The sequence below is a fragment of the Theropithecus gelada genome, chromosome 5 (genome assembly GCF_003255815.1).
Source record: "Theropithecus gelada isolate Dixy chromosome 5, Tgel_1.0, whole genome shotgun sequence".
NCBI classification, from domain to species: Eukaryota; Metazoa; Chordata; class Mammalia; order Primates; family Cercopithecidae; genus Theropithecus; species Theropithecus gelada.
In genome coordinates, this window is record NC_037672.1 from 53695148 (window position 1) to 53983505 (window position 288358).

Below are 288358 nucleotides of genomic sequence, written 5' to 3' on the forward strand. Positions count from 1 at the left end.
CTGGCAGTGGAGTTTTCTTCCAGGCAGTAAAGTCTCCTTATTGGCAGTGAAGCTCCCCAAGAGGGAATTTATGGCAGCTTCACTCTCTGAAAGCTCTGCCTTTAGTCAAATAAGGGAAGCTCCAGAAAGGCTTCTTTCTGTATCTTAAACGTTTCAGTTTAAAACACTCTTCATACCAACTCAATGGGTGCCAGTGTGTCCCTCCATTAGCATCCTCTTCCATTTCCTTGGGGCCTTGTGGTGAGCAGAAAAATGACCTCTCAAAGGTGTCCATGTCTTATTCCCCAGAATGTGAATGATAGGTTACTTAGCGAAGGAGAATTAAGGTTCCAGATGAAATGAAGATTGTTAATCAAATGACTTTCTTTTGTTGTTTGAGATGGAGTCTTGCTCTGTTGCCCAGGCTGGAGTGCAATGGCACAGTCTTGCCTCACGACAACCTCTGCCTCCCCGGTTCAAGTGATCTCCTGCATCAGCCTCCCAAGTAGCTGGGACTACAGGCTCATGCCACCATGCCCACTTGATTTTTGTATTTTTTGTAGAGACGGGGTTTCACTATGTTGGCCAGGCTGGTCTTGAACTTCTGACCTCGTAATCTACCCGCCTTGGCCTCCCAAAGTGCTAGGATTATAGGTGTAAGCCTGCCCAAATGACTGTACCTGGCCTAAATAACTTTAAAATAGGGAGATTATCCTGGCTTATCCAGTGGGCCTATTGTAATAACAAGGGTCCTTAAAGGTGGAAGAGGGAGGCAGAAGAAAATCAAAGACGTGATGACAGAAGCAGGGTCACAGAGCTGCTATACTGCTGGCTTTGCAGATGGAGAAAGGGGCCAAGAGCCCAGGAATGCTGGTGGCCTCTGCAAGATGGAAAAGGTTCCAGAAAGGAACACAGACCTGCCGACATTTTGATTTTAGACCACTAGACCCATTTTAGACTTCTGACCCGTAGAAATGTAATATACTCGTGTTGTCTTAAACCACTAAGTTTGTGGCAATTTGTTATGGCAGCAATAGAAAACTAATACAAGCCTATTCAAATATTCATCATTTTCCCAAATCCTGAATCAGGCATTCACACCCATACCCTCAGCACATCCATCAACTTCAGAGAGAAAGTATAGTTATGGGCCAGATATTTATTTCAATTTTCTGTAATTAAAGCATTTACCTCAGCCAGGTGTGGTGGCTCACACTTGTAATCCCAGCACTTTGGGAGTCTGAGGCAGGCAGATCCCTTTGAGGCCAGGAGTTCAAGACCAGCCTAGGTAACATGGTGTGACCCCGTCTCAACTAAAAATACAAAAGTTAGCCAAGCATGGTGGTGTGTGCCTGTATGAACCCAGGAGGTGGAGGTCGTGGTGAGTTGAGATTGTGCCACTGCACTCCAGCCTGGGCAATAGGGTGAGACTCTGTCTCAAAAACTAAAAACAACAACAACAACAAATCCATTTACCTCCATGAGGATACATCCAACTTCCTTCCCTTTTGTGACAATTTTTTGAAAAGTTTCTGTATTAGTATGTTCTTACACTGCTAATAAAGACATACCTGAGACTGGGTAATTTATAAAGGAAAGAGGTTAATTGACTCACAGTTCGGCCTGGCTAAGGAGGCCTCAGGAAAGTTACAGTCGTGGCAGAAGGGGAAGCAAACACATTCTTCTTTACATGGTGGCAGGAAGGAGAAGTGCCGAGCAAAAGGGGAAAAGCCCCTTATGAAACCATTAGATCTCATGAGAACTCACTATCAGAACAGCAGCATAGGAGTAATCACCCTATGATTCAATTACCTCCCACCAGGTCCCTCCTGCCACACGTGGGGATTATGGGAACGACAATTCAATTTGGGCTGGGAGCCATGGCTCATGCCTGTAATCCTAGTACTTTGGGAGGCCGAGGTGGTGGATCACCTGAGGTCAAGAGTTCGAGACCAGCCTGGCCAACATGGCAAAACCCTGTCTCTACTAAAGATACAAAAATTAGTTGTGCATGGTGGCATGTACTTGTAATCCCGGTTACTCAGGAGGCTGAGGCAGTAGAATCACTTGAGCCCACGAGGCAGAGGTTGCAGTGAGCTGGGATCACGCCACTGCACTCTAGCCTGGGTGACACAGCAAGACTGCATCTCAAAAAAAAAGATGAGATTTGGGTAGGGACACAGCAAAACCATATCAACTTCCATATATATATAGAGGCAATTTTATAACTTATTTGATGTATATGATGCTCAGTGGTTAGTTCTCATCCACATTGACTGTAGATTTTTGAAAATGGTAACAAGTATATAAGTAATCAGATATATACCAAATTATAGAGATTGTTTGGTGAATCTTTAGCCTCATTACATTTTCTGAACAACTGTACACAGATGCGGTATGGAACATTCCTTATTCCTTTGGCCCAGACAGTTTTGTTGAACCTGGTATTAATGCACACATCTGGAGTTCCCATCTCCTTCATGGCAAATTTTCGGATCTCTCTGAGTGCCCCAGGGGCACACTTCTTGACGCCCACTCTGTGAATGCGTTTGTGAATGCTGATGATGTATTCTCGGGTCACTACGTCATTTATGGCAGAACAGCCCTTCTTCTTGCCACTTTTCTTTGCAGGAGCCATTCTGCCTGGCCCAATTTGGAAAGGAAGAGCATGAGGGATTCTAAAGTTTCCTTTTCTTTTCTAATTCTAATTCCTCTGGATCCCATTTTCATTATGCTTCCTAAGGGACCTGATACTACCAACAACTCTTTCTTTCTTTATGGCTTGTCCTCTTGGCATGCACACATGTTCTAGTCTGTCTAATTCAAACCACGTGAATATTTTCTCTGAACCCTAAGATAGCCTCTACCTATAATCCTTTCTCTCACCTTCTTTTTATACTGAAATCTTTAGAAAGAGTTGTTTAAACTGTTTCCATTATTTTATTTACAATAACTGTTTGCACCATTATAGACTGAACTTTCTCTTGCCAAATTAGTCAAAAGCCTGACAGCTGTGAGCCGGGCTGTGGGAGAATACTGTGCACATAGCCTCTCTTCCATTGTTTTTTTATTTTCTTAACTTGGAGTGGTAATGAAAATAGATATACTCGGACAGAATACATCTGTTATATATGTAACCCAAAATACCCCCAGGCCCATGGGGAATCCTGTCTGAAACCTGATCTTGCCAGGGGAAAATTGACCATTTTGGAGTTCACCTTTGGAGTAAGCACTAAGAAATGTAGCATACTGGGGCCTTACCAGCATTTTGCAACTGGTGCACAGGCATTCAGCAGGAGTCCCAATATGGGGCTCTATAAATACTGGGCAGTGACTCTTGTCTGGTAAAATAAAAGAAAGGTCATGTGGTGGAGGGCAGAGGGTAATGGCTTGGAAGGCTGTGAGTCATTTAACCTTTAACCTTGTGCAAATCAGTCTGCTTTGCATTGGTGACTCATCTGTAAAATGAGGAAAGTCATCTAACATCTGACCTAAAGAGGAAGGTCCTTTTTCTCTAAAATTCTATGGCTAGCTCCAAAAACAATGCTAACTTACAAGTTAAAATGACTTATTTCTATACAATGCAATACATTTATAAAATGCTGGCTTTAATCTGAACTTATCAAATAGAATTTGATAAAGTATTAGGATGAGGTTAGGAACTAATATAACTTTATTTTTAATTTTTATTTAATTTTCCACTGCCTCCCAATATAACTTTATTTAGCAAATAAACCGACCTATAAATATGAAACATCACAATCTAAAATATTTTTAAAATTAGACTAAAAGTAAGGAAGAATTTTTTTATAGGTTTAGTCCTATTTCAAGTGAGGATATGACCCTAAGTATTGCCATGTGTCTTGATATGTTTATTTTATCAGTTTATTTTACTTTTAAACAAAATCCATTTTTTCATTATAAAATTTATAATTTTCTAAATTTGTTACATAAAATTTAGAAAATTATACTAAAATACAAGATAAAAGACATTCCATGTTACTACCTAGAACAAATGAACACTTTCCTGCTATTTTCTTTCTTTTTTTTTTTAGAGTGGGGTCTCACTCTGATCATGGTTCACTGCAGCCTTGAACGCCCAGGCTCAAGCAATCCTTCCACCTCAGCCCCCCAAATAGCTAGGTCCCCAGGTATATGTCATCACATCCAGCTAAGTTTTAAAAAATTTTTTGTAGACACAAGGACTCCCTGTGTTGCCTAGGCTGGTCTCGAATTCTTGGGCTCAAGCAATCCTCTGGTTGCCTCCCAAAGTGCTGGGATTACAGGTGTGAGCCACCTCACCCAGTGTAATTAAAATTTTTTTTTTTTTTAATAGAGATAGGGTCTCACTATGTTGCCCAGGCTGGTCTTGAACACCTGGGCTCAAGCAACTATTTCGCCTCTGCCTCCCAAGTGTTGGGATTACAGGAGTGAGCCACCACTCCTTGCCCAGCAATTTTCTATGTATAGGTTTTTTTGTTTGTTTGTTTTCTTGACATGGAGTCTTGAATTGTCACCCAGTGACAGGCATTGGCATGATCTTGGCATTGGCATGATCTTGGCTCACTGCAGCCTCCACCTCCCTGGCTCCAGCGATCCTCCTGCCTCAGCCTCCTGGGTAGCTGGGATTACAGGCATGTGCCACCATGCCCGGCTAATTTTTTTTTTTCGTTTTTTTTTCTTTTTTTCTTTTGAGACAGTCTCGCTCTGTCACCCAGGCTGGAGTGCAGTGGTGCGATCTCGGCTCACCGCAAGCTCCGCCTCCCGGGTTCAAGCCATTCTCCAGCCTCAGCCTCCTGAGTAGCTGGGACTACAGGCGCCCACCATCACGCCCGGCTAATTTTTGTGTGTGTGTTTTTAGTAGAGGCGGGGTTTCACCGTGTTAGCCAGGATGGTCTCGATCTTCTGACCTCAGGTGATCTGCCCAACTTGGCCTCCCAAAGTGCTAGGATTACAGGCGTGAGCCACAGCACCCAGTCTAATTTTTGTATTTTTAGTAGAGAAGGGTTTCACCGTGTTGGCCAGGCTGGTCTCGAACTCCTGACATCAGGTGACCACACGCTTCGGCCTCCCAAAGTGCTAGGATTACAGGCGTGAGCCACCGTGCCTGGTCTCTATGTACAGGGTTTTGATTTGTTTTTATTTTGCATAATTACAAAATGCTATATTCAACTAAGTATCCGTTTTTAAAAATGTGCACAGCAGTTTCATGTGTGTTTTCTCCATTTTTGTTCAGTCGCCTCCTGTAGTGCCTTCAGATCTTGCTTGAAATGTTTTCATTTTTTTCTGGTATCATAAAATTTTATTCTTTTCACTTATCTGGGTGAACTAAAAAGAAAATTAAAATAAAATTTATTCTTTGGAGATTTTTCAGTTTTTGCAAACAGTCCTTAACTGCCAGGTCTGAAAACTTTACCTTCGTTTTTTTTTTTTTTTTTTTTCTTGAGACAGTCTCACTCTGTGGCCCAGGCTGGAGTGCAGTGGTGGGATCTCGGGTCATTGCATCCTCTGGCTCCTATGTTCAAGCGCTTCTCGTTCCTTAGCCTCGCGAGTAGCTGGAATTGTAATTACTCCTGGCCTCAAGCGATCTGCCTGTGTCAGCCTCCCAAAGTGCTGGGATTACAGGAATGAGCCGCCGCGCTGGCCTTAATTTTGTCTTAAAATGAAGTATGACTAATATATATTTCTATATGGGTCTTTAAGGGTCTTGAAACTGACAGAAATTAATTCAAAAGAATAATTTTACCCAAATGTTTGGGCGCACCATGAATATATACCTTAAAGTTCTTTTAAAAAGCATGCGGTATGGTATTTCTAAATTTTTTTTAAAAAAATTGCGTAGAGTCAATTTTCTTATATAGGCTTCCTAGCTAAAACTTTCCTGCATTGAGTGAACCATTAATAGTTATTCCTAGTGTTGATTTAAACAACTTAAATGATATTATGATTTTTGTTTGTAAATGCAAACCAGGAAATATCTGCATGCAGGTACTAATTTCCTAGGGTAGACGCAGCAGATAGATGTTGGGATGGCTACACTCACATAGCCTGATGGCCCGTTTCCTGAACATGCGCAATCACTTTCCAGCCTTTCCACACCATCAGAATATTGCACAGAAGTATGTCAGTCACAGGAGTATAAAGAATAACATTTAAACTATGGTAATATTTTCATTCAGTAAGTTTCTCCCCTTTCCCTCCCCGGGTTAGCTTCAGTCCCTGATCTGATTTTTTAAGGCCCTAGGGCGCAAGCATCCACTTTCTCAGAAGCCCATTCACCAGAAACCACCCATTCAACTTGCTCTGGGGGCGAGCAGCACTTGTGACTGGACAACCTGTGTGTCAGCGTCCCCGGTGCTTCGGCGCTCCGGCCAGTGGCGGCGACCAAACCCATCTAGGTCAGACGAGGTATTGATCAGCCCGAAGAGCGCCCGGTGATTCTCGTAGTTAAATCACCCCGGTCCATTCGTTCGATCTCGGAGGCGGGAGTGTTTGGCTTTTCCCTGCGTGTCCCGGCAGGGTGACCCTAGCCCCGCGGGAGGGCGGTGGTTCCCGTCCAGCTGGCGGCTCAGCGCCGCGGGATACGTGAGCGCTTTCAGCCGGGTCCCAGGGCGCTTATCGCCGCCCGGCAGACTGGACCGCGCCTCATCCCCGCCCGCGAACCCCGACCCAGGGAAACCCGGGGCGCTAGGGAGGGGCCACAGCGCTCAGCTCTGGCCCTTCATAGCCCGAGGCGCGGGATAGGAAGTTCGCGTCTGCACTGCCTGAGCTCGTTCTCTCGAGGTTCGGGTCTCCTGAGGCCGCCAACCGCCGGCTGCTATCGTGACCTGGAGCTGCAGCGCCTCCCGCGCCGGCCGCCGCGCTAGGGGAGCGCTGAGGCGCACCGGGTGTGGTCCGGCGAAGGGGTTGTGCAGCGCGCGGGCTGTGTGCTGTGCCCACACAAACGGTTCCGGGCGTGCAGGAGGGAAAAGGCAGTGCCCGCCACTCCCGCTGAGATTGAGAGACGCGGCAAGGAGGCAGCCTGGAGAGGAGCTGGGGAGGATTTGGCAACGCACCGCGCCCATGCTCGGTGGCCTTGTTAAGCGGAAACTGCTGCTTTAGGGTTTGTTTGGAAGGTCCGGCTGACTCATCCCAACATTTACATCAATAAGTGTTAAAGCTCGCCTCTGAGCCCGCACATCCTGAGATCCTGAGCCCTTGGTTAAGACCGAGCTCTATTAAGCTGAGTGAGTAAATGGTAAAAGCCAATTGCGCTTAGAGTGTGTGTCTGGAAAGGTGGGTAGGCGTTGTATATATATATTTGTTGGAAAATAGATAACCGTTGAAACGAGATGACTGAGTTTTTTAGCCTCTCACAGTTTCATTTGAAAGTAGGTATGCAGTTTAAAACTGATAATTCAAAGTGGTTTTTCAGAAAATGATGCTCTGGTGCAAACTGATTCCGGCTCTCATAGTGTGTTAAGTGTGGGTTGGTAAAACTCTTGGCCTTCCTCCAAATGTATGAAGCTAAAGTTGATATTGGAAGGATAAAAACCTACTGAGCACGGAAGTTACTACAGGGGGAGGAAACATTTGTTAATGTTAATATTTTAAAGGAGTAGACCAATATATTATCATTTACCTATTCCCTTTATCTTCTGGGAATAGGTAAATGACAAATTATTGCTCAATCCCTTTAAAGCTTTGGATGGTTTGCTAAAGAATTATTGAACTCCTTTTTGTAATTTTCTGTGGATAGATGAGTGTTCTTACTCCCCTCTCAGTCCTAGAGATATCCCCTAAAGCTTGGTTTTTAGGAGGATCTTACAACTCTCTTATTATTTGAATTTCAGCTAGTCATAAATAAATATACCAGAGTAGTAAGGAAGAGATGTTTTTGATTGATATTCTTTACAAAACAGTGCTTTCAGAGTACGCTTTGACTGGATTATATAGATCTTGGTGAGGAAGGTTTCAGCGACGAAGATGGCATGTTAAGTCTAACATTACACTTCTGTTATAAACATTGAAAGATGTTGATTATTTTAGTATTTATCTTATAATAACTTTTAATTGTGAAATAATTTGAGAGTTACTGAAAATTTGCAAAAAATAGTACAGAGAGTTCCCATAATATCATGCATAACAAGGGCCAAAACTAGTAACATGGGCCTGCCACTATAATACAATAAACTAAACTACAGACTTTATTTGGATTTCACTTGTCTTTCCACTGTCTTTCTTTTGCCCAGGATCCAATCGATGATCTCACTTTGCATTTAACTGCTAAATATCCTTAATTTTCTCTGATCTGTGACAGTTCCTCAGCCTTTCATTGTTTTTTCATGGACCTTGACACTAGTGAAGAAGACCCGGTCAGTTAATTTGTAGAATGCCCCTCAATTTGTATTTGTTTGATGTTTACTGTCATGTTTAGATGAATATTCTACATTTTGGGGGAAAATGTCAGAGAAGTAAAGTTTCCGTCTCAGTATGTCATATTGGGTACATGATGTCAATACTTTTTTTTTTTTGGAGACTGAATCATGCTTTATTGCCCAGACTGGAGTTCAGTGGCTCGATCTCGGCTCACTGCAACCTTTGCCTCCCAGGTTCCAGTGATTCTCCTGCCTCAGCCTCCTGAGTAGCTGGGATTACAGGTGCCTGCCACCACACCCGGCTAATTTTTTTATATTTTTAGTAGAGATGGGTTTCATGTGGGCCAGGCTGGTCTCAAACTCCCGACCTCTAGTGATCCTCATGCGTTGGCCTCCCAAAGTGCTGGGATTACAGGCATGAGCCACCGTGCCCTAGCCGATACTTCTTATTACCTATGATGTTGATCTGTTTGCCAGGTTCCCTTTGTATTTGAGATCTTGGGAGAGAAACTTGAACTACCATTTCTCCTTAAACTTTTATTCATTAATTTAAGCATCCATTTGTGGAACATGTTGTGTAGTTTTTTGTTTTTTTTTTTCCCCAATGGTTAAACAAAACCCCTATTTTCTTCCTTCTACGTGTTTTTTTTTTTTTTTTTTTTGAGATGCAGTCTCACTTTGTCACCCGGGCTGGCGTGCAGTGGCACGATTTAGGCTCACTGCAACTTCTGTCTCCCTGGGTTCAGCAATTCTCCTGCCTCAGCCTTCCAAGTGGCTGGGATTACAGGCACATGTCACCATGCCTGGCTAATTTTTGTATTTTTAGTAGAAACGAGGTTTCACCATATTGGCCAGGCTGGTCTCGAACTCCTGACCTTGTGATCCACCCGCCTCGGCCTCCCAAAGTGTTGGGATTACAGGCGTGAGCCACTGTGCCCAGCCCTTCTCTTCTACATTTTTTAATTAAAATTCCCTTCTGTAGGGAAGAGTTGACCCTTCTCTCCTGTTCATTGATTCAGTTATTTGTATCAGTACGGGCTCATGGATATTTGTTTTGTTATATGGCTTATAATCCAATATTATCAGTGTTTAATCTGCTGCTCAAATTGTTCTGGCTTTCACCACTGGGACTTGCTTTTTCTTTCTTCTTCTTCTTCTTCTTCTTTTTTTTTTTGAGATGGAGTCTTTGTTGCCCAGACTGGAGTGCAGTGGCATGATCTTGACTCATTGCACCCTCCGTCTCCCAGGCTCTAGCGATTCTTGTGCCTCAGCCTACGAAGTAGCTGGGATTACAGGTATGTAACACCACACCTGGCTACTTTTTGTGTTTTTCAGTAGAGACGGGGTTTTCCATCTGGTCAGGCTGGTCTCAAACTCCTAGCCTCAAGTGATCTGCCCGCTTCAGCCTCCGAAAGTGCTGGGATTACAGGTGTGAGCCACCATGCCTGGAGTCTTTTTCTTTTTTAATGCATTTCCTGATTTCTGGCATCAGAGAATGCTCAGGCTTATTTTGTATTTTCCGTGTCCCAACCTTGGAATGATCCATTTCTCCAAGGCACTGGGGTTATTTTGCTTTAGAATGGTATTAGAAGCTAAGATCTGGACACTGGATGTTGTGTTAGAGTTCTTTTTTTTTTTTTTTTGAGATGGAGTCTTGCTCTGTTGCCCAGGTCGGGGTGCAGTGGTGCAATCTCGGCTGATTGCAACCTCCGCTTCCTGGGTTCAAGAAATTCTCCTTCCTCAGCCTCCTGAGTAGCAGGAATTACAGGCATGTGCCACCACGCCCAGCTAATTTTTTATGTTGTTAGTAGAGATGGGGTTTTGCCATGTTGGCCAGGCTGGTCTCGAACTCCTGACCTTAGGTGATCCACCCTCCTCGGCCTCCCCAAGTGCTGGGAATACAGGTGTGAGCCACCACGCCTGGCCTAGAGTTGCTTTTGAGCTTTTTATGTTTAATAAAAAGTTTGTGACTTAGCAAATGCTAAGTCTGAAAAGATTAGTATTGCCTTAAAGTTTTAACATTATAGAGGACCTGACTGTATTTGCCAATTTGGATTCAGTCTCTTATGGGAAAGAAATGAAATTGGTAGTATTTAGGAATTTTTTAAAGCTCCCAATTTTTTCTCAAATGAAACCCTTTCAGTGTTTCCAAAACAAATAACGCATATGTGAGCTTCTATTTATTAGGCTCTGGTAAGAAACCAGGATCATTTTATTAGCTGAGTAGCTTCAACTACATCCTAATATTATAATTTTGGTATCTGTTGATTGAATTCACAGTGAGAAAAAGATTTGAGATCCATATTTATGTTAGTCATACTAGCAATGAAGAAATACTATGTTTATAATGAGGCATTATCTGGTCTGAGACGGTAACTGTACCCATGGATTAGAGAGAGGATCCCTTGCAATAACTAATGAGCCCTTCTATGATTTTGGAGTATACACACATTACATGCTCCTTCTTTTCTATCTTTGTATGCTGGATCATGATGTTTTTTATTGTAGGTCTCAGAATTTTGAGAAGTAATGCTGCTGCTCACATCTAATTTTCTGTTCATATTTTTTTTTTTGGGGGGGACGGAGTCTCGCTCTGTTGCCCAGGCTGGAGTGCAGTGGCATGATCTTGGCTCACTGCATCCTCCACCTCCTGGGTTCACACCTTTCTCCTGCCTCAGCCTCTCCAGCAGCTGGGACTACAGGCGCCCGCCACCACGCCCAGCTGTATTTTTAGTAGAGACAGGTTTCACCGTGTTAGCCAGGATGGTCTCGATCTCCTGACCTCGTGATCCACCCAACTTGGTCCCTCAAAGTGTCAGGATTACAGGTGTGAGCCACCGCGCCCGGCCTCTGTTCATAATTTTTATTGCAATTCTGATGATTGAATTATAAACTAGAAGGGAGCAGGGATATTGATCTTTATATAGTCGACATGTACTAGACTCATGGAGGAGAAGAACTGGGTTGTAGGCACAGTGCTGTGTGGTTTTGGGTGAATCTAACACTCAACTTGATTTTGCCTGTTCCTCTTGTTTCCCCCTGGGGGCTAAGGATTCCAAAATTTTCTAATCACCCACCTCACTGCTGCTCTTCTTCCCACAGTGCCAATGTGGTGGAGTCAGCCTCGCAAAGGGAGAAGAGAAAGGGTGATGACTTCCCCAGAGCTTCTGCCACTGTCCTCCTCCCTATGTCTTCTAGCCCCAGTCACTACTCCTTTTATTTAAATTCATAGAGGCTTCTCTGTCAGTCCCCTCTTAAATGTAAATGAGTTATTCAGTTCCTATGGGCCTGAAGCTAAACCACTGCCATTTATTTTTGGCCTTGTTTTCCTAGTTTGGGCAGTGTTAGAGGAGGTCTGGAAATAGAATTGTTTGGGACAGGCAATTTTGCAGAACGTGCACAGATAAATAGGCTTCAGGAAGCTCTCATAGGCTACGGAGGGAGGGGTGCAGGACAGTGTCCTCATCTTGGCTCTTGATATTATTACGGTGGACTCTTATGTGGTCTCCCTGCGTTGTCCATACCCGTGACCAAAGTCAGAGTGATCCTTTAAACCAAGCTTATCCAACCTGCATGTGGCCCAGGATGGCTTTGAATGCAGCCCAACACAAATTAGTAAACTTTCTTAAAACATTATGTGATTTTTTTTTTAGCTCATCAGCTATCGTTAATGTTAGTGTATTTTATATGTGACCCAAGACAATTCTTCCAGTGTGGCCCAGGGAAGCCAAAAGATTGGACACCCCTGCTTTAAACATAGATGATATCATTTCTTCGCTCAGAACTTTCCTGTGCCTTCCAGTGTCATTTAGATCAGAGCCAAAGTCCTTCCTGTGGTCAGTGGTAGATACAACCTGAGTTCCTGCTCTCTTACCCTCCCTCATTCTGCTTCAGCCTCACTGGCCTCTTTGCTGTTCCTTAGACGAGCACTTGGACATATACTGCTCCTCCAGAAGGCCACCCTCAGAGCTCTGCTCGAGGGTCTCATTGGAAAGGCCTTACGTGGCCACCTCTGTTACCCAAGTTGGAGTGCATTGGTGTGATCTTGGCTCACTGCAATCTCTGCCTCCCGGGTTCAAGCAATTCTTGTGCCTCAGCCTCCCAAGTAGCTAGAATTACGGGTGTGCGCCACCACACCTGGCTAATTTTTGTATATTTAATAGAGATGGGGTTTCATCATATCGTCCAGACTGCTCTCCAAACTCCAGGCCTCAAACAGTCCACCCACCTCAGCCTCCCAAAGTGCTGAGATTACAGGCGTGAGCCGCCATTTCTGGCCCACCCTTCCTCTTTTGCTTTTATTTTTTTTTCTCCATAGCACTGTTGACTGACATTTTTCGTATGTAACCTCACCGAGGGCAGAGATGGTTATCTGTTGTTTTGTTTTGTTCACTCCTGTAAGTCCAGTGCCTGTCAGATAAAAGAAGCCTAGTAAATATTGAATTATTATTATTATTTGAGACAGAGTTTAGCTCTTGTTGCCCAGACTGGAGTGCAATGGTGTGATCTCAGCTCACCGCAACCTCTGCCTCCCGGGTTCAAGCCATTGTCCTGCCTCAGCCTCCCGAGCAGCTGGGGTTACAGGCATAAACTACAATGCCCAGCTAATTTTGTATTTTTAGTAGAGACAGGGTTTCTCCATGTTGGTCAGGCTGGTTAAATGAATTCTTTTAGTTTTCTTTTTTACTTTCTTTCTTCCTTTCTTTCCTTCCCTCCCTCCCTTCCTTCCTTCTCTCTCTCATCTCATGGGAATAGAGAGTCTCTGTTAACAAGAGCCTCTGATAACTGGAGAGAGCAAGCTGAAAAGATGGGAGTGAGGAGAGAGTGTCTTTATTCATAGTGACAAGGTGGGAGAATGCCTGGCTAATGTAGCAGGGAGGTCATGATCATTCAGGGAGAGGTCAAGGGACAGGGAGGTCAAGGGGAAAGATCTTTATGGATTTTGAAACTTATTACAGCCACCAAGATATGAGACTTTAAAACTGTATATGATATTTTATGTCCATTGATGCCACTCTGAATACAGCTCACACTTGGATGCTCAAGTGAATGTGGGTCTCTAGCGAAGGGTACTGGAAAATGCCACCCCAAAATATGCCTGAACTGAAATTCTGTGTTGGACAACCAGCTATCACCAGGCTCTGCAGGCTTTTCACCTTTACCCCTGGGTCTTCTCACTATTTCACTACATAGATGGAGTACGTTCTTTTGACTGTCTTTGGGCAACTTGTCTGGTTTTGGGATTTTTAGCTAAAGTTCTCTTTGTAAAATCTATTCCAGTTAATTAATTATGCAAAAGGTACAGGGGTTTATCTTTGCTTCTGTGCGCTTGAAATAATTCTTTCCTGTACTTGGCATTTGGCTTATTTTGAGCTAAAGGCCCTTGAGAACCCCTGGATCCTTGAAAAGTTCTACCTCACCCTAACTGCCAAAAAAGTATAAATTTATTGTATTATAACGGAAATGTACATTTATAAATAAAATTCCCATTTGTAAAGGCGTCTCTCCAAGATAGCTCTTTTCACCTGAGAGGGACTTAACTGCCTACCAAGACAGCCCTTATTTACCATACCTTTCCTCCCCATCTCTTCCCTTCCCTTGCCGTGATTCGTCCCCAGAAACCTTAAACCCCTTTTTCTTTAGCATGAAATTTGTATATAAGTCTTAATCGCCGGGCGTGGTGGCTCACGTCTGTCATCCCAGCACTCTGGGAGGCCGAGGCAGGTGGATCACCTGAGGTCAGGAGTTCAAGACCAGCCTGACCAACATGGTGAAACCCCATCTCTACTAAAAATACAAAAATTAGCCGGGTGTGGTGGCGGGCGCCTCTAATTCCAGCTACTTGGGAGGCTGAGGCAGGAGAATTGCTTGAATCTGGGAGGCAGAGGTTGCAGTGAGCCAAGGTCGCACCACTGCACTCCATCCTAGGCAACAGAGTGAGACTCTGTCTCAAAAAAAAAAAAAGTCTCAGTCATCTGGACTTGTCCTAGAGTCTGATTTGTTTATGAAACTTCCACACTTACTTGTGTAAGGAAACTTTTTTTTTAGTCATATTAACCTGTCTTTTGCCAGTTTAATTTCTAGGGCCCCAGCTAGAGAACCCACAGGGGAGATGGAGAAGGATTTTTTTTCTTCTCTAAAATAACATTTAAGAAAACCTAACAGCGATACATGGTTGCAAACTGAAGACCCAAGGAGGGTGGGCACGTTCGTCATCCATGAGAGTCTTGGTTGTGGTTCTGATTTAACAAAAGTTCATCCCTCTCAAAGCCTTAACCTTTGATGTCCCCTCTGTCATTGCCTCTCTTATCCAAACATGGCTCCCCAGGGTTTTTGCAGTTACCTCCCCACTAGTTCTTGCTTACACACTTGCATCTCCCTTCTGTTATTCTCCACACAACAAAGTGTTCCTTTATTTATTTATTTATTTACTGAGACAGAGTCTTGCTCTGTTGCCCAGGCTGGAGTGCAGCAGCACGATCTTGGCCCACTGCAACCTCTGCCTCCTGAACTCAAGCGATTCTCCTGCCTCAGCCTCCCGAGTAGCTGGGATCACAAATGCACACCACCATGCCTGGCTAATTTTTGTATTTTTAGTAGAAACGGGGTTTCACCACGTTGACCAGGCTGGTCTCGAACTCCTGACCTCAAGTAATCTGCTCACCTCAGCTGTCCAAAAGGCTGAGATTACAGGCGAGAGCCACCACACCTGGCCCAGCCCAGAGTGTTCCTTTATAAACATCGTTAGTGTCGTGAGCCTTTCTTGATTAAAAGGCCTCAGTGGCTTCTCACTGAGCCCTTCTGTGATGGGGTTTCTTCCTGTCTGTCAGGAATCAGGCTGCATTCTCCAGATCACTGTGCTGCCATAATGTGGGGGGTCCTAGAGCACCTAGCCAGTTTAACTCTGAAACCACCATGCAAGGAGGCTTTGGGCCTGAATATAATCAACACAGGACCTCTCAGGACAAATCTGTCAAATTGGAGATAACATGAAAGCCCGTGCGTCAACCTTTTAAAGGCAATAAAGCACCATAATATCTTTTAAAGACAAGGTACAATTTATGTAAGTTAAACTTCAGATTTTGTGTTCCTTTTCCTTTCCACTGCTAAGTTTGTCGCAATCGCCTGACAGTGATTTGACTGCTCAGGATTGTTATCTTTTGAGATTAACCTCAGTAAACAGTTTAAAGAGGTATGTAATTTATGCAGCATGCCCTATGGCTATGAGGTAGAGTGCATCTTCCTATACTAGTGTCATCTTAGGGGGAAAAAAAAAAAGGGAAGAGTAGAGTCTGGAATTAACCTGAGGCTATTGTGGCTTCTACCAACATATGCAGTAGTTCCAGCTGGGCAGGTGGCAGGCTGAAGACTTTAGGCTCTACCTGTGTACTTTTTTTTTTTTTTTCCTATTCTCAGTTTTGATTCTATGTATATGCTGTTTTAAGTTGCGCAGTTTGAGCTTTCTAATTGTAAAGAGTCGTCTATGCAATTAAGAGTTTGATAAAGAGTAAAAAAAAAAATTGAGAAACATGGTATCTGTAATGCAGATTATCATTTTTATAAGAGAGTACCAGCATATATTGAAGACAAATGGTTAAACTTCTCAAAAAAGTAAAGATGCGCCGGACGCAGTGGCTCACACCTGTAATCCCAGTGCTTTGGGAGGCTGAGGCGGGTGGATCACCTGAGGTCAGGAGTTTGAAACCAGCCTTGACTACCATGGTGAAACTCCATCTCTACTAAAAATACAAAAATTAGCTGCGCGTCGTGGCATCCGCCTGTAATCCCAGCTACTAGGGAGACTGAGGCAGGAGAATCACTTGAACCCGGGAGGCGGAAGTTGCAGTGAGCTGAGATTATGCCATTGCACTCCAGCCTGCGCAACAAGAATGAAACTCCATCTCAAAAAAAAAAAAAAGGAAAAACATGGCCTTGCTAGTTAGAAAGCAACAAGAGAGGCAAGGTATGAATAATATAGGTAGACCAGCAGGAAAGGGACAGCAGAGCTGGGGAAAGAATCTACATATGCAAAGCCTTTCTGTCTTGTTTGAAAGGCCTTTTCGAGTTGGCTAAAATACATAATCAGGCCAAATAACATGAATCGGCTGGGATCAGGTAAAGTGTAAAGCCATTTGGAGGCTTCCTTTTACTTAAGATCTTGGCAGGGGGTCTAGGACACAGAAAGAGGAAAAAAACTGGATTAGCATTAGCTGGTACTCCGCAAATAAGGAAACAGCAACAGGTGGGAGGTTGATTTTTGTTGTAGGGACATCTCATCGTGTGATGGGGTATTTTCCTTGATATAAAAAGATGATGCTAATCCAATGAGACCAGGACACATGACCAGAAAGCTTCTGACCATGGGGAAGGACTGGTGTTTGCTTAAAGGTGGTTGTTACTTTTAGAGAGTTCCCTAAACCCAAAATACCATATTAATTAGAGACTGGGCACTTTGAGATGAGTCTGGTGCTGAGTTTTGGTATATTTTCTTTATTTAATCCTTACTGTATTTTTTTCTTAGAGTAAGTGTATTGCTCCATATTGGTGTTAGAATTATAGTTTGTTTGGTTTTTTTCCTTTGTTTTTGATGTAACGTGCATCAGCTTGATGGTGTGCCTTGGTTATACCTGTCTAATCACTTGGTTTGTGACTCATGAATGACTAAGGCCCCGCATCTCCCTGAGGAAGATTGTTAGAATCCTGGCCAGGAATGAAACAGCTCCTGAGTAATGTGAATTACACATTTAATCCTATCACAATAAAGGCAAACTCTTTCTCTGCGCGCACTTCTAAGATTGTGATTGTATTTATAAGTGTTACTCTCTGTCTTGTATGGGCATGGGTGATCACTCTTTCTTGGGTACTTTAGCTCTAGTTGTTGCCTTTTATTTGGGGAAACCTCACAAAAGTGTCTTTAAAATTTCCATCTTGAGTCAGTGAGCTATTTAAATTCAAGCAATAAGTTATTTAATACTCTTAAGAAGTCTTTAGAGAAGGTTAGAAAATGTCCTCAGTGGCTGAATGAACATCAAATGGGGATGACAGTAGGAAAAGTGATTGCTAGTGTTGGAATTGGTGTATTTTGGTTTCTGAATATATGGGGAGATGGTTTAAAACCTTTTTAAAGTAAAGGTGTGAAGTCCATACATTGCAGTTGTCTCTAGAGATCCCTGGGGAATTGGTTCCAAGACTCCCCTCGGACACCTAGATCCACATATGCTCAAGTTCCTGATATACTTGCGCCTTCTCTTTCAATGCTTCAAGAGAATAGAATTTTGGCTAATTATTGCCATTCATGTGTTCACAGATTGAAACGCAGCCATGTACCTTGAATTTGCTGGATGTCAGTCTTTAAATGGTTTTTACTTTTCCAGGCTCCAAATGAAGAGACTTGTAAATATGATATATTTCTGGATTACAGAAGCAGTTATTAGGAGATAACTTTGGTTTTTGGCAGTTTTATTATGATATGCCTAGATTTGTTTTTTTTTTTTGTATTTATCCTCTTCGGCGTTCCTAGAGTTTCTTCAGTCTATAGCTTGATAGCTTTGTCAGTTTTGGAAAATACTGGCCAGTGTTTCTTCATTTTATTTTATTTTATTTTATTTATTTATTTTTTTTGAGACGGAGTCTCGCTCTGTCACCCAGGCTGGAGTGCAGTGGCCGGATCTCAGCTCACTGCAAGCTCCGCCTCCCGGGTTCACGCCATTCTCCGGCCTCAGCCTCCCGAGTAGCTGGGACTACAGGCGCCCGCCACCTCGCCCGGCTAGTTTTTTGTATTTCTTAATAGAGACGGGGTTTCACCGTGTTAGCCAGGATGGTCTCGATCTCCTGACCTCGTGATCCGCCCGTCTCGGCCTCCCAAAGTGCTGGGATTACAGGCTTGAGCCACCGCGCCTGGCCCAGTGTTTCTTCAAATACTGATTCTAAGTACACATTTTGCTACATTTTCTCTCCTCTCTCAGGTCTCCGGTTATGCTTATGACAGACCTTTTTCATCTTATCCCATATGTTTGTTATGCTCTTTTATGTAGTTCTCATTCTTTTTAATTAGGAGGTTTTCCCCCCTTTCATGGTAATAATTTTCATCATTCATAGTTTTCATCCTGGATGTTTTCTGTATACTAGTCTTCCAGTTCACTGAATTCTCTTTCCTAGTTTGTGTCTAAATTAGGAAAGCTGCTGTTAAACTCATCTGTCAAATTCTTAATTTTCATTTGTTTTTGTAGATCTTGGTTCCTTGGTGAGAGTCTGTCTTGTAATTTTCTTAAACACGTCAATCTTTTGTTTTAATGTCAATGTCTGTCAACTCCAGTCTAGGTTACTTGTGGGTCTCTTTCCATTTTCTCATTTCTGGAACATCAGGTTCTGTTTTTTGGCATGCCTGGCAATTTAAAAAATTTTTTTCATTATTTTTAAACTTATGATTCGTGAATCAGGCAGCCCTCAGAATCATAGCAGATTCAGAGAGATTCCCGATGCCTGGCAATTTTTTATTGAAAATCTGGATATCTTCTTAGAGAGTGGATTTAACCTTCTTCTAAAAGTCTGAGCAGATCGTCTTGATTGAGTAGAGGCTGGTTTTTTGATTTGTCCATATTCCCAAAGCATAATGCTTCTGGAATCTCTTTCCAGGGCTCCTCCTCTGCTAGGCACTTAACTCCAACAAAATTTTGTCTCCCTAGTGCTGACAGATGACAGACTGCTGAAATATCTGCCCAGAAATAGTAGTGACTTCAGTAAGCAGACTCATTTCTTTTAGCAGCTTCTTCCTGCTTGGTTTGTCTGAGATGTGCCCCAGGTGTGTACAATTTTTGTGTGCAAATACCCACCTCAAGAGGAAAGGGCACGCAGAATGCAGAGTTTGTTTCAGTGCTTCAGTCCCTCCATTCCATGATTTTGGTTCCTCATGTCCTGGCCGCTTTGGTTGCTTTTATCAGACAGAACTCTTCAACATTTCTTCTTACTTTTTTTGGTCTACTTTTGTCGTTGTGGTTAGGAGGACTGTTTGTTTGGAACAGCAACTCCGTCATAGTCAGAGAGAAATTTCGTCATGGATTACTTTGACTTTTAAAAATTAAAACTACATTTATTGAAGTTAACATTTCAAACCTGTTTCACAAGCTGTTAAGCTCATCTTAAGGTCTTACTCTAATCTTTTTTGAGGCCTTTTGTAATTTGTTTAATGAAATATTTCACATTTTATTTATACATTTAATATTCTTTTTTGTTTTAAATTTTTACTTAACTTTTGGTTTGACTTACTTAATGATTTTCGTACCTAACTTTAAATCTTCCTAGAATTTAAATATGTTTGTTAATTAAGGAAATGATTATGTAATTGCAAACAGTTTTGTAGTTTACCTTCTTTGCTGATTGACGGTGCATAACAACTTACGACATAAAGTCTGGAGCTATAAATTCAGAGAAATGTCTCCTGTTCCTGACTGCTTGACTAAGCCCCTTTTGATAATAATGATGCTATAAACTCTGCAATTAAAAAGAAAAAGAGGTTCTTTTTTTTTTCCTTTGTTTTTGAGATAGAGTCTCGCTCTATTGCCCATGCTGGAGTGTAGTGGTGCGATCTCTGCTCACCACAACCTCTGCCTCCCTGGTTCAAGCCATTCTCCTGCCTCAGCCCCCTGAGTAGCTGGGATTACAGGCTCACACCACTACACCTGGCTAATTTTTGTATTATTAGTAGAGACAGGGTTTCATCATGTTGGCCAGGCTGGCCTTGAAAAAAAAATACAGAGGTTCTGATGATGATCATGTAGTCTGTCCCTGCACTTGACTTACATGCTTTTCAAACCAGACAATTCTAGCCCTCATCCATCCTTTTCCTGCTTTAGCAGTTTTTAGTAATTTTCATACTCTTCCTATTTACTTATTAGGAGCCATTTGACATCTAATTGGAGTTTATGCATTCCAAGTTGTGCCTGTCTTCCCATTTATATTTTTAGGATGTTCTTATCACAGTGGCATAGGCTGTTCGTTGGAAATGAAGCTACTCATTGCCACTCATTTAAAAATTGACTTGTTTTAAATGTATTGTCACCTAGTGTTTGCAATCTCATTTATCTGGACTATCAACTTACTGTTGCTTTTCTGTCTACAGAAAGATAAAAACTCTCCAGATGTCTTCCAGTAATGTCGAAGTTTTTATCCCAATGTCACAAGAAAACACCAATGGCTTCCCCACGACAACTTCCAATGACCTGAAGGCATTTACTGAAGGAGCTGTGTTAAGTTTTCATAACATCTGCTATCGAGTAAAAGTGAAGAGTGGCTTTCTACCTGGTCGAAAACCAGTTGAGAAAGAAATACTATCGAATATCAAGTATGTACATGAACTTGTAAAAAGACAGCTTTTTAATTTACCTACAGTGAACCTCACAGGTTTTGCATATTTCCAAGAAAGTGGCTATGAACATTTTTGTAAAAGTCTTTGCACAGATATACAGACATATGCTTTCATTTGTTTTGGCTAAACTAGGAGTGAAATAATTGGGTCACATTTAGGTATATGTTTAACTCTCAAAGTAACTGCCAGAGTTAAAAAAAAAAAAAAAAGTACCACATGTGGCTGGGTACGGTGGCTCATGCCTGTAATCCCAGCACTTTGGGAAGCTGAGGCAGGTGGATCATGAAGTCAAGAGATCGAGAACATCCTGGCCAACATGGTGAAACCCTGTCTCTACTGAAAATACAAAAAATTAGCTGGGCATGGTGGCGTGTGTTTGTAATCCCAGCTACTTGGGAGGCTGAGGCAGGAGTATGGCTTGAATCTGGGAGATCAAGGCTGCAGTGGGTGATGATTGTCCCACTGTACAAATGGGTGGCAAAGTGAGAGCCTATCTCAAAAGAAAAAAAAAGCATACTTTGTGAAGGTATTTTTATTTTGCTTATCTTTTAAAGCTAGTAGATTAATAACTTGATGCAATAGAAGTCTCATCTGCTCGAGGCGTCACACCTTTTTTTTTTTTTTTTTTTTTTTTGAGATGGAGTCTCACTCTGTCACCCAGGCTGGAGTGCAGCAGCACAATCCCAGCTCACTGCAACCTCCACCTCCCAGGTTCAAGTGATTCTCCTGCCTCAGCCTTCTGAGTAGCTGGGATTACAGGTGTGTACTACCACGCCCAGCTAATTTTTGTATTTTTAGTAGAGATGGGGGTTTCACCATGTTGGCCAGGCTGGTCTCCAACTCTTGACTTCGTGATCCCCCCACCTCGGCCTCCCAAAGTTCTGGGATTACAGATGTGAGCTGAGCCACCATGCCCAGCCACGCATTTTTTTATGGTCAAATGGCATGTATTTCAGCAACAGATGAGTTCATCTTCACTGCGTGAATAGAACTGTGTTCCTTCCCAGGCTCATAAAAATGCAGTCAGATCTTGCAGTTCTTTCACGTTTTAGTTGAAAGGTCATCAAAGGTTGGTGTTTTTGTTGCTGGCATTTCCTGTTTAAGTATCCATGAGAAAGGTCATGCCTTTTTTGGCTGTAGTATTTCCAGTCTTTCTTCTATCTGCTGGCTCCAACTCTAAATACAGTTTCTGGGGGTAGATGAAGGGCTGCTGTCACTTACCTTATTTTTGATTTGTGTTTGATAGCAGCATCACCATTCAGATAGTCAATTACATTCTAAAAAAGCTGATGAGAGTTTTGATTTTGGTTTTTCCTCTGGACATTTTGTAATTTCACTTCTAGAACTAAGTCACTACAACCTGATTTCCTCTGTGGGAGGAAGAAGATAAAACAATCTGACCATGAGAATTTAAAAAGTTGTGATTCTTCTGTCTTAGGAAAAATCTTTCTCTTATGCTTGTTTGTCTCCATACCCAGCATTTGAGCTTTCCCTCACCAACGCTGAAGATCTTATGGAAAAAAGTTATTCATTCCCATAGATATGTGGATGTCCTGTTATTTTAAGATAAATTCATTATACTCTTGGACAATTTTTAATTAATAATGTATTTTGAAACGATTTCAAATTTATTTATTTATTTTTTAGAGATGGGGTCTTGCTGTGTCACCTAGGCTGGAGTGTGGTGGTGCAATCATAGCTCACTATAAGCTCAGACTCCTGGGCTCAAGTGGTTCTCCCGCCTCAGCCTCTGGAGTAGCTAGATACCACAATGCCTGGCTAATTAAAAAAAATTTTTTTGTTGTGGAGATGGGGTCTTTCTACATTGCCCAGGCTGGTCTTGAACTCCTGGGCTCAAGTGATCCTCCCACCTTGGCCTCCCAAAGCACTGGGATTATAAGCATGAGCCACTGCACCTGGCCTGATGTTAAATTTAAACCTTGCAGGAACATAACCCTTTTCATTCAGGTTCTCGCCAACATTTCACTGCATTTGTTCTCATCACTTTGTCTTTTCATGTTCCCATGGTCATTAGTGTTTTTTCTGAACCGTGTGAGTGCAGGCTGTCCACATGGTGCTTCCTTCTCCCTAATTCTTCCAGTGTGTGTGTTCCTGAAATAAGGACCCTCTCCTATATGACCACTCAGACATTGTCCAGGAGCAGCCAAGGGGAAATGTAGCCTTGTAAGGAAGGTTGTGGTAGGTCCTCAGGGCCTTGGGTCAACCATGCCCCTCCCATATTTGACTGCCCACCATATCCTGTCTCTTCAGTCTCGTTCAACATGGTATTTTCTTATCTCATCCCACCCCTGGTGATGTTAAAATTGATCACCTGGTCATGTTGATGTCTGTCAAACTTGGCTATAATGTCACCCCTTCCCCTTGGTAATTGATTAGTGTTATGAGGGGAGATAAGCTGACATTATTCCTGAACTCCATTCTACATTAAACTTCAACTTCAGTCCCCACTGGATGACTCCTGCCTGAATCGGCCACCACTATCATAGTTGCTAAACAGTGATTTTCTATTTTCATTATCTCTTAGTTTGTTTTACTGAAAAGAGAAACCTTCATCTATCACCAGTATAGAGTCATGGATTTGTATTTTATTCAATTAATGCATTATTATGTTTTACCTTCATACTCTTATTGTTCCTGATTTGGTCAGTGGGAGATCTTTCAAGGTGGGTTCTTCCCTCCCTCTGTCTCTCATTCTTTGGATATATCTCCTCATTCTTTTTTTATTTTATTATTTTATTTTACTTTATTTTTTTGAGACAGAATTTTGCTCTTATTGCCCAGGCTGGAGTGCAATGGCGTGATCTTGGCTCACTGCAACCTCCGACTCCCGGGTTCAAGCGATTCTCCTGCCTCAGCCTCCTAAGTAGCTGGGTTTACAGGTGCCCACCACCATGCCCAGCTAATTTTTTGTATTTTAGTAGAGACAGGGTTTCATCATATTGGCCAGACTGGTCTCAAACTCCTGACCTCAGGTGATCCACCCTCCTTGGCCTCCCAAAATGTAGGGATTACGGGCGTGAGCCACCACGCCCGGCCTCTTTTTGTAATTAAACAAATTTTATTAGAGACAAGGACTTACTTTGTTGCCCAGGCTGGAGTGCAGTGGCATGATCATAGCTTACTGCAACCTCAATCCCTTGGGCTCAAGTGATCCTGTCACCTCAGCCTCCTGAGTAGCTGGGACCACCAGCACATACCACCACTTCCAGCTAACTTTTAAGTTTTTTGTAGAGATAGGGTTTCACTATGTTGCCCAGGCACATCTCAAACTCGTGAGCTCAAATGTTCCTCCCACCTTGCCTCGTTCTTTGAATATTTACTTGGCGTGGCAAGCAATTCCAGACTCACTGTGTACTTATCCTGCCTCAGACCTAGTATCAGCTGTTGATTTTTATGGAGGAGATATTTACAAAACCAAAATCTGGGTGTTTAAAATGCTCATTGCTATTGGGATGTCATTGCTTCTAGGTTTTCTCAGTGGAGTGAGACCTAGAGAGTATATATATAATGCATATATGTCTACACACATGTGCATATACATACATGCATAACTTTTAAAAAAATTATCTCCCATGTGCAGGCGCATACAGATCTGGCCAAAGCAGGTGGGAGAGGAGCTGGGGGAGCAGTGGTGACCATTCCCACAGCACCCTGGGAGTTTCCATCTTTGTCTTTCTGTGGCTGTCTTTGTATATGGATTAAAACCTATGGCTTCTCATTAATATCTCCAATTCTGATCTAAACCCTCAAGATTCTGTCTATATTTCCACGTTTGTAAAATCTCAAAAAGTGAAAAATCTAGCTCTAACTCACTAGAGAGGGTGGGAGATTGTTTATATTATGGAATAGAAAAATCAGGAAGTACATCCTTAATGTACTTGCTGATTTTCTTATTCCATAATATAAACAATCTCCCCATCCTCTGGCTATCTCTTCTTAACATTTTTTTTTTTTTTTTTTGAGACAGAGTCTTGCTCTGTTGCCCAGGCTGGAGTGCAGCTTGGCTCACTGCAACCTCCACCTCCTGGGTTCAAGTGATTCTCCTGCCTCAGCCTCCCGAGTAGCTGGGATTACAGGTGCCCGCCGCCATGCCTGGCTAATTTCTGTATTTTTAGTAGAGATGAGGTTTTGCCATGTTGGCCAGGCTGGTCTAGAACTCCTGATCGCAAGTGATCCACCTGCCTTGGCCTCCCAAAGTGCTGGGATTACAGGCGTGAGCCACCACGCCTGGCCGAATTCTCCTTTCTCCAGTTCCTTATCTACTTATCATTCTACTTGGTATCTTTAGGATAAAATCAAACTATTTGCCATCTTCTTGGGTCTCAGCACAGTCAACACTGCCATAATTTTTTCCACCTTCCTACTCTATCTGAATATTCACTCCCCCAGACATCCACTTTGTTTGAAACGTTCTTATGTCTGTACCACGTCTTCATATTCTTAAAGGATACCCCTACCAAAGTGATGTCTTCTTCTTCTAAACTTGGAGTTTTCCAGTGTATTTATCTGACTCTTAACAAGGAAAAAAATGATATATCTTGAGGATATATCTTTTACTTTTCTAAGTGGATTAAGGCTTTTTTTTTCTTTCGGTCATGTTTTCTTTTTATCCTGAAGTGCTTTATCCTAGCCTCGATTTCTACTTAGATGTTTCTTGGACTGATTAGATTTTAGCAGTGAGAATACTTCTACCAGTATTCTACAGATTAGCGACTTATTAACTGTGTAGAATTTTACTAGGTAGCAAATGAGATCACTTGAAGATACAGTACTGGTAATCAAACGGTACTCAGAACATGCCATGTATTTCACACTGTGTTAAGAGCAGTAAGTGTAACAGGGATGTTTCATAAGAATCTGTTAGTTATTTCAAGGAGCGTTGAATGTTGAATATCATCTTCCAGAAAATATAAATGGGTTAGAGAATAAGTGAAAGGAATTTAGAGGAATCTATGCCATTTTTCTTGTAGGACTTGACCAGTGATTAACATCCATTGTATATTACACATCAAATCAACAATCTTTTTTTTTTTTTTAAAGTAGAGACAGTGTCTCCCTATGTTGCCTAGACTGGTCTTAAACTCCTGGCCTCAGGCAATCCTTCTGCTTTGGTTTCCTAAAGTGCTGGGATTACAGGCGTGAGCCACCATGCATGGCCTGTTTTTTGTTTGTTGGTTTGTTTTCTTTAAGAGTTGGTTTGTGCTTGTTTTCTGTTTGTAATTTCATCAACCTTCATTGAGTATATTCAGTGCAGACCCTAAATCAATAGAACCTGATCTAAAGTGGAATAGTAAATCAGTCTGTTTTTGTGTTTGCAGTGGGATCATGAAACCTGGCCTCAATGCCATCCTGGGACCCACAGGTGGAGGCAAATCTTCGTGAGTATAAGAGAGTATAAGTAAGCTTTTTCTGTGCAGTTTTAATGTGCTTTTAAAATCCACTTTTTTGTGTGTGTGACCAGGTGTTTATTGAGCATTTGCAATGCATGTCGGGTCTGGTTCTAGGTGCTGTGGATAACTGTAGTTGTGTGGTTTTGTCCCAAGGACCAGGTAGTCTTATTAGGTTAGCTTTACTAATAGGGCTTGATAAGGTGATTGACATGTAGCAGTTGACCATGTTATCAGCTAATAGGGAGGAAAAAGAATGGGAGAATGTTAAAAGTAGGGAAAGGGAGCAGAAGATGTAAGTAAAGGCATGAGTCTGAGATAAAAGAACACATTGCCTGTGTTGGTACCTCCAAGGTCAGACAGCTGGGAGGGCCATTTGGGAGATCTGTACTTGATCAGCCAATAGTGTCTTGCTTTATGTTTTGGGGCTTTATTGTAATGTACAATGAAAAGAGAAAGATGAGAATTTTTAAAAGCATAATTTTAGTTAAACCATAGAATTTCTTGACCAGTTAGTTTTGTAACTAAAGCAGAATTTGGATTCAAAGTAGCCATGGAATATATAGCCTGTGTTGGAGGGAAAAAAAACCACAACATATATATGCTCTTATAGGTTATTAGACCCACAACATATACGTCCTCTTATAGGTTATTAGATGTCTTAGCTGCAAGGAAAGATCCAAGTGGATTGTCCGGAGATGTTCTGATAAATGGAGCACTGCGACCTACCAATTTCAAATGTAATTCAGGTTACGTGGTACAAGTAAGTATTAGTGGGTTTGCATTTTCTGTTTCCTCTGTTTCTATATGGGTAAGTGCTTTGGCTGATAGTTCAGTGTGCTTCCAATTGATTATGTGACATGTTCCTAGAACTGACTTCCTTTACAGCAGCTTTTCTTAATTTCGCATAGACACTTATGTGAAAAGGCAGGGAGAATCTGGAATATGGCCCTTGTAAGGACAGTGATACCAATTCTTGTTTTTCTATCATTTCTAAAAGATACTACTGTTATCCTTTTTTTGCCTTTCCTTCATCTTTCTTTTCCCCTAGCTTAGAAAGATATTTTAGCAAATCCTTGTATGAAGCAATCTGGAAGTGTCTGCTGGTAGTTAACATAATTACTTGCATTCTATTTGGGTGTACAGATAGGGGGTGAAAATGATTATAGCAGGCTTTGCAGACATCTATGGGGTTAACTGTCATTTGCAGAACTGCAGGTTCATCATTAGCTAGAACTTTACCTTAGTTATGTTATTTTTGTGGATTATGTTACATATACTAAACAGTCGTGGTCTTAGAAAAGACTCATTGTGTCTCATTAAAATGCTATTTGCCTTAAGGATGATGTCGTGATGGGCACTCTGACGGTGAGAGAAAACTTACAGTTCTCAGCAGCTCTTCGGCTTCCAACAACTATGACGAATCATGAAAAAAATGAACGGATTAACAGGGTCATTCAAGAGTTGGGTCTGGATAAAGTGGCAGACTCCAAGGTAATGTGGAAAAACTGAAAGCACCGTGATCAGCATAAATAGGACCTCCCCTGTGTGGATAAAACGACTCTGATTCAGAGGTTTCCTGTAATGTGTATGGTCAAAAGTGATTGCTTTCCGTAACAATGAGAAAAGCAGCTGGTTACATAATATGAATGTGGAAATTAACCTGGAAAAAAATCTTCACAGTGTTTGAATTGTGCACCTGAAGTGATGTGGTGTTGTATGTGAAAGTGTTCCTCACCTGCCCTTTCCTTATGCTCCTCCCCCACCTTATGGCTTAGGTCATGTCTCATTCCATATCTGCACTAACTTTTCTTCTTCCTCTTTTAATCTTCCTCCTTTCAGTCACTCTTCCTCCAAGGAAATTTGTTCCATTGCTATTGAGGTATATTTCTGGGATTGATAAGTGATGAGAGTCCAAGGATTCTTGCTCTGTATCAGCAGTCCCCAACGTTTTTGGCACCAGGCACTGGTTTTGTAGAAGACAGTTTTTCTATGGACCAGGGTAGGGGGGATGGTTTTGGGATAATTCAAGTGTATTACATTTATTGTACACTTTATTTCTATTATTATTTCATTGTAATATATAATGAAATAATTATACAACTCATCATAATACAGAATCAGGGGGAGCCCTGAGCTGGCTTTCTTGCAACTAGATGGTCCCATTTGGGGGTGATGGGAAACAGTCATCAGGCATTAGATTCTCATAAGGAGCACACAGTTTAGATTCCTTGCACATGCAGTTCACAATAGGGTTTGTGCTCCTATGAGAATCTAATGCCTCCACTGACCTGACCGGTGGAGCTCAGGCAGTAATGCAAGCATTGAGGAGCGGCTGTAAATACGGATGAAGCTTTGCTCGCTCACCTGCTGTGCATACTGGTTCCCCAGGAGTTGGGGACCCCTGCTCTATATATTTCAGTTTGCTGTAATTTGGCTTCCAAAATTATATTTGGTCAAATTAGGATTTATTTCTCATTTGTGTAGTGTGGTTTTTTTATAGCCTTTCTTTTGATGGTTTTGTCTCTCATTCCCTCCCTCCTTCTCTGCCTCTTTTTCTTCTGCCAGATGTTTACAGACTTTTGTATGCTAAGCTGTCTTTTAGGTTCTAGAGATACAATTGTGGGCAAGAGAGACAAAGTAACACCTCCTCTTGTGTGTTGGAGAGGATCGTGAAGAAAAAAAATGAAACGAATGAATAAACTTTACAATTGATTAATAGGTATGGAAGATTTGCTGAGAAGACATTTGAAGCTTTGGGTGAAAATGAGCTTTTGCATTGTAATGCCTATAACATAATCCCCTGTGGTATCCCTTACTTAGAAGCAATGAAGAATGAGATGTGCTAATGGTCTATACTTCATATTATGCTTTCTGACAATATTTTCTGTTCAGGGTGTTTTACTGTATTTTGTTTGGAAGAGTAACTCTGAGATGCCACCATCACCACTTACTTCCACTTTATGGGTTTTCTTTGCTTCGGTTTTGTTTATTTATTTGATTTTATCTTTCCAGTAAGGCGGTTTATTCCACTCTGTTCTTTACCTTCAGGCAGCCATTGCCCTATGTTGCTTGTTAGGATTTCTAGGGAAAACAGACTGTGAAGGCACAGCTATTGACTTCCTAGTTTATTTATCTAAATGACTGAAGCAATACATTTAAAATATTTACTTTTTATGAAATTTTAAACATAACAAATGTAGAGTGAATTGTCTGATTACTATAGTAATTATATGGTTATAGTATAATTAATATAATAATAAAACTATTAATATCATTTACATAGATTTCCCAGTTATTAACCTTAGGTATATGGGGTCAGTTTGGGAAGCCTCATGGTAATTAAAAAGGTGTTAATATGGTATGAGAGAAAGTGAACTTTCCTAGCTATGGAGCCCATGCTTTTACTGTACGTCCACCTGGACACTGGGAGGGGAGAGAGTGTTAGAAGGCTAATACATTATAGTTGCTTTCACATTTTCTTCTCCTGACTTTATCTCCCTTTTTAGACTGTGATTTCACCATGTCACCTATCTTTTAGCGTTCTGAACTTCAAACTAAATATTTGACTCGGTAAGGAATAAACTGTTAACAGCAGGTGCTTTTTTAAAAAAAATTTTATCTTTTATTAAAGTTCTGGGATACATGTGTAGAACGTGCAGGTTTGTTACATAGGTATACATGTGCCATGGTGGTTTGCTGCACCCATCAATCCATCATCTACATTAGGTGTTTCTCCTAATGCTATCCTTTCCCTAGCCCCGACACCCCGACAGGCCCCAGTGTGTGATGTTCCCCTCCCTGTGTCCATGTGTTCTCATTGCTCAACTCCCACTTATGAGTGAGGACATGTGGTGGTTGGTTTTCTGTTCCTGTGTTGGTTTGCTGAGAATGATGGTTTCCAGCTTCATCCATGTCCCTGCAAAGGACATGAACTCATTCTTTTTTATGGCTGCATAGTATTCCATGGTGTATATATGCCACATTTTCTTTATCCAGTCTATCATTGTGGGCATTTGGGTTGGTTCCAAGTCTTTGCTATTGTGAACAGTGCTACAATAAATATATGTGTGCCTGTGTCTTTATAGTTGAATGATTTATAATCCTTTGGGTATATACCCAGTAATGGGATTGCTGGGTCAAATGGTGTTTCTGGTTCTGGATCCTTGAGGAATCGCCACACTGTCTTGCACAATGGTTCAACTAACTTACACTCCTACTAACAGTGTAAAAGCATTCTTATTTCTCCTCATCCTCTCCAGCATCTGTTGTTTCCTGACTTTTTAATGATCACTTTTCTAACTGGTGTGTGATGGTATCTCATTGTGGTTTTGATTTGCAGTTCTCTAATGACCAGTGATGATGAACTTTGTTTCATATGTTTGTTGGCTACATAAATGTCTTCTTTTGAGAGGTGTCTATTCATATCCTTTGCCCAGTTTTTGATGGGGTTATGTTTTTCTTGTAAATTTGTTTAAGGTCTTTGTAGTTTCTGGATATTAGCCCTTTGTCAGATGGATAGATTGCAAAAATTTTCTCCCGTTCTGTAGGTTGCCTGTTCACTCTGAAGATAGGTTTTTTTTTTTTTTTTTTTTTTTTTTTTTTTTTTGCGCTGTGCAGAAGCTCTTTAGTTTAATTAGATCCTATCTGTCAATTTTGGCTTTTGTTGCAGTTGCCTTCAGTGTTTTAGTCATGAAGTCTTTGCCCATGCCTGTGTCCTGAATGGTATTGCCTAGGTTTTCTTCTAGGGTTTTTACAGTTTTAGGTCTTACATTTAAGTCTTTAATCCATCTTAATTTTTGTATAAGGTGTAAAGAAGGGTCCAGTTTCAGTTTTCTGCATATGGCTAGCCAGTTTTCCCAGCACCATTTATTAAATGTGGAATCCTTTCCCCATTGCTTGTTTTTGTCAGGGATGTCAAAGATCAGATGGTTGTAGATGTGTGGCATTATTTCTGAGGCCTCTGTTCTATTCCATTGGTCTATATATCTGTTTTGGTACCAGTACCATGCTGTTTTGGTTACTGTAGTCTTGTAGTATAGTTTAAAGTCAGGTAGTGTGATGCCTCCAGCTTTGTTCTTTTTGCATAGGATTGTCTTGGCTATACGGGCTTTTTTTTTGGTTCCATATGAAATTTAAAGTAGTTTTTTTCTAATTCTGTGAGGAAAGTCAATGGTAGCTTGATGGGGATAACATTGAATCTATGTATTACTTTGGACAGTATGGCCATTCTCATGATATTGATTCTTCCTATCCGTGAGCATGAAATGTTTTTCCATTTGTTTGTGTCCTCTCTTACTTCCTTTGGCAGTGATTTGTAGTTCTCCTTGAAGAGGTTCTTCACATCGTTTGTAAGTTGTATTCCTAGGTATTTTATTCTCTTTGTAGCAATTGTAAATGGAAGCTCATGATTTGGCTGTTATTAGTGTATAGGAATGCTTGTGATTTTTGCACATTGATTTTGTATCCTGAGACTTTGCTGAAGTTGCTTATCAGCTTAAGGAGATTTTGGGCTGAGACAAAGGGCTTATCTAAGTATACAATCACATCATCTGCAAACAGAGACAATTTGACTTCCACTCTTACTATTTGAATAGGCTTTATTTCTTTCTCTTGCCTGATTGCCCTGGCCAGAACTTCCAATATTATGTTGAATAGGAGTGGAGAGAGAGGGCATCCTTGTCTTGTGCAGGTTTTCAAAGGGAATGCTTCTAGCTTTTGCCCATTCAGTGTGATGTTGGCTGTGGGTTTGTCATAAATAGCTCTTATTATTTTGAGATACATTCCATCAATACCTAGTTTATTGAGAGATTTTAGCATGAAGGGGTGTTGAATTTTATCAAAGGCCTTATTGCATCTATTGAGACAATCATGTGGTTTTCATCGTTTGTTCTATTTGTGTGATGGATTATGTTTATTAATTTGCATATGTTCAACCAGCCTTGCATCCCAGGGATGAAACCAACTTGATCATGGTAGGTAAGGTTTTTGATGTGCTACTAGATTTGGTTTGCCAGTAGTTTGTTGAGGATATTTGCATTGATGTTCATCAGGGATATCGGCCTGAAATTTTCTTTTTTTGTGTGTCTCTGCCAGGTTTTGGTGTTAGAATGATGCTGGCCTCATAAAATGAGTTAGGGAGGAGTCCCTCTTTTTCTATTGTTTGGAATAGTTCAGAAGGAATAGTACCAACTCCTCTTTGTACCTGTGGTAGAAATCGGCTGTGAATCCATCTGGTCCTGGATTTTTTTTGGTTGGTAGGCTATTAATTACTGCCTCAATTTCAGAACTTGCTATTGGTCTATTCATGGATTCAACTTCTTCCTTGATTAGTCTTGGGAGGGTATATGTGTCCAGGAAAATCCATTTCTTCTAGATTTTCTAGTTTATTTGCATAGAAGTGTTTATAGTATTCTCTGATGGTAGTTTGTATTTCTGTGGGATCAGTGATTATATCCCCTTTTTCATTATTTAATGTATCTATTTGATTCTTCTCTCTTCTTTATTATTCTAGCTTGTGCTCTATCTATTCTGTTAAACTTTTCAAAAAACCAGCCCCTGGATTCATTGATTTTTTTGAAGGTTTTTTCCTATCTCTATCTCCTTCAGTTCTTCTCTGATCTTGGTTATTTCTTGTCTTCTGCTAGCTTTTGAACTTGTTTGCTCTTGTTTCTCTAGTTCTTTTAATTGTGATGTTAGGGTGTCGATTTTAGATCTTTCCCACTTTCTCCTGTGGGCACTTAGTGCTATAAATTTCCCTCTAAACACTGCTTTAGTTATGTCCCAGAGATTCTAGTATATTGTGTCTTTGTTCTCATTGGTTTCAAAGAATTTATTTATTTCTGCCTTCATTTTGTTATTTACCCAGTAGTCGCTCAGGAGCAGGTTGTTCAGTTTCCATGTAGTTGTGTGGTTTTGGGTGAGGTTTTTTTTGTGTTTCTTTGTTTGTAGGTGTCTATTAGGTTCACTTGGTCCAGAGCTGAGTTCAAGTCCTGAATATCCTTGTTAATTTTCTGTCTTGATGATCTGTCTAATATTGACAGCGGGGTGTTAAAGTTTCTCACTATTATTGTGTGGGAGTCTAAGTCTCTTTGTAGGTCTCTAAGGACTTGCTTTATGAATCTGCATGCTCCTGTATTGGGTGCATATGGATTTAGGATACTTAGCTCTTCTTGTTGCACTGATCTCTTTACCATTAGGTAATGCCCTTCTTTGTCTTTTTTGATCTTTGTTGCTTTAAAGTCTTTTACCAGAGACTGGGATTACAACCCCTGCTTTTTTTTGCTTTGCATTTGCTTGGTAGATCTTCTTCCATCTCTTTATTTTGAGCCTATGTGTGTGTTTCATATGAGACGGGTCTCCTGAATACAGCACACTGATGGGTCTTGACTCTTTATCCAATTTGCTAGTCTATGTCTTTTAATTGGGGTATTTAGCTCATTTACCTTTAAGGTTAATATTGTTATGTGTGAATTTGATCTTGTCATTATGATTCTCGTCATTATGATCCTGTGAATATGATATTAGCTGGTTATTTTGCTCATTAGTTGATGCAGTTTCTTCATAGTGTTGATGGTTTTTACAACTTGGTATGTTTTTGCAGTCACTGGTACCAGTTTTTCCTTTCCATATTTAGTGCTTCCTTGAGGAGCTCTTTTGAGGCAGGCCTGGTGGTGACAAAATCCCTCAGCCCTTGCTTGTCTGTAAAGGAGTTTATTTCTCCTTCGCTTATGAAGCTTAGTTTGGCAGGATATGAAATTCTGGGTGAAAAATTCTTTTCTTTAAGAATTTTGAATATTGGTCCCCACTCTTTTCTGACTTACAGGGTTTCTGCAGAGAGATCTGCTGTTAGTCTGACGGGCTTTCCTTTGTAGGTAACCCAACCTTTCTTTCTGGCTGCCCTTCATATATTTTCCTTCATTTCAACCTTCGTGAGTCTGACTGTTATGTGTCTTGGGGTTGCTCTTCTTGAGGAGTATCTTTGTGGTGGTCTCTGTATTTCCTGAATTAGAATGTTGGCCCATCTTGCTAGGTTGGGGAAGTTCTTCTGGATAATATCCTGAAGAGTGTTTTCCAACTTGGTTCCATTCTCCCTGTCACTTTCAGGTAACCAATCAAACGTAGGTTTGATCTTTTCACATAGTCCCATATTTCTTAGAGGCTTTGTTTGTTCGTTTTCATTCTTTTTTCTCTAATCTTGTCTTCATGCTTTGTTTCATTAAGTTGATCTTCAATCTCTGATATCCTTTCTTCCACTTGATCAATTTGGCTATTGATACTTGTGTTTGCTTCACGAAGTTCTCGTGATGTGTTTTTCAGCTTCATCAGGTCATTTATGTTCTTCTCTAAACTGGTTATTCTAGTTAGCAATTCCTCTATCCTGTTTTCAATGTTCTTAGCTTCCTTGCATTGGGTTAGAACATGAACATGCTCCTTTAGCTCAGAGGAGTTTGTTATTACCCACCTTCTGATGCCTACTTCTGTCTATTCATCAAACTCATTCTCCATCCAGTTTTGTTCCCTTGCTGGCGAGGAGTTGTGATCCTTTGGAGGAGAAGAGGCATTCTGGTTTTTGAAATTTTCCACCTTTTTGCATAGGTTTTTCCTCATCTTCATGGATTTATCTAACTTTGGTCTTTGATGCTGGTGACCTTTGGATGGGATTTTAGTGTGGACATCCTTTTTGTTGATGTTGATGCTATTCCTTTCTGTTTGTTAGTTTTCCTTCTAACAGGCCCCCCTGCTGCAGGTCTGCTGGAGTTTGCTGCGGGTCCACTCCAGACCCTGTTTGCCGGGTTATCACCAGCAGAGGTTGTAGAACAGCAAAGATTGCTGCCTGTTTTTTCCTCTGGAAGCATTGTTCCCAGAGGGGCACCCACCAGTTGCCAGCTGGAGCTCTCCTGTATGAAGTGTCTGTCGACCCCTGCTGGGAGGTGTCTCCCAATCAGGAGGCACAGGGGTCAAGGATCCACTTGAGGAGGCAGTCTGTTCCTTAGCAGAGGTCTAGCACTGTGCTGGGAGATTCACTGCTCTCTTTAGAGCCGGCAGGAATGTTTAAATCTGCTGAAGCTGTGCCGGCAGCCTCCTGCTCTGTCCCAGGGAGGTGGGAGTTTTATCTATGTGCTCCTGACTGGGGCTGCTGCCTTTCTTTCAGAGGTGCCCTGGCTAGAGAGGAGGGATCCAGAGAGGCAGTCTGACTACAGTGGCTTTGCTGAGCTGTGGTGGGCTCCACCCAGTTCAAATTTCCTGGGGGCTTTGTTTACACTGTGAGGGCCTACTCAAGCCTCAGTAATGGTGGATGCCCCTCCCCCTACCAAGCTCAAGCATCCCAGGTTGACTTTAGACTGCTGTGCTGGCAGTTAGAATTTCAAGCCAGTGGATCTTAGCTTGCTGGTCTCTGTGGGCCTGGGATCCACTGAGCTAGACTAGACCACTTGGCTCCCTGGCTTCAGCCCCCTTTCCAGGGCAGTCAACAATTTTGTCTCGCTGGCATTCCAGGTGCCACTGGGGTATGAAAAAAAAACTCCTGCCGGGCGCGGTGGCTCAAGCCTGTAATCCCAGCACTTTGGGAGGCCGAGACGGGCGGATCACGAGGTCAGGAGATCGAGACCATCCTGACTAACACGGTGAAACCCCGTCTCTACTAAAAAATACAAAAAACTAGCCGGGCGAGGTGGCGGGCGCCTGTAGTCCCAGCTACTCGGGAGGCTGAGGCAGGAGAATGGCGGGAACCCGGGAGGCGGAGCTTGCAGTGAGCTGAGATCCGGCCACTGCACTCCAGCCTGGGTGACAGAGCGAGACTCCGTCTCAAAAAAAAAAAAAAAAAAAAAAAAAAGAAAAAAAAACTCCTGCAGCTATCGGTGTCTGCCCAAATGGCCGCCCAGTTTTGTGGTTGAAACCCAGGACCCTGGTGGCGTAGGCACCCATGGGAATCTCCTGGTCTGCGGGTTGTGAATATCATGGGAAAAGCGCAGTGTCTGGGCTGGAATACACCATCCCTCATGGCACAGTCCCTCACGGCTTTCTTTGACTAGAGGAGGTACTTCCCCTACCCCTTGCGCTTCTATGCCTTACCCAAGGAGGTGCTTTGTATCAGGCTTAGTTACTGACCAGCTGTGACCTGAACCTAAGTTTACTCATCTGATAAAAGAGATACCTACTTTATCTACCAGGTATCCACTTACTTGCTGTTCAGAATAAATGAACTTAATGAGATAAAGTGTCTCTTACAGGACTGGCACATGTTAGGAGCTCACCAAACGGTAGTGAGTGACTGGTTGTTATCATTGACAATTATAATATTTGTGATTTAGGTTGGAACTCAATTTATCCGTGGTGTGTCTGGAGGAGAAAGAAAAAGGACTAGTATAGGAATGGAGCTTATCACTGATCCTTCCATCTTGTTCTTGGACGAGCCTACAACGGGCTTAGACTCAAGCACAGCAAATGCTGTCCTTTTGCTCCTGAAAAGGTAAATGCTATGGGAACATTATCTTTAGTTAATATCTTATCACTACTATGTCCCAGATATTCTTGGTGCAGGGGGTTCAGAAATGATCAAAACAATTTCTTCCTCTTCTGTTGGAGGGAAAGTCAGTTGACAAGTGAAAAGCATTATCAAGAAAAACAAAGCAGGTAAGAGTGTAGGGAAGGATGGCTGCGATGAGGGCAGGGGCAGGGTTGGGCCTGTTTTGTGCTCTCTTTAGCTTCTTAACACCAACAGACACACACATACACATTTTGTCTATCTCTCTGCTCTATAACACTGAACATTTTGTAGTTTTCTGAGTAGACCTTTTTATTTCACATCTTTTTCATCTTATTCTTGCACCTTCAGTGCTTTTTCTTCTTAACTTTCTCCTGTTGGGCCTTTTTTACTCTGTTTATATCATCTTCAGACTGGGTTGTGAGTCTCCCATTTTGCTTACAAGGAATCCTTAGCTTCTTCTGTTTCATATTGTACTGAAATTGTTGACCTACTAGCCTGATCCTCTTTGAGGCAGAATGTCTTTGTATACATGCTAGCATACAGTAGGTTCTTAGAAAATGTTAAAATTGAAGTGACTCTTCACATAAAATATTTTGAATAGTAACAGTTTCGAACAGTGATTTTGGCCCTTCTTGTACCTGTGTATTGTTATTATAATTATTACAAATATTATTACAATTCAAGGTGAGATTTGGGTGGGGACACATATCATTCCACCCCTGGTCCCTCCCTCCCAAATCTCATGTCCTCACATTTTGAAACCAATCATGCCTTCTCAAGAGTCTCCCAAAGTCTTAATTCATTTCAGCTTTAACTCAAAAGTTCATGATCTAAAGTTTCATCTGAGACAGGGCAAGTTCTGTCCACCTATGAGCCTGTAAAATCAAAAGCAAGTTAGTAACTTCCTAGATACAATAGGAGTACAGGCATTGGGTAAATACATCTCTTCCAAATGGGAGAAATTGGCCAAAATGAAGGGGCTACAGGTCCCATGCAAGTCCGAAATACAAAGGGGCAGTCAAATCTTAAAGCTCTGAAATTATCTTCTTTGATTCCACATCTCACATCCAAGTCACACTGATGCAAGAGGTGGGCTCCCAGGGCCTTGGGAGGCTCTGGCCTTGTGGATTTTCAGGGTACAGTCCCTCGCGTGGCTGCTTTCACAGGCTGGTATTGAGTGTCTGTGGCTTTTCCAGATGCACAGTGCAAGCTGTTGGTGGATCTACCATTCTGGGGTCTTAAGCTATGATGGCCCTCTTCTCACTACTCCACTAGGCAGTGCCCCACTGGGGGCCCTGTGTAGGGGCTCCCACCCCACATTTCCCATCTGCACTGCCCTAGCAGAGGTTCTCCATGAGGGCTCCATCCCTGAAGTTGACTTCTCCCTGGACATCCAGGTATTTCCATACATCCTCTGAAATCTAGGCGAAGGGCAGGCCTAACACTACATGGAAGCCACCAAAGCTTGGGTCTTGCACCCTCTGAAACAACAGCCTGAACTCTCTGTTGGTCCCCTTTAACCATGGCTGGAACATACGGCACCAAGTCTCAAGACTGCACAAAGCAGCAAGGCCCTGGGCCTGGCCCAGGAAACCATTTTTTCCTCCTTTGCCTCTGGGCCTGTGATGGGAGGGGCTGCTGTAAAGACCTCTGACATGCCCTGGAGGCATTTTCCCCATTATCTTGGTGATTAACATTTGGCTCCTTATTACTTATGCAAATTTCTGTAGCAGGTTTGAATTTCTCCTCAGAAAGTGGATTTTTTCTTTTTTATCACATCATCAGGCTGCAAATATTCTGAGCTTTTGTGCTCTGCTTCTCTTTTAAACAAAAGTTCTAATTTCAAACCATATATTTGTGAGTGAATAAAACCGAATGCTTTTAACACACCCGAGTCACCTCTTGAATGCTTTGTTGCTTAGAAATTTCTTCTGCTAGATGCTCTAAGTCATGTCTCTCAAGTTCACAGCTCCACAAATCTCTAGGACAGGGGCAAAATGCCACCAATCTCTTTGCTAAAACATAGCAAGAGTCACCTTTATTCCAGTTCCCAACAAGTTCCTCATCTCCATCTGAGACCACCTCAACCTGGACTTGATTGTCCATATCACTATCAGCATTTTGGTCAAAGCCATTCAACAAGTCTCTAGGAGTTTCCAAATTTTCCCACATCTTCCTGTCTTCTTAGCCCTCCAAACTGTTCGAACCTCTGCCTGTTACCCAGTTCCAAAGTGGCTTCCAGATTTTTGGGTATCTTACAGCAGCATCCTACTCTACCAGTACCAATTTACTGTATTAGTCTGTTCTCATGTCTGCTAGGTATGTCTGCTAATAAAGACATACCTGACACTGGATAATTTATAAAGGAAAGAAGTTTCATGGACTCACAGTTGCACATGGCTGGGGAGACCTCACAATTATGGCAGAAGGCAAAGAAGAAGCAAAGGCATGTTGTACATGGCGGCAGGCAAGAGAGCTTGTGCAGGGGATCTCCCATTTATAAAACCATCAGATCTCGTGAAACGTTTTCAGTACCATGAGAAGAGTATAGGGGAACCGCCCCCATGATTCAGTTATCTCCACCTGGCCCTGCCCTTGATACGTGGGGGTTGTTATAATTGAAGGTGAGATTTGAGTGGGCACACAGCCAAACCTTATCAACCTGTAAGTCATAACTCCTGTGAAAAGGTAAGTTAGCACTATTTTGGCCATGGACTTAGACCAGAGATTAAATCCCAGCCTTGTCTCTTACTAACAGTGATCCCTTGGCCAGTTGCTTGATCCTTTAAGACATATTTATAAAATGAGGGTAATAATAATAATATTAGAACTGCCTCATAACAATACTGTGAAAATTGAAATGAAGTTATCTCTAAAGTATTTAGCAAAGACATAGTAAGTACTCAGTTATGTTAATTGCATTATTAGGGCAGAAGAGTGAAAACCAAGTTTTAAAGAGCCAGAAGACCTAAATGATAAGTCAGAATGAGATACATGACTGTTTTAATATGTAGTCCATGGTTAGTTCTCAAACTTGAAAATACTTGCAGATTACCTGGGTTGCTTCTTAAAAGGCGGATTCCCTAGACCTACTCCCAGAGATTCTAATTCAATGTCTGGGAAGACTGTCCTAGAATCTGCATTTTTAATAACCATTCTAGTTGATTCTAGATTGTCAATGCAACATACTTTGAAAATTCCTATTCTGTTTTAATAAAAGCTTTGAATTTAGGTTTCCTAACTATAGGTAAATAATATGAGATGAAAAGTTAGTAAGACAAAGTCAAGTTGAACTAGAATCTAAAGGCAAGAATAGAGTATGTTACCGAGAAGTACAAGTTTCAGATATTTAATGACTCATTATTGTCTCACTTTTAACCTAGGATGTCTAAGCAGGGACGAACAATCATCTTCTCCATTCATCAGCCTCGATATTCCATCTTCAAGTTGTTTGATAGCCTCACCTTATTGGCCTCAGGAAGACTTATGTTCCATGGACCTGCTCAGGAGGCCTTGGGATACTTTGAATCAGCTGGTATGGTTGACTTTTTTATGCTGTAAAACCCTTCATTAATAGAATCCTGAAGGAGAGCAAAGAGGGTGTGCAGGAGTGCTGTTTGGTCTTTGGGTAGACATACCATGAGAATCTATCACTTCAAAATATGTTTGATCCATTTGGTGCTAGTATTTTTCTTCATTGTGCACCACAGCTTGTTATTTAGGTATCCTTCTTGTCTTATTTGAATGTGCATTCATGTGTGTATGAGTATTTCTGCTGGGCCTATATTCTGCTTCCTAGTTATAGTGACCATTTCTTAAAAGCTCAGTAATTAATATGTTGACCCTTTAGCTAGTTATTCTGTCACTTGAACATTTTTAGAAAGGCCTAATATGGTTGTCTTCTTGACCATATAACAGATGAGGCCTTATAATTTTTTCCCTGTGCACATGATGTTGGTCTGCCCTGATGAGGACTCATGGAGATGCTACTTAATTGTATTTATTTTTATTTTTATTATTTTTTTTGAGATGGAATCTCGCTCTGTCATCCAGGCTGGAGTGCAGTGACGTGATCTTGGCTCACTGCAAGCTCCGCCTCCTGAGTTCACACCATTCTCCTGCCTCAGCCTCCTGAGTAGCTAGGACTACAGGCGCCTGCCACCATGCCGGGCTCATTGTTTTGTATTTTTTTAGTAGAGACGGGGTTTCACCATGTTAGCCAGGATGGTCTTGATCTCCTGACCTTGTGATCTGCCGCCTGGGCCGCCCAACGTGCTAGGATTATAGGTGTGAGCCACCGCACCCAGCAAGTTTTGTTTTTTAAAGTTTGTTTGTTTTTTTCCTTTGAGATGGGATCTCACTCTGTCACCCAGGCTGGAGTGCAGTGGCACAATCTTGACTCACTGCTTGAGCCTCCACCCCCCGGGCTCAAGCCATCCTCCCACCTCAGCCCCCCAAGCAGCTGGGACTATAGGCACATGCCACCATAGCTAGCTAATTTTTGTATTTTTTGTAGAGTCGGGGTCTTGCCATGTTGCCCAGGATGGTCTCAAACTCCTGAGCTAAAGCAATCTGCCATGGCCTCCCAAAGTGCTGGATTACAGGTGTGAGCCACTGTGCCCGGCAGACACTACTTAATTTTCTGGTAACTGTAGATTGCAACTTTAGCCCTTGAGTGGGTATTGGTCAATAGAGTGGTTAGTCCTAAACCTGACTTAGATGGACCAAAATTTCTAACAATCTTGGACTGCATGGTTCTTTTTATTTTAAATTGAAATGTGTGATTTTTAAAATTTTAGATAGAAATGTGCGAGTTTTTTTTTAATGGCTTGTGCGGCCTGCCTCATTTTAGAGATATTTGGATATGATTATAAATGATTCCCTATGATCCTAAATACAATTTTAGATATTCATTGACCATGTTTCTTAGTTTTTAAAAAAGGAGATTAACTAAGAGTCAGACTTCAGGCCACACTGAGTTCAGATGATCTCATCATCTGAAGCTGAACGGTTCAGGTGTGCTGTGCTGGCCATGTTCTATCAAGAATACTGCTCAGGAGTTTTGTTCTCTATTTGGAATTATAGCAGCACAGCAGTTGATTTGGATTTCGGAATTAATTAATTAATTAATTTACTTTTGAGACAAGGTCTCACTCTGTTGCCCAGGCTGGAGTGCAGTGGTGCTTTCTGAGCTCACGGCAACCTCTGCCTCCCAGGTTCAAGCAATTCTTGTGCCTCAGCCTCCCTAGTAGCTGAGATTATAGTCATAAGCCAACACACCTGGCTAATTTTTGTGTTTTTAGTATAAATGGGGTTTTGCCATGTTGGCTAGGTTGATCTCAAACTCCTGGGCTCAAGTGATTTGCCGGTCTCGGCCTCCCAAAGTGCTGGGATTGCAGATGTGAGCCACTGCACCCGGCCCTGGACCTCTGAATTTAGTATGTGGGGAGGCAGTCATTGCTGATGTGGGTTCCATCACTCTGGCATTCCCTAGGTGAACTAAGAGAGCAGAACACACTTGGGCTTTTGGTATTTTTTTCTTGGGTCTATGTTTAGATTTTTGAGGAAGTACTGTTAAGCACCAGAGCATACCAATAGCTATTTCAGGTCTCATGAATTACGATAGGTAAGGACCAAGCACTAATGCAAAATGCCCTGCAAATCCAAGGTTGGCTTGGAGTGTTTCCTTTTCCTTTTTCTTTTTTTTCTTTTCTTTTCTTTTCCTTTCCTTTTCTTTTCTTTTGTTTTTCGGCCCGGAGACAAAGAATTGCTGAAATATCGTGTGATAAGCTGGGCACAGTGGCTCATGCTTGTAATACCAGCACTTGCCAGTGGATCACTTGAGGCCAGGAGTTAGAGACCAGCCTCGAACTGGTCGAACATGGCGAAATCCTGTCTCTACTGAAAATACAAAAATTAGTTGGACGTGGTCATGCACGCTTCTAATCCCAGCTACTTGGGAGGCTGAGGCAGGAGAATCACTTGAAGTCGGGAGGCAGAGGTTTCAGTGAACAAAGATCCCCCACCACATTCCAGCCTGGGTGACAGAGGGAGACTCTGTCTCAAAAAAAAAAAAAAACAAAAAACCCAAATATGTATATAGTGTGATTGAATATATAAAAAGAAAGGGTAAAATTAGTGTGGGAAGAAGAGAGAAAGAAAGTTAGGGAGAAGTCGTTAGATTCTGTCTTCTCTAGCCTCACCTCCCTTGCCCTCCGAAAGTGACTTCTCTTTATTTTCCAAGACCATCAAGTTTGTGTTTTTGGGCTGCCTTCTTTCATAGGTTATCACTGTGAGGCCTATAATAACCCTGCAGACTTCTTTTTGGACATCATTAATGGAGATTCCACTGCCGTGGCATTAAACAGAGAAGAAGACTTTAAAGGTATATGAATCTGTTACAGTCCCAGATTTTTGCCTAATTGAATTGGCTGAAGTTGAACAACGTGGTGGCTAATTAAAATGTGACTTTGTGAATTTCCGTTAATGCAGTCTTCTGATATCAGTCAACACAAACATTTTGTTGTCTGTGAGTGCTGTTGGTGTTTTTGATTTAATTTATAAATGAGAATTTATATGGTGTTGTCAGTTCCAAGAGGAGTTAACATTTTTTAAAATGCTCACTGTTTATAAAGTGTTTTTAAAATAAGAAACTTGGCAATGTATGCATTTGCATATAGTAGGAAGCAACAACCAGATTTTTTTTCTTTTTTGAGACGGAATCTAGCCCTTGTCACTGAGGCTGGAGTGCAATGGTGCTATCTCGGCTTACTGCACCCTCTGCCTCCTGGGTTCAAGCCATTCTCCTGCCTCACCTTCCCGAGCAACTAGAATTACAGGCCTGTGCCACCACACCCAGCTAATTTTTGTATACTTAGTAGACATGGAGTTTCACCATGTTGGCCAGGCTGGTTTCGAACTCCTGACCTCAAGTGATCCTCCCACCTTGGCCTCCCAAAGTGTTGGGATTACAGGCATGAGCCATCGCCCCCGGCCACGACCGGAGTTTTATATTAAGAATTAGAACTCTGGCCGGGCGCGGTGGCTCAACCCTGTAATCCCAGCACTTTGGGAGGCCGAGGTGGGTGGATCACGAGGTCAGGAGATCGAGACCATCCTGGCTAACATGGTGAAACCCCGTCTCTTCTAAAAATACAAAAAACTAGCTGGGCGAGGTGGCGGGCGCCTGTAGTCCCAGCTACTCGGAGGCTGAGGCAGGAGAATGGCGTAAACCCGGGAGGCGGAGCTTGCAGTGAGCCGAGATCGCGCCACTGCACTCCAGCCTGGGCGACAGAACGAGACTCCGTCTCAAAAAAAAAAAAAAAAAAGAATTAGAACTCTATGGTAAAAAGTCTATTTTAAAAGAATTAAGGTCAAATAGGAAAACATCAGTGGGTTTGCTGTATTCAAAAGACTATAGCAGGAGACAGCGTAGTTCTCTGTACTTTTCTTTTTCTTTTTCTCTTTTTAAATATATATTTTAATTTATTACTTACTTTATTTATTTTTATAGAGACAGGGTCTCGTTTCATTGCTCAGGCTGATGTTGAATTCCTGGCTTCGCATGATCCTCCTGCCTCTGCCTTGCAAAATACTGGGATTACAGGAGTGAGCCACTGTGCCTGACCTGTTATACTTTTCTAATGACAGAGCTCATAATTTTTTATTTCTAGTTTTTCTTTTTTTGAAATGGAGTCTTGCTGTCTCACACAGGCTGGAGTGCAGTGGTGTGATCTCAGCTCACTGCAACCTCCACCTCCTGGGTTCAAGCGATTCTCTTGCTTCAGCCACCTGAGTAGCTGGGATTACAGGTGTGCACCACCACACCAGGCTAATTTTTTTTGTATTTTTAGTAGAGATGGGGTTTCCCCATATTGGTTAGGCTGGTCTCGAACTCCTGACCTTGTAATCCACCTGCCTCAGCCTCCCAAAGTGCTGAGATTACAGGCATGAGCCACCGTGACTGGCCTATTTTTTCTTTCTAAAGCTTTAGAATGAAGGTGTTAGGGAAGAATCCAAGAAAGGGGTCACAGAAAAAATGGGCTAAATTTGTTGTTATTTTGTTCATGTTTCCTTTTTATCCACTGATTGCAAAGCCACGGAGATCATAGAGCCTTCCAAGCGGGATAAGCCACTCATAGAAAAATTAGCCGAGATTTATGTCGACTCCTCCTTCTACAAAGAGACAAAAGCTGAATTACATCAACTTTCCAGGGGTGAGAAGAAGAAGAAGATCACAGTCTTCAAGGAGATCAGCTACACCACCTCCTTCTGTCATCAACTCAGATGGGTTTCCAAGCGTTCATTCAAAAACTTGCTGGGTAATCCCCAGGCCTCTATAGCTCAGGTAACCAGCAGATTCTTCTGAAATACTCAAATGGGAACAATGTGGTTCTGTTATCATCTGCTTCAGGATATGTTTATCTTCTACCCACCCTTCCAGTTATTTGTTATCTTCACTCCACCTGGGATATAGAACTAGTCAGCAGAACAAATAAAGGACAATTAAGTTTTACGTTTGGAAAGCTTCTCTTTTTTTGAGACAGAGTCTTACTCTGTTGCCCAGGCTGGAGTGCAGTGGCATGAACTCAGCTCACTGCAGCCCTGACCTCCCTGGGCTCAAGTGATCCTCACACCTCAGCCTCCTGAACAGCTGGGACTACAGGCACATCACACCACATCCAGCTAATTTTTGTGTTTTGTGTAGAGACGGGGTTTCACTGTGTTGCCTAGGCTGGTCTTGAACTCGTGGGTTCAAGTGATTCTTCTGTCTCAGTCTCCTACAATTCTAGGATTACAGGTGTGAGCCACCATATCTGGCCAGCTTCTTTTTTCTAGTGGTTTCTTAGACTACCCTAACTCAGAATTTTTGTGATTTAGACAAGCTGTAATGAATAATCTCAGGAGAAAAATGGTGTTTTTTGGGAAACTGTGAAAGAAACGTCAGCCATGTTTGGAGTTTTCTGGTAGCTGTTCACTTTCGTTCACTGGTTCATTCAACATGTTCTTGTAGGGCCTGTGCTGTGCTTTAGGGATGTGAATTCAGTAGTGAACAAAATGGGCAAAAATAAAACTCTGCTCATGGAGCTAATTTTCTGAGGAAGGCAGGTGTGATAAATAATAAATAAATTAAATAGATAGCATGTTAGATGGTAGAAGGAACTATGGGGAAGTTTAAGCAGAGAAGGGGTGGAGAGAGGGGAGGAAGAGAGAGAAGTAGGGAGAAGGCGGCTGATTTGCAGTTGGAATCAGGTGATCAGGGAAACCTTCACCTACTGTCACTGAATACACCTGAAGGGAGTATGTGCTGGCCACTCCAAGGGAAGAGCCTGTGTGCAAAGTGCTGTTGCTTATCATTGACCTTCCTTAGACAGTTTACAGGTGATACAAACATAGTAAGCAAATTTGAGTTCATAGAACAAGGCTATTCGTTGTTAGATTAACTTTCTGTTAATCAAAATGAGATAATGTTTCTTTATTCTTTGGTTGGCTCTGTGATAGTTGGTGATTATTACTTCTTATGGTTTTTGTTATTCTTTTCTTTAAACATTTTTTTTTTTTTTTTTTTTTTTTTTAGAGACTGAGTCTCACTCTGTCACTCATACTGGAGTGCAGTGGTACAATCGTAGCTCACTGCAACCCCAAACTCTTGGCTCAAGCGATCCTCACACTTCAGCCTCCTGAGTAGCTGGGACTACAGGTGTACATAACACCTGGCTGATGTTTTGATTTTTTGTAGAAACGGGGTCTCACTATATTGTCCTGGTCTGGATCTCCTGGGCTCAAGTGATCCTCCTGCCTTGGCCTCCCAAAGTGCTGGGATCACAGGTGTGAGCCACCATGCCTGGCCTTTTCTGTTATTCTTAACCCCTCTGTCACCCAAAACATAAGTACTCCCAATTCATTGGTCCATTCTTCAAAGAAGTCAATTTAGCTGGTTAATTTGGGGCTGTTATTTTTATGAACAATATTGAGTTTCTGTTAAGTACTAAAAGATGGCACGTTGTTGGCTGTAGTAAAATATTACTGACGTTTAAACTTGTGCATCATAATTTCCATACCTAAGTATATATATAAATATATCTAAGAGCTTGTATCCCTAGTTGAGTGATACTGCTAATTATGTGTGTGTGTATATATATATTATATGTGTGTGTATATATATTATGTGTGTATATACATATTATATGTGTATATATGTATAGCCACATATATGTATGTATAGCCATACTGCTAATTAAGTGTATATATAAATATATCTAAGAGCTTGTATCCCTAGTTGAGCCATACTGCTAATTGCTCCAAATGTTTTTAGTACTTATAATTTGGTGTTTCTGTCAGAACATTGGGACTTTTACATACTATCAATTGAGGGTAAAATTTTATTCTTTGAGCATAGATTTGATATCATTTGGAAATCAGTCTGGTAGAATCAACCTGGGTTACTTATTGTCAACAGTGAAATGATGTAATGAATTGCTCTTTTGGTGTGATGTATGCATTAGATTTTTCTTACTTGAAAAATAACTTGAACTATCTTGCTTCAAAACATGGTTTATAAATGTCTTGTCCAAATCACCTATGTGGTAATTCTGGAGAGGGCATAATTGGAACATAGCTGTTTTTCACACACTGAGATTCTGCATGTTTTGATACTGGGCTTCCTTCCAATGCTAACACCTGGCCTAGTGCCTCCAGGTTTAGCTTCCCTGCCTCATCAGTGGACTCACTTTCACAAAAGGAATTCCAGCCACGTTCAGAGTAGTGGCAGTCTCTTAGATTAAGAATAGAACCTTGGATCTCCCTAAGCATCTGCTTAGCAGGACAAGTTTTGTTTAGATTTGTGAAAAACTGGAATATTATCTTAGGGCAGGAGTAGGCAATTTTTTTTTTTTTTTTGTAAAGGACCAGGTAGTAAATATTTTAGGATTTGCAGACCAAGTGGTCTTTGTCTCTTTGTCTCAGGTAGTCAGCTCTGCCGTTTTAGTGTGAAAGCAGCCATAGCTAATAACATAAATAAACAAATATGGCAGTATTCCGATAATAAATGAAAGGCTGGCTAGGTGCAGTGGTTCATGCCTGTAATCCCAGCACTTTGGAAGACCAAGGCAGAAGGATGCTTGAGGCCAAGAGTGTGAGAACAGCCTGGGCAATAAAACAAGACCCTATCTTTTTTTTTTTTTTTTTTTTTTTTGAGAGAGAGTCATGCTCTGTTGCCCAGGCTGGAGTGCAGTGGTGTGGTGTCGGCTCACTGTAACCTCCGCCTCCTGGGTTCAAGCAATTGCTCCAAATGTTTTTAGTACTTGTAATTTGGTGTTTCTGTCAGAACATTGGGACTTTTACATACTATCAATTGAGGGTAATTGCCTCAGCCTTCCAAGTAGCTGGGACTACAAGCACCTGCCACCATGCCAAGCTAATTTTTTTATTTTTAGTAGAGACAGTATTACACTATGTTGGCCAGGCTGGCTTCAAACTCCTGACCTCAGGTGAGTCCACCCACTTCAGCCTCCCACAGTGCTGGGATTACAGGTATGAGTCACCGCGTCCAGCCAAGACCTCTTTAAAAAAAAAAAAGGTAACTTTCATTTTATTCCAATAAAACATTATACATGGGCACTGAAATTTGAATTTCATATAAATTTTATATTGTGAGAAATATTATTCTTTTTGACTTTTTATTCAACGATTAGTAAAATGAGCTAGGTGTGGTGGTGCATGTCTGTAGACCTAGCTACTCAAAAGGCTGAGGTGGAAGGATTGCTTGAGACCAGAAGTTTTGAGGCTTCAGTGAGCTATGTCAGTGAGCTATGATTACACCACTGCACTCCAGCCTGAGTGACAGAGTGAGACCTTGTCTCTAAAAAATAATAAAAAATAAAGTAAAAAACCATTCTTAGCTCATGGGTGAACAAAGATAGGTGGCTGGCCCTATTTGATCTGTGGGCTATAGCTTAATGATTCCTGATTTAAGGTTTATAATTTTGTATGTCTTAATTCTGAGTTCTTGAAAATTGAGTTGTTAAAATGTTTTATGATTCTCTGCTGATAAATCTTGTATCTGTTGCTTTACAGCTGCACTTTGGCTTGAACTAGTTATTTCTTTACGTGATTCAAATTTGGCCTCTGATAATGCAGCTACCAAAGGTTGTATTTGGAAAATCTTAGAATGAATGCATTATCTGTATGAGAAGATTTCATGTTCATTTAAGGTGCCAAGTGTTTCCTGAACAGCTGAACTTGGAAGCAGATGGGGTCTGTGCACTCCATTGTGCATTGTTTAGTTTGCGTGTTTGTTTTCCTTTCTTTAATGCCAGAAAGAATAACACAGACACACCTTATAAAAGCATGCCAAGGTTACAGGATTGATTATTTTGTCAATATGTTTGAAAGCTGACTTTGAAAACATTTTTAGAACTTTGAAACTTTTAGGAAACATCTTAATCATAACACTTAGTGTTAGTATAAGATAACAAGTTTGAATGAAAACTTGACAAAGCATGTGGAATGTTTAGTTTGAAAAGTCTGGGTTGGGCATGGTGGCTCATGCATGTAATCCCAGTGCTTTGGGAGGCCAAGGTGGGCGGATCATGAGGTCAGGAGTTTGAGACCAGCCTGGCCAACATAGTGAAACCCCATTTCTACTAAACGTACAAAAAATTAGCCGGGCTTGGTGGCTGGCACATGTAATCCCAGTTGCTGGGGAGGCTGAGGCAGGAGATTCTCTTGAACCCTGGAAGTGGAGGTTGCAGTGAGCCAAGATTGTGCCACTGCACTCCAGCCAGGGCAACAGTGCAAGACTCCATCTCAAAAAAAAAAAAAAAAAAAAATCCTGAATTGAATGTTCTTAAAAGTTTTACTGTGTGAAAATATAGACTCTTGTATGCACATGCATGCATGCATGTGGATACAGTCATCTGCATTTATTTTGGAAGCTTGGTCTGTTGAAGTACATTCTGAGGGTAATGAAAATATGCCAGCATAATAGATTTCCCCCCAAAATTTCTAAGTGAATTTTAAAAGACATCTCATAAGTAGAAATATTGAAATAATGTTCTTTCCGTACTAGATTCTTCACAAACTAGTTATCACAGATCATGGTACTGTTTTTGCAGTTTGGTGTGCTTCATGCCAAAAGTGTCCTTGATCAGTTACTTTAAATCTTGATACCACTAGACTGTTGGAGTATTGAGATTTCGTTTTTTTAACTTTGATGATTCCAAGACATGGTAGGATATTTTGTCTTCTTTAGATTACCACTCCTTTCTTAAAATTTTTATTTATTTATCAATTTATTTTTTGAGACAGTCTCACTCTGTCACCCAGGCTGGAGTGCAGTGGTACGATCTCGGCTCACTGCAACCTCCACCTCTAGGGTTCAAGTGATTCTTGTGCCTCAGCCTCCTGAGTAGCTGGGACTACAGGCGTACACCACCATGCCTGGGTAATTTTTGTGTGTGTGTTTTTTTTAGTAGAGACAGAGTCTCACCATGTTGCCCAGGCTGATCTCAAGCTCCTGAGCTCAGGCAATCTGCCCCGTCGGCCTCCCAAAGTGCTGGGATTACAGGCATGAGCCACCATGCCCAGCCCATTTCTTGTTTTTTAATATTTAACTCATGAGTAAATATAAGTAGGATTTTCTCAAATAAATTATTTGATAACATAACCCTTAACCCTTTGCTTATTGAAGTGTCCTTAAGAGATGCTTTGTCCTAGAAACAAGAGTGATGTTTGTCCAATCTCCTTAGGAGCTATAGAAATCTACTGAGTGGTGAAGAATGGTGAGAACGGCAAAGAATTGGCAGCTTAGGTCTGCAGCATTGGCTATAGGCCTCACTGGCTGAAGCGATGAGGAAGCAGTGACAGGAGATGGGTAGTGGAAGCATGCAGAGTGTGTACAGAGAAAGCTGGCCGAATGCTTTGGTGACAGTGACAATGCACTTTTCCAGTGCAGGCATGGACTCCCTAGAGGTTGGATAGGCGGGCTCCATCTCACCCCTCTTTCCTCACTGTGCAAAATTCCATTGTTAGAATTTTTTTAATGTGTGCTTCAAAATTTTTATTTATTTTTAATGTTAAGAATAAAGATATCCTGTTTTCACTTTAACCTCTTGAAGTATAAAATGACTCATGTTCGTTGGCACAAAGGTTGAGAGTTCAGTTCAGGGTCAAAACTCTTAGGCACCTGGACTTTGCTTTGCTAAGTCTTGCATTGCTCTGCTAGCCTGTGTGGTGTTCACAAGCTCAGTAACCTGAAGCAGACCCTGAACTGACTGCCGGGTGGTACAATGGGAGGAAGCCCAGCTCTTCCAGTAGTGTGCTTTGTGTCCTACCAGTCTCCCCAAACCACAGATAACTTAATTTTTAACTTAGGAAGCAGTCTAAATAATGTATGCGGTTTTATTTTCTCCCAGGGACATTGGTCAAGTCATTGAGTGTTTATCTTAATGGCGAGATCTGATTATGTAACCATATATATTATACTAATAAATTGTGTGTGTAAGTTTTTATCTCTAATTGAAACTTTCCTTTTTTTTTTTGCATTTTTTTTTGAAAAGATCGTTGTCACAGTCATACTGGGACTGGTTATAGGTGCCATTTACTTTGGGCTAAAAAATGATTCTACTGGAATCCAGAACAGGTAAGTAAATGTTTGGATCTTGATTTTAAGAAAGTGCTGTTACTTTTTTCAATCTTATGAAAATCCATTAAGAATTTGATTTTAAGACAAGTATAGTGTAAATGTCATTCTTTTATTGAGGGTAGGATGAGTCAGTTTATTTTTGAGACAGAGTCATGCTCTGTTGCCCAGGCTAGAGTGCAGTGGCGCAATCTCAGCCCACTGCAATCTCCACCTCCTGGGTTCAAGCAATTCTCCTGCCTCGGCCTCCTGAGTAGCTGGGACTACAGGCACCCACCGCCATGCCCAGCTAATTTTTGTATTTTTAGTAGAGACAGGGTCGCACCATGTTGGCCAGGCTGGCTTTGAACTCCTGACCTCAGGTGGGTCCGCCCACCTTGAGCTCCCAAAGTGCTGGAATTACAGGCATGAGCCACTCCACCTGGCCCAATTATTTTTATATATACCATTCAGTGGCATTAAGTACATTTACATTGTTGTGCAACTATCACCACCATCGAGCTCTAGAATTCTTTTCATCTTCTCAAATGGAATATCTGTACCCATTAAGCAATAACTTCCTATCTCACATCTGCCTCTCCTAACCCCTGGCAGTCATCATTCTACTTTCTGTCTCTGAACCTGACTACTCTAAGACCCTCATATAAGTGGAATCATACAGTGGATATTCATTGGTAACTGGCTTATTTCCTTTAGCATATTGTCTTTATGGCTCATTCATGTGGCATGTGTCAGATTTCTTTCCTTTGTAAGGTTGAATAATATTCCATTGTATGTGCATACGACATTTTGTTTTTCCATTCATCTATTGATGGACACTTGGGTTGCTTTCACCTTTTGGCTGTTGTAAACAGTGCTCCCTAGGTGCACAGAGATCTCTTTCAGCCAGGTGTGATGGCATGTGTCTGTAGTCCCAGCTACTTGGGAGACTGAGGTGGGAGGATTGCTTGAGCCCAGGAGTTCTAGGCTGCAGTGAGCTATGAGCTATGGTTGCACCACTGCAGTTCAGCCTGGGGTGACAGAGTTCGACCCTGTCTCTTAAAAAAACAAAGAACCCCCCCCCCAAAAAACTATTTTAGTTCCTGCTTTCAGTTATTCAGATATATACCCAGAATTAGAATTTCTGGGTCATGTAATCATTCTGTTAATTTTTCTGAGGAACTACTGTACTGTCTTCCACAGTGGCCGTACCATTTTACATTCTTACCAGCAGTGCACAAGGGTTCCAGTCTCTCCATGTCCTTACCAACACTTTTCTTTTTCTCCCTTTTAAACAGTGGAGACCCACTGGATCTTCGGAGAAATGTCTATTCAAGTCCTTTGCCCATTTTAAAATGGAATTGTTTGTTTTTTTGTTGTCGAGTTGTAGGAGTGCTTTATATTTTTGAGGAGATATTAATCCCTTATCAGATACATGATTTGCAGATATTTTTCCCCACTCCCTGGGTTGTCTTTTCAGTGTTGACAGTGTCCTTCGATGCATAAACATTTTTAATTTTGATGTAGTCCAGTTGATCTGTTTCTTCTTTTGTTGCCTGTGAACTAATATCTGTCACTTTTTTAATATATGTGTTTGACTTAGGGGTATGGTGGGGGTGGGACTCAGCTTTTCCTGTTATATGGTTATCACTTTTGTTAGTGTTGTGATCCTTACCTAGTTTCAGTCACAATGGGCCCTTTAAAACCTCATTTTATGAGGAGACTTTTTATTGATATGTTGTGTTCTGACCGTAAGCACTCAGGAATTTCACAGCCCTCAGAGTTCTGGTTATTTCATGTATGGAGAACACTTGTGGCAGATACTGTGCTCCGTAGTGCTTGCTTTCCATAGTCTCAGGTTACCACTCTGTGATTTAGAGGAGGTGGATGGTAGCATCCCCATTTTACTATTTTGATGTCTGGAAAAGGCTGATTGTTTTTTAAAGAATAAGCATAAAAGTTGATTCATCACTCAAGTAAAATAAATTCTTTTGTATGGAATCAGATAGTGTCACTCTACAACGAGACTATTATTAAACAGCAGTTTACCAGAGTGATGTCATTGTTCATGCTTTTCCTTTCTCTGAGGCCTGAGGTATCTGGATTATTTCCAGACTTGCTAGTAGTTGATGGTTTGTGTCCCATGTAGATGCCATTTCTTAACCCAGCACAGAATATATCACAGGATCTTAAAGGCTGTGGGCCTTTTATACTGTGCAGGAGGAAGCATTTGGAAAGGACATGGAGTACATGGAGTAACCTGGTCCTCAACTGGAACTTTAAAGAGGACTGAAAATCTGGCCATTAAAGCTCTTGGTAGAAAAATCCAGAGAAATAAAGAAGAACTTCAGGTGTTTCTTCAGATGCTTTCTGGAGAAATAAGGCATTCATCTTATTTTAATTTGTTTGTTTTTGAAACAGAATCTCACAATATTGCCCAGGCTGGTGTGCGGTAGTGCAGTCATAGCTCACTGCAGCTTTGAACTCCTGGGCTCATAATTTGTATTTTTGACTTAAGCTTGCTATCTTTTTTTTCCCAAAGCTCTAGGGTACATGTGCAGGATGTGCAGGTTTGTTACATAGCTAAATGTGTGCCATGGTGGTTTGCTACACCTATCGATCCATCACCTTGGTGTTAAGCCCAGTATGCATTAGCTATTTTTCCTGATGTTCTTCCTCCCACTGCCTCCCATTGACCCCACTATCGTTTTTTAAATAAGCGTTTGGACTACATTAAAGTGGCCTGTGTGTATGATTTAATCCCTCCTGGGATGATTAATGATTTATTGATTAGGAAAAAATGTTTCAGCATCATCTCTGGGAACAGGTTCTCAAAGTTTTGTTCAGGGGTGAATATTAGTACTTCATAATTTAAAACTGCTTGGAGGCCAGTGGTTTAGTTCTCTTCTTTGGGGATGAATTCTTTGAGAGAGGAAAGCACTCTCTGCTCTTTCTCTAACCTGTGTAACTGAGAAACTGGGTTTTAATCATAGGTAGAGTGTGAGCATCTTTGAATTAATAGCTACCTCTGGAATAACTGCTTTACAGAGTTGTGGTGATAGCTAAACAAATCAGTGTATATTAAGGGAAAAGGTATACTTTAAAAATAGTATTTGGATCCAGTCATCTCACTTCTAGATATTTACCCCAAAGATGTGAAAGCAGTTTGTCGAAGAAATTTCTGCACCCTCATATTTATTGCAGCACTGTTCACAATAGCCAACATATGGAATCAGCCTAAAGGTCTGATGTGATACAGAAAATGTGGTATATATACACAAGGGAAAACAAAAGAAATTTTGTCATTTGCAATAACATGGATGGAACTGGAGAATATTAAGCCAAGTGAAATTAGCCAAACACAGAAAGCTAAGCACAGAAATGTCACATAATCTCATTTAACATGGAATCTGAAACAATGGAACTGAAAGAGACAGTAGAATGGTGGTTACTAGAGGCTGGAGGGGTGTGGGGAATGGAGAGATGATGGTCAAAAGGTGCAAGACCTCAGTTACACAGGAGGAATAAGGATTTTTCTTTGGAGATACATTGCACAATGTGGTGAACACAGTAAATAATAACATAAATTTCAGAATAGCTAAATTTTAAGATACTTTTACCACAAAAAATAAATGTTTGAGGCAATGGATGTGATAATTAGCTTGATTTAATTATTTCACACTTATGATTCATGAATCATAATCACTTGGTACCCCACAAATATATACAACCATAATATGCCAATTTATAATTTAAAAATCAAAATAAAAAATATTCAGACCAATAAGTAGATATAACAGATATGGATTACTACCTTGAAAGAATTAGAATGAATTTTCTTCCTTAATAAGAAAAAGCTGGCCGGGCGCGGTGGCTCAAGCCTGTAATCCCAGCACTTTGGGAGGCCGAGATGGGCGGATCACGAGGTCAGGAGATCGAGAACATCCTGGCTAACAGGGTGAAACCCCGTCTCTATTAAGAAATACAAAAAACTAGCCGGGCGAGGTGGTGGGCGCCTGTAGTCCCAGCTACTCGGGAGGCTGAGGCCGGAGAATGGCGTGAACCCGGGAGGCGGAGCTTGCAGTGAGCTGAGATCCGGCCACTGCACTCCAGCCTGGGCGACAGAGCGAGACTCCGTCTCAAAAAAAAAAAAAAAAAAAAAAAGAAAAAGCTGTGTTTAAAATAAATTTTCTTAGGATTTTGAAGGAATGTTTCCATTGTCTACTTTTTCAGAATCATTATGAACATTACTGTACTGATAGATACAAGACAACAAATTGAATTGAATCTTTGCTATGTTCCATGTTCTGAAATTAGCTTTTTACTTGATATTAGGTTTATTTGTGTGCAGAAAGTGAGATTACTGCATGTCTACCAGGCCTGGCTATTTTTCATTCATTTTAATTATATGTAAATACTTTTAAAACTGTTCTGTCTGGGCACCATGGCTTACGCTTGTAACTGCAGTGCTTTGGGAGGCCAAGGTGGGAGGATTGCTTGAGGCCAGGAGTTCAACTCAGTTGCAGTGAGTTTATGATCATGCCACTATACTCTAGCCTGGGTGACTGAGGGCAACTCTGTCTCTAAAAATAAAATAAAACAAAAAAGACCCTAGCCTGTTCCCTTAGATCTTTGTTCTTTAGGTATCTATGGACTCTTTTTTTTTTCTTTCAGTGTAATTGTGTTATTCACTTGGGTTTGCATTTTTAAAAATGTTCTCTTCCTTTTACGCCATTTAAATGATGTGTCACTTACCTCTTTTTCAGTTTCAACTCACACCTTCACTGTCAATTATATCGTTTTGTTATGGTGTTTCAGGGATGTTGGCATGCTTTCATAAAATTCATATTTGTATCAAAGTGTAGATTAACTTAGCATTTTCCTTTTTATTTATTTATTTATTTTTTTTGAGACAGTGTCTCGCTTTGTTGCCCAGGCTGGAGTGCAGTGGTGCAATCTCAGCTCACTGCAACCTCCACGTCCCAGGTTCAAGCGATTCTCCTGCCTCAGCCTCCTGAGTAGCTGGGACTACAGGCACCTGCCACCACGCCTGGCTAATTTTTGTATTTTTAGTAGAGACAGGGTTTCACCATGTTGGTTAGGCTGGTCTTGAACTCATGACCTCGTGATCCTCCTGCCTCAGCCTCCCAAAGTGCTGGGATTACAGGTATGAGCCACCACACCCGGCCAACATTTTCCTTTTTAAATCTCAATTACTTCACTGAGAAACAAGCACTAATAGTGTTCCTTTTTATTATGACACACAAATTAGATTTTTCTTTATCAGTAAGTGCCACTTGGTTTCCTCTGAGCACTCTGGAAACCTCATAGACTGCTGGCTGTCTTAGCATGTCAAGGATAATGTCACGGCCCTGCTGATGGTGGTGTGGTGCATGTAGATTATGCGTATAATAAGGGGTTGATTGAGGGTTCCCTTCACTGTCTTTCATTTTGCTTCCACATGACTTACATTCTTTGTTCAACTTCAAAATCAAAGTGACTAATTGAATATCTTAATCTTTGCAGACTTTATTTAGCTTGCCACTTTTCTGTTTGTACATTAGGAATGGTACTTGGCATTTTTGTTAGTTAAAATTATGTGTTGGCCTGGTTGCCATACCAAAATACCGTAAAGCAGGTGGCTTAAACAATAGAAAGGTATTTTCTCTCAGTTCTAGTCTGAAAGTCTGAGATCAGGATGCCAGCATTGCTGGGTTCTGGTGAGGGCCCTCTTCCTGGCTTGCAGACCTGCCTTCTTGCTGTTCCTTGTGTGGCAGAGCAGCTGGTGTCTCTTCCTATTAGGACGCTGTTCCCATTACACTCTCCCCACCTCCCTATCCTGGAACCTCATCTGAACCTAATTACTTTCCAAAGGACCCATCTTCAAATACCATCACATTGGGGGTTGGGGCTTCAACATATGAATTTTGGTGGGGGGAGACGCAATTCAGTCCACAACAATCCAAGACTGTGAATTTCAAAATGAGCTGTAATATGTAGTCCCATGGGTACCACTGTGGAGACATAAGAGATGGGGAGAGGCTTGATGGGGTTCACGCTTCCCTGTTTTAACCAGAACAGTTTCCCTTTTTTCCTGCCTAACTTTATACACTGTCATTTATGAAAGAGTTTTGTGGGTAGAAAATCTATCTAAGAATGCTGAGTTGACTGTGGTGCTTTGGTTCCCCTTTTCATGGCAGAGCCGGGGTTCTCTTCTTCCTGACGACCAACCAGTGTTTCAGCAGCGTGTCAGCCGTGGAACTCTTTGTGGTAGAGAAGAAGCTCTTCATGTGAGTAGGTCTTTGTTCTGGGAACAGGGCTGTCCAGCCGCAGGGGCTGTTGGTTAGACTGATCACATCTGGAGTTGGGGGCCAAGGATGGGATCCTGAGGATTACCAGTATTTTTTTAAAATTTATTTTTAAATTGATGAATAAAAATTGTGTATATTGATCATGTGCAACATGATGTTTTGAAAATATGTATAGGGGTTACCAATATTAATTGAGAAAAAGCAGCCAGGGACAGGGAAGAAAATCCTGAGCCTTTGGGACCTGATATCCAGAGAAAAGAGTTTTTCTAGATTTGAGTACGGTCAGAAAATCCAAATGTTGGAGAAAGCAAGCAATAAAAGGACTGAAAAGTATCTTTTGTTTTTAGTAAATACTGATGACCTTCACAAGAAAAGTTTGAGGGGCTTGGTAGAGATTAAGCAGCAACTTGGAAGTGGGGAGATTAAGTTGACAAAGAATGTGACCATGCTTAGCCCTCAGTGGACCAGGGAAGTGGCATGAGCCATTAGAAAGCATTCTTACAGTAAAGAGCAGCCTGGTTTAATTTCTTGTATTATTTCCCCCCCCCCGCCCTTTTTTTTTGTTTTTTGAAACAGGGTCTTGCTTTGTCGCCCAGGCTGGAGTCCAGAGACATGATCATGGCTCATTGCTGTGTTGGCCTGCAGGGCTTACGCAGTCTTCGCACCTCAGCCTCCTGAATAACTGGCATGCCTAGCAATTTTTTTTTTTTTTTTTTGAGATTGAGTTTTGCTCTGTCTCCTAGGCTGGAGTGCAATGGTGCGATCTCGGCTCACTGCAACCTCCGCCTCCCAGGTTCAAGCAATTCTCCTGCCTCAGCCTCCCAAGTAGCTGGGATTACAGACACCCACCACCACACCCAGCTAATTTTTTTGTATTTTTAGTAGGGACGGGGTTTCGCCATGTTGGCCAGGCTGGTTTCAAACTCCTGACCTCAGGTGATCCACCTGCCTTGGCCTCCGAAAACACTGGGATTACAGGTGTGAGCCACTGCACTGGGCCTCCTGGCTATTTTTTTTTTTTTTTAAATTTTTTGTAGAGACAAGGTCTCACTATGTTTCCCAGGCTGGGTATTTTTCAAGGATGGATCACATTTGCCCAAATGTACATGTCACATGTAAGAATTATTAGAAAGGGAAAGCATGAAGGAGGTGGAAGAGTTTGGAATTGTGGGAGAAAGATGTCAGGAAGAGGAAAGATTACAATTTGATAGTTGACAGGGATGTATGGCTGGAAGACATGATCATTGAAAGAAGGTCTTTTTCGTCTGGGCACGGTGGTTCACGCCTGTAATCCCAGCGCTTTGGGAGGCTGAGGCGGGCGGATCACAAGGTCAGAGTTCGAGACCAGCCTGGCCAACTTGGTGAAACCCCGTCTCCACTAAAAAAATACAAAAATTTAGCCACACATAGTGGCTTGCTCCTGTAATCCCAGCTACTCAGGAGGCTGAGGCAGGAGAATTTCTTGAACCCAGAAGGCGGAGGTTGCAGTGAGCCGAGTTTGCACCACTGCACTCCAGCCTGGGCAAAAGAGCAATACTCCATCTCAAAAAAAAGAAAAAAAAGAGAGAGAAGGAAGGTCTTTTTCTTTTTTTAACTTGAGAGTAGAAGAGGTAAGAAGAGCTTAGTGATCTGAAGCTGCACTGGGGGACTTGGAGAATAACAGGCCACCTTCCTAACCAGAAATAGGGAAAAAGAAAAGCTTCTATTCCTACCAAAATCAGCTACTGAAGTGCTGTTCTTCAAGGAAAGCCAGCGTTGAAGAAGGAAAAGCATTCTCTGAAGAGAGGGAGGATATGTGGAATCTGTTGCCCTGGACTGAGTGTTCAGGAGCTAGAAAGAGCAATAGGAGGGAATTGTGTCATGAGAAGAGGGGCTGTGCGCAGAGCTTCATGGGATGCTGTCCCAGGGAGGCTGGCACCCAAGGTGTTCATGGGCATGCATAGTGGGTCTAGCTCTGATGATGTGGGAAACTGGCTTGTTCCACTCCTGCTGTCAGCAGAGGTCTATAACAGGCAGTCTAGCCTGCTCTGTGGCTTCTTAAACTAATCTGGGATGTATGATATGTATTTTTGTTCTATAGACATGAATACATCAGCGGATACTACAGAGTGTCATCTTATTTTTTTGGAAAACTGTTATCTGATTTATTACCCATGAGGATGTTACCAAGTATTATATTTACCTGTGTAGTGTACTTCATGTTAGGTAAGTAAGTAACAAAACAAAAAAGGACATGTCTTTAGTCTTGCCTATGGGTGAAGTCAGTTGTGCCTCGCAAGCATGTTTTTGGTTCTCAAAACTTTATTTAAACCAAACCATGAGAAAAGGAAACACTTGTCCATTTTGCGCTCTCTGAAATAGTTGTTCACTGTCAACTATTTTTGTCGAGACTGTTTCCCAACTGAACTTTTTTGTTTGTTTGCTTTGTTTTGTTTTTTTGAGACAGGGTCTTGCTCTGTCACCCAGGCTGGAGTGCGGTAGTGATCATATCTCACAGCAGCCTCAACCTTCTGGGCTCCAGTGATCCTCCTACCTCAGCCTCTGAGTAGCTAGGACTACAGGCACACATAAAGATGGAGTTTTTGGTAAAGATAGGGTCTCACTGTGTTGCCCAGGCTGGTCTTACACTCCTGGCCTCAAGTAGTCCTCCTACCTCAACCTCCCAAAGTGCTGGCATTACAGGAATGAGCTGACGTGCCCAGCCTGAACTTGTAAAACCACTTATAAAACTATACTTTACTGAGAGATGCTTGTGTTATACACAAACATGGAAAGAATTTATAAAACTTTGAGACTATGCTGGAGAAGCTGGGATATTTATAGCCTATCTATGTTTTTTTTTTTCTCTCTCTCTCTCTTTCTCTCTCTCTCTCTCTCTGTCTCTCTCTCTCTCTGTATACACACACACACACACACTTAGAGATATATAGAATGATTAAATATATTTAATCTCTTAGAGATATATGGAATGATTAAATATATATATGTATTTATTTAATATATATTCTCCATCCCTGCTTCTTTAATAAGAGAAAGACAGTGACTTTTGGGACTTGTTAATTAAAAAAAAATACTTGTTTGATAGATGTGGAGATTCATTTGTGCATTATGCTCAGGCTTCACTCCAGGCTCCTTGCATCTGATTTCCATATATTTCACTGATACATGCACACACACACACAACCCCCAGAAATATCTATTTTGACACCTCAAGATAAGAACTACTGATTGAGCTTAAACCTTCCATTTGACAATAATAGGTGTGTCCTAAACAATCAGGGTTAGGATCTAGATCTCCAGACTCCTGATTGGTGTTCTTGTGGCTGTTTCAAATCTTCAGATTGTATGACCTACAGTGTTAGCTCACTACAGTTTAGAAAGCAGTTTATGAAACTTAATTTAGTCCCATTTCAATCCAGAGTGATGTGGTAATCTGTCTAGGGAGGCTTGGGTTATGGAGGCCCCTTACTCCTCCCCCAGATACTACAACCATTGTGAGGTCATGCCATCCCGATCGTCCCAGTCCCTTCACTCACACAGTTACAGCACACAATGAGTAATGTGGGGACGTATGGGCAAATGAATGTGCTATTGATGAGTTTCCTGTGAAAAGAGAAGGCAGTTGAATTTTGGCTAGTTGTACTTCAGGAACTCAGAAATTGTTCATAATTTTACATAATGGCACATAAGTGTTATAAGGACCAGTGCTTATGCAGTTATGTGAGAACTTCATGCACTTACATGGACGGAAACAACACTGGAGACCCAGGGTGGTAGGAGAGTGGATGACTTTTTTTCATTCTGATACTAGTTTCTCAAAATATTAGTGTTAAATGTGCACAATAAGCAATCCCAAACATATGGTGACCTAGGCAGTTGGGTTAACTACTTCTTCTCTTTCTAAGGATTGAAGCCAACAGCAGACGCCTTCTTCATTATGATGTTTACCCTTATGATGGTGGCTTATTCGGCCAGTTCCATGGCACTGGCCATAGCAGCAGGTCAGAGTGTGGTTTCCGTAGCAACACTTCTCATGACCATCTGTTTTGTGTTTATGATGGTGAGTCTGAACTGTGTTTCCTCTGAGAAGGAATTGTTTTTTTCCTTCATTTCTTCCTGCACATTCACTTGTCATGTAAAACCTGTTTTGAGGATTCTGTAAATGGGACTGTCTGCTTCAAGGCCATCTACTGAAATAGATTATGTTAGAGAATATACTAACTTTCCTCTTTGCCCTTATCCAACCTTTTTTGCTATGTTCTAATGTAGTTCCAATAATTTTAGTTAATATTGTTACTAATGAGCTTTTAAAAAGTGTTTCTTGGTGACATATTATGAAACCTTAATAAATTGGAATTTCAAAAACCAGAAAATGTTTGATCGGCAGATTCTCTTGAGAATGACGGATTATTTGCCTGACTTTTATGCTGGTGTTAGAGAACTGCTAGCTTATTTTTTTTTTACATTTTTAATTTCTGTTTTAAAAGTTCCCACATACAGCATCGAACTGCTAGCTTGTTTACCCACCAGCAGAGATGGTTTGGTTGGATTTGTAATACTGTTTTCCAAGACACACGTTAAGCCTCATAAGAAGCAGAACAGAGTATGGTGTGAGCGGTCTATTTTGGCTCCCTCTTGTATTTTGAAAAAGAGTGTTTTAAAAATATTGGAAAATTGGAGCGTTCACACACTACTAAGTACCTCTTTTCTGGGTTTTGTTCCTGACATTCAATATGTTTCTGCTTATCTTTTTTTTTTTTTAATGGTTACTTAATTCTAATCTTACATGCCCCTAAATTTTGCACTTAGAGGAATCAACAGTTGAACAAAACCAGTTACATTTTTTCCCCTTCAACATCATACTTGACAGGAACATGTCCTGTCTGCTAGAGTAGGAGTAGATGTCTTTAAATAAAAATAATTAGCACAAACTCTTGCCAGAGTTTAATTCTTCCGTTTCTGGACTTGAAAACTACCAATGCAAACATTAATGAGGAAGTGATAAGGCTTGTTTATATTTCCCATACTGTCATCCAGCAAATACAAATGTTTTGGTTGATTTATTGTTATTTAAGGATTTCTCCACAGAACATTAAAAACTAGTCATAAAACTGTATTTTACTCAGAGATGGCTGTGTTATATGCTAAGCACTTGGTCAGGTCAAGTCTGAATATATATAGTCACACCAGCAACATCATCATTGTTATGCATATACCGGTATGCTTGTAGTGGAAATTAGTTCTCTTGTCAATCTTCAGCAGGTCTTCCTGGCATCTCCATTGTGCTACTGCTTTTTGGCAGCTTTAAATGATAGCACTAATCCTGTTTATACTCAGCCTCTCGCCACATTATACTCTGTATCAGTTCTAGACTTTGGGTTATGTTAAGCCTGCATTCAGAACCTCATATCCTTGCTAAAGTCATAGGGATATAGACTGCAAACCTTTGTAAATAACAAATCTTATGTGAAGTGTGGTGGGCGTGTGATGCTCAGGATTGACCTGGTATAGGTTCTTCCAATGCCAGGTGTATTGGTGAGCACACATAGTGGTTGTGTCGTTATAATAGTCAGTGCTTCTTGACCTTCCATTGCGTGCAGTTACAAATAAAGTTGAGTACATAGTCTTGACAATTGAGGATCTTCCGATTAAATGGAATATTTAATATGTATTAGATATTTTGTTCTTCCTTTAAAACCATAAATGACTTCAGCTATATAGAGATGTGCACGTGCAGAGGAGAAGAGTTTAGTGAGTGTCTAGAGTAAGTGGAAAGAACTTCAAGAAAGAGTTGGTTTTAAAAGAAATACTTACAAAGTGGTAGGGACTTGAAGAGGGTATTCTCTAGAATTCTGCATGAAATTACTCAAGCAGTCCTGACTCTTAGTATTTGCTTTTTGTAGATTTTTTCGGGTCTGTTGGTCAATCTCACAACCATTGCATCTTGGCTGTCATGGCTTCAGTACTTCAGCATTCCACGATATGGATTTACGGTAAGTCTTCCTTGTCCGTCGTTGTGACTGCGTTCCCAAGCTAGGAACAATGGAAATCGAGCTTCCTATTCTCATTTCCCTGACCATGAGCTGTGAAAGTCTCCCATCCAGAAACCTTTTAGGAGCAAGGAATGAGAATTTCCTGTTAGCCTTGGTTAACACATGGCCGGGGAGTCATTTGCTATTTTCCTCGGTCATCCTTTAAAGGGCTGAAGAGTGGGGAGATACCTCCTAGTAAAGGAGAAAGATTGACTAATTGATGAAAAACATATTGTTGTGTTTCAGTTCAATAAGGAAATAAATGAGAGATGGGAGACTAGAATACATATGTTTATAATGAAAGGAAAATTAGAAGAACAAAGACCATATAATAAGCATAGCCACATTGACTTTTGCAAGCTCATTAACTCCAAAATAAACTGTCTGTGTCTTAGTATAGTATAACCAAGCTTCTAACTTCCAGAAATTACAACTGGTTCTAATGAAAACAAACAAGAACAAAAGATTGTCACTGTAAATTAACAATACTCATTGAGCACACTGTATCGTTTTAATTAGAATGTTTATGGAGTTACAAAATTCGGGAGAGAAGGAGGAAGGAGCTACGGTGTAATATAGCCAGAGGTCTCCCGCTTTGACCAAATACTTTACTTCTTTTGTATTGGAAGCCAAAGTTCCAGCCCTAGGCTTCTTGATTGCCAGGGAAAATAACATTAGTTGGTTTAGTGAGACAAAGACTGTGAATATGTTTTCAGAAATAATAATAAAGATTAAACTCAGAGGGCATGATTGTGATAACTTTGGAAACTTCTTGAAATTTAAAACTGTTTACCTTGCCCTGCTCCCGCTTGTGTTATAGGCTTTGCAGCATAATGAATTTTTGGGACAAAACTTCTGCCCAGAACTCAATGCAACAGTAAACAGTACTTGTGACTATGCAACGTAAGTTTGTGTTCAGTGTCAAAATGTGTGTTGTTACTACCATGGTGTGATGTAGAAAGGCCACTGGGCTTAGATCTGTATGAGTCCTTCCAGGGGTACTGAACTTTTCCGAGCCTATGTTTTCTCATCCATAAAGTGAGTTGTGCGTGAATGCACGTGAACATGCGACACAACCCCTCAGTATTCTGCTGCTGTAAAAATTGTCTTTAACGTGCAGCAATGTTTCCTATGTTTGTTTCTTATTGTTTGTTTTGGGCCTTTTAAAAGATCCTTTTGATATTTCGATTGTGGGTTTGAATTCTTGGTTTTCAGAGCATTTGAGATTGAAGTGAGGGGTTTTGATATTTTATCAAGGGCTTATGGTCACTGAACTGTATGGATTCTATGAAATCTATGGGTCCATGAGCTCACGGATACTTCTGAGCCCAACCCATGGACAGTAGTAAGAATGAAATAGGCAGCGATAGCACAAAGAAAGTGAACATTTCTCTGCCAAGATCCTGGCACTTCCACTGCCTCATGCATTTGGAAGACATCATGAAATTAAAGGCCGCATAGTCATATGGTGTTGTTTTAAATTAACTTGAAATATTCCCTATCAATCAATTTATCCTCTAAAAAAACAAGAAACACTTGAGTAAGTTGAGGGAAAAAAACATTTTCACATAATGTTAAAATAGATTCTAATAACACTAGATAATATTGTTTTAAGAATTTAGTAACACTTTCCTTTTCTATGATTGCTAATGGTTTGATTTTGATACATAAATTAATGAGAGAAAAGAGAATGTTGATATGATCCTAAATCTCCTGAATGTTCAAGTAGAATATAAATAATTCTTAATAACAGGACAAATTACTCTTTTCAATTATTCACAGGAAATCCTCTATACACAGAGGTTTCTTTATTCTGTCCCTCTCTTTTGGCTTGATCAGGGTGGTCAGGATGAAGTGGATGGGAAAAGTGGGACCAGATAAGGAGGAGCCACCATGGGCTTCATGGTGAGGGAAGATGAGGCTTCATCCTCAGAAGGCAAAGGAGGAAGCTATTCCTTTTTTTTTTTTTTGAAACGGAGTCTCGCTCTGTCGCCAAGACTGTAGTACAGTGGCACGATCTCCGCTCACTGCAAGCTCCGCCTCCGGGGTTCACGCCATTCTCCTGCCTCAGCCTCCCGAGTAGCTGGGACTAAAGACGCCCGCCACCACGCCCGGCTAATTTTTTGTATTTTTAGTAGAGACGGGGTTTCACCGTGTTAGCAAGGATGGTCTCAATCTCCTGACCTCGTGATCCGCCAGCCTCGGCCTCCCAAAGTGCTGGGCTTACAGGTGTGAGTCACTGCGCTAGGCCAAGAGGAAATTATTCTTATAGTAAAAGAGAGTCTATGTATGTTTTTGGAATTGCTGAATTCCAAAGAGTTGCACAAAAATGGTATCGGGCAGTAACTGTGGCTGTCCAAGGTATTTTTAGTATCAGGTGCTTTCCTAACCTGTGGCAAGGAGTTCATCCTACTCTACTCTAGCTGCCACTTAAGGCTTAAACCTAATAGCTGAGTCTGCTGGGAATGTCTTGTACCTGAGTATCTGTGATGCTCATCACAGTCTTGGTGTAAGAGCTGACAGAACATGACTTTGGCAGGAAAACCATGCACACCTCTTTTCCTGGTTTTGGAATTCTTAGCCTGTGTTGTTTTTTATGGCTGTTTGCAAGGGTGAAGAGTACTGTAAGAGCTTTGATCATCTTAGTAAGGGTCATAGGTGTCATCTGTTTAAGCAGATGTTTTCTTTATCAGGGATAAGGGAACTATTACTTGATAAATGTTTCTGCCCTTTGGAGAGAGCAGCATTACAGATTTGGAAACCAATACATTTGAGTAGGCTAAAAAGTCGGTGATTCAAAGTATGACTCTGTAAACCTGGCCAAGTTCCTTAAACCTTAGTCTCCTCATCTTTTAAGTGTGTACAATGTCCATCACATTGGATTGTTTTAGGAATTAACTAAGTTAGGATCGTGTTGCTTGTTAGTGTCTAGCAAAATTGTAAGCACACAATGACTGTTAGCTATGACATCTGAAGGGATAATCATTAAAGGCTTGGTTGACCTTTAGGCTCCCTTAAGGAACAGTGGATATACTGAGTAACATTTGACAGATGCTAGGAATGAGTTATATTCTTTTTTCTGTTGAATTTCAGATGTACTGGTGAAGAATATTTGACAAACCAGGGCATCGATCTCTCACCCTGGGGCTTGTGGAAGAATCACGTGGCCTTGGCTTGTATGATTGTTATTTTCCTCACAATTGCCTACCTGAAATTGTTATTTCTTAAAAAATATTCTTAAATTTCCCCTTAATTCAGTATGATTTATCCTCACATAAGAAAGAAGCACCTTGATTGAAGTATTCAATCAAGTTTTTTTGTTGTTTTCTGTTCCCTTGCTGTCACACTGTTGCACAACAGCAGTTGTTTTAAAGAGATACATTTTTAGAAATCACAACAAATAGAATTAAACATGAAAGAATCCAAGATATCATGTATCGCATATTAGTTCATCTCCTCAGACAGTAACCATGGGGAAGAAATCTAGTCTAACTTATTAACCTAAAAAAGGAGAATTGAATTCTGGAAACTCCTGTCTCTGGCATTTGTTTCCTCATCTTTAAAATGAATAGGTAGGTTAGTAGCCTTTCAGTCTTAATACTTTATGATGCTGTGATTTGCCATTATTTAATAAATGACAAATGTATTAATGCTATACTGGAAATGTAAAATTGAAAATATGTTGGAAAAAAGAGTCTGTCTTATAGGGTAAAAAAGCCACTGTGATAGAAAAATCTTTTTGATAAGCACATTAAAGTTAATAGAACTTACTGATATTTCTCTCTAGTGGTATAATATCTCAGGAATCTTGGCTGAGGGTTTTGAACTGTAGGTAGAGTAGAGGTTCATTAATAGAATTCTTGCACTATTTCTGGAACATTCTAGCTGTGGAAGGTCACGTAACCTTCTTGGGGTAGTTCAGTGGTTTATGATCCAGGTGTGTGTCAGAATCTTCTGAGGAACTTTGCTAAAATACAAAAGTCTGGCCTCTGCCTATCCGCAGTGCATAAGTATCTCCAGATCTACCTTCATAAAGGAATCTGATCACTCCTGGATTTGGTAATTTCTAAGATCTTTTCCAGCTCTGGAAATTTTACTTAGGATTTAATAACTATTACATCTGTCCCTGCGTAGGTTTTCTTTCCTACTTATATACCTTATTTCTGTATGTCCTTTTCATTCTAACCTGCATCAGTAATAGGGAAATATTTTAATCTTTTTTTAGTTGAAGGGTAATGTACCAAAAAATATAGTTCAATGAATTATGTGCAACCACCCATGCAGGTCAGGAAATAGAAGATTGTAGCATACAAAAGCTCACTCAGCCATTCTCCTGGTCACTACTTCCTTTCTTACCCCTGCGTTATTTTTGAAATGACACTTGCTGTATTCCCCTGTGTTGCTGTTATGAGAACACTGCTACAGCCAAGTGTTATGTTACTGTGTGCATAGGTTGATACTTAATTCTCTCCCCACTTTTTAATAAATTAAAAGAATTTGGAAATAATTTTGGATTGACAGAAAAGTTGCAAAGATAGTGAGGAAAGTTCCTATCTACTCTTTGCCCAGCTTCCCTTAATGTTAACATTTTATATAGCGAGGTGCATTTGTCAAAGCTAAGAAATTAACATTGGTACAATCACTGTTAATTAAACTGCACACAATATTCAGACTTCACCACTTTTCCACTAATATTCTTTCATTGTTCTAGGATTCAATTCAGGAGACCACATTGCATGTAGCCCTCTTTTTTAAAAATAAATACTTTTCAATACTTACAGGAATTGAGTGAGCTGGGGCATCACTGGTGTGTAGATGCCCTGAGACTGGTCATCTTGGAATTCATTTAGTCTGCCAGCGGGTGCCCTGACATTCTGTCACAACATCAATTTGGGAACATGGCATTATATTTTTATCTTTGAACTTTTTTCTTTTTGGATGATACTTGATTAATGCATCATCTTGGAACACATTATCTTTTTTCTTGGTTATGTGATCATGAAGATTAATCAGTTTTTCCTGTTCTTAGTATAATTCCTGCTTTTCACATACCTGTGCCTTACAGTTCTCTGTATATACCCTTCCCTTATTACACAGAGAGAAATATCTATCTATACTTTTTACACAAAATATACTTCAGAAGAAACAAAACAGCCAAAATTATTAACAACTACTTTTTAAATAAATAAGAATTTAATTATATCCTGTTTTATGTATCCTCTTTTTATATTAAAATTGCTTTTATATACTTTTGTTGTGGTAAGAACCACATAACATAAAATTTATCATCTTAACCATTTTAAAATTAAGGAACTTTTAAAAAAGTGTGGTTTATTTTCTTATAAAATAGAAATTTATTTAAGGATATAGATATCCATATATTATATACACCTTGTATATTATATATTTTCTCTATTTTATATCCTATATATCAGGATATATATATTATATAGGATATATATCCTATATATAATTCATATCTTATATATTATATATGGGTATATATATCCTTAAGTAAATTTCTACATTATAAGAAAATAAACCACACTTTAAAAAACGTTCCTTAATTTTAAAATGGTTAAGATGGTAAATTTTATGTGCTCATTTTATGTTTTTTTTTTATATATATATATATATTCTTTTGATTTTATTTTCCCGGATGTCAGAACTAATCTATAATAGAGACGAATTAATGTGGTTTAACATAAAATAAACCTCAGTTAAATGAATATAAGTTGCTATTTGTACTGTTTATACTATAAATGTATACTATCTGTATTGCTTTGCATTCTTTAATGGCAATATATAGTGTTTTATGATACCTCACTGTACTGTGTCTAAAGAACTTTTCTTTTGGATGTAGCAGTAGGATTATAAAAGGTCATTGGCTTGACAACACCTGCAAGTCATTACAGTATTTTAAAAACTTTTTTGATTGGTTTTCACAGTAAAAAAAAAAAAAAAAACTTTCTATCACAGCCCATTTTTTTGCACATACACAAAAATATAATCCAAACAAGTTTCTTGTGGTGCATTCTGAAAGATATTTTTAAAATAAGATTTGAGTAAATCTATCTTCTAGGTCTATCAATATAATGAAGCAAATATGCAATCAAGAAATACATGTTTTCAAAGTTATATAATTATATCCATCTCTTTAATTATTTTTAGTGTCCTGGTTTGATAATTTATGTGCTTATGCTGGGATTATTGCTCTCCCTACCTCTCATGGATATCAAAAGGACTAAGTAATTCTTAATACTTTTTTTTCATTTCATGTTCTTTGTTTTCATAGAACCTTACATTCCCCAAATTCCTTTATGCATCTGTAAAATGAGAGTTTCTTCTACCTTTAAAGTTCTGTGAATGCATGGATATTTACATTTTTTTTTCAACTAGCTTCAAGAAGAACAGCCAATTTGACTTTTTCAGTGTCCACTAAATTTCTCAGTGCAACCCTATAATTTATTTATTTTGATTTATTTCAAAAATTTGAATCGTCTGCGTCTGTCATGCAGATTCAGACTAAAGTTGCTAAGATCAAAGAAGGGAGGGTGGTCTTTTGTTTAAAAAGGCATCTTTCCATCTGTGTTTCTGGTTGGTCTTGTGTATTTTGTTTTAAAGACTTTGTTTTGGTTGGTGGAGGCAGGACGGAGGGGAGTTCATTATTCCTGTAAACCAGGGGTTGACAAACTTTGAGAGGGGCCTGATACTTTGTTTCTTGGGGTCTTTTTTTTTTTTTTTTTTTTTTGCTATTTGCCTCTTTTAAAAAACATAACTTTATAAAAAAATAAAAACCATTTTCAGCAATGTAAAACCTTTACTTAGCTGGAGGGCCGTACATCACAGCCAGTGAACACCAGATCTGGCCCAGAGGCCGTCGTTTGCAGAGATGCCTGCTGTAGACAGTTGTTGTTCCTGCTTCATGTGAGGCTGTGTTAATATGCTGATAAACCACAGTTCTAAGAAATTTGTTGTAATTTTAAATTTCAAGATATTCTATTGAAATCCTGTTTCTTCTTAATAGAACAAACACAGTGCTTCTTGACACTTCATTCTCTCCCCCACCTTTCTGCCCTGCTTTGACAAAAGGCGAAAAGTGGGTTTCTGCATCTGGCATTGGTTTTACACTCAGTCCTGTGTGGTGGCAGTTAGTATGGTAAGAGGGGTAAGAGAGGCTGGTATCAGTTGAGATGGAGCCTTCTGGCCTCGGGGCATGTGGGAGAGCGTGTGTTTTGTTTTGTTTTGTTTTGTTTTGTTTCTCATGTTCAGGAATTGTTTGTTTTTGAGATGGAGTCTCATTCTGTCTCAGGCTGGAGTGCAGTGGTGCGATCTTGGCTTACCGCAATCTCTGCCACCCGGGTTCAGGTGATTCCCCTGCCTCAGCCTCCTGAATAGCCGGGACTACAGGTGTGTGCCACCATGCCTGGCTAAAGTTTGTATTTTTAGTAAAGACGAGGTTACACCACGTTGGCCAGACTGGTCTTGAACTCCTGGCCTCAAGTGATCCACCCGCCTCAGCCTCCCAAAGTGCTGGGATTACAGGTGTCAGACCACTCTTGGCCTGGAATTTTTGTTTTTAGTGCATCCAAAGGGGTGGCTATTCTCTGAGTAATGAATTCATACCAGTCATCCGACCAAAGATCTGTAACCCAGAGCACCAAATCACTCATTTAAACAGTACAGTTTTAATGTGGACATTATGTTGTTACATTATTCTCTCAGGTGTGAAACTGAGGTCAGAGGGTTCCTTGGTAAACACAGATTTGGGATTTAAGACCAATGCAACAATGTCTACTACATCCATAGGGATTTGTGTGTCAAGCTAACCTGAATAGTTGCTCCAGCTAACCTTCACCAAGACAATGCAGGAGATAGCAGTGTCCCCACCCCACCCTCACAGGCTTGTGTTTATCTTCTGTGGACTAAAGATCCCGGCCTTGAACCGCACCAGACATAGCTACCATCTGGCTTGCAGCCTGTTTGTATACATATTTTAAATAAATGGTTAACTTGCATGTTGACTTGTAGACTACTTTTTTCCCTCCACTTAGCAATATGAACATAATGATACTCTAAATCAAAGTAAGTCTTATTTTCTAAACTATAAAACTTCAAATTTCTTTCTTTCTTTCTTTTTTTAAGACAGGGTCTCAGTCTGTTCTTTAGGCTGGAGTGCAGTGGCTCAATCACAGCTCACTGCAGCTTCGATCTCCCAGGCCCCAGTGATCCTCCCGCCTCAGCCTCCCGAGTAGCTGGGACTATAGGTGCACGCCACCACACCTGGCTAATTTTTTTGTAGAGATAAGGTCTCACTTGGTTGCCCAGGCTGGCACATTTCTTTGTGATTACATAGGGTGGAATTTCCTAAGCTTCCCTGATAAGAGTCAGTGGTCATCTAGAATGCTTATAATAGGAAGGAAAGTATTACCTTTTTTCTCCCTTGTGTCAGAGGTAGGCTGGAAATTCTAGGTAATTATTTGGGAAATATAGCACCTATTTAGGATTGCAATAAGAAGTTAAGGCTCACTAACTTCCATTGTTATAATTTGATCTTCATTCAATCACTGGGTAACTGCTGCATTGAAAACCATGCATTGTATTTTGTATTCACCTAATATCAGAAGCACAAGTAGAACTAAGTGAACCCATTAGCATCACCTGATCTTCAGATCATTTTTTAGCTGCAGAGTCATCCTTCCACCCCTGAGCCCCATAGAACAGCATACAGATGGTCCTCGACTTACGATCTTGTTATCTTCCGGTAAACCCATATCGTAAGTCAAAAATACACTTAATACATTGAACCTACCGAACATGATAGCTTAGCCTAGTCTAAGAATGCGCTCAGGACACTGATACACCCTGCAGTTCAAAATCCCCTAACACAAAGCCTATTTTATAGGCTTTATATTTTATTTTATATTAAAGTGTTGAATATCTCTGTAATTTATTGAATACTAAATGAGACTCAAAGTCTGGTTCTACTGAATGTGCATGGCTTTTGTACCTTTGCAAAGTTATAAAGTCCTAAGTCAAGCCCTCGCAATTCAGAGACCATTTGTATGTGGGCCTCTGCTAAATGACACTTGGAAGCGGTACTGCTTTGATCTAAGTGAGGATGCCGGCTCTCACTTGGCTCCCTCTGTCAGGCACCAAAGTCTCAGCTCAGAGAATCAGCTCAATAATGAGAGGCTTGGCGGCATGCTGTTTGGAAAACCTCAAGCTGTTCCATCTTTTTCATTTTCCAAATGGGGAAACTTGTGTTTCAGTGACTGCAACTGGCCAAAGGTCACACAGATTATTTCCTTGCTAAGATTTGGAAAATACTGCAGTATTATCAGGCGCGTCTTGATAAATCCTGAGGTGGGTTCCTTTGGAAAATGCCCTATGCATAAGCCAGAATGGGTGCAGTGGGTGTCAGTGGAAGATAAGGAGTTGTAAGAGCTGTGAGGCAAATATGGGGCCTTTTTATCTCTACAGCTAATCTCTGTAATTCATTGAATACTGAATGTGAAAAACAGAATGGTGGCATGCTACTCAAAGTATGGTACTACTGAATGCGCATGGCTTTCATACCATTGCGAAGTTAAAAGGTCCTAAGTCAAGCCCAGGCAAGATTCCCCAGTTCTCCTCCTCTTGTCATCCTTTACTCACCAGGTCTGTAACCCTGATGGACTAGCTCAGGGTAATCTATAATGTTCTTACCCATAAAATAGGGATTCTATTAGTATCTACCACAGTTGGGTTATGGAAATTACATAAGATGCTATATGTAAAGTGCCTAGAAATACCTGGTCATGGGACCTGCTCAATACATTTTTAGCTATTACTGTTTTATTCCACAGGACATGACTGGTCATAAGCATCATGCTAATGGCAGTTCATGGGTGATGCCCTCAGTGAAAACTGGGGCACTATCCTCCAGCATGTATTTTATGGATTGAGCCAGAGTTCAACAAACTGGCTTGCCAGCCAAATCCAGCCCACTGTCTGCTTTTGAAAATGCAACTTTATTGGAACACAGCCATGCTCATTCACTCTTGTAGTGTTTGTGGCTGTTTTTGCCCTATGATGGCAAAGTGGTTGCACCAAAGACCATTATGACCCACAAAGCCTAAAATAGTTATCGGTCCTGTATGTAAAGTTTCCAGGTCCCTACATTAAATGAGTATTTCCTGCCTGCTTCCAACAGTTAAAATGCACAGGTCCGTGAATCAAGCAGTACTGGCTTCTCTCAATATCATTCCCATTAACCCATCTTTAGAATTTACACTTCTGTTTCTGCACCTTTAGTCTCTGCTGGTTTAGATGTTCTGGACTTAAAAAGCGGGGGAACATGTCCACCTGGAAGTACACTGAGGGTTCCACTGAGTCTGCTACTGTCTGCCACGTGGTCTCTTTGGGATTTCCACACCTGTGGAAGAGCAGGCAGAGAAAAGATATATTTGTCATCCTGAGAGGCTGGGGTTACTGCTACATAATTGGGCAGAGATTTCACAGAGATAACTCAGTGTTTCCATGCTCCACAGCTCTGTAAGGGCAAGGTAACCAAGGGCTCTGAGCTCTCAAGATTGAATGTGTGGATCAGTGCACCAGGCAAGCAGCTTAGTACACTTGAAGTAGCAGCCAAGAGCGAGGGAACTCCCGGAAGGACAGTAGAGGGTGAAGTTACTACTACAGCTGTGTGACCAGCAGCAGCAATGGGGACTAGGTAGTTCTAGTCCTGTATTGTGTTACCTAGAGATTACAGCTGGCCTCTCCCTCACAAAGTCCAGGGTGTGCATGAGTGGATCTGAATGGTGCAAGGGGTGGACTGGAGTAGACACTTGTGTTGCTGTCTCCTATGTGATTTTGGTTGCAGCTCTGGTGGACAGTTCCATGTGAGCTAAGACCTTAGCATGCCACTCCTGCACCACGTGTCTCTTCACTTTCTGCTCCTGGGCCTTCTCCAAATTTGAAAGAAGCTCACCTTGTGTGCAAGTGTAGCCTGGTAACACCCAGGAGCACCCCTCAACCAGTAGGGATTGGGGCCAGTGGGCAAATGCCCCAGCCTTAGTTCTTCAGACAGAGGGGGCATTCTGTCATGTTCTCAGAGGAGGGGCTGAGGCAACACACCCGCATACTGGCATTTCCTCCTTTTTTGTGTTACTTTGTTCCCTACTCCAGTTTTTGAATATCACCTCCCAAATAAACTATTAAATACTTGAACCCAAAGTGCTTGTCTTATCTCTTCCTTCAGAGAAACACAAACTAAAACACATTCTCATTAAGACGAGAAATAAGCATGTCTACTTTGGCTGCCTCTCTCTAGCATGGTACTGTCCTTATTTACAGATGAGATGGTCTTCTACATAGAAAACTTAAAGAGGCCAGGTGCGGTGGTTCATGCCTGCTCATCCAGCACTGTGAGAGGCCGAGGCAGGAGGATCACTTAAGGCCAGGAGTTTGAGGCTGCAGTGAGCTGTGATCACCACTGCACTGCACTCCAGCTTGGGCCACAGAGTGAGACCCTGTCTCTACAAAAAAAGAAAGAAAAAGAAAAAGAAAGGAAAACCTAAAGTAACACAGAACCACAGCTAGTAAAAAACTTCAACAAGTGTGCTGAGTGTAAGATTAATTTATTTAAAAATTAGTAAATTAATTTCCTTTAGAATAGCAATAACCAACTAGAAACTATAATGAAAGAGAAGATTCTGTTCATCATAGCAATAAAACCATAAAACAGTAAAGCTGTAGTAGCAATGAGACCATATTAAACAATGCATAAGATCTTTAAGGAATTTTAAGACACAGGACATGATGGAAGATCTGAAAAAGGGGCGCATTATCGTGTTTCTGATACTGTAAAGATATCAATTCTCCTCAAACCAATATACTCAACACAATTCAAATTAAATTTCAATGAGACTTTTCCCTCTTTTTCCTCTCAGGAACCCATCAAACTTATTTTAACATTTATATGAAAAAAAATGATTCACAAAAATAGCTTAGTCTGATTTTGCAAAACAAAAAATAAACCCAGAGAGGTATCACCTCACCACATCTGAAGACATACTAAAAAGACATAGTCATAGAAGTCATTGTGCAGGAACAATCCTAGATCAGTATAACGGGATAAAGCATTCAAAAACAGGCACATATATGCGTGAATCTGAAATATATTGACATCATGAGCTACTAAGGAAAAAGGACTTATTTAATGCAGTGTTGATTAAACTGGCTCATTATGTGGACAAAAATACCTACAGACCTTTTATACAAATTTAAAATATTAAATGTGAAAGGTAAAACCATAAGTTTAATACATAAAAATTTTGTGACCTCATGAAGGTCTCTTTAAGACCCCCAAAACAATGAGGCAAAAACATAGATGAATTTTTCTATGTAAAAATGAAGGAAACGGCCGGGCGCGGTGGCTCAAGCCTGTAATCCCAGCACTTTGGGAGGCCGAGACGGGCGGATCACGAGGTCAGGAGATCGAGACCATCCTGGCTAACACGGTGAAACCCCGTCTCTACTAAAAAATACAAAAAACTAGCTGGGCGAGGTGGCGGGCGCCTGTAGTCCCAGCTACTCGGGAAGCTGAGGCAGGAGAATGGCGTAAACCCAGGAGGCGGAGCTTGCAGTGAGCTGAGATCCGGCCACTGCACTCCAGCCTGGGCGGCAGAGCGAGACTCTGTCTCAAAAAAAAAAAAAAAAAAAAATGAAGGAAACATTGGCAAAGTTATCAGGTGGATGAGAGATATTAACAGGGTCCAAACTGGTAAGGGCTTAATATTTAAACAATACAAGGAACTTGTAACAAACAATAAAAAAGACCTTGACCCAGCAGAGAAATAGGCAATAAACAAAAACATACTTGTTTCCCATTAGATCAAATTGTAAGATGTTAAAGGTCTGATAGGTCATTTACAAAGAGAAACCCCAGTGACTAATGACTAGGTGAAGGGATGGATATTCAACTTTATTGGGAATCTAAAAGATGCAAAATAAAATGAGGTCTCACTTTTGAAACATTCCATTTAGCACAGATGAAGAAGCTAGATGGTACCAGTGCTGGTGAGAGTATGGCTAAATCCAGCTTTCTCATGTATGTAGTGGAATTGTAGGCTGGTGCAGTCATTCTGGAGGGCAACCTGATCGTTCTGGGTAGAGTATATGCCTGGGATTTAGCACTCCAACTTCTGTTATATACCCACCGAGAAACTTATGAAAAGTCAATAAGCGAATTTACAAAGATTCGGGTTTTTTTTTGTTTTTTTTTTTTGAGACAGAGTCTCACCCTGACACCCAGGCTGGAATGCAGTTCAGTGGTGCAATTTTGGCTCACTGCAATCTCTGCCTCCTGCTCAAGCAATTCTCCTGCCTCAGCCTCCCTAGCAGCTGGGACTACAGGCACACACCACCACGCCTGGCTAATTTTTTGTATTTTTAGTAGAGATGGCATTTTGCCATGTTGGCCAGGCTGGTCGTGAACTCCTGGCCTCAAGTGATCCACCCACCTCAGCCTCCCAAAGTGCTGGGATTACAGGCTTGAGCCACCGCGCCCAGCCCAAAGATTTTGAAATAGAATTAGGGCCAGCCATTCTGCTATAGTAATGGATATTATGTAAAATGTGGCTGCATGCTAGGAAGTACTACACAATCAACAGGATAACTTACTAGAGCTACACACTGCAGAAGAAATACACCTTAATAAAAGCATTGTAAGCAAAAAAAAAGGTCTATGGTATAAATCGATTTATTTAAACACACAAACAGGATTTGTTTTTCTACATATCCAAAATTACCAGAATGGGTCCCTATGAGGGCAATGGCAGGCATGGGTAGTCTGGAGATGAAGGAGAGCATGTAATAGTGGTGGATAAGATAAAACGCCGAAAGCATTTACTGGGGCTGTGAGAAGCATATGGCACAATACACATAAAGGGACCTTCAAAAATATAAATTGTGTTGGGAGGCCAAGGCGGGCGGATCACGAGGTCAGGAGATCAAGACCATACTGGCTAACATGGTGAAAGCCCGTCTCTACTAAAAATACAAAAACAAAATTAGCCAGGTGTGGAGTCGGGCGCCTGTAGTCCCAGCTACTGGGGAGGCTGAGGCGGGAGAAAGGCATGAGCCTGGGAGGCTGAGCTTGCGGTGAGCGGAGATCACGCCACTGCACTCCAGCCTGGGTGCCAGAGCGAGACTCCGTCTCAAAAACAAACAAACAAAAATATATATGTACACACACACACAAATTGTTATGTACTCAGAATGTATTGTATTGACAATCTTAATGGTAAAAAAGAATTATTGACTAAGAAACTGCTTTTGTTTATATAAAGACTGAACAGATTTTGCTTGGTCTTATTCAAAGAAAGGGATTTCAAGATAAATCAGGCAACATATAATGGCCTGAACATGAAAACATTTTTATTTTGAACTCAGCATGAAACTTGGAGGATTGCTTTTCAAACCTTTAAAATCTTATGCTTTGATCAAATGAAAAACAAATGTGTATTCTTCATTTAAAGAACAGACTAGCATAAAATAAATAAGGCATTAGAAAATTTCATCATGTGTTTCTAGTTTGTTTTTTCTTTAGTTCAAAGACTGGACTCAGATTAAACAGACAACAGTGAATAACTTTTGAACCTGCAACTGCACATTCAACTTAATGGTATGTTCAGATTTGTTTGATAAGCTAATAGACTGATCAGGATAAATAAAACAATTTGTGTTGACAGCATTAGCTCTATAACCATTCAATACATCTCTTTAGAATTGAAGTTCATAGGCATTTGGATTTTCTGGGAGCACTGGCTGCCTCCATTGCTTAATTAATATTGCATTTCTCAAAGCCGTTCTGTTTTTCAAGCTACTGATATCTTTTAACTATTACTTATAAATAGAAAATAGCTTATATTTTCAAGATAGCTCTTACCATGATCCTTCGATTTTCTTGGGTGACCGAATACTCCCAATGCTTCCTCCATTTGGCAGGGTCATGGTGAAAGGGGCAGCATATCCAATTTTTTCATCCGTCTGGATGCAGTAGAACTCAACTGGCTTATAATAATACTACTATGTCAACGGCATGCCCTTACCTACTTAACACTTACATGGTGTGGTAAGGGACTACTGGTCGTTTTATGTACATCTTTGAGTTGACCCTTTCCCCAATAGTATTAGATACTTCTTTCTTTTTTAAATGCAAACACCAACTTGAACCAGATAAATATTTCTTTTAATCTGTAAAAGAACCAGCACAGTTCATAAGAGAAAAAACACAGATGATCCATATGAAAAAATCAAACCCTTACAGAACTGTTGATGCCACTTTCACTTACAAATATGAATCTTCTCCATCAAAGGTTGTTTTTTTCCTTTAAGAGATGATTGGTGGTCTGTGATTTTTCTGAAAATATTGGCCCTGTTCTACTGTCTTGAAACTTAAATTTACATCCACGAAAACATCTCTACCTCTTAACGTTTTCGTTTACTGCTTTTTTTTGTTTTTGAGACAAGGTCTCTGTCACCAAGGCTGGAGTGCAGTGGCAAGCACCACCATGCCCGGCTGATTTTTCTATTTTTTGTAGAGATGGGGTTTTTACCATGTTGCCCAGGCTGGTGTTTACTGCTTTTTGAAGTCTAGAAGAAACTCTTAAATCCTGTCTTTTGTGAAGCAGTATCTGAGATTCAGCAATTTCTTCATTTTTGTGCATAATTTTCTTCTGTTTAAATTTAAATAAAAATAAACACTTTTTATGAAAAGTTCTGTTTGCAGGTGGACAAATGGGTGCTTATAAATTTGGTTATAATATGACTTGGTATAAATGAACTGAAAAATTATTCGGTAATATGTGTCAAGACCATGTGTTCATAGAGTAACCTAATTATTACATTTCCAGATACTTCTCTATACAGAATTCCATGAAGAAATAACCAGATATGTGAAAAAAAAATTTATGTTGACATATGTTAGTCATGGCATTAGAGATAATAATAAAAAATGGGAAGAATCTAAATGTCCAATAACAGGGCAGATGTATTTTGGGTAATTCATATGTATTAAAAATGTATAACTTATGAATTGACATGTATCACATATTCGTATATTCTGTATATTTTTTAATTTTAGAGACAGGGTCTCTCTCAGTTGTCTAGGCTGAAATGCAGTGGTAGTGTGATCGTAGCTCATGTAACCTTGAATTCCTGGGCTCAAGCGATCCTTCCGCTTCAGTTGCATAGCTGGAAATGCAGGCGTGTACCACTATGCCCAGATAAGTTATTTTTACAGAGACAGGGTCTCGCTATGTTGCCCAGGCTGTTCTTGAACTCCTGGCCTCAAGCAATTTTTCTGCCTCAGTCTCCCAAAGGTCTGGGATTACAGTTGTGAACCACTGTGTCCGGCCTTCATAAATAATATTAATTTATACTGATTCGCTCTGTAGCCATTAATAGAAATCAGGGTTTCATGGAATGTTTATGATACAATATGAAATGAAAAAGCAGTACACAAAACTGTACAAATAATAGCCCAATTTTGAAATACAAACACAGAAGACTTTTAAGTGTTTTGAGTTATTATTTGGCAACATAAGTCTCCTTTATTTACCTTTCAAATTTGCAGTTGTCAAGAATTCCTTTCCTTTTTGCTGATTCAACAGATTGTAACTTGCTGAGCAAGTCACTGGGCTAGGTACTATAGTACCTCCTTCCATTTGTAATGGAAATTTCAGCTTTAAAGTGCTTTCATACATATGTTCTTACGGCGCAAGCAAAATCCTATGAGGGAGACAAGTATTGATTTTCCCATTTGACAAATGAGGAAATAAGTCTTCAGAGAAACTGGACCAGTTGTCTTGGCATAATCACATGACTCGTAAGTACAGAGTGGGGACCGCAGATTTAGCCTAGTGCTGTTTTCTTTATGCTTTTAAACTTACCTGTTTTATGGGTGGTCTACAAAGAGTCACCACGTGGCACAACTCCACGGAGCCCCATTTGTAGTATCCTAAGGGGATGGAATCCCTTAGGGTTGAACACTGTGATCATCCATAGTGCATAATGTGGGCACCTTGCCCGTGTGGCACTTCCGTGTATGCCTGCTGGTTTTCATCTACCAGTGTCTGCATTTCTTTGCCTGCAGGCTTGCTCAGAAGCCAGCAAAGGCTGCTTTGTCTATTGTACGCACTAGGGAACTACTACCATTATCCAAGAGTGGTCTTCCAACCAAAGTCCTGGCCCCTCAGCTGGGATAAGGCTGAATTGTTTGTTCTAGTTTTTCCTACACTGTTTCTCAGCATTTTACCACGGGAATTAGGCTTTGGCAGCCTACGCTGTTACGCAGCTAGACGACACGCCCTTTACTGGCACCTTCTCTTCTACTCCCCATCTTTGCCACTCCACTATCCCTATTGCCTACACCTCTCAAATGAACCACCTGTCCTGGAATCTTTGTTTCAGGAAAATACAAACAAAAATGCCATAAATGACAGCCTGTGCTTAAAGGCTAATTGGGTACCTGAAATGTGTAGCTGGTGTGATAAACAGAGAAATGTGCCAATTAATGTCGTTTTCGGACATAGAGAACAAAGTCTCATGATAAAAGGCACATTACCTGTTACAACTTAGAAAACAGACAACTCTCACATCTGCTACTATATCAAGTTTTTATTGAGAAGTAAAGTGCTCAGTATTACACATTAATAACATTCTTGATTGTCGAGAAAGACCTGCATATGTAACATCTTTTTAATAATACCAGTACACAGGGAAAGATAATAGGGAAGAGATGAGGGGGGAATTCTCCATGACTAAAGAAGAAAAATATATGTAATTTATGGGTAGAAAGGAGGAATTCTGCGAAATTTTGCAAGTGAAATGAAAAACGGTATAATAAAAAGTATCATAAAAAGACTTTCTAGTGACCATAATTGATATATGGCACATGGTCGATACACATGGATACCACATAATAGCTGCACTTCAAATTGAAGTTTGTTTACATGTAACAACATGGTACATATACATAAATATGTACAGTCAATATCCCTGGAATGCAAACTTTAGTATGTAGTAATAAAGAACTTTGTGTAGCATATTCAAGAGAAAGTAAAGATAGAGATGAAGCCATGAGGAAAAAACTTAACAGAAACCCAGTATGTTTCACTTTCAAACTGGAAAGGCCTATTTGCTCATGTTCTCATTGGAGATTGGACTGACATTCTACCAGTTAAATGAACAACTTGTGAATTTAAAATATAGCATTAAACGACAGGATTCTCTTGGTTCTCCAAGTGAGGGTTATTCAACAGCACTGCATGCTCTTTTGCTTATTAGCTCTCAAAATGTCACCTTACTCAACATTTCTGTAAAAGATTTTCTTTTTGAGAAATAGATTTCTCCCCATAAATTTGGGTGGACCCTCTCGTAAAGAAAACAGTGTTGCTAGCTCAAATTTTGGCTGATACTGTCTAATGTATGAACTTTCAATACCAAAACCTCTTTCTTATTAGATTGAGCTCCATTTGGATTATACATTCTAGTTTTGAAACACAGGATCAAGAATACTTGAGTACTGTATTTTTTATTTTTGCATTTTTTGTAGAGATGGGGTTTCACCACATTGCCCACGTTGGTCTTAAACTCCTGGGCTCAAGTGATTCGCCTGCCTCGGCCTCCCAAAGGGCTGGGATTACAGGCGTGAGCCATCATACCTGACCGAGTACTATATTCTTAAAATAGTTTAAAACCAAATGCTTTATGGATTTCAAAACTTTCTTAAGATTTTGCTTAAAATGAACATACTTGTTGAATTAAAACTTTCAGTGCATACTAAAAATTTAGTAACTTGTTCTTACTAGATTCGTTATAACATTAAATTCAGTTGCAAATGAGTAGAGCCACATGGGAAAAAGAACATGTAGATCAATCTTTATGCTAAACTAACCATTAAAAGAAATTAAACTTAGTGACAACTTAGGGCTCCCTCCAGTTCTCCTGTGTTATGGTTAGAGATGCCATTTTATCCTATAATTGACCTTTGGTGGTTTTACTCAGCTTATTCAAATTAGAGCCAAAATAATGTAAAAATTAAGTGACACAGGTAGTCCCACAGACATCAGATATGATAAACTTACAAAAAAGCATAGTATTTAACATTCATCTTAACCATTCACACAGATTCTATCCTAATGACTACATACCCATTCAATGATTTGGAGTTCTGCTCCATTTTATCTTTTAGAAAAGTTTACCCCAGGAAGGTAGTTGAAATAAAAGGCTCCTTTCTTAAAACAAAACTATGTATTAAGCTCATGAACTATGCCAGAGTGGAAAGGAATGCCCCATTCTCCTTCACACACTTGGAAAAAAATAACAATACTGATTTTTGTGACTGGAAATGAAACTCAGAAGCCCTTTGACAGTTTTCTAGCTTTAAAAGGCTACTTCATTGTCAACTGAGAAGACTCAGGCATGGTGGCAACTGGGCGTACCACTCAATACACTTCACGAAGATTTTTTTTTCTGTACTCAATATTTACACCTAGATTTCTTATATGAGAAAAAGAAAAAAAACCTTTGAACCATGGGTAAAGTTTATATAAAATAAATTAAAGTGCAGAAGGTTAGCAATCGGTCACAAAGACTTGCATCCTGTGGTGGTCAGGGCATATAAATAGTATGCTTGTTACAGCAACTCAGGACAGCCGCTTCCTCACTTATTAGAAACACACATACTAACACACACATATCATACGTGGACATTAGAACTCCCATTTCCACCTGCACCTTCCATGCCTTCGGTAGACTGGGAGGAAGACGGGCGGGAGCTTCTGGGGCGAGGTTGACCATTTAGTCCCACTGGCGTGCCTAAACCATGACTGATCTGGGAAGCTGCATCATCGGATTCCCAGCGTTCCAACTCTTCACGCACTAGCCGTTCCATCTGTTCCCTGTGGATTTCACTGTCACGACCCAGCCTTTCATCCTAGAAAGGGAAAAATAAACCAGGGTGTTGGGGGCAGTAGAAGGAAATGCGTTAGGAAGTCCAGGGACCAAATAATGTGCAGTTTGGTAAGGCTGGAGATTTACAGCATATAATAGCAAATCTCAGAGTTGCTGGAGTAATTTTTCATTTAATTCTACCCTGCAGTGAAGGCAGGACCATTAGCATATGGAGTATTAAGAAGGTAACACCTCCAGATTATAATTTAACCTGTAGTTATGAAGATAAACATCCCAGCGTAAGCGTTAGACAATAAGACTACCTTGATGTTTTATAGAAAGATATCTTATAGAAAGAGTGTTTCTGTTTCAGAGAGAAAAAAAATATCTGAAAATGAGAGTAAATGGAAACATCATTGTGAATTTCTATAAATGTCAATTTTTTTTTTTACTCTTCTTTAATACTTCAAATACAACTGTCACCAACATATGTTTTCATTAATAACACCATGCTCAGCAGTGGTGTTTTCAGCTCATGACTACTGACCTCGGCCACCCCATCCAGCAGCCTTCCCAGCACCTCCCTCCTCTTCAGTTTGGCTCGCTCCATAATCTCCAGCTTCACGATCACAGCGTCGATCTTGGACACTATGCTGCCGATGGAATGCTCCATCCGGTCCACTCGTCTCACCAGGCTGCAAGGAAAACACAGTACAGAGGGACAAAGCGCTTGTCATTCATTGTCTTTTCAGCCCCATTGGCTTTTCGAATGGAAGTGCTAAGATTTTTTTCTTAAGCAACACAATCATTTGAAACACTTTCTAAATTGTCTCAAGCTTTACAGATAAACTCTCGGATGCCGCTGGTGGAAGTGTTAACTGGAACAACTTTCCTGCAAGTCAGTGCATATCAGAAGTCTTAAGAATGTACGCCTAACCCTTTATTTAGACATTCCATTTTTAGAACATTTTCTAAAGGAAAATTTTATAAGTTTATGTGTAATTTTTGGCTATAAAAGAGTGCTGCCTCTTAATAGCGGATCACTGAAAAATGGCTACATCAAACAACCAATGTGGGGGTGGGGCATGGTGGCTCATGCCTGTAATCCTGGCACTGTGGGAGGCGGAAGTGGGCAGATTGCTTGAGGCCAGGAGTTTGAGCCAGCCTGGGCAGGATGGCAAAACTTCATCTCTAAAAATTCTAAAAAACAGGTGGGCATGGTGGCATGTGCCTGTACTCCCAGCTACCTGGGAGGCTGAGGTGGAAGGATCACCTGAGCCTTGGGAGGTTGAGGCTGCAGTGAGCTGTGATCATTCCACCACACTCCTGCACTCCAGCCTGGGTGACAGAGTGAGACCCAATCTCAAAAGCAAAAACAAAAACAGACAAACACCCAACAACTGATAGGAAATTAAATAATCATTGTTCATCCATACAATAAAATTCTAAGGAGACATCAGACATCATACTGTGGCAGACTATTTAATGAAATAGAATTAGGTTCACAACATGTTAAATAAAGCTTGAAAAACAGTATGAAAACAGCATGTTCACTTATAATTCTATTATTTTGAACTTAAAAAAATGTATACAAATACTTTCAAAAACTGTAAGCTGAAGACAACCTCTGCAATGGTGGCAAGAGGGTTCTGTAGACTCTCCCTTTAGTGGAACAACTGTAACTGTTGAAAATTATTTTTAAAAACTCAAATATTTAAAATTTCTAGAAACTTTAAAGGGCATACAGCAAATGAAAAAGCATTTATTCAAGAAAATCTACTAAATGTTAGTATGAAGAGATTCTGTGGCATTGAAGCCATAATCTGAGCCTTCTCTCCTGTCCCCAGCTCATGTGATAGAAGCACAACTTCACATGGGTGCAGCTAAGGGCACAGGGCTCCCTCCTCCCCCAGCTTCTAGTCCAGGGCTACAGTATCTCCCAGGGAGGGGCAGGCTGCCAGCATGTCTCATCCTAACATTTCCACTCTTTTTCTTTTTTTTTGAGACACCCAGGCTGGAGTGCAATGGCGCGATCTTGGCTCACTGCAACTTCTGCCTCGCAGGTTCAAGCGATTCTCCTGCCTCAGCCTCCTGAGTAGCTGGGACTACAGGTGTGCGCCACCATGCCCAGCTAATTTTTGTATTTTTTAAGTAGAGATGGGGTTTCACTAGGTTGGCCAGGTTGATCTCGAACTCCTGACTTCAGGCGATCCGCCTGCCTTGGTCTTCCAAAGTGCACGTGAGCCACTGTGCCCGGCTTTCTCACTCTTGTTTAAAAAAAGTTTTTTAAAGCTTTTTTTCTTTAAATAGAGACAAAGTCTCACTATATTGCCCAGGTTGGTCTTGAACTCCTAACATCAAGTGATACCCCTGCCTTGGCATCCCATAGTGCTAGGAATAAAGGCATGAGCCACCATGCCCAGCCTCAATGTTCCTACTCTTTTTTTTTTTTGAGACAGGTTTGCCCAGGCTGGAGTGCAATGGTGCAATCTTGACTCACTGCAACCTCTGCCTCCCAGGTTCAGGCAATTCTCCCACTTCAGTCTCCCAAGTAGCTGGGATTACAGGTATGCACAACTACATCCAGTTAATTTTTCTATTTCTTGTAGAGATGAGGGTCTCACCATGTTGCACAGGCTGGTCCTGAACTCCTGGCTCAAGCAATCCTCCCGCCTTGACCTCCCAAAGTGCTAGGATTACAGGCGTGAGCCACTGTAGCCAGCCTGCTCCCATTCTTAAATACATGTTGCAGAGGTTCTAATCCTGGTAAGAGTGGCTAAGAGGTATGGGGCTCTCTTCCACTCAGTTCCCACTTATAAGGTAGAGTTTCCATGCCAGAAGAAGCAAGGTGAGAAAATCAGAGGCTGCCATCTGAGCCCATTGACTTGTTCATAAAGCAGGATGTCACAGAGAGGTGGGCCACTGTCCCTGGCTCTGTAAAGCAGTGGCACAGTTTTGCTCATGGGGAGACACAGGTCATAGGAATACAGAGCTGTCTTCAAGTGAACTGACTTTATTTGGAATAAAGTGTGAGGAAATTAAAGACTAAGGATGCTCTTGAAAACAATGGAGATTGTGTGGATAAGCATTTAGGAGGAATCTGGTAGCCTCATGAGATCAACAAGTTACCTGCTAGTTCACTGGAGAGAACCAGGGAAAGAGACAGCTAAGAAGACGGTTAAAGACTGGCCTCAGGGGCCAGGCATGGTGGTGCATGTCTGTAATCCCAGCCCTTTGTGAGGCTGAGGTGGGTGGATTGCTTGAACTCAGGAGTTTGAGACCAGCTGGGGCAACATGGTGAAACCCCGTCTCTATAAAAAATACAGAAATTAACCGGGCATGGTGGTGTGTAGTCCTAGCTACTTGAGAAGCTAAGGTGGGAAGATTTCTTGGGCCTGAGAGGTTGAGGCTGCAGTGAGCTGAGATTGCATCACTACATTCTAGCCTGGGCAACAGAGTGAGACTCTGTTTCAAAAACAAACAAACAAACAAATAAACATGACTGGCCTCGAAAACTAGCCCTGCAAAGAGGCCTGAATTTAAGTGGATCAGACTGTGGAGCAAATTATATCCTAAGGCATTTTTGAAAACAATAGACCAATCAGTAAACAATGAAATGTAATAACTGGGTCTAATACCCACAGAGGCAGAAGGTACAACAGAGAGGTCAGAGAAAGTCAATGAGTACCCTGCTAAAACCACTGTCTTCCCAGAGTGACTATGTACACAGCCACAGCTGCACCCTCTAAGGAATAATGTCAGAGGCAGACACTGTGGGGAAACAGACTGTATGAAAAAGTAAACAAGCAAACAGCAATAAAAACAAGTCCTGGGGAGAAATGGGAATCACTATACAGAGCTCCTACAATATATTATCTAACATGTCCAATCTTTAACAACAACAACAAAACACACACACAACACACACACACACACAAACAGGAAAATGTTCCCATACACAAGAAAAAAAAAAGACAACTGAAACTGTCTTTGAGAGGGCTCAGATATAAGACTTAGCAGACAAAGACCTGAAGGTACCTATTATAAATATACTCAAAGAGATTGATACAAACAAATAATAAAAAACCCCATCATGGTTAAAGAAATAAAGCAGGCTGGGTCCAGCAGCTCATGCCTGTAATCCCAGAACTTTGGGAGGCTGAGCAGGGAGGATCACTTGAGCCTGGGAGTTTGAGACCAGCCTGGGCAACTTAGACCCCATCTCTACAAAAAATAAAAATTAGCTGGGTACAGTGGCTCATGCCTATAGTCTCAGGTACTTGGGAGGCTGAGGTGGGAGGGTTGCTTGAGCTCAGGAGTTTGAGGCTGCAGTGAGCTACGATCATGCCACTGCACTGCAGCCTGGGTGACAGAGAGAGACCCCATCTCTTAAAAAAAAAGGAAGCTATGATAACATTGTCTTGTCAAATACAGGATATCATCAAACAGAATAAAAAGATAGAGATTGTTAAAAAGAACCAAATACAAATTCTGGAGTTGAAAAGTGTAATAAATAAAAAGTTCAGGCTAAGTGCAGTGGCTCATACCTGTGATTCCAGCACTTTGGGAGGCCGAGGTGGGAGGATCACTTGAGGCCAGGAGTTTCAGACCAACCTGGACAACATTAACAAGATGCCATCTCTACAAATTTTTTTTTTTTTTTAAATTAGCCAGGCATGGCAGCATGTGCCTGTAGTCCTAGCTACTTGGGAGGTTGAGGCAGGAGGATCATTTGAGCCCAGGTGTTCAGGCTGTAGACAGCCATGATGACACCACCGTACTCCAGCCTGGGTTATGGAGTGAGACCCTGTCTCTATAAATAAATAAATACATAAATAAATAAGTAGAGGAGCTCAACAAAGATTTGAGCAAGCTGACAGAAGAACAAATCAGTGAACTTAAAGACAGATCAACACAGACTATGCAATCTGAAGAACAGAGAGGGAAAAAAATGATGACAAATCAACAGAGTGTAAGATAAATATGTGTGATGCCCTTAAGCATAGGCATAATGGGGGTCCCAAAGGAGAAGAGAAAGTGAGAGAAGCAGAAAAAACACTTTCCAAGTAGGATGAATTCAGAGATTTATACCCAGACATATCAGTAAAAATACTGAAAGATAAAACCAAAAAAATATTGAAAGCAGTGCGAGAAAATTGAGCCATCATGTACAAGGGGACCGCAGTAAAATTAGCAGCTGTCTTCTCATCAGAAACAATACAGGTCAGAGGAAATGAAGGAGAAAGAAAAACATTCTCAGATAACAAAAATGAAAGAATTCATTGCTAGCAAACCGGCTTTACAAAAAATACTAAAGGAAATTCTTTAAGCTGAAAGCAAGTGACTCCAGATAGTAATCAGAATCCACATGAAAAGACAAAGAACACTGGTAAAGATAATTGTGTAGGTATAAAACATAGTATATACGTATATTTCTCCTTTTGTTCCTTAACTCCTTTGATTTAAAAAGCAATTGTGTAAAAATATGTACGTAGTTGGATCTGAAGGTCTATAATAGAAATGTAGTATCTTTGACAATAATAGGAGGTAGGCAGTAGAAAAGCTGTACTGGAGAAAGAGAATGACAACAGATGATAACTTGAATCCAGAGGAGCAAAAGAAGAGAATTAGAAATGGTAAAAAACAGTAGGTTAATACACAAATTTAAAAATATATACTTTCTCTTCTCTCAATTTAAGAGATATAAAACTATATACTATATATTACACACTGTTATAAAAATGTAATATTATTGTAACAATGTGATTTGCAACATATATAGATGACTATATACATATAGATAGATGAATATATAGCACAAAAAGAGGGAAGAGAAAAAAGCTAAATAGAAATGATATTTCTATATCTCACTGGATTCAGTTAATATATATCTGAAGTAATTTTTCATAAGTTAATTGTATAAATCAAGTCTTACAGCAACTCCTAAGAAAATGACTAAAAAAAAAAGTGAAAAATCATTAAAAGGATTTAAATGTTATACTGGAAAATTTCACTTAATGTACAAGAAAGCAGTAAAAGAGGAACAAAAAAGACATAAGCTAGAAAACAAAAAATAAAATAGCAGACAGAAATCAACTAAATCAATGATAACATTAAATGAATAGATTGAGCAATCTAATCAAAAAACAGAAATTGTCAAAGTGGATAAAAAGATAAGATCCAATTATATACTGTCTACAGGAGAGACATATTTTAGACTCAAAGATATAAATAAGTTTAAAGTAAAAGGCTGGAAAAAGATTTATCATGCAAACAGCAACCAAAAGAAAGCTGGAGTGGCTATAGTAATATCAAACAAAAAATACCTTAAAACAAAGAATTTTACTAGAGATAAAGTGGATAACATCTTGGAATGAAAAAAGGGTCAATTCTTTTTTTTCTTTAGCCTCATCAAGTTGAGAGAGAAAATAGTCAATACATTAGGAAGATATATTAGTTATAAATATGTATGCACCCAGCAACAGAGTTCCAAAATACACAAAGCAAAACCTTACGGAATAGAAGGGATGAACTCCAACTAATAATACTTGGAGACTTTAATACCCCACTTTCAAACATGAATACAACATCTAGGCAGAAGATCAACCAGGAAATGGGAGACTTGAATAAAACTATAAACAAACTAGACCTAACAAACATCTACAGAACACTCCATTCAACAACAGCAGAATATTCACTCTTCTCAAATGCACAAGGAACATTCTCCAGGACAAACCATATGTTAGGCCATAAAAATATATAAAAACATTGATAAACACATGCAAATAGAGACACAAACACTGATATATTAATAAACATTTTTCATTGGTGGAAATATGGGAAATGTTAATGTTTTCTTTTGCTCTTATTTGCTAATTCCTATAATAAACATATTATGTAAGAGACAAAACACCAATTGACAAGTTTTTTTTTTTTTTTTTTTTTTGGAGACAGAGTCTTGCACTGTCACTTGGGCTGGTGTGCAGTGGCGCAATCTCAGCTCGCTGCAACCTCTGCCTCCCGGGTTCATGATTCTCCTGCCTCAGCCTCCTAAGTAGCTAAGATTACAGGTGCCCACCACCATGCCCAGCTAATTTTTTGTATTTTTAGTAGAGACAGGGTTTCACTACGTTGGCCAGGCTGGTCTCGAACTTCTGACGTCATGATCTAACCACCTTGGCCTCCCAAAGTGGTGGAATTACAGGCATGAGCCACTGTGCCGGCCAATACAAGTTATTTTTAAAAGCTGGATGATTAATAATGGAAAGGACTGAATTCAGAGAGATGAGGGAAACTGCCTGGTCTCATGTGGATCTTGTCAATGTAAATTCTGCCAATTCATTTATACTTACACTTGAAACTCTTCATAAGAAACGCCACTAGAAATGCTTCCCCTCCTTCTGGAGCTATGTCCGCTGTCTTCATCGTCATCCTCCTCAGAGTCATCCAGGCTTCGAGGGAAACTTCGGCTGCTCATGGGACGTGGTAAAGAACTGTGATCCAAATCCAGGTCCTCCTGAAGAACAAGGAGTCACTGAGTGAGGAGCAGAACAATGAGACCCCACAGAAGCGTCTCCAAGGGCTTGGGCAAACAACTGGGTGTGTGCCATTTGCCTGGGATTTCTTTGTATTTAACACCACGCTGGGAATTCTGCATTTTTCAGTTTCATAGATTGGCAAATTTAACAAACAGCAAGGAGTAGCCCACTTTTTGTTTGAACAAGAAAGAACATTTAAAAACACAACAGGCAAAAAAAAAAAAAAAAACTAAATGAAGAAATATGGGCCAGGCATAGTGGTCACACCTGTAATCCTAACACTTTGGGAGGCTGAGGCAGGAGGATTGCTTGAAGCCAGAAGTTCGAGACTGGCCTGGGCAGCAAAGTGAGACCCTGTCTCCACAAAAAAATTAAAAAAAAATTATCCAGGCATGGTGATGCATGCCTACAGTCCCAGCTACCTGGGAGGCTGAGGTTGGAAGATCACTTGAGCCTAGGAGTTTGAGGCTACAGTGGGCCATGAGCCATCTTAAAACAATAATAAAATAAATAAAGAAATGAAGAAATATATTATAGGTTGAGTATCCCTTATTTGAAATGCTTAGGACCAGAAGTGTTTTGGATTTGGGATTTTCAAAAATATTTTGGAATGTTTGCATTATACTTACTGGTTCATCATCCCTAATCTGAAAACCCAAAATCCAAACTGCTCCAATGAGAGCATTTCCTTTAAGCATGACCTTTGAGCATCATGTTGGTGCTCAAGAAGTTTTAGATTCTGGAGCATTTCAGACTCACATATTTGGGTTAGGGATGCTCAACCTGTATCTTCTTCTTTTCATAAAAGATAATACATTCGATAGCTCCAAAGTAGGAAGGATGTAATGTCAGAATAAGAACTGTGTCTAAATATAGCCTTGTAAAAATTTTCCTCATTATCTTTATGCTTAAATTTCACTGTGACTGGAGAAGTCCGTCACCTACTAGCACTGTTCTATGGAGCGGCATTTAGAAACCACTGTTCTAGACATCCCCTCACAGGAAAGTGGCTTTTGTAATTACATTCATCTGTGTTCTCTGTACCTCAGTTACCACAGATTTTTGTTGTTGCTGTTTAACCATTTATTTTTGAAAGTTAATGGTAAAGCTTTGAATTATTTTTTTTCTGATTATAAAAGCCCACTTATGTTTACTTTTAACTATTTTGTAAAAAGTATTCAAATGGAAGGCAGTTGCTAATTTTATTTTATTATAAATGTTAATAATTTAGGAAAGGCACAGTGGCTCTCGCCTGTAATCCCACCACTTTGGGAGGACAAGGCGGGCGGACTGCTTGTGGTCAGGAGTTTGAGACCATCCTGGCCAACATGGTGAAACCCCGTGTCTACTATAAATACAAAAATTAGCCAGGCATGGTGGCACGTGCCTGAAGTCCTAGCTACTTGGGAGGCTGAGGCAAGAGAATCGCTTGAACCTGGGAGGCGGAGGTTGCAGTGAGTCAAGACTGCGCCACTGCACTCCAGCCAGGGAGCAAGACTCTATCTCAAAAAGGAAAAAAAAAGTTAACAATTTAAATAGCCACTAAATAACCAGAATAATTTCATATCTCTTGGTAAGTCCTTTTTCGTTTTCTTCACTCTCATGGAAATTGTGGACTCTGCAGCTAATCAGGCTTCTCTTTTCAAGCTGATTACCAGCAAGCTTAGGGCCCAGTTTGTAGCCCAATCTTAATAAGCATATGTGTTTTTATGAATGCATTTTAAGCTTCATTAATAATCTATTATTTTTACTTTTGTTTTGCTTGCTTTTCATTTTGACTTTTTTATATCATGCTAACCATCCATTTTTATACATAATTGTGTTATATATTCTTTCTGGAATAAACAGGGTACTAACACATAAATTGACTGAGACAGAAAGAGAACGTGGTGGGGATGGGCAAGAGACTCAATAACCTATTACTTCTATAGTGTTTGATACATCTGTAGTGTTGTAGGTAGCAAATCAAATCCTGTTCTCCTAAACCAGACCCACCCTCTCTTTCTCCAAGTCATCTCTCATCTGCTGATGTTCATGTTCGGTTAGTTCTTGGTCTCCATCTTGGTCGTACTTTGTGAATATTGCCTCAATCTCTGCATCAGTATGGCCCTTCCTGAAATTAGAGAGGATACAGATAAAATTATTCTTGTACCCAGTTCACCCTAAACACAGAGACATCAAAATGCAGGAGGAAAGGAGAAATCGCCAAATGGGGGCAAGTTTTCCTCTTATAACATGTTCTAGAAAGATACCTGCCTCTGGGGAAAAAAAAAAAAGTATCTCTATGAGCAGTTGGGCTAGAAATACCCTTATCATCAGGAATTTATCTTTAGAAGCAGGAATTTTTCAGAACCTCAGGAAGCATGATTCTTACCCTTTGAGATCTTGTCGAAGTTCGTCAAAGTTTAACTTGCCTCCCCCTTGCCGCAGACTCTCTGAAATGTCATCTACAGTGTTTTTTTTCAGTTTTAGTTTCACCAAAGCTTTATGGTAGCCCTATCAGAGAGAGAAAAAAATAAAACACTTGGTTTAGTGTATTCTCCTTTTGCATTTGTTTTACTTTCCATTCACAGTAGTAACTACTATAAGCCTGGTGTACACTGGCCATTCAACAAGTATGTGCTGGATGAATGAATAGTTAATGTATCCAATTTTCCATAAAACACTTGTGGAAGAGTTACATGGAAAAAGTCAGGGTCTTTCAGTAAGTCATGAAGAACTCATACGTGTATTCAAGTTTATGTGATAGAAACAAAAATTACTATATATGCTATAGCTGTCTGCCTCAGAGCATAAAGGACTGTGTAACCGTTCTTACGAATACTAAGAAACTCGAATCATGAATTGTGTCTTTATATTTTATATTATCTATCTTCTAGACAGTAATTTCCTTAAGTGTGTATAAACAAACAAATAAAAAACCCAGTGAAATGTAGATGAGTATTTTCCCTTTTTTTGAGACAGGGTCTCACTCTGTCACCCAGGCAGGAGTGCAGCGGCATGACTCTGGCTCACTGCAGTTTCGACCTCCTGAGCTCAAGTGATCCTCCCAACTCAGCCCCCAACAAGTAGCTGGGACTACAGGTGTGAGTCACCACGCCTGGGTATTTTTTTTTTTTTTGTAGAGATAGGGTCTCACCATGTTGCCCAGGCTGGTGTCGAACTCCTGAGCTCAAGCGATCCGCCTGCCTCGGCCTCCCAAAGTGCTAGACGTGAGCCACTGCCCCTGGCCAAGGATTTTTCACTAGCAAACTTCAGACCTGACCTTGCTTTGCACATAGTGCAGCACTGTAGGTGACCATGCAGGCTGAAATTGTGCCAAATGATCTGAATAATCAGTGGGAAGAATTACAATTGTTCTGTGATCTATAAAACTTTTAATCAAAACATTAAACACTCCCTTAGTGTCAGTTATAAATGTATAGGGAGTTTAAAAAAGAAGAAAACTAATATTAATTTAATACACTAAAATATAAAACATTAGAAACATTAAAAACTAAAGTGTTTTATTTCTTTGTAAAAAATGTATCCAGAGTAGTTTAAATAGCACTTGCCTTGTTTTCATTGGATAATATTACATTGTACACTTTACAATGTGTGGAGTGAACTTCTTTTCTATGCATTAGTGAATTGTCATATTCCTTCTTAAATGTGGATCAGCTTCCAACATAGACACAGTCTTACTCTGTCACCCTGGCTGGATTGCAGGGGTGCAATCTCGGCTTACGGCAACCTCCGCCTCCCTGGTTGTCAAGTGATTCTCATGCCTCAGCCACTTGAGTAGCTGAGATTACAGGTGTGCACCATCACGTCTGGCTCATTTTTGTATTTTTAATAGAGACGGGGTTTCACCATGTTGATCAGGCTTGTCTCGACTTCCTGGCCTCAAGTGATCCACCCACCTTGGCCTCTCAAAAGTGCTGGGATTATAGGAGTGAGCCACCATGTCCAGCCCCAACATTTTTTCTTTTGGATTTTCATTATTGTGAATTATCTCTAATAAGAGTTCCCTTAATGCGAAGTTTTTTTGCAGGCATCATTTCCTCAAGACATCTTCATCCGTTTTGTCACACCTATTTTCCTCATTCAAGTTGATAGACGTGCCCTAAGTTCTTCTGGTTCCATATCTGGATATCTTGAATGATCGCAGTGTCAACACTCCCGTTTCTTCTTCACTCAGCTATTTCTTCTATAAATCCATTACTCTGTTTTGAATTTCACTTCCAGGGTTACCATTATTCATTTCTTTGCTAGCCCATTCTCTTTTTCTTTTCTTTTCTTTTTTTTTTTTTTTGAGACGGAGTTTTGCTCTTGTTGCCAGTGAGCCTGCTCAGCCTGCACATCTGTTACTCAGGTAACTGATCAACACACTGAAGAGCGAGCAGTGGAGTTTGTACTTTGTGCTGTTACTCACAGTTAATATCCTGTGATAACTGAAATGTGAACTGTGTTGTTGAAGGTGGTGTCACATAACAAAACTGGGGTAACCGAAGTTTGTGTGTATCAGAATTGTGCCAAATGAGGAGTGCTTGCATACACACTGGAGATTTGCTAACATGTAAGCAACTGTTATGCAGAATCAAGATAATGTGACTCTTAGGTCCCATCCCAAGGACTTTGTTTTAAGAGGCTTTTCTATCGCAACATAAATCACAGATAACATAATCCTAAGGCTTGGCAATAAAAAAAAAAATTAGTTCAGGAGTCACTATGGCTTAGCAAAATGATGTTGGGAAACAAACTGTGTATTTTAAATGTGGTTATTTGTTGCTGTATACGTTTGATACTTTAAACCAAATAAAGAAGTTACATTGAGAAGAACAAAGAGGCCCAACTTTCCTGTCCTGCCCTTCTATTTAACAATGAAACCCTTCCTGAGACGGTGCATAAGTGAAAGTTCTCAGGCCCCAGGCTAGGACCTGAATTCATGAATCTTTTCCTTTGCTTATTTTAAAACTGCCACAGAAGGTCAAGGGTAAAGGGTGAACTACTAAGTATTTTCCTCTAAAACTTTTTTTTTTTTTTTTTAATGGTAATTGAGATAGAAGAGGTGGGAATTCCTTTAGGTAATCTTCCCTTCTAGTTTATTCTCAACTCAGGATCCTGAAGTGAGAGCCAGCTAGAGCAGATGTCAAAATAATAAAGGTAATGAACCTTCAGCTCAGCTCTTAAAGTGTCAAAAGATTATTGAAAATTTAATTCCAGGACACAAAAGGATTCCCAGAATTAAAATTCAAGATAGCAGTACATCCATCAAGACTCCAAGATAGGGAACATTTAAATTATTCCTGAAATATAGCGATGTATTATTTCAACAATTTCAGTGGATCAATGTTGATTTGAAAATCTGGCTGAGACAATGCTCATTTTATGTCAGAAACAGAAGAATTCTGAGAATTAAGGCTTTTCCTACCTTTCTGATAAGATCTGAGAGTTCCATTTCAGCTTTCTGCTGTGCCAAGTCAGATTTCACTTCAGAGTAAGTATCATTGATGATGGCCAAAAACATATTCTGTTTGTAAATGAAAGGAGGGCAAAAATTAAAGGAAGAAACATAATTTGGAAATATCAATAAAAAAACTGACACGTCTTTTTGTTTATCCTTTTTTTTTTCCTGAGTGCTTTATGAAGACATAAATTAATATTTATTTACTAAAAAACACTTTTCTTTTTGAGACAAGAATATCACTATATTGCCTAGGCTGGACTGCAGGGGTGTGATCTCAGCTCACTGCAACCTCTGCCTCCTGAGTTCAAGCAATTCTTGAGTCTCAGCCTCCTGAGTAGCTGGGATTACAGGCATGTGCCACTACGCCTGGCTAACTGTTGCATTTTTAGTAGAGACGGAGCTTCACCATGTTGGTCAGGCTGGTCTCGAACTCCTGGCCTCCAGTGATCTGCCCGCCTCGGCTTCCCAAAGTACCGGGATTGCAGGCGTGAGCCACTGTGCACGGCCTGATGTCATAAATTAACAGTTTTGCTGCCACATGTTTTGGGAAGATTATTTTCTCCCTTAAGTCATGCCACAGGAAAAATTTTGTGATATACTTTGTGAAAAGATACAAGAATAAAATACAACAAAATATTAGTATATTTACCTATGAATGGTGAGATTATTTTATTTAATATTATTTTTGCTTACCTATGTTCTCTATATTTAGAAACTTTTACATACACTACTGGAGGGTATAGAATTCTAAAAAGCTCTTCAAATTTCAACGGTTAACACAGATAAGTAGAACTGTAGGCTTATTCCAAGCTTTTTTATATAATCATATATGAAATTTACAGGTTGAAGAGTTTAAAAGGCTGTTGCAAATAGGAATACAGCAGGCCTAGTAGGAAGATAGTAAAGAAAGTTTCTGGAAGAGAGATAGGCTTTGGAGTCAAGCAAACTCGGGTTTCAGTCCTAGCACTGCTAAGATTGTCGCTTCACTTTTCTCAGTCTAATTTTAAAGAATTATTTGTTTTACATTAATAAAATGGGAAAAATAATAGTATCTCCCTTACATATTTGTTGGGCTGGTTAGTGAGACAATCTATGTAAAGTGCTCAGGACAGGTCCTGATGCAGGTAAGTGCTACCTAATTGACAGCTACTATTACTATTTGGTAATGGTGAGTTCATTTTTCTGATCTTTCTCTTCCCCAGTAGTAATGGTCTGCATTTCCAACAACAGACTTTCTCAAAGCACTGTATCCAGGAGATCAGGTCCCCCCACTTTTTTTACATGCTCTTCCTTTGTTTTTCCTTTTTAACACATAACCGTGGTTTGCAAGTATTTCTATTTGATAATGTCTGTTTTCCCCCAAGTCTGAGGAATCTTCTTAAGGCCGAATCAGGCTGTTTTCCTTACCCTGGTACTGGCAGTATCTAACATACTACCTCATAGTACACAATCCACAAAAAACACTACAAGGTGTATTATACAGTACATATTATATATAGATTATATATACATATGTATATATAATATATATTATATGTGTGTATATATATGTTTTATATATACACACATGGATATAGTGGCTCAGTAAATACTTATTAAATGGTTGAGAAATGAACAAATGAGAACGCTCTTATTTTAGTTGGCTATTAACCTCTGTATTAAGGAAGAATATTGTTTACAATTCTGTAGCAGAAATGAGAATATAATATAGAATACATGTAAGTTTTTGACTAAATGCTCAATTCCAAGTGCAGATAACTGCAGTCCAAGTAACATCTTCTCCCTTCTCTCTTCCAACTCAGGGATCTAATGTTCTAGTTTTGCTTCCAAGTGGCTATTAACTAATGCATGCCAATATCTTAATTGAAATGGATCAAAGGCTGGGACCTCTAAAGAGATTTCAAAAAATAGAAAGTGCTTGAGAAAGGCTCTTGAAGGTGTGGGAAGAGGAAGCTCACCCTCCTCTCCATCCGGTCTCCCAAGGTTCGCTTAATTATCAGATGGACACCTGTACCAGGATGTCTTTCCTGTTGATGTGGGGAAGAGTGGGGTTATCCTGGTTCAGTTGAGCCACTTCATGAGCCACACTGTGCCTTCTTGTTAAACAGGGGCAATAAACTAACACCAGGCAATCAGCTCAGAAAGGTGGCTAACCCTATGCTCAGCTTGTCATTTTCTTAAAAGACAGGTGTGTATTGAAAGTAGACTTCTATCTATGTAGCTATTTATGTGTGTGTGTGTATGTATGTATGTATGTATGTATGTATCCATCCATCCATCCATCCATCCATCCATCCATCCATCCATCCATCCATCCATCCATCCATCCATCCATCTATATCTCTGGGAGGTGCTAGGAGAGCAATTCTTTTTTGTGCCGTCATCCAAAAAACAATTTTAGTATAAAGATAGAAACTAAGAGCTTCTTGTCATGTTCTGGTGACTGATCTGGTAAGATGACTGAATACTCTAGATCTGGTAAGACGGCTGCCTACTAAAGGACCACATTCAAACAACTCCACATTTGAGCATTTCCAGTTGCCACGATTCTATCCATCCTTTGTTTGGCAGATTGATAAACGGAGAAAACTAGGTGGCCTGAGATCAACTGAAGGGTCTGGTGCAGGACTCTCAATTCCTGGTTTTTGCTTTCTTAGTAGAGATTCAGGTACTCTAGAATCCAAAGTACTATCAACAGTAGAGTAACAAAGGCTTATTCTTCTCTCTATTGTTTTCTTTAATATATGATAGGAAGAAGAAGCTTAAGAGGTGTAAGTTTAAACACGAGCCATAATCCATGCATACAGCAAGACACATATGGACTTGAATAATATTCCTGACCTTTTCAGTCCTGTTAAAGTACAGCTAGGGAACATGCCTTTGTTTTACACCAGAGGCTGTGTCTCCCCAGAAAAAAAATAGTTAAAAAAATAGGAAATTAATACAGTACATCTAATACCCAATCAATAAATACCATACACTTAACCAGTAATACCTGGACTGACGTTAGAGTTATTACACTGAATTGCTGAAAATGTGATCACTCAACCTTCCTCAAGGGATCTTTACACAATTTACTGAAATGAAAAAATGTTATTTTCTTAAGAAAATTGTTCTTAAGATGACTGTTAGTGTTTAGATGAAAAATACCGCCTAAATTAAGCTGGCTTAACACCTTCTCAGTAGACAAGTGAATACATAAATGTTAAGAAAAAAAACAAAACACCTTAAAAAAAATCTTAATTAACTTAGGGCAAAAACATTAAAAATGTTCATTTGCACCAAATCAAGAGAATCAAATTATTTTTGAAAATAATTTTAATGTAATTTCCATTCATTGTCACATTTAGTTTTAAACTTAATTATCTGAATATTCTCTGTAGGCAGTCTCTAGATGAATGGGATATAAATAATTTAAAACAGAATATCCTAACTTTGACATGCGATGATTCACTCAACTATTACTCTTGACATCCTAGATCTAGCTTGCTTTTCAGTTCTTATTTTTTAAAAAGAACAGAAGAGAGAAAAGTCATGCTAGCAAGTGATTACAAAAGTGCTGACACATGTTTAAAAAGCATGTAAGCATGTTCTACTTTTTAGGCAAAGCACTATTTTAGGTATCTTTATAAATTTGTATTTGATCTAATTTCTTTTTTGCGTCAAATGGATACATATATAGAGAGAAATGAAAGACCATGGAAAAGATCTAATTTTTTTTGCATTGAATAGACACATATATACGGATCAATGAAAGACCACGGAAAAGGTATTTGATATAAGTCTTAAAACTGTGAATAAAAGGAAAACAAGTTTTCCAACATCCACACGTTTTTCTACTTCCTGAGTATTTAAAAATGATAGGACATAGAGTGTGAGAGAAAAGAGAAGACAAGGATTTATGAATATGAAGTTTAAATTGAACCTCACTATAAATAAAAATGTACATACCAAAAGAATGAAGAACATAAAGAACACAAATGTAGTGAAATAAATTGGTCCCAAAACTCGATTAGCTTCCTCAATCTCTGCAAAGTTGATATCGCCCAAAATGATACGGAATTGAGTGAAGCTATAAAAATAAAACAAAACACCACAATACAAAAACAAAGAATGTCCAGTAGTAGATGCAACATTTCTTAAAGATGATTTCATATTTTTGGACCTTTTTAGCAGTATAGGTAGCTGCCAAATAACAGAAAATTGTCAATCCCATTTAAAAAGTCTTGCTACTTATATCAGCAATTAAAGCCTTCTGCAATAATAATAAAATGCTTTCATGCTACAGAGGTTATTTCCATTTGGTTAAAAAGAAAATACAGGCCGGGTGCAGTGGATCACGTCTGTAATCCCAGCACTTTGGGAGGCCGAGGCGGCCGGATCACGAGGTCAGGAATCCCAGACCAGCCTGGCCAACATGGTGAAACCCCGTCTATACTAAAAATACAAAAATTAGCTGGGCGTGGTGGCGGGCACTCGTAATCTCAGCTATTCGGGAGGTTGAGGCAGGAGAATCGCTTGAACCCGTGAGGCAGAGGTTGCAGTGAGCTGAGACTGCACCACTGCACTCCAGCCTGGGGGATGGAACGAGACTCCATCTCAAAAAGCAAAAATAACAACAACAAAAAAAGAAAATACAATTATTATTCAATAACTTATAAAGCAATTGGCTATAACAATTCAACACATAATCTAGGTAAAACATGTTAACTCTAAACCTTGACAACAGTCACCCTGGGTCTAAAGTTAAAAATTTCTTTAAAAAAAAGAAAAGGGCCTGGTGTGGTGGCTCATGCCTGTAATCCCAGCACTTTTGGAAGCTGAGGTGAGAGGATAGTGTGAGTCCCGGAGTTCAGTACCACCCTGGGCAACACAGGGAGATCCATTCTCATAAAAAAATGTAAAAACTTGGCCAGGCATGGTGGCATACACCTGTAGTCCCAGCCACTCAGCAGGCTGAGGCAGCTGAGTTCAAGGCTGCAGTGAGCTATGATCACACCACTGCACTCCAGCCTGGGCAACAGAGCAAGACCCCGCCTCAAAAACAAAACAAAACAACAACTCCCACCCAAAACCCAAAATGGTTTGTGCTCAAAGATCCAATATTCTGACATGTACTTAAAATGAGGTCAAAGTGGCTAAGTGTTGTCAGTGCTGGGTCTTAGTAAAATCGCTTTTATCAACAGCAATATTAATTAGAGATATCTATGCACGAAACTCTATCACTTCCATTCCTTTTTAAACTAACTCCTTTCTAAATGGCATAGAAATCTGACATTGGCTGCTTTTTGTTATTTCACATTTGGGATCTTTGGAAAAAAACCTGAAAATTCTTGTACTGGTCTGAGTTTACCCTAGAATATTAGAAATATCTTGCTTTTTTCCTTAGAAAATAACTTGAAGTTCTAAATATATGGCAACAATATTCAGCAGGAGTAAGAATATAGGCAAACAGCCTTCTAGAAGCTACCATCTGCATTTGGTGCAAAGAAAACCTCAGTCTTTAGAACAGTGTTGGTTTCCTATGGCTGTTAACTGTATCTTACTACTTTGGGCTGCTATCTTAAGCATCGTCTTCTTTGCATTGGTAGATCAATGTTTTGGGAAAAGGTAATTAATTCTTATTTAAAATAACTAGTTTTAAATACTTGGTGGTCATATAGCAACCTCATATGAAGATTTATTCTTGAGAAGCAGTGACAACTCTGATTAAATTTTTCTTCTTAATTTCATATATACTTACATACACTCTTGGAAAGTACTGAAGTCATCGACCTGAGTGCCAAAGACAAGGTATGCCAACTGAGCATATGCTAGGAAAATAATGAAGAACATAATAGCAAAGCCAAACAGGTCTTTGGCACATCGAGACATGGTTGTCGAGAGCTGGCTCATGGTCCTGTTAAAATTGATGAATTTGAAAAGCTGTAAAAGAGAGAGAAGACTGATCAATAGATGAATGGATAAACAAAGTGGTGTGACTGTACATAATAAAACATTATTTCATTCTGAAAAGAAATTAAATTCTGACACGGTACAACATGGATGAACCTTGAAAACATTATGTAAAGTGAAATAAGCCTGACACAGAAGGACAAACACTGTATGATTCCACTTACATGAGGTACTTAGAATAGTCAAACTCATAGTGACAGAAAGTAGAATGGAGGTTACCAGGGACTGGGGGGAATTGGGAGTCAGTGTTTAATAGATACAAAGTTTCAGTTTAGAATAATGAAAACGCATAATGGTGATGGTTGCACAACACTGTGAATGTACTTAATGCCACTGAATTGTACACTTAAACATGGTTAAAATTGTAGGTTTTATGCTGTGTGTATCACTACAATTAAAAAAAAAAAAGGCTGACTGCAGTGGCTCACATCTATAATCCTGGCACTTTGGGAGACTGAGGCAGGAGGATCGCTTGAGCCCAGGACTTTAAGATCAGCCTGCACAATACAGCAAGATTCTGTTTCACTAAACAATAAAAATAAATTAGTCAGGTGTGGTGACACACACCTGTGGTTTTAGCTACTTAGGAGGCTGAGGTGGGAGGGTTGCTTGAACCTGGGAGGTCGAGGCTGCCATGAACTGTGACTAGTGATGCTTTCCCCCCAGAAATGATTAAAGTAAAAGAGAGTGAAAAAAACTCCACACAAATAAAAATTAATTATAAAACCCCCCAGGAAATTCTTGTTGCATAATATTGTCATTTGTTGTGCATCAGTTATGTGTGGAGGGCTTTATGTACATTGCCTCAAATCTCTGCAATGTCTGAAATACTGGCATTCTATCCCCAGGAGTCAGCTGGAGCCTGCAGCCAGCTGCTCTGCCTGAACTGCAAAGCCTGCTCTGCCTGACTGCAAAGCCATATTGAGCATGTTGGTAGATAGTGAACCCTATTGGTAGACAGTGAACCCTGCAAAGCCATATTGAGCATGTTGGTAGTGAACCATGCTCTGCCTGACTACAAAGCCATATTGAGCATGTTGGTAGATAAGGCACTGAGGATGGCTGCCCAGATTGTGTAGCTTTAGGTAGAAGCCTCAGTGGAAGAGCACATGATGAGATATTAGAAGTGGAGTCATGATCCCCGCCTTAACGACCTTAATGATAAAGTACGGAGGGGCAAGACATTTCCAAGAGAAGCACTAAATAAAACACAACAGCCTGAGACACATGTTGCAGGTAAATCTCTAGAAGTTTACTTAAAGGTCTGTTATACATTGTTTCTGGCCAGTGAAATATTTTTTGAGGATTGCTGTAATCACATTACTTAATACAATCCCAATGCATTTGAGATCTTTTTTTTTTTTTTTTTTTTTTTTGAGACTAAGTGTTGCTCTGTTGCCCAGGCTGGAGTGCAGTGGCACAATTCAGCTCACTGCAACCTCCGCTTCCTGGGTTCAAGTGATTCTCCTGCCTCAGACTCCCAAGTAGCTGGGATCACAGGCACATGCCACCACACCCAGCTAATTTTTTTTTTTGTATTTTTAGTAGGGACAGGGTTTCACCATCTTGGCCAGGCTGGTCTCAAACCCAACCTCAGGTGATCCGCCCGCCTCAGCCTCGCAAAGTGCATGAGCCACTGTGCCCAGCTGAGATCTTGATTATTATTACTATCTTGATTATTATTATTAAACTAATAATAATCAAGGAAACTTCAGTAATTCTCAGGCAGCACCTGCCATCCTGTCACTAGCACAGGCTCTGACTGTGCTATCCAAACATGTGCAGCTATTTAAATTCAAATTCAAATTAATTAAGATTAAATACAATTAAAAATTCAGTCCCTTGGTCCCACTAGCCATATGTTAAGTGTTCCATGCCTATACGTGGCTAGTGGCTACTGCCTAGGACAATGGAAATATGGAACATTTCCATCACCACAGAACATTCTTATTACTATCATTATTTTTGCTATTTGATTATTATTACTATTATTATTACTATGTTGCAATCAAGGTTTTGTGCTTTAGTGATGGTTTCTCTTGAACAAGCATGTCAATAAATAAATAGCATGAGAAATACAGGATAAAGTCTATGCATTTTTTTTTTGTTTTGAGACAGGGTCTCACTTTGTTGCCCAGGCTGGAATGCAGTGGCGCAGTCTTGGCTCACTGCAACCTCTGCCTTCTGGATTCAAGCAATCCTCCCGCCTCAGCCTCCCAAGTAGCTAGGACTACAGGCAAGTGCCACCACCCCCAGCTAAGTTTTGTATTTTTAATAGAGATGAGGTTTTGCCATGTTGCCCAGGCTGGTCTTGAACTCCTGGGCTCAGAGGACTCGCCTACCTTGGCCTCCCAAAATGCTGGCATTACAGGCATGAGCCACCATGCCTGCTCTGGATCTATGCCTTTTGATAAACCTCAGGCCTTCTAGGTATGAATGCCAACTCAGGAAAGTACATAATGGGTAAGTACCTTCTAGAACAGTGCTGTTCAAGAGAACGTTCTGTGATGATGGAGATGTTCTACATTTCCATTGTCCTAGAGAGTAGCCACATATAGCCACTGAACACTTAACGTGTGGCCAGTAGGACCAAGGAACTGCATTTTTAATGGTATTTAAGCTTAATTAATTTAAATGTGAATTTAAATAGGCACACGTGGCTAGTAGTTACATCTGGACGGCACAATCAGAGCCTGTGCTGGTGACGGGATGGCAGCTGCTGCCTGAGAATTATTGAAATTTCCTCCATCTCCAGAATTGAGGCTCATTGTATATGAAATGTCATAACCTTTCACACACATGGAAATGCACATTATGTCTTGAGACGATAAGGAAATGAGTGAGGAAGGAACTATTTGGAAGCAGTGTCTATTCCAACCTTAATTCTAGGTAAAGCTTCCCTTACAGCCTCTACCTGGAAAAGAGGCGATTCCTTCCAGCAAGCACTTCCAAGTGCAGCAACTCTCCCCTTCCCTCCACCTGATCCTTCCCTCTCTCTGAGTTCCTTTTCCTTCACCTGTTCATCTCATATCAGGTAAAACTCAGACCTGCCTCTGTATCAGAGCAGCCCCGGGCCCCAGGCCCAGCTAACACACTGAAAGGCCTCTTACTGCATTTGTTAAACAAAACCTATAGGGACCGATCTTGCACTAATTCAGATAGCAGGAGAAGTATATCATTGACAGTGAGAGGAATGATCATATGAGTCTCAATAGTTTACTTCATATGTAAAATATAAGGCCTGGTATGGTGGCTCATGCCTATAATCCCAGCACTTTGGGAGGCAGAAGTGGGAGGATTACTTGAACCCAGGAATTCAAGACCAGCCTGGGCAACATAGTGAGACCTTGTCTCTACAGAAAAATTTAAAAATTAGCTGGATATAGTGGCACATGCCTGTAGTCCCAGTGACTTCGGAGGATGAGGTAGGAGGATCGCTCGAACCTGGGAAGTTGAGGATGCAATGAGCTGTCATCATACCACTGCACTCCAGCCTGGGTGGCAGAGTGAGACCCTGTCTCAAAACCAAGTAAATATGGAGTAGCTCTGGCCAGTCACTTGAATTTCGAATTCAAGTATTCTATGATTTTGTGGAACTCAATTATTTTTGAAAGAAAATATTACTTAAAATGTAGAACATGAAATTTAAAAATTACCTTAATCCAGACAAAAAATACTGTGACAGCAGCTATATTGTTGAACTGTATTTGCCAATATGCCAGATGCTCAAAGTTGGGGAAAGTATTTTGATCTTCCAGAAACTGTAAGAGCACCTCCACATTTGATGTTCTGTATATGCTAATTCCTATAGCTACCACTGATAGCTGGAAAGCAAAAGATTTAAATTTTATTACAGTGTTTTAGAAATATAAAACGTACCTTAATATGACTAGTATACTTTTCTTCACCAATGTATTAATTGTAGGGTTCACCATTATACTTACCCAATGTCATTCTTAAAAGTCATTCACTCAAATGGAAAGTGTTAAGCCCTGCCATAAAATAAGTAAAACAATATATTGCTTGCATTTCCTTAGTTCGGAAGAGAAACCCAATGAAGGCAGGCATGCATGCATTGTGCACATATGCATTACACACACGTACATGCATACACAGAAATCACACTACAACAGACTCAAACTCCAAGAGGAATGCTTTCTGTTTTTTCTGCCACCTTCATTTTAATCACTTTCCACCCTCTTGCTTTCTTGCCTTAAACCTGCTTTGTTTTTGTGATTTTTAAATTTAAAATTTTCCAGTTTCTCTTCATTCTCCAACTGCCAGCCATTCTTCGCTTTGCTCAACAAAAATATAGTATGTATAATATGTCTATGTATACAGCACTGTGCGAGGGGCTAAGAGGAATAAACAGAAGGAAACCACATAAATCCTGCCCTTAAGACACTTATATTCTGGTTCAAGAGCAGATAAACACATGAAGTTAAATAATACAAAAAACTACTGAAGAGTTGGTATCACACAACATAAAGTGAAGAGGGGCATAAGATATCCTAAAAAGGAGTGCCCATGAGAACAAAGAATGAGCTTGGGCTTGAAAGACAATGGGAATGATGAACACAGAGGGCTTAAGAAGGCCTGCAGTGGGAATAAACGAGCCAAGGGCTTCTCTCTTGCTCATTTCTGTCCCTTAACTCATGACCCTACAACTTTCCACATATGCTTTGGTTCTAGGCTTTAGAACCAGATCCAAGGGGACACTGCCCCCTCCTTGGCATCCATCACCACTAAATGTAGACAGTGCTAGGGGTTAGTCATAACCACCTGGCCCCACTGGGGGGTCTGAATCTGCAGCAGGTGGGCTGTGGCAGGTGCTGCAATCTTTGCTGTCCATTCTCTCTTCTTAGGAATGATGACCAGAGGCCACTTCATTAGCCCTCCCTTCCTGAGATGGCCATCCAGATCATGGTCCCCCATGTGATTCTCATAGCAAAGACCAGCCTGGTTGCTGATCACAGCTAAAAAGCCAACCTCACCATCTTCCTTTTCTTATCTGTGAAGGATTTCCAGAGCCAATTTTATATTTTTGTGTTGGTGGTGGGAATGATGAACACAGTGGGCTCAGGAAGTCCTGCAGTGGGAATATGTGAACCAAGGACTTTTCCTGAGATGAGGAGCTCATCTCAACTAATCCATGTAGAAAAACATTTGGGTTGGTGGACTGGATCCAGTGGTAATTCTTTACCCAACTCTCACCAGGTATAATTTGTTATGTAGTCCAGTTGTTTTTACTCCGCACAGGACGAATGTTTATAAAATTATGAAGAAGATGGTCATTTATACGACAACGTCATAATATGCTAAATTTCTTTGAAACCTTTCCTTTCAAATAGGGGATGAAAGAAGAGATGAGGAAAGAGATTTTGTGAGCATCTGCAATGTTACCTCACTCCTGAGTTTTCTGTGGGATTCTCATCCCTGTCTATAAAAGAACTTTCTCTCCATATCAGAAAATTAGGAGGGCAGAGATTTGGGCTATTTTATTCATTCCTATATCCCCAGTGCCTAGAATAGTGCCAAGTACATAGTAGGTGCTCAGAAAATACTCGTTGAATAAATGAATTAGTCAGGCCAGGTGCAGTGGCTCGTGTCTGTAATCCCAGGACTTTGGGAGGCCGAGGCAGGCGGATCACGAGGTCATGAGATCGAGACCATCCTGGCTAACACGATAAAACCCCATCTCTACTAAAAATACAAAAAATTAGCTGGGTGTGGTGGCGGATGCCTGTAGTTCCAGCTACTCGGGAGGCTGAGGCAGGAGAATGGCGTGAACCTGGGAGGCGGAGCTTGCAGTGAGCCGAGATCACGCCACTGCACTCCAGCCTGGGGATGGTGCGAGACTCTGCCTCAAAAAAAAAAAAAAGAATTAGTCATTTTACCCCGTAAAACCTAGCAAGCAGTCAACGAATTATTTGAGTTTAAATTCCTTAATAGTCTTCTTTTTTCAAGCAATTCTGCTAGTTTTGAAAGACTATTGCTCAGGACAAATGGCTGACTGATGCAGCCTGTGTACTTCAGAACATGTTGGAGAAACAAAAAAGGAAAACAAAGAAAATTTCAAAGTGATTTCAAGAGGTCATTATATTTATATTTAAAATATAATTTCTTTTCAGGTTTTGGTAAACATAAGCAAATTTTGGCTAGATAAAACAAAAAGTGTTGGCTCTTTTCATTGGTTTGAAGGTCCAGTAGAGCACAGGGTGTGTTCTGTGGGTGACCAGAAAGCATGCCCTCACTTCTACACTTGATCAGCAAATGTTTCAAAGGACGAGTGGGATTCCAGTAGCTCTTCCTTGTTCTTTATAAACAAAAAGCACACTGTCTGAATTGTTGTCTGGCAGTATTAAGTGTTGTTTTAAAAAAAAAAAAATTGAAAAGCACAATGAAGTAAGTTTTCAAAGAAATACTTGCAAAATGCTGTGGCTGCTGAGTCAAAGAGACAATTTCCATGATATCATCGCCTTTTCTCCTATTGGTAGCCAAAGCGGCACAAGGCAATTCACTGGGGTATGGGAAGAAAATGTTACAACTTCTGGGTAGGTGGTAAGAAAGTGTTGGAATTCTATTTGTATTAATTTTTATCCCAATCTTTAAAATTCTATGTATGTGTATGTTTTACGGATGTACCTGTTACACCAATGTATGCATACAATTTACAAATAAATACAATACAACAGGGTGTGTAGTCAAAGCTTTCACTGATAGGTGTGTATGATCAAAAAGGGTGAATACCACTGACTAGTCTTTTGTTGATATTGAGTTCTTTGGTTAAAAAATAAAAAGGAAGTTTGTTCTTAATTAGCATATCATACCTACCTTTTTACCACTATTTCAATGGCCTAAATATAAATAAATCCATATAAGCCAAGAGGCAGGGTTTGCATGCTTATAGTTCCAAACAATAATTGTGTTCTGGAATAATTGTCAATGTATATGGCCTGCGCTCTGCCATCACTCTGAACAGAAATATTCTGAAAAATTATTTCCAGTATTATTGTCTCTCCTGTTTCCTTAAATGCTAAAATTCTTGTGTAACTCTGTTCATTATTAATACATTGAGAATTTGGGGATCAAGGGTTTATCTTGATTTGTGTGATGTTATATGGCCATCATAAAAGATGGGATGCACTTCTAACTGCATCATGACCTGATGAGGTCAACACCATCTATTCTATAGGAATTTTTACTTTAAGTAAAAACTCTTTCTAAAGTGCACATATCCATGGCTTGAGAGGCAGTGTTACTATGAGGAACAAATGAATCTCTGTACCATGAAAAGCACCCAGAGATGCCTAACACAGTAGCTTCTAAAGTGTTAGCCATTATTATTGTTACTATTACAATTATTATCGCTGCTAATATTGTTATTGCCATGCAATATATGGCCAGGTAGTTCTTTTTTATACCTTAAGTGTTCTTTCACTCACATATGAATAACATATTTTCTATATTTTATCAACTATTAATAATTCTAGCGGGGAAGAGTTTAATAATGACTTGATGTAAATGCTTCACAAAGGCCAAATGAATTTTTAGGCGTGGGATGAGGGAAAGAATAATTCTCATGAGGAGGGCTAACAGAAGAGAGAATGCTAATAGGGTAGTGCATTATTTACTGAGATTTCAGAAGGTAATGGCTATCATAGGCAGTAGGAAGGAAAGACATAGAATAATACATGGTACACCTATGCCAAGCAAAGCTTGTGAGCATCTAACAATTAAGCATGTTGTTATATACTTAAATGTAAAACTGGACTTAGCGAAAGGTTACCTGTTATTGCTGAAGGGAGAAAAGCTTGTAAAATGTCTTTTATACACTGAGGCCATAGGAAGGAAGTGACTGATGCTTAATTAAGTGATAAGAATGACAGGAAAACATCTTGAAAAAATATTAGCAGTTATAATAGAGTCAAGGGCAGACACAGAATTTACATGGTGTCATGGTCTTGATTATGACTCTGCCTTTGATTTATTTTTTATTCTTATTTTTTAGAGATGGGGGTCTCACTATGTTGCCCAGGCTGGTATCAAACTCCTGACCTCAAGTGATCCTCCCACCTCAGTTCCCTAAAGTGCTGGGTTATAGGTATGAGCCACCATGCATGGCCTGCCTTTGATTTCTTGTACCTCATACAGAAAACTTTGATGAATATAACTTACATTTTATACCCTGTACACTATTTGCAGAAAATTGTAAACTGCAGAAAGTTTTCTCTGCCACCCAAAATATTTCCAGGATGATTTTTCTTTTTTCTTTTCTTTTCAAGGCAAGGTCTCACTCTGTCACCCAGGCTGTAGTACAGTGGCGCATTTACAGCTCACTGCAGCCTCAACCTCCTGGGCTCAAATGATCCTCCCACTTCGGCCTCTGGAATAGCTGAGACTACAGGTGTGTACCACCATGCCTGACTAATTAAAATTTTTTTTTTTTTTTGGTAAAGATAGAGTCTCACTATGTTACCCGGGCTGGTCTTGAACTCTGGGGCTTAAACAATTCTCCTGCCTCGGCCTCCCAAAGTGCTGGGATTACAGGCATGAGCCATCACACCTGGCTGACAAGGTTTTTCTTGCTGTAACTTTACACATGTGCAGGAAAATACAAATTGATTTTTACTAGCAGTTGAAGAAAAATATCATTAGTGAAAAAAAAAAACAAAGAAAAAAAACTGTTTTCTCCTCCACATCTCATGTGGCATACTAAAGCCAAATATGAATTACTGAGATACTCTCATTAGCATGGTTGAGAGCATACTGTAAATACCTCTCCACTTCATACTCAGAAAAGTTACTCATGCAAAATGAGAAAATAATTAGTAACAGAAGTTGATATACTTGAAGGGGACTTTTCGATTCTTTTTTGGGAATATCAAGATCCACAAGGCTGAGGAGATCTAAGACTCTAGTTAACATGCTTGTAGGACAGAATAGGAAATTTGGTGTTGTTCTCAAACCTACCACAATGATCACAACATCCAGACAATTCCAGAAACTCCTGAAATAGTGCAGTTTGTGAATGCGAATTTCCAATATCTCTTCCACCACGTAGTAAAGGATAAAGAAACAAAAGATAATCTCACAGGCTGCCAGGAAGAAATCAAAAGTTGTGACATATCGGATCAGCTTTAAAGGCTGAAATTGCCAAGATGGAATCACACCGCCTGTTGCTGGGAATTCAACCAATAACCTGCATGGAAATAAGAACAATTAAAACAATAACAACAACAACACATGAATATAGTCAGGAACGGATGGCCATCTATTCTGTTCGTGCACTACAAGGTAATTAAACTGCTACGATGAGTCCCCTCAAACTAGTGGCAAAACATTTTGATCATAGCTAATAATTCCATACTTGTAGAATTTTGTGCCATCAAAGGAGTAAGACTTCCTGAGGTCTTTCAGTCCCAAAGGAGTACTTCCTGCTCAGTCTTCCCTCTACTTTTCTATATTTATGCTGCTCAAAATGCCATGTACTTTTAAAGTAAAAGTAAATCAACACACAAACTTTTCTAGGACTTCTGTTATTATTTTTTAAGAGCTAGGGACTCGCTTTGTTGCCCAGGCTAGAGTGCAGTGTTGCAATCATAGCTCACTGCTGCCTCAAATTCCAGGGCTCAAGGGATTCTCCTGCCTTAGACCCCTGAGTAGCTGGGACTATAAGTGTGCAGTACGACGCCCGACTAATTTTTTTTTTTTTGGCAGAGACTGAGTCTTGCCCTTTTGCCCAGGTTGGTCTCAAACTTCTGGGCTCAAATGACACTCCTGCCTGGGCCTTTCCAAGTGCTGGAATTACAGGAGTGAGCCACTGTGCCTGGCCCTAGGACTTCTATTAAATTCAAGTCCTCCTCCTAGGCAACATGAAGAATATAAAGAAATACAAGCCATCCACTCAAAACTTGTGTGATCTCGTTGAGAAGTAGGATATATTTTGTACATATGTAAAGATAGGAACTGAGTCTGTCATTCATTCATTAGGTAAAACCTAAATAGCATCAAATTGTTTGTCCTCCAGGGAATCTCTCTTCTTCCCAGAGCCTTATAATGAATAGGTGTGTACTCAATAGATGTCTGATTGTCTAAAACATACACTGTTTTACATCCATACTAATGGCTCTGATCTTTACCGCTTTACCATAACTGGACTGAGGGTTTTTTGGTCAAACACCATTTCGTAGGTGTCACACTGAGAAAGGTGGGTGATTCAGTTAATGACACAGACTCCTTATCTAACTAGAAACAGAAGCTCTAGCTGCTTCATTTTAAGACATTTAAAAGCCCTTTAGTCAGCTACTAGCCATCATTATCTCTGCCATTACAGGACAGATAGCCGCACCTGGAACTTGAGCATCCAGGACACATGCATGAGCAATAATCAAGTAAAAACAGGGACTATGGTAAATTAGAACTGGTCAGAGAAGTGTGAACATTTTCCTTCCTTTTCATTGTCAGTTTTCCTGTCCTTTCTTTCCTATTTGATGTGTTGGAGAGTAGGGGTAAGAACCAAAAACTCAGGAGAGCAACACTGAAGCCAAGAGTCTTGTATGTGACAGCCTCATTGGGAACTCAAAAGGGAAGGAAGTGGCCTTCAAGAGTCAAGTCATTTCTCTGGTCCATTTTGGCCCTGCAGTAGTCAACCACTTCCAGAAACTTAGAAAAACAGTATAGAGAAATGAAGCAGTTGTCTTAACAATGTTTATCCTTAAAGTAAACGAGGAAGCAAAAGAAATACTCCATACCTTCTATAAATAGAATTTACTAAAATATCAGAGTTGCCTCTCTGTTTTTATTCTCTTCCTTTTTATTCTATTCTTTTGATCTTCACTGGAATACTCAGGAGAAATTCAATAATAACTGCAATAGATTTTCATTCATTTCTAGTGATAACTACTACTGGACTACTGGTTGAGTATTTCCTTCTTTCCTTCCTTCCTTCCTTCCTTCCTTCCTTCCTTCCTTCCTTCCTTCCTTCCTTCCTTCCTCCCTTCCTCCCTTCCTCCCTTCCTCCCTTCCTTCTTTCCTTCCCCTCCCTCCCTCCCTCCTTCCTAGCTTCATTCCTCCCTCCCTCCTTCTCTTTTTTTTTTTTTTTGCCACTGTGAGCAAGGACAGGTTGAATATTTCTAATCTGAAAACCTGAAATATAAAATGCTTCAAAATCCCAAACTTTTTGAGCACCGACATGACAGCATAAGTGGAAAATTCCACACCTGACTTCATGTGACAGGTCATTGTCAACATGCAGGCACACAACAGTTTATTCAACATCCCTAAGGGAAAAATAAAATTTCCTTCAGGCTATATGCATGAAGTTTCATTTATGAAACATAAATGAAATTTTGTGTTTAGACTTGGGTCCCATCCCCAAGATATCTCATTTTATATATATGCAGACATTCCAAAATCTGAAAAAAATCTTAAATCTCAAACATTCCGGTCTGAAGCATTTTAGATAAGGGATAACCTGTAATTGATTTAATGTGGTACTATTTTCTGCAAACGTTGTTAAATAGAAGGACTGGGACAATCCAACAAGCCACGTAGAGCAGAATTGAGCTTAACCTCAAGAACGATGACAAAGACTATTATGAGAATAAACCCTTCTTATCTTGTGTGTAAATATACATGCAATAATCCATGTTAGTGATGTTTGGGTATTGCTGACATGCTCACCAGGAAGATTAAAGTGGGTGAACTCTGACTCCCTCTTGCTCTGCTTTTTCCTTCTTTTTAATAGTACCTATCACCTTCTAATATTTTATGTATTATATAATAAAATAACTACTATATTATTTGTATTGTTTATTGTTTAATGTTTATTCTCTATCTCCTCCTGGTTGGAGGCAAGCTCTGCAAAGGCAGGGATCTTTGTTGTGTTTGCTGACATGTCCCAAGAGCCAAGAACAATGTCTAGCCCATATTAAGTGTCCAATAGATGTTTGCTGAATAAATGAATGGAGTTGAGTCCCAGACAAGCCAGTGGAATCTTTGTCAGTTTCGTTACTGTCTCCCAGAGGGGTCATCATGGCAACATCCCAGGATCTGAGGAAGGAACTTTATGTGACTCTGACAGCCCTTAGCATGAGCAGGTACCTGGGTATCCTACTGAGCATCCTACAAGCACTCCAATTACTGTGCTTGTGTGCTAATAGCAGAGGCTCATCTGAGAGTGAGAAACTCCAGGGAATGAATCAAGATTTGATGGGCAGGGGACTTGGTGATGGAACATGTGGCACTGATCATCCTCATAATGGGTAGGGACAGATGTTAGAAAAACACAATACTTATCTGGAAAGGTTCCAGCATTGAGATGAACTTGGACCAGAGTTAAGGTTCTTTCCAACTTGTAATATTCTAGGATCCCAACTTCCTTCCTCAAATATCCTTTATTTCAATAAGCCTTCAGTTTTTACCCCTCCCTTGCTATCTGTCTGGGTCCTTGGCATCCTCATTTAGTTAACGGCAGGCAAAGGTTTTTCTGGCCAACCCCAGGATAGGATGTACGTACAACTACACAAAAATAGGAGGGATGCGTGTCCTCAGTACACACCTGACCACACAGAACAGGTTAATGTTGGCGTTGTACACTGAGAAGTCAATAAAAGTTGCCCTGGTTCCTCGGTCCAGCCAGACATTTTTCTTGAGGCTAGCAACTTGTGCAGCTGTTTCCTCTCTTGTTCTTGACAAATCCAGATAATAGCCAGCTCCACTATAAGTTGCAATGATTCCCCAGTGGCTACTACCATTCAAGTCTTTTTCACTTGTGTAGATCCAACTGATTAAAAACAAAATCAAAAAACAAACAGTTAAAATCAGTGGAACACTTGTGGCAATTACAAGGACAGCTGGTTCCTTGTAAAATAAAGTATGCATTAAGGCCTATCAAGCTGGGTAATGTGCCTGACCTGGCACTTCATAAGTGTTTTCTTGGTTAATTCTCATACTGTTATTAGCCTCACTTTAGGAATGAGGGCCCTGAGGCTTAGTGAGGTCAATGTAGTCCCAAAGTTTTGAAGGTAGACTCAGGAACCAATGCCAGGGCTGTCTGTCCCTAGAGCCTCTGCTCTGCTCTAGAGCCTCTGCTCAGTTTATATGGCTGCCTTCTCTGGGTAACTGTGCTCAGGGACTAGATAACTTGAGGTCCCCAGAGAAATTTACAGCCAAAAGAGGGACAAGTTCATCAAGTGGCATTGTCAGCATTTGGGAATTTCATCCACAAATATTCAGAGGATCTCTTAGAAAACAGATGCTTCTTTGGCACTAATGGGGATATAAAAGTCCTTTCCCTCCCAAATTTAAAACAAGTAGGGAAACAAAAGTTGTAATTAAACAAGTAAAATACAAGGTGGATAATAATAAGAAGCAAAAGACTAAAGAAATTAGGCTGGCAGATCAGAGGAAAGCTATCCTTATTTGGGGATCTGGCAATGAAGGGATGGATTAGAAAAGGCTTTAGGAAGAAGCTGTGTTGGACCTGAGCCATGAAAGGTGAGTAGGACCTGGACTTGCACAGGTGAATGCTGATATGGTTTGGCTGTGTCCCCAACCAAACTTATCTTGAATTGTAACTCCCACAATTCCCATGTTTTGTTGGAGAAACCTGGTAGGAGGTAATTGAATCATGGGGGCAGGTCTTTCCCATGCTGGTCTCGTGATAGTAAATAAGTCTCACGAGATTTGATGGTTTTACAAGGGGGATTTTCCCTGCACAAGCTCTCTCTCTTTGCCTGCTGCCATCCATGTAAGACATCACTTGCTCCTCCTTGCCTTCCACCATGATTGTGAGGCCTCCCTAGCCATGTGGAACTGTAGGTCCATTAAACCTCTTTCTTTGGTAAATTGCCCAGTCTCAGGTATGTCTTTATCAGCAGTGTGAGAAAGACTAATACAAAATGGAAAGGGCATTTCTAACTGTGAGCCATTGGTCAAGAGAAGTAAGTAGTTCAGTTTGGCTCCACAAGGTAAAGAATGGTAGATCGAAAGGTAGTCTGTGGTCAGCTTGTGAAGGGCAAACATGAAGGAGTCTGCGAAGGGAAAGTTCTGAGAGGCACGGAACAGGGCTGCTCTGGTGGCGGCAGGGAAGACTGGAGTGGGGAGGAAGAGGGCTCACGTGCAGAAAAGAGTTAACACAGCAGGCCTGAGATGGTCTTTCCTTAGGAAGGCCTGTTTGCAAGGTTGGACTTTGGCTGGCATCTGGGAACCTGACTGATAAACAGCTCCCTGCACTGGTGTACAACTTTCCCTGACCGGTAAGAGAGGCTTGCTGTGTCTGTGCTATTTGTACAAGCAATGTGGCTTTACACTCAACACCTGCTTTCCTTCTGGGAGTCGGCAATTTTGGCACATGCCAGTCATAAACCAGTACCAGTATCCAGTGAACACCCCAGGCACTGAGTCTCTAATTAACCTCTCTGATAGACATTTCACACATTGTTACAGCTTGTTCCTGGAGAAATTCAGCACATCGTATGTGACCTCACTGGGAGAGGGCTCCTGGAAGCCTACACTGGGTTTTCCCCATGTGCCTTTTCTTTTGTATCCTTTCACCATAATAAACCTTAGCTATGAGGATGCCTCTATGCTGAGTCCTTCTAGTGAATCACTGAACATGGGGGTGGTCTTAGGGACCCCTGACATAGCTCCATTAGCAATACCCAAGAGGTAATGAGGCCTGAACTCACTCAGTGAAGATGGGAAGTGAGAGAGTGTCACCACAGTGACTGCCAGCAGAACTTGGCAACTGATTTGGAAGTTGGGGCAAGGAGGAAACATGGCTCAGAAATGACTCTGGAGTCTCTTTCAAGGCAACAGGAAGATAGCAGTGCCATTAACAGAAGGAAGAGCAGATCCCATAAGAAAACGATGTTTAATTTGGGGCATATTGAATCACAAGAGGTGTGGGACATCCAGGTGGAATAGAGACGTATCTTGTATCACTAGAATGCAAGCTCTGTGAAGAAAGGATGTTTGCTTCTGTTTCCTGCTGCTTTGTTTCTTCAGCATCATGGGGACTAGAAGAGGGGTGACTTCTAGCAATGGGAACATGCCTGGCACATTGTTAAAGAAATGACGAGTCACCAAATAAAGATGCCAGTGGAAGCCATCTGAATGTCATGGGAAAGAGGGTAAAGAAAGAAAAGATGGAGATACAAATATAGAACCTGGGAATAAGACAGGAGAAGTGAGAGAAAGGGGTTTCAGAGTTAAAAGAACCCAAAGTGTAGAGTTCCTCATGGAAGTAAAAAGAATGAGCAGTCAACACTGCCACCTTCTGCAGACAGGATGAAGGGGATAAAGACTGAGATTTGTTCAGTGGATTTGCTAACTAGAGGTCCCTAGTGGCTTCCTGGTGAGATGTCAAAAGCAAGAACCTAAGCTTTAAGAGGTAAATCGAGGGTAAGGAAATGGAAGTGGCATTTCCAAGACTATTCTTCCAAGAAGTTTGGAGTTGATGGGAAGAAGAAATTGGAGTGACTTGAGAATGTAGAAGAATAAAGGGATGGTTTAGACATGACAGGGAAGGTCCCCTTTGGCAATCCACCCTTGAGTAGAAATCACTCATTCATACATGCATCCAACACATATTTATTAGTATCTTTACATATGAGGCATTGTTCAAGGCTTTGAGAACACAGCAGTTAACAAAATAGAATCCCTGCCCTCAGGAAGCTTGAGTACTGATGGGGAGCTGAGAGCATCGAAAAGCCACCCTAATGATGTAATTAATACGGAGGAGGAATTAATATGGAAGAGGTTTAGTAGATGAAACATGGGTTTTGGAGTCAGGCTGCTTAAATCTTGGTTCAGTTCCATTTGCTAGCTGTGACACTTTGGGCAAGTGAGCCTCAGGTTTTTCATCTATAAAATGGAGATAATACCTATTTTAGAGTTGTTTTGTGAAAGTAGATGAGATAATGCGTGAAATAACTTCTTAAATAATGTCTGGCACAGAGCCGTGGCCAGACATTATTTTATGTCTTACGTATAAATTTATCTTCTTAGTGATGTGAGATAAATAAAATATTGGAAAGGGTATCACAGATGGAAGGCATGCTTATGCTTACTACAAAAAGGCACACTAGAAAGCAAAATAAAGCTGGGCATGGTGGCATATTCTATAGTCCCGGCTACTTGGGAGGCTGAGGCTGGAGAATTGCTTGAGCCCAGGAGTTTGAGGCCAGCCTGGGCAACATCAAGAGGCTCCATCTCTAATAAATTTTTGTTTTTAAAGAAAGCGAAATCACTAATATAACTTGGATGATAATGTTCTTTGAGATTATTTAGTACCTTTGTTCTAAAGCTCTGGAGTTTTACTAAATTTTTTTTTTTTTTTTTTTTTTTTCTGAGGTGGACTCTTGCTCTGTTGCCCAGGCTGGAGTGCAGTGGTGAGATCTCGGCTCACTGCAACCTCCACCACTTGGGTTCAAGCAATTCTCCTGCCTCAGCCTCCCGAGTAGCTGGGACTATAGGCACATGCCACCACACCCAGCTAATTTTTGTATTTTTAGTTGAATCAGGGTTTCACCATGTTGGCTAGGCTGGTCTTGAACTCCTGACCTCAAGTGATCCGCCCGCCTTGGCCTTCCAAAGTGCTGGGATTACAGGCATGAGAAACTGTGTCCAACCTGGATTTTTACTAAATTTGTTTCTTATGGGTTCTGGTATTAAATAGAATATACACTGGATGGTACAAGAAGAATACACTAATTGAAAAGGTGATTGCCCATTGTATAGTAACAAATGTGGATTCTGGGCAACTCAGTTTCCGAGAAAAGAACCTAGATGAACCAACAGAATTAGCTGAGCAAAGCTTAGAAGATGACTCTGACCAGTGACATACCCAGGGACAGCAACCCCAAAGGCCCACGCTGAAATGGCCTGGGAGGTCTTCCTGTTTCTTTATAATAACTACAAAACTTCTAAAATAGTAAGTGCCCTCCCTTAATACACAAGATGTTTGAAGTATGGGTACCAAAGTGTACAAAAAGCCCCTGTAAATATGCATGTGTACAAATACATACTTAAAATCTCAAACATTTGAGTAAAATGGGCTTTTAAGCAAACAAAAAATGGCCTCACAAGCTTACACATTAAATAACTCCATTCTGAACAAAAACCTGTTTGTAAGACCTATAAAAAAAGAGTTCCTGCACCTGAAACCTTGCTGTTAAATTACTTAGTGGATGATGTTACTGGACCTATAAAAACAGGGCCCAGGGCATCTTAAATGAAATTTTCAAAGGCTCAGATAATTAATTTTTTGTGGGTCATATGGTCAACGATTTAGTGTTTTGAAAAATATGCATGTAGAAACTGAAAGAAGGCTAAAAAGTAGTGAAAACTTGAGAAGTCAAAGGTCAAGTTGGCCAAGGTTTAAATATAAGCACTGAAGAGTCACTGAACTTCTTTTTGCCTCGGTGAAGGTGTCAGGGAATGAATGAATGAATGATGGGAGGTCAGAGAATAAATGAGTGAATATCACCAAGTGGCAATGAGTCCCAGACACTTACGCGGTTCCATTTCGGGGCCCGAAGGGAGCCCTATCTTCACTACTGACAGAGTAGACATCATAGCACTCTTTAATTTCATCTCTCAAGTCCTGGGGGATAGAGCAGGATCCATTTCTGACTCGGAGTTGCCGTATTCGTGGTACCCCTAACAACAGGTTCTCATAGAAGATGAAACTTCGGTTGTCAGCTTCAGTCTGGTTACTGGGCTGCATCTTCCAGTACAGCCCATCCAATAAGGAGCCTTCTGTGAACTAAAAGCACAGGAAACATCTCTGAAAAAGTTCCAAGCTCAGCTGCTGTCTTGCTCCTGCCTGGAACGTTTGCATAACCAAGCATTTGGCAACTCTATGAAAATAGTAGAGTGATAAGAATGAGTTTTGTCGTCAGAGAGATTTGGGATAGCATCTTGCCCCATCACTTGTTAGCTATGAGGCCTTGAGCAGGGTCCCCTGAACCAAGGTTCCTGCATCTGGAAAACCCATCTTTTATGTAGTCACTGCATCTGGCACAGAGTGGGTACTTAATACGTGGCAGCTCTGATTTGCATAGTTACTGCACCTGGCACAGAGTGGGTACTTAATATGTGGCAACTCTGATTTGCATAGTTACTGCACCTGGCACAGAGTGGGTACTTAATATGTGGCAGCTCTGATTTTTGTTCTTGGACTAAAGGTGGGGTCATAATTAACTCCACTTCCCCTTATTAAAATAATGTCTCACATAATCATGGTTCTAAACTTGTTTAGAGAAAAGGCTACAGTTTTGATTACCAGCCTGGCATCTGATAGACCTTTCACCTGTCTGGACTATTTTGCTGTATGGTGAACTCTCCAATCCCTCCTTATCCCTTTAGAGATTGGCATTTATCATCATGGAATGTGTATACAAAAGTCTCTTGTTAGTTTGTACAACCAGCTATGCCTGTAGGGAAAACAGATCTATTTCTCAGTGTGCTATCCTTATCAGATGATCAACAGAGATAGACTGATTTGCCCTCTCAGATGGTGAAAGATTCATATTATACAAGTGTGGCTTTGGATGCCAAGTACTTTTGTATATGAATAGGTTCCTGTGACCCAGTTGTCTCTATCCTTAAAATCAATAGCTCTGACCCCAGGGTTTAGTAAGAATTTTAGAAACTATCTCCCTAAGGAGAAACAATAATTTCCTTTTCAATTTCCCTTCCAATTTTCTTAGATTCTAAGCCCCATTACCCTCAGATGAGTTTAATATTTTTCCTGTGGTATCACTCATTGCTATACTGTTAACTATGTTGGACTTTGGGAAGGGGCTGGACTGGGTTGAACTTCACAACAGCAAACCTTTTGTTTGTTTTTTTGGTTTTTTGTTTTTTTTGGATTTTTTTGAGACAGGGTCTCACTCTGTTGCCCCGGCTGGAATGCAGTAGCATGGTCATGGCTCGACCTCAAGCAATCACTCAAGTGATCCTCCCACCTCAGCCTCCTGAGTAGCTGGGACTATGGGTGTGTGCCACCCCACCCTGCTAATTCTTTAATTTTTTTGGAGAGACAAAGTCTTACCATGTTGTGCCCAGGCTGGTTTCGAAATCCTGGACTCAAGCAATCCTCCTGCCTTGGCCTCCCAAAGTGCTGGGATTACAAGCGTGAGCCACCAAGCCCCACCAACAGCAGACCTTTGAAAGAATGTCCTTACTTTGTGTCAAGCACTGTTCTAAGAGCTGGGGATACATGCCATCATCAACAAAGAGACAAAATGCAAAAGGCGAAGCAAGACAGAAGAACCACACTGTCCTTCATTGGCCTTACATTCTAGGAGATTCTCAATAAATATTTATTGAATCTTGACTCATGGAACGAATTATAAACTAGGATGAAGAAGTAGCTGTCAGGCTAGAAAAAAATCAATTTTTCTTGTTCCCTAGCCATGTGACCATATGATTTAAGCATCCTGAATCTCATTTTCCTCATTAACAAACTAGGGCATACTCTTAGTACTTACCTTATAGAGTTACCATAGAAATTAAATTAGGTAAGGTATGAAACACTCAGCACAGTGCAAGGCACAGGCAAAGTTCTCAGTGTTAACTTTACCCCTCTTTGAGAGTAGGGACAGTAACTTCTAACAACTCACCATAACTTACGTCTCACACAGTGTTAAATGCAAAGCAGGTCCTGTCGATACTCATGCACTGAAATGATGAAGCCAAATGAAAAATTTTCTGTGATAAAGAGGTACTGTCAAAGTTATTTGCAAATACCTTCCAGAAGTCTTCCATGGAAGACAGAGTTTTAAAGTTAGTTTTCTCTGTTTTGGACACGGGGGTGTCTAGGAAGAGCTGTGACATCATCCGGGTGTAGTAGTACACATTGGAGCTCATCATGCCGTAGGTCACTGCAACACAGAAAGATCCAAATGAACGCCCCAAGGGAATCGGTACACATTCACACACCAGCAGCCTTCACGAAGGGATTGTTCCTATGGATAAACAGTTTGGACAAATATCCACAGAAGGTCTTCTCTCACCCCTGCCTTCCTTCCCCCTATCATTCTTCTAGGATATCTCCCTATCTCTCTGGCTTATAAAAGAAATATGTAATATTAATATTGGCTCATATGAAACAAAATTGGCTTACTATTGAGTATCAGTGTAAGATCAGGAACGTTTACTTGATATTTGGGACTTCCAACATGCCTACTCAATTTCATTTTCCACCACCTCTCGGCTCAGATCCTCCATACCAGTGAGGCTGATCTGCACAAGGTCATAGCTATGCTGGGCTCCCCACCCTCCTGCTGTGCACACTGCCTACTCTCCCTGCAGTAACATGGGCAAGCCATTGTTTGTTTCCTCCAGATTAATTCTCCATTCTTCCCTGCCCTGTTCTGTGCCCTGAGGCTAACCTTTATGAACTGTACCAACTGGAATCCTTTGCCCTACGGGGATATCAAGGACAGAGTTTGTTCCCCCACCCCTGTTCTCCATACCCTCACCATCTGGATGCAGTTTGGCAGTGGAGACTCTAATCTTGGCCATGGGTGCTGAGGGAATCCCTTTTCTCACAACCACACTGGGCTCCCACTATGCCACTCCCTCCCCCAGTTCCCTAAAGCCTGGAGGTGGTAACTTTTTTTGAGTGCATCACTTCCCCTTTTTGGTTCTCTTAACCCCACCACATCTCTGTAAACAGTCCCTTCATTAAACTTCTCTTAATCACCACTTGAGTTCATCATCTCCTTTTTCTAAGATGCTGACTGACACAGACATATCTGCTTCCCACCTACCAGTCAAATCTTGAATGGAACCCTATAACTCGAACTACATCCCTGCCATGGACATTTACTGATTATTTTGAATGGTCTTGGAAGGAGGTGGGAAGATCCTTTACAAGCTTAGTAGACCAAAGGAGATCAGGGTCTGACTCCTGGCCATGCTCCTTACTTGCTATACGACCTTTGCAAGTTGCTTAAACTTTCTGAGCTTCAGTTTCCTCTTCAGTAAGATGGGGATAACCAACTATCCCATGGATTTTTTGGTGCCTAAATAAAAACAATAACTAAAATTTATCCAGTACAGTGGTTGACACTTAACAAATGTTCAATATGGTGGCTCTTCCTCCTTAACTGGATTGTTATAATGCATTTATTATAAATTTCAGCACTTTACCAAGTACTTTCTCATTCTGGACTTTAATGATTGTAGGTATAATATAATTCCTATAATTAGCTGATAAAACGTTTCAAGGGGAAGGAAACATGTTCTATGCTTTTTAAAAACTACAGTTCTGAATACCCACGATTAATACTTACCTGAAACTATAATACATTTCAGGGATCATATTCAAACCTATAGAAATTATTTTGGGATTAAGTACTATTTAGCAAATCTCTCCTTCATGCAGCTGTCTTCTCCCCACTCTGCATTTTTCTTTCTTTTTTTTTGAGACAGAGTTTCACTGTTGTTGCCTAGGCTGGAGTGCAATGGAGCAATCTCGGCTCACTGCAACCTCCAGCTCCCAGGTTCAAGCAATTCTCCCACTTCAGCCTCCCCAGTAGCTAGGATTACAGGCATGTGCTACCATGCCCAGCTGATTTTTTATTTTTAGTAGAGACGGGGTTTCACCATGTTGATCAGGCTGGTCTTGAACTCCAGACCTCAGGTGATATACCTGCCTTGGCCTTCCAAAGTGCTGGGATTACAGGTGTGAGCCACCACACCTGGCCCCTCTTCCCCTTTCAAGCATCATAGGAAATTAAGATTATTTAAGAAGGGTAGGTAATAATGATCCAAACACGAGTATGTTTGGGAGTTCATCTCAAGCAATCAATTAAGCAGTAAATAGACATAATACACACAACTTGTATACTGTATCTAGAGACGTACGAAAAATGTCCAGTCCCCCTGGTTTGGCTCCCTCACCTGTCATCCTATAACCTAATGTAATTAGGACAAGAACAGTCCTCTTCAGGTGTTACATGACTTACTACCTCTCAGAACTGTCTTGCGACAAGAGTTAAGAGTTTAGAATTCTAATCCACTCATATTTATGGAACAAGGTATTGGGCATGAAGATGAACAAGATGTGATCTCTGCACTCAGAAGAGTTCATAGGGTCCCCAGAGAGTGCTGCCTAGCCAACTCCCACAAAGGATGCAAAGGATGGACATGAGTACACTGTCCTCTGCAAAGGCCTGTCAGTCTACAGTCAATCGAGGAGAGAAAGGGACATGACACAAGAGCAAGCAGTGAAGGCTGCTAAGAGCCAACCAAATAATTAAGTTGATTATTTTCAATTAACTTGGAATTGGAATGTACTTTGGATTGACTGATTAATATAGACTGTTGTGGAGTTTTTAACCTGTGGGTTTACTGTGGTTGTTGTTAAAAAGGAATTTTGATAAATTATTTACATATTTTTATTTATAAATATGGTATAACTATATATAAGTATGTAAATATAAGGATCTTAGATACTGAATTGAAAATGTATCCCTTTATTTTCCTAGACCACTCATAATCCAGTACTGATTTTTGCTTTTGAAATTCTCAAGATCTATATTGGCTTTAATAGCTTCACCAAAGGGCAAGCAACAGATTCTCTTGGTTATGTAGCACCATCTGCTGGACAGCCAGGTAAACAATCCCTTCCAGCTTCAAAGGGATGATTACCGTACCTTTTCTTTCTTTCTTTTTTTTTTTTTTGAGACAAGGTCTGGCTCTATGGCCAAGGCAGGAGTGCAGTGGCACCATCTCCGCTCACTGTAGCCTCAATCTCATGGGCTCAAGTGATCCTCCCACCTCAGTTTCCCGAGTACCTGGGACTACAGGCATGCACCGCTATGGCCAGCTAATTTTTAAATTTTTCGTAGAGATGGGGTTTCGCCATGCTGCCCAGGCTTATCTCAAACTTGTGAGCCCAAGTGATCCTCCCTGCTCGGCCTCCCAAAGTGCTGGGATTACGGTCGTGAGCCACCGCGCCCAGCCTTAACAGATATTTAATCAGCAAACATTAACTCAGTCCTTCTGTGCCAGGTCCCAAGGAAGTTCATGGCACACCTGAGTGACAGCTCACAAACTCTGGTGGTCAGCTACACCATGAGCCCATGCAGGTGGCAGCTAAAAGCCCCCTGAATTTGGAGTCATACTGATTTGGTTTTGAGTTTCAGCTTGCCTCCATCCTGAACATCTGCCTCTGTTCATGATGGCGGGTCTTGCATCTTGAGATCTTGGACAACCATTTAACTCTTCTAAGCCTGATTTTGGAAACCAGAAAATGAGAATAATACCAAGGGCTTTTGTAAAGCTCAAATGGAGAAATATATGTGAAGACATTTGCACACTGTAAAATGCAATGGAAATATAAAACTGTTAACATCACTTCTCCTTTAAGTCCCTGAAAGGAAACTGGAGAAAGCCCACTTGAAGGTAGCATTCACTCTCTAAATGAAATGAATTGTGAAGAAAAATTTAGTGCATGAAATAGATAACCTTAAATGAGGACCAGAAAGGAGACAAGAGTATTAAAAAATACATAAAGGACACATACATCTGTACATATGTACACATCTTTCTTCTGCTATTTAATCCTTGTCTTAACCCCTGAATTTCCATTTTCCATAAAATAAACTAGAGCAAAATACAGTAAAACACAGTATCGGCTAGACACGATGGCTCACACCTGTAATCCCCACACTTTGGGAGGCCGAGGTGGGCAGACCGTTGAGCTCCAGAGTTTGAGACCAGGTTGGGCAACAGGGTGAGACTGCACCACTGCACTCCAGCCTGGGCGATAGAGCGAGACCTTGTCTCAAAAACTTAAAAAAAAAAAAAAAAAAAGAAACTATCACCAAACAACCAGCATGTGACCTAACAAAAGCTGCCTTAAAAACATGGTCTATCATTTCAAAATAGCAACAAATACTATTTTATTGTTAACATTGTTGAAAAATATAGGTTCAAATATTAAAAACAAATAAAGGGTATTGTAGAATAGTATATATTATATAAATTCCAAATCATTAGGATAAAAAAGCAAAGAAAAAATTTCCATCCAGCAAAAGAATATAAATGGAAAATAACAGGAACATATAAAAGAGAGGAAAATACTAAATAATATTAATTTGACAAAAAAAAAACCATGAAACATGAATGGTTTAGACTCTTACTAAATGACAAAGTTTTAAATATTGGTTAAAAAATAAAAATGCATCTCTAGAATTGTTAGAAGAAACCCACTCAAAGCTAAAAATAAATGAATGGGAAAATATATCAGGGACAAAATATTTTTTAAAAGGTTTTAAGTGGTATTATAATCCTCTGACAGAGGACATTATAAGGTGAACACTCAGTTTGATTAAAAGGTTATTTTACATTGGTCAATTATACTATACATAATGACTTAACTGTAATGAATTCTTATGTATTGAATAATAGAACATCAAAATATATAGAGCAATACCTGTTAGTAATAAAAGAATTATCAAAACTACAATTGCAGTTGGAAACTTAAAACCCTGTATCTTTCAATCTTTGACAGATAAAGTAGACAAAAATTACCTAGGAATATTAAGGGTTTGAATTAAGTATATGACTTGACATAGATATATATATCTGTTAAGAAATTAAATTTTTTCCCTCTCTTAATAACCCTTGGGCCAAAGAAGAAATCAGAACTGCCATAAAAATATAACCGTACTAGATGCAAAGACAGTAGAACCAAGATGCCTTGGCCGCAGTATTTCAGGTAATCTGCCACAAGATGAAGCTATCACTTTGCACAGGAAAACGAACTGCTTTGCTAGCTGTGTATTATATGATATCCTCACAGGGATGCAGTGGAAATAAAATGCAAACAAACATTTGAAGGGACTCTATAAACTCAAAGTGCTATACAAGATGATAACCTTGACTTATAGTGGAGGTACATCCTGATAAACCCATTGTAAATTGAAAATATCGTAAGCTGAAAATGCAGGTAATATAACTAACCTACTGAATGAACAACACAGCTTAGCCTGGCCTACCTTAAACATGTTTAGACACTTACATTAGGCTAGTTGGGCAACATCATCTGGCAATACAATACACCGTAGAGTACTGGTTGCTTACCCTCATAATCACATGGCTGACTGGGAGCTGTGGCTCCATCTCTAGAGTATGGTAGCCTGGAAAAAGACCAAAATTCAAAATTGAAAGTATGGTTTCTATAGAATGTGTATCACTTTCACATCACCATGAAGTTGAAAAATCATAAATCGAACCATCGTAAGTTGGGGACCATCAGTATATAAATGCAAAGCACTATACACAAATCAAGGAATTATTAGGCTTGAATTGATTAAGTGGACATACTACAGGAAATTCTGTGTGTTAGGAGAGAAGTGCTAGTGAACAAGAAATGGAAACAGGCAATGCTGTCAGCAGTTCGTGAGACTCTCCAGGTGCTGGCACTGAGAGGTGCACAGCTGCATCCCATCCCTGCGAGGGGGGTGAATGCATGAGCTGGTCTGGTCTGATAATCCTGTGTGAAGAGGTGGGCCTGAATGGCAGCACAACTCGGAGGTGGGGGCTGGTTCGGGTGGGCACCGCTAAGCTTCTGCCTAGATCTGGTTCTTGAGCTGATTTTGAAGGATGAGGAGGAAATAGAATGACAGAAAGGAACAGTGTACACTGAGGCTTTTTGAGATCACAAGTGGTTTGATGTGGTTGAAGAACCAGATATTTATAGGAGTGGCAGTTCTAAAGAAGTAAGTAAAGATCGTTTGGTAAAATGCCAGCCTATTGTCTAAAGATTTTAAAGTTTATCTTGACGTTGAGATACCATGTTAAATGGAAGAGTGATCCCAGCACTTTGGGAGGATGTTGCAGGAGGATCGCTTGAGCCCAAGAGTTCAAGAACAGCCTGGGCAGCAAAATGAGACCTCATTTCTACAACAAATAAAATTAGCTGGGTGGTGTGTACCTGTGGTCCCAGCTACATGGGAGGCTGAGGCAGGAGGATCTCTTTAGCCCCCAAGCTGCAGAGAGCTGTGTTCATGCCACTGCACTCTAACCTGGGTGACAGAGTGAGACCTTGTCTCAAATAAATACATAAATAAATAAATGGAAGAGTGACTTGTATTAATCTGGTTCCAGAAACAGCAGTGCTTGGAAATTGTAAAAAGTCCAGACACAGGGAGAGCAGCTTCCATCTAATCTGTGGTTCATATTTCGAGGCCTCTTAAAACTTAAAGGAATCTTGTCCCTTTCATATTTAAGCCATGGGGTGTTCTACTGTAAATCCCTCACCAAGGCCAACCAGAACTACAGGTCTGGCCCCTGGTCACCTTTCCGTCTTCATCTGATGATCTGATCTCCAGGAACTGGCTTCACTTGGCTTCTGAGTGTTTCTGGAATGATCTGAGTGTTTTCCTGCCTCAGAGCCTTCATTCATAACAATTCTCTCTTCCTCTGTTCTCAATCTTGCTTCAGGCTTCAGAGAGGCCTTCCTTGAGGGAAATCCTTTTCCCCAATCATCTCCTTTCATATCACTTATCACATTTAAGGACAGGGCCTAAATCTGTTTTTAATTAAATTACTGACCAACTGAACAAGTCAGGAAAGAGATGATTAGGATTAAAATAGGGACAAGAGCGACATAGGAAAAAAGACAGATTAGAGAGCCTCTGAAGAGGCAGAATGATCACAGAAGACCGGGAAGGGAAAGCATCCAGGATGACACCCAGGGTTCAAGTGAACTAGAGAGCATGGCTGGATAGATGGGTGGGAGATGAGTTCAGGATGGGGCATGTTACCAGTGAGAGAGGGCTGTGAGAGATCCCATCGTAGATGTCCAGCAGAAGCTGGTACTAGGTTCAGAGCTCATGAGTGGGACATGGGAGTCACTGGCACGCGAGTACTAGTTGAAGCATTGTCTGTGGAAAAAATGACCCAAAGAATGTCACAGGCCCAATCAGAGAAAACATTCTGTAAACATGCTTCAGAGAGAAGAAAGTGAAGCAAGTGAACACAGCAAGGAGGAACACAGGAAGAGAGAGAGTTACCAAAGCCAAAGAGGGAAGTCCTAGAATGCCAAACTCCACTGGACCAAATGCCAGGAAGAGGCTGAAAAGAGCCATCCCCAGTGACCTTTGTGAGGGCTTTTTTAGGAGGCAGAAGTGAGACTGCAGAATCAATAAGAGAGTTTGTGAAATACAGTCACTAAAACCCCCAAATCTTTTAATCCAGGTTTGGTCAACATTTCAAAGAAAATTGTAAGTAACAATTGTAAAATTGTGAGGAAAATCTTTAAGGGGTAAAGGCTGTTGATACAAGTGCTTCTGAGAATGGTAGTATTGGCTGGTATCATTGTGTTTTAAAAGTGAGAGAAAGATGTATAATATTTACATACAGACAATCTAGGATATATGATGGTTCAACTTACTGATTTTTTGACTTTAAAATGGTGCAAAAGCGATAAGTATTCAGTAGAAACTGTACTTCGAATTTTGAATTTTGATCTTTTCCTAGACTAGTGATAGGCAGTTTGATGCTCTTGCAAGGGGCGGCAGTGGCAATAAGCTCAGCCACACAATAGCAAGGGTAAACAATACTCTACAGTATACTGTGTTGCCAGCACTTTTGGATATTGTCTTGTGTTTTCACAACCCATTTTGGTCACATTTGTTTTTTTTTTTTTTTTGAGACAGGGTCTCGCTCTATCACCCATGCTGGAGTGCAGTGGCCGGATCTCAGCTCACTGCAAGCTCTGCCTCCGGGGTTTACACCATTCTCCTGCCTCAGCCTCCCAAGTAGCTGGGACTACAGGAGCCCGCCACCTCGTCCGGCTAGTTTTTTGTATTTTTTAGTAGAGATGGGGTTTCACCGTGTTAGCCAGGATGGTCTCGATCTCCTGACCTCGTGATCCACCCGTCTCGGCCTCCCAAAGTGCTGGGATTACAGGCTCGAGCCACCGTGCCCGGCCCCATTTTGGTCACATTTAAAGTACATCTATATGTCTTCTATTTCCTGTCATTTTAAAATTGAGTTTTTGTCCAGTCAATGTATCAGAAAGGGTGAGGAGCCCTCCAGCCATAGTCCAAGGCTTAATAGTTACTTCTCATGGATTGCAACATGTGATCTTAAGACTGAAACTGTTTGTTGTGAAAAGATATGTGGGGAGCTATCAGGATATTTTTCACTGGAAATGGAATTAGCTTGCAGCTGCTGTGAGATTAACTCACTGACCTTTACTTCACTGATCTTGATATCAACTTGATCTTCATGGAATCTCTGGCAAATTAGGAAAACTATATATTTAGACTAGCATCCGTGTAAGATTTTTACAAGTAAAATAAAATATTCCTTTCCTTTTCAGAACACAAGGCAAAGTTTCCTTCTTTCAGAGATAAATAAATGGAAATACATAGATCTTTTCTTAAAAGGGCTCTTCCTGTCCTAGTACACACCACATTGTACTATGATTTTGTTGTTCAGTTCTCCATTTTCATTACTTCTTTGGATACTACTGAGTTTAAAGTTAAATACTTTCTGTAGTAGTTCATTTTCACACTGCTATAAAGAATTGCCTGAGAATAGGCAGGAAGAGGCTTAATTGACTTACAGTTCTGAATGGCTGGGGAGACCTCAGGAAACTTAGAATCATGGCAGAAGGCAAAGGAGAAGCAAGTCCCTTCTTCACAAGGCAGCAGGAGAGAGAGGGAGAAGGGGGAGGCCCCAGACACTTACCAAACAACCAGATCTCATGAGAACTCCCTCACTATCATGCAAACAGCATGGCAGAAACTGGCCCCATGATCCAGTCACCTCCCATCAGGTCCCTCCCTTGACACACGGGGCTTACAACTGGAGATGAGATTTGGGTGGAGACACAGAGCTAAACCATATCATTCTACCCCTGACGCCTCCCAAATCTCATGTCCTTCTCACATTTCAAAACCAAACATGCCTTCCCAACAGTCCCCCAATGTCTTAATTCATTCCAACATTAACTTAAAAGTTCAAGTCCAAAGTCTCATCTGATATAAGGCAAGTCCCTTCCGCCTACGAGTCTGTAAAATCAAAAGCAAGTTAGTTACCTCCAAGACACAACAGGGGTACAGGCATTGGGTAAATGTTCCCATTCCAAATGGGAGAAATTGGCCAAAACAAAGGGGTCAGAGGCCCCATTCAAGTCTGAAACTCAACAGGGCATTCATTAAATCTTAAATCTCCAAAATCTGCTTTGATTCCCTTTCTCACATCCAGGGCATGCGAATGCAAGGAATGGGCTCCCATGGCCTTGGACAGCTCCACCTCTGTGGCTCTGCAGGGTACAGCCCCTACAGCTGCTTTCACAGGCTGGCACTGTGTGTCTGCAGCTTTTCTGAGCGCAGAGTACAATCTGTTGGTGGATCTACCATTCTGGGGTCTGGAGGATGGTGGTCCTCTTCTCACAGCTCCATGAGGCAGCGCCCCAGTGGGGACTCTGTGTGGGAGCTCTAACCCCACATTTCCCCTCTGCATTGCCCTAGTAGAGGTTCTCCATAAGGCTCTGCCCCGGCAGCAGACTTCTGCCTGGACATCAAGGTGTTTCCATAAATCCTCTGAAATCTAGGCAGTGGCTTCCAAAGCTCAACTTTTGTCTTCTGTGCACCCAAAGGCCCAACACCACATAGAAGCTGCCAATGCTTGGGATTTGCACCCTCTGAAGCAATGGTCCGGCTGTACTTTGGCTCCTTTTAGCCATAGCTGGAGCTGGAGTGGCTGGAACACAGGGTGCCATGTCCCAAGGCTGCACAGAGCAGCTGGGTCCTGGGCCTGGTGCATAAAACCATTTTTCCCTTCTAGGCTCCAGGCCTGTGTTGTGAGGGTCTGCCCTGAAGATTTTCTGAAATGCCCTGGAGACATTTTCCCATTGTCTGGCAACTCACGTTACTTATGCAAATTTCTCCAGCCAGCTTGAATTTCTCCCCAGAAAATGGGTTTTTCTTTTCTACCACATGGTCAGGCTGCAAACTCCCTAAACTTTTGTTGCACTCTGCTTCCCCTTTAAACATAAGTTCCAACTTCAAACCATCCCTTTGTGAGCACATATAACTGTACGCTTTCAGGAAAAGCCAGGTCACCTCTCGAATGCTTTGGTACTTAGAAATTTCTTCTGCCAGATACTCTAACTCATCTCTTTCAAGTTCAAAGCGCCACAGACCTCTAGGGCAGGGGAAAAATGCCACCAGTCTCTGCTAAAACATAGCAAGAGTGACGTTTATTTGAGTTCCCAATTAGTTCCTCATCTCCGTCTGAGAGCACCTCAGCCTGGACTTCATTGTCCATATCACTATCAGTGTATTGGTCAAAGCCATTCAACAAGTCTCTAGGAAGTTCCAAACCTTCCCACATCTTCCTCTGAGCCCTCCAACTGTTCCAATTGCTGCCTGTTACCCAGTTCCAGAGTTGCTTCCATAATTTCAGGTTATTTTTATAGCAGTACCCTACTCCTGGTACCAAGTCTCTATATTAGACCATTTTCACACTGCTATAAAAAACTGCCTGAGACTGGGTAATTTATAAAGGAAAGAGGTTTAATTGACTTACAGTTCCAAATGGCTGGGAAGGCCTCAAGAAACTTAATATCATGGTGGAAGGCAAAGGATGTAGGAAGCACCTTCTTCACAAGGCAGCAGGAGAGAGAAAAAGAAGGGGTAAGTGCCAGACACCTATCAAACAACCAGATCTCATGAAAACTCACCCACTATCATGAGAACAGCATAGAGAAAACCATCCCCATGATCCAATCATCTCCTACCAGGAACCTCCGTCAATACATGGGGATTACAATTGGAGATGAGATTTGGGTGGCAACACAGAGTCAAACCGTATCACTTTTGTATTTGAATAAATTGTATTTATTTTTATTTTCTTTTATTTGTTTTGAGACAGAGTCTTGTTCTGTCACCCAGGCTGGAGTGCAGTGGCATTACCACACCTCACTGCAGTATCCATCTCCCAGGTTCAAGTGATCCTTTTGCCTCAGCCTCCTGAGTAGCTGGGAGTACAGGCATGTGCCACCATGCCTGGATGATTTTCATTTTTTTACTTTTTTGACACAAGGTCTCACTCCGTAGCTCAGGCTGGAGTGCAGTGGTCCAATCATAGCTCACTGCAGCCTCAAACCTGGGCTCAAGCAGTTCTCCTGCCTCAGGCTCCCAAGTAACTGGGAGTACAGGTGTGTGTCACCGTGCCTGGCTAATTTTAAAATTTTTTATAGAGACAAAGTCTTGCTATGTTGCCCAGGCTGGCCTTGAACTCCTGGCCTCAAGTGATCCTCTCACCTTGGCTTCCTAAAGTACTGGGATTATAAGCATGAGCCACTGTGCCTGCCCCTGGATTGTTTTCTTTTTTTGTTGTTGAGACAGAGTCTCGTTCTGTCACCCAGGCTGGAATGCAGTGGCGTGATCTCAGCTCACTGCAACCTCCGCCTCCCGGGTTTAAGGGTTCAAGCAATTCTCTGCCTCAGCCTCCTGAGCAGCTGGGAGTACATGCACCTGCTACCACGCCTGGCTAATTTTTTGTATTTTTAGTAGAGACGGGGTTTCACCATCTTGGCCAGGCTGGTCTTGAACTCCTGACCTCGTGATCCACCCTCCTCGGCCTCCCAAAGTGCTAGAATTACAGGCATGAGCCACTGTGCCCAGCCTATTTTTTCTACTCTGTAAAATATTTATGGAAGTCTACTGTTTTTCTCAAGTGATTTTTGAGTTTCACGTGTTAAAATATTAATCCTTTGTGATGTTTCTTATAATCATTCTTTGTAATTGCTTTTCTGCTTTTTAATGTTGCCTATTTCTTTGACAGAGAGAAATATTACATTTCTACAATGTTGACTCAGCTAACTTCTGTGGTTTCTATTATTGTGTTTAAACTTATAGATTTTTTTTCTCAATTTTATAGCATGAGTAGAGAACACAGAAAAAGGAAATGGTAAATATATTTTTATTATACATTCACCAAATACCTTCCTTGCATTTTTTCTTTCTTTCTTTCTTTTCTTTTCTTTTTTTTTTTTTTTTGAGACAGAGTCTCACTCTATTGCCCAGGCTGGAGTGCAGTGGTACAATCTTGGCTCACTGCAAACTCTGCCTCGCAGGTTCAAGTGATTCTTGTGCTTCAGCCTCCTAAGTAGCTGGGATTACAGGTGCATGCCACCATGCCCGGCTAATTTTTGTATATTTTGCAGAGACAAGGTCTCGCCATGTTGCCCAAACTGGTCTCGAACTCCTGACTTCAAGTGATCTGCCTGCCTCAGCCTCTCAAAGTGCTGAGATTATAGGCATGAGCTACCATACACAGCCACTGTTTTCAAAGATCTTATAATATTCTTTATTCCCTTCTTTAACTTCAACACCTAACTCACACAATAGCAATACTATTGCTATTTATAACAGTAACCCATGTATATTGGTAAGTGCTTAATGGTGAATTCATAGCAACTCTCAGGTTTCTAGTAGGAATAAATCCTAAATTACAGAGAAAGTTAGATTACTTAATTCTCATGTCATTTCTGTTCTCTTGGTTAAGTAGACTGATTTTTAAAACACAGGGGACATAATTTTCATTGGTAAGATGGAAAATAAGCTCTTGGTGAGCAGTTAGCTGCTCCAAATCAATCTGAGACCGAGCTCCAGAAACTATAGCTCTTAGAACTGAGATAATTCTGCCATTCTCAACAATCTTTGGCAAGAATAACTTCTTACTACTACTACTATATGACAGACAGCATCCTAGGATCTTTTCATGTATTATTTCTAATCTTCACAATGATATTTCCAAATACTTGTTTTACGAGTGAGGAAACAAAGGCTTAGAAAGGTTAATTAACTTGCCCACATTTACCTAGCATGTTAGCGGTGGAGCTGGGATTTGAACTCAGGTCTGTCTGATGCAAAAAAAACCTGTACTCTTCTTACTATGTCAAACTGCTTTCTAAAACCCTACCTACCCTAAAACCCTAAAATCACCTTCTATGCAAGGTGATATAGTTTGGATGTTGTCCCCATCCAAATCTCATGTTGAAATGTAATCCCCAATGCTGAAGCTGGGGCCTGGTACAAGGTGATCAGATCATGGGGGTGGATTTCTCAGGAATAATTTAGTACCATCCTCTTGGTACCGTCCTTGAGGTAACGAGAGATTTCTCATGAGATCTGGTCATTTAGAATTGTGTGGCTTCTTCCCCGCCCCACTCTTTCTCTTGCTCCTGCTTTTGCTACATGATGTGCAAGCTCCGCTTCACCTTCCGCCATGAGTAACAGCTTCGTGAGGCCTCCCCAGAAGCAGATGCTGGAGCTATGCTTCCCCTACAGACTGCAGAACCATGAGTCAACTAAATCTCTTTTTATTTATTTATTTATTATTTATTTTTTGAGACAGGATCTTGCTCTGTTGCCCAGGCTGGATGGAGTGCAGTGGTGCAATCACGGCTCACTGCAATCACTGACTCCCAGCTTCAAAACAATCCTCCCACCTCAGCCTCCTGGGTAGCGGGGACTACAGGCGCATGCCACCATGCCCAGCTAATTTTTGTATTTTTTTGTAGAGAAGGGGTTTCACCTTGTTGTCCAGGCTAAGTTTGAACTCTTGGCTCAAGCAATACACCTGCTTCGGCCTGACAAAGTGTTGGGATTACAGGCATGAGCCACAGTGCCTGGCCAAACCTCTTTTCTTATAAATTACCCAGTCTCGGGTATTTACAGCAATGCAAGAACAGCCTAATACCCAAGGCATAGGGGTAAATACACTATCTTATTTACATACAGAGTAATGAGTTTGATATTCTTGGTAATTTGATATTGACATTGCTGGCAAGATTTTAAAACTAGTAATTAAAAAGATTGCTGGTAAGCAATAGGGAAAGGACTCAGTCACTAGAAGCCAGTAAGGTTTGGCTAGGAGTAAACCTTGCCTGGTTATTCTCACTTCCTTTTTAATCTGGTCAACAGCTCACAGATCAGAGGAATGGTGGAATTATGCAGACAGGCATTTGGAGAAGTCTTTCCTATCATCTTGTTTATGAACACTCTGAGCTGGATGATAATATAATGAAGTGAACTCCAACCAAAGAGCCTTGATTAATGGACTGATATTCTTAGACCAATCTTTTTTGGTTTAATAATTTACAAGGATATGGATACAGATAATAACTCTGCTGATACTGTGAGGCTTCAGGGAGTAGCTGATGTTGAGATGAATGAATCCAGATCCAAGATAATTTCAACAGAATGGAAAAATGGGCAGATCCTAATGAGATGAAATTTAACAGGGTTGAAAGAGGAGTCCTCCACTATGGTCCCAGGCTAGCTCACATATAGCTGGGGGATACAGTGATTCACAGTTTTTGGTGAAGATACTAAAGAATTATTTATATGATGAGACAGTCTCATGAGTCTGGCCATGGCAGGTTGCACAAGCCACAGTGTAGCGTCTGGTTTAGGAATCTCATGGCCCCACTCACCGTGGTGAGGCTCGTGTGCTTTCTCAGGGACTCTGATGAACAGAACATGCACCAGAGGGACTTTCCAACAAGGGAGTCACTCAAACTTGTGTCTCCAATCACATAATCAACAGTTGGATGAACTAGAAAGGCTTAACCTGAAGAAGGCTTAGGGGAGATTAGGTATTTGTCTCCAAACTTCCAAAGAGCTGAATTGGAAAAGCAACATGGAAAAAAGATACTTGGTATAGGTAGGTTTGGAGGGTGCAACTGGGTAGAAGTCACAAGAGACAGACTCTGGCTTCACTGAAGGAAGAACTTTCTAACATAGCTATAAAAAAATGAAATGAACGATTTCAAAGAAGTAAGTCCCTTAACCTGGGACTCTTGTTCAATCAGAGGCAGGATGAGTAACCATACGAGAGGGATGTTTAAGAGAATTTTAGCATTCAGTGAGGTCAGACCATATGATTGCTAGGATATCTTCCTAACCAGAGATTCTACAATATTCCAAAAAAAAAAATTTTTAAATATATAGCTACTCACATAAGAAATAAAATGTGATTCGTGTGAAAAAGAACAAAAAGCAACAATATTATCAAATAAACAAGAAAATCAATTCAAATGTGACTTTAGGCATGTTTCCTAAAACTCTCTGTCTTCAGCTTACTTCTCTGGCTTACTTTCCAAATTTATCACTGTATCTGAAAACTCATTTCTCTAGGCTATATTATGGAGGCTCTGTTAGTAGATCTGGGCAAACCACATATGTATTTTAAAATCACTGAGTGATTCTAATGCTCAGTCAGTTTGGGGGACTGCTGAAATTCTAGACTTATGTACAGGGGTTACCTTCTATTTTGTATAAGAAATTTGTCTGTATATGTAAAGCTTGAAAAGAACTTAGTAATTCTAATCAACTTGTTAATATTTAAGGCCTCTGCAGTTTAATATTTAAGCACCACTTTAACGCAGGCAACAAACTCAATCTCAGTTTCTAAACTCTAACAATTTAAAACATAAAAACATCACATCCAGGCTGGGTGCAGTGGCTCATGCCTATAATCCCAGCACTTCTGAGGCAGGAGGATCACTTGAAGCTAGGAGTTGGAGACCAGAATAGGCAGCAAAGTGAGACTCCACCTCTACAAAAGCTTTTAAAAGTTAGCTGGGCATTGTGGTATGCAGCTGTGGTCCCAGTTACTTGGGTGACTGAGGTGGGAGGATCATTTAAGCCTAGGAGTTCCAGGCTGCAGTGAGCTATGATTGTGCCACTGCACTCTGGCCTGGGAAACAGAACAAGACTCTGTTTCTAATTAAAAAAAAAAAAAAAAAAAGGAACCCTTTTATTAGAGGAGTTTGGTAGGAGGCTCTGGGGTCATAAATCTGCTTCTTCATCTGTTCTCGCGAAGACTTTAGATGAGACATGACAGAAATCCATCATCAAACGCCCTTTGATTTAGAGGACAAATCCATCACCTGTGGCTTTCTGGACTTTGAGACAAATGGTTCCTACAGCTAATCTAGCTCAGGCGTCCCTCCCCTCCCCCTACCAGAGGATGGGAAGACAAACTGAAAGAAGAAAAGAACAGGAAAGAGACTGGCCTATAGCAAGTTTCTTGTGGAGTAAAAGTCCAGCAATTATTAAAGATTGACAAGAAATAATGTATTAAAATGAGGCAATGACACAACCTATCCAAATCTAAAAGAAGGAGACTTTTACATGTATACGCCAACAAAAGCAATATTAGTAGGATTATTTGTATTTTCTGAAAGTTAAGTTTGGAAAGTCATTTTTCTGGAAATAATTCTTATGCAGACTTTATGTTACCTGATATAATAACAGTATGACAATAATGATGATACTGTAATAATAGTGACACTGTATTCATTGTTAAGAAATCTAATACAAAAATCCTCTAACTTGGTTTCTTGGTGTCGGGCAGGTTGCCACGAGTATCTCATAGTGCAAATCGTCACCACTGACGATGAACTGGCTGGTCAGATAATGCTGATTTTTAATTAATGTTTACCAGAGTGCAGAAGAGAACCTGACCAAATTCTAAATTGGAATTGAACTCTTTGCCTTTCCCTTCCCGTGTTAAACGCAAGTCCACAGTCACTTAGCACTTGCTCAAATTCTTTCTTGCATATTTTTCAGAGCCTTCTGTTGCCATCCACAGTTTTGGGAAATGGGGTTATAGCAGAGAACAAATCATGTCCCTTTTCTTATAAAGCTTGCATTCTACCATAGGAAGATAGTCAATAAACAAATGCCCAAATTAAAAAAAAATTCAAATTAAAAAAAAAAAAGGTAAGAAGGTAACTTCCAAGTTGCCCCTCTGGTGCATAGACGCTTCCTTTTAATGATGATTTGGACAGGTCAAATCTTTTCAAAACTTTCCCATAAGTGGAAGGAAATATTCTACTTACAGATGCACAAGACTATGAGAAAAAGGAGGTATGTGACCAGTTCCCGTAAAACACTTTTAAGGTATTTCTCTCGGTTAGTGCTGCTTTCCTCCATGAGTCTTGTTCCCCAGAGACCTTTAAAATAATAATGAAAAAAAGAAAAGATGTCATTTTATTTAAGAAATCTCATGAATGGCAAAAGGGAAAATAAAGAACAAACTAAACAGTATCACCTGTAAGCGAGAGTCTCCTTTTTTTTTTTTTTTAAATCACATTTTGAATGCAACGAGAAACTGGTTTTGTAGGCCTACCTTTTATTTAAGGGTACATCTGGCTCCACTGTTACCCCAAACATGCAAAACATAAGGCAACAATCCTGATCATTTTATAGGCTCCCAAGCCCATTAGGAGTATCTTAGTCAAATTTTAAAAAGAGAACAGGAAATAAGGAAGGCCTAACAGAGGAGTTACATAATTGTGCAAAACTTATCAGTTCTTCCCATTTGAGGTGGATACAACCTTGTAATTATCCTACTACTAAACCCAGTTAAGAACATGATGTAACTGTATTTCAAGTAATACCTTTTAGGTCACCCCTGATGAAAAGAAGTCCTTGTTGGAGAATCATTTCAATATAGAAACATGTTATGCTTCTAACCCACCGGCATAAAAGCTCTGCTCTGTAAGAGCAGAAGCTGTCCTATTAAAAAACTCCATGGTGACTGATTACACTAAGCGTGCTTGGCTTAGCAGATTTTTAAAAAAGCAATTAACATACAATCTTTAAAAGCAGCAACTCATCCATGTTCCCTCTCTCTCTGTAGAAAGGGTAGAATCAGCAACCATGTTCTACATTTTAGCAGATGGAAAAAGCGTTGGGCTGGCTGAGTGAAGATGACGTAACCCTCCCTGAGCTTGCTGGAGAGAGTGACCACAGTTTTGGACTCAGCCAGCAGCAGACATGGTGGTCATCATCCAAACCCCTGTTAATGAACAGTGTGGTAAAGTCACATTGCTGGTTACTTGGAAGAACCTTAACATTTTCCAAAAAAAACAAACCTCTCAATCCTTTCAGTTACATTAGGTTGGCTGTTAAATGGAAACCAACCTGGTCCCTGCATGTTGTCTCACACTTTGATTCCACAGACCTTAACTCCTTCAATAATGGAAACTCACACAGCCACTTTCACCATAATCAAGTCACACAGAGAAATGGGAAAAAGAGCATAAGGTCTTTTACTAAGAAGAAATGAGTTCATGATTAGTGTTCATGTATTTTTTAAGTCTTATAATAATATATATGTTCTATTCCTGAATTTGGGTATTCCCTTTCCTTTTCTTTTTTCCTCCCAAATGTCCTTTAGGAAAATCAGCACTGAATTCAAAAACACTGTGTTACGCATCATACGTTTCACCAACACTGAGAGTGGAGTATAACTTATGACTAACTTTGCTTCTGCCAAGATCTGGTAGTTGTCAGGGAATTACTCACTCAGAAGAAATGCAGCAAGCAGAATGTTTGTTCACTGAAACACTATCATACTAAAGAATTATTACAAATTTAGATGACACGGAAAATTACAATTTAGAATAACACAGAGGCAGCCAAAGATTAGGCTCGGTAGCCCTGGACACCAACACACCACTGCTTTGGGTAAATTTTTTTTGGAGGCCAGGCCTAAAATATATGTCAACAGAAACTGCTCGTCTCTTTACTCCCAGGGAAGACTGTTGCCCTGTCTCACTTGGCCAATGATTTCATTCTCTCTCATGGTTTATAAACAACTAGGCACTAAGGAACAGCCATGATTCTTAATATTTATACATGGTATTGCTTGGCCTATAAATAGAAAAAACAAACTCCTATCAAATTTTCTTCAAGCTAGGCTGGGTGCGGTGGCTCACGCCTATAATCCCAGCACTTGGGAGGCTGAGGCGGGTAGATCACTTGAGGTCTGGAGTTCGAGACCAGCCTGGTCAACATGGTGAAACCCCGTCTCTACTAAAAATACAAAACTTAGCCAGGTGTGGTGGTGGGCGCCTGTAATCCCAGCTACATGGGAGGCTAAGGCAGGAGAATCGCTTGAACCCGGGAGACAGAGGTTGCAGTGAGCCAAGATCACACCACTGCACTCCAGCCTGAGTGACAGAGTGAGACTCCATCTCGGAAAAAAAATAATTTATTCAAGTTAAACTTGTGATGGCCTATGGCAATTTAATTCTAGCCTTTGAATGAAGCATTTCAAATGGAAAGAAACAAGTCCTCGTATGTATGTATGAATTTATTTATTTTGAGGCAGGGTCTCTGTTTGTTACCCAGCCTGGAGTGTAGTGATGCAATCACAGCTCACTGAAGCCTTGACCTCCTGGGCTCAAGCCACCCTTCCACCTCATTTTTTGATTTTTCGCAGAGATGAGGTCTCAATATGTTGCACAGGCTGGTCTCGAATTCTCGGCCTCAAGTGATCCTCCTGCTTCAGCCTCCCAAAGTGCTGGGATTAGAGGCATGCCACTGCACTCGGCCTCCCTTATTTATATTTTTATATTATATACCTCCATATATTTTCTTTCTTTTTTTCTTTTCTTTTTTTTTTTTTTTTTTTTTTTTTTGAGACAGAGTCTCACTCTATCACCCAGGCTGGAATACTCTGGCACAATCACAGCCCACTGCAGCCTTGACCACCTGGGCTCAAACAATCCTCCTGCCTCAGCTCAGCCTCCCAAGTAGCTTAAACTACAGGCACATACTGCCAAATCCAACTAAGTTTTTAATTTTTGTAGATGTGGGGTCTCACTACATTGCTTAGGCTGGCCTCAAACTGGGCTCAAGCAATCCTTTCGCCTTGGCCTCTCAAAGTGCTGGGATTACAGATGTGAGCCACTGTGCTTGGCCCTGTGTATTTTCTTTTTCTAAATTACTCTATCTACTTCCTCAAATATTTACTGCTTTAAATTTTTCATCCCATTTTCCCACTGGGTGTGTATGTAGGACCAATCTTAGGGTACAAGGACCTTTTACATCCGGATGGGTGAGAAATAGTTGCATCTACAAGTAGGAAAAATAGCTGTCCTGTAGCCAACTATTCTCCATGTTTGGTAGAGCTGTTAGGATAAGAATGGTTAAGGACAGAATCATGTGCAAATTGATGACATTCTTCAAAATCAACTGTTGTCTTTCCCACAGCTGTTAGAGTTGTGGTGGGAGTAACTTCCCAGTACTGCAGGTATTCAATGTTTCCAGCTGTTAGGGAGAACACGGAATGAGTACAGACCCAACGTCCTTTAAGAGGGTGCTTAGCTAATGCCAGAATGCAAAGCCAGAGTACATCATCTAAAGCACGGTCCCCAGTTCCCAGGCTGCAGATGGGTACTGGTCCATGAACTGTTAGGAACCGGGCTCCACAGCAGGAGGTGAGCTGCAGGCGAGCAAGCATTACCGCCAGAGCCCTGCCTCCTGTCAGATCAGTGGTGGCATTCGATTCTCACAGGAGTGACAACCCTATTGAGAACTGCGCATGTGAGGAATCTAGATTGCCCGCTCTTTATGAGAATCTCACTAATGCCTGATGATCTGAGGTGGAACACTTTCATCCCCAAACACTTCCCACCCCAGGTCTGTGGAAAAATTGTCTTCCATGAAACTGGTCCCTGGTGCCAAAAAGGCTGGGGACTGCTGATCTAAACAGTGCATTCCTCTGCACAACGTTACTTCTTAATATGAACACTGGGGAACTCTGTAATGGAGAACTCCAAGCACAAAAGATATTCCAAACATAAATAGTTGGCTTTGAACAAAAATGTCATTTCCCCAACTATTTTATCTAAATCCTTTCAAAGACTTTTTATTGGCTGGGCACGGTGGCTCACGCCTGTAATCCCAGCACTCTGGGAGGCTGAGGTGGGTGGATCACCTGAGGTCAGGGGTTCTGAGACCAGCCTGACCAACACAGTGAGACCTTGTCTCTACTAAAAATACAAAAGTTAGCTAGGCGTGGTGGCGAGCTACTCGGGAGGCTGTAATCCCAGCTACTCGGGAGGCTGAGGCAGGAGAATCGCTTGAACCCGGGAGGCAGAGGCTGCAGTGAGCCGAGATCACACCACTGCATTCCAGCCTGGGCAACAAGAGTGAAACTCTGCCTAAATAAATAACTACAACTTTTTATTTTAGAAAATATCAGAAATATCACAAAGAGAGAATGATATAATGACAAATCTATCACCTAGATCCAACAATCTCAACTCAATGCCAATCCTAGTTCATTTACATCCTCACCCATCTGATGCCACTGCTGATCTGACAGGAGGTAGTAATGCTCACTAGCCTGCTGCTCACCTCCTGCTCTGCGGCCTGGTTCCTAACAGGTCACAGACCATTACCACCCCAATTATTTTGGAATTAATTCCAGCTATTGTATCACCTCATCTGTTAATATTTCAGTTCCATGGTTAAAAGGTTAATTGTGGATCTTTCACCTCACACTACCCTGCCCCATCTGAAATACATGAAACCCATATGGCCTATTATCAAGGCATGGTGCAACACAGGGCTTTGGAGTCAAATGATATTAAACTGAGGGCTTAACCACTTGGGAGCTGAGAAAGCTTACCTGACATCATGAGCCTCCGCTTCCTCATCTAAAAATGGAGTAAGAGTACCTTTTTGTGGGGTTGTCCTTGGGAATTAGAAATATTACCTGTGGAGCACTTAAGAGCGCTTGGAAGCGGCCTGTCTGTAGCTTCAGAAACAAGCCCAGATCTGCAAAATGGCCTTTTGGAGGCCCAGTTGGTCCAGATTTTAGAGTGGTATAAAGACTCAAATCCGTATGAACTATCAGTTCATTGTGATAGCCTGACAAAATTCTCAGTGTATTTATATCATAAAAGAATCCTCTTTTTGTGCTAAGACACATGTGAGTCTCATTTACAAGAATGAATACAATCCTTCCTAGTATTCATTTGAATTGTAGGGACACTTTTAGAAAGGGAAGTGGCTTTTATCTATATTTGTCCATTTTCTATAGAAAAGACAGTTGCTACCTTAAGTAATATTGACTCCTGAATCTTGAATTTCTTTTTTTTTCTTCTCTTTTTTTTTGAGACAGTGTCTTGCTATGTTGCCCAGGCTGGTCTCGGATTCCCAGGCTCAAGCAATCCTGCCGCCTCAGTCTCTTAAGCAGCTGGGATTAAAGGTGTGTGCCACCGTGCCTGGCCTGAATCCTGAATTCTTAATCAGTTATCTCCTGAGGTGCAGACAAGTGTATGCTACAGTTAACATGTAGTTCTACCTGCATATTCTCTAGAGAGCTCACACTCACCTCCCCCAAAATTTGTTTCTTTTTCTTTCTCTGAAAATCTACTCTTTCTGTCTGTGTTAATGGTACCATGCCAGAAATTTGGGTTTCACCCTAGAATAGGCCTTCTTCTTATCCCTCCCATGGAGTTGGTTCCACAGTTCTGACGGTTTTTATTTCCCTTCTATCTAGCTTCTTTCCATCCCAGCTCATATGCCTTGGTTCCAGCCCTCGTCACCCCTCCTCCTCTTGGTCAGCCCTCTCCTGACCTAGTCTGTCGGCCGCCAACCTATCCACCTCACCCTATCCTCTACACTGGCTATCCTCTACACTGGCCACTAACCTATCCACCTCACCCTGTCCTCTACACTGGTCACCAACCTATCCACCTCACCCTGTCCTCTACACTGGCCACCAACCTATCCACCTCACCCTATCCTCTACACTGGCCACCAACCTATCCACCTCACCCTGTCCTCTACACTGGCCACTAACCTATCCACCTCACCCTGTCCTCTACACTGGTCACCAACCTATCCACCTCACCCTGTCCTCTACACTGGCCACTAACCTATCCACCTCACCCTGTCCTCTACACTGGTCACCAACCTATCCACCTCACCCTATCCTCTACACTGACCTAGTCTGTCGGCCGCCAACCTATCCACCTCACCCTATCCTCTACACTGTTGCAAGAGTCATCTTCAGATTGACAAGTGATCATATCAGCCCCTTAAGCTTGAAGCCCATACTTGCTCCAACTGCCTACAGGAAAATGTGCCCATTGCATGGCGGGAGTTACAGGTTTGCTGTAACAGGAACAGGTCTTGTTCCTGTTATTTTTCCCTCCTTGTATTCCCCCCTCATTCTTCAAAATGTAGCTCAAGTTTTATTCTCTCTGGAAACCTTCTCTGACCTCTCCAGATAGATCTGATCCTCTCTCTCTCTCTCTCTTTTTTTTTTTTTTTTTAAGATACAGGCTGTCACTCTGTCACCCAGGCTGGAGTACAGTGGTGTGATCACAGCGCACTGCAGTCTCAATCTCCCAGGCTCAGCTGATTCCCCCACCCCAACCTCCCAAATAATTGGGACTACAGGCATGTGCCATCCTGCCTGGCTAATTTTTGTGTTTTTTGCCACTCACTACGTTGCCCAGGGTAGCCTTGAACTGCTAGGCTTAAGTGATCCTCCCATCTCAGCTTCCCAAAGTGTTGGGACTACAGGCATGAGCTGCTGTGCCTGGCCTGATCCTCCCTTTGTTGGAATCCTCCCATATCTGGGAACTGGCATTGCTATGACTTACTTATACCTCTGTTTTTCTACTAAACCCTGAGCTCCTTGAAGGTCGAGACCTTGTACTATTCATCTCTGCATCCCTAGTACCTATCACAAAAGAAAGTCCCATAAAAGTTTTTTACTGCATGAATTCTGTTACCGGCACAACCTTATCATAACCCCAAAGGGTAGCAAGCCTCCCTCAAAAAAATCCCCAGAGTAGTGAAAATACAAAGTCTGCTTGTTCAAAATTACGGTGCAAATAAAAAAGGAAAGGGAGGAAGTGATGGAGTAAAGTTCAGATTAAAAATAAAGGGAAAGTCACAACAGTCAAAAGGTGGAAAAAAACCATAAATGCCCACGAACTGATGAATGGATAAACAAAATGTGGTATGTGTGTACGTATGTGTGCAAACTTCCTTTTTACGACCGAATAGGATTTCACTGTGTGTGCACAGTACACACACAATGAAATCCTATTCGGTCGTAAAAAGGAAGGAAATTTTCACGCATGGGTAAACCTTGAAAATATTATGCTAAGTGAATAAGCTAGACACAAAAGATCAAACATGGTCTGATTTCACTTATATCAGGTAGCTAGAATAGGGAGACTCACAGACAGGGAAAGTAGAATGGAGGTTACCTGGGACTAGGGCAAGGGGGAATGGGGAAACAGGGAGCTATTGTTTGATGAGTACAGAGTTTCTGTTTGGGATGATAAAAGTTCTGGAAATAAATTGTGTTACGTCCATTTACATAATATAATAAATCTACTTAATGCTACTCAATTGCGTACTTAAAATGGTTAAAATGGCCAATTTTATGTTATATATATGTCACACCAATTTAAAAAAAAATTATAGAGAGGCAGGTTCTCCCACTCCCTAGATCAATTAGAATTCTGGATATACGGACTGTGTTGGTATGATTTATCCTGCATGCCCTAATAAATAAATGTTCATAAACTAAAGAGATGCAGACAATTGCTGGCTAAAGTTAGGTTTGGGCACTACTGGCATACAGCACAGTGGATGAGAAACACTTTGAACACAAAGTGCCTGGAATTAAATCCTGACTGCAGCATCTACTAGTTGTGGCCCTGGGCAAGTCATTTAACCTTTAGAAGGCTTAGCGCCCTCAACAGTAAAGTGGTGATGGATGACAGTTCTTTCTTCACAGGTTGTTGTGAGGATAAAAATGACACTATGAATATAAGGATTTTAACACAGTGCCTGGCACACAGTGAGCAATAAACCATTATTTCTTTTTGAATTTAACAGTCTGGGGTAGGGTTTCTCAAAGTCCTCACTCCTGGTAATTTGGGTGGGAGAATGCTTTGTAGGGTGTGTGGCGGGGACTGTACTGTGCATTGTAGATTAGTAGCATCCTTAACCTCAAACCAGGAGATGCCAGGGGCATCCCCCCAAGTATGACAATCAAAAATATCTCCAGAGATTGCCAAATGTCCCCTGAGGGGCAAGACTGCCCCTCCCCACCATTGAAAAGCTGTAATTTAGGATAATGCTCTTCTAGTGGCGACCTAAGACTAAGTTCTGAAGCCTCAAGACAGGCTAAATTCATATAGACTATCACGAGCAGCAACTAACAGCGGTGAGTTGGATGTTTGCAGTTTCTGTGTGGTAGCATCAACCAAAGCCAAGTTCAAATCTTTTTTTAAGTTTCAATAACTTTTCCAATAATTAGTTATGCTTCCCTTTAGACATCAAAAGGGAAGGCAGAAAAAATAAAAATTACATAAAGTGTGGCAAAATAAAATAATTGCACTGGAGGTCACTTATTAAACACAATCAGTACACCAATCTCAATGTCAAGACCCAATTATTTTAGGAAAAATAGGAGTCGACTTACTATTTCATTTGAGTCTGAGCACTAATAAGGCCATCGCTAGCCATCTATTGAAATTCATTTTTTCCCTCCTGGGCACATGCCTACATTACATTTTCCAGCCTCCCTTATAGGTATCCTTGGCTAAATAATTAAGAACTTTGCCAATGGGTCATGACTGAAAGTGATGTGGGCCATTTCTAGGACAAGGCCTTTAAGGAAACAGCAGTGGCAAGCCTTCTTCACACTCTCCACCAGAACCTACATGTGGCTGTTAAGCCTTGACCACAGAGGCAATGACAGGGCCCTGGGAGAGCCAGCAGGGAAGAAGTCTGGATCCCTTAATAACCATATGGGGGAAAGCTGCTGCTAACCTGGAATACCCTCTCCGAAATGTTACATGAGCAAAAAATTAACTTCTTGTTCTTCAGGGTACTGAAGGGGAGGGAGGTATCTGTTTTAGCAGTTTGGCCTACCCTTACTTGTACAGCTGGTACTTCATAGTTTCTCTAGAAAAAACAAAAAAAAAAGCCCAAGAATATATGCCTAAAATAACAAACTGGAACTGACCTTAACAGGTTGATACATTCAGAAAAATATTCAACTTCTGAAATTCAGAAAATTTTATGACTCAGAGTGCCACATTTTATCTTTGTACTGAAAGAGTTTGTTAAGAAAAGAATAAACAAATACCTGAGGATACTTTTAAGTCTGGGCTTCGTCTTTAAATCTTTCAATCATCCTTGGCTTCCTTTGGTCCGGGCCCTCTTCACCTCCTTTCTGGCTGCCTCCCACAGGTCTTTTTGCCTCCTGTCTCCCTCTGCCAAGCTCTCCTGTACACCATGCTGCTGACTCAATTTCCTTTCAGCATGTTCTGTTCCTGCTCAGAAACTTTCAACTCCTTCCTAATATTTAGGGATACATTCTCAATTCCTTGATGAGATACAATGCATCCTGCAAACAGGCCTCAACAGGCCTCAAACATGTCTTCTTTCTTTACTGTTTTACTTCTCCTAGGAAGATAGATCAATCTACTGTAGAAGAAGCAAAATCGACCATTTGTCCATCTTGGATTCATATCATTAAACAACAAACCAGAGCATGGTGAGGCTAGAAGGGACCTTGGAGGCTAGGTTCAACTCCCCCATTTTATAAATGAGGAGCTCAGGCTCAGGTAGTCTGAGTGAGTCATACGAAGTCACAAAGGCAAGAGACTTCCAGGGAAACTCTGACCACTCCAAACTCGGTCATTTCTCCTACTTTTAAAAATTGCAAGTTACTTTCTGTTCTGACCCTAGGGCACTGCTTACATAGTGCATATAAGATTTCTGTCATTGGTATTCAAAGGGGGTGGGGGGAATCTCAACCCATTCATGGCTACTTATTTTACCTTTCTGGGTTTTCGTCCATAGGAAAACAGTGATATGCTATTCTAGTTTATTTCTTCATAGCAGCTAGCACAGTGCTATCTTCACAGTAGGTGCTAAATATTTAACAAATGTGCTTATTGAATAAGTGACAAGAATATCAATTACATTTCTTCATAAAAGAAAGGAATAACAATTTATTTAAGAATTTTATATAATTAAAACTCTTCAGGTAGGAGCAGCAGCTTGCACCTGTAATCCCAACTACTTGGGAAGCTGAGGTGGGAGGGCAGCTTGAGCCCAGGAGTTTGAGGCTGCAGTGAGCTACTTTCGCTTCCCGGCACTCCAGCCTCGGTGACAGAATGAGACCCTGTCTCTTAAAAAAAAAAAAAAAATTCCTGAGTCCTGAGTCTGCTCACCTACAAATCAGACCACTGACACGCTTTCACTAGAGGTTTTATGACTAGGAGCTTATTCATTTTGTTTCCTGAAATTTTTCTTTAAAAGAAATAAATTTACATACATACTCATATGAAATATATATTTCATTTCTCTATATTCTATTATTGAGTTTATTCAAACAAAGTTAGGTGTGTTACCAAATTCTTAAACTGAGTTAAAAGGATCATGCAACTTACCATTATTTATTAACTTAAAAGGAACTTCTGTTTCACTTCAGTGAATATTTTTTAAATGCACATTTTAAATGGTGTAAAATAACATATAATTTAATTAATCTAGTTTTGAACCTTAAAAAGTGTGTTTTATTAATCATTAATCTACTAACACAGGTTATCCAAAAAGGATCTTTTGTTCCCCATCATGCCTTGAATTAACTAGTGTAAGTACCTCCATAAAAGAAGTACCAAAATGTTTACATGTGTATTTCTGAAGTGCTAATACATGGCAAATACATGCTGCACATTTTATGTCTTCGCTCATTTAATTCTCTCAACGAGTCAAGGACTAAACGTTATGATCATATCTTTAAAAAAAAAATCCAAAAATCGGGGCTCAGAGAGGTTAAGTAACTTGCTCAAGGTCATACAGCAAATGAGTGGTGGAACTGGGATTATTGTGTAGGCCTGACCTGGTTTTAATCACATTGCTGTAACAACACCTGGATTGTTTTTGTGCAAGACTTTCAAAACTGACATAAGGGGAAGAATAAGAAAAACTCAAAACAACTGAGAATGGAAACTCTTAAAAATATAGATTAAAATAATTTGGAGGGTAAAAGCAAACGCGACACTTTTCCAAGGACACCTCTGACAAAATTTGTAAAAAGATAATTTCCTCTGGTATTGGAAAATTCATGTCCTCTTACTGGGGCACTGGCAAATTTGAAAATTCCTCTTCTGCCTTTTGTAGAGCTGGGTGCACTGCACTCAGATACATTTATCAGCTGCTATCTGGTGACTTCATCATTTTGGTGGAATTTCAAAGAACATTAATTTAGTTATTTAAAAACATCAAATTTTTTTAAAACAATGTAATTTTCCTTTGCAACTGTTTTTAGAAAAATGTCTAGAATCAGAAACGGCCAAATAACTTCACGGATATTATTTTATTCTATTCGTGGTGTTCTCAACAGTTCCCACTCCCCAAAACAAACACACATATCACCAAAAAAATTCATCAATGACAATCTGCCACACTCCTCCCACAACTTGACATTATATGTTCTGTACTGCTACCCTTTTCAGCCCGGGACAATGCAGCATCCAGGTAAGAAGGAAACCACAGGTGACTGTAACATTTTCCTTTAGATTCTGTGACACTATCAAATATGCAGTTGCAATTACCATCAGTTATACTACAAGTAATGTTCATTTTTTCCCCTACAAGAAAAAAAAAAAAACCCAGATGTACTCTTTCACTCTAATTAGGCCTTCACTAATTTTCAGTTAAAAAAAGACTATGGTGACATATCCTAAAGAAGGAGGTATTCAATAAATGTGCACCAACAAGAGCGCAGTGGAATTCCGCGCTGGGTACCGGAAATAGGGCAGGATTAGCGGAGGTGGGGAATGCGCTTCCAAGGGAGGCGCAACGCAGAGGGAATGCGAGATGGAACCCCGGGAGCGGCCGCCGCGGGAGATGGCCCCGGCTGGCGCCGGCCGTTCAGGTTTGTGCATTGGTAGCTGCGGGTCGCGCCCTCTTACCTCGCAGCCCGCGAACCAGCCTCTCCGCCCAGGCCACTCGGGGCGCCTGCCCGTCCAGGGGGAGGTGGCGATGCAGCGGGTCCCCACCGCCGGCCGGGCTGGGGCACGGCGGGCCCTGGTCCTCTCGCCGGCGCCGCCTCCCGCTCGGGTGGCCCGCGCTGTGGTAGCCTCCAAGCCCCCGGCCCCGCGCGCCTGCGGAGCTCACGGCCGAGGAGGCCGCCGACCTCCGGCTGCCCGGGCGCCACTCTACGTCCATCTCCACCACCATTCCGCCTTCTTCCCCTTCCACCTCCTCCTCCTCCTCCTCCTCGGCCTCGAAGCCGGGGTTATCGCGGCTCCACGCCTGCCGGGAGCACGACGAGAGCGGAGGAGAAGGGGAGGCCGAGGCTCCGGCCGGGGGGTCCCGCGCAGCCGCCTGCCGGATGCGCTGCATCTCGATCTCCAGGCCCCGCTGGTCGCGGAGGCCGCCCGGGGCGGCGAGGCTGGCGCCCACGGCCGCGCACCCCGCCATCAGCCGGCCCGGGTCCGGCGCGCGGGGCGCGGGCGGCCGCTTGGCGTCCCCGGGCTGCTGAGGCTGCACGCGGCTGGAGTTCACCATCGCGGTCACTGGCGTCCGGCGCACGGGTGCCCGGCGCCGCGCTCGGCGCTGTGCGCCTCAGGAGCCATGTTCCTTTCTTCGCGCCGCCCGCCGCCTCCTGCTCCCCGCCCCCGACCTACCCGCGGTCCCGCGTACCCTCTCCCGCCTCCTCGGCCCGCCTCCCTCTGGCCTCGCCCCGCCTCGCCCATCGGCCGCGGCGCGCTGAGGGGGGAGGTGCGCGGGAGCCGCCCCCGCGGTCTGCGCGCTTGCCCTGCGGTTCCCGGGCCCGCGTTCCAAGTGGAACCGGAGCCCGGGCGCGGGCGCCCACATTCCTTTCCCGGGAAGGCCTGGGAAGGGCGGGAGTTGCTGACCCGCCCGCTCACCCGCCCGCCTGCCTGCAGGGAAAGGGCTCCTGGAGCTGTCGCTGCCTGCCCGACGCCGAGAAAATTCTTGGGTGCCCGTTAACCACTAGCCACTTCTGCCTCGATTTACCAAAGTGCAGGGAAAGAACCTTTTGGTGAGATGGTGTGAATTAGCGACATCCAGCCTGAGCTGAAGTCTCCAGCGGGGCAAAGAAATCTTTTCATTTGCAAACTACCAAGGCTGACTTGCTGTGCATTTGACGGGCCTCCTGTCCCTGATTCCGCTGGTTTGGAGATGCTTTCTTGATCTTTGGTTGGCTTCTCCCTCCACACATTGTGGGGACCCAGGGATTCCTCTTAGGACTCTCGGATCGCTGGTGCCTCCACCGTGATCTTCGGTCTCCCCGCGGCCAGCACTGACTTATAGCAACAGAATCCTGCATGAGGGCCTAGGCACAGAACTTTGTTTCCACCCTTCTGAACACATCTAACGTGATGCTCTGCAATTGTCTGAAACTTATCCTACCCTAAGCCATTATCTTGCCCCACCCTAAGCCATTATCTTGTCCCCTTCTCTGGAACCTGCTTCACTTCCTTCCCGTATGCCCAGGTGGGGGTTGGGGCTTCGCTGTCCTCTTCACTTCCCAGGCCACTCTTCTTCATGGGAAGGCTCGCCGTTTACCCTCCACCGCTTACACCTCATCTTCTTGTTACTTTTGTCCCACAAATATCTCTCTGATATGATCGCTGTTTCTCACTCCTGCTGGCTTGATCTTATGTCTTGCATTATTGCACATTAGAACAATTGATCTCTGTCGACTCCATCTCTATTCTCCACGTCGGTGTCCTCACTATTTCCAGGTTATATTGCGGAATCAAAGCTGCTTATTTGTCACGTTGATGCTTAGACACCTCTGTGGGCTTCTGGCAGCTTAAAGGATAAAATTTAATTTCCGTTGTTTGATTTAGTAAATTCTCGTATTCTGCTCCTGTATTTGTTTGTTAGGGCTGCCATAACAAAGTACCAGAGACTGGGTGGCTTAACAGAAATTTATTTTCTCACCCCGTCTCTACAAAAAATACAAAAATTAGCCAGGCTTTGTGGCGTATGACTTTGGTCCCAGCTACTCAGAAGGCTGAGGTGGGAGGATCGCTTGAGCCCGGGAAGCAGAGGATGTAGTGAGCGGAGATCGGGCCACTGCACTCAGGAGACGGAGTGAGACTCTGTCTCATAGAGAAAGAAAGAGAGAAAGAGAGAGAGAGAAGAAAGAGAGAAAGAAAGAAAAACAGGAAGGAAGGAAGGAAATAAAAAGAAAAGAAAAAAAGGTATTTTCTCAGGAGGTGTTGGCAGGGCTGGTTTCTTCTGAGGCCTCTCTCCTTGGCTTGCAGATGGCCCCGCTTCTGTGTCCTCACGCCCTCTACCCTCTTCCGTATGCGTCTGTGTCCTAATTGTCTATTCTTATACATCATATTGGATTAAGGCCTACCCTCATGACCTTGTTTTCACTTCATTACTTCTGTAAAGACCCCATCTCCAAGTATGGTCATGTTCTGAGGTACTGGGGGTTAGGACTTCAACACAAATTTTGGGGAGGACACAATTTAGCTATAACAGCTCTTAATCTACTCCTCTAGCATGGCCTCCCATGCCGTCCATCCCCCGTAGCAAATTATTCATTTGTTCCCTAGGCACACATAACATGCTGCTAATATTTAGGTAGTTATGGCTACCTATTACCTGATCCTGCAGTTTGTTAATTTAGACATTCATGTTCTTCTCTTAACTGTGAGCTTCTCAAAGGCAAGACTGGTGGGTCTGGAGTACAGCCCTGGCTCATGCTATTCATCAGTTCATTCTGAAGACATTTCCTGTGCCCTGAATTAAGATCTGGGCATGTAGAGTGGGGTATGATACGGTCCTGGCCCTCAAGAGGAGACAGACCAAAAATGAGAGATTACCAGGTGGGTTAAGGGTTATGGTGCCTGTCATCCAAGGAACTTCTAAAGCTGAAGATGCCCTGAATAGCACCACCAGCACTGCGGAGTCAAAGGATTATTACAGACACATTCCAATAGAGGAGAGCCAGGCCTGGAAAGAGAATGCAGAATCTGAGCCAAAGGGTCCTCTGGAGAATAGGCCTAGTACAGTGTTTTCAAACTGTGATCAGAAGATCTCCAGCATCACTTGGAGCACTTGCTAAAAATATAGATACTGGGTCCCCATTCCAACCTTATTGACTCAGAATCTTCTGGATTCCAGTCCTGAAATTCTGAATCTTCACAGGGGAATATCAGGCATCCGAAGTTTGAGCAGCACCAGTGTGTTCCAAATGGAAGAGGTTTCATAAATATTTCCCCCATATTTCCATACTTCACTTAAGTTAGCACTAGTGAAGCAATCATCTGGAATCCCAGACTTAGAAGAAACTTCAGTGGTCTTTGAGTCACACTTCCTCTGTGCTTGTGCCTGCAGTCACTAATTCGTGGTAAGGACCCTGGAACCAGACTGCCTGGATTCCGATTTTGCTCCCTACTTCCTAGCTGTGTGACTTTGGGCAAGTCACTTCATCGCCTTGTGCGTCCAAAAATGAGGATAATGATAATGCCTACCTCATAGGGTTGTTGTGAGGATTAGGTGGATTAATACATGTGTTTTAGTCCATTCGGGCTGCTATAAAAAATACCATATACTGGGTGGCTTATAAACAGTGAACCTTTATTTCTCACAGTTCTGGAAGCTGGATGGTCCAAGATCATGCTACCAGCCGATTTGTTGTCTGGTGAGGGTCCACTTTCTGGTTCACAGGCTGCACCTCCTAGCCGTGTCTTATGGTAGAAGGGGCAAAAGAGCTCCCTTGAACTTCTTCTCTAAGGGCACTAATCCCATTTGTGAGGGCTCCACCCCCATGATGTAATCACCTCTCAGAGGTCCTGCCTCCTTATACCATCACTTTGAAGGTTAGGATTTCAATGTATGAATTATGGGGGAACACAAACACCCAGACCATAGCATGTGGAACACCACCATCTGACATGTACGTGCTAATAGTGTTAGAACTAGTCTTAGCTCTTATATCTTAACTATGATAACTGTTTTCATCTATTATAATTGTTTTTGTGGTTATCTTTGTTTCAGCTAGGCTGTGAGTTTCTGTGAGGCTGTGAGGGCTCCATGCCCATCCTAGAGGCTTCCATGACAAATACTTACTAAGCACCTACTATATGCCAGGCACAATACTAGGAGAGATGGCAATTCATTAAATAGGGGAAAAGCCAAGCTCTAATAGAGGTGAGCTTATATTTTACAGGGTTTGAGGGGATTCAGAAGAGAGATTGCCCAGGCTGGCATGGGTAGGAAAGGTAGGTAGGGCCAGATCATGGGAAGCCTCAGATGCATATTAAGGAATACAGACTATCTATAGTTAATGATATCATAAATAGGCCTTTTTTTTTTCTTTCTACAGTGTCAGTTCCTATTTAAAACAAAATCTGGAATCTTCTTCCTGAAACTATATCCTCACCCTTAAAAGAATTCAAATTGATTGGAAATGTGTCTGCACATACATAATTCAGAGTTATATGTGTGCTTACCCAAAATTTTCTTTACAAATTATTGCAAGAAATGTAATCATTAAAACTTCACAGCAATTTGTGTATAATACCACTTAAATAGCATTTGGTTCATTGCACCCTGAATCTTACATTTTGGAGTTTCAATATTAATTTCAATCTTAAGTTTCATAAACCCAGCACCAGCCATCTCATGGATTTCCTGTTCAAATACTTATTCATTCCTTCTGGCTTACTAAGGTTCCCTTTTGTGCTTTTATGTTAATTTGTTTCTCCCCTTTAGAGTGCCCAGCTTTTGCTCAAGCAGGCCCTAAGGCTGTAAATTTCTCTCCCTACCCACAGAATTCCTTCCTTTAATATCCATCTGAAGACATTACTTCTCATAAGAAGTTTTCCATTATTAAATAAGTGACATGCACCAAGTTTTTTTTCATCTCATTGCCACAATCCTGTTGTCACATTACAAACTTCCATCGTCTGCAGGGTCTGGAACTATCAAGTGGGATAGATAACATGGCCTGGCTGCTGTTTTCTTTTTTTTTTTTATCAGTGTGCTAGATCTTCCTGGACACGCTGCACAAATCCTACCTCAGTCTTAGTGCCACCGTGGACTCTGGAATGGGCCGTTTTAAAAGGCAACCTTAAGCACTTTAGTCTGATTTAATATTAGTGGCCTCCACACCTCTGACTCTTGTATTATTAGAATTGCCTGTTTGGCTTTTATTTTCCAGTGTGAACTAATGAAACAGACACGAACTGAAGTACCCGTTGGTTTCGCGGTCTCCACCTCGAAAGGAAATCCAAAAGGAGTTTCTGGCATGTGTGGTGTTGCTTAGCAATTTACCCAAACAAACATGTTTCCTCCTCATTTTTTTCCCCAGTACTTATTTACTCAAGAACATTGTAAAATCAGTTTTTACCACTTGACATCTGAAATCATTAGAAGAAAATCTGGTGTTTTGGGCTTTGTGAGTAGAACTGCTAACCACAGTAAGATTTTGACTTTACTTTGTTTCTCATTTTGCTGCTTTAATAACATAAAGCTAGAATTTATGGCCTTCTTCATGACTAGATTTTGGTTTGGATTGACCTGCATACATCCCTGTCTCTGTGGGGGTTATCTTGGCACCATAATTGGCAAGCACCGTGATTTTAATGACCTAATCTCTCTATCTCAATTTCCTTCTGTGGATAATGAGGTTAAATACCCATCTTATAAATCCCCCACGGGATTTTTGTTGAGGACTAATGAAGGAATATTAATACATTTATAAACATTTACTGAGTGTCCACTACATGCCAGGCACTGTGTTGCATTCCAGAGTGACAAAGATAAGACATGATTCCCAACTTCAACAGGATCAAATCTTATAGTTAAACTGCCTGGAAACATCCTTAGATCATTCTCAACTTCTCTACCCATAAAAACTTAGGAATCTTTCTAGACTCAGACTTCGTCTCTCCCTGGAACCTTCCATAGACACAATCTTGACCCCTAGCCTGAATTTACATGCCTCTCTACCCTGTAAACCTTTATTCCAACATTTGCCACCTTATACTGAAAGTATCTGTTCACATAAACATCTTCCTGAGTGGCACATAAGCTCCTGGAGAGCAGGGACCCTGGCTTATTGAATCCATCATTTAGCTGCTTGGCAGCCAGTCCGCTTTCTAGTGCGTTTTCTTGGGGACAGCCGCACCCTCCCACCCCAGCTGCCATTCTTAGCCTATGTGTGTCTCAGGTGTGGCTGACACCACCGCTAGCTCCCAAGTGGTGACTGTGGAGCTCAGGCTTGGCCAATCAGCATCCCGTCCCCTTGGCCCCTGTGAATGGTATTTCACAAGTATGTTATCCTGTTCTGTTAAAAAAGATTAGGCCAGAAATTTTTTTTCCAGTTGTTGGAAAAGAAAAGCTTTCCTTCCCACCAGATTTAGAGTTGTAAAGATGTAAGTCCAGACAAGCTGGCAGCCAAAATGTTGATGCCCAGGGGAAAAATGGCACCAACACTAGAGATACAAAAAATATTTATAACGTGGATACTGGAACAATACTAAAATTGAACTAATGTTTGGGTGGCCATGCTATTCAAGAACATTATGAAATACATTTTTATTATGTGCCATCTCCTGGTTTTGTCAGATGCAGATATGATATTTATTATCTATATTTTTATCCAGGTTCAAAAGAATTTTGAACAATGTGGGGCCAAGAATGGAGTTCTTTGAAATACTGTGTGAGGCTCTTCTCTTCATCAACTCTAGTTTATTCACTAATACCCTTTGGGTATAGTTGTTTTTTAAAAAACTTTAAATCCAATTTTCAATAGCCCACATTTTTCCAAAGCTTATCAGAATTTTTTTTTCAAATACCTTTTGATGCCAACATGAATGAGGCTTCCAGCATTCCCAGATCTACCAGACTTTTCAGAGTACCTGTTTTATGTCCACTTTGTACAATCTTAGATATGATTAGGATGCTAAAGAAGTTGTTTATGCCTGCAAGAAGCTTGTAACTAGCTTGCTATACGTGGATAAAACATTTAACCAATAAGAGCTGTATGACATTCTTCTGGGAAGGTTTTTTTATTTTGTTTTATTTGAAATAAAGATTCTGGAGTCTAACTTCTAGGGATTCTGATTCGTTATGTCTCAGCTAGGTCCTAGGAATCTGTGTTTTAAGAGAGCAGAGCAAAGAGACAGAGAAAGACCAGGTTCTCAGGACATCATTTGAGCCACTGAGTTAGCACTGATTGAAGCTAGATCCACCCCTGGACTCCATGAACCAAAAAATATCCTTTTAAAAAAATTTTTTAAAAAATTTCGACTTTGGATTATAAATCATGCTGCTATAAAGACACATGCACACGTATGTTTATTGCGGCACTATTCACAATAGCAAAGACTTGGAATCAACCCAGATGTCCATCAGTGACAGACTGGATTAAGAAAAATGTGGCACATATACACCATGGAATACTATGCAGCCATAAAAAAGGATGAGTTTGTATCCTTTGTAGGGACATGGATGCAGCTGGAAACCATCATTCTTAGCAAACTATCACAAGAACAGAAAACCAAACACCGCATGTTCTCACTCATAGGTGGGAACTGAACAATGAGATCACTTGGACTCGGGAAGGGGAACATCACACACCGGGGCCTATCATGAGGAGGGGGGAGGGGGGAGGGGGGAGGTATTGCTTTGGGAGTTATACCTGATGTAAATGACGAGTTGATGGGTGCTGACGAGTTGATGGGTGCAGCACAGCAACATGGCACAAGTATACATATGTAACAAACCTGCACATTATGCACATGTACCCTAGAACTTAAAGTATAATAATAATAAAATAAATAAATTAATTAAAAAAAATTTCGACTTTGCCCTTGCCCCTTTCCCTCCCTCCCTCCTCTTGTATTCCCCACTGTCTATTGTTGCCATCTTTATCCATGGGCAGCCAATGGTTAGCTCCCATTTAAAAGTGAGAACATGTGGTATTTGGTTTTCAGTTCCTATGTTAATTTGTTTAGGATAATGGCCTCCAGCTGCATCTATGTTGCTGCAAAGGAGATGATTTTGTTTTTTTTCATAGCTGCATAGTATTCCATAGTGTATGTGTACCATGTTTTAAAAAATCCAATCCATCATTGATGGGTACCTAGATTGATTCTATGTCTTTGCTATTATAAATAGTGCTGCAGTGAACATACAGGTACATATGTCTTTGTAATATTATTTACAGCATTCCCACCAGCAATAAATAAGAGTTCTTTTTCCACATCCTCAACAGCAGTAGCATTATCAGTGTTTTGGATTTTGGCCATTCTAATGGGCAGGCAGTTGGATCTCATTGTTTTAATTTGCAGTTCCTTAATGACATATATGTGGGGCACTTTTCATATGCTCAGTTGCCATCTGTGTATCTTCTTTGGTGAGATGTCTGTTCAGGTTGTTGGCTCATTTTTTTTCCTTTTATTTACCAGGGAAAAGCATGACTGCAGTATGCTACTACCATAAATTACGCAGCTGAGTTTCCCACATTTGGAGAAATCACAGGGATCAGCAAGTCTTCAGTGGACTAGAGAAGCCTTGCCCTAGGAAAAACTACCCTTGTGGTCATGGTATCTACCTGCCTGGTAAGTCTTTGGGGCCTATTTTTCAGTCGGGTGGCTTATTTTCTTATTGAATTTTAAGGGTTCTTTGTGTATTTTGAATCACAATCCTTTATCAGATAGGTCTTTTGCAAATATTGTCTCTTAGTCTGTGGCTTATCTTCAGGTTTTTTTTTTTTTTTAATTTATCAACTTTTTTCAGTAGCTGATATAGTTTGGCTCTGTGTCTCCACTCAAATCTTATCACCAATTGTAATCCCCACATGTCAAGGGAGGGAGGTGGTTGAATTATGGAGGCAGTTTCCCCCATGCTGTTCTTGTGACAGTGAGTGAATTCTCATGAGATCTGATGGTTTTATAAATGGCAGTTTTTCCTGCATCCTCACTTCTCTCTCCTGCCACCACGTGAAGAAGGTCCTTGACTGTGAGTCAATTAAACCTCTTTTTTTTTTTTTTATTATACTTTAAGTTCTAGGGTACATGTGCCCAATGAATTAAACCTCTTTTCTTTATAAGTTACCCAGTCTTGGATAGTATGTTTATAGCAGTGTGAGAACGGACTAAAACAATAGCCTTTGACCTTTCTTTTAAAGATAAGGATATTAGCAAATGTAAACTTTTTACCAACAAACACCTTTTAAAATAAATATCTGTTACATTGCCAAAGTCTATAAACTTTTATTTTGTTGTACAACAGTAAATATAACTTATTTTATATATTTTAATTTTTCATTGTTCACTACCAGTACTTTTTTAAAAGCATATTATCTTTATAGAGTCATTAACACATTTGTTAAATTTCTGTTTTATAGAAGATAGTTCCTAATATTGTTTAATTTACAGAGATAAAAGAGAAAATATGCAGATCCAACTTCCAAGAGCGTTCAATATTATACACCAAGCTTATTCCTGAAAACAATGACCCAGAAAACCACATGAAAGAGTTTTATTATGGATATCCTAAAACAAGTAACTATACGTTTCAGATATATATAGAATATTCCACAGTTCCTATAATCAAAATTCATGAGTTTTCTGTTCACCTTCAATGTTTGTACTGAGTTACACACCACTGTTATATCAAAGCAAACCGTTAAAAATAAAGCTAGTTTTCTCTTTTTTTTTTCGACTTTTATTTTAGACTCAGAGGTACATGTGCAGGTTTGTTACCTGGGTATATTGTGTGATGCTGAGATCTGGGGTGTGAAAGATCCTGTCATCCAGGTCCTGAACACAGTACCCAATAGTTAGTTACTACCAGTACTTTACAAACATGAATTTTTCTTCCTTGAATTTTTTTCTCTTGATTTAATCCTTCTTGAGTAGATTTTTTATTAGGTGTTTTTTTGTTGTTGTTGTTTTGTTTTTTCAAAGAACAACCCATTAAAGCTTCATTATTCCCCAAATCTGTTCAAAATTAAGAAAGCCTTTTTGTTACCATAGACATAAAACGAATGGATTGGGCATTGTATTTTTGGCTCAATCTTTTCTCCTTCTCTTTAGGATTTTCTAAATATTCCTCCACTTTCCTCTGCCATTAAATGTTTTTATGGGAAAAGTAGGAGGTCAGATTAAACCCATTGTTTTTCTCTCAGGCTGAGTAGATGACTTTATTTTATTAGTAGTATTTTTTGGCCCAAAAGTTATGTCTGTTTAGTGAAATTATTGTTATTACTTTCATTATTGTTATCCTGCTCTCAGATACATCTTTCTGTTGATTGTTCAGCATAATTATTTACCTAGGAGGTATTGTGCATATTTAATCAGCAAATTCAAATTTTCACTTATTTTAACAAGGTTTTCTTTTTTTATAATTTCAAATAATCTGCTGTTTCATTAATTCTGTAAATTTAGCAATACCTATTATGCATATATTGAGCTACTGTGTCATGTTTCTGTATTATCTCCTTTCTAATTTCTCTTTTTGTCATTTTCTATTTTTATTTTTAATAGGATTTTTATAAATCTTGACCTTCATATTATTGTACCATTCATGATTTTGTGGTTTTAAATGTGGCTTTTCTTTTCCTAATTATTTATTTAAAATCTTTAATTCCTCCTGTGAATTCTGCCAGCTCACTTTTCATTTTTCCATGGTCATGTATTTTATTTTATATTTTTCATTCTTTTTTAAAGTTAAAATTATTTTTAATGGATTTCTGTTCCTGGCTCTGATGGAGCAACAGGGACAGATTTACCCTCTTACTTAAAAAAAATACAGACAAAATTTATAAAGGATGGTTCTCAAACATAGGACAACAGGGAGCATAAACTGTAATTTTTCAAAGAAGATAAACAAAGGAAGTAAACCCTATGGTTTCCCCACTGATTCCCTAGAGAGAGATTCCAAGCTACAAGTCTCACTCAATTGAGAAGACAGAGTTTGTTGAGAATTTGGGGAAAATCAAAGTGGACAGAATTCACAAAGAGCTAGAAAAAAGAGTATTGGCACAGAGAAAGAGCTCCGGCTACCTCCAGAGAGTCTCCCTTGAGTTTTCAGAGCATGCGTTTGGGGAACCCATCTGAGGCAAGGGAAAGAACTACCGGAAAGAAGCAGGTGGAAAAATTCCTGATGTTCACGTAGACCAAGAAATTTCTCAAGTTTTTGTCATCTGAGGGGGAGAAATCTTATACTATATGAGGTGTTGAGGAGAATACTCAGAAGGACAGTGCCTCTGTAGTAGGACCAAACTAGTCTAAAGGCTGATCTGTCTTGTACGCCTCCTTGTGAAACTATTCAGCTAAGTATGTCACCAATTTTCTAAGTGAATCTAAGTTATTCCATCTAATCAGTTAAAAATTTTCAGTCTTTGTATGTTTTTATTATTCATTGTGGTTGTAATAGTTTTTGCTTTATAATATTTTGTTGGTCTTTCATTTGGTGCATAGTGGTTTATGATATTTATATCTTTATTGGATCTTTAACAATGTGGAATAAATTCTTTGTTTCATTTCATGCTATTTGTTTTTACATTTTACTTCTTATTTGACAAGAATGTTGCAAATCTTTAAAAATGTTTTAATTTATTTGTAAGGAAAACACCTAAACCAAAGTGAAACAAAAAATGATGTAGGATCTATTATTATTATTTTCCATTATGTGAATCTTTGTCTTAATGCAGAGGCTTCGTCTATTTATATTTGTTGTTACAATTGATTTCTTTCATCATTCTGTTATTTCAGTGTTTTCTGTTTAAAAATATGTTCTTGTTATTCAATGATTTAGTTTCGCTTCATGTACCATTTTCTTTATTTTGTCATTCATATTTGCAAGCTATATAGCCTCTGTTAAATTCTATTAATGGATAGCTTTAAGCATTCTTTGACATGTAATTTTCTAATGTCCCAGTAAAGAAAGAATTTGTCAACATAAAGTGTGTGTGTAGGCTGGGTGCGGTGGCTCACGCCTGTAATCCCAGCACTTTGGGAGGCCGAGGTGGGTGGATCACCTGAGGTCAGGATTTTGAAACTAGTCTGACCAACATGGCGAAACCCTGTCTCTACTAAAAAAATACAAAAATTAGCCGGGTGTGGGGGCACGCACCTGCGGTCACAGCTACTTGGGAGGCTGAGGCGGGAGAATCACTGGAACCCAGGAGGCAGAGGTTGCAGTGAGCCGAGATCGCACTATTGCACTCCAGCCTGGGTGACAGAGCAACTCTGTCTAAAATAAAATAAAATAAAACCAAAAATATGTGTGTCAAATCCTTGTGCATACTGCTACCAGGGTTATTTTTATCTCTAATCCACATATATTGGTTTATCTGCAAGAAAATTAATTTTCAGAATTTTACGTAGGCTTATTTCCTTCTCTATTTCCTGCTCAACTGTTTTCTGGGATTTGGCATCTCTGCTCTGATAAATAAAGATATCAGGGAAAGGGTACAGTACAGAACATTACTGTCTTTCAGATCGCTAATGGAAGATGGAGGAATTACTGCAACCCTTTCTTGTTGGCACACGTTCTTCATCTTTGAGTTAGCCATCAGACAGTGGGCAGGTATGAAGTGGTTTTGTCTTCTCTCCTCTTTTTTTTTTTTTTTTTTGTTGAGACATGGTCTCACTCTGTTTCTGAGGTTGGAATGCAGTGGTGCGGTCATAGCTCACTGAAGGCTTGACCTCCTGGGCTCACAGGATCTTCTTGCCTCAGCCTCCTGAGTAGCTAGGACTATAGGCATGACATCACCCCTGACTCTCTTTCTTTTGTTCCCTCTCTCACCTCCTCTTCCTGCTTCTTCTCTTTATCCTCCTCTTTTTCCTTTTCTCCCTCCTCCTCCTGTTTCTTGATTTCTTTTACCTTAAGCAAAATCTGGGGAAATCTGGAGGAAAAATCTGTGTACACTTTTTTGTCTTATAGTTAGGAGAGATTAGGACATACTCAGATGATTCGTTGGTGTAAATCTTCATCTTTATTCTCTGTCTTCATGAGCATTTTAGTGAAAGTTAGAAAAGGCGGTATGATGGGAGATTAGTTATGTATCTTTTTTGTAATTAAACTTTTTACTTTGAAATAACTATAGATTTACAGGAAGGTACCAAGAAATATACAGGGAGGTCCTGTGTACCCTACACCAACGCTTCCTCAGTGTTAACATCTTACAAAACCAGGTGCAATATTGGGACCAGGAAATTGATGTCAGTACAATCCATAGAGCTTTCTCAGATTTCAGTTATTGCATGTGTGCATAGCTCTATGCAGTTTTATCACATGTGTAGCTTTGCATAACTGTCACCACCATCAAAATACTTAAAGGTATCATCACCACAAAACTACCTCATGTTACAACTTTATAGCCACACTGTTTCATCTCCTCCATCTCTAATCTCTGACAACCACTAATCTGTTCTCCATCTCTATAATTACATTATTTCACAAATGTTATATGAATGAATTCTTGCACTATGTGTCCTTTTATAGTTGGTTTTCTCCACTCAGCATAATTTCCTCAAGGTTCATCCAAGTTGTGTGTATCAGTAGTTTATTACTTTTTGTTGCTGAGTATTCCATAGAATGCATACAGCACTACAGTTTGTTCAAGCATTTGCCCATTGAAGTACATTTGGGTAGTTCCAGTTTTGGACTATTACAGATAAAGCTGCTCTAAACATATACAGATTTCTGTATGAAAATAAATAAGTTTTCATTTCCCTAGGACATATAGCCAAATGCGCAATTTGTGGATCATAAGTAAGTCTGTTTAAGTTAAAAAAAAAATGCCAACATATTTTCCAGAGTCGTTATGCTATATTACATTCCTACCAGCTGTATGAATGATCAGTTTCTCCACATCCTTGCCAGCATTTGATGTTGTCACTAATTTTAGTTTTAGTCATTCTGATAGATGTGTCGTAGTGATATGCTATTGCGATTTTAACGTGCTTTTCTCTAATGGCTAAGGATGTTGAGCATCTCTTCATGTGTGTATTTCCCATCTGCGTGTCCTCTTTGGTTAAAATGTCAGGACATGTCTATTGTCCATTCCCTAACTGGATTGTTTGATTTTTAAATTTTGACTTTTGAGAATTCTTTATTGTGGTTTAGTAAAAAATATATTTCATCTTTGTCCTTGGTTCCAGGTATACAGCTCGTAAAACACTTTACTGTCCTGAGTGGCAAGTATCTTTTGTTTGCTAGTAAGATGACTGGTGGCCAGGGTCCCTGGATAGCTTCAGGACCGGGGCTGGTAACCAGAAAGAGCAAACCATGGTTATGAGGGTTGAAACTTTTAGTCCCTCTCCCTGACCTCTGGAAAGGGGAGAGGGGCTAGAGACTGGGTTCAGTCACCAATGACCAATGGTATAATCAATCATATCTGTGCAATAAAACCTCTATTAAAAACTCCTAAAGCATAGATTTCAGGAAGCTTCCAGGTTGGTGAACAAATCAAGGTGCTGGGAGGGTAATACACTCAGAAAGAGCATGGAAGCTCTGCACACCCCTCTTTCCCCATACCTTGCCTAATGCATCTATGTCATTTGGCTGTTCCTCAATTGTACCTTTTATAATAAGCTGGTTGTATTAGTCCGTTCTCATGCTGCTAATAAAGACATACCTGAGACTGGGTAATTTATAAAGGAAAGAGGTTTAATTGATTCACAGTTCAGCATGGCTGTGGAGGCCCCAGGAAACATACAATCATGGCAGAAGGGGAAGCAAACACATCCTTCTTCACACGGCAACAGCAAGAACTGAAGAGCAAAGGGCGGGAAATGCCTTTTATAAAACCATCAGATCATCCAGGTGTGGTGGCTCACGCCTGTAATCCCAACACTTTGGGAGGCTGAGGTGGGCGGATCATCTGAGGTTGGGAGTTCAAGACCAGCTGACCAACATGGAGAAACCCTGTCTCTACTAAAAATGCAAAATTAGCTGGGTGTGGTGGCGCATGCCTGTAATCCCAGCAACTTAGGAAGGCTGAGGCAGGAGTATCGCTTGAACCTGGGAGGTGGAGGTTGCAGTGAGTCGAGATTGTGCCACTGCACTCCAGCCTAGGCAACAACAGTGAAACTCGATCTAAAAATAAATAAATAAATGAATAAATAAATAAATAAATAAATAAATCGGATCTCTGGAGAACCCACTCACTATCATGAGAACAGCATGGGGGTAACCGCCCCCATGATTCAATAACCTCCCACTGTGTTCCTCCCATGACACATGGGGATTATGGGAACTACAACTCAAGATGGCGTCTGGGTGGGGACACAGCCAAACTGTATCATGGGTAAACATGAGTAAATGTTTTTCTGAGTTTTTTTTTTTGAGTTGTTTTCAGCAGAGTATTAAACCTGAAAGGAGGTCATAGAAATCCCTGAATTTGTAGCCAAGTTGGACATCAGTTATGGGTACCCTGGACACCCAGGACTGGTGAGGACTGATGTCTGAAATGAGGACAGTCTTTTGAGTCTAAGCCCTTTAACTTGTGGATTCTGCACTATGAGTAGTTAGTGCATAGACCTTTATATTCTAGATAAAAGTTCTTTGCAGGATGTGTGGTTCGCAAGTATTTTCTCCTGTTTGTAATTTGTCTGTTCATCCTTTTTGTGGGAAGTTTCACAGAACAAAGGTTTAAATTTTTATGAAGTCTGATTTATAACTTTCTTTTTATGGATTATTCCTTTGGTATGAAGTCTAAGAACTATTTGCCTAGTCCTAAGTCTGAATATTTTCTACTATTTTATTTCTTGAAGCTTTATAGTTTTATATTTTACATTTAAGTCTCTGATCCAGTTTGAGTTAATATTTGTACAAAGTGTGAGGTTAGGGTTTTGTTTTTGTTTTTGCCTATGGATATTCAATTGCTCCAACACTGTTTATTGCAAAGACAATCTCTTCTTCTTTATAAGATTGTTTTCCTTCTTTTGTCAAAAACAATTGGGCATGTTTATGTAGGTATATTTCTGGGTTCTCCAGTCTGTTCCATAGATCTATGTTTCCATTCTCCTGCCAGTACCACCCTTTCTTGATTACTGTAGCTACATTGTAAGCCTTAAAATCATAAACAGTGATTTATTATTCCTTTTCAAAATTGTTTTGGTTATTCTTAAAGCCTTTACCTTCCCATATAAATTTTAAAATAAGTTTCTCTATGTCTACGAAAAATGCTGATGATTTTTGGATAACAATTGTGTTAAACCTACAGATCAATTTAGGGAGAACTGACCTGTTTATATGTTGAGCCTTCCAATCTGTGATCATGTTGTGTCTCCCCAGGTATTTAGGTCTTCTTTTTTATAATCAGCATTTTGTAGCTTTCTTCATACAGATTCTGTACATGCTTTATTACTGGGGTCTCCAACCCCTGGGCCACAAACCAGTACTGGTCTGCGGACTGTTAGGAACTGGGCCACACAGCAAGAGGCGAGTGGTGGGCGAGCAGGCATTACCACCTGAGCTCCACCTCCTGTCAGATCAGTGGCATTAGATTCTCATAGGAACACAAACCCTGTTGTGAACTGCTCATGCAAGGGATCAAGGTTGCATGTTCCTTATGAGAATCTAATGTCTGATGATCTGAGGTGGAGCAGTTTCATCCCCAAACCATCCTCCCCACTCTACCTCCTGCCACCTGCCAGTCCGTGGAAAAGTTGTCTTCTATGAAATGGGTCCCTGGTGCCAAAAAGGTCACTGCTTTATTAGACAGACACTTACATATTTCATTTTCTTTGAAGCAATTATAAATGGTATTATGTTTTTGATTTTGGTTTCCATTTGTTCATTGTTAGAATATAGGAATTCAGTTGATGTTTGTGAGCTGATCTGTATTCTGCAATCTTACTGAACTCTTAGTTCTAGGAGTGTTTTTGTAGGTTTCTTAGAATTTTCTGCATAATCATGTTATCTGAAAATAGAGACAGTTTCATTTTCTTTTCTCTAATCGGTGTGCCTTTTAATTCTTCTTCTTGCCTTATTACAGTTCATACAACTTATAGTGCTATGATGAATAAGAGTGATGAGAGGTGACATTCTTTTTTTTTTTTTTTTGAGATGGAGTCTTGCTCTGTCACCCAGGCTGGAGTACAGTGGCATGATCTCGGCTCCCTGCAAGCTCTGCCTCCCATGTTCACACCATTCTCCTGCCTCGGCCTCCCAAGTAGCTGGGACTACAGGCGCCCACCACCACGCCCAGCTAATTTTTTGTATTTTTAGTAGAGATGTGGTTTCACCGTGTTAGCCAGGATGGTCTGGATCTCCTGACCTTGTGATCCGCCCACCTCAGCCTCCCGAAGTGCTGGGATTACAGGCGTGAGCGACTGCGCCCGGCCAAGAGGTGACATTCTTGCTTTTTTCCCCAATCTTAGAGGAAAAGCATTTAGCCTTAAGTATTCATCCTTAAGAATGATGTTAGCTGTAGATTTTCCTAAATGCTCTTTATGAGGCTGAAGAACTTCCCTTCTGTTCCTGAGAGTTTCTGGGCGTTTTTGTTTCTGTCTTTTGGTAAATTTTGAATGGATGTTGAATTTTGTGAAATACGTTAGCCACATTATTGATATTATCATGGTTTTTATTCTTTAGCTTCTTGATATAATAAAATATATTGTTTGATTTTTAAATATCAAACAAACCTTGCATACCTAAGTAAATCCCCCTTGATCAAGGTGCATTATTCTTGCTATTGTTGAATTTGATTTGCTAACATTTTTGTGTCTACACTTGTGAGAGATATTGATCTATGCTATTCTTTCTTTTTCTTTTGATGCTGTCTTTGGTTTTGATATCAGAGTAATTCTGGTCTCATAAAGTGTATTGGAGAATGTTCTCTTCTATTTTCTGGAAGACAGATGGTGTGTAAAATTAGTGTTAATTCTTCTGTGAATGTTTGGTAAAATTCTCCAGTGAAACCATCTGGGCCTGGAGATTTCTTTTTTAGGAACTTTTAAATTATGAATTGAATTTCTTTACTACTTATAAGCTATTCAGGTTATCAACTTCCTCTTGACTGAGTTTTGATAGTTTATGGTTTTTAAGGGGTTGGTTGATTTCTTCTAAGTCATTGAATTTATGAGTATAAAGTTTTTCATAGTGTATTAGATTTCCAGGGCTACTGTGACGAGTACCACAAACAGGGTGGGTTAAAACAACAGAAATGTATTGTCTCACAGTTCTAGAGGCCAGGGCCTGAAATCAAGGAGTCAGCAGGGCCATGCTCCCTCGAGACCCATGGGGAGAATCCTTGCCTGTCTCTTTCTAGCTCTGGTGGCTGCTGGCAATCTGCAGTACTTCTTGGCTTGCAGCTACCTAACTCCAACCTCTACCTTCGTTGTCACATGACATTCTCCCTGTGTATCTCTGTCCTCACGTGGCCTCTTCCTATAACGACATCATCATGCTGGATTAGGAGCCCACCCTGCTCCTGGATGACCTCATCTTAACTAATTCCATCTGCAATGACCCTGTTTCCAAATAAGGTCACATTCTGCGATATTGGGGGTTAGGACTTCAACATTTCTTTTTGGGTGGGGGGAATACATTCACCTCATAACAGTAGTCTTCTTTTATTAGCTCCTTAATGGCTGCGGGATCTGTTGTGATCTCCCCTGTTTAATTCCTGATATTGAAGATTTGTGTCTTCTCTCTTTTTATCTGTGTCCATCTTGCTAGAAGATTTTCAACTTTATTAATTTTTTAGAAAAACCAGCCTTTTATTTAATTTCCTCTGTTGCTTTCCTGTTTTCAATTTAATTGGTTTTCATTTATATCTTTACTATCTGCCTTCTTCTGCCTGTGATGGTTGGTTTGGCTTTTCTTCTGGTTTCCTGAGATTGGAACTTGGATCATTTATTGGACCCCCACCACCACCCAAGGAGTCTCAGGAGGCACTGCGAAGTCCAGCCTGGCTGCATTCTGCATGGCGTCAGCACCTGCTCTGCTTCCTCTCCACCACCTGTGTCTGGAATGATAAAGAAGATGATGTATGGGAAAGTCAAGTATTTGAGCTGTACCTAGATAAGGCCTCCCCTCCCTAATCCCAACCTTCAAAAAGTTGGATGTATCATGTCCTTACAAGAATTTTATTCTTTTACTCAATAATAACTTCAAAATGAAACCTCGATACATTATAAATGATGTCGGTAATACTAAGGACACCTCTGGCACCCTACTTTTAGATTTCCCCTTAGGTCTGCCCCGCATTTTTTTGGTGGAGGCTCAGAGGCAAACACTCTTTGCTGTTTCTGGTTGTTGATCTATGCTCTTTCAATGTGACTAGAAGAGCAGATTCAGCTACATAGGTCTCTGGGACTTATGTGTTTGCATCTTTGGGGGAATATTATCAGAAATTTGGATCTAATATGCAATATCTATCTACACTCTGGATTAAAATAATCACATTGGATTAGTCAAACACGAGTCACTATGGAATTTAGAATAAAATAGATAAGTCAAAGAGAGTGCATCGAAATAATATTGAAGTTCAACTGGCAACGTTTTAGAGAATGCATGCTTTCTGGATGTTTTGAGTGGAAAATATAATTATGCTTCAGTAAGTGAGCTACTAAATTGAAGAAGTATAAAAAACCACCTTATGAAATTGTGAAGTAGAAAATAACCTTTTCTTTAATCTTTGCAAATAGGTTTTTAAGGTCCTTTTTGCAAGCTCAGTACAGGTCAATATCAGAATTGCTCATTATAGTTCTTTGCCTCTGCCTTGCTCCACTGACAAAGCTGAATCCCGTGGAAACTTGGCCATTATGCTATAATTGCAATCAAACAGTACTTGGAGCCATTGTTACCAGAAACTTGAAAAATTGGGGGTGGCAGAGGAGAAAAGGCCATGCCAGGAACCAGGAAAAATACTTTGATTCACAGTTAGGCCATATCATTGCCATGGGCAGAGGATGAAAAGATTCTCTCACTAAAGAAGACCTGCATCAAAGGGAGTGTCTACAGGGTTATTGAAGAATGCATAGGTGGTGGGAAATTGGTCTTGACATTTTTTTATTTATAACAATTTATGAATGCCTTTTTTATGATCTTATGAGGTGAATAATGAAGGAATTGTTCTGAGACTTTTATATCAACGGCTGAGACACTATCTCATGGACATTATTCATTGTACATTTTTCTATTCTCCCTGCTCTATCTCTTCTCCCAATTTTTGGAACATTCTTAAACCTTGAGAAAAATTAAAAGAATAATATGCTTTGCCCATAGTTTCTTCTCTTTCAGTATACCTTTTTTCTGACTTCTTAATAATGTTTTTTCCCCTCATGACAGCCTACCATTGAATTTTTTTTTTTTTAACACTGTAGAAACAGCTTTATTGGTTGCAACATGGATTGGAAGAGGAGGGGATATGATAGCTCCCACTCCTGGGGTAGATCTGCAGACTCAGTCGCCACTTTCCAAAAAGCTAAAAAGAAATTTTATTGTGTACATTTAAGGTATACAACATGATGTTATGGGATACATATAGGCAGTAAAATGGCTTCTGTAGTGAAGCAAATTAATGTACCCCCATCATCTCATATAGGTACCCTTTTTTATGTGTGTGGCAAGAGCAGCTAAAATCTACTCATTTAGCAGAAATCCCCAATACTGTACAATTTTATTAACAGTCATCCTCATGTTGTACACTGGATCTCTAGACTTGCTAATTCCCCATGTCTGCTACTTTGTAACCTCTAACCTACATCTTCACATTTCCTCTCCCAGCCGGTATTTTCTGAACCAGTGGAAAGTAAATTACAAAAACCATGGCACTTCATCCCTAAATATTTCATTATACTTCTCTCAAGAGTAAGAACATTCACTTTCATGTACAATGCAATGATCACATCTAAGAAAATTCTCAATAATTCCACAATATCATTTAATATACTGTGTATATTCAGATTGCCACAATTGTCCTCAAAATGTTTTTTATGACTGTGTGTCTTTTTCAATCCAAGAGCCAATCAAGGTTCATGTTTACCTTTTTTTTTTTTTTTTTGAGACGGAGTTTCACTCTTGTTGCCCAGGCTGGAATGCAGTGGCGCTATCTCGGCTCACCACAACCTCCGCCTCCTGGGTTCAACTGATTCTCCTGTCTCAGCCTCCCAAGTAGCTGGGATTACAGGTGTGTGCCACCATTACAGGCATGAGCCACCACACCCAGCTAATTTTGTATTTTTGGTAGAGAAGAGGTTTCTCCATGCTGGTCTGCCTCAGCCTCCCAAAGTGCTGGGATTACAGGTGTGAGCCACCACGCCCAGACTATGTTTTACCTTTTATACCTGGTATATTTTTAATCTAGAATACTATCTCCTCTCTTGCCCTTTTTCTCTTATCAAATTGTCTTTTGTTGGATTGGCAGATTTGGAAAATTTAGAAAAGGATGCTCAATGTCAAATAAACAATGAATCATCTTTTAGCATAAAGTGTCCTGTGCTCATACTAAAAGCTAATTTGTTATTTATCTGAAAATCAAATTTAACTCAGTATCCTGTATTTTATGTAACAACTCTGCTTTTTAAAAAGTTCAGACTGCCGGGCACGGTGGCTCATGCCTGTAATCCCATCTACTGGGAACGCTGAGGCAGGAGAATCACTTGAACCTGGGGCAGGGAGGAAGTTGCAATAAGCCGCGATCGCGCCACTTCACTCCAACCTGGGTGAAAGAGCGAAACTCCATCTCAAAAGAAAAAAAAGCTCGGACCAGTTCTATTATAGAGTAGTTCAAATTCTGGATTTGCTTGTTTTCTAGTGATTTGATTTTGTAAACATTTTTTACAAAAATTTCTAGATGATGTTGCATATTTCTTATTGCATCACGCTGGGTGGTACATATACGTACAAGTCTCATTTGTGAAATTCAGTTTGGTTACTGACTAAAGAGGATAGCTACAAATCTCTCTGGTTAAAAGTGCTTTGTTTCTTTGTGAATTATTAAATAATTGTGGGGTAATATTCTGAGAGCAGGTGAATATTCTGAGACCAGGTGAAATGTTCTCAATCATCTTCTGCACAATAATTTTAACATTCATTAGTGATCACTTCCTGAATTATTTCCTTGTGGGTTATGAAATAATTTTTTAATGTTAGCATTCCTTCTACTTTTATTGCTAGTTGACATTCATCTATAAAGAAGAATTTTCCTTCTTTAATCCTGTCTTTCTTGTAGTATCACTATGTACTAATGGAATTTTAAAAATTCAATTTGTTATAGTTCGTTACTGTCATTATTCTGTTATTGCTCAAATTACCCCAGTTTTGGCCAATGGAAGCCCCTTGCAAGTCTGCTGTGTGGTCCCTTGGATATAACCCCATTTTGTCCTTGCGTGCTTGCTTTCATCCTATCATGAAAAAATGTCCCAGGCTCATTTTTGTACTCTTGTTGTCCAGGAGGAATCAGCCTTTTCCCCAATGACCTGTGCCAGCTGTCAGTTTTGTGCCTCCCTGCTCCAAATCCATTGTCTCGGCCCTGCTCTGTGATACTGCCGGAGTTGGACCCTGTGAACATGCTTCCTTTGCCAGCTGGCACAGTGGCAAGCTTTGTCAGTAGAGGGCACTGGAGGGACACTGCTGTGCACAGAGAGCACCTTGTGGTACTCACCCTCCAGCTAGCCTCCTGCTCAGCTGGCCTGCCCCATGGTTTTCCTTCTTTGCTGGTCTCAGTCACCCCTGTGGGAAGTCTCTTGTTTTCCAACTTGACCCCACCAGTTGGACCACTGTGGACCAGCTCTGACTGAGGATAACACAGCAGACTTCTCTGCCATCCCTTGGACTGTGACTACTCTTTCCAGTGAAGTCTGAATCTCAGCTTGGGGAGAGGACCCCTCCTTTTACAAGTTGTTCCTTATATGGGCACTTTCAGCCCCATGGTACTGTTAACCTTCTCTTATTCTCTCTGGTTAATCCCCTTTTTCTAGTTAATAATTCTTTAAATTAAGTTTTCCCTGTTCAAATGACTGGTCTCTTTTCTGTCTTCTGAATGAACCCTGACTAATAGAGAAGTGGTACAGGGAATGGTTGGTAAATAGAACCACTATTCAAATAAGCGATTCCAGGATAAATTTGGTCATGCCCTTGGATTTGGGCACCGTGCCAAGCCCCTTGCCAAGCTTGCAGGAACAGCACCATCAATCCAGGCGTCTCCTGCAGGTGAGTGTGAGGAAGCGCCCACTAAAGCAAGGACGCTGGGAGCCTAAGGGGCTGCTGCACCTAACTTATGACATCTACGAGGACTATGGCATGGCATTGTCTTCTCGTCATTACAAGAGGTTTCCCCACACCCAGACTGTGAAGTTACTCTCTCATGTGTTTATCTAATGTCTTCATAGTTTCCTTTTAAATTTATTGATTATTTTAAAAATTGATACGTAATAGTTGTCCATATTTTGGGGACACGTGATGTTTTGGTACGTGCATATAGTGTGTAGTGATTCAATGAGCAAAACTGAGATATCCATTTCCTCAAGCATTTTTCTTTCCTTTATGTTGGGAACACTTGAATTCTTGTCTTTTAGGGTTTTCAACAAATGTGTATACAGTAAAGTATTGATAGTTACCCTACTGTACTGTCTAATGCTAGATCTTATTTCTTCTACCTAACTGTATATTTGTACCCATTAATCAACCTTTCTTCATCTGCCCCTTACCCTCACCCTCCCCAGCCTCTTGTGGAACCACCAGTTTAAGGTCTATCTCTATGTGGTCCACTTTTCTAGCTCCCACATATGGGTGAGAACATGTGATATTTGTCTTTTTGTGCCTGTCTTATTTCACTTAACGTAATGACCTCCAGTTCCATCCATGTTGCTGCGAATGACAGGATTTAATTTCTTTTTATGGCCAAATGGCATTCCATTGTGTGTATATACCACATTTTCTTTATCTATTCATCATGAGGCACATTTACATTGATTGCACATCTTGGCTATTGTGAATAGTGCTGCAGTAAACGTGGGAGTTCAGATATCTCTTCCACATTTTGATTTGCTTTCTTTTGGTTATATGCTCAGCAGTGGAATTGCTAAATAATATAGTAGTTCTATTTTTGTTGTTTTAAGAAGTCTCCATACAGTTTTTCAAGGTGGCTATACTAATTTACGTTTCTTACCAGTGTAAGAGTGTCCTTCTTTCCCCGAATCCTGGCCCGTGTCTGTTATTTTTTTTGTCTTTGATAAAAGCCATTTTAACTTGGGTGGGATGTTATCTCATTGTGGTTGTGATTTGCATTTCCCTGATGATTAGTGTTGTTGAACATTTTTTCCGTATACCTGCCATTTGCATGTCTTCTTTTGAGAAATGTCTATTCAGATTTGTGCCCATTTTAAATTGGATTATTTGGGTTTTCTTTTCTTTCTTTTTTTTTTTTTTTTTGATGTCAAGTTGTTTGAGTTCCTTATGTATTCTGGATTTTAATTCCTTCTTAGATGTATAGTTTGTGCATGTTTTCTCTTGGTATTTTTGACAACATAGGTGAACCTAGAGGATGTTAAGTTAAATAAGCCAAGCACAGAAGGACGAGTACTGCATGATCTCACTCATGTGGAATCTAGAAAAGTTGACCTCATAGAAGTAGAGAGTAGAATAGTGATTACCAGCAGCTGGGAGAGTGGGAAAGTGGATGAGGGGAGGTTAGTCAATGGGTACAAAGTTACAGTTAGCTAGGAGGAATAAATTCTAGTATTCTATTGCAACGTAGCTTGACTATAGTCAGTAATAATGTATCGTATACTTCAAAATAGCTAGAAAAGAAGACTGAATGTTCTCACCACAAATAAATGACAAGTGTATGAGGTGATGGATATGATAATTACCCTTTGATAATTATACAATGTATGTATGTATCAAAACATCACACAGTATCCCATAAATATGTACAATTATTATGTATCAATTAAAACCAAAGTAAACCTTTAAAAACATTATATAGGCAGTAAAAAAGATCATGTTTTATTAATTGCTGGACAACTGTGGGAAAACAAGTAAGCAATTGACACCACCAGATTCTCATTACATTCAAGATAAAAGATTTATTCACACCACAAAAGAAAGATAATCACAACAAAATATACACTAACTTAAAAAACAGAAGATTATAGTGACATAAAATGTTATATTCTCTTTTTAAGTGGGTAAAAGTATTTTGTTTGCTTCTACATAAATTTCTATTCATGAAAGAATAACAAATATTAAAATACAGTGATAGTTTGCATTTCTTCTATAGAATGAACGTAGACATAACCCTGAAGCTTTTAGTTTACAGGGAGTTTCCATGAAGCCACGAACTAAACTAATTATCAAACACATTAGTTATTTCCAGATTCACATAGGTACACATTCAACCAATAAACTGATAAAGAAGCATTTCATGTTCTCTTTCATTTTGCTATAAAGCATTTTTTCTTTTGACTAAAAGCAAAGTGAGAAATTATATTTTTTTCTCCTTTTAATTGACCTCAGAAGATGCACTATCTAATTCATGAGAAATGCGAAATTTCAGGTGTTTATCTTCTTCCTTACTTTTAGGGTCTACAACCAGCATATCTTCATGGCTGTGAAATTCATGGCTGTGGAATTCATGGCTGATTTTGGAACGTTCCTGACTGTCAATCACATCGGAATGCTCATTGCTGTCATCACTGGCTTTCCGCTTATATAATCTGGAGTGCTTGTGGCTGTGGGTTTCAGCACTGTGGTCATCCAGCTGACTCGTTTCATGACTGTCCTTCCCACGGCTGTCCCAATCAGAAGGCACATTCAGGCCCTGGACAACTGGGATGGCCTTGTATGCACCATTCAACTCCTCGCTTTCCACATGTGAGGTGATGTCCTCGTCTGTAGCATCAGGGTACTGAATCATGGCACAAATGAAGAAGAATTATATGAATAGCTAGGGATGGGAATACGGTAATCCTTTTCTGCTCTCTAGCTTTTAGGCCATCTTATACTAAAAACTGGCTAAATCTGGCTGAAATTATACTAGCATGTTACTTTGTATAGTACTTTACCAAGCCGTTTCACATATGTCGTCTCCTTTAGTTTAATAAGTACATCACTTACATATGTAATGAAACTTATCAGGTAGGTTTCATTATATTGAAACCTACATAAAGAGGAAGTGAATTGGAAGTTAAAAAATAAAGAGAATAGTAAATGGCAAGGCTATGTCAAATCCAGGTTCTGTGACTAAGGATTAAGTGTAATTTGCAACTACAACTCCTCTTAGGTATTTAACTTCGAAACATGACCATTATATTTTTTTAAATAATTGGTGTTTTCCATTCATTTTAATCTAAAAATAAGTGATCCAGGATTTCAAAAAGTAGAATTGTGTTTGAGAATCAAATCTAGAGAGAAATTATGTACTTACAAAAACCACCGAGCAGAAAAAGATTTGTATTCAATGATCATAAAGTAGAATATGAATGAATTCTTGCTGAATGGATGAATGAATGGATGAATGGATGAATGAATGAATGAATGAATGAATGAATGAATGAATATGCAAACTGTGGTTTCCTAGACTTGAGCTCTAGTCAGAACTATCAGGTGTGTCTGTTAAAGGATTTACCTGGATGTCAGGTCTGCGGAACTTCTTAGATTTTGACCTCAGTCCATAAGCCACACTATCACCTCGGCCATCATATATGTCTACTGTGGGGACAACTGGAGTGAAAACTTCAGTTGCTGGCAGGTCTGTGGGAAAATCAGTAACCAGTTCATCGGATTCATCAGAATGGTGAGACTCATCAGACTGGTGAGAATCATCAGTGTCATCTACTTCATCAGAGTCATTCGAGTCGATGGAGTCCTGGCTGTCCACATGGTCATCATCATCTTCATCATCCACATCATCCATGTGGTCATGGCTTTCGTTAGACTTACTTGGAAGGGTCTGAAAATTAAAATGGCCAGGAAAATTAGTGTATGGGTTTTTATTTTCCCTTAGTCTTCATAGCACATTAGTCTTTGCTATCTTTTTATTTAGTTTCAGAATCTTTGCATTCACAGTATACACCATGGCTTTTAGGAGCTAAAGTGAGCATCTTCCAATTTCTCTTTTAACACAGGGATTAATAACATTCTAAGGAACTTTTCCTACTTTCCAACAAAAATTATTTTCATAGATATTTTCAAGCCAAATATGTGAGTATAATCTTCATATCAATAGCATTGTTTTGCCTTATACATATTAAACATTATTTAATTTACTAAATTCAATGATGTAATAGATACAGACACATAATTATGAGACTTTTTAAAATTTGAAATGAGATTTATCAAAAGAGAAGAGTATCCCTATTTTAATGTGTGTACTAAAATCTATAACCCCTTTCCTATTAGCATGGATAATTGAAAGGTGACTGTTATGCATGTGTGTATAAACTGCAGCTCAAAACTGTCCTTGAATTAAACAATTAATGTCCATTAAATTTCAGATTGACAAATATATTGGGTAATTTAACTTGATTTAATATTCTTAGTATATTCAAATTGAATCTTAAGGAAAATAAATTTACTCTTTGCTTAGCAAATATATGAATGATCCTAATAAAAAGAATAGTTGTCAAATAAACTATTTTATTAGGAAAGAGAACTTTCCTAAAGGCAAAATCTTAGCTTTGATAGGCATTAATTAGATGCTTATTAGATATTTGATATCTACAAAATACCTTAAATAAATTGCAATCAGCTTAATGTTTCAAATAACAGGCATTAATGAACATTTTCTGTAATGCTAAACATATCTGAGGAAACCTAGTATTTCTGATATTTAGTAAATACATGTTTTCTTTCTGAGCAAGTTTTAAAGACTGCCAATTTACTGGAAAATTAGCTAATGAAATTTCATCAGAAGAGAATCCAGGCAATGGCTTCTTTCGTTTCTTCAAGGTATGATGGGCCTCTGATTGAAAATGAGAACTTACCTCTTGTTTAAAGTCATTGGTTTCTTCAGAAGACACAGCATTCTGAAGAAGGAATGGCACATGTTAGTGTGCATCACACATGCCTAGCTTTTTTATTCAAAAGTTAACCTTTTTAATCCAAAGCAGTTTTTATTTTTCTGCCTCATCTGTGGATGGCTTAACACGGGAAGAAGCCAACATGGCAGATCAGTCAATGTCCTAAGCACACGCTTGCCAGCGGGCAGGCAGGATTCATCTGAGCAGCCCAAATGGCCTGCTTGTAGCTATCTTTCATCGTTGTAGTTTAATTATGAGAAGTTTAAAAATACCTGTGGGGCTAGGAGATTCTGCTTCTGAGATGGGTCAGGCTTTAACCATGTGGCCACAGCATCTGGGTATTTGTTGTAAAGCTATAAAAAAGTTGCATGTTTATCATTATTAAAAAAAGAAACGTAGGGATGAATGGAAAAAACAACCATTCTTCACCAGTCTTGATGGATAAACATAATATGCATGCATATAGTCACTCAGACCCTTAGGTACCTTTTTGTAATTTTTTTTGTTGTTGCAGATTCATTTAATACACTCTTATGTAGCACTTACTGTGGGCTAGGCACTCTTTCAAATTGCTTTACAAATATGAACTCATTTGATCCTCTCATTCCCCTATGAGATGGGTATCATTAATATTCCCACCTTACAATCAGCCACAATGCAGTTAAGTGGTAGGAAATGGCAGAGCCAGGCAGGGGTCAAACGCAGGCAAACTAGCTCTTAACCCTGAACTTCACACTGTGCTTTCTTTTTGTATGTTTGCTGGCTGAATTTTCCTCTCAGAAAAAGCACATCTAAACCAGACGTGCCTTTAATTACTGTTGATCTTCACTGTGTCCAGTCCATTGAACAAGAAGGAACTCTCTAAGGCTGTGCTGTCTAATACAGTATACTCTAACCACATGGGGCTGTTTACATTTAAGTTAATTAAAACGAAATGGCCGGGCACAGTGGCTCTTGCCTGAAATCTTGGGAGGCTGAGGCAGGCAGATCATGAGGTCAGGAGATGGAGACCATCCTGGCTAACACAGTGAAACCCCCTTTCTACTAAAAATACCAAAAAAAAAAAAAAAAAAAAAAAATTAGCCGGGCATGGTGGCCGACACCTGTAGTCCCAGCTACTCAGGAGGCTGAGGCAGGAGAATGGCGTAAACCCAGGTGGCAGATCTTGCAGTGAGCTGAGATCGTGCCACTGCACTCCAGCCTGGGCGACAGAGCGAGACTCCATCTCAAAAGAAAAAAAAACAAAGAAATAAGGTAAAAATTCAGTTCCTCAGTTGCACTAACCTACATTTTGAGTGCTCAATAGCCATATGTATCTGGCAGCTATCTTACCAGACAATGCAGAAATATAATATTAAAATCATTGCACAAAAGTTCTATAGCTCTAAGGTGCCAAAGATGTAAATGAAATGGATTTTTCTTTAGCCAAGTTATTTATCTGGAAAATACTGATAATATGCTACTGCAGAGGAGTGGAAATTGCTCTATGTAAGTGTCATCTGATCTTCTGAATCATCCAGGGCCAATCATTACATCTCCCTGTCATTCAGAATAACTCTGGGGGTTGTACAGAGTCCCTTCTGCAGCCACCTAAGGGGTGGATGGGTAGACAGAAAACCAGTCAGAAGTACTAGAGTTTCTCTCACGGCTGGCTCTAACCAGAGGGGCTTCATACTGGGCTTCTCTGAAAGGTTTTGCTGAAAGAAGGGGTTCCTTGCTTTAAGAAGATGGAAAAACAGCTGGGCGCGGTGGCTCACGCCTGTAATCCCAGCACTTTGGGAGGCTGAGGCCGGCGGATCACAAAGTCAGGAGATCGAGACCATCCTGGCTAACAAGGTGAAACCCCATCTCTACTAAAAATATAAAAAATTAGCCGGGCGTGGTGGCGGGCACCTGTAGTCCCAGCTACTCGGGAGGCTGAGGCAGGAGAATGGCGTGAACCCGGGAGGTGGAGTTTACAGTGAGCTGAGATTGCGCCACTGCACTCCAGCCTGGGCGACAGAGCGAGACTCTGTCCCAGAAAAAAAAAAAGAAGATGCAAAAACAACGGGACTAGATGCGTTCAGAGTTTTTCTCTTCACTTTTTCATATCTATCTATCTATTCTCATGACACATGTAATACAGGCTCGGAGAGAATGGATTTATAAGTTAAATTTATAATTTTTAAAACCTAATATGAAGAAAATAAAGGTACGCAAAATGAATAGACTAAAAACCACCCAGTAATCCTAACACTCACAGATAACCAGTGTGTATTTTCAGGCATATATCCTTAGAGACTTCCCCAATTTTTTGGGGAAGCTTTAAGTTTCTGGGATTCTAGAAGGCTGGGCCTTGAGCTCTTCACTTATTTCTTAAATTGTTACGACTCCACGTGCCTTCTAAAATGCATCTTTGCCATGTTTTCATTTATTAAAAAGGCACTAATTCTTGCCTGAAATAGTATGACCTCTATCTTCTCTGGAGATGTTAATTTTTCTGCTTTATTATTAGGATTCAACACCTGTGTTTTCAAATCAGTTGGAAAACAGACACACACACCCCCACACACAAACACACACAGAATACTTCTTTTAATGTCTTCATTAAGAAATCTAATTGCAGTGACCCCCAAGGCAACTCTATTTTGGCCTTTATTCTGTTCAACTGGAATTGAACTCTGTGTGCCTTTTTGTCCAAGCTGCTGGGGACAATGCCCATTTGTTGTTTGGTTGGCACGGTTTCATCTGTTGTGGAGGGGTAGGTACATCTTTAGTGCTGGTCAAATAATTATAATAAAGAGTTTGGTTGGGCTTATGTTTGGTTGGAAAATGTGATCTAACATCAGCTGACAATCACAATAGATACAAACAGCACACATAGACTTTCTTTTCACAATGGGCTTCTCAGCTAATATCTCAGATGATATTGTGAATATTATGGTCATACAAACAGTTCTGACTAATATCCGATGTGAATTTTAAACTTAGCAATCCACTAAATAAAGCAAAAGTTGGAATTTTCTGCTTTTAGATCAATATGTGGACTAATGGAAAAAAAGTCACACAGCTTCGTATAACTCATCTTACATGCTATACTGGCCTAGACATTATTATATTTAAAATATCTGGGTTGGTTTTACAAACTTATATTTATTAAAAACTATACTGTGCTTGGTACTGGCCTAGATTCATAGCAGGCAGTCAATAAATACTTGTAAACCAATAGATTTGACTGAGAAGATAAGTAATTTTGCAGCAAATATGTTTGTTGCGCCTCTCGCTGTAATTGAGTAAATGATTTCACTATGTAATAAACCTAAAAGATGCTTACCTGCTTTTCCTCAGAACTTCCAGAATCAGCCTGTTTAACCTTTGAAACAGAAAAGATGAAGAAAGATTACAAGAATGTCCTCCTAGCACATAGAAGCACACAATTCAGTTATTTTCAGGAATTTTCTTTAAGATTCAGCTGTACTCACTGGCAGGGCATAGGCGATGCCTAAGAGGCAAAAGCAAATCACTGCAATTCTCATGGTAGTGAGTTTTCCTGCAAAACATTTCATAAGGAATAGCTGACATCTTCATAGGTTAAAACAATGGTACCTTTTTGTACTACCACATTACAAAATAATCACAAATAAAATATATTTTCTGTAAAATCTTTTCTACTTAGAGAAGTCTTTTCTTTTTAGTATTATGGTCTTTCAAGTTAATATTTATATTACCACCTATTCTCCATCTTTATTAGGCAAGGGAAAGGGAAATTTTACAAGTCTATGTTTATTCAACTTTTAAATTTAGAGTTCCAGAAATTATACGATTACTACCTTATATATCTAGCTCTACTAAACCTACAAACAGATCAACAGTAACTTAATTCTATTAATAAGCTAGTATGGGAATACTTTTTAGAGAAGAAAAAGCACAGAGAAAAAAATGAAAAAAATTTGCTTTATTCGTTTTTCCAATATGTACTTTAAATGTGATTTTTAGCTTAAATTATTAAGTAGATGCTACTTAGGTGAAATGAAACTATCTCTGAAATTTGTTATTTAAGTAAGATGTTCTAAAAATTTGAAATGCAAAGGAAAACATTGAAAATAGCCAACAACTTTTCTATTTGTAATAATAAGCCTACATAGTGTCATGCAGGTATCTTGGTGAATATTTTAACAGCTAAATTTAGCAGTAACATATTCAGAAAGGGTTTTCTTCCCCTTGAAAATAAGATACATCATTTAAAAAATAGCATTGTAATTGGCTTACTTAGTCTAAAAGATCCCTTTTCTTTTACATTCCTGCAGTCACCCATTGAAAATGATATAGGTATAATTATTCCAAAGGGGAATTGAATTTTACTATTTTCTGATTAGCCGCAGTAGTTTCCGTTCTTTTGAGGACCCAGTGGAAGTATTTTTAAGTTTTATATTTGATTGGCATTCCAAATATCTAGACACCTTTGTTCCAGGAGACCTGCAATGTATCTAATCTGCTTATTAAAAAGGCTAGAAAATTTAAATCTGTTTAACAGCATTATAATTAAAAATATTTTTCCTTAGAACTTGAACTTCCCCATGAAATTGAGCTGAATGCACAACCCAGCAGCAAACTGAAGGCATACCTTGGCCGGCGTTTGGCTGAGAAGGCTGCAACTGGCCTGACAGGAGTCCGGTCTCAGACGATGCTGTGCTCTCTGCCTCCTCCTCCCGCTGCTGACAGCCAAGCCCTCCCAGAATTTAAATGCTGCTGCAGACATCCTCCACCAACACAGGGAGGCGGAGAGATGTGTCATGAGGTTTTCTGCCACTGCCCAGCCCACCTGCTCCCACACTTCCCCCTCTGGTTTTGTGGTTAAAACAAAAAAACAAAAACGCACACACACACATCTACAGTTAAAACATTACTTATGTACAATATCATTAACTAGCTTTTTCATTTACAGGATGGGCATTCAGCATCCAGGAAGAGCACTTAGGGATCCCATGGAAAAGGGAGAAAGTAGGGAAAAACATTAATGTAAAATTAAATAGAAAGGAGTTTTGTTTCTTTCAGTTTAAGTAACATAAAAGTAATATCTGCAACCACTCTTGCCTATATGATTATACTTATTGAAGAACTATATTTCTAGAAGGCTATTGTTCAAGCCTGCAAAGAGTTCAGAAAACCTGCCTCTGTCCTTTACTACTCAAGCTTAGCTTTGTGATTTCAAGTATGCAGTGGCTTGTTACTTAGACAAAAGACACTAGTGACATTAAAATATAAAATTCTATATAAAAGAGAAGAATGGTATTTTATTCTAGATGTTGCAGAAGTAAAGCCGTTTCTGACTGAGAGCAGGATGACTGCCTGAGAGGGCTGCTTCAGGAGCCAGACTGTGGCTCTGAATTCCGCTGTGTCACTGCTGACCTGTGCAACCTTGGGCAAATCGCCCAGCCTACCTATCCTTGTTTCCTCATCCATAAAATGCAGATACTATTACCTAGGTCATGGAATTTTTGAGAGGTTTAAATGAATTAGTATGTTAAACTAACAATGCTTAGCACATATTAGATACAAATGCCGTGCGTATCTTAAGGAGTGTATGTGTGTTAACTAGTATGAAATTTTTAAGAGGGGCAGGCAGTCACGAATTGTAATGTCTTTAAAAAGAATAGGTTATTAAAATGAGAGTAGATGTAAGATCTTTAAATGGTATGCATCAATAAGGAAATTTTGCGCATTTCTAAAGGAACAGATTCGATTTTGGAATCATCTTTTTTTCTAGTTTTTCTCCCAGGGTATGTAAATTAGGCTACTTAAAAAGAAAAAGATTTTTAAAAATTTCTGTATTAAAAAACACTTTACTAGGTATTTAAAAGGTATTTGAATAAAAGAAAATTACAGGGGAAGTCTGAATATTCAGGGATAGCAGAGCTCTGGGTCCTTTTAAAATATTTAACATTGTCTTGAGATTACTTCATCTGCTTTCTCAGTTGTGAAATGCAGATTGCACTATTTATTTACCTTACACCTTTATTGTAAGACTTGTGTGTGATTAAGATGAAAAATAAATGGTCCTATTTATTATTAGTTTGCTGCAAAAGTAATTGTGGTTTTTATTAGTTCTAAAGTGTCAGCTTCTTTTTGCCAAATATTACTTTTAACATAAATATAGATTAAATAATTTCTTGCAGTGTTAGTATATAGCTAATAAGTAGGTTTCATGAACATTTGGTAGGGGGAAATATGTCTCCCTTAAATTGGATGTATTCCAGATGAATTGATATTATTGGCTTGTAGGTAATAAGCACCCATTTTAATAAGTAAGATGACAACTATCTCTATAAAATAGAAAGCACACAGATTATAAAGTTGCAAAATAGACTTCTTTTTTCTGCTTTTAAAAACTATTTTTTTCCTTTAAACATATTACCCACATAAGCTTGTCATGTTGTCAATTTAGTGGAGGGAAGTCCGAAAATTCTAAAAACAACAAAATTTCCACAGGATTTACTGTAGTTTACTCTGGCCCACGGGAATGATTCAATATGAAGCTAGAATTAATTATAGGAATAGATTATGCTGGAGCCCAACCACCTTGAGATGAACCATATGACCCTTTACAGGACTCTTCTGCTCATAGCTCCACAGTGCCACACGATGGCAGCATTTCTGAAAAAAGATTTCAGACCACAGTCTGGTTCTATGAATTTTCTTATTCCAGCCGGATAGAACACATTTAATGACAGAACTATATACAGCTGTAGAGCGCTCCATTTCCTGGAATGCCAGGTGAGGAAATATTTCCCAACAATGATCCACTATGCAATCAGGGACAGAGACCCAGAGAACCAAAGCGTTCTTGTTTTGCTCTGTTGTTGCCTTAGGCAATCCCAGGTTGACACTATTGTCTCCTTCTGGACTTCTACACTCATTCAAAAAGTTCCTAGTCCTAAGGCCTCTCTCAGAGAAAAGTCTTGTGAAATCACGGGTAAAGAATGCGTCTGGGATGCTTCAGAGTTGAGAAGATAAAGTGATTTATAATGGGAGGCAATTCTGTAAAGTAGGGAATGGATGCTGCGTCATTGTGACTATTGGGGAGGCTCATGTTTCTTGATGTTTCATGCTGTTTGCACTCAAAAGTGCTGCTGCTGGTTGTTTTTCTGAGTAGGATTTTCTGTCAGAATTGACATGTTAAATGATTTAAATCACAGTGGCTCTATCTGTAATATTTCCAAAATTTCCATTCTTGGTTGGCTAATGATTGGTTGTTAGAATCAAAAGGTCAAAATGCACAAACTCCCCGTAAATCTTGTATGTGGAAAGCAAAAAATGTTTAGTTGTCAAACTAGAATGTGAAGAGTAATTTGTGATCTTAAATTATAGACACTAAGAGGACACATGGAAACAAAGAGCCTTATGGTCTTTTTCCTGAATTACATGAAAATTCCCATATAATAAAAAGTAAGTGTTCAATGTCACTACTTTGGTGGACAACTTTATTAAACTGACTTCTAGTTTATTTGAACATTTCTAATTATATTTTACTTAGTAAAGTGTAACCAACTATTTCAGCATTTTCAGCTCTACAAATAATTACTTTTTCCCTCCAGTCAAGGTTCAGATATGACTCTGATATCTTGGTAACACCACAAATCTCTCATAAACAAGTTGGGCATTAAAGCTATTTGGAAACCTAGCACCATTCATCATATATAGACTGGAAAGGGGGCATTATTTATCACAGGGTAGCAAGCAAAGGTGGATGATAAGAGGGTGCTATTTTCAAGTTCAGACATGAAATTAGAGCATTTCAGAAATACAAAAAACAAAAACAAAAACAAAACCCATAAAACCTTTTATTCCATTGCTCAATAACTTAGACAACAAAAGTCAGCTCCTGAAAAAGTAGTCTTACTATTGGTAAACATTAGTTTCAATTTAAAACAAATGAAAAAAAGTTTTGCTTTAGACCCATAGAACTGTTATGGAATGAGTGCTCAATAAATTGTTGGTGATTACCTACTCAGCCCTGCATCTATGACAACGAATTCTGACTTTAGAGTTTTTGCTTATGAATACAATGCATAGGCACTATGCTTGAATTCAGAATATATCTCATATATTGATATCTAATATCTGCCAGTACTCTAGAAATCTAGCATTTCTTCATTAAAGTAGTATTAGTAACTCTGAGGGCATTCTAATGCTCTTTAAATGGTAGATTCTTTAAAATGGACTTAAATTACTAACTTTTTTTTTCTTAAATGACACCATTCTTACCCTCATGGAGCCCATTTATTCATGAAAATCAACTAGGAAATTTGAAACTTGAGTAACCAATGAGATTAAGAGGGTGTGGCTAAACAGTAAACTTGGCAGCACCCTGGGTAGAGAAGGTATATGGTAGAGACCCTGTGTCCACATTGGAGTTGAAGGGATGGGTATTCTGGGATTGGATTCAAACAGAAAGTCCCCTTTCCCACTCAGCATCAATCACAGCAACATAAGACCTGTAACAACCTGGGGAACAATAGAGGAGGCTGTAATCAGGGAGGACCCAAAGAGGGAGGTAGAACAGGGTGGAAAAACACAAATAGAAAGTCTAGCAGCTGCAGGAGGACCTTGTTTGTTCAGAAAAAGACATTTTGTGGCAATAAGCTGTCAGTGACAGTCATTTTGCAGAATATATTTGAGGGGAGAAAATCATTCTCCAAAATTGGTTTATGAGAATTCTTACTTAAAATCCGACGTTTGAGTAATTTTGGTAGAGGATCTATCATAAGGTTGATATGAAAAGGTGACAATTTCAGTGCAAAAGAGAAAACAAAATCAGAAGAAAGAGGAGCAAAACTAGACAACAAAAGCAGCTCAATCAGATATTTTTCTGGTCACATTTGGCTTAGGATTTTTGTTTCGACAATTCTTGTCAAGGCGTAATTTACATTAATTCCCCGATCCCATGGCATAACATTTATGTTTCTTAAACCTGTAATTTAAAATATTCTATATTAAAATTTGATTTCTTCTTTAATGTTTGAATTCCTCGTAGTGTACATTCCATGATATGCTAATCCCTCTGCAGTTTATGCGCCAAAAATATTTATTCAGTGAAGAAATTTAGCTCATTTATGAAATGTATATAATTCTTACATAAATTGAGTTATTCTTGCTGATTATTTTCTGTTGTTTTCATAAAGCCCCAAATTAAACATATTTATTTATTTTTTGAGGCAATGTCTCACTCTGTCGCCCAGGCTGAAGTGCAGTGGCACGATCTCGGCTCACTGCAACCTCTGGCTCCCAGGTTCAAGCGATTCTTGTGCCTCAGCCTTCCAAGTAGCTGGGATTGCAGGCATGCATGCACTACCATGCCCAGCTAATTTTTTTTTTAGTAGAGATGAAATGTCATCATATTGGCTAGGGTGGTCTCAAACTCCTGGCCTCAAGTGATCGGCCCACCTCAGCCTCCCAAAGTGCTGGGATTACAGGCATGAACCACTGCCCCCGGCTCCCTAAATTAAACGTCTTTAGATTCAAACAGAGGTAGAGTTCAGCTTGAGTGAATTACACCTGAGAACTTCAGGCATGCTTTCTGTGCCCAAAAAGGACTGCCCAGGTGATTGCTACTTTTTACATAACATGGAGGTCCTCTGGGGTCTGGCATTACTCCATCTCTCCAGCCTTATTTCTCCCCATCTTCTCTCGCTGTACTCCCTAAAACAATCATGCAGAGCCATGTGGGTTCCCCAGTGTGTCGTTCTGTTTCAGGGCTCCATGCCTTTACTCACATTGCATGGTCCTTGTATACCACGGTCCTAGAATATCCGTCCAGTCTCATCCTCACCTGTCTCCAAAATATTTGCACATCATGCATCAAAGCATTCCCTATAAAGCCTTTTCTGGTCTAAATAGAAACAACCAACTGCCACTTTTTAACCCCTCCTACAGCTTGCACTTGATCTAGCATAGCACCGATGATGCTTTATTGCCTTAAATGTTTGTCCTCCTCACGCCAAAAAGTAAACTCCCAGCAGTCAGGGACTGGGATTTATTCATGTTTGTATACACAATTTCCTGCTAGGCACTCAGTAAATGCTTAGAGGAACAAGTGAATGAAGGAGCATTATTTTAATAATGTTTAATCCTATGGTAGCCACAGGTAGCATGTACATTTAGTATAAACTCCAAGAGGCTGGAGCTCTTACTGGGTTCTTAAAATAATTTATATATACATTTTAAAAATGCCATTGCAGAATTTGAAGAGGCTAGATTTTCTTGTCTCCCATCTCAAATTCTTTTTCTATGGGGTTCTGGCATATGCTTTCTCTTGTCTGGGTCTCAGGTTCCTTGACAGAGTTAATCTGGATTATTTTAGAGGTCAATTTCAGCTCTAAAATTCTGTGATTTATGTTTCCTTTTCAAGTTCATGAGGAATAAAATATTGACATTACAACAAGAGGAGTAAACAGATGGTAGGAGCAGAGATGGTCTTGAGAGAAGTTCACATTGAAGAAAGATTTTAACACAAAGAGTCTTTAATAGACCAGTGGACAGGTGAAAGTTGAAGAATTATGATGTTTTTAAGTAAAATATCATGTATTTTGCTTTATTTTACACTATAGATAAAAATTAATGAGCATTATTACAATAATACTACTAAAAATAAAACTTTTTTTTTAAAAAAAGGAGGTAAATCAATCCCAACATACAACTTTAATAAATCAATCTTTCATGTTCTGAGAATTTTTTATTCTTACCTCCCACAATATGGGTTTTCTAGAGGCATTTTCCCAGTATGGGTCACATGAATTTCTTTCAGATTTCACTACCCAGAGTGGGGGATCAAGGAGAAACTGAGAGACTGGTTTGCCTCTTTCCTGGAAAATGCCTCTTGTGGTTTTTGGGGGTAGTTTTGCTGCCAAACAGGTCAGGCATATAGGGCTTCACCATAATCTGGAGATGTTTTTAGATTTTTCTTTCCCGCATTCACATCTCCTTCATTTCCAAGCATCTGTGGATTTTACTAGTCTAGACAACCTATTAATTTCCCTTTGTATCTAATGATATTGTTCACGAGTCATTCAGAATCAGTTTGTCCTCTTTTCACCCATTTCATGCTTAACACAATTTCTGCTGCTTGTTTTTTCCCTAAGAAACAAGGGAATTTTCTTGTAATTATTATGCCCTTAACATTTACTTTTTCTACGGTAGCAAAGAGCAAGCCCAAAACTTATGTCTTTGCCTTTTAAAAGGAGAGATATTCAAAATAATAACAACAATAATAACAGCAACAATAATGGTAATTGTATATATATTTATGGGAAACCTGTAAAGTACTAGATTTAAAAATATGCATTTTGTCTAAGATTCCTAATGATGACATAAGTTTGGTATTATGACTTCAATTTTTTCAGATAACTATAATAGAAGCCATTTAATGTGCCAGTCACTTCTGTTTACCTGATTGCATTTACTCTTTGCACAAATATTAGGTGTATATTTACAGGGTCAGTAGGGTTCCAGGGAAGGAAGTGTTTAGTTTTACACACCAGTGTTAACAAAAGCTTTCAAGAGGATGCTAAGATGCAGCTCAGTTGAGGAGCTAATGTTTAGAGACAAACTTATTAATTTATTTATTTGAGACAAGATCTTGCTCAGTCACCCATGCTGGCGTGCAGTGGTGTGATCATGACTCACTGCAGCCTTGACCTCCCAGGCTCAGGCGATCTTCCTGCCTTGGCCTTCCCAGTAGCTGGCCTTCCCTTCCCTATAGCTGAGACTATAGGTGTGCACCATCAGACCTGGCTAATTTTAAAATTTTTATAGAGACGAGGTCTCCCTATGTTGCCCAGGCTGGTCTCAAACTCCTGGACTCAAAGATCCTCCTGTCTCAGCTCCTAAAATGCCTCCCAAAGTGGTCTTGGGTTGAAAGCACAAGCCACCATGCCTGGCCCCAGAGGCTAACTTCTAAGATGCAAATCAAAATTATAAGCATCCAAATTTGACCAAACATGATTGAAATGAAAAAAAAAAAAAAAAAGAAAAAAGAAATCTAAATAACCATACCTCAAAAGCTGTAAGTTCCAGTGATACTGACGAGAGAAATTTTGTAAGGATTTTCAAAAATCTTGCCTCTAACAAGTTCACATCTAATAAGAACAAAAGCTTATTTTTTTTCACATATGCCACCCAGCTAATGCCATGCTATGGTCATGAGTCATACAGTGTGGGAGAATGTCAATATGTCTCTGCTAATCTCAAACTGCTGTGAGTCACCTGTTCAAAACACACACCTACTGATTGTGGGTTAATATCATTAGCTTCATGCTTAATAGATATAATGATCTTAAATATTAGTTTTCTTAACTCTCTAAACTTTGAACAAATTGCTTATTATATTTTAACAGGTATCATATTTCTACAGAAAGACACCTTTCATAGTCTTATGTCTTACTACATTTGAATTCTTTGTAGCACCTACAATAATAATTGTGCAGGTACTGTTGGCTGTACACCAAAGATGTGTTGTCTTCAGAGTAGTTGCTGAGAAGCAGCTGAAACTATATTTCTCAGCCTCCCTTGCATTTAGATGTGGCCACATGTCTAGATCTTGCTAAGGGAATGTAAACCAAAGTGATATGTTTCATTTCCAGGAGGAAGTGCCTAAAAACTTCAAATAGTGTGCCTCCCCCATAGTCTTATTCCTTACCCTTTCACCAGATGAAGAGGACTCAAGCATTTTGGATAGCAGAGCCCAGGGGGAACATGGCTTGAGCTGTCTGCTGATCTGGAACCCTAGCGTCAGATATCATATTGTTATAGGATCTTTGGAGTGTTGCTTTTTTGGCCTGAAACCTGCAGCCGGTGGTGCCTTTGCCTGAGTTTTGCTCTGGCCCACTGGACTCATTCTGCCCACTCAGCCTGGCAGGCTGCATTCAGCTCATGCTACTGGTCTGGATCCCATGCCTCCAAGGGAGGCCACGAGTCAGGCATGGAGTGGCAATGGGGTGTGAGTGAGCATAGGGTCTGGCCACTATGCAGTCAGACACGCCAGCTGCTGCTGTGGGGCAGGAAGCTCCAGGTGCTGACATGGGTGCCAGCTCTCTGCAAGGCTGTAGCTTTCCTGGCTCATACTAGGGAATGCGGTGGTGCCCAGAGGCTCAGAGACACCAGGAACCACAAGGTCTCAAAAAGGGAGTCACAGCCCTAGCTCAGGGAGATCCCAGGTCTGGGCTCCCTGAAGGGCTGCAGCTCTTCTCTCCTCTGCCCACAAAGTGGTGAGCAAGGGGCATATTTCAGCTCTGTCTGTGTTACAGCTCTTTTAGCATCACCATTCCACAAGTCCTGAGTTCTTGTCCTGTGACCAGGAAGAATGAGGTATGCAGAGAAGTGGAGGGTGAGCAAGACGAAGAAGAGTTTTATTAAGCAACAGAACACCTCAGAGAAGACCCACAGTGGGCAGCTCCTCTCCATAGCTAGGGTGTCCTGATAAGTGTTCAGCTCCTATCAGAGATATAGGCAGGTCATCCCGAAAAGTGTTCAGTTCTCAGCAGAGTGGGTAGCTCCTCTCTGCTGCTGGCTGTCCTGTTATCTCTCCATCCTCTGCCCTGGTGTTGCTGAGCCCAGGGCATTTACAGACCTCAGAGGTGAAGAAGTGCATACCAATTGGTCCATGGGCAACCATGGACAGGCCTGGAAAAGGTACCACAATTCTCCACTCCAGTCTGTGGGACTGGCAGCCTGGTCCCCAGCCTTCAGGCTCTCCCTGGCCTGAAGGTGTGGCCTCACCTGGACTTGCCCCCTTCTGCCCAGGAGCTGGTCTGCCTCCTGTGGCTGTCCATGGCATCCAGGCTGCTTGCACAAAGGGGCACCTGCAAGTCAGCACTGGGCTGCTTTCATCCTCGCCTCCACTTCCCTCCCCGCAACACTCATCAGTGCCTAAAGTCTGGAGGAGGCCGAGGTGGCAGGGGGCTGGTGTGTCAGCACTGTCCTGAGCATGTGCACACCGGCTGGGCTGTGACAGCTCTCCGGCTTGGCCCCAACCCCACTCCAAAATTGGAGTGGGTTCCAGGAGTGGGGAGAGACCAGGCAGCAGGAGCAGACAGGCCCCCTAGGGTGCAGACTGCAGAGACGTCCAGTTCCTGCTCCTGGGAGGGCGGGAATCCTTCCCACCCAGCTCGCAGCCCTGTCTGAGGGAGACCTTCTGGGAGTGGATCGGGGACCCGGCCCCGCAGTCGACAGTGTCAGGCCTGGTGGTCACTTCAATGCTGAACGGACCCCCGGGACACAGTCCCAGCCCCAGTCAGCCTGTGCAGGGCCTTCTCCCAAGGTGCAGGAACCTGGCTTGGTGGGGTGGGTGCTGTCACTGCACCATTGGCCGGGTCCTAAAGCGGGCACTGCTCCCACTTTCAGCCATGGGGCCCTGAAGTGCACCCCAGGTCAGCGCCTTGGCCTGGTCGCCAAGCTCTGTGTGCAAGCGTCACACTGCCCAGGACCCAGCTCTGCCTTGGGGACCCTCTCTGCCTGACCGCTGCTCCGCTGCCAGCGGACGACTTGGCCTGGACCCACTGTGGTGGCCCCCAGGGCTGTGGGCCTCGGGGACTGTCCGCGTCTTCCACACGTCCTCCCTGCAGCAGCAGCGGGTGAAAGCAGCAACACGGGGCCAGGGTCCGAGCTACGGAGGCTCTGGGCCTGGGGGTGTGTCCTGCCCAGCCATGCTAGGGTGGGGGTGGCGCAGTCTGCTGCCTCCCGGACATTGGACACAGGACACAGGGGTACCCCCTCCCCCTCAGGGCTGCTCCTACAGCTGCTCCTGCCACCACCGCTGGCGCCTCCCAGTTGCAGCTGCCAAGGTGACAGCAGCTGCTCCAGGTGGCCCACTGCTGCCGTCAGTATGAATGAGAAATAAGTTTCTATTGCCTTAAGTGTCTGATATCTGTTACGATAGCAGATGTTACCTTAATTGACACAATGTCATATGCATAATATTGCTCAGTTCATAGCTTTTGGGTTTTATCATCTGTGTTCCAGGTCACCAGACTTGTGAAACTGAATTTAAGTTATGGTGCTATAACTTTATATGTATCTATTTTCTATTAATTTTTGCTCCCCCATTTCTGAAAGCCGGAATAAGCTCATGCGAGGTTACTAATATGTTAAACTTGAAGTTGATTATTTTATACAGTAAGTATGTGACTCATTTATTTCCACAAGAAGATGGTATGCAATATCAGGAGATAAGTGATTAGGATGGTGGGCTTCTCTTGATCCTCTGTTTTTGTTTTTCCCACTTTTGCAAGGAGAGAATCAGCTTTGATATAGGTTTTAGTGGATTGTGTCCAATGTTGGGAATCTGGGAACCTGAATTTTATCTTGCCTATACCACATAATTAAATATTGTTAAGTTAGCTTGTTTCTGAGAAGAAAGAGGTTACAACTGCCTTCCACTAAATGATAAATTCATCTCGCAGCTTCTGAATCGTTGGCACAGCATCATTTGCTTTTACTTCTTAGTTAGGCTACCTGTTTTTTGGATACCTTTTGCTTTTTGACCTGCTAACAAGTAGACAGTGGCAGTTAGAGATCAAGTTAAATTGTCCAGGCTCCGTCCTCAAGTGTGTAATCCCAGCACTTTGATCACTTGTGCTCAGGAGTTCAAGACCAGCATGGTCAACATGGCAAAAACCCTGTCTCTATATAAATAAATAAATAAATAAATAAATAAATAAATAAGAGATCAAGTTAAAATCAACCCATCTAGTTATATTTGAGAACTTAAAGTCATGTTTTCTGAAGATTTTGAATGACTTCCGTTTACTAGTAAGGATGTGTTCACAGATTAATTTTAGTTTTAGTTGCCTCTCACCAGATCAAATATTGTGTGGGAGGTAAATTCTAGGAAACTTGAAGAATTTTAAAGCACTCTACCATCCTCATATGGAGATGACCATAATTAGAGGAAACAGTAGGTTATGTAAGAAACTGTTTATTGTTGGGAGCTGAAGTTTTGATCCTTTCCTGTATATTTATTTCACTGATATTCCTAAACCTTTGGTGGTCTTTTGGTCTGTGGGTCACAGCTGGGCTAAGGGGTTAGCCAGAGTTCTTAGAGAAGTAGCAAAAGAGGTTATGTGTGGCATATCAGCAGAGTGGGTACACCCATTTGTCTGGGTTGGGGAGGAAGTGGAGGCTGCGATCAGCAAAGTGGCCTTTTTCTGTTTTTAGACAGTGCCAAAGCATCTCAGACTGGGGTTTCAGCTTTATTTTTGTTTATGAGGAGTTGGTTCAGACACAAGTGAGATTGTGGTGTCTTAACCTCTAGTAAGATTTAAAACATACATGTTGTTTCATCAAGCTTGGTCTCTTAGGAATCTGGTTTACGGTAGAGATGATGTTATTCTGAATTTAGAAAGAAAAGGGTGACAGAGTTTCATTACAAAGATTACAAAGATGATGATTACAAAGATTACAAACATTTTGTAATGCCTGACTAGAATACAATTGAGTATAAAAATTTTACTTTTTAAGAAGGATGGAAATCCTACATACAGTAAATCTATTTTTCTAAAACATGTTTTACTTCCACAGCAGTTTTACAAAATTGGCAGCTGACTTATTATTTTTTGTGGTCCCATCTTCTAGTCTGAGTGTTAGCCAGGTGGACAGGCAGATTAGGACTAGGAAATAAGATTAAACTTTTATCCTACTGTACCAGGTTTGAGTGGGTACACGCTTGTGTGTAGATCTTTCTTTCACACACAGGATTTGAGTGTTTTTTTTTTTTTTAACAAAAATGTGTGAAACATAAAAGTATATAGTAAACAGTTGAGGAATTTACTAAAAGAAAGCTAAGAATTCAGGAAGAATTCTAAAAGAAAGCTAAGTGTTGGAGTAAATATTGCACAAAGTATAAAACATTTAGTTCTACACATTGACATGTAAATGTTAATTTTAGTTGCTTTGAAACAACAAAATAAAAATATCAGTTTCAGTTGTTATGATTTAAAAATATGCATTGTATGTATCTATGCAGTTAACCAAAATGCATTTTTGAAAAAAAAGGGTGATAGGAATCTCAAAAGATAAAAATGAGACCTCTATTAAAAACAGTATTTCCTATCTAGCACTATGATTCCAGTCCTAGACTCTCCCAGCTGGAAGACAGATGGTAGGAAGGCAGGGCATTGAGAAAAAAGGGGATGGTTCTTGACTTGTGGCTTCATTTCAGCTCTAAGACAACTTAAATTCTAAAAGGGCAGAACATCACAAGGAATGAAGATTAGAGCAGATTTAGTTCAAACCGAAAAAGATGCCCTCAATGATAGTCGATTCCATGTACTCAGAAAGCAGTACTGGAATTGACATTATGAGGTGGAGAGATGGGTTTCTTCTTGGCATCTGGGTCTTTTCTGATATCTTCAAGCTTTTAATCATATGAAACCAAAAGACTTCAGCTGCTTGCATCATTTGTCTTTATCTTTGTAGATCAGGAGCTCAAAAGCCCTTTGCCCAAACCCACTCATAGATTATTTTTGTAAATGAAGTTTTATTGGCACATGACCACACCCATTCATTTACGCATTGTTTATTGCTGCTTCAGTGCTACAACGGTAGAGTTGCATAGTTGTGATAGAGACCATATAGCCTGCAAAGCCTAAAATATTTGCTCTCTGACCCTTTACAGAAAAAGTCTGCTCACCTCTCTTCCAGATGAAACATCTTTTTAATTTTAGTCTATTATTTAGCTCAAGTATATGAGTCAATCCTTCACCCTGATCCCCACCCTGTCATTTCTAGTTACATCAAATCAGTTTTGAGGTGCAATGGACTGTATTCCATATACTGTGTCAGATGCATGAGCATAGCTTTGAACCATTCAATACAATGCTTTGTATTTTGTTTTCGTGCATCCTGATAATGTCTTGCATTATGGTCAGCATGGGTCACTGAATCAATGATATTAGGGATAAGTATTTAATAATTGTTTGATCCCTTTCTGGTAATAAGTAACAGTTCCTTTTACAAAATCTTGTAAATGTACTTTGAATTTATACCAGGTGTAAATGTTCCTACTTGCATTTGACATGTAAATTATCTGACACTTATCTGTTACTTACCTGCTAATTTTTTTGCCTTTTCTTTACAGTCTCTTGTGAGACAGTTCTGTAGTTATCCCTGTTGTCTTCACTTTCTTTAAAAAAAAATTTTTTTTTTTGAGACAGGGTCTTTCTCTGTCATCCAGGCTAGAGTGCAGTGGCCCAATCATGACTCACTGTTGCCTTGACCTCCTAGGCTCAAGTGATCCTCCCACCTCAGCCTAGCAAGTAGCTGGGACTATAGGCACGTGCCACTTTGCCCAGCTAATTTTTTTGTTTTGGTAGAGATGAGGTCTATGTTGCCCAGGTTGGTCTCATGTTCTCACTTTCACTAATCAAAGATCTTAGAATCATCTGTAAATCTTTGAATTGTAATAAGAATAGTATCAGTACCTTTAATATGCATGGTCCTTTAAAAATCTGAAGCGCTTTCAGATTGACTATCTAAATTGATGCTTGTAACAGTGTTCGTTTGCTTCTGGGAAAGGGATCTGATTGGCTAGAGAAAAGAATGGGAGGGAAACAAATTTTCAGAGAAGTAATTTTTATAGTTTTTAAATTTTGTATAATGTGTGCATGAGCTACCTATTGCTGAGTAGCAAATTACCACCAATTAAACAGATTAAAGCAACATACATATATTATCTCAGAGTTTCTGTGGGTCAGGAATGCAGGCACAGCTTAACTAGGTTCTCTGTATCAGAGTGTCTCACGAAGCTGGTATTAAAGTGTAAGTCAGAGTTGAGTCTCATTCAAAGGCTCGATTGTGGAAGGATCTGCTTCCAAGCTTACATAGTTGTTGGCAGGATTCAATTCCTTGAGGACTATTGGACTGAGGGCCTCAGTTCCCACTTATCTATTTGCAGGAGGCATCCTTAGTTCTCCAACATGACAGCTTGCTTTATCAAAGCACACAAGCCGAGAAGACAATAGGGGAGTCTGCTAGCAAAACAGAAGTCAAAATTTTGTGTTACCTAATCATGAAAATGTCATCCCATTATTTTTGCCATATTCGATTCCTTAGAACAAGTTGTTAGGCCATCCCACATTCAAGGGGAGGTAATTACACGGGGGGCATGAATACCACAAATTGGGGATCATGGTGGGCTATTTTGGACTCAGCCCAGCATAAAGAATATGTATTACCTATTTAGTAAAGTTAAATAAATAAAAGTGCTTTTAGATATCCAAGACTTTTAAATGAAAATGCAAGTCTCAATACAATATGTAAAATATAATTCAATTTTTGTAAATAAAAAAGAACACGTGCACATACACACAGATATACAAATGTATACAAAATGGTGAGAATGCTACACATCCAATGGTCAGCAATGATTATGTCTACGGAGCAGAGTGAGAGACGAATGGGTATAAAGAAACTTTCACAATTGAATCTACCTCTTTCCTTCGCAACACAATAAGAAAGGAATTATGTTCATTTTATTAATACAAACTTGTAGAGGATAAATGGTTTTCCAATGGCATATACTTACTTAATTGCAGGACCAGGTCTCAGAAGATGGTTTGCCTGAACAGCCAAGATTTTTCTATCCAAGTTATTTATTTTTAAACTAAATTGTTTTTTTCAAATAATTTATTAAAAAGTTTAAAAGATTATAAGGATGATCAATATTAGTTTCTCCACTGATACCTGGCAAATCTTATTGGGTGGCCATCACCATTCAATATGTCTGATTATCAAGACATTTTTTAACCCATGATACAACAGAAACTTGTATTTAACCCTATGGTAAGTACTATGGTTTGAATGTGTTTGTCTCCTACAAAACTCATGTTGAAATTTATCCTTAATTCAAAAGTATTGGGAGCTGTGGCCTTTAGGTGATTGAGTCATGAGGAGTCCACCCTCATAAGAGTGGGATTAAGTGTCCTTATCAAAGGGTTTGACAGAAGAAGTTTGCCCCTTTTGTGCCCTTCTCCCTTCTACCAAGTGAGAACACAGCATTCCCATCCTCTGGAAGACGCAGCAACAAGGCACCATCTTGGAAACAGAAAGAAGCCCTCACCAGACAACCACACCTGCCAGTGCCTTCATCTTGGACTTCCCAGCCTCCAGAACTGTGATAAATAAATGTCTGTTCTTTATAAATTATCCAATTTTAGGTATTTTGTTACAGCAGCACAAATGGACTTAGACAATAGGGATGCCAGATTTAGCAAATGAAAACATGGCATTTTCCACTTGTCGGTAGTGAAGGGATCTCTTCCAGCAGATCCATCAGCTTTCCAGTTTCCCCTTTTGGGGAGGAAAAAGCTCCTCAAGTCCCATGGTCCTCTACATACCTAATTCTGTTACCCACAGTGATCAGCAAAGAGTGCAAGGCAGATTAATCCAAAGAGGATAGTAGTTAACATCCCATAGTGCCAAACCCATTCTGAGCCAAAGGGACTTCACTGAGAGGGAACTCTTAACTCCCTAAATCTTAGGAAGGACTCTAACCTTCCTAAGTTGGGCCTCAGACCCAAGTTTGGTCAAGCATCCTTGCATTTTCTTAAGAAGGACCTTTTACCCACTCTGTTTTAGGAGAGACTGTAACTCCCCTAAATTGGGCCTCTAACCCAATCCCATCCTTTGCCCAGGTATATGCACCCTACTTGCCCAAAGTCAGCCAACTGGTGCACACAGATGATTTTCTCTTGGGCCAGGAGTCTCTTCAATATTGTCCCTTCAGGGTTTGCCAGGAAGATGCTACCGCACCCCATCACTTACCCAAAGGTAGCTTTTGAGTTGGGGGTTTCCTCACTATAGTACCTTCCGTGGTCACCAGAAATATGTTACCAGAAAGGGATCTGGATCCATACCCCAAGAGAGGGTTCTTGTATGTCAGGCAAGAAGTAATTCATGGCAAGTCCGTAGAGTGAAAGCAAGTTTATTAAGGAAGTAAAGGAATAAAAGAATGGCTACTCCGTAGACAGAGAAGCCTGTTATAGGAGTTTTTGAGGGAATGACTAAAGGTAAGAAAGTGCCAAATTTATTAAAAACAGACCAAGTTGTTATAAATGTCCATTGTTTTGACTAAAGATAAGAAAGTATCAATTGGATAAGAACAGAGCAAGTTGCCATGAATGTCTATTAGCTTATAAACTTTACTGTTTTGGGGGTGATTTTTAACACATCCTAGAATTTTTTTTTTAAATAACATATAATAAGTGCTTAAGGCAAGAATATTTTTGAAACTGAGAAATTATTTTAAAATACTTTATAAAAGTTGAACATTACATTTTTTGGGTCTTCATCATCTTTTCTATTCTTCTAAAATAGTCATTAAATATCTCTGTGGGAGTATAAAGAAATAATGTAATGTGGCAAAATGTGATTTACCAGCATAAAGTTGTCAAATTTGGCTTTATGACTGTATTCCAGGAAAGCAGAAAAGCAAAACTCAATAAGGAAATAGTCTGCAACTAAATTTCAATAAATGTCCCAAAGCATGGAGCATTTGTGTCAAGGTCCTTTGCACATTAATTTATTATATTTTCTTTTGCAATTTTAAACGCACTATTCCTTGAAGCTTATCCTCATGATGTAATATCATTGGATGACTGACCAGTTACTACGTGAGTTCTAAAATTTCTGCTTTTTTGATTGAGTAATAGCTCTCTGATGGGAAAGGATGACCATATGTAGCCACAGAAAAGTGGAAGAGAAAATGGGAATGTACTGATGTCTTAGTCCATTTCTGTTGCTTATAACAAAATACCTGAAACTGGGAAATTTATAAAGAAAAGGAACTTATTTCTTACAGTTATGGAGGCTGAGGAGTTCAAGACCTGCCCTAGTAACATAGCAAGACCCCATCTCTACAAAAAATTAGCCAAGCACAGTGGCGTGTTTTTGTAGTTCCAGCCACTTGGGAGGCTGAGGCAAGAGGATTGCATGAGCCCAGGAGTTTAAGGCCGCAGTGAGTATGATTGTACTACTGCACTCTAACCCTGGTGAGTGAGCAAGACTCTGTCTCAAAAAATTTATTTTTTCATAAATCACAGATCCATTCACTACTCTACATTTTATTATAGCACTACCGTTAGGAGCAAGGGCTTTGTGGTCAGGCTGCCTTAGTTCGAATGTTGTATTGGTCACTTCCTAACTGAGGCAACTCGAGCAAGCTATTTACTTTCTCTGGGCCTCTGTAACCTCTCTGGGCCTTTCTATCCATAGGGACAGAAATAGCACCTCCTCCAGAATGTTGTTGTAAAGATTAAATGAGCTCACACATACAAAGATTACTTAGTTCCAAGTGCCTGGAACTTAGTAAGGCCTCACAGAAACAATACCTGAGATTCTGGAGTTTGTGCTAAATTCAAAGTGTAGGAAATACGTTTCAGATAAATGCATAGTTATATATGACATTAAATGTAGGAAATCATGTTAGTTTATCACGTGTTCCATCTTACAAGCAGAGAAGAGAAAACCAGTTATAGCTAGGAAATTTGACAAATTGGCAGCAAGAGAAAAACATTTAAAAATAAAATTATTTTAATGGGGCACACTCTGCACATACATGATGAGAAATGCTACTGTATGTAATAATAGCAGAGAATGCAGAATAACTAGGACTTGGGAATCTACAACAAAATAAAGTTACTGCATTTAAATAGGCAATATATTGGGAAATAGCAAATCTAAAACCGTGGTCAACATTCAGCTTATGTTCCCTTTGTTTCCTGAGTGTTTTCAGCTTACTGAAGTCAAATGACATTTTTTCGCAGATGGAAAATTATGAGCTGTTTAGGGAAATAAGCACATGTCCTAATTATGCTACATCATCTTTTCCATGAGAAGTGCAAATGCAACTTTTAAAAATAGTTTAGATAGAAAACAATTGATAGAAACTTTGTTTCTTTGTTTGTCTCTTTCTCTATGTGTCTCCCTTGCTTCCCTCCAATGGATAGTGGTGCCAATCTTTGCATTAACAAATATCAACTCAGCAAAAAAGGCTGCCAGCTGCATTTTTGAAGGGATGTCCATTTTGTCATTGTTGGGACACCAATTTTGTAGCGGGCTGTAAGTTCTGCTAAAATGAGTTTGATAACTGGTAAGGTCCATGCAGGATTTCCCCTATAAGAATTCTGGAAACAACAGACTTAATTGAAAATAGCTAAATGGCACTATTTATAAATGTATTCAGGTTTAGGAAATGGTAAATAATCATGTACACACTTGCAGGGAATTTATGATAACACTTTTTCCCTCCAGAAAAAGGTTAACCTTTGTTGACTCAAATGCATTGGTGTTCCCATCTCACTTGATTCATGTGGCTGGGAATGAGTTTGCATGGCAATGAGGGGCTGGTCGTGTGACTCTTCTTGGAAAAGATAAGAAGTATATCACTGTGATTTTGAGCTAAGAAGCATGAAACAGCAGCACATTTTCCTTTTATGTCTTCATAGCAAACTCACCGATATACCTATGACAATTTATTCCAAACACAGGCCATGTTTTGACACTAACCTCTTCTCCTCAGAATTTGGAGACAACTATGGCCTTTGGCTAGTTTAATGCCCTTACCTGCTCAAGTGTGACAGAACATTCATTAAAGGCAATTATAGAGCAACATTTATAGAACTAGAAATAAACGCACAGGTTGCAAGTGAAAGTAATGAGAGTGAATGGCCATCATGTACCTGGGCCCGAAGGGAGGTGGGTTGCTGTGGGGTCTCCAAAGCCCAAATCTCTGTCTTTCTTCTGGTTTTGTTTATGTAGCCAGTGAAATGCTACCACGTCACTGCCCTTGGACTCCCTCCTACCATGAGACTCTCCACCGTTCTGCAAATACTCAGAGGGATGAAGAGCTCAGAGTAGCTAAGGCAAATGTGATTAATCACAACTTTTAGGGGAGTTCACAAGTTTATGAGCAAAGGAGAGGAAAACATGAACATAGTGAAAGCAGGAATTTTTGACAAATGGGCAGCAATTGCACACAGCTGATAGAGGAAAGGAAGCTGGAATCAATGGGTAACTATTCCCTTTTCCCTCAGTGGTCACACTGGTTGTATGAGCTAGCAGCCATGAGAAGGAATGTTATTTATTCCATTGTGGTGGAAGGAAACAGCATGTGTCCTGCAAAACCTACCTGGCCATCCCAAAAGAAGTATTATCTTTCTCCTCTAAATTACCATAAAGCTTGAAATAGGCTCCTTTTCATGGGAAATAATATCTGTTCTTCCTTTCAGTTGAATGGGGAGAGGGAGGAGAGGAAGAAAAATAATACAAAGAAATACAAATAAACAGTTAGGTTCAATAGTTAAAAATGAATTATTTAGATAGTGTGGTCAAGGAAGGCCTCTCTGAGGGGATGCATATAAGCTGGGACATAAAAAATTCAGGGGAAGTTTGCTGTAAAAGCAAGGAAAAGAATGCTCCAGAAGACAGAGAACAGTATATGCACGATCTGCAAGAAAAGAAAAGACCTGGGGTGTGTACTTGAGCTGAATACAGGCAGGTTTGACGGGAACTTGGTGAACCTTCCTTAGGAGAAAAGAGCCTGACTACTACATCTAATTTCATTGGTCAAAGAGGTTTTAAAAAGTACCTTTTTTTTCCTGGAATATATTGCTTCACCAGACACAGTAGATTTACTCTTACCGTTTAGCATACTTTGTCCAATGCAGACAATATAAAAACTGTTTCTTACTTAATTACTGACCACTGAAAAGCTTAAATTACAAAAGGTATTATCAGTTAAAGATATTTCTACTTAAATTTTGGTTTAGTTCACAATACATATGGAAGTTTATACATGCATTTCAATTTAAAAACATACATAAAACCCAATACAAGATAATTCTTTATTTTTGAAAAATGCACTCTTTTTGTTATCCCATCATCATGGGAAAATTATGAACTTACCAAGTGGCTTTATTATTATTCCTTCCATTCATTTTCCTTTGTATTTGAAAATCATGGAATCCAAAACTAGAGAAACAATAAGTAAGCCATGTATTGCTTAAAGGAGTAATACAATTTTTTTGGATTAATTCTGTTAAGGTTTGTAATTATGAAACAGCAGGAATGTTTTATTTTCCATCTTCATATTATGATATAATTAATTTAGTTATTTTTATAGAGCAAAAGAAACATGAGACGTAAGTATGTACAGGTAACAATCAGAAATTCACTCATTCAGTTAATGAAACTGCAGTGAAACCAAACAAAGCCCCTGCCTTCAAAGAGTTTGAATTCTAGCGTGAAAGCTGATTGTGAAAAAGTTGACAACTAAATATATAACACAGCTGGGTGCCATGGCTCACGCCTGTAATCCTTATACTTTGGGAGGCTGAGGTGGGAGGATCACTTGAACCCAGGAGTTTAAGACCAGCCTGGGCAACAAAGTGAGACTATGTCTCTACAAAAAATACAAAAAAATTAGCCAAGCATGGTGGCACAGGCCTGAATTCCCAGCTATTCAGGAGGCTGAGGTGGGAGGACCTTGAATCCTAAGATGTCAAAAGGCGGCAGTGAGCCGAGATCTCGCCAGTGCACTCCAGCCTGGGTGACAAAGTGAGACTCTCTCTCTCTCTCTATATATATATATGTGTGTGTGTGCTCTCTCTCTATATATATATATGTATACACACCCACATATATATAATACATTATGTTATAATAAATGTATTACAATAGCTTATTGTGTTCATAGTGTTAAATAGCAAAATACTTACGTTCAAATTAGGCTGTTATGAAAATTTCTATTTTAGTCTATTTTAGACAATCACGGAAAGCATACTCCTGTATAAAATACAATCAACATAGTTTATTTCCTGTTATAAAAAGGTATAATTTGGAAAGTAACTTGGAGTTAAAGAAGAAGTTATCAGGCAGTTATTTTTGGCTCTGGTTTATGCAGTTTTAAAAAAATATGTGAAGTTAGGTTTGTGAAGAAAGTTCTTGTCTCTTTAGCTTCCTGTTTAAGTAGTAAAAAAGAAGTCTAGGAAAGTCCGCTATGACCAAGCTATAATGACAGTTTATCCATTGGAGATCTTTTTTTCTCCCCTGCCCATAAGCATAACCTCAGGAAGATGAAACCCTCACCACAGCACATGTGTACATTTTGCTGAATTGATAAAAATTGCATAATTCAAATCCCAGTCTTAGAAGTCAGGAATTACACTGGAGAACCTCACTGAAACTGATGAGACTACAATTATAGAAAGATCAGTATTTGAGCCCTCAAAAATCAGTTGTTTGGAATAATAATTACTACAAATTCAATAGTTTAAAAAAGTCATTCTTCAAAATCTGGTCACTAGATGGGAAATTCTATTCTTCTTACATAGAGATCCTTCTTTAGCTGGCTGAATAAATAAAGTGAAATGTTAAAATAAGTAGCCCCGTTCCACAGTAATTTGTTTTGCATGTTAGCTAAGATGGTCACGTGTGCTTTACAGGTAATGAAGTATTTAGAATGTCAAAGAAAGACTCTTTTCAGTCCATTTTCATTCTTTCTAGTATGTTTCACATTAACGTGCCAAGGTATTTATTATTGATCATGTATCAGCATATTTATTATTCATCACATGACAATATATCAAGGCAAAGATGAGTATTGAGACACTAGCCTAAGTCTAATCAGGGTTATCACCTATTAAATTCGAGAGCACGGATGTAACATATAGCATCTAAACTCCTATTTTCTGCTAATGTTAAATCAGAAAAGCATTAACTGTCTACTACATGGAAACTTTTCAGAAGGTATCTGAGCTCAGTCACAGTGGATACATTTAATTGTCTTACTTTAATGTGAGATTCAGTGTAAAGTAGTACACCAAATGACAACTATGTATTAAACATTTTCCTTTCTTCTTGTCTACTTATGATTCACTTTCTGCCTGTAATCTCATTGCTGTGGGAGGCTGAGGTGGGCAGATCACTTGAGGAATTTGAGACCAGCCTGGGCAACATGGTGAAACCCCACTGCTACCAAAAAATTAGCCGGGTGTGGAGGTGCTTACCTATAGTACCAGCTACTTGGGAGACTGAGGTGGGAGCATCACTTTGGCCCAGGGGATTGAGGCTGCAGTGAGCCATGATCACACCACTGGCACACCAGCTTGGGCAACAGAGCAAGACCCTTGTCTCAAAAGATTAAAAATGTAAAAAATTAAAAATTAAATTAAGATTCACTTTCCAGGCATGCCAAAATCCCTCGGGGCCCTTCAAGGCAGAAACCAAGCATCTCTCAGTGCATTCATTCCATGCTGTCCAGTTGCACCAGTGGTCCCAGGAGCAGCTGCTTGGATAACTTAGGTCTCCACAGTCTCCTCTTGCTCTGATATCTGTAGCTGTTGAAGTTTTAGTATTCACCTCCCTCCGCTTCTTGCAATTGCAATCTTTTTTCTAAATCATTTTGCCCCCCTCTAGACAATGCCTTGATTCCTTCATTGACTAAAACAACAACAACAAACACACAAATCCATAGTTATATGTAGCATCCTATTACTGAAGCTTTGGAGTTGTACAGTAGAATTACAGTATTTCTGACTACCAGCCAAAGGTTAAAATGTAGTAATAGTCATCATGGTTCTACCGTGGCCTCCATTGGCCATCTATCCACCATTTCTTACTGGCTGTTTCTCCTTAGACTTGCTTGCTTTCACTCTTGGTCACTGCGTTGCCCACTCCTGCTCACATCCTTTCCCTGTCATCTCCAGTATTAGTCTGCTAGAGTTGCTATAACAAAGGACACAGACTGGGTGTATTCTGTGAAACAACAGAAACATATTTTCTTACAGTTCTGGAACTAGAGTCGAAGATCAAGGTGTAGGCAGGGTTGATTTCTCCTGAGGCCTCTCTCCTTGGCTTGCAAGCAGCTGCCCTCTTTCTGCACCCTCACCTGGCCTTTCCACTGTGCACAAACATCCCTAGTGTCTGTGTGTCCTCATCTCTTCTTACAAGGACACAATCAGATTGGATTAGGGCCACCCTCATTTAAGTGACCTCATTTAAGCTTAATTACCTCTTTCAAGACCCTATCTCAAATTAGAGTCACATTATGAGATTCTGGAGGCTAAGGCTTCAATCTGTGAATTTTGGGGGACACACAATTCAGCCCATAACAGCTTCCAAGTCCTTTCTCCTCTTTTGTTTCACCCCCCATTCCCAAATTTTAGTTCCATTTCTAAAGCAGAACAACTTTGCTTTCTATTCAATACCTCTCTGTATGTTAAACACAAAATGATATCTACTTTCAGATTTCAGATGAAAGTTATTAATTTTTATTTTTTTGAGACAGGGTCTTATTCTGTGGCCCAGGCTGGGGTGCAGTGGTGTGATCATGGCTCACCGCAGCCTTAACTTCCCAGGCTTAGGTGATCCTCCCACCCAAGCCTCCTGTGTAGCTGAGACTACAGGTGCACTTCACCATGTCAAGCTAATTTTTTTGTATTTTTTTGTAGAGGCAGGGTTTCACCATGTTACCCAGGCTGGTCTTGAAATCTTGGGCTCAAGTGATCCTACCACCTCAGCCTCCCAAAGTGCTTGGATTACTGTGCTTTGCCCCCAGATAAGTTTTGACATTACAGTTTCTCCTGGGATATAAATGAGTTCTATAGTAGGATTCTTTTCACCATCAGTCTTTGTGGGGACAAATGTGATTTATTCTCTTTACGCTGAAATTCTCACAGGGCCATTAGATGGGTGGGGGTTGGTTGAGGTTGGTTTTCCTTTTGCATTTCCACGTTCTCTCTTGAGTTTACTTACTTGCATTACAATAAGAATTTGTAGAGGTACTAATTCTGAAAGAAAAGGAAATATCTTGTCAGCTGGTCATACACTGGTTTCAGGATTCTTTTTAAACAAAAGGTTTAAACAAAACAAAAGATTATTCTTTTTAAACAGTCCATAACAGTTAGCTTACATGAATAAGCCAAGGAAATGCAGTTGACTCTCCAAACCTCTCCTTCCCTAGTCTCTCCCATCCCGATAGCTGCTCCTTTGATTCCACCCTTTTTTAATGCATATCTTAGCATGTGTCATCAAGGTCCTGTTAAAATGTCACTAGGGCTGGAATTTTTGAATTTATCTTTCTATAATAAGATATGATTAACATCTAGGTATTTAACTGCTTGGTGAGTCTTGTTTGGTTCTTCTGAATTCCTTTTTTTTCCTGAATGTTTTGTGCAGAAGAGAGACACAAAGATAATTAGTGGTTAATTTATCAAACGTTAAGACATCCTAACAACTCTGTGATATAACTTGCAATTCCAGGGCACTCTCAGCACTCATGTACTCAAGTCATCTTTGTTGAGCAATTGGTCTATATTGTCTTTAATCTTTACAACATTCCTGTAAGGTTGGTATTATTAAACATATTTTACAGATGAGAAGTTGTAGCAGAAGGTCTCAGTCAAAGTCACAGTCATATGCTACTTAGTGATAGAACCTGAATTTGACCTATGTCTGAACTGTTTTGAATAGTTTTTTAGTTTGTTAATGTTCCATTTCTTCTCCAAGCCTTTCAGCAGCTTGCTGCTTCCTGAAACAGTGTCTCCTAATTTACACTCCTTTGGTATTGACCCAGATCTCCTTCCCCTTGGTGCCTCCCACCAACTACTGTACACTTCCTCTTGCCATGTATGACCCTGACTGGCATACAGGTTCTTATGCCAGGTTCTTATGTCCCTGTTGTTTTCACTGTACAAGAATATCAGATATAAGATACTCTTGCTTTTCAAATTCTCACAAGGAGCTGGAATTGTCAAAATTCTTAGTTGTGTCTTCAAACATTTGAAAACTGTAAGTTCTATCCACGTTTATATTCCTCCCCCTGACCCTTTTTAAAATCAAAGGATGGCCGGGCGCGTGTGGCTCACGCCTGTAATCCCAGCACTTTGGGAGGCCAAGATGGGCGGATGATGAGGTCAGGAGATCGAGACCGTCTTGGCTAACATGGTGAAACCCTGTCTCTACCAGAAATATAAAAAATTACCCGGGCGTAGGGGTGGGCGCCTGTAGTCCCAGCTACTTAGGAGGCTGAGGCAGGAGAATCGCTTAAACCTGGGAGGCGGGGCTTTCAGTGAGCCGAGATCACACCACTGCACTCCAGCCTGGGTGACAGAGCGAGACTCCATCTCACAAAAAAAAAAAAAAAAAAAAAAAAAAAAAATCAAAGAATATTTGTAGGGGTGGGTAATTATCCCCAATCTCATTATCTTATAAAATGACTCTTTTAAATTTTGCGTTTTACCTCCCTATCCTGGTTGACACAGGTTTACATATTGGCTAGCTCCTTGTCCAGCCCTTTCTGGTTTAGGCAGGGAGAGAGGTGATTCATGCTAGTCAGGGTCATACCCGGCAAGAGGAGGTGCATGGTAGTTGGTGGGAGGCACTGAAGGGATCTGGGTCAATGCCGAAGGAGTGTAAATTAAGAGACACTGTTTCAGGAAGCAGCAAGCTGCTGAAAGGTTGGAAAAGAAATGGAACATTAACAAACTAAAAAACAGTTCAAAAGTTGAATCAAAATGAAAAATTCATTAGGAGAGGCAAGAGAATGAAACAAGATGGCCAAGAGCCAAAGGAAATAAACATAGGTTGAAGAGCAGTTCAGGAAGAACATCTTTGATTGTGATTATATTGTTCTTTATGCATATCTTAGCATGTATCATCAAGGCCCTGTTAAAATGTCGCTAGGGCTGGAATTTTTGAATTTATCTTTCTATAATAAGATATGATTAACATCTAGGTATTTAACTGCTTGGTGAGTCTTGTTTGGTTCTTCTGAATTCCTTTTTTTCCTGAATGTTTTGTGCAGAAGAGAGACACAAAGATAATCAGTGGTTAATTTATCAAACGTTAAGACATCCTAACAACTCTGTGATATAACGTTATTGTTATTCCCATTGTACAGATGAGAAAATGGTGGCACAGAAATGTTTAGTACTTTTCCTATGGTTACAAAACAAATAAGTGGCTAGCAAGGATTTGAAATGATTACTATGCAATATGTTAAGAGATACAATGATACAGTATAAACAAATGAGGATCCAACGAATTCTGCTTGGATGAAGATCAGGGAGAGATGTACTAATGAAATTACACATTTCCTTTTGGGTTATCACACAATTTGGTGTCCATATAAATGTTAATATTACCTTTGATTGTGCTCTCAGGTAAATAATACTGGTGAAACTGCTCTCATTACCCAGATACTGAAAGTAATACATGAACAAGGATTTTTTCCTGATTTTTTTTTAACCAAATAATCCTAAATCTTGTTCCATTTGTTTGTTTTTTGAGACAGGGTTTCACTCTGTTGCTCAAGCTTTATCACGATTGAGCAGGGGCATGATCATGGCTTACTGTAGCCTCAACCTCCCCAGGCTTAGGCGATTCTCCCCACTCAGCCTCCTGAATAACTGAGACCACAGGCATGGGCTACCAGTGTCTGGATGATTCTTGTACTTTTGGTAGAGACAGGTTTTTGCTATGTTGGCCAGACTAGTCTCAACCTTTTGGGCTCAAGTGATCCTCCTGCCTTGGCTTCCCAAAGTATTGGAATTACAGGCTTGAGCCACCTGTCCTGGCTGACCCTAAGTCTTAAAGACATCCCCACTCCACAGGGCTGGGGTGCTCCATTCAAGTTCAGGTTTGTTTCAGAAATTCTAAATATCAAGTACCATTTGTATAAACGAGTTTTAGTAAACAGATATGAAAGCAGTTATTCAACCTCATTCAGTTATTTGTCCTTTTGTCATTCCACAAGATCCATTTTATGGAAGCCTTGTCAATATTTTAACTGAGTTGGGAGGCCGAGGCGGGTGGATCACGAGGTCAGGAGATCGAGACCATCCTGGCTAACATGGTGAAACCCCGTCTCTACTAAAAATACAAAAAACTAGCCGGGCGTGGTGGCGGGCGCCTGTAGTCCCAGCTACTCGGAGGCTGAGGCAGGAGAATGGCGTGAACCTGAGAGGCGGAGCTTGCAGTGAGCCGAGATCGCGCCACTGCACACCAGCCTGGGTGACACAGCGCGAGACTCTGTCTCAAAAAAAAAAAAAAAAAAAATTTAACTGAGGTTTTTTTGTAAGAACTAGTAGTGTGAATAACATACTAAGAGTCCAATAATTATATTTAGACTTCAAGGAGTTTGGATGGGAGAAGAGGGTATTTTCTGGACAAAATGTTTTCCTGTGAAGAGTTCTCCCTATACATATAATCCTAAGGATAAGAGTAAACTGGGCTAGAAGGATGAGTTAAATTTCCTTTTAAATGGCATGGTTCTTTAATAAAACTCCCTTAAGAAAAGTTCAACAGAACAAGGAAATAGGATTCATTTTCTTCCCAAAAGATTTATCAGCTAGTGGGAAAGGTCTAGTTTTTCCGAATTTCCATTTTTTATGTTGTATGACCATAGGAATAAAAAGTGACAAAAATTTATTATCCAAATGAAATTAGGGAAAAACCATGGTGAATTCCAGTCCTCAGGAAACATAGGGTTCTAGCTAATGGAGGGTTTATTGGAAAGTGTTTTTATCATTCTGAATACTAATGACACCTTATAACAATACACTGCCTGTAGATATAAAAACTGAAGACATTGAAGGGATTAGTTATCAATACATCAGATCATTTCTGGACAGAATTTTATTAAAACAAAACAGAACAAAATATAAAGTTATTTTCCTTATTATTTATATTTTTCTAATTATGTAAGAGAGAAACCTTTTATCAATTGGGTATTTTTATTGTGTTTTTGTTTTTACAGCTTTATTTTAATGATATTATGATTTGAGTTGGTAAGGACATTCCACAGCAAGCTACTTTCATTTCTCTGAAACCCAGTTTCTCCTCAGAAAAATGGAGAAATTAGTCATCTCTACCTCATAGAAATGTTGTGAAGATCAAGCTAAGGCACATGAGGCACTTAGCAAGTGCTGGGAACATGGCAAAGGCTAAATGGATGTGAACTATTATACTATGATCCTTCTTGAAACAGGTTATGATGGCTGTTTTGAACTGCATGTTTGTGTCCTTCCCCTCACCCCAAATTCATATGTTGAAACTATAACTTCCAGTGGGATGGTGGAGCCTTTCAGAGGCAATTAGGTCATGAGGGTGGAGCCTTCATGATGGGATTAGTGCCCTTTTAAGAAGAGGCAGGAGTGAGCTCACCTTCTTTCTTCTCCTCACCAAGTCAGGACACGGCAAGAAGATGGCCATCTGTGAACCAGAAGGAGAGCCCTCAGCAGAACCCAACCATGCTGGCACCCGGATCCTGGACTTCCCAGCCTCCAGACTGTGAGAAATAAGTGTCTGTTGTTTATGCCACCCCTGTTTATGGGATTGTGTTATAGCAGCCCAAGTGGACTAAGATGATGGCACTTATGTCAAGTCTGTGTGCAGCATACCCATATTGACAATATGGTAAAAATTAAAATGTTATGGATTGTATTTTCCAAAGATGGCTGCAACAATATCTTGCAGTATCCCATGTGTGCTCTCCTTACAGGGTAATGTTGCCATGCCTCCCATCAAAGGGGACTCAAAGTCCACTCTCCTTGAAGACGGAGGGCCTCTGTGACTTCCTTGACCAAGAGAGTTGGTTGAAAGTGATGCTATGTGATTTATGAGGTCATAAAAATGCATGTTTCTATCATGTTTTCTTGGCACATTTGTTTTCAAAAAAGTCAGCTGCCATATGAACAGCCCATTTTCCCTGAGGTGCCATACTGTAAGGAAGCCCGAGCTAGCCCATGCAGAGAGACCACATGCAGAAACTCTGAAACCAAATGGACAGAGTGGGGGTGGTGGTACCTGGTTATCACCCAGGCGCCCAGTCCTCATTATACCAGCTGCAGCCATTGTTTGGCTACAACCGCAGGAGAGATCTCAAGCCAGAACCACCAAGCCCAGCACTTCCTGAATTCCTGACCCAGAGATTTCAGACTGTAAAAAATACTTTAGCCTAATTATTTGTTTTGCAGTAATAGTCATGAAACATTCTGCTTTTATCACTTGAGCCTTCCTAATGACAGAAAGAGGTTCTCTGTGAAGTGTGAGATAACAGAGTAAATAACATGATACTGAGAAAATCTTGTTTGCTCACAGAAAATCACTGAAATGTCAAATATCTTTAGTTCTGGAGGGATTTAGTGTTCTCAAAAGCGCAGGCCTTCTGCAGAACACCCACTTCACCCACGTATCAGTCTACTGATGTCTACTGTTCCTCAGCAAAGTTTTCTCCTCAGAAGGGGATGATTGTTTATTATAGTTCTATTTTATAAAGAAGTTTGAAGCTTATGTGCTAATTATTTATTTTATTTTATTTTATTTTATTCTTTTTGAGGCGGAGTCTCCCTCTGTCGCCCAGGCTGGAGTGTAGTGGTCGGATCTCAGCTCACTGCAAGCTCCGCCTCCCAGGTTTAGCCATTCTCCTGCCTCAGCCTCCCGAGTAGCTGGGACTACAGGCACCCGCCGCCTCGCCCGGCTAGATTTTTGTATTTTTTAGTAGAGACGGGGTTTCACCGTGTTAGCCAGGATGGTCTTGATCTCCTGACCTTGTGATCCGCCCATCTCGGCCTCCCAAAGTGCTGGGATTACAGGCTTGAGCCACCGCGCCCGGCCTATGTGCTAATTATTACTGAACACTTTTAAATATTCAAAAATTAATAACGGTGACTCTAAATGAGAATTTAAAATGCAAGTTAGGCATGTTATCATGCTGCCCAACAACTCCCTCAGGTTTTCCACACATTATACCACTGCCATTAGATGTGGATGAGTGCCATTCATCTTCGTCCCCATAGCTTCACTCCCTGGGAATGTTCAGAATCCTGCCACACGTATAAGCAACTATTAGCAAACAGATATAAAAGCACTTATTCAATCTCGTTCAGTCCTTTGTCCTTTTGTCATTCCACAAGATCCACTTTAAGGCAGCCTTGTCAATATTTCAGTGTAGGATGAGCCAATCATCTACTAGTATCAGGTAAACAGTCTTGTATTAAATGTAAGTGTGTGTATGTGTGTGCACTTAGGACAGAAGGGGATGGGGTGGGATGGGGAGACGCAGGCCTGATGAACAGAACTTCAGAGCCACAGCCGTGTCCTGTAAATGTTAGACTGTTGAGCCTGCCAGATTTTTACACCTCTTTTCTGCAAGGAAAAGAGTGTTTATACAGACTTTGTAGCCAATTATATTTATTAAATACTACTAATCACAGCAACGTAAGATTATTTCTAATGTCCCTAACGCTATTTTTATTTTTATTTATTTATTTTTTTTTTTTGAGACGGAGTCTCGCGCTGTGTCACCCAGGCTGGAGTGCAGTGGCGCGATCTCGGCTCACTGCAAGCTCCGCCTCCCAGGTTCACGCCATTCTCCTGCCTCAGCCTCCGAGTAGCTGGGACTACAGGCGCCCGCCACCACGCCCGGCTAGTTTTTTGTATTTTTAGTAGAGACGGGGTTTCACCATGTTAGCCAGGATGGTCTCGATCTCCTGACCTCGTGATCCACCCGCCTCGGCCTCCCAAAGTGCTGGGATTACAGGCTTGAGCCACCGCGCCCGGCCCCTAACGCTATTTTTAAACGTTTTGGTGAGGATTTAGACAGGGAAATTTGAAGCACTTGCTAAAAGCAGCTCTGAAATGTGTACTCCTGATTATGGTTTTCCAAACACTAAATGCGCCTGTGTGTGAATTACTGCTCAGAATATTACAAATATTAGCTAACTGCACCCAGGGTGGTGATTAAAGTTCACACACACACACACACACACACACACACACTCAACTCATTCTGCTTTGGTGAAAGATTGCAAACTGTTTTTCTGACAATTTGACAGCATCACATGCACAAGATGAAATCAAATCTTTTCTTTGACCTTTAAGTCGCTACATAATCTGTCCCCATGCTATGCTTTCATCTCATGTACACTCTTCCCCTAACACACCTCACTCCAATCCTATGTATGTCTTTCTTATTTCTCCAACATGCTTGGACTCCATGTGCCACATCACCTGTGCTTCTGCGGTCCGTTCTGCCTGGAATAGTCCCTCGGATGGTCACGTGACTGGTCCCTTCCCCTCACTCAAGTGTCTTCACAGACGCTGCTTCCTCAAGAAGGCTTTCCCCATTATCTTCGTACTTCTCAGTCTTTATTATTTTGTCTCTGTTTCTTCATAGAATGTATCCTTACTTGGCATTTTGTAAGACAGTAATTAATTAGTTAGTTAATTTTTTTGCCTGTCTCTACCACTAGGATGTGAGGCCTATGTCGGTAGAAAATTTTCTCCTTGGTTCACTGCTTTATCACTAGTGCCTGGAACATGACACGTCCTTAAAAACTTTTTTAAATGGATGGATTGAATAGCATTCATCCAAACTCTATCTTTACTTATATTCTGTTGTGTTATAGCTTTCTTTTTAAAATTGTATATATTTTAAATGTACAGTATGGTGTTTTGATTTATGTATGTTGTAGCCTTCTTAATTCATTGGATTCTGATAGGTGACTTTTGAGTGATTCTTTGAAATGCAACCCAGAGTGCAGGGTCGGCTGGTTCATTCTGGGCAGTAACACAAAGGCTGGCTCTTGGTAGCTAGTGCTGAGACCAGGGCTGGTACCTATGGCATTTGTTTATCCATTTTGTTCATTTGTTCATAAAACAGAATTCTGAAACGTGATGTGTCAGGAACTGTGGTAGCTCAATAGCAAGGTATAAGCAATCTCTGCCCTCATCAAGAATAAAGTCTATCAGGGAAGAAAGACAGTTAAACAAGCAATTAAAATCAATCATGGTAGTGCTATTGTGAGATAAATACAGTATGCTACGGAACAGGGGTAGCAGGAAGAGGTGGCATCTGCCAGTTGATGGGAGCTGATTGTTAAATTTCCAGGAATTTTGCAAGCTCATTTTAAACACAGACATTATTAAAGATTGTTATGTAAACTTATAATTAGATAAATTATATTAAAAATAAATTAGATAAATTAGACTAAAAAGCAAAGGTAATAAATGCCACATCATTTCCTGATAATGTTGCTCCTGAGGTTCTTTATGACTGTCGTATCTGTGTGGTGGAATTGTTCTCAATGCTGGCTAGTGCATGCATTTCCCTAACTCTTCATTCAATGACATCATGTTGGTAGCCCGAGATAAACCATGGTGTGAATATTTACACTGTGGAAATTGCTACAGATCAGGTTTTTTCCTTCAAAGAGCCAGTTATAGACATTTACCAGCATGCCATTGCTCTCAGAGCACACAGCACGACGCCTAACCTCACCTGGGGACATCAGACAAAGATCCTGAAAGGGGAAGCAGGAGTTAACCAGGCGAAAGCTGTATGGATGATAGAGAGTAGCCCCTTCAACATCAAGGCCAAACAGGTGAGCTAGCTCTTATCTGCATTCAGCACACCATCATTCTGCCTCTGTATGCCTTTTTTCTTCAGGTTACCCTTCCAAAAATACATACTCCATGTATATATATGGATGTATAATTTATTGATATGTATAGCTAACACTGTTAAGCTTCATTAAATTTCTTTTCTGTTCATTTAGGACAATATTTAATTAAAGCCATGATAGAAGTGCCCTAACAGGCCATATTTCACCTTGTTTACTCAGTTTAATTATTTTTAATTTTTTTCATTTAAAATAATCAAGGTTTTATTAATTATAAATTGGGAATATTGTGTTTATAACTTGTGAGATAAGAAGAAAAAGAATATATGTACCCAAATTTGACATTTATTTTTATCTTTTTTTAAATTTTAAAAGTTTTTATTATACTTTAAGTTCTGGGATACATGTACAGAATGTGCAGGTTTGTTACCTATAAGAGTTGTGTATTTCAAAAACTGAAATCTCATAAAAAGTTAAATTTTTGTCTGACAAAAAAAATTCTTTTCTGTAAGAATGTTGAATATTGGCCCCCACTCTCTTCTGGCTTGTAGGGTTTCTGCAGAGAGATCTGCTGTTAGTCTGATGGGCTTCCCTTTGTGGGTAACCCGACCTTTCTCTCTGGTTGCCCTTAACATTTTTTCCTTCATTTCAGCCTTGGTGAATCTGATGATTTTGTGTCTTGCGGTTGCTCTTCTCGAGGAGTATCTTTGCAATGTTTTCGGTAATTCCTGAATTTGAATATTGGCCTGCCTTGCTAGGTTGGGGAAGCTCTTCTGGATAATATCCTGAAGTGCATGTCCCAACTTGGTTTCATTCTCCCCATGACTTTCAGGTACACCAATCAAACATAGGTTTGGTTTTTTCATATAGTCCCATATTTCTTGGAGGTTTTGTTCATTCCTTGTCATTCTTTTTTCTCTAATCTTGTCTTCATGCTTTATTTCATTAAGTCGATATTCAATCTCTGATATCCTTTCTTCTGCTTGATTGATTTGGCTATTGATACTTGTGTTTGCTTCACGACATTCTCGTGCTGTGTTTTTCAGCTCCATCGGGTCATTCATGTTCTTCTCTAAACTGGTTATTCTAGTTAGCAGTTCCTGTCACTTTTTAATCAAGGTTCTTAACTTCCTTGCATTGGGTTAGAACATTCTCCTTTAGTTCAGAGGAGTTTGTTATTACCCACCTTCTGTAGCCTACTTCTGTCAATTCATCAAACTCATCCTCTGCCCAGTTTTGTTCCCTTGCTGGTGAGGAGTTGTGATCCTTTGGAGAAGAAGAGGCATTCTGGTTTTTGGAATTTTCAGCCTTTTTGCGCTGGTTTTTCCTCATCATCGTGGATTTATCTACCTTTGGTTTTTGATGTTGGTGACCTTTGGATGGAGTTTTTGTGTGGGCATCCTTTTTGTTGATGTTGATGCTGTTGCTTTCTGTTTGTTGGTTTTCCTTCTAATAGTCAGGACCTTCTTCTGCAGGTCTGCTGGAGTTTGCTGGAGGTCCACTCTAGATCCTGTTTGCCAGGGTATCACCAGCAGAGGCTGCAGAACAGCAAAGATTGTGCCTGTTCCTTCTTCTGGAATCTTCGTCCCAGAGGGGCACCTGCCAGATACCAGCTGGAGCTCTCCTGTATGAGATGTCTGTTGACCCCTGCTGGGAGGTGTCTCCCAGTCAGGAGGCATGGGGATCAGGGACCCAACTGAGGAGGCGGTCTGTCCCTTATCAGAGCTCGAGTGCTGTGCTGGGAGATCTGCTGCTCTCTTCAGAGCCAGCAGGCAGGAAAGTTTAAGTCTGCTGAAGCTGTGCCCACAGTCGCCCCTTCCCCCAGGTGCCTCAGTTTCTTTTTTATAGTAGTAGATTCAATAACTTCTCTACTAATGCTTTTTATCATGCTGATTTTAGTTATATCATTCTATCTGCATTCAGGGCCTATAAAGTCCTTCACATTTTGGCTGAAGGAAAGAAAGAAAACAGATATTGATTTACTGAATCCTGGGAGAAATGACCTCCTATAGACGTATTTATGTGTAGCCCTAATGTTTTGCTATCCCAGAGGATAAGCCTGGACTATTGACTCATTGCAAAACCTGTAAATGTGTTAACAAACTCCTCTGTGAGATACCCAGATTGGACCTCTAGGTTTTCTGGAAAACACCACAGAGAACATTGTTTTCAGGTTTCTCTACCATTTTCTTTTACAGAAACCACCAGAGTATCATATTCTTAAGGGTGTCTTTTAAAATTTTTTTACCTTTTGAAAATCACAGATCTAGAAACGTAGTCAGCTTCTGCTGTCTGATGCATGAGCTCGTGTTGATGGCAAAACCTTCACCTATTATTTTGATGAGTGATGTATCCAGATCCTGTTACAACATTATGAGGCCACAAATGGAAAAGTAAAAACAAATGGGAGTACAGTATAGAAACAATGTTTCCAGAGGCATTTAAAAAGCATTTCCAGTCACTCTCTCTCTTTCTTTTTGTTTTTCTTTAAATCTTCTCCCAGAATGTACCGTATAATGACATTGATGCCTGGTCTTCATTTTGTTTTTTAATAGAGGACATGGCCCTTGTATAGTTTGTGGCCATGACTTTAAAATTTTTGTATTTCCATGAGTATCTTGCAGGACAATTTAAAAAAATAGAGGGATGGGTGCAGTGGTTCATGCCTATAATCTCAGGACATTGGGAGGCAGAGGCAGGAGGATTGCTTGAGCCCAAGAGTTTGAGGCCAGCCTGGGCAACATAGTGAGACTCCACTCCTACAAAAAATGAAAAAGCCAGATATGGTGGTGCGTGCTTATAGTCCAAGCTACTTGGGAGGCTGAGTTGGGAACATGACTTGAGCCTGGGAGGTCGAGGCTGCAGTGAACCATGATCACCACACTCCAGCCTGGGCAACACAGCAAGACCTTGCCTCAAAAAAAAAAAAAAAAAAAAAATAGAAACCACTTTTTATAGAATTTCTTTTGCACAATTCTACACTTTAAAAATATGCTTGTGCTGTTTTCAGTGATCTGAAATAAGAATAATTCCCTAGGGATTTGTATCATTTTTAACTCCTAAGAAGAAAATGTGGACAGGCAGACTTCAAGTATAACATTCATATAGTTAATTAAGTTGCCATTTATTTTGCTAACAAGAGAGGAACCATTAATTTTGTCAAAAAGATGTAACACTTGAGTGTCTTTAAAAAATCCAGCAAAACATAGCTTCCCACTTCATACTGAAGAAAATTGTCCTGATAGTTTTTTCTCCATTATGCAACTGGGAAGAGCCAAACAGAGAATATTTTCCTTGTGCTGGGGCTGGAATAACGAAGAAAGCCACAGACCTTGGGTAAATTACTCTATTTCTCTAAGAGTGTTGAAAATCTGTTTTAAATTAAGAACTGATGGAGTGAGCAGCACTATTTTTATAGCAAGGGTGATTTAAAAAAATATTCCTTGTAAAAACATTACATGAAAAATTTTAGTTTTAGTTTTTGTTAAAATAAGATTTTATTGCCTTTCTACCAGAAGAATAGAAATAGGAAATTGCAAAAGGCAGCAATTTCTCCTTTCAGTACAGTCTCCCAAAAGTAATCCCTTTTAACAATATGTAATAAGTGATGTGTTGACATGACTGTTAAGACTATTATGAAGAAGCTAAAGAAAGCAGCATGAAAGCAAGATTGACAGACTCATGCAGGGAAACAAAGGCTAGTTCCTGGCTCACTCTCCAAAGGGCACTCCTGCATGATCCTCCACAGGTTTAAACTCATTCTTAGAGTATTGTCACCTTTCTGCTTTCTGGGTACTTTTATATCAAGGCTTCAAAATGCTTTATAAATATATGCACCAGAAAAAAATGTACTTTTAAGGGTCTTATTGGATAAAGTAATTTGCCTTAGCTGTGGGCTGTCTAGACAATGGGACATCCAAATGCAATGATATTTTTGTGGACTTTGGAGATTGCACAAGAACCAGCCTCTGTTTTTGGTCCATCCTGCTCACCACTAAAATGTGAATTGTCCAAATTCTTTTGCGCTGGCAGCTCTGTGCTGAGCTCAGCCATCAGGACCTTCCCTGCATGAGGTGAGGGTGCTTAGTGATTTTTTTTTTTTTTTTTTTGAGACGGAGTCTCGCTCTGTCGCCCAGGCTGGAGTGCAGTGGCGCGATCTCGGCTCACTGCAAGTTCCGCCCCCCGGGTTCCCGCCATTCTCCTGCCTCAGCCTCCCGAGTAGCTGGGACCACAGGCCCCCGCCACCACGGCCGGCTAATTTTTTTTTTTTTTTTTGTAGTTTTAGTAGAGACGGGGTTTCACCGTGTTGGCCAGGATGGTCTCTATCTCCTGTTCTCGTGATCCGCCCGTCTCGGCCTCCCAAAGTGCTGGGATTACAGGCGTGAGCCCCCGCGCCTGGCCGGTGCTTGGTGATTTTGTTTCACATCCACATTGCCACTCCACTCAGAAGTTTGGCAGTTTCCAGGGGTGTTTCCCTGGGCAGGACACAGAACTCTGCTGTTTATGGAAACTGCCACCTAAACATCCTTTTAAACTCAGGGAATCCGACTCCCTCCTGGAGCGAGACCAGATCTCCTTTTGACCTCAAAGCCTCAAATACCCCACCAACCACTAATAGGACACTATTTTATTCCCACTCTAACCCTGGAATCCACAAGTTATTAACACTTCTCTGAGCAAGAGTGCCCAGCATTCAGAAAAGATTAGCCAGGTGTTATTTTCATTTGAGCAAACAACCTTCTCATTCCTTGGCTAATGAGTCTATATAGCAGTGGGGAAAATTTTATTAATATATTATTTTGGGGGGACCATTTGTCAATGACTGTAGATTACCATAGATATAAGATGGGAATGCCACTTGCAGTTGATGTGGTATCTTCACTGAAACAGCAAAATAAAACATAGCCCTTGGCTCGTAAGTAGTTACTGATCTAGCAAATGCTTTTTGACATCTCTATCAGCTAAGTGAATAAGAAGCAGTTTGTATTCAAGTTGCAAGGATAGCAGGATACTTTACTGATTTCCCTAAGGGCTGTCTACATCAACTCACCTGTTTCTCTTATAATGTGGTTTGGAGGGAACAAAACTTTATGCTAGTCCATTACTTTTATGAAATTTTGCTACTTGGACTGTATGAGCAGAAACTATCAAGAATCTATATGCCTTAAGTAAGATACATGAATGCTAGAGGGTACCAATTCAGTTACAAGGACCTGTCACATAGGCAAGGTTATTAGGTATCCAGTCATCTTGTTTGGGTACTTTGGAGTATCCCTACTAAAGTGAGATATAAGTTTCTGCATCTTGCCTGGTCCACTGCAAGGAAGGAGGCACAGCGTTTTGTAAGCGTCTTTGGATTTGGGAGGCTTCATATACCACACATGGAGACGCTGCCCCTGATATTTGCTGGAAAATCCATTAGGCTGCCAGTTTTGAGTAGGGTCACACCAAGAAAAGCAACAAAAGGCTCTTCAGCAAGTCTAGGCTGCTTCACTCTTCTAACCTGTTAGACTCAAGGCACTACACTTTAGTATCAGACAGAGATGTGATAGAGAGCTTCTGGCAGGCTCGCAGAGCAAGACTGTCAGGTGTTTGGAATAAGACTTGGCCTCTTCTGACAACTATACTTGACCTGAAAAACAACTTTTAGTTTGTTGCTGGGTGAGTCAAAGACTGAACACCTGACTTTTGAAAATAAGAAAATATGCATCATAAATTTAGACATGCACATATCATTCCAGTGTAAAACGAAAGTGTTATGTATGAGACAGGGCCAAGAAGGGTCAGGAAGCACAAATAAACTGCATGAGTGAGTGGTTCAGACTTCCACAGTAGCTGCTCTTACTACTCTCCTGCTTTTCCCTTGGACAATAGCTCCAATTCGTTGAGGGAATTCTCTATGACCAGCTGAAGGAGAAGAAAGAATGGGCCTGGCTTATGGATGGATGGCATGTGGACCTCTAACAGAAATGGATAGCCACTGCATTACAGCCCCGCATAGGTGCTACTGAAAGATAGTAAGGAAAGAAAATGTTCTCAGGAGGCAGAATTTTGGGCAGTCTTTTGGGTGTCTATTTAATGTGAAAGGGGAGATAGCTCAAAGGGTGAATTTATACAAACTGATTGGCCAGTGGTTAAGGAATTGGAAAGAACAAAATAAGAAGAGTGGTGACAAGGTCTGGGGAGATGTCTGTGATGGGCCTCTCAGCATGGGCACAGAGTGGGAAGATATTTGTGTCCCATGTAAATGCCCATTAGAGGGCATCCAACTGGTGAATGAGTGCTTTGAATAATTAAATGGATAAGATGACCTCTCTTAGCGATGTCAGTCTGCCTATTTCCCTAGCCATTTATATGATTGGTTAATGGAGGTATATAAAGTGAACATGGTGGCAGGAATGGAGGCTATGCATGGTCTCACCAGTATGGGCTCAGTCTCACCATAACTGATTTGTCTATGCCATCATTGAGTATTCAATCTGCCTATAGCAATATGAACCTGAAATATGACACCATTCATGATATTCAGGTAAGTCTCCTGTGGAATGGCGTATGTAGACTCATTTATGGCACCATATGGAGACAAATCTTGTGAGGACAGGGTGTTACTTATATGATGCAGTATATTCCTTAAACAAGTGGCTAATATAAGTTCCTAAGCATGTGAAACCATATGTCCAAGATTCAAGGGCTGGAGGTGAGAATGGACTTTATTATACCAAATATTTGTTTTGGGGAATGTTTTCCTCACATCCTTGCAATCTTGGATTCTGTGGGTTTATAGTACCAGAAGGAGAAATGAATCCATAAGGAAATACAATAATAGTTCCATTGAATTAGAAGCTGAGATTGCCCACTGGCCATTTTAGGCAGATGAAGCAAAGACAGAGAAGAGCTTATTGCATGTACTGGCTGGGTAATTGATTGATCCTGATTACCAAGGAGAAACAAATATGCAGTGGGGATGAGGAGGATTATTTATGGAACCCCAGTGGGATTTGTGGCTACTTAGGACTTTATCACCCCGTGGCCCTTGGCAATAGAAAATTGTGGCAATGTAGTAAAGATAGGACCACCAAAGGGCTCAGCTCCTATAGGACTAAAGTTTGACTCAGGCAATCAGGTTAAAAACCCATTCAACTAAGATACTTTAATAGAATAAGGAAACAAGAAATGGGCGTTGGAAGAAAGATGTTGTGGTTAACAACTTAGACATACTGACCAGTTACAGAAGCAGAGATTTTAAGAGCTATGTCCTCTAATCATTTTTTCTTGTCCCCATGTTTCCTCCCACTCCTTTTATGAAGAGCACTGCTGATGGCTAACATTTTTAGGTTGCAAGTGATCTGGCCTTGGAGATACGGTAACTGGTTGGGAACACAAAGTTGTCACCCAAGCAAAGGATGACAGTGGATGTCAAGAAGCAAGACTATGCTGGATCCTTTCTGCTGTTCTACCAGATCCATCCTCCACCCTCATCTATCATTGTCTGTGTGGATCTTGATCAATGGACTTTGCCTCTGGCTCCTGATTGGGTTTGCACAATGGGAAGCAGAAGAAAGTGAAGTTGTGGCTCCTTCTTTTCATAGAGCTGCAGGTTGGACATGCCCATTTCCTCAAGTCTACAGCCCTTTTCAGCTGGAATTCGCCAGCTAACAACTTCCTCCAGGTTTAGATAGCCACTAAATTATCTTGCCCCTTCAGGGTTAAGGGGTAATGGGTTCCCCTCTATTAGTAGCCAGTGGGTAATGAACTATCTCTGGTTTGTTCCTTAAAACATGCCCATAATAGTCTCTTTAAATAATTCTCCTCAAATTACCTGGCCTGAGTAGGTCTCACTGGAACTCTGATTCATGCACACACTTAGTTCGTTCTTTGCAACCACTCAATGGCATAGATGGGTACGTGATGTCACTTTCTTGCTTAAAATGTTTTAGTGCCTTGTCATTGTAATTGAAATAAAACCCAAAGAGTATGGTTTGCAAGGCCATACTTGACCTGGTGTCTGCCTCCCTCTCCAGGCCAATCTCTCCCCACTCTCCTTCAACCCTGTTGCAAGTCGCGTTAAGATCCCCTGTGGCTCTTTCTCTTGAGGTGCTCATCCCCGAGATCTGCCTGCCTGTACTTAAAATTTCAATTGAAATATCACTTCCTCAGAGTCTTTCCCTAGCTATTCAGTCAAAAGCAGTCATCTAAACACTGTCACATTATCCTATATTAACTCTTCTCACAGGACTTAATAACAAGCAATTACTGATATTTTCTCGTCCATTTTTATACCTTTAATCATCTATCAATTACGTCTGTCTGCCTTCCTTCCTTCCTTCCTTCCTTCCGTCCTTCCTCTCTCCCTCCCTCCCTCCCTTCCTCCCTTTCTCTTTCTTCCTTCCTTCCTTTCTTTCTTTCTTTCTTTCTTTCTTTCTTTCTTTCTTTCTTTCTTTCTTTCTTTCTTTCTTTCTTCCTTCCTTCCTTCCTTCCTTCCTTCCTGCCTTCCTTCCTTCCTTTCTCTCTCTTTCCTTCCTTCCTTCCTTCCTTCCTTCCTTCCTTCCTTCCTTCCTTCCTTCCTTCCTTCCTTCCTTCTCTCTCTTCTCTCTTTCTCTTGCTTTCTTGCATTCTTTCTGGCTTTCTTGTTTTCTTTCTTGTTTTCCTGCTTTTTTTTCACAGGGTCTCATTCTGTTGCCCAGGCTGGAGTCTGGAGTGCAGTAGTGTGATCATGGCTCACTGCAGCCTTGACCTCCCTGGGGTCAGGTGATGCTCCTGCCTCAGCCTCCCAAGTAGCATGGTGTGCACCACCATGCCCAGCTAATTTGTGTGTGTGTGTGTGTGTATGTGTGTGTTTTAGAGCCTGGGTTTTGCGGTGTTGTCCAGGCTGGTCTTAAACTCCTGGGCTCAGGTGAGTCTCTCACCTCGGCTTCTCAAAATGCTAAGATTACTGGCATGAGCCACTGCACCTGGCCCCACTATTTCTTTAGAAGAAAAATTTCCTAGGACTAGCTTTTAATATGTGTTGATATTAAATTAAAAAGCAGAGATTAGCTCCATCCTATAGATAAGGTAACAGGAGTTCAGAGGTTACAGTTATTAGCGTGAGAATCAGCGCCTATGACTTCTGATATCCATATACCAGGGTCTATTCCTCATCTGATTTCCCAAGCCTAAAAATGTTGTGGGAAAGACATGTAATCAATCTAAGTATCTATCAATGAATGAATGGATAAAGAAAATGTGGTATATATACACAATGAAATAATCAGCCATAGAAAGGAAAAATGCCATTTGGAACCGTCACGGATGAACCTAACGGATATTATGTTAAATGAAATCAGGCAGGCACAGAAAAACAAATATCTCATGATCTCACTGATACGTGGAATCTAGAGAAGTTGATCTCGTGGAAGCAGAGAGCAGTGGTAACAGTGGTTACCTGTGGGATGGTTGGTCGGGAGGAGAGATGGGGAGAAGTTGGTCAAAGGATACATAATTATAGTTAAATAGGAAGAATACATTTTAAGAGAACTATTTTATGGCAAGGTGACTGTAGTTAATGATGGTATAATGTATTCTTGGAAAATGTAAAGACAGTGGACGTTATGTGCTCTTAACACAAAAATGATAACGGTGTTAGGCAATGCATCTTGTTAATTAGCTAGATTTAGCCTTTCCACAATGCATATGTACTTCAAACCATCATGTTGTACATGATAAAAACATGCAATGTACTCTGTCAATTTTAAAACATAAATTTAAAAGGTGCAGGAGAAAAATAAAATTAAAATGCTATGGGAGATGAGCTATGGGAGGTAGTGAGCACATCTTAACTTATGTGAGACAAAACTCCTGGAAAAATAATGGGGAGCCTTCTATCTCCTTAGCCATGCTAGATTTAGAAATGAATTATTCTCCAATACTAAATTACTATTTCCCAAAAGGGAACACAAAGCTGTTGAACAATTCAGTAAGATGTTAAGAAGACATTCCATGATTTGGCAGCCAAAATAACTTTGTTAAATATTTGGTTAATGTCTCTTTACTGTAGGAATTCCTAGAGCCTTTAATACGTTTCTTGTGAAGGAAGGCAGATGTACTATGCAAAGCTACCCCAATTGATTAGAATAGAAAATACTTTATGAGAATCCTATTAATATCTCATAGAACATGCATTTCCTGGACCAAAGTTGAGTAAACACAGAATTAAATCTTTAGTGATAGACATCACATTGGCAGAACAGTCTCATTATAAAGATAAATTTAATAATGAATTATATGTAGAGAAGGAAGAGGGAGTTTATATTGGTGTCTTCTGAGTTTATATTATGTTTATATTGGTGTCTTCTGAATTTTGTTCTTTTGTGTCATTTATTCAGTTTCGTGTGAAAGTCTTTTTCTTTCTTTTTTTTTTTTTTATTATACTTTAAGTTCTGGCATACATGCACAGAACGTACAGGTTTGTTACATAGGTATACATGTGCCATGGTGGTTTGCTGCACCCATCAGCCTGTCATCTACATTAGGTATTTCCCCTAATGCTATCTCTCCCTTAGCCCCCCAACCCCAACAGGCCCCATATGTGATATTCCCCTCCCTGTGTCCATGTGTTTTCATTGTTCAACTCCCATTTATGAGTGAGGACATGAGGTGTTTGGTTTTCTGTTCTAGTGTTAGTTTGCTGAGAATGAGGTTTCCAGCTTCATCCATGTCCCTGAAAGGACATGAACTCATTCTTTTCTATGGGTGCATAGTATTCCATGATGTATAAGTGCCACATATTCTTTATCCAGTCTGTTATTGATGGACATTTGGGTTGGTTCCAAGTCTTTGCTATTGTGAACAGTGCTGCAGTAAACATGTATGTGCATGTATCTTTATAGTAGAATGATTTAAAATCCTTTGGGTATATATGCCATAATGGGATTGCTGGGTCAAATGGTATTTCTAGTTCTAGAACCTTGAGGAATAGCCACACTGGCTTCCACAATGGTTGAATTAATTTACACTCCCAACAGTGTAAAACGTTCTTATTTCTCCACATCCTCTCCAGCATCTGTTATTTCCCAACTTTTTAGTGATCGTCATTCTAACTGGCACGAGTCTTTTTCTTTTTTCCAAGTATGTGTCTGCCAAGTTTTTATTTCCCTCATCAAACCATGTATTATTTCTGACTATTCTGGTAGAAGTGTTGAAACATTTTTAAGCCTATTGCAAATGTCTTCTGTCCAGATCCAGATAATTTCTACAGGAGTCTGATCGATATCTCATTACTGCCAGGGCAGCCTGCACTGCTGTAGTTTGTAGTCTATTTGCTTATTGTAGGAATTATATCATTAAGAAGACTTAAGGTGTAAAACATTGAGTGACAAAGATGTTTCGATGAGGAAAAAAGGGACTTCAACTAGCATGTAAAGAGCACAAGAATAAAGTCAAGGAAGGAAGAAAGGAGAGAGGGAGGAAGGAAAGGATGGAGGGAGGAAGGGAGGAAAGGACAAGGACAAAGCCTAAACTTGCTAAAATGCTGGGATAATTGGCACAGAGAGGTCCTATTGCTAGAGAAAGCAAGTTGGATGGTCACCCTATTTATGCCATTTTTAGCTATTCTGCTCATTGGTATGTACTTAATAGAAATATGTGCACATGTGAAATGAGAAATATACAAAAATGTTTAAAGCAGCATTATTTATAATAGACCTAGAGTGGAAATAACTAAAATAGGCATCAACAGTAGAATGGAATACCATGCAGCAATGGAAAAGAATAAACTACAGCTATATGCTACAACATGAACATATCTGAAAGCATAATATTAATTTCCTTTAATATAAATGTCAAGAACAGGCAAAATTAAATTATAATGTTAGATGTAATAATCACCTTTAAGGATGGTGTAAGCAATTGATTAAGATAGTTTCAAGGGACTTCTGTGGTGCTGGCAATATTTTATTTCTTTTTTTTACTGTGGTAAAAAACATAAAATTTACCATCTCAACCATTTTTAAGTGTACAGTATAGTAATGCTAACTATAGCTCATTGTTTTGGCAGATTTTTTGAACTTTTCATCTTGCAAAACTGACTCTATACCCACTGGTCAAGTGATCTTCAACAAGGGCACTAAAACTATAAAATGGGGAAATAATATTTTCTTCAACAAATGGTATTGAGAAAACTGAATATCCATATACAAAAGAATAAAGTTGGACTCTTACCTTATACCATATTTTAAAATGAACTCAAAATGGGATTAAAGATCTGAAACTTTAAAACTCCTAAACTAGTAGGGAAGAATCTTTACAAAGCTGAATTTGGCAATGATTTATTGCCTGTGACACCAAAAGCACAGGCAATGAAAGCAAAAATAGACAAATGGAACTACATCAAACTAAAAAGCTTCTGCACAGCAAAGAAAACAATCAACAGAGTGAAAAGGCAAAAATGGGAGAAAACATTTGCAAATCATATATCTGGGAAGGAGTCAATATCAAGAATATATAAAGAACACCTGTAACTTAATAACAACAACAACAAAAATAACCCAATTTAAAAAATTGGCAAAGGACTTAAATATATATTTCTCCATAGAAGATATACAAATGCCCAATAAGCATATGAAAAGGTGTTCAACGTCACTAATTATTTAGAAAACTCATGTCAAACCCACAGTGAGATATCACTTTATACCTATTAGCATGGCTGCCATTTAAAAAAAACCAAAAAACAGAAAATAACAGTTGCTGGCAAAAATGTGGAGAAATTGGAACCCCTGTGCACTGTTAGTGGTGATGTAAAATTGTTCAATCCCCATGAAAATTTGTCTCAGGACTCTATTCTGGTCCACTGGTCTGTATGTCTGTCTTTACATCAATACCATACTGTCTGGATTGCAGTAGCTTTGTAATATGTTTTGTAATCAGGAAGTGTGAGGCCTCTGGTTTTCTCATTTCTCTTAGGATTGTTTTGACTATATGGCTTCTTTTGAGATTTCATATGAATTTGAGGATTTTTTATTTTTAAAAAATTCCATTGAAATTTCATAGGGATGGCATTGAATCTGTAGATTGCATAGTTTGCATATTTTAATAATATTAAGCCTTTCAATCTGTGAAAATAGGATGTTTTTTCATTGATTTGTGTCTTCTTTAATTTCTTTCAGCAATGCTGTGTAGTTTTTAGTGTATAAGTCTTTCACCTCCTTGCGTAAGTTTATTCCTAAGTATTATATATTTTTGATGCTATAATACATGAAATATTTTTCTTAATTATCTTTTAAGATTGTTCATTGTTAATGTATAGAAATGCAACTGATTTTTGTGTGTTGATTTTGTATCTTGCAACTTTGCTGAATTCATTTATTACCTTAAACAGCTTTTTTGTGGAGTTCTTACAAGTCTCTACAAATATGGTCAGAGGCGTTTGAACTAGAGTGACTCCATCTTGAATAGGGGATGGGTAAAAAAAGGCTGAGACCTGCTGGACTGCATTCTCAGAAAGTTAAGCATTCTTAGTCACAGGATGAGATAGGAGGTCAGCACAAGATACAAGTTACAAAGACCTTGCTGATAAAACAGGATGAGGTAAAGAAGTTGGCCAAAACTCACCAAAACCAAGATGGTGATGAAAGTGACCTCTAGTCGTCCTCACTGCTCATTATATGCCAATTACAATGCATTAGCATGCTAAAAGACACTCCCACCAGCGCCATGACAGTTCACAAATACCATGGCAGTGACTGGAAGTTACCCTCCATAGTTTCAAAAAAGGAGGGACCCTCAGTTCTGAGAAATCTCTGTCCCTTTCCCAGAAAACTCATATATAATCCACCCCTTGTTTAGCATATAATGAAGAAATAACTGTAAATATACTCAATCGAGCAACCCACACTGCTGCTCTGCCTATGGAAGAGCCATTCTTTTGTTTCATTAGGTTTTTAATAAACCTACTTTCACTTTACTCTTTGGACTCACCCCAAATTTTTTCTTGTGCAAGGTCCAAGAACCCTTTTTTGGGTTCTGGATCAGGATCCTTTTCCAGTAACAATGTCATCTGCAAACAGAGATAACTTTATTTCTTCCTTTTCAATTTAGATACCTTGTATTTCTTTTTCTTTCCTAATTGTTTTTGCCTAATTGCTAGGACTTCCAGTACTATGTTGAATAGAAGTGGAGAGAATGGATATTCTTGCCTTGTTCCTGATCTTACAGGAAAAGCTTTCAGTTTTTCATTATTGAGTGTTATGTTAGCTGTGGGCTTTTCATACATGGCCTTTATTTTCTTGAGGTAATTTATTTGTATTTCTAGTTTGTTGAGTGTTTTTATAATAAAAAGGCATGAAAATTTTGTCTAATGCTTTTTGTGTCAATTGAGATGATTATGTAATTTTTATCCTTTCTTCTGTTAATGTGGTTTATTACACTGATTGGTTTTTACACGTTGAACAATCCTTGCTTCTTAGGGATAAAACCCACTTAGTCGTGGTGTATAATCCTTTTAATGTACATTTGAACTCTGCTAGAATTTTCTTTTTCTCTTTTTTTTTTTTTTTTTTGAGAGGGAGCCTTGCTCTGTCGCCCAGGCTGGAGTGCAGTGGTGCGATTTCGGCTCGCTGCAAGCTCCGCCTCCTGGATTCACACCATTCTCCTGCCTCAGCCTCCTGAGTAGCTGGAACTACAGGCACCCGCCACCACACCTGGCTAATTTTTTGTATTTTTAGTAGAGATGGGGTTTCACCATGTTAGCCAGGATGGTCTGGATCTCCTGACCTCGTGATCCTCCCACCTCAGCCTCCCAAAGTGCTGGGATTACAAGCCTGAGCCACCGCATCCGGTGAACTCTGCTAGAATTTTATTGAGAATTTTTGCATCAATATTTACCATGGATATTGAACCCCATAGGTTTCTTTTCTCATAGTAGATTGATCTGGCTTTGCTATCAGGTTAATTCTGTGCTCAGATAATAAGACTGGGTGTTACCTCCTTTTTAATTTTTTGAAAGAGTTTGAGAAGAATTGGTGTTAACCTTTCTTTAAATATTCGGTAGAATTCTACAATGAAACCATCTGGTACTGGTCTTTTCTTTTCTGGGTGGTTTTTGATTACTGATTCAGTCTCCTTACCGGTTACAGGTTTGTTCAGACTTTTTATTTCATGATTAAATCTTGGTACATGGCATTTTTCTAGTAACTTATCAATTTTTTTTAGGATATCCACTTGGTGTAAAATAAAATATTTCCTGTCATATACAAAACAACTTTCATTTCATTCTTGAGTGGTGTTTACTTCTGATCACAATTGTGTATAACAGAGGTGTCGAATCTTTTAGCTTCCCTGGGCCACATTGAAAGAAGAAGAGTTGTCTTGGGCCACACATAAAACACGCTAACACTAATGATAGCTGATGAGCTAAAAAAAAAAAAAAAAAATCACACACAAAAAATCTCATAACGTTTTAAGAAAGTTTCCGAATTTGCGTTGGGCCACATTCTAAGCTGTCCTGGGTTGCATACAGCCGGCAGACCACAGATTGAACAAGGTTGGTGTATAACCCAATGCACTCTTAGAAAAATTTGAACATTTTAAAACCAAACTGTCTAATGAAAACCCCTATTATTCAAGAAATGTCTATATAATACTTAATTTTTCTAATTTAGCATAGATCATCAGTTAAAATTAAGAAGAGAAACACAAATATAACTATCAAACACACCCATGAAAAAATCTCAGGGTAATAAATTGATTTTTGGTTGACTATTTTGTCTGTTTGCAAAGTAATGTGATAGCTTTTCAGTAATTTATTGAGTCACTTTCTCAGTCATCAAGATGTTATTGCATTTATCAGACTGAGACGTCACTTCTTAAAAGCAGTTGTAATTAAACTGTAGCAGCCAAATAAAATAGAGAACAACCCTATCAATCCCCTTCATTCTTCCTTCCTTTCAAGAGTATGGCTCCATTTCTTTCAGAATATCCTTTAAAAACTGATTGAATAGAAATCCATCTCCTTCCTAGCATAGGGATTTAGAATGGGTGCCACACATATTTGAAAAGAAGTGCTGTAAAGTGTTTGCATTTCAAGACAAAAAACTAACCGCTGGCTGATACACCTGAGCAAAAGGCAACTCTGCCTTCCCTGTAGTAAATGTAATTTAATATAGGTCATTAGCTAAGGGAAGAGCAGCAATTTGAATTTTCAAAGTTTGATTCTCGGGGTCATCTACTTAAGAATCACCTGGGCTGCCCATTAATGGAAAGGGCAGGGAGGGTCCCATGGATTTGCATTTCCATTTCCATGGGCAGCCAGAGTGATTTTTTTGGGGGGGGGGGATGGCATCTATCTCTGCGGCCAGGCCGGAGTGCAGTGGCGCCATCTCGTTTCACTGCAACCTCCGGCTCTCTGGTTCAAGCGATTCTCCTGCCTCAGCCACCACGCCCAGCTAATTTCTGTATTTTTTAGTAGAGACGGGGTTTCACCATGTTGGCCAGAATGGTCTTGATCTCCTGACCTCGTGATTCACCTGCCTCAGTCTCCCAAACTGCTGGGATTACAGGCATGAGCCACAGAGTGATTTCTTTCCTTTGCAGAATCTCAATAAGCTCTGGAGAATTAGATGGACTGGAAAGACTGATTCTTTTGATTATTTGTGAGCATTCTTGGCAGCTCCTTAAGTGGCAGTAACACAGAGTAAATTCCTGCCTCAAAAATATCTTAATAGATTTTTAAGTTCAGGCTTATACATTATTAGATATATTAGTTTTTAGATTTCATATTTCAGTTATGTTGGATTCTACTAACTCATCAATTCACGGCATTAATTCATGGTATTTTCAGAGTTCTCTAAAGTCTTTTCATATCATACTCACTTTCTATATTTTAATATGCCCCAGGAGGGCAGGAATCTTTTTGTTTGTTCACAGATGCATAACAACTACCTAAAACAATTCCTGGCTCATAGTGTTACAGTTTGGATTCGCCACTGGTAATTCAGATACCTGCCATGGGTAACAATGGCAAGTGTTCAATAAATATTTGCTGAATGAATGAATAAATGGAGAGGGGTATACCCACAGATTAAATGTCAATTTCTCATTTTGTTGAAGCCGTAGCTGTGTGCACAAAGATTCAGAAGGGTTTCTTAGGATTTGAACAAGGCCGATGGCTTTTGATTCAAGGTACTAAAGGATGTACAGATGTTTCTTCTTAGATTTGCCTGTGCAGATTGGTAAGGGCATCAACAAAAAAATAACTGTTCTTCTAAAAGTCTTGGGAAAGGAAAGAAGAAAAGGAGACAGGAAATGGAACAACTGGTGATAGAAGAAAGGAGAGAAGGATGAAAAGCTCAGGGAAGAAAGGTTGGGCAAACTTAGAAATTGAGGAAGGCTTCATGTGACAGAGAGTAGGCAATTCAGGTCCAAAATTTGTTACCTACAATTCTGAAATTATGAAAGCATGAAAACAAACATTTTTAAAAATTCGTTTGATAGCAAAACCTGACCTGAATTGCTGTGAAGGTCTTCATAGTCCTTCTCTTGTGTCGTGGGAATATTTCTTAGTTTTACTGCAATAAGGTTAATATTGTGGATGAAAAAGTGTCAAACTCTGTAAAATATTTGAAAGGATTTATTCTAAGCCAAATATGAATAACCAAGACCCAAGGCACAGTCTCAAAAGGTCCTGAGAACATGTGCCCAAGGTGGTTGGGTTACAGCTTGATTTTATACATTTTAGGGGGACAGAAGTTACAGGCAGACATCAATCAATATATGTAAGGCATAAGTTGGCTTGGACCAGAAAGGCAGGACAACTTGAAGCAGAGGCTTTCAGGTCATAGGTAGCTTCAAAGGTTTCTTGACTAGCACTTGGTTGATAGAGTTATTAGATAAAGAACTGGAATCAACGGAAAGGAATGTCTGAGTTAAGATAATGGGTTTTGGAGGCCAAGATTCTTATTATGTAGATGAAGCCTCCAGGTAGCAGCCTTCAGAAAGAATAGATGAAAATGTCTCTTATTAGACTCCAAAAGGTACCAAAGTCTTACTTAATCTCTCCTAGATCAGGAAAAGACCTGGAAAGGGAAGGGGATTCTCTACAGAATGTAGATTTTTCCCATAGGAGACAGCTTTGCAGGGTCATTTCAAAATATGTCAAAGAAATATATTTTGGGGTACAATACTCAGATTTCTTTCAGGGCCTGCTATCTGTCATGTGATGAGATACTAGAGTCAGGTTGGAATTTGGTATGTTATTGCTACAAAGTGCCTATTTTCTCAGTCTTAAGATCTCTGTTTTAATGTTAACGTTGGTCAGTTGTGCCTGAATTCCAAAGGGTGGAGAGCATAATGAGGGATGTTCGGCTGCCCCCTCTTCCCATCATAGTTTGAACCAGTTTTTCAGGTTAACTTTGTAATGCCCTTGGCAGAGAGAAAAGATCCATTCAGTCAGTTGGGAGGCTTAGAATTTTATTTTTGGTTTACAATATGATTGATTATGGGGTATTGCCCCAGACTCTTCTGTAATATACATGTGTAAATATCATTATCTTTATAAAAATCAAGAAAATTCTGAACTCCCAAACACCTCTGGCCCCAAGGGCTTCAGATAAAGGATTGTGGACCTGTATAACTAACATCTCACAAAGGTATGTGAAAGGGGAATACATTTGTCCAGATCTCAGGGTATTATGTGGGTGTTTGGGGTTAAATTGTGTCTCCCTCACCTTCAAATTCTTATGTTAAAGCCCTCACCCCCAAGTATCTCAAAATGTGACCTTATTTGGAGATAGGGTCTTTACAGAGGTAGTCAAGTTAAAATAAGGTCATTAGGGTAGGCCCTAATGCAGTATGACTGGTGTTCATATAGAAAGAGGAAATTTGGGTATGAACAGGTATAGAGAGATCACTATCTACAAGCCAAGAAGAGAGGCTGGAATAGATCCTTTTCTCACAGCTTTCAGAAGGAACTAACCCTGCCCACACCTTGATCTTGGACTTCCAGGCTCCAGAACTGTGAGACAATAAATTTCTGTTGTTTAAGTCACCCAGTCTGTGATACTTCGTTACAGGCCTGTAGGAAACAGACATAATAGATATGTGAGTGCTGGGAACCCCAAATATCTGAGACAGGTCTCAGTCAATTTAGCAAGTTTACTTTGCCAAGGTTAAGGACACACCCATAACACAGCCTCAGAAAGTCCTGATAGTATGTGCCCAAGGTGGTCGGGGTACAGTTTGCTTTTACACATTTTAGGGAGACATGAGACATCAATCAATATGTAAGATGTATATTGTTTCATTCTGGGAAGGTGGGACAACTTGAAGTGAAGGCTTCCAGGTTAAAAGTGGATAAGAGACAAAAGGTTGCATTCTTTTGAGTCCCTAATCAGCCTTCCACTGAAGACATGATTTAGTCTGACTTAGTGAATCTGCATTTTTACATAAACAATAGGGCAGAGGAAGCAATCAGATATGCATTTGTCTCAGGTGAGCCTCAGAGGGATGACTTTGAGCTCTGTCTGTCCTTTGTCCACAAGGAATTTCTTGTGGGCAAACTGTGAGGGAGGTATGTAGCTTCTTATCTTTGTAGCTATCTTATTTAGGAATAAAATGGGAGGCAGGTTTGCCTGACATAGTTCCCAGCTTGACTTTACTCTTGGTTCAGTGATTTTGAGATACCAAGATTTATTTTCCTTTCATAGTGCTCTACAGGAAATGCCAGAGATATTGGTGTGCTGCAAGTAAAGAGAATAAGACCCGCCTGGCACAGTGGCTCACACATGTAATCTCAGTGCTTTGGGAGGCCAAGGCAGGAGGATCACTTAAGGCCAGGAATTAGAGATCAGCCAAGGCAACATGGCTAGATTCCAGTCTTCACAAAAATTTAAAAAATTATCTAGATTGGGAGACTGAGGTGGGAGGCTTACTTGAGCCCAGGAATTCAAGACTGCAGTGAATTATGATCACGCATTCCAGCCTGGGTGATGGAGGGAGACCCTATCTTTCTAAAAATAAAATAAAATTAAAAGCATAAAGCCAAAAGTGGCTTAAAAGTTTGAATTGGTGATAAATAGTTCCAGGGTTGTTTCAGTGTTTTGATGCTATCATCAAGGACCTGGCCCCTCTTTTCTTGCCTTTTTTCCCTTTTCCCTCCCCTCCCCTCCCCTCCCCTCCCCTCCCCTTCCCTTCCCTCCCCTCTCCTCCCCTCCCCTTCCCTTCACTTCCCTTCCCTTCCCTTCCCTCCCCTCCTCTCCCATTCTCTTCCCTCCCCTCCCCTCTCCTTCCCTTCCTTCCCAGTCCCTCCCCTTTCTTCTCTTTTCTTTTTTTTCACCTCCTCCTTCCTTCCTCCTTCCCTCCCCCTCCTCTTCTTCACCATCAGTGTGGCAGCAGTATCTCTCTCCATGGCTATACAATGGCATCAGTTGCTCCAAGTATTATATCCTCATATGACAAAATATAAAATAGGAAAGGAAGAGGTTCTTCTTGAGGCTTTCTCAGCAGTCTCCCTATATTTATTTCATTGGTCAGAACCAAGTCACATGGCCATTGCCTGCTGCAGGAAGGCTCGGAGAGGGAGTACAGTCTATTCTGCCACATCCATTTCCAGGAAATGAGCACATACATGCATTGATAAATAGGGGAATTATGTTGACATACTCTGGAAGCTGTGTTGGTGTAGCAAAAGAGCAGACTATAGCAGCCTAGCAGGAGAGAGAATTAATAATAACTTTTAGCAGGAAAGGCAAAAGCCTTTAGCTGTACAGGCAGGAATCTTTTTTAACTTTGTGAAAGAAAATGTAAAATGAGTGCTTATTCCTAACACTCCCTCATGTGAGGGCACCTGTTACTCCTGAGTCTTGTACAACTCTAAGCCTGTGGCGGGTTCCACTTCCTCCTATATTTCACTCGCGTCTGTGTGAAGAGAACACCAAACAGGCTTTGTGTGAGCAACAAGTTTATTTCACCTGGGTGCAGGCGGGCTGAGTCCGAAAAGAGAGTCAGCGAAGGGAGATAGGGGTGGGGCCGTTTTATAGGATTTGGGTAGGTAGTGGAAAATTACAGTCAAAGGGGGTTGTTCTCTAGTGGACAGGGGCGGGGGACACAAGGTGCCCACCAGGGGAGCTTTTGAGCCAGGATGAGCCAGGAGAAGGCGTTTCACAAGGTAATGTCATCAGTTAAGGCAGGAACAGGCCATTTTCACTTCTTTTGTGATTCTTCAGTTACTTCAGGCCATCTGGATGTAGACATGCAGGTCACAGGGGATATGATGGCTTAGCTTGGGCTCAGAGGCCTGACTCTATACCCACTCTATCAGCAGCCTCACTGTCTCAGAATTCTGGAATGCATTCCATATTGTTCTTTCTTTCTCTTTTTAAAGTGACTTTTTAAGCATAACATATATGAACCACATGTGAATACATGAACCGGAAATGAATAGTCCATGTTGTTTTAATGCTTTTTATTATATCCTGAGTAGCCCTAGCTATCTTAACTGCCGGCCTAATGTTGTCCAAATTATATTCTGAAATACCCTCTATGTTTTTTTTTTAGGTCTACTTTTACCCCCAACCCCTTCTTTTTCCTATAAGCTCTATTATTTTTAGGGCCTAGTTTTGCAAAAAAACAAGGATTTCCAGTAACGGACTTATAGCTGAAACAACTGAATCTGACATTTTCAGTTCCCGTCCCAAGAACAGGGCTCTGTCAGCTGAAAGAAGCAGGTGCAATGATTTGTTGGGTAGAGGTCAGCAATGTCTGTCTCATAGTGCATATGGACATAACTTTACTCTCACAGGTTCAATATTTGACATGATGAGAATGGTTCAGAAAAAGTAAAAATGCTACAGCTGAATGTGGAGACCGACAGTTTAATGTAATTGGTAGTAGACTATCATTCAAGTGCAATTTGTACTGTGACTAATGGATGTGTGTACAAGGCTTGGGAAAGATTTGTGGCTCCTCCTTTGCCATCTTGTAGATGTAGGAGAGAGGAATGAGAGGCTGGTCCACCAGATTAGCAAAGCATTTTTATCTCTGCACAGCAGATCTTTGAGCAGCCCCAGACTACAGAAGCTGCTTGGAAATGTGGAGATGAGGATTCACTGGCCAATGCTTAGGCATACCAGGGGAATTTTTGGAGTGGGGATAACTGCGGACACCCAGGCAGGCCACAAACTTCCAGAAGTAGCTTTCCTTGAAGGAAGCTAGAGCATATTAGCACCTGGGCCAGCCTGGGAAACATGAGTCATAGAGTCGCCCCAGCCTGACCTGCCCCGGATAGCAGAACCCACACTGCTGGGCCATGGGGGGATAATTGTAGGTTCTCTATAAGGCACTTCTCTGCGTTCAGCCAATTGAGAGGAGAGAAAGATCCTCAATCTTACTTTAAATAGAAAAATATCTTTCACAACTCCCTCTAGCGATTACCTAGATTCTTCTTAAAGATCACCAGTGACAGGTAATGTACTCTCTTTGGAGTTTATACTATATAGTTAAGAGAATGGATTCAAGTCAGATTGCCTGGGTTCAAATTCCAGTTACTCTACTCAACCAAGGATCTGATCTTGATCAAATTATTTAACATCCTGGGTCTCAGTCCTTTCATCTATAAAATGGTGGTAATAATATACAGCATAAGGTTGTGAAGATTTTATATGTATATATATACACACACACACACATTAATTAGAACATAATTAAGTTATATATAACTTTATTTATATATATATAACTTATACGTACATAATTTAGAGAAACCTAGCACCATACAAGTGTCATTCTTAGTACTGTTATTGTAATTATTTTTATTAGACTGACCAAATCAAAGATAATCCAAATCAGAACACATGGTCTGACCAGAAACTTCATTCCATTTCTTGGTTGAACTGAGAAGTTAAGTTGGATATCAAAATATTTGTAAAAAACATTTGTTGCCTTTACCCATCTCCTCATCTCCTATTCTTTCTTCCATTCCTTCTTCTGGAAGCTATCTAGCAGCTTCTCTCTGGAGGACTGCATTCTCTGCTTTCAGAATAAGTACTTCAAATGCTTCAAGTAGGGATAACACTGCCTCCATCTCCAGGAGTGGGCATGTGATTCAGTGTTGGCCAAAGGCACACATTCCCCTGACCATGTGATTTGTTCAGACTTGGGCATGAAACACTGTCAGAGCCAGTGGGGAACGAGTGTTTTGCCAGGTTAGCAGGAAGAAGCACAGATGTGTTCATTGTACGAGTTGGACCTGGGGCGATTTTGGAGCTGCTGGTAGCCATTTGGCAGCATATATTGCCTAAGGAAAAATCCATGGCATGGCATATATTTGTTATTCTTTTTGGCCACTGAGCACCTTCGAACAACTTTCCTATGTTGATGAATTCCCCAATTTATGAGACCACTTTTGTCTGAGCACCTTCGAACAACTTTCCTATGTTGATGAATTCCCCAATTTATGAGACCACCTTTGTTTGTAAAAGCTAGATTCTTACCTTTGAGTCTTTCTTACTCCAGTATATGTGTGTTCTAGAATTTGCTATCAAACTCACTCTTGTCAGACATTTAATCAGAAGCCAATGAGGTAAATAAGGACTTTATTCTTGGGAGGCAGTAGCAGCTTTATCCCATTTCTAGAAGCCCCAATAGCTATGATTCTAGCAGGAGCATCCGGTGCCTGGAACCAGAGCTGCTAGGACAAGTTATACTGGCAATGGTATCTCCAGTGAGTTGGTTTTTAACTTGATTTGCAGTTGAGTTACTGGCTACGAGTTTCCAAATTTCATTCTCAAGTCTTTCCAAAGGTAGTGTGAGCTAGCTAAAATACTTTAGTAAATTCAGTTTTTTGCTTAAACTATCCATAGTTGGTTTCTGTTGTTTGCATTTAGGAACATTAAAGCAGAGAAGAACAGATTCGGGAGATGGAAAGAGACCGGGTCCTAGGGATGTCATATGGGTTCTCAGATCCAGCCACACCTGAAGCCAGAACCCCTTGCTTCTTCATTTATATGAAGCGATGAATTCTCATTTTCTTCAAGCCAATTTGAATTGAATTTTTGAAGCTTGCCTTCAAATACAGATACTCCTCCACTTACAATGGGGTTGTATCTTGATACTGTAAGTAAAGTTCAACTTATGGTATTTTCCACTTACAATGGGTTTATCCAGAGGTAACCACATCGTAAGTTGAGGAGTGTACTGAAGGCATATGGATTTGGCATCATTGTAAAGTAGAAAAATCTAAGTCGAAATCTTACAAATTGGGGACCATCTATAATCTCAATTGTTGTCACCCTCGTCTTCTCTATTATGTCCTGTATATGATTTTTTAATGATTTTGACATAAAAGTTAAAATTAATAATATGCTTTTAAAAACCCATTTAATTCTCTCAGAGGCTATTTATTTCTGTGATCCAAGATTTTTTTTTTTAACAGGCCAGACATCTGTTTAATGTTTAACATCAGATGAAGCCAGAAAAGATTTGACAGTATTAATTTCATTTTTATCCTTGCAATATTTTTTTTTGTTTTAGCTTTTTAAAACATCTAATGTACTTAATCGTGGAAAGTGAAATTAAATGTATGATTTTTCTAATTGATTTCTAAAGTTTTATTAACTCATAACCAAGCTAGATACTAATTATTTATATTTAAGCATTAAACTTCACATGGTTGCATATACTTTTTGTAATAATCTGCCCACATTGTATTATAAAAATAGAAATTACACATTCACTCAAATGGATGTTTTCCTTCCAGTGGAAATGTTTCTAGAGTACATATTGTAATTTACTAAAATGTTTGACATCAAATTCCTTTTTCTGTCATTATAATTTCTGGCACATGCATTTCACATAAATTTTGGTCAAAGGATGTTTCTAGCACCCCTCCCACCCCAAAAGTTGTTGCTTCTCAATGTTTGTGAAACAAAATTATACACCTTTCTTTCTCAGAGCTGGGTCATATGGGCTAGTGAGTTTACTCATTGGCATGTGATTTGGACTTTCATCAAACCAACTAACCAAGATGAAACCAAGATGAAAATGTCAACTTATTTGAATGAACACATCTGTGTTACTTAAAAAAAAAAAAGCATGTTGGCGTAACATACACAAACACAATATTGGATTTATTTTTATTCTTTGGACTCAAAAATGTAGTTGATTCTTATCATTATAAAAGGAAAGATAAATATTTTTAAAAAGAGTGAAATTATAGAAACATTCAAAAGGAAAAAAGTATCCAGAATATTACTATCAGACATAACCATTGTTATTTTGGAGTATTATCTTTAAACCTTCTAACTAGACATGTATTTTAATATTCCTTTTCATTTTTGAGATAATCATGTCCACATAGTTTTATATAATGCTTTTTAATTCATTTCATAATAAAATAGTTGTAAAGCATTAATTTTGCATCATCTGCAATTTGGATGAAATTATTCCATTGCATGACATTGTTACTTTGTTTGTGAATATGAGAATTCATAAAATTATGGAATTATAATTTTAATTTTATAATCATTATAGGTCTAGAATAAAGTCTTAGTTTTTATAATCTAATTATATGTTTGGTTTAAAATACATTATAATTTCACTTAATTTTCCAGATTACCATGAGAGGTATATAAAAATGGTAGCATTAACTTTATTTGTGGGTAAGGAGTTGGTGGGGCGTGGTGCCCATATGAGAGAATACACACTACACAGTCAAGAGACTTGAGTGTCTAAAGCCTGGCTCCCTTCAAAAGCAATGAACTCTGTGATCTTGGCCAAGTGACCCTGAATTTTAATTTGTGTAGCAGAAGGTTGGGGATGAAATTAGATCAGGGGTTCCCAAGCTGTTGTCTGTGAATCAGGGTTCATTTTAGACAAAGTTCTATCCAGTCTGTGATGAAAAGAGAAAACAAGTCAGTAAGTTTATCAGACAACAAAACTTATTTAAATATATTTTTCTCTCTCTTTCACCCCCTAAGGTTATAGCCTTTTCAGGAACCACTGCCTTAGATGATGATCCCTTTGGACTCTAAAATTCTGAAGCTATAAAGTAAGGTCTTAGGGACTCGAGAAGTAAAATATCAACCTAGTTAGAGGGTCAGAAAAACAAAAAATAAAAAGAAAACATAAAATATGTCATGAAGACGAGAAAGAAGTTATCAGTGTGTGTGTGTGTGTGTGTGTGTGTGTAGCAATTTTGAATTTTTAATGTTATCTGGTGCTCTGTAAAGACAATAGAGGCATGTTGACTTCCTGTTCTGCTGGTGAAACTTCAGCTTCAATTCCTGGCAGAAGTTAACATTTAACATGACTTTAGTTGGGCCTTCCAATTTTTCTCATGGTTAGAGAGATATTATTTAAATCAGCTTCACTAGTCTTATTTTACATTTTAATCTGATAAAACAGGGTGACCAGAAAGCCAGATCTGATGGAAGAAGGAAGGGGACATTTGCTTTTCCTTCTCATTTCCATTAACTTTATGTCCTTATATCTGGAGAACACATAACGCTAGGGAAATCTGGGTTTTCTTACACAGCTGGTTTTAAAATACTGCTTTGCAACTCACTATGTGTAAAAACCAATCAGTAGTGCATTGATAGATGGCTCTTTAGTGAGTTTGGAAGTGAAATTATAGCTGTGATGACACATTGGCAGGCAAATGGTGGGGTGTGTTTAAAGAGCTGTATGCCCAGGGTTCAAATCAGGGCTCTGGTGGCTGCATTTGAGTAGATGAGTCATTCATCTGTCATGACCTCTGGAGTTATCCTCATTCACACAGTTTTCAGATTCATTCACGTAGACATGATATGTGTATGTCTTGAGGAGAATAATCAAGAGCTTTCCCCTTTATCATGAATTACTGAAAGGATTTATAAACCTGAAGTAGAATTTGAAATATTTTTCCAAACCAAAATAATATATTTACTTTTATCTACAACATTATGTTTTTGTAGTCTTCCAAATATTTCCCTCTAATTGCTTTTGTGCTGAATTCTTCACTTTGATTGATGTGATTCAATTCTATATGGAAGGCATAGCTCATCATTAAAGATCTGGAAATATACTGATAGAATATAATTGATTCTCATTTTAAAGTTTCACGTTTTATTTTCTCTTTCATTAGGAGTAACTTCTTACACAGCTTCTGCTTATGCAGATGCATAACATAAATAGTTTTCAATTTCCTAGTTTCTCTCATTTTAAATGTGGGCAACAGAAGATGTGAATTTAATTCTTTCTGGTCCCTCATTCTGTCCAGGGTTTCCATTCATGTGGTTGTTCATAAGCATTATAGGCACACTTGGCTTCAGGGCATAAACGTATTCCCTACTCAGCAATAGAAATGATTTTTCTCTGAACTGGGACTGTGGAATCCATGGCTCTGGTTAAATGATGTCTTTGTCTGAGTCTCCTTTTTTTTTTTTTTCTTTTTTTTGAGACAGAGTCTCGCTCTGTCGCCCAGGCTGGAGTGCAGTGGCCGGATCTCAGTTCACTGCAAGCTCTGCCTACCTGGTTCACGCCATTCTCCTGCCTCAGCCTCCCGAGTAGCTGGGACTACAGGCGCCCGTCAACTCGCCCGGCTAGTTTTTTGTATTTTTTTTAGTAGAGACGGGGTTTCACCTTGTTAGCCAGGATGGTCTCGATCTCCTGACCTCGTGATCTGCCCATCTCGGCCTCCCAAAGTGCTGGGATTACAGGCTTGAGAGTCTTCCTTTTTAATGTTTACCTCAGTTGCTTTTCCATTAACTCTAAGTTGCAGAGCACCTTTGCCCAAGGGCACTTTTGTAGAGGTAAACAAAGTTGGTTGGAGGGCACACAGAGAGAAGTGATATCAGAGAGGGTCACATATCTGGTGCTCCAGCTGCTGTAGCATTCAGGAGGCAGATTCCCAGAATGGGTCAATTTTATCAGTGTTTAAGAGAATAAAGAAATGTTAGAAGACTCCCAGAACCTGGCCCCAAATCTATTTTCAATCTGCTTTGTTCATGGCAAAGGGCATTCAAAAAACAGGCAAGACAAGCGGTGAAGCAATCAGCTATAAATAGTAGAGCCTCTGTTTGAAGACAGTGTGTTCTGTCAAGGACTGCGAATATTTGGGTTCTTGCAAAGAACTGTGTCTAATTTTACTCAAATTTGCAAGTGTAGATGAGAAAATCAAAGAAAAAAGTACCCAAGAGAACATAGCACATCATACCGGTGTTTGATGTTCTGTTTCATTTTGTTTTTTGTTCTAGTCACAGGACGGAAAATTTCCACTTTGCCTAGATTGTCTGCTGTTGCAGGGCTGCTCCACAAACTCCATTCACTTTACGGAGCATCTGCCACATGCCAGAAACGAGGCGTGAGCATCAGAAACACAAACGAAACATTCCCACCCATAGCCCTGCAGAGGAGAAAGGCAAGAGAACTGAGAATTCTAACTTACCATCCCACGTGCTGAGTGCTACAGAGAGGGTGACGGAAAGAAAGGTGAGGACTTAGGGTAACTGACTCATCCTGGTTTGTCTGGCAGATTTTTGGTTTTAACACTGAAAGTCTTGTGTCCTGGGAACCCCCTTAGTCCCAAGCAAAACCAGACAGTTGGTTGTCTTAGTGAGGTACTCAGTGGGAACTGCTGGAGGGAGTAATGGGATTGGGGAGGGAATAGGATGTTAGAAAATGTCCCAGAAAAGAAGAAATGTTTAAGCTGCCTCTGAAAGGCTGAGGTAGGAAAAGATAGGTGTGCTAGGCAGAATAATGGCTCCTGAAAATAAGCAGAGCCTAATCATTCGAGCCTGTGAATGTTATCTTATATGGCAAAAGGGATTTTGCAAATGTGATTAAATTAAGATCTTGAGACAGAGTGTTCTAGATTATCTGGGTGGGCTTCTCTGTAACCATAAATGTTCTTATAAAAAGGACATAGAAATCTGCTAACAGAGGAGCAGACAGTGGAAGAGGTGACAATGGAAGCAGGAGGTCAGAGTAATGTACAGGAAGGGGTCACCAGCCCTGGAATGCCCATGGTCACCAGAGCTAGGAAAGGCATGGAAATAGATTCTCCCCCAGAGCATCCAGAAGGAACTGGCCTTGCAATAGCTTGACTTTAGCTGAGTGAAACTGATTTCTGGCTTCTGGCCTGCAGATGGTAAGAAAATAAGTGAGTGCTGTTTTAAGCCACTAAGCTTGCAGTGATTTGTGTCAGCAGTGACATGAGATGAATACAGGAGGGAATGCAGGGAAGGGCAATCTAGGCAGGAGGCTAGCATGACAAAACCTGTAAGAGGGCAAGGGATGTTCAGGATACCACAGGCAGTCAGTGTGTCTGCAGTGAAGCATGCATGGAAACACAGTAGGAGAGGAAGCTCCGGAGAGAGGCAGGGGCTGGGCTGTGAAAGAGTTTTTCCTCCATATTGAAGACAATGAAGACACACCCTATGCTTTAAAGCAGGGTCCTAATGTGATCATATTTCATTTCGGAAAAGTCTTTTTGGTAACAGGATGGGAAAGTAGATAATTGTGAGGAGGAAGAAGATTCAAAGAAGCAGAAACATCCACTTAGAATGATTATATTGTCCAGGCAAGAAAAGATAGGACCCTTAATGGCCAATGGGGACGAAGAACAGGGGCAGTTTCTAGAGATTCTCAGGAGGTGGGTTATACAGGACTTGGTGTCCACCAAGTGAGGCAAAGAAAAGGTTGAAATTTTCATTTGAGTGCTTTGGAGGATGGGACTGTCAATGCAGAGATGGGAATACAGGAGGAGCAGCATGTGTACAGGCTGTGGTTGGGAACGAGGGGTTAGCTTTTAGGATATAGAGGAATGAAATGCTTTCAAATGAGTGCATCTTTGTTCCGTTCAAAAATTGAATGCCACTTATAATCATCGGACACCTCTCAAGATGTGAAAGATTAAAATTACATTTTAAAAGCCTAAGTTACAGGCCAAACATGATGGCTCACACCTGTAATCCCAGTGCTCTGGAAAGCCGCTATGGGAGGACTGCTTGAGGCTAGGGAGTGTGAGCAAGACCCCATCTAAGTTATGGTATTACATCACAAAAATACTACTATTTCTGTACTTAAAAATGCCATGGAGTACTAAAAACAGGTATATTAGTCCCCATTATTTAATTTTTGACTTTTGGAAATATACTTCTATTTCAAGGTTCTACTTAATCTTCCCTTTTCCTCCACTGGAACCAAAATATCCTATATTATAGATTTTTTTTTTATTTATCTTATTTCTTCATTTAGGGAGATAAGCTTCTGAAAACCAAGACCGCGTTACATTCAACTTTGTGTCCTCACAACCTAGTACAGGATCTGCACATAGTTGCGCTTAATAAATATTTGTTGAATCAACCATTTACTATTGTTCTTCCTCATAGTAAGCTGACTTTACATTTCCCAATGCCTTATCATGTCTTTCTCATCACATCTAGTTGCTGAAGTCACTTGGATATAAGGCATAAGGCACACCTCTGGTCATGATGAGAATAAAAATCTAGTTTGGTGACATACCAAGGCTCCTTTATGAATTTTCCACTGTTGTCAGGTTCTTTTCAAAGTGATAAAAATTTCCACACATTAAAGAAAAATTTGACCAAGAATTTTTCTTTCGTCTCTTTAGGACTCTTCCCATGAAGAGAAAAACTACAGCAGTAGATAAGATAATGCATAGCCTTCCTTAAAGATGATTTACAAGTACAGGGTGGAGTGGTTCGGTAAGTAGTTATTTCATACAAGTGTCAATAAAGAATGTGCCTTTTTGCTTGGGGCTGTTAGAGGTAGAATTGTTGGTTGAAGTATTGCAGAATGTGCCCTTATTTGGAAATAGGGTCTTGTCTGTTTTTTGTGTTGTGAGACGGAGTTTTGCTCTTGTTGCCCAGGATGGATTGCAATGGCACGATTTTGGCTCACGGCAACCTCCGCCTCCAAGGTCCAAGTGATTCTCCTGCCTCAGCCTCCCAAGTAGCTGGGATTACAGGCATGCGCCACCATGCCTGGCTAATTTTGTGTTTTTAGTAGAGAGGGGGTTTCTTTATGCTGGTCAGGCTGGTCTTAAACTCCTGATCTCAGGTGATCCGCCCACCTCAGCCTCCCAAAGTGCTGAGATTACAGGCGTGAGCCACCGCGCCCGACATGGAAAAACGGTTTTTACCCAGAGGTAATCAATGTAAAATGAGGTCACTAGGAATGGCCATAATCTAATATGATTAGTGTCTTTGTAAAAAGGAGAAATTTGGACACAGAGCCTGATGCACAGAGGGAAGATGGTCTGTGAACTTGGAGGATGGGAATGATGCACCTCTAAGCCAAGGGGCACCAAACATTGCCAGAGAACCACTGGAGTCTAGGAAAAGCCAGGGAAAGATGCTTCCTCTGCAGGTTTCTGAGGAAGTGTGGCCCTGCCGACCCTCGAGTTTGGACTTCTAGCCTCCAGAATTGAGAGACAGATGTTTCTATTTTTCAGTTGTCATCCAATTTGTGGCACTTTTGGTGACAGCTCTAGCACACTCATTTCGGGGATCATAGACTGTATATCAGCACCTCATCCTACCACATTTTTTTTGACTTGAAATATTTTAGAATAAAAGCATATGTTGACAGTTCCAAATTCAAAGAAAGTTAGCAAAATTTAAATATTTCTGTTTAGGACAGGAAAAGAATCAGTTAGGCTGTTAAAAGAATGAAGATTGAAAAATCGTGAAAATTTTTGCTAAACAGAACTGGCAATCATGCCAGTAGAGCCTATCGCTGATCTATTCATACCTGAGGGGAAATTTTCTAGATATGACTGGCAGCCATGAGATGCCATCGCAGAATAGAGATGGGATTTTATTTTTTATGTAAGGTGCAGAGACAGACAATAATCACTTAAACTAAGATTACTTACGGTCATTTGTGTAAAAAGTACTATATTTCCATTTCACTATACACTTCACATTGCATTAGTTATCTAATATGTCTTTCCTGCAATTTTGAAGGTGTCAAGATGTTAAGGACCATGTATAACTAGTTCCTGGCTGTATCCTTGTGCTAGTGGGTGTCCCAGGCATCCATGGTTGTGAGAGGAAGGAACAGAGGCAAAGAGGATGGGAGAGAGCAGAAGAGAAGAATCAAATTTGGTTTTATTCTTCATTTAAAATCTTCACATTTTTCCATCACAATATATGGCAGTATTTCAATCTAATTCTTTTTAAAAATAATGTTGTGCCATATTTAAAAGTTCGTCTTTATTTTTTCTGAAGTAAAGATATTTTTATTTTCTTAGAATGGGATTAAGAGCCTATGATATGACTGTTCCATTAGAATATTAGTTATGTATAATATTACAGTTTCTATTTTATTTTTTGAGCATTATGTTTCAACCTCTATTCCCTCTCTGCCAACTATCTTGTAAATATCCCCACAAGGGAGATGTTATAGACAAATAATTGTGAGAAAAAATAATTGTAAGCAAATCCCTGTAGATCTATAGTCACTTTGTCATATTAAAGGAAAAGGGCACAGGGATATATTTCAATTTGAGAATCAGGATACCTGTTTGCATTCTGCCACCAACATGCTTTGACACTGAATAAAGCTCTTAAGCACAGTTTTATTCTTTGGAATAAAAGCTTCTCAACGAACATTTTGCATTGATTACTTGATAAACATCTTTAAATGTTATGAACATCTGGGAATAAAAAATTCTCTCTGATTGCAAAGTGCTATATTGCTTGTGTTTATGTATAAAACTCATTCAGGAGATTGTTTCTTCTTGTCATTAAGAAAATAAAGCCAGCATCAGCATTCTCCAAAAGGACCAGGCACAGTGGCTGGTCCTTTCCAGCACTTTGAAATAATGAGGCAGGCAGCTCACTTGAGCCCAGGAGTTCAAGACCAGCCTAGGAAACATGGCAAACCCTGTCTCTACAAAAAAATACAAGAATTAGCTGCTGTGGTGGCATGCACCTGTAGTCCCAGCTGCTTGGGAGGCTGAAGCTGGAGAATCACCTGAGCCCAGGAGGTCAAGGCTGCAGTGAGCCAAAATGTAGACCTTTAAAATGATGACTTTCCCCTTTGAATCAGTCTTCAGGGAAGGCTACGCATTCATTTAAATTAGGTTAATAGTGTTTAAAACATGGCTGAAACGTCTCTTTTCAATTGCAGTCAAAGCTGTTTCTCATTCTTTGAATATCCTCTTTGATGGCAAGTTTTTATACTCCTAATATTTAAATTAAATTTTTAATTTGGTATTAAAAATGGCTAAAATGCCAGGCATGGTGGCTTATGCCTGTAATCCCAGCACTTTGGGAGGCCAAGGCCAGAGGATCACTTGAGGCCAGAAGTTCAAGGCCAGCCTGGCCAACATGGTGAAATCCCGTCTCTACTAAAAATACAAAAATTAGCTAAGTATGGTGGTGCATGCTTGCAGTCTCAGCTACTTGGGAGGCTGAGTCATGAGAATCGCTTGAACTTAGGAGGCAGAGGTTGCAGTGAGCTGAGATGGCACCTCTGCACTCCAGTCTGGGCAACAACATGAGACTGTCTCCGGAAAAAAAAGATGCTAAAAGTCTTTGTAACCAAATATACCTAATGAGGTGTCACTATAAAATGACACTTTCTGATATGCTCATATAATAGCTCTGAATGTTACTTCCAAAAGTTGTTTCAGAAGAATTAGGCAGGGTCAGCATATTGGGATTAAAGGTAAAATCACCCATGATTATCCTCGGGAAATAAAATATTTACTTGCACTTCTATATTATGATGTATTAGTAAAATAAAATCTTACTACTATACGGTTATACCTCTTGTTCGTGACAGATGATGTGAAACTCAGAAACGAAATGAGAAAGATGTGCTCTAGTGAAAAGTCTAAGGGTGATTTTCATCTCCAGGCCTGCAACATACAACAAATAAATTCTTTCTTTTCCTATGAACAGAAGAGGTGGTTTGGGATAAACATAATGAGAGTCTTAGAAAAGCAGGCATATGTGTGTGCGTGTTTCCTCCTTTGAGGTTGAGGTGAGCTCACAAGAGAAAACATGCCTCATGCCATTGATACTATAGTCTCTAGCCCTAGGGTTGCCCTGGGATTTCCATAGACCTCAAAATGCTCAAGGCATCTAGGGGATTGATTGTTTTGCCTACTGTTGGTCAGCAGTCTGCTCTCATAGACTGGGAAATGGACTGAGTGCCCCTTTCCATGCCTGGCCAGCCACACACCACTTGCATTCCTGCCCTGCGGGAAAGCGTATGTGAGTACCTCATAGCCTACAGGCCTAGTGCAATGTAGCAGCTGCATCTGATCATGTAACCTCATTGAAGCTGTTGTGTGTGGTCTAGTCTGTTTGGTGTTCTGTCCAAGGGGCACAGTTCTTAACCAAACATATTTGAAAAGTTAATCAATTTGTTCATTTGAAATGTACAAATGTTCATTTGTGTAATTTGAAATGCATTAAAGTAAATAGTTATGGACCTTCTGGAATATTTCTGGGATCGCTGTTCTTTCACACCTTATACTCTTTGACACGTAATTATAGCTTCTCATTTGCCAACTGCAATTCCCCCTCTCCTGCTAGGCCCTTCCATTCCTCTTGCCTCTCGGGTTCTGCAATATTCTGTTTGCTCTCCAATTCTGCATCCCAAAAGATTAGAAAAGGGTTTTGCAGAGATAAGCTGACTTTAGGGAAAGCGAATAGAAATTGGTCTGATAAACTGGAAGTCAATGGACATACCAATAATTGCTATTGTGTTTAGTTTGTAATTTTAGTTTACAAATTCTAGTGTCTGTGCTGCATTCTCATTGTGACTCGGTATGTTCTTTCCATTCCCTACAGTGTCCTAGTTACCCTATCCTCACAGTATTTTTGGCTGTGATGGTTGTTTATATGATATCTTTTTAATTCTCCTGCATCTCTGACCTCTCTGTATTTCACTGCATTGTTGACTTCTTACCTCATAATTTAGTTTGTCTCCTCAGATTCAAGCCACATGCCTTCTGCCTTGTCTTGCATTGTCTGATTGCAGGGGTAGGGACAAAAGTGAAAAATAAGACAAGGGCAGAGGAGGGGCAGGGACACAATTAAGGAAGATGCCTCAATTTAGGCTGGGGAGAGTCTGCATGCAAGGCAGGCAGGTGCTGATGCAGAGATCAGGAGGCTAGGATGGAAGATTTGCCTCTAGGGAAGATACTCTAGGAGCTCTGCTGCAGTTTCCCAGAACAATTTTTAAAAAAGGATCCTAAAACTGACTTGAAGAATGGATGCATCATTGGAATAATCACATAGCCTTTCAAGGATTCTACTTTGAAGATGTCAACACCATTGAAAGCTAGATATTTTGCTGTATTTAAGAGAAGCATCACTTCTGTGACTTTATAGCCATGTCTCCTACATCTGTGCTATTGTTCTTCATATCTGAAATAGAGGTTGACAGTCATCACTAATGATGCAGATGGAGCTTTCTTTTTTTAAATACGTAGTGTACCTGAGGCCAGGCGTGGTGTTTCACGCCTGTAATCCAAGCACTTTGGGAGGCCGAGGCAGGTGGATCACTTGAGGCCAGGAGTTCGAGACCAGCCTGGCCAACATGGCGAAACCCCATCCCTACTAAAAATATAAAAATTAGCAGGGTGTGGTGGCACGCCCATCTAGTCCCAGCTACTCAGGAGGCTGAGGCAGGAGAATTGCTTGAACCCAGGAGGCAGAGGTTGCAGTGAGCCAAGATTGTACCAGTGCACTCCAGCCTGTGGGGCGACAGAGCAAGATCTGTCTCAAAAACAAAACAAAACAAAACAAACAACAACAACAACAAAAAACAACAGCAAAAAATACAGTATACCTGAAAGATTAGATAAGGAGCCAAGGCACTAACACATTTCCAAACTATATTATTTTCTCTAGTAACTGTCTAGGGAACTTAAATTCTCTAGACTTTACTTTTTCATGCAGGCTATTAGGCATCCTAGTTTCGTGCCCTAGTGAAAAAATTTGGGGGTCCTTCAGCAAGAGTCAAGAGGCTAAAATAGGCAACAAAAGAGCTTTCATATGAACAGTTCTCAGGAACCTGAAAAAGCAAGCCCTCAACTCTTTAGCCCTACCTCTCACTGTTTCTCAGAAACAACATCTCATTTTTTGGTCTTTACTTTCATATCTGAAGCAAATATTTTCTGACCTCTTTTTACCCACTCAAATCTCTCCATACTTTAAGGTCCAGATCAAGTCTAAACTCTCCCAAGACTCACGTTGACTGCCCCAGTTCACATTAATAGGTTCTCTGAACTCCTATGGCAGATTTCGATTTTTTTTTATCAATTCTACTCATCCTAGAGTTGTGCCATGGGTGTCAGTTTTGTCTTGATAATCAACCATATGACAGCGCTTTCTGAGGAATGGGATTATTGTGCACCTTTTGTATTCTCTGCCCATTTAAACCTACTCAACACATTATATAATGAGTCTTCAGTCAATACTAGCCAACTGTAGTTAATCAACAAATAAATATCCCCTAGAGCCCAAGATAAAAGAAAGTTCTTTGGTAATAAGGAGTTCATAAGGGTCAAAATCTTGGGAGAGTTGTTCAAGATCTGAGCTAGGAAAAGCTAAATATTTTGTGGAATTAACGTAAGGCATACCTCAGACAGGAAACATAAACCACAGTTATTTTTTAGAAAGATTTCTTCCGCATAAGTTCCATGTTGAGAAATTGTTGCACCTAATTATTGGTTAACCTGCTTTTCAACAAGAAAACAAATTTGATACCTGCAGAGAATCAATCAGGAAAGATTTTACCTCATGAGATTTGGGACTTTCAGCAAGCTCATTTTGTGAAGTTCATTTCCCTCATGAGGAAAACAAAGAGAATCCCTTGGTTCAACAACTTGGTCTCTTGACACTGCATGCACAAAGTGTAAATGTGGGAAGACATAGTAAATCAGGCAGAATTGGAGGGTGAAAAGACCAGGAGAAGTTCTGCAAATTTCTAATTTGACCCAATTTTTCTTACACAGTGATAACTGCTGCCAGATTTAAGATTCAACTAAACCTCAAGCTGTGAAGGCATTATATTTACTCATAAAAATGATCCAATGGAATATTTATCAGCTTAATGGGTATTGTGTGAAGTTAAACGCAAAACAGACAAAGATCTAGAATGCAACAGTCATCAATACAGGGCCAGGAGACAACAAAAATAAGGCTGAATTAACACCAAAATTAAGACTGTATAGTATGCACAAATAAAGTGTTGAAAGTCTTTTATGAATCACTGGCTTAAACATATCTGTATGGAAGAGCTGGGAAAAAGGGTTGCTCTTCTTTCTATTTCTTTAAAGGGGAGCCTGTGAGACACAGGGATCATTTTTGTTTCGGTAGGTGGAGTTCACTAACCAAAATGACAACAAACTCTGGGAAATGGGCACTTAACTCCTGGCATCTGTTCAAACCTCCTAAAACCAGGCATGTTTTCCTGTCTGATGTATAAGCCACCCAGGCACAAATTAAAAGCAGATGCTCCATGGTTTTTTGAGGCTATTTATAGCTCAGAGTCTATACTTTCTGGTAATCTCTATACAGCAGAACATTCCGAAGGGATAGTGAGCATTTTGCAATAATGAATACCCTATTCTAGTAGATTTCAATTTCTCTGTTTTGGAATTATTCTACAAACCTTCTTTCCTCAGTGGGAAAAATTATTGTTGCAAAAGGAACGTGAGGTGTTTTCCATACTACATATGCCCTAATTACACAATCACAAGATTTGATATGTGAACTAAAAGCAAGAAGGATAGTTTTATTTTTATGCCCTGAACTCCCTCTCTTGTTAAATTCATGCAATTTGGTTTAGTCTGTTCTTCGGAGCAATCACTTGAAATATGAAGCACAGCAGCATTTATAAATTAAAATGGAAAACATTAGGGTTTCCATTGAAGGAAATAAACATTGAAGGAAGTAAATCTATTCTACCAGGATGTATTGTGTGTTACGTGCATAGAGCAGGTACTATGGAGATTAAACAAAGAAGTACAATTGTTGCTCTTTGTCTTCTGTGAACTTGAAATTGTTGTGAAGAGAGTGATTCAGTGCAAAAAACTGAATTTAATAATAGAAAATAATACAGCAGGTGTTGCCTACATGTATACAGAAAATGATAATCCTGAGGAGAGATTTTAATATACCCTGAAATAGTCGTCTTTGATATTAAACACAGAGTAGTCTCATAATTCAGGACTGGATTATGGAACAATGGACAATGAAAGTGAATTAACTTACTCAGAAAATGCCCATATCTCAAAAGGGCCAATTCCCTGAGCTAAGAGCCGTGAACACAGGAGGAATGAGATCCCATAGGGAGGTGATGTGCCTGCTAAAGTGGGTCCAACTTCTTTGCCTATTGAAGCAATCTTAGAGTTCCCTTTCTACAAAATAATACTTGTCCCCTGTTTTATGAAGCTTTTTTTCTAGGTGACAGTTCTATCCCTTGAATAGATTCTTCTATCGCCTCTTTTCCCTCCCTAAACTGTACTTCCTTCATGAAGCACTTCCTACCAAAGGAGAGATGGTAATGAGGCCATCTCCACCGACGAGTGATTGATTGAAATAAGCTTGCCCTTAACTGGCTTCACTCACCGCTACACAAGACGCTCTCACCACTTTTCTTGAACACAATATCACTTTGGTAGTAGTTTGTGGTTTTTCTGTTTAGTCGTCTTTCCCCTTTTCTGCTAATATTAGTGTTTCCAACAAGACAATCGTGAGCTCTTTCTAATTTTTAACACGGTATCCATTAAGCAGATTAATGCTTCCAGTGATGATTGCGGTTATAAATAAATATAGTGCCTTAGAAGTTTAAAATGGAGGTTTATTTTAACATTTGTAAGTCTTAGCAGGGCTTATTGAGAAAGCTTCCAACCCTAAAGTAAAATAGAGGTGTTGTTTTTCTGCAAAATGAGATGTTTCAAAATTTTTCTCTTCACCAACTCAAACAACTCAGAATTTTTGAATGTGTTGGTGAAAATGATTCAGGAGAACTAAAAAATTTGGTAACGTTTGGGGAGTAATAGAACCTGGAGGCATTCTAAAGGCACATTTGTGACAGCAGAATCATAAAACTACCTGCAAATTACCTACAGACTTCAGTGATCCCCAAAGCCTCTACCCTTAAACATGTCCATTCTGTTTCTTCTTTTCAGAAAATTAAGCTTCCGTGGAAATCAGGGCAAAAGTTGCTCCTGTACCCTCTCTGTCACTCTCCATTTCTTATTGGTCAACAACAGCTACCTCAGAGAGGTCCACAGAAAGGATAGCTCCCGAGTTGACCCCCTTTATTTATTTATTTATTTATTTATTTATTTATTTATTTATATTTTTGGTTTTGAGACAGGATCTCACTCTATTGCCCAGGCTGGAGTGCAGTGGTGTGACCTCAGCTCACTGCAGCCACAATCTCGTGGGCTTAAGCAATCCTCCCACCTCAGCCTCCCAAGTAGCTGGGAACACAGGCGTGTGCCACCACACCTGGCCAATTTTTGTATATTTTGTAGAGACAGGATTTCGTCATGTTGCCCGGGCTGGTCTCAAATTCCTGGGCTCAAGCAATCCACCTGCTTTGACCTTCCAAAGCTGGGATTGCAGGCACGAGTCACTGTACCTGGCCCACCTTTTAATATTACTGGACTCTACTCTAAAATGATGTGAGGAATTTCTTATCTGAACTTATTTTTCCACTGGGATTTATCTGTTGGAAGTTACTAGTAAGCAATCCCCACTCACCAAAAAATGAAAAAGTTTGCTGTTTGTGTTGGAATGGCTTAGGCTATGAATTCAAGTTTGTGCATTTATAGCCTGTTTTTTGCTTCTTCTGAGTTATTTGGCCATAGACAATGTACTTAACTTTATCTTGCTTCAGTTTATCTATGAAATAGAAATAAAATAATAAAATAAGGAATCATTTTATTAACCATAGACACTGAACTCCAGCCTTACTCTCTTATTCTTTTTATAACTTGTTACTTGTCTTTGGAAAGTATGGATTACCCTGGTACAGCTTAGAAGCTAGTGTTAGGGAGCCCTGCTTCCCTTAGGTGATCAGGTCCTAAAGATGAAGTTGATAATAGGGTCTTAGGACACACAGGTGATGTCAATGTGAATTACTAAGCACCACCTTCTGACCATTGCCCAGTAGAGAACCCTGCTAGTCAGTGAGAAGCAACGATGCTCAAAGATGCCCATTTCACAGTATGAATTCACCTTGGATGTTGGTAGTTCTGTCGTGTAAGTCTGTGACACTTGTCATGTGTTACTGATTATACTACAGTAATAGCACCTCTGGGTCCACCATTCTGCCTTTATAGAGTTTTCTTTCTTATTTGGAATAATCTGTCAACAAAAGATCTCTAGGTTAATAACCTTGAGTCTTTTCTTTGTCAATCAAAACTTCAAATCTACAAGAATGATAGTATTCTCTTAAACATACTGGTAATAGTGGTTGTTGATATGTAATAATAGCAGTACTATAAGTAGCTGATAATTATGTTTCCCTCACTTTGTCAGATTCAGTGCTTTGTATATGTTAGTTCTTTTATTCCTTGTGACTCCCTCTGAAGAAGGTACTATTCTAGCCACCATTTATAGGCGAGGAAACTGTGGCACAGGTTGGTTAGCAATGTGCCCACGTCATCCAGCTAGTAAGTGGAAGCTAGAAAGTTAGGAACTGGGATTTGAATCCAGGTGATCTGGTCTCCAAGTTTTTACTCTTAGCCTCCAAGATGTATCACTTCTTTGTTAATAATGTTACATACTATTTATTATATGTTCCTTTTGTGCATGTCACTGTTTTAAGTAGTTTGTATGCAATATTTTATCTCTTCTTTATAACTATCTTCTGAGGGAGGTTTCTGCTTCAATTTTTCAGATGAGAAAACTAAGGCTAAAAAAACTGAAATATTCTAACCAAAGTCACACAGCTAGGAAGTAGCAAAGCCAGCATTCCTCAAAGCCCCTAAGCTTAACCTATGAGCAAAACTGTCCCAGATATATGGAGCTAGTTTCTTCCAAATTGAGTGGAAAGTTCCATTTAGGTCATTTATGGTTTTTTTTTTAATAACCTTTCCATAAAGTCATGTCAGGAACATGTCTTTAAAATTATCAGAGGCAAACTTTTTTTTTTTAATTCACATATTTATAATTGGTGGGAAAATACTTTCTGGGTAGGGAGGGATTGGTATGTTCACAAACAAATATTCGGGGCATGTGTGGAGAATTGTGAGCTATGTATTTTGACTGGAGACTGTGGGGGGTAATAAATGTTGAAATTAGACAAGAAGTAAGCCTGGAGAGGTGGGATGTGGCCAAATCATGTAGGGCCTTGAAAGCTTTGCTTGGAGTCATAATGCGCTCCACTGACAGTGAGGGACCCGTTGAGCTCCGTGCAGGGCCAGGGTTCCAGCCAACTGAGGGAGATTCCTGGGATGGTGGTGCGTAAGCCAGGTCGAAGCAGAGAAGCAGAAGTAGAACGATTAGGTAAAAGGTTATTGCATAGTTTTTGTAAATCCAGCAAAAGACGTGCAAGAATGTTTACGACTTCTCATTCATAATAGCAGCTTTTTTCATAAAATCCAGACAATAGAAAAATCATAGAGTAATTAAAAAGAACAAACTGCTGCTGTATACAGCAATAGGAATGAGTTCCACAGATATAAGACTGAGTGAAAGAAGCCAGACACAAAAAAAGTAGGTGCTACAGTCCAATGACGAGAACATCAAGAAACAAGATTTGTTTTAGGGGAAACAAATGTATGGCTAGAGAAGGCAGAACAGTTACTTCTGTGAGGACAGATGGTGCGTATTGACTGGGAAGGAACATGAGTGTTCTGGATGTTGGGTGTTGTATCTTTTGATGGTCGTGGGATTACATGGTTTTCATACACATGACACGCATACATAGATACATGTAGGCCTATGTAGATACGTAAAAATTGAGTTGCATATTACGATTTGTACACCATGCAGTACATCGTGTACATATACCTGAATAAGAAGATTTTTTTTAAATTACTGTATAGTTCCATCAATTCTATTAATAATTATAGAAACTTCCCACTGGAGAATTTCCTTTTATTTTTCTGTAATTGAAAAAAGAGAACATATTTCTTCGTCTCCTACTCTAACTCAGATTTTCTTCGTGGTTGGTTGGGTGACCTCTCTGTGATTCACTGAATCAGTGGCAAGAGTGGCGGCTTCAGCGAGAGGTGAAGAAAGAGGAGAAGGCTTCAGAGGTAATTGAGGAGAGGGCAGGAAATGAGTCAGCTTCCCCTGGGCGTGAAGTGTAAGCTGCCTCACTCAGCGGAGGGTGGCCCTCTTCCTCTCGGAATTTCCACATACCTTCCCTGTTTTCATTCTCCTACACCAATGCCACTGTTTCTTATGAATGAAAATCAGGCAGGTCGCTGTGGTTCACCCATTTTCACATAAAATCACAAGGGACTAATTATTTTTAACTGGAAGCTAATTGGCAATTTATATGCAGAGCATACAAAGGGTTTGTAGTAATTAGACAATATGAATGCTTGTGAATGTGTAACTGGAAAGCAAGCTGATTTTCTCACAGAATTATGTGTATGGAAATTTATGGTTCTGAAATGAGTACATGCTTCTCTAAACAAGCTGGTGTAAACCAGACAGAGAAGCCTATGAGTAAAGACAGCCAATGAGTGTTTTTTGGAGAATAGTTGGTATAGGGTAGAACACATACCAGGGAGAGAGATTAAGGCAGAAAAATTCATTTTGAGTAAGATCATGGTTGACTTTGAATATCAGATGAAAGATTTTCTAAGTAGTTTAATAGGTAACTGGAAACCATTACAGACTTAAGAATAGGACATAGGACTGAGCTCAGGACAGAAATATACTTCAGGAAAAAAGAACTCAGTAGCCTGAGAATTGTCTGGATGCTGGGGGAAAGTGAAAATGTGATTTTAGAATGGTTTAAAAGGAAAAAATAAGCCCTTTAAAAATAATTCTAAATAATAATTTAATCTTGATATTCTTATCTTGACTTGCTTAGTGTGTTTAATCTGAGTAAGCTGCTACTTGGATCACCATCTGAATGTCTAATATGATAACAAGTAAATGGTAAGTTTCAGGGTTTGCATTTATCTTGGTGTGTATTAGGAATATGGCAATGCGGTGGATATATAATGACTTGCTGTATATGAAATTATGAATAGTTCTGCTTTAAAAAATTCCCTCCAAAATCGAAGCCTTGTGGAGGTAACAATACTATGGAATAACGTTAATATATATTTTTCTTTTATATAATTATTTTTTATTTTACTTTAGGTTCTGGGATACATGTGCAGAATGTGCAGGTTTGTTACATAGGTATATGTGTGCCATGATGATTTGCTGCACCTATTGACCATCGTCTAAGTTCCCTCCCCTCTCCCTGCACCCACCACAGGCCCTGGTATGTGTTGTTCTCTCCATGTGTCCATGTGTTCTCATTGTTCAGCTCCCACTTATGAGTGAGAATGTGTGGTGTTTGGTTTTCTGTTCCTGTGTTAATTTGCTAAGAATGATGGCTTCCAGCTTCATCCATGTCCCTGCAAAGGACATGATTTCATTCCTTTTTATGGCTGCATAGTATTCCGTGGTGTATATGTACCACATTTTCTTAATCCAGTCTATCATTGATGGGCGTTTGGACTGGTTTCATGTTTTTGCTATTGTAAATAGCGCTGCAATAAACATACATGTACACGTGTCTTAATAGTAGAATGATTTGTATTCCTTTGCATATATACCCAGTAATGGGATTGCTGGGTCAAATGGTATTTCTGGTTCTAGATACTTGAGGAATCTCCATACTGTCTTCCACAATGGTTGAACTAATTGACGCTCCTACCAACAGTGTAAAAGCATTCCTACTTCTCTACGGCCTCACCAGCATCTGTTGTTTCTGGACTTTTCAATAATCGTCATTCTGACTGGCATGAGACGGTATCACATTGTGGTTTTGATTTGCATTTCTCTAATGATCTGTGATGTTGAACTTTTTTTCGTATGTTCGTTGGCCACGTAAGTGTCTTCTTTTGAGAAGTGTCTGTTCATATTCTTTGCCCACTTTTTGATGAGATTGTTTGTTTTTTCTTGTAAATTTGTTTAGGTTTCTTGTAAATTTTGGATATCAAACCTTTGTCAAATGGGTAAATTTCAAACATTTTCTCCCATTCTGTAGGTTGCCTGTTCACTCTGATCATACTTTCTTTTGCTGTGCAGAAGCTCTTTAGTTTAATTAGATACCATTTGCCAATATTGGCTTTTGCTGCAATTGCTTTTGGTGTTTTCATCATGAAGTCTTTGCCCATGCCTATGTCCTGAGTGGTATTTTCTAGATTTTCATCTAGGGTTTTTATGGTTTTGGGTTTTACATTTAAGTCTTTAATCCATCTTGACTTAATTTTTTATAAGGTATAAGGAAGGGGTCTAGTTTCAGTTTTCTGCATATGGCTATCCAGTTTTCCCAGCACCATTTATTGAATAAGAGATCTTTTCCCCATTGATCGTTTTTGTCAGGTTGAAGATCAGATGGTTGTAGATGTGTGGTATTATTTCCGAGGCCTCTGTTCTGTTCCATTGGTCTATGTCTGTTTTGGTGCCAGTACCACGCTGTTTTGGTTACTGTATTCTTGTAGCATAGTTTGAAGGCAGGTAGCATGATGACTCCAGCTTTGTTCTTTTTGGTTAGCATTGTCTTGGCTATACATGACCTTCTTTGATTCCAAATGAAATTTAAAGTAGTTTTTTTTTCTAATTCTGTGAAGAATGTCAATGGTAGTTTGATGGGAATAGCATTGAATCTGTAAATTACTTTGAGAAGTATGGCCATTTTCATGATATTGATTCTTCTTATCCATGAGGATGGAATGTTTTTCCATTTGTTTGTGTCCGCTCTTATTTTCTTGAGCAGTGGTTCATATTTATCCTTGAAGAGGTCCTTCACATCCCATATTAACTGTATTCCTAGGTATTTTATTCTCTTGGTAGCGATTGTGAATAGGAGTTTGTTCATGATTTGACTCTTTGATTGTTTATTATTGGTGTGAGGAATGCTTTTGATTTTTGCACATTGACTTTGTATCCTGAGACTCTGCTAAATTTGCTTATCAGCTTAAGGGGTTTTTGGGCTCAGATGGTGGGATTTTCTGAATATAGAATCATGTCATCTGCAAACAGAGACAATTTCACTTCCTCTCTTCCTATTTGAATACCCTTTCTTTATTTCTCTTGCCTGATTGCCCTGGCCAGAACTTCCAATACTATGTCGAATAGGAGTGGTAAGAGGGGCATCTGTGTCTTGTACTGGTTTTCAAAGGGAATGCTTCCAGCTTTTGCCAATTAAATATGATATTGGCTGTGAGTTTGTCATAAATAGCTCTTATTATTTTGAGATATGTTCCATCAATACCTAGTTTGTTGAAAGTTTTTAACATGAAGAGATGTTGAATTTTATCAAAGGCCTTTTCTGCATCTATTGAGAAAATCATGTGGTTTTTGTCTTTGCTTCTGTTTATGTGATTTTACATTTATTCATTTGCATATGTTGAAGCAGCCTTGTATCCTAGGGATGAAGCTGACTTGATCGTGGGGGATAAGTTTTTTAATGTGCTGCTGGATTCAGTTTGCCAGTATTTTATTGAGGATTTTCACATCAATGTTCATCAGGGATATTGGCCTGAAGTTTGTGTCTCTGCTAGGTTTTGGTATCAGGATGATTCTGGCTTCATAAAATGAGTTAGGGAGGAGTCCCTTTTTTTCAATTGTTTAGAATAGTTTCAGAAAGAATGGTAGCAGCTGTTTGTACCATTGGTAGAATTCAGCTGTGAATCCATCTGGTCCTGTGCTTTTTTACGGTTGGTAGGCTATTAATTACTGTCTCAATTTCACAACTTGTTATTGGTCTTTTCAGGAATTTGACTTCTTCCTGGTTTAGTATTGGGAGGTTGTATGTGTCCAGGAATTTATCCATTTCTTCTAGATTTTCTAGTTTATTTGTGTAGAGGTGTTTATAGTATTCTCTAACGGTAGTTTGTATTTCTGTGGGATCAGTGGTGATATCCCCTTTATCATTTTTTATTGTGCCTATTTGATTTTTCTCTCTTTTCTTCTTTATTAGTCCGGCTAGTGGTCTATCTATTTTGTTAATTAAAAAAAAAATCAGCTCCTGGATTCATTGATTTTTGGAGGGTTTTTGTGTCTCTATCTACTTCAATTCTGCCCTGATCTTAGTTATTGATAATTTTTAATTTGATGGGATAAATTGTAAGTCAGGAGTTACACATGGGCAGAACAGGAAGGAAATGAAAACATATTGAGTAACTGTCACATGCTACATGTTACAGTATTAGCTCATTTAATCCTGAGAACAGTACTGTAGGGTGGGAATTATTATCCCCACCTCACAGATAAGAAGTTAAACAGACTTGGAATTGAATTTCCCCTTCATTATCTTCAATTGTGTGATCCTAGGCAAGTGATTTAACATTTTTAGATCTCAGTTTCCTCATTGGCTAAAATGGAGACAGTAAAGTATGAAGGTTCTAGGGGTATTGTCTGGATTAAATAACACACATTAAATTTTTAGCCCAGCACCTGCCTTATGACAGTTGATACATACTGACTTGCTATGTGCCAGGTAGTGGCTGAGAAACTTACATTTATTGTCTCATTAAATCTTCACACAAATGTTATGGTAGGCACTCAATTATTATGTTGTTCTCCCAAGTAATAACAAGCTTTATTAAGTATTTTACTGTGGCTCAGAGAGATTCTTACTCATCCAAGATCAATAAACTAACAAGTGGCAGAACTGATATTCCAATTTAGTTTTATTTGAGGGCAAAAGCCAGAAACTCTAAAAGACATCTCACGTTAGAAAATGATAGGAATACTCATAAATTACCTAAGTTATTTCATCTCCCTGTCTCTGATTTGGAGATCAATAAGAGAATAAGCCACTTGCTAGGCACAGGATCACATTTTAAAAATTGTGACATATTTAAAAAATGGAGAAAAATGAAGATGTGATATGGACGGAAAGAATGTCTGTATGAAAACGATCAAGGTTGTAGCTGGAAGAGGGCCTATAATATCAGTGATACTTGAGCATCTGTGATTGTGCCTAGCCTTTCAGTGTGGCGTTAACGTAAAGTGCATATTAACATGAGTGCATATGCCTGAGCATCGAGGATCCATGCAACATTATGTCTCATGTCTCGTTAGACAGGAGACAAAGCAGGGCACATGAGAACATACAATCACTTTACTGGTTTTAAATTCCACACCTAAGTTATAAACCAGATTTCTGCAACTACGTGCATGTGACACAATTATAAATATATAGGCAGCATCTAATGTACTTTTGTTAGGTGCCCCTGTGAATAAATCCACTCTTTTTGGATGGAGACTTCTGCTTAGGGTAGAGGCATGAGGAAGAGAACCTTGATGATGAAAGAGCAAGAGGTGTTTGCTCAATTACCACTGGCTTCATTTTAGAATTTAGGATTTTATTTTCCTAATGTGGTTTGCAAATTTAGGGATAGATGTGAACTTTGCTAGAAGAGATTTTGAAGACTATCTTGGGGAAGGATTGAGCCAGGGAAGAAATCTAAACTTGGCATCTGACAAGGAATTTGAAAGAAAATAGAAATGTTTAGTGGGGTTTATTATTATTGTTATTATTTTCTGTACGGCATATGATAGAAACTTGTGTTTCTGTCACCCATGAAATTGTCAGCCAAGTTTGCATTTTGGGAGCTAATGCTTGAAAGAGTAATTGTTGTCTGTGTGTTTTTGTTTGGTTTGGTGGAAGGATAAAGAGGGCCCTACTTTAGGTGGGGGAGAACACATTCACCTACGTATGACTACTTTTTCCAGCCTGCAAAAGCCATGGCCTTGAACCTGTTGTACTCTCAGTTTACAACTCTTTTCCGTAAATAATTATTTCTGTTTATACAGGGCCTTCCCACCTCTGAGAATATGCTACAATTTCCCTAAGCAGGTTAGTACAAGTTAGGCAAAGTATTGGGTCAGAAAACAAGTGACAACAAAACGTGGCATTATGATGAACTTAAATTGACCCTGATTGGATCTGGTGTATGTGGCCTCTTGGAGTGAATTCTGTCTTCATTTGGTACACGGACTGAAAGTGTGTAGGGCCCTTGTACTGCCCATATCTTTTTAAATTGGGAATCTCTGTCCTGATAACAGGGAACAAGTTTTACTCCTTTTTGGCAATTCCTCCTGCAGACATCAATTAAACTTGACTATAGCACTTGCTTAGTTAAAGCAAGAAGAAAATTCCTTTGCTATTGTACTCTCTGCTGGGGCCTCTGGTGGATGCCGAATGCCCTGTTGACCTCTGACAAAATCTGCAGCTGGTGAATTTGTGACCTATTCTCTTGTTTGGGTCAGGGCCAGTGGTCCTCCTCTGCTGCCTTAACCCTACCTAGGGTTGCTGGCATTGTAGGTCCCTTGCATGTCTGCCACATCATCCATGCAGTCTTAATCCAGCCTGCCTGCTTTATGACCTCATTCACCATGGCTGTCCCTCAGCAAGATTTCCACCCCTCTGGTCAACTCTCTTCTGTGCCTACTCTGGGGTACATTAGAGTTACTGGATTTGTCTCTCACGCTTGAGAGCTTGGAGAGGAGAACAAGTGCTAATCTGACTGTCTGTCTGCCTAATCACAGCACACTACTGTGTCTTTGGTCTCTGTTATATCCTGGGGAGCATCTTTTTGGATGTTACGTTTCCTTGTGAAGCTTGATCTCTTTTTGACTGTTCCTTGGAAAGCCAGGCAATTATTCCTTCTGCTCTAGGAAATGCCCACCCCTGTCATGAAATTTATCTGGGTTTTCTATCTCTTTGCCTTCTGGGCTCAAGTTCAGGGAAGTCTGACTGTACATTTCTGTCTTCATGTATCCTTGTTCCTCTCCCCCGAGCTTTCCTCCTTCCCTGCTACATGTGACTCCACATTTCATCTCCCTCACTCCAGCTTTATTCTTGGCTTTATTCTATGGTGTATGGGGACAGAAGTGGAAATAAAAGGATGAACTAACAAAAGAACATAAATTAGGAAATATTTAACAAACGTAGTGTACTTATTTCATGTCCAAAGCACATGAGAGAACTGAAAGTTAAGAAAGGGCAAGTTCATTATTCTCACAGACCTTACGAAAGTCTAGTTGGAAGATGTGCCCAGTGAACACTAAGAAAGACAAATGAGGGTAGACCATACAATAGAAATGGGCAATGTTCGGAGAGCTTTAGAGAGGGAGATGCCCAACGGAGGGTGAGAGTGGAGACGTTTTGAGGGAAGAAAGGAGAAGTCATAGACAGCAGATGGAGGGAAACGGGTTGGACAAGGCAGAAAGAAAGGCGCGGTGACATGGTAGAAAGACACAGTGTAACCATCTGTGGTGTGCAGTCATGTGTGGCAGAGACACATCTGGAAGCCTGATCAGGTCTCAGACTCTCTGGCCTCTGTATTGCCCTCTTACCAGAGAGAAAATGTAGGCAAATCTTTACCAACCCAATCATAATTTCTCCGCTGATCTCTTATCTCTAAGTAAATTCTGTTTGCTTGTCCAATTAAAAATTCCCACCCCAAACTTGCATAGTTGGATAGTTAGAACCTTTCTCTTCTGACTCATGAGGGAGAGAGAAATTATAACTTAGTTTACTTTTATAGAGCTATTTGTGGGACTGTCTGGTTTGCCTGTGAATAATGGTTCTTTTCTTTCTTCATTTCTCACCAGCCAGTGTGGTTTGTGATTTAATAGCCAGGCAGAAGACTAAAATTAATACTTGGTAATATTTTAAGCCCGAATGAGGACAAGAGAGGGGGAAATTTTAAGTTATTCATTTTTTGTGTGGGAGCTTACTGTCTCCTTTGGAAAGCGTTTAGGCCACGCAGAACCTCACCATTAGCTTTTTGTTTTTGTTTTTTTAAATGAGCGTGAAAAAGGAAATGTCCCCGTTCCTGCTTTATTTTTCCTTTAAACACAAATCAATTCCTAGATGAGAAGATAGGGTTTAAAACCCGGTTCCTGGCACAATGAAGTGATGGCTTGCAGGGATCAATTTACTTAAAAAGAAATAAAAAGCCATAATTCTGCTTCTTTTGTGAGTAAAGATTTTTTGTGTGTATGTCAATGGGAGAGAGAGATGTTTCTTTTTGTGTGTGTAGGTGTTGGGGAGTTCAGGTAAAGAAAGACTGTAAAAAATAAGACTTACCTAAGAAACCTAAGCAGGTGCACTTTACCAGAATAAGATTCATGGCCACCTTCTTTTCCCTTTTTCTTTAATGCCTTTGAAGGAAGCTATTTTTTTTTTCCTAAAAGAAAACAATTCTTCCTCTTGCAATGGTAGAACCAAGAAGAAATGGACACTTGACCACTCTTTACATTGGGGAGGAGCATTTATTTTTTCTAGTGTCTGCTAGGAAATATTCAGATAATACAGAATATGCATTTTGGAAAGATGTGGGTTTGCACATATTTCCCGTTATTGCCTCTGACGATGTATTATATATAATCATGTTAACGGATTTGTCATAAAATTGAATAAATGAGTGTAGGGAATATTTATTTTTTGTTAGTCGTTTAGATTTACTTTTCATTTCTACTCTTAAAATCCTTGATAGAATTTGGATCTGCGTCCCCACTCAAATATCACGTTGATTTATAATCACCAATGTTAGAGGGCCTGGTGGGAGGTAATTGGATGATGGGGATGGATTTCCTTCTTGGTACTGTTGTTGTGATAGTGAGTTCTTGTGAGATCTGGTTGTTTAAAAGTGTGTCGCGGCCAGGCACGGTGGCTCACGACTGTAATCCCAGCACTTTGGGAGGCCAAGGAGGGTGGATCACCTGAGGTCAAGAGTTTGAGACCAGCCTGGCCAACATGGTGAAACCCATCTCTACTAAAAATGCAAAAATTAGCTGGGCTTGGTGGCGAGACCCTGTAATCTCAGCTACTCGGGAAGCTAAGGCAGGGGAATTGCTGGAACCCGGAAGGCAGAGGTTGCAGTGAGCCGAGATCATGCCATTGCACTCCGACCCAGGCCAACAACAGGGAGACTCCATCTCAAAAAAAAAAAAGAAAATCGTGTTGCATCCCGCCCCACAACCTCTGGGTCTGCTCCTTTCATGTAAGAGGCCTACACCTGCTTTGCTTCCCATCATGATTGTATGTTTCCTGTGGCCTCCCCAGCCATGCTTCTTGTACAGCCTGCAGAACCATGAGCCAATTAAACCTCTTTTTCTTATAAATTAGCCAGTCTCAGGTATTTCTTTATAGCAGTGTGAGAGCAGGCTAATACAATCCTCCATCACTTCACATACATTACTTGATTTCATCCCAGCAGCAATGCACTTGGTATGACAGGTCTCATGCTGCTGATGAAAGTGAAGTTCGGAGTAGCTAAATGAAGGACAAAACTTGCATAGAATTCCAAAGCTTTTTAACTCTGAGCCACATGCACTTCCTAGTTTCTTTATATCCTATTCTCCTCAAGACAACTATGTGTAGATAGTGGAGTCCTTAGTGACTATTTGTTCGTAATAAAAATCATTTGGAACCTTTTAAAGTAGGAAAAAATAAGTAAATCTACCCAAGATGCCTCCAGGAGTTTCCTGTTTAATAGTCAAATAGTTCAGGCTCCCATCAAACATGACTATGGGAATCTGATCATTTTATCAGATTCTTTTATTCTTGGTATTTCTGCTCTGACTGCTGGTTTCCTTGGCCACTTCCCATACGCATACTCATTCTCTTACTATCCGATCACCAACTTTTCAGTCTTTCCTTCCTCCCTTGCAGATTTCCTCAAATGTGGACATGAGCCCCTAAGTTCTTTCTAGAAAAACTTTTCAGAAGGCTCACAAATTACAGAGGGAAATTATAATGCAGAAAGGAAAGAAAACCATGAAACTCCACACATAATATCTGTAGATACAAATTCAAGATATTTGTAACATCTGCTGGCCTCCCACCTCCACAGAGGCCAACTATTTCTAGGCTCTATCCCTGGATTGCAGGTTCCCCACTCCCAAGGGAATATGCCAGTCTATGCCCACCCCCGAGTTACCATCCTTGACTTCATCTTAATGACTGCTGAGTTGCAGAGCTCCCACCAAATACTACTTTCTACATGAAGACTCAGAGCTGGTTGCTCCTCATCCCCCAACCTCTTTCTCCAGCAGAAGGCTTGGCATTCACTTGCGCTTAATCAAATGACTCATTCAGTTTTGTGCCAAATTCATTGTTTCCACAAAGAGAAAGTCTCCCACCTGCATAGAGCAAAAGAAAACTACTGATACATTTATGTATTTCTCTTGCTTTCTTTAAAAGTATAGGAATATTAAGGTCCAGGCGCTAAGAACCTTAACACTCAAACACAGTTGAAAGCCTATTTTTGTTTGTTATTCCTTTAGGCAAGTTTAATACCTTAGCTGTAATAGCTTATGAAATGTTCAGATTATTTTCTTTTGCTTTTGAGTAGAAGAGATGATGTTCTACTACATTTAAGTAAAAAGCAAATTATAATGTGGGATGGGATGGGTCCGTGGGGAGATTTGAAAAATTTGCTGTCAGTGGGTACTTTGCAGAGGTCTTGGAGCTCTACCACCTGTGGAACACTGAAACTTTTCTGTTGAAATGTTTTGTAAGTGATTGCTATTAGATATGTCTTCAGGATTTGTTAAGAACTAGTTCACTTAGCTGGTTAGAACACTATGCTGTTTGTTTTGTTTGTTTGTTTGTTTGTTTTTGCCAGGCATGGTGGTGCACATCTGTGATCTCAGCTTCTCAGGCACAAGAATCACTTGAACCCAGGAGGCGGAGGTTGCAGTGAGCCAAGATTGCACCACTGTACCCTTCCTTCCTTCCTTCCTTCCTTCCTTCCTTCCTTCCTTCCTTCCTTCCTTCCTTCCTTCCTTCCTTCCTTCCTCCCTCCCTCCCTCCCTCCCTTCCTTCCTCCCTCCCTCCCTCCATCCCTCTCTCTCCTTCCTTCCTTCCTTCCTTTCATCCTTCCTTGTTTCTTTTCTTTCTTTCCTTCTTCTTCTTTTCTCTTTCTTTCTCTTCCTTCCTTCCTCCCTCCCTCCCTCCCTCCCTCCCTCCCTCTCTCTCTCTCTCTCTCTTTCTTTCTTTCTTTCTTTCTTTCTTTCTTTCTTTCTTTCTTTCTTTCTTTCTTTCTTTCTTTCTTTCTTTCTCTTTCTTTCTCTCTCTCTCTTTCTCTCTTTTCTCTTTCTCTCTTTCTCTCATCTTTCTCTTGTTTTTGTGGAGACAAGTCTTGTTTTGTTGCCCAGGCTGGTCTCAAACTCCTGGCCTCAAGTAATCCTCCTGCCTTGGCCTCCCAAAATGCTGGGGATTATAGGTGTAAGCCACCTCCTGGACCTCTATTTTTATTTTTTTCTTCAACTTTTAAGTTCTGGGGTACATGTGCAGGATGTACAGGTTTGTTACATAGGTAAACTTTTACTGTGATGGTTTGCTGCACAGATCATCCCATCACCCAGGTGTTAAGTCCAGCATTCACTAGCTGTTCTTCCTGATGCTCTCCCTCCCCCCAACAGTGTGTGTTGTTCCCCACCTTGTGTCCATGTGTTCTCACTGTAGATCACTACACTCTTAGAACAATTGTTCAAATGACATTTGAATGAGTAAGCGTAATTCTATGAATAGGCCACAGATTCTCCTTTTAAAACTTAAATTAAAAAAAAATTATGATAATAGGTATAGTTAGACTTTCTGAATTCAAACAAATGGTTTACTGTGTGACCTTGAATAAGCTACCTAGTCTTTCAGTGCTGACTGTAATGTTGATAATATCTGCCTCATAGAATTGTTGACAAAGATCCAATGGAATTGTAAGTGTAAGGCCTTAGCCCAGTGCTTGATACACAATGCATGTTCAATCAATGTTAACTATGATTTTTAGTGTTAGTAATACTAGTAGTCATTTTACCTAATAGAGGTCAATAAGAATGCAACTGTCGGGTAATCAATGATGTCACATAGAGCAGAGTGAAGATTTGAGTCTCTGGAGTCAATTGTTGGTTTTGCTACTTGCAAGTTGTTTGCCTTTTGTAAACCACCTAACTTCTGTATGCCTCAGTTTCTTAATTTTGCAAAATGGGGATGATAATGATACCTGCCTCATAGTGTGTTTTGATGATTCAATGAGGTAATCCATGTAAAGAACTTGATGTAATGCAAGGTATAAAGTAAGGCCTCTGTTCATTTTATCCTTCTGTTGTTATTATCACTGTTTGACTTTTACTACTGTGAATAGTGACAATATCCTGAAAAGATTGCCTCTTCTAGGATATAGGGAAGCACCTGAAAGTGTGCGGGGCTGAGAAACACTGGCAGGTCAAGAAGTCAAGGAAACGGTATCTAATTAAAATTCTCAGAAAAATATTTTACTGTAACCAAAAATGACAAGTTTAGGCCAGAGAAAAATTCTTGTGGAAGGTACCAGGGGAACTCTTCTAAATGTTCACAGAAATAGTCGAGGATGTGGCTTATTGCATCACCTGAAGGAAGGGTTTCCCTCCCCTCCAGGACTCCAGTTAGTTCTGTGTCACAGCCGTGTCACCCCCACCCCTTCCCTGCCCAGTGCCACTTCCCGAGGCTGGTGAGATTTTCCTCTGACAACTCCTAGGGATGCTATGACACTGTTGTTTTATGGCTTCACTGGGAGGAATGTGATGTGAAAAATAACTCCAGCTCAGGAAATTGGAGATTTGGCTTTCGGCCCTGATGTATCAGTTGACCTTGGGCAAGTCCTTAATGTTTTGCTGTTTCAGTTCCATTAAGTGTAAAGTAGAATGAATAATGTCTACCCTTCCAAATGTGTAGGATCACTCTGAAGAATGAACATGCGCAGAAGCCACTGGAAAATTTCAAATACCTTTCCACATTTAAAATTTTACTATTTGCCTGGATAACATGGTTTAGTGTGATAAAAATAGCAGAGGCTTGGAGATGGGAAGAAGACCTGAGATCTAATTTCATCTCCAATATCTGCTGACTTCATGACGTTAGGTAAATCCCTTACTTTTCCTAAGTCTCAGTTTCCTCATTGGTGAAATAAATGTGATAATGATTATCTCATAAGGTGTTTATAAGTATTAAATGAAATGAAACTTCTAAAAAATGCTGATTTTGATTTTTCTCTAATGAAAATATTTATATTTTGTGTACTTTCTTCTCCTTATCATTTGGTTTATTAAAATATGTGTAGGTATGACATGGAGTATTCCTTGTTCTTTTTCCAGAACTATATACGTGTGTGTACACACAAACATATATATACATATATATAAACACACCATATACATAAACGTATGTTTATAAAACTGCTTTATGGATCTTGAGATTTATAATTTATGTATACATACTTATTAATATAGAAATAGATTATTATTTAAGTGTATATGTGTGTGATGTGTATATTTGTATATGTGTACAAAATATCATGCAGACATGACATATGATATATCTCACAATACAATATTTGTGAAATTCTTTGGGTTTATCCCATATAGGATTTAATCAGACTCTTGATTCTGTAGTTTTATGTCTTTTGCCAAATGTGGGTTTTTTGTTTTTGTTTTTGCTTTAAATAAATACCTTAAAATCTGTTTATTAACACTAGTTTCAGGAAGACAGATCTTCTTAGAAGCACATTTTTAGCTATTAATTTGTGATGATAATTATGATGATTGGAAGTATTAAAAAATTATATTTTATATAATTCTGATTTTACTATTAATCATGATATCTTTCCCCAACCCCTTCCAACTGGTCTATATTTGTGTGATTTTGTTTTCTAAATCTTCCCAAACCTTGGGATACCCAAATACCCAGATCTTCAGAAATATATCCACCTAAGAATGGTAAAATTATAACTACTAATAATGCAAGGAAGGAATACCAAAATGAAAATTCTTTTTTTCCTTCCTTCCACCCACCTACCTTCCATTCATCTTTCCAGCCTTCTTTCCTTTCTCTCATTCATCCTTCTATCTTTCCAACCATCCTACAAACATTTACTTAGGACCTACCATATATCAAAGAAATAGAACTGAACAAGATAGACATGGGCCCTGTCCTCAGGGCATTTACAGTGTCTGCATGGAAGCAGAGGCATCCAGCAAACCTCAAGACTAGAAAGATATTCAAGAGTTCTTGTGACACAGAATACACACATACTCGGGGCTTCTTCTTGTTGTGCCAGAAACTGGGCAGGTATGAAAACAGCCAACTTCAAGAGTACCAGTCTGTACTTCAGAGTACATAGTGGACAAATTTAGTGTGACAATTACAGACAACTCATGTTAATCCCAGGAGATCTGGATTGAATTCTGAATTTCTAGAAAGAGATGAACCCTACATACAAAAGGCACACATGAAGTGCTCATTTAAACAAAAAAGAAAAAAAAAAACAACTATTACTTTTGTGAAAGACTCAACAGAATACTCAATATTGTTGTGTTGCTTGATTTTAGTTGGCTAATTTGTATGGCTATTGACATTAGTTTTTAAAGAATACATAGTATAGAATAATAGTACTACTGAAGATGGTAGGTAAGCTTGGAGATCTTCTAGGCATTCACAAAGAGAAAAATTCTTCAGTATTACCTGTGAGCATTCACACAGCTCTGGACTGTTACAATTTGTATATTCTCCACATGGTATGACTTCTTAGAAAATGAATGACAGTGATGGAAGCCAATATATTTTCAACAAATGCCAAATTTGGGTTTTTTTTTAAAGCCATTATTTGTCTCTCCTCTCCTTCTGAGATTTCAGCGACACAGATTTAGATCTTTTTTAATAGTCTCACTCTTCCCCATGGCGCACCACCCTTTTTTTCCATTTTCTTTCCGTGATTCAGAATGAGTAATTTATATTGTTATATTTTCTAGTTCACTAATTATTTTCTCTATCTCCTCTATCCTGTTGTTGGGCTCATTCACCAAGGTTTTTATTTTGAAAATCTTATCTCAAATAACCAAGGGTTATTGTATTTTTCAGTTCCAAAATTTCATTTGGGTCTCCTTTATATCTTTATTTCCTTGTTGCAGCTTTCTATCTTCTTAAAATGTGTTTCAAGTGTGTTGGTAATTGCTCATTGAAGCATTTTTATCAGGGCTGCTTTAAAATCTTTGTGAGATCATTGTAACATCTCTACCATCTCATTGTTGGCATTTATTGATTGTGTTTTTACTTTCAGCTTGAAAGCTTGTTTCTTGGTTTGATGAGTGATTTTTTATTGAAAACTGGACATTTTCAAATTATTTTATGAGACTCTGAGACTTTTTCAAACTTTCTGTTTTAATTGGCGTTTTTGATAGTTTAATTGTTTTGGTTTTGTTTTGTTTTATTTAAGCAGAGAAAACCTCTGCTCCTTACTGCCTGGTGGAGGCGGAAGTCCAGATTCCCCATGTGGCCTCCATTGAACATTGTATATAAAGTAAACATAAGAAGACTGACAGGTGTTGGGGCTCCTCCTTAGTGCTAGACCGTTCTGGGTCCCCATGTGGTCTCCATTGACACCACGGGTCAGTGGCATCATTACCACTGGGCAGTAGTGAAAGTCTTAACTCTCCACCAGGTGTCCTCTGAAGCCACCCCTGCAGGGCAGGGGAGGAGTGCCTCATTACTGCTGGGTGAGGGGAGTCCAAGTCCAGGCACCCTACACAGCCTCCATTGACACCATGAGAAGGGGTGTGCCAGGCTTTTTACAGGCTGATGAATGAAAGTCCTGGATCCCTAGTTAGTCTTCTTTGACCACATCTGGTGAAGGGAGTGTGGTGTCTGGTGACACCTCTCTCCAGAGTGCAAGTCTTGGCTCTCCACGGAGCCTCTGTTGGTACTCATAGGAAGAAGGTGACAGTTGTTCCCTGGTATTTAATTGGAGTAAGCAGTTATTAGCAAAAGTTTTCTGTCTTGGCTGGGTGTGGTGGCTTACACCTGTAATTCCAGCACTTTGGGAGGCCAACTGGAGAGAATCACATGAGCCTAGGAGTTTGAGACCAACCTGGGCAACATAGTGAGACCTCATCTCTACAAAAAAAAAATTAAAACTTAGCCAGGCATCGTGGTGAGCACCTATTGTACCAGCTACTGAGGAGGCTGAGGTGGGAGGGTCACTTGAACCTGAAAGGTCGAGGCTGCAGTAAGCGATGATCATACCACTGCACTCCAGTTTGGGTGACAGAGCAAGACTCTGTCTCCAAAAAAAATTTTTTTTTCTGTCTTACTAGATATCCCCTTTTCTCATCCTTAGCTGAGAGAGCAGACTTTCATTGGGGGTTATAAGTCTGTTCTTGTCTGCATTTCTGGGTTGCTGGCTTTTACAGCTACAAGTCTGGTATATGTAAGACAAAAAGAAAACTGAGGGAACTCATCACCATGTTGTGTCTCATATCCCAATTTCCCTAGCCTGTCTTCCTGATTATCTCTGCCTGTCAGTCTCCTTATGTTTGCTTTATAGATAATGTGCAAGGTTCCTAGGTGTTGGTACTGGGAGGAGTAGGAAAAAGTGCACTGATTCCATCTTCCCAGAAATGAATAGCCCATGCATTCATTTTTCAAATAAACGCCCCTTGAAAGTGTTCAAAAATACAGTTTACTCATCCATCCTATCCTTTCTACTTATTTTTCCCTCGACCCAAAGTATTTCTAATATGATTGAGAGAAGGTTCCCAAGTCCAAAATGTGCTCTTAGGATGTTAATATACTGCAAATAAAAGGACAGGTAAGTTTGGGAAATGTTGTACTAAACAGTTTACTGCAGATTTTTGGAGTGCTTTTTATATGTTAGTATGTGTTCTAACAGTTCCAGGTAATAGATTTTAGACCAGGGGAATACGACAATGGATTTAGAGGGGCAGGCAGGCAGTAGTTTGCAGAGTACAGAGGTAGCTAGATTAATTATAATTTTTAAATGTTTGGCATCAAGATTGAAATAATGTTTTTGCCCCACCCAATGCATGAAAAAGTAAAAAACTAAATAAAAATTCTGTTGTTACACCACAATTTACCATTTCTGTTTACATTCCATGGTCTTGTCCTTTGGAATACACATATTTATAACACACATTCTGGGCTCTAACCCTAAGACTTCTAAATGAACTTTATACATATTTAATGAAATAGAGAAGTTGAGGGAGTAATATGATGATTGAATGGAAATTAAAGGTGCATTTGAAGGTCACTCATGTTGTGTTTTCCATTAAAAAACAACAAGAAGAAACAGTGACTGCTCTGCTAACCCTCTAGAGAGACACGACTTTAAGACTTCTGATAAATGAATCAGCCTTGGCTTTGGCTGCAGTAAAGAGTTAATTAATAAATAAGACTGGCCAGAAGTAACCCAATGTATTGTGTATTTAAAGCGCAGTTTCTTGTAGCAATGTGTTTGAATAGCTGGGCAAGGAAAATAATGTTTTCTTTCCTCCGGTACAAGCTGGAAGGGGGTAGAAGACGCACAAAGTGGAAGAGGAAAAGAGGACCCTCTAAGGAAGGATGTGGTAAGATGGCGTAACCAAGCAAATTCCATGTGAAGGAAATGACAAATTCTACGTTGTCCACAAGAGCATCCATTTGTCTGGGCCAAAGATTACACGTTTGTGTTGGAGTACTATGCATGCCCCTTTCTGAGTTCAAAAACATTTTGAAAGCTAAAGAGAACTGTCAGTTCCTTCCACTAAATTACAGCTTTTGTTTGGCTTATGAACCCACTTGTAAGTATGTTTTCCATACCATCTGGCTCTCATTCTTACATTTGCCTGAAATCACAGGCAGAGGGCTTGGAAGTGAGCCTCCAGTAATTTAGTGAACTTGTGGCCGTTGTGTAGGAGCATTCAAATTTTCTAAAACCATCCTCTTCAAGTGGATCTTAGCAGTTAGTAAGAAATATTCTATGACATCTTAATGCAAACGTTTTCTGTTTTTAAATGTTTGATTATGAAAAATTTCAAACATATAGAAAATTTAGAGCATAGTACAATGGACTTCCATATACCTTGCAAGCAGCTTCAACAATGATCAGCTTTAGTACAATCTTGTTGCTTTCATTTCTGGACCTACCTGAACTCCCACCCAGGTTATTTTGAAGCATATCCTAAACATTGTGGCATTTCATTTGTAAATAGTTCATTATGTATTTCTAAAAGGTAAGGGCTTTTTAAATAAATACAATACCATTATCACACCTGAAAATAATAATTTCCTGAATTAACCAATCAATGTTAAATTTCCTCAATTATCTTGTATTTTATTTTTACTGTTTTTTTGAATCAAGATCCAAAGACAGTTGATCCTTCAACAACACAGCTTGAACTGTGTGGGTCAACTGATACGTGGATTTCCTTCCTCCTCTACCACTCTGGAGACAGCAAGGCCAACCCTTCCTTTTCCTCCTCCTCAACCTACTCAACATGAAGATGATGATCCACTTTTTTATGATGATCCACTTCAACTTAATGAACAGGAAATATATTTTATCTTCCTTATGATTTTCTTAATAACATTTTATTTTCTCTAGCTTACTTTATTATAAGAGTACAGTATATAATACATATGACATATAAAATATGTGTTAATCAATTGACAAGGTTTCCAGTCAATAATAGGCTATTAGTAGTTACATTTTGGGGCAATTAAAAGTTATGCGTGGGTATCTGGCTGCACTGGGAGTTGCTACAATTAAACCCCATGTTGTTCAAGAGTTAACTGGGCTAAGAGAATTCTTCTGTAAATCTCTTTTAATCTATAGGTTCTCTCTCTCTTCTCTCTGGTTTTGCAGTTTGTTAAAGAAATGGGTCATTTGTCAGATTTTCTGATTGCATCTTAGTAATACTGTCAAAACATCAAATTTAGATAAGACATTTTGTGCATGACTATTTCATAGGTGGTTTTGTATAGATTCATCAAGAGGTACATGTCTGGCTGTCACCCTTTTGTGAGTTTAACAGGCATTGATGACAGCTGTCTAGATCTATTAATTCATTAGGGTTGCAGAATGGTCATATTATATTTAGTTCATTGACTTTCATCTCCCTTTGGCAATAGAATGGCTTACATTCTGTTCTTCCTTGTCCTAACAAGAATCAGGGCCCTATTGATATTTACCTAGTCCCCAAGGAATTCTCAAATTTTCACAAATCTTCAAATACAACTTTGAATTCAAGTTCATAGATTTTTGCCAAGAAGTTTCTTGATACTTCTACGTGGGTTTAGAATTAATGTTATGGAATATAAGAACCAAAGTAATGTATTTCTTTTTAATAATGTGATGCATTAATATTTTAATTCAACTATTATTGTGAGCAGAAAAACAATGTAAAGGATATTGGTTGGAGAGAGAGTTGGAATTTCTTAAAAATATTGATTTGGCAATCTCTCAATATAAAAAATGCAGAAATCTATATGAGCTAGAAATTCCACTTCTAAGAAATTTACTCCGTAGACATATTTTTATAAATGTCCGAGAATGCATAAACAAACCATTTATTATAATACTATTTATAATTTTTAAAATAGGGAAAAGTAACTCCTCAATTTACTGTAGCAGAACAACAACTAAATAAATGATTTTATATTTGTATGATGACCTACTATACAATTTTCACAAAGTATTAAGTAAATGTTTATGTACTCATATAGGGAGGTCACAGTCTATGAACTCAGCTTTTGTGGACAGGTAGGAAATGAAATTCTATTACTATGAATTGTATATAATTCTACAATTTTTATAAAAAGTAACTATATTACTTTTTAGACAAAAAGTAAAATATAATATTAGGTAAGATGGGAAAAATTTTATTTGACTTCAATATTTCTGTAACGACATTTAATTCACATGCAGGATCTTATCACTAGCAATTGTTAAATCATGAGGGATAGTCTCACTCTTAATGCTGAAGGCAATTAACCACTGTCAACGGGCAGCAATTAGGAACTTTAGCTTCTCGGATCAATGATCCATGTCAATGGAAAGGAGCTGAAAACACCAGATATGATACTATGTAAGGGATATAGGAACCAATTAGTTCTAGCTAGGGAATGATTTGAATCTACTTGGCAGTGGCAGAGTTGGAAAGATGTGAACTGGACTTTGATACATTGGGATAGGTGGGAGAGGGGAGACTGGCAGTCCAGACAAAGATGACAGGGATGTAAAGGTATGCTTGGGCAAAGGTGTAAAGACTATTTTGGTTGGGGTGAAGGGTTTATGTAGGGAAGAAAGGCAGGTAAGGATAGAAAGTTACATCTGGACCTTGAAGGCTGGTCTGGGGATATGGATTTGCAGGCAATGCGAAGTCACTAAAAATGTGCAAGACTGATCAGTAAAGGAGAGACATACTGAACTGCATAGGGTCAGGGAAGGCTAATTTGTAATATTTTAAAAGACTATGGGCTTGAAATCAAGAAGAGAAATCATCCCTTCTTATACTTTTAACTGTAGATTTTAATAGCTGCCTGCCTCAGGAAAACAGTGAGAAGGCTTTGCCTTTTGCTTATTACACTAATTGGTTATTTTAATGAACTCAACTTTGTCACCCAGCACCTCTAGCTGTAATTTTTTCCACTGGAGCAAGGAGAGATATCAGCTGACCATTTTATTCATCAGAGTCATGGTGTTAGCTTTCCTCCTTCCTAATGAAATTCTTCAGTCAGCTGTGAAAATAGCAGGAAGCTAGTTATATTTAGCAAAGGAAAGAGCAACAAGTCGAAGCAGTGAGCAGAGAAGGGGAAAAATAGAAGCACTGAGTCTTATGATTAGTTCAACCAACAGTATTGCTTATAATTTTCCAGATTTTGTAACTGGCAAAAACAGTGTTTTTTTTTTTTTTTTTTTTTTTTTTTTAATCAAAGTAAAGCCTACAGGTTCCTTCACTATTATGTCTAAATAAAATATTTTATTCATACAAGAAGCAGGGTATTTTTAGATTTCAAAGGAATGACAAAATAATGTACCTTTTGAAATAGACCAGAGGTAAGCATATCATACTCTTATTCAGTGCTTCCTTTCTGATTAAAAACATTGCACAGCTACAAACTGGCATTATAACTATTCTCAGTCAACTTCCCACAAGACTTCAACTTTGTCATAATCCCATATTGAATTATCTCCACTTCTGTGAATTCCAGAAACTTCACCCAAGTTAATAGTTTTCAACCGTGGTCCACAACACTTAATGAGGCATATAATATAATATTTCCACTTACACGGGTTGCCCTCTCCATAAGTAGACAATGTCCAGTCCTAATGCATATCAGCTCTTCAGATTTTTGAAGTCACTGCCACTGTTCCTCTGGTCTTCTCTCTTACAAGGAAAGCAGCCTCACTGCCTTCATTCTTCCTCACACTCTTAGCTTTCCAGCCCATTGAGATGCAGGTACGATCTAACCAGAGTATGTCTTTAATGGCCTATGATAATTTGTAGTCTTGTAATGTCATTTCTCACCTTTGGTTCATATTGAGTTTATGGTCAACTCAACTTCCTAGACTTGAAATTAAAGGGCGCCATTGTAGTGTATCCTCCTGTTTAATTAGGAGAACATTGTTCTGATGACCTTCTAGGGAATCTGTTTTGTGAATATGAGAGCTGTTGACCCGTCAATTCTTCTTTCACATTAGGCATGCACAGAATAACATTTGCTTAAACCTTCAAAGAAGTTATCTTTCTTTTGTATTTGTGATTTTACTCTGAGTCTCCAAAGTAAATAAATTTAAAAAGAAAAGAATGGAAGGGCTCAGTCAGGCTTGGTGGCTCATGCCTGTAATCCCAGCACTTTGAGAGGCCAACGTGGGCGGATCACGAGGTCAGGAGTTTGAGACCAGCCTGACCAATATGGTGAAACCCTATCTCTACTAAAAATATAAAAATGAGCTGGGCATGGTGGTGTGTGCCTGTAGTCCCAGCTACTTGGGAGGCTGAGGCAGGAGAATCACTTGAACTCGGGAGGTGGAGTTTGCAGTGAGCCAAGATTGTGCCACTGCACTCCAGCCTGGGCGACAGAGCAAGACTCTGTCTCAAAAAAAAAAAAAAAAAAAAAAAAAAGAAGAAGAACGGAAAGGCTCTACATTTACCCCAAGGCCAATTAATTTCTTAGTTCACTAGCCAACACTATTGGCTTTCCAACCCATACCTAGTTTGTCTAGGTATTAATACTTTTAAGAATCTTTCAGAATAATTTCAGAAACACACGTACACGTATACTATATATAACTACAAGCCATCCTCCCTAACACTGGAGCTCTTATTTTTCTAAATCATTTCCTCCTTGGTGGGCTGCTGTAGTTGTCAACTTCAGAAGTTCCCTGAAAACTTGATCAAAGGAGGATAAATCGAAAAATCAAATAATTCTTAATCACTACCCCCATTTTCCCTAGTACTCTTGCCAAACCTCTGGATGTCACCAGGGGACAATTATTAATAGAAAATTATCTTCCTGGATAATATAAAACATAAATCTTTCTTTAAGACATTTCTTTTCTTTACATACCCTAGCACAAAGTGACAGCAAAATTTGGCAGAAAAAATTGGAATAAATCTTGAACCTTCTTATAATAGACTTAAATTATATTTGCGTACCATTGGTAATGCTAGTGTTCATTTTAATATGTAAACCTCTTACTTCCTTTGTGACGTTTTTTCAGTGTTTACATAATTATAACTGGGTGTTTTGAACTATTCATCAGGAAGGATTTGTGTCATATTTTCACGTGTCTAAGCCCAAATCCTAAATTCTCAACTACTATATTTAAAAAGGGAGGGAATTTTGTGGATCCTAAGGGAATGCCAGAGTGGCATCCACAGACTATGCAGTACATAATTCTTCTCCAATGTATAAACAACAGAAGTCATCAGAATTTTCAAGTGCTTCATTGCCCTTTAATGTCCCAGGTCCAGTCAAAAGCTGCATTCATGAAAAACTCAACATACTCAGTAACCCCTAACTCACTCTTTCCAGCAGGGCCTTATCCTGGCTTAGACCAGCTTGTGCTAGTGTTTTTTTCACACAGGCAACTGTGAAGAGCAAGTGGTATCAAGTCTCAGGTCTCATTCTAGAAAGCTCTCCCTGGTCATCTTCACTCTCAGCAATGTCTGCTTTCCTTGAGCAGTTAGCCCTGCATTGGCCAGTTAGCCATACACTACTCTGTGTTACCTCTCATGCTGTCTCAAGATATCACTTAACTCACTGTGATGAAGAAGTGTGCCTGCATTTTTTTTTGGTTCCCCAAGATGTTAACTTTTTGAGCAACTTCACTCAGTTAGTCTCCCACAGTTTTTAGGTATTCAATGGATAGTCATTGATTTTACTCTTTCTGGTATTATTTAGACCCGGTTTATTTTGCCATCAGCTCTATTATTATCATTTGTTTAAAGTGCTTTCATAAAATGCATTTTTCTTATAATACATGATTATATTCTTCCTTTCGGGAGTAATCTTGTTATACCTCTAAGTAGAACAATATAAGGTTTGTGATCTAAAGAAACTTTTTTGCTGTTTTCCTACATCAGTTTGGAATACTGATTCCTGATTTATAAGGGCAGAGCAAGTCAAGAGTGCTTGTTTTCATAAGACATTTTCACTCTAAGTGGCACTTTCAAAAACACCATGATCCTATGATTTTGGGTTCTCATATTTATTTTAAGTTACTCTTTGGGGAAAATCCATATTGTAGTCATAAAATCAAGTCCTTTTCTAAGATAAATTTTGACTAGTGTTATTAATTCAGTCACAAATAATTTCCCCTTTCTCTACTCCTCAACTTATTTTACATTGTCCTTTCCTTTTACATGTTATAAAAAAATAATTGTCAGTCCAGGCACAGTGGCTCATGCTTGTAATCCCAGCACTTTGGGAGGCCAAGTTGGGTGAATCACTTGAGGTCAGGAGTTTGAGACCAGCCTGGCCAACATGGTGAAACCTTGTTTCTACTAAAAATATAAAAATTAGCCAGGCATGGGGGTGCACACTTGCAATCCCACCTACTTGGGAGGCTGAAGCAGAAGAATAGCTTAAACCTGGGAGGTGGAGGTTGCAGTGAGCTGAGATCGTGTCACTGCACTCCAGCCTGGGCAAGAAGAGTGAGGCTCCATCCCCCTCCAAAAAAAAAAAATTGCAAAAGAAGTTATTAGTTAAGACTTTCCTGCTTCTCCATGAAGTTTCAATAATTTGAGTCTCTGGAGTAAAATTTGAGTCTCTGGAGTAGACAGATTATTAGGGGAAAAGGCATACAGGTTTATTATGTGCATATGCATGGGAGTCTCATAAAATATGACTCAAAGAAGAATGCGATGATTGAAGTTTTTATACCATACAGAAAGGAATAGGGGCTGGAGCTCCTGGAAGGTGAGGGTGACAAGTTATGAGAGAGTGAGGGGAAGAAATGCACTGAAACCAAAGGCTGTCTTATTATGTAGATGAAGTCTCTCAAGTAGCAGCCCTCTGAAAAACAGATTGTAACCTGTGGTATAAGTCTCTCTGAGCAACGTGTTAGACCTTTAGTCTCTTTTCCTGTGAGTTAACTTCCCTGGCTGATGATTGTGTTCCTTGTAAAGGAACTTCCCATAGTCAGGTAAGGAAAGATTAGAGAAAGCCTTCCCTATGTTTGCTACTCCCAGGTCCTGTTAGTTTGAAGTTCAAAACAGTGTATTTTGGGATATTGTTTTCTGAGCCCCCCGAAATGAAATAAGACCATTAAATTATAGAACATAGTTTAGAATCTAATGAGTAAAATACAAGTCATATTTTATGTTTACATAACTTCTTTCTCTAACTTTCTTGGAGGAATTCAAAGAATGCATAAGAGCTAATGATTATGTAAACTATGTGCCATGTGCCACAAAAAGGGCTTTGAATGCATTATTTATTTAATCCCCTGCAATAATTTTTCTAGGTGGCTAGAATATTCAAGTGCTTTCTAGGTAGCTAGACTATTCAGTGCTTTCTTTCTGATTAAAAACATTGCAAAGCTAGATTGGGTGCGGTGGCTCATGCCTGTAATCCCAGCACTTTGGGAGGCCAAGGTGGGTGGATCATGAGGTCAGGAGATCGAGACCATCCTGGCCAACATGGTGAAACTCTGTCTCTACTAAAAATACAAAAATTAGCCAGGCATGGTGGCATGTGCCTGTAGTCCCAGCTACTCAGGAGGCTGAGGCAGGAGAATCACTTGAACCCTGGAGGCGGAGGTCGCAGTGAGCTGAGATTACACCACTGCACTCCAGCCTGGGTGACAGAGCAAGACTCCATCTCAAAGAAAAAATTGCAAAGCTAAAAACTGGCATAGTAACTGTTCTCAGTCAACTTCCTACAAGACTTCAACTCTCTCATAATCCCATATTAAATTATCCCCATTTCTGTGAGTTTCAGCAACTTCACTCAAGTTAACAGTTTTCTGTTGTGGTCCACAACACTTAATGAGGCATGTAATATAAAATTCTACTTAACAAGGGCTGCCCTCTAGATACATAGACAATGTCCATTCCTAATACATATCAGCTCTTCGGATTTTTGAAGTCACTGCCACTGTTCCTATGGCCTCTCTTACAAGGAAAGCAGCCTCATTGCCCTCATTCTTCCTCATGCTGTTGGCTTTCCAGCCCATTGAGGTGCAAGCACAGTCTGACCAGAGTACATCTTTAATGGCCTATGATAATTTCTAGCCTTGTAATGTCATTTCTCACCTTTGGTTCATATTGAGTTTATGGTCAATTGAACTAGAATATTATCTAGCCACCTAGAAAAATTATGTAGGGAATTAAAGGAGAGCACACCAATGCCTAGAGAGGCTAAATCACTTGGCCAACATCACAAACTTTTAGGGCACAGTGGCTGAATTTGGACCCACATCCGACTCTGTCTGAAAGCTCATAGGTGTTCTCAGCCTGTCTTTTGTTCTGCAAACTGTAGGTCATAGCTCAGTACTAGGTGATGAGAATTATTTAGTGTGTCACAGTTATAATTTTCAGAAATGAAACAAAATAAAATTAGCAGAGTATCCACATAGTACTGCCCTGTGAGTGAGTGTGTGTGTGTGTGTGTGTGTGTGTGTGTAAGTGGACTTAGCCATGATGTGAAATGTAATATTTACTGTGTGTTGGAAGCAAAACAGTTTGAAAACTACAGTTGTACTGTGCTACCTCAAATAGAAACCTTGATAATCAAGCCCACAGAGAAGATAGAAATAGGGGTTGATTTTTCTAATTAATGGATGAAGACTGAGGATTTCTAATTAATGGATGAAGAAGTAAGGTAGGACTACATATTAAAATGAGGAAAATATGGAACTGGGAGTTCAGTTTGGCTTTACTGAGTGGCAACAATGTACAAGATATTGTACTAGATGCTATACAGTGAATACAAAGATATTAAAGGTACTCTTTGTCCTCCGAGGTTCCTGTGTCCAAGAACAGGTAATGTTAGTGGGGAGAGATGTTGGGTATGAGTGGTAGGCTAGGCATTATGAAGAGGCAGAGTAGGGGTGCTTGAATTACCTCTTCTTATGATTTTTGGGATAGAGAATGCCTTTATTCCAGGTCATCTCCCTGCCTGCTTTATGTGAACTACCAGTAAGACTTACTTCTCGTGGGGGAGATATTTTCCTTCTTCTTCTTTTTTTTTTTTTTAAAGATGTTCTTTTAAAATGGAAATGATTCCCAGAGGAGTAATACATCAGTTGTATGGGATTAGTCCTTCACATGTAAGAATTATGCCAGATTCGCTGGTTTTATTTCACAGATGGGAGTGAGATGCTGAATGCTTAGGAGTTTACTGGGTGCATGAGTAAGAATGAGTTTTAAATAAAGTGGTGAGGGGTACTAATTATCCAGGAATAACAAGAGGAGAAGACAGAAGGTAAGAAGGAGAGCTACATTATGCCATATTGCTTAAGACTAACACTGGCTACAGTGGTACACCCAAATGCCTATATATATACATCGAAATGGAATAGAATTAGAATTCTCATAAAATATACTTGCAGTTTGCTGGCGTCACTCATCTGTCAGTTCCGGTTCCTCTCTGCTTATCCTGCCTGTGTTGGAGACCATGCATTCTCAGCTGGGATGATACTGCTCCCAACAAGGAGGACTGGCTCTTGAGGGGTGAAAAATTATACTCTTTTTATGTATAAAGCACAGATATACATAGAGCACATAAGCAAATATATGGTGTATCCGTGGGAGGGAGTTACAAAGTCTTAGGAAAAGCAATAATGAAAAGAAGGTTGAGAAACATCAATGTAGACCAGGTTAACTGGGAAGAAAATCCTGAGAAGAAGATATAGTTGCGTAGAAGTCATAAATAAAAGGCCAGATTTACTATGTATGGAAAAAAAAATCAGGAGAGACAGAAAGGGGGTAGTAAATCAGTAGGCTTCAGGGAAAACATTTAAGGTTGGTGACAAGAGAGATCTCAGGGAGTCACGGGGAGAGAAATTGAGTGCAAGAGGAAGGGGAAAGAAAATTTCAAAACATATATTACTGTGGATTGTTTATAGAATTCCCATTGACACTGGTCAAAGGAAGCAAGAAAGGATTAGGACTACACATGACTAGTTTTGACTCCTAAACTTCAGTGGTGACATCAAAAAAGTCAATTCTTTGGGAAGAATAATCAATATTTTCTCAGTCTTATGTAAAATGCAATGAAAAATGCTACTATTATAGGCTCTTTAGTAGCCCTCCAATAACGTATGGACTCCCTAAGCCCATATTATTTAGAAGCCACTACAGATGATTGTGTTCCTTGGACAGCAGCACGTAGACACTGGCCACCAAGGGCACCTTGGAAAGCAGCACCGAGAACCCTGGAATTTTTTTGGGTTATGGAGTTTATTTAATTACCCTAGAAGACATCTAAGTTGACTGGTCTGTAGGGAGTGTTTCAGTTCTTAAGAGTTGCCTCAAAATATATTAATATTGTCCTTTGTGCATCTTTGAACACCCATCTACATGAATGCCACCAGTCTAGAGAAGTCCAAAGACTTGTGTCAGAATACCTACAAAGGAACCAGGCATCCTATGTGTTTCCCTGGCCTTCCAAAAGAGCTGTGTCTTCTAATGGTGGAGAGTAGAGAAACGATTTTTCAGAGATCATGCTGCAAATTGATGTCATTCTTGGGAAATAGGTGAGGTCTACCTTGTTCCATTCACCAGCTTGAAATAGCAGGAATATAAATCAGAGAAAATGGCGGAGGTGCGTCTCAGCCATTTTAGAGGTTTATTTTGCCAAGGTTGAGGACAAGAAAAAGGAATACAAAACCACAGGAACATCTGTGCTTTTTCCAAGGAGGTTTGGGACTTCAATATTTAAAGGGGAAAGAATGGGCAGCAGGGAAAAGAGAAAAGAAAAAGGTGCAGGGGTTAAGGTGTGGGTGGGAATAGATAAAAGGAGCAAGCTGTTGCATTCTTTTGAGGCTTTGATCATCATTTACTGAATCTACATTTTACATGTGAAAGGAGGGGATAGAGAAATAGTCAATTATGCATTGCTCAGTGACTCTGCATTTTTACATGAGGTAAAGTAAACACAGAGGAAGAAGTCGAATATTATTTGTCTCAAGCCAGGGGAGGGATGACTTGCAGTCCTGTCCTTTGATCCGTACCTGTGAAGATAACTTGTTAGTTTACACATTGTCAGGGTGAAATTCAACAGAACTGTTTTAGGGTAAAGATCTTGAGGCCCACAGGAAATTCCCTCATGAGCAAATTGTGAGGGAGGCCCCCTGGGGAGGTAGGTGGCCTTCTATCTTTGTTGCTATTTAGGAATAAAATGGGAGGCAGTTCTGTGTGGTTCAGTTCCCAAGGCTGACTTTTCCTTTTGGCATAGTGAGTTTGGGGTCCTCACATTTTTATTTTTCTTTCACAGGATTCTCCCTGAAATGAACAACAATATAGTCCATTTCCCACTGTTAAGGATGTACTCAAAAATCACTCATTTTATTGTGCATGAAGTCTTGTGGCTGCCGGAGAAAGTTTATTACACTGTGCCAACTACAGTGAGGTTGTTTGTTAAATGGATTACAATACAAATAACTAAGTTATACTTTTCAAAAATAATGCAGACCACATAGGTCAGAAAGGCATAGAACTTTTGCATTAAATTAGGAGCACAAGTTTTCCCATTAATTTAATAAGTAATGCCTTACCAATGATAAATGCCCAAATCACCTGAATCAATTATGTAAGTCAAAGGAAGAAAACATGGTTAGAACTTTCAAATGCAATTGAGTGCTTCCCCGCTACCCTTAAGTTGGCATCTGAGTGCTGGGAAGGTTTGAGGGAGAGAGAAGAGAAAAAGGAGCAACATCATGGTCAAGGGCAGACAGGCACTTCCCAGAGGTACTTTGGAAATAGTCCAAATTTTGTTGTTAAAAATAAACAAGGCTTTCTGTAAATTTCTTTTTCCCCATTGTAAGTTGTCTGATGTGATCATGACCTTGTTGGCAAATTCTGTTTTCATTGTGACTGGAAAACCTTTTACCTCAAGCTCACTTTGGGGAAAATTTTGTCCTTATGGTTCTAATTTCTTCCTTTACCAGTTTGCCGTCTTTTTTCTCCCCTGTCTGAGGAACTTCTTGGAAAGTTCAACTCATTTGTCTAAGGGTTTCTTCC

The 288358-nt window shown here is 40.0% G+C and overlaps 3 protein-coding genes, 1 long non-coding RNA gene, 1 other non-coding gene and 1 pseudogene across 13 annotated transcripts; 2 read left to right on the forward strand and 4 right to left on the reverse strand.

Annotated features, from left to right (window-relative positions):
* Positions 1-2293: 2293 nt before the first annotated feature.
* LOC112624914 lies at positions 2294-2617 on the reverse strand (annotated as a pseudogene).
* Positions 2618-6274: 3657 nt separating this feature from the next.
* On the forward strand, positions 6275-68766 carry ABCG2 (ATP binding cassette subfamily G member 2 (Junior blood group)). Of its 3 annotated transcripts, XM_025386006.1 has the most exons (17): positions 6733-7205; positions 12264-12457; positions 20455-20676; positions 26040-26099; positions 26757-26871; positions 27450-27602; positions 36422-36579; positions 39981-40132; positions 42881-42982; positions 44694-44944; positions 51156-51238; positions 57418-57507; positions 59609-59733; positions 61434-61588; positions 63432-63521; positions 64381-64463; positions 66654-66986. In XM_025386006.1, the coding sequence occupies exons 3-17, from the start codon at positions 20474-20476 to the stop codon at positions 66799-66801; spliced, it is 1968 nt and encodes a 655-aa protein (XP_025241791.1). In that variant the 5' UTR covers positions 6733-7205; positions 12264-12457; positions 20455-20473; the 3' UTR covers positions 66802-66986. The 3 variants fall into 3 exon arrangements, with proteins under 3 accessions (XP_025241790.1, XP_025241789.1, XP_025241791.1); XM_025386005.1 differs by lacking the exons at positions 6733-7205; positions 12264-12457 and adding an exon at positions 6275-6387; XM_025386004.1 differs by lacking the exon at positions 12264-12457 and having other exon boundaries at positions 6537-7205; positions 66654-68766.
* A 12438-nt stretch (positions 68767-81204) lies between these two features.
* PKD2 (polycystin 2, transient receptor potential cation channel) lies at positions 81205-151987 on the reverse strand. The gene is made up of 15 exons (XM_025385094.1): positions 151267-151987; positions 139345-139458; positions 122205-122338; positions 119966-120216; positions 115006-115230; positions 111417-111645; positions 106100-106267; positions 102232-102413; positions 100440-100560; positions 96453-96551; positions 93414-93535; positions 93035-93152; positions 90854-91017; positions 84049-84196; positions 81205-83544 (listed from the first exon to the last, which is right to left on the reverse strand). Exons 1-15 carry the CDS (start codon positions 151862-151864, stop codon positions 83308-83310), a joined length of 2910 nt encoding a protein of 969 aa, XP_025240879.1. The 5' UTR covers positions 151865-151987; the 3' UTR covers positions 81205-83307.
* On the forward strand, positions 151139-176899 carry LOC112624492. Its single transcript, XR_003119407.1, has 3 exons — positions 151139-151229; positions 159760-159912; positions 176843-176899. It is a non-coding gene; the product is annotated as an uncharacterized LOC112624492 (long non-coding RNA).
* Positions 159757-159920, reverse strand: LOC112625614. Its single transcript, XR_003119695.1, has one exon. It is a non-coding gene; the product is annotated as a U1 spliceosomal RNA (small nuclear RNA).
* SPP1 (secreted phosphoprotein 1) lies at positions 176244-184281 on the reverse strand. Of its 7 annotated transcripts, XM_025385095.1 has the most exons (8): positions 183884-184035; positions 182742-182809; positions 182594-182632; positions 181850-182038; positions 179553-179633; positions 179245-179286; positions 177888-178211; positions 176244-177167 (listed from the first exon to the last, which is right to left on the reverse strand). In XM_025385095.1, the coding sequence occupies exons 4-8, from the start codon at positions 181979-181981 to the stop codon at positions 176763-176765; spliced, it is 984 nt and encodes a 327-aa protein (XP_025240880.1). In that variant the 5' UTR covers positions 181982-182038; positions 182594-182632; positions 182742-182809; positions 183884-184035; the 3' UTR covers positions 176244-176762. The 7 variants fall into 7 exon arrangements, with proteins under 7 accessions (XP_025240880.1, XP_025240882.1, XP_025240883.1 ...); XM_025385097.1 differs by lacking the exon at positions 181850-182038 and having other exon boundaries at positions 183884-184281; XM_025385098.1 differs by lacking the exons at positions 179245-179286; positions 181850-182038 and having other exon boundaries at positions 183884-184281.
* Between the last annotated feature and the right edge of the window lie 104077 nt (positions 184282-288358).

Bases quoted from the DNA above. Each gene is read 5' to 3' on its own strand.
- SPP1 (XM_025385095.1), bottom strand. From the start codon at position 181,981: ATGGGCATTGTCCCCAGCAGCTTGGACAAAAAGGCACACAGAGTTCAA. The intron at 179,634-181,849 runs GTATTCTGTGTG...ACTTTTTTATAG, and splicing joins TAATGAAGACATTAAAAGAA to CTTTACAACAAATACCCAGA. The intron at 177,168-177,887 runs GTAAATCCTTTA...GCCATGATTCAG, and splicing joins TCCGCAGACCTGACATCCAG to TACCCTGATGCTACAGACGA.
- ABCG2 (XM_025386005.1), top strand. From the start codon at position 20,474: ATGTCTTCCAGTAATGTCGAAGTTTTTATCCCAATGTCACAAGAAAAC. The intron at 26,100-26,756 runs GTGAGTATAAGA...GTCCTCTTATAG, and splicing joins ACAGGTGGAGGCAAATCTTC to GTTATTAGATGTCTTAGCTG. The intron at 26,872-27,449 runs GTAAGTATTAGT...ATTTGCCTTAAG, and splicing joins ATTCAGGTTACGTGGTACAA to GATGATGTCGTGATGGGCAC.
- PKD2 (XM_025385094.1), bottom strand. From the start codon at position 151,864: ATGGTGAACTCCAGCCGCGTGCAGCCTCAGCAGCCCGGGGACGCCAAG. The intron at 122,339-139,344 runs GTAAGTAGAATA...TCTGTGTTGCAG, and splicing joins TCTCATAGTCTTGTGCATCT to TGACCTACGGCATGATGAGC. The intron at 102,414-106,099 runs GTAATTTTTAAA...TCTCTTTTACAG, and splicing joins TATTTTTTGTCTGGATTAAG to CTTTTCAAATTCATCAATTT.